Source organism: Phaseolus vulgaris, chromosome 10, assembly GCF_051622355.1.
Source record: "Phaseolus vulgaris cultivar YP4 chromosome 10, ASM5162235v1, whole genome shotgun sequence".
Taxonomy (NCBI): Eukaryota; Viridiplantae; Streptophyta; class Magnoliopsida; order Fabales; family Fabaceae; genus Phaseolus; species Phaseolus vulgaris.
The window spans coordinates 38,756,481-39,026,788 of record NC_143507.1 but is presented as its reverse complement, the minus strand read 5'-3'; the positions used below and the strand labels follow the sequence as shown (position 1 = coordinate 39,026,788).

At 33.2% G+C, this 270,308-nt stretch overlaps 19 protein-coding genes, 1 long non-coding RNA gene, 2 other non-coding genes and 1 pseudogene across 25 annotated transcripts; 8 read left to right on the top strand and 15 right to left on the bottom strand.

Annotated features, from left to right (window-relative positions):
* Window positions 1-37,987: 37,987 nt before the first annotated feature.
* LOC137819636 (uncharacterized) lies at window positions 37,988-44,814 on the top strand. The gene is made up of 8 exons (XM_090296162.1): window positions 37,988-38,125; window positions 38,202-38,369; window positions 38,448-38,552; window positions 38,628-38,697; window positions 38,772-38,867; window positions 40,084-40,135; window positions 44,401-44,502; window positions 44,759-44,814. The coding sequence occupies exons 1-8, from the start codon at window positions 38,046-38,048 to the stop codon at window positions 44,812-44,814; spliced, it is 729 nt and encodes a 242-aa protein (XP_090152288.1). The 5' UTR covers window positions 37,988-38,045.
* Window positions 44,815-69,671: 24,857 nt separating this feature from the next.
* LOC150024786 (uncharacterized) lies at window positions 69,672-70,175 on the bottom strand. Its single transcript, XM_090296309.1, has one exon. The coding sequence runs from the start codon at window positions 70,173-70,175 to the stop codon at window positions 69,672-69,674; it is 504 nt and encodes a 167-aa protein (XP_090152435.1).
* Window positions 70,176-115,426: 45,251 nt separating this feature from the next.
* On the bottom strand, window positions 115,427-121,960 carry LOC137818250 (glycosyl transferase family 1 protein). The gene is made up of 14 exons (XM_068621550.2): window positions 121,069-121,960; window positions 120,802-120,888; window positions 120,183-120,292; window positions 119,954-120,004; window positions 119,662-119,833; window positions 119,255-119,575; window positions 118,977-119,180; window positions 118,247-118,732; window positions 117,792-118,001; window positions 117,342-117,530; window positions 116,843-117,006; window positions 116,558-116,710; window positions 116,386-116,464; window positions 115,427-116,179 (listed from the first exon to the last, which is right to left on the bottom strand). Exons 1-14 carry the CDS (start codon window positions 121,501-121,503, stop codon window positions 115,736-115,738), a joined length of 3,105 nt encoding a protein of 1,034 aa, XP_068477651.1. The 5' UTR covers window positions 121,504-121,960; the 3' UTR covers window positions 115,427-115,735.
* Window positions 121,961-136,058: 14,098 nt separating this feature from the next.
* ABIL1 (ABI-1-like 1) lies at window positions 136,059-140,448 on the bottom strand. The gene is made up of 9 exons (XM_068622414.1): window positions 140,130-140,448; window positions 138,786-138,868; window positions 137,901-138,051; window positions 137,576-137,675; window positions 137,372-137,464; window positions 137,161-137,245; window positions 137,008-137,060; window positions 136,786-136,892; window positions 136,059-136,548 (listed from the first exon to the last, which is right to left on the bottom strand). Exons 1-9 carry the CDS (start codon window positions 140,226-140,228, stop codon window positions 136,390-136,392), a joined length of 930 nt encoding a protein of 309 aa, XP_068478515.1. The 5' UTR covers window positions 140,229-140,448; the 3' UTR covers window positions 136,059-136,389.
* Window positions 140,449-143,098: 2,650 nt separating this feature from the next.
* On the top strand, window positions 143,099-146,107 carry LOC137818219 (DUF2358 family protein (DUF2358)). The gene is made up of 2 exons (XM_068621509.2): window positions 143,099-143,820; window positions 145,407-146,107. The coding sequence occupies exons 1-2, from the start codon at window positions 143,459-143,461 to the stop codon at window positions 145,807-145,809; spliced, it is 765 nt and encodes a 254-aa protein (XP_068477610.1). The 5' UTR covers window positions 143,099-143,458; the 3' UTR covers window positions 145,810-146,107.
* Window positions 146,108-146,908: 801 nt separating this feature from the next.
* Window positions 146,909-148,384, top strand: LOC137818217 (sufE-like protein 1, chloroplastic/mitochondrial). Its single transcript, XM_068621508.2, has one exon. The coding sequence runs from the start codon at window positions 147,003-147,005 to the stop codon at window positions 148,047-148,049; it is 1,047 nt and encodes a 348-aa protein (XP_068477609.1). The 5' UTR covers window positions 146,909-147,002; the 3' UTR covers window positions 148,050-148,384.
* A 541-nt stretch (window positions 148,385-148,925) lies between these two features.
* On the bottom strand, window positions 148,926-149,806 carry LOC137818218 (uncharacterized). Its single transcript, XR_011082045.1, has 2 exons — window positions 149,689-149,806; window positions 148,926-149,302 (listed from the first exon to the last, which is right to left on the bottom strand). It is a non-coding gene; the product is annotated as an uncharacterized LOC137818218 (long non-coding RNA).
* On the bottom strand, window positions 149,149-149,300 carry LOC137819933 (small nucleolar RNA snoR145). Its single transcript, XR_011082493.1, has one exon. It is a non-coding gene; the product is annotated as a small nucleolar RNA snoR145 (small nucleolar RNA).
* A 1,246-nt stretch (window positions 149,807-151,052) lies between the features above and the next one.
* On the top strand, window positions 151,053-162,540 carry LOC137818527 (golgin candidate 3). 2 transcript variants are annotated; one of them, XM_068622002.2, is made up of 15 exons: window positions 151,053-151,493; window positions 153,147-153,245; window positions 154,604-154,732; window positions 155,862-156,017; window positions 156,359-156,479; window positions 156,577-156,641; window positions 157,424-157,588; window positions 157,726-157,830; window positions 157,951-158,097; window positions 158,843-159,139; window positions 159,329-159,394; window positions 160,366-160,568; window positions 160,782-160,836; window positions 161,395-161,577; window positions 161,815-162,540. In XM_068622002.2, the coding sequence occupies exons 1-15, from the start codon at window positions 151,269-151,271 to the stop codon at window positions 162,223-162,225; spliced, it is 2,427 nt and encodes an 808-aa protein (XP_068478103.1). In that variant the 5' UTR covers window positions 151,053-151,268; the 3' UTR covers window positions 162,226-162,540. The 2 variants fall into 2 exon arrangements, with proteins under 2 accessions (XP_068478103.1, XP_068478102.1); XM_068622001.2 differs by having other exon boundaries at window positions 157,726-157,839.
* A 2,047-nt stretch (window positions 162,541-164,587) lies between these two features.
* On the bottom strand, window positions 164,588-166,875 carry LOC137818163 (reticulon-like protein B5). The gene is made up of 5 exons (XM_068621422.1): window positions 166,467-166,875; window positions 165,605-165,785; window positions 165,354-165,495; window positions 165,135-165,204; window positions 164,588-165,038 (listed from the first exon to the last, which is right to left on the bottom strand). The coding sequence occupies exons 1-5, from the start codon at window positions 166,669-166,671 to the stop codon at window positions 164,869-164,871; spliced, it is 768 nt and encodes a 255-aa protein (XP_068477523.1). The 5' UTR covers window positions 166,672-166,875; the 3' UTR covers window positions 164,588-164,868.
* Window positions 166,876-176,342: 9,467 nt separating this feature from the next.
* LOC137818755 (S-adenosyl-L-methionine-dependent methyltransferases superfamily protein) lies at window positions 176,343-178,463 on the bottom strand. 2 transcript variants are annotated; one of them, XM_068622351.2, is made up of 2 exons: window positions 178,165-178,463; window positions 176,343-177,711 (listed from the first exon to the last, which is right to left on the bottom strand). In XM_068622351.2, exons 1-2 carry the CDS (start codon window positions 178,330-178,332, stop codon window positions 176,518-176,520), a joined length of 1,362 nt encoding a protein of 453 aa, XP_068478452.1. In that variant the 5' UTR covers window positions 178,333-178,463; the 3' UTR covers window positions 176,343-176,517. The 2 variants fall into 2 exon arrangements, with proteins under 2 accessions (XP_068478452.1, XP_068478451.1); XM_068622350.2 differs by lacking the exon at window positions 178,165-178,463 and having other exon boundaries at window positions 176,343-178,110.
* Window positions 178,464-179,001: 538 nt separating this feature from the next.
* On the bottom strand, window positions 179,002-180,336 carry LOC137818756 (RING-H2 finger protein ATL67). The gene has a single exon (XM_068622354.2). It carries the CDS (start codon window positions 180,183-180,185, stop codon window positions 179,442-179,444), a length of 744 nt encoding a protein of 247 aa, XP_068478455.1. The 5' UTR covers window positions 180,186-180,336; the 3' UTR covers window positions 179,002-179,441.
* Window positions 180,337-182,842: 2,506 nt separating this feature from the next.
* Window positions 182,843-183,686, bottom strand: LOC137818754 (Late embryogenesis abundant (LEA) hydroxyproline-rich glycoprotein family). The gene has a single exon (XM_068622349.2). It carries the CDS (start codon window positions 183,618-183,620, stop codon window positions 182,958-182,960), a length of 663 nt encoding a protein of 220 aa, XP_068478450.1. The 5' UTR covers window positions 183,621-183,686; the 3' UTR covers window positions 182,843-182,957.
* A 4,066-nt stretch (window positions 183,687-187,752) lies between these two features.
* On the top strand, window positions 187,753-189,924 carry LOC137819213 (Nuclear transport factor 2 (NTF2) family protein). The gene is made up of 5 exons (XM_068622993.2): window positions 187,753-188,169; window positions 188,976-189,130; window positions 189,337-189,403; window positions 189,487-189,538; window positions 189,616-189,924. Exons 1-5 carry the CDS (start codon window positions 187,848-187,850, stop codon window positions 189,737-189,739), a joined length of 720 nt encoding a protein of 239 aa, XP_068479094.1. The 5' UTR covers window positions 187,753-187,847; the 3' UTR covers window positions 189,740-189,924.
* Window positions 189,925-191,130: 1,206 nt separating this feature from the next.
* LOC137819177 (3-methyl-2-oxobutanoate hydroxymethyltransferase 1, mitochondrial) lies at window positions 191,131-194,511 on the bottom strand. The gene is made up of 5 exons (XM_068622949.2): window positions 193,634-194,511; window positions 193,357-193,563; window positions 193,127-193,273; window positions 191,616-191,669; window positions 191,131-191,532 (listed from the first exon to the last, which is right to left on the bottom strand). The coding sequence occupies exons 1-5, from the start codon at window positions 194,036-194,038 to the stop codon at window positions 191,302-191,304; spliced, it is 1,044 nt and encodes a 347-aa protein (XP_068479050.1). The 5' UTR covers window positions 194,039-194,511; the 3' UTR covers window positions 191,131-191,301.
* TRNAA-AGC (transfer RNA alanine (anticodon AGC)) lies at window positions 194,376-194,448 on the bottom strand. Its single transcript has one exon. It is a non-coding gene; the product is annotated as a tRNA-Ala (tRNA).
* Window positions 194,511-195,298, bottom strand: LOC137819178 (desiccation protectant protein Lea14 homolog). Its single transcript, XM_068622950.2, has 2 exons — window positions 195,049-195,298; window positions 194,511-194,923 (listed from the first exon to the last, which is right to left on the bottom strand). The coding sequence occupies exons 1-2, from the start codon at window positions 195,252-195,254 to the stop codon at window positions 194,671-194,673; spliced, it is 459 nt and encodes a 152-aa protein (XP_068479051.1). The 5' UTR covers window positions 195,255-195,298; the 3' UTR covers window positions 194,511-194,670.
* A 4,115-nt stretch (window positions 195,299-199,413) lies between these two features.
* On the bottom strand, window positions 199,414-200,807 carry LOC137818846 (putative WRKY transcription factor 24). 2 transcript variants are annotated; one of them, XM_068622475.2, is made up of 2 exons: window positions 200,358-200,807; window positions 199,414-199,835 (listed from the first exon to the last, which is right to left on the bottom strand). In XM_068622475.2, exons 1-2 carry the CDS (start codon window positions 200,750-200,752, stop codon window positions 199,622-199,624), a joined length of 609 nt encoding a protein of 202 aa, XP_068478576.1. In that variant the 5' UTR covers window positions 200,753-200,807; the 3' UTR covers window positions 199,414-199,621. The 2 variants fall into 2 exon arrangements, with proteins under 2 accessions (XP_068478576.1, XP_090152732.1); XM_090296606.1 differs by having other exon boundaries at window positions 199,414-199,832.
* A 6,105-nt stretch (window positions 200,808-206,912) lies between these two features.
* On the top strand, window positions 206,913-208,833 carry LOC137818910 (galactokinase-like; annotated as a pseudogene).
* Window positions 208,834-215,917: 7,084 nt separating this feature from the next.
* LOC137818016 (uncharacterized) lies at window positions 215,918-216,862 on the bottom strand. The gene is made up of 2 exons (XM_068621240.1): window positions 216,521-216,862; window positions 215,918-216,037 (listed from the first exon to the last, which is right to left on the bottom strand). The coding sequence occupies exons 1-2, from the start codon at window positions 216,860-216,862 to the stop codon at window positions 215,918-215,920; spliced, it is 462 nt and encodes a 153-aa protein (XP_068477341.1).
* Window positions 216,863-218,403: 1,541 nt separating this feature from the next.
* Window positions 218,404-221,112, top strand: LOC137818015 (uncharacterized). Its single transcript, XM_090296161.1, has 4 exons — window positions 218,404-218,412; window positions 219,126-219,773; window positions 220,178-221,014; window positions 221,092-221,112. The coding sequence occupies exons 1-4, from the start codon at window positions 218,404-218,406 to the stop codon at window positions 221,110-221,112; spliced, it is 1,515 nt and encodes a 504-aa protein (XP_090152287.1).
* Window positions 221,113-222,640: 1,528 nt separating this feature from the next.
* LOC137818014 (uncharacterized) lies at window positions 222,641-225,952 on the top strand. Its single transcript, XM_068621238.2, has 3 exons — window positions 222,641-222,859; window positions 223,107-223,922; window positions 225,182-225,952. Exons 1-3 carry the CDS (start codon window positions 222,641-222,643, stop codon window positions 225,950-225,952), a joined length of 1,806 nt encoding a protein of 601 aa, XP_068477339.2.
* A 5,907-nt stretch (window positions 225,953-231,859) lies between these two features.
* Window positions 231,860-240,794, bottom strand: LOC137818013 (uncharacterized). The gene is made up of 5 exons (XM_068621237.2): window positions 240,586-240,794; window positions 238,162-240,412; window positions 237,558-237,666; window positions 237,237-237,332; window positions 231,860-232,143 (listed from the first exon to the last, which is right to left on the bottom strand). Exons 1-5 carry the CDS (start codon window positions 240,792-240,794, stop codon window positions 231,860-231,862), a joined length of 2,949 nt encoding a protein of 982 aa, XP_068477338.2.
* Window positions 240,795-270,308: the final 29,514 nt, after the last annotated feature.

Sequence of the window (270,308 nt, the reverse complement as noted above, 5' to 3'; positions counted from 1 at the left end):
ATTGGAAACCATTAAGAACAAAAGGGCTTCATTAGTCGGTCATCTACATCATCCTAAAAAATCTCAGTGTTAGCACGAACGAATGCATGAGACTAAAATACAAACCAATTGGATGACACCCATCAAAAGATTTCTAGAAAATGGTGATTACGAAACACAACAGGAAAAGACAATAGGACAACAAGTTGGTCAGTTTATCCTCATTGGTTTAGACCTATACTGACGAGGATATACTCGACCATTGCTAAAATGTATTTCCCCCAACCAAGTTAACTATGTCATGCGAAAAATACACGAGGGGGTATGTGGAACTCACTCGAGAGCAAGAAGAATGACTGCTAAAGTGCTAAGGGTAGGTTACTACTCGCCGACTGTGCAAGGTGATTACACTGAAATTGTCTAAAAATGTTTAAAGTGCTAGGAATACGGCACCCTATAACACCAAAAACCTGAAAATCTATATTATATTCTCTCTCCATGGCCATTTGCAAAGTGGAGAATGGACATCATCGGATTTTTCAACCCAGGTAAAGGACAATGTAAGTTTCTATTGGTTGGAGTTGATTATTTTACTAAATGAATAGAGGTTGAGCCATTAGATCACAACTCGGAATGTTCAAAATTTTGTGTGGCGAAACATCATATGTCATTTTGGGATACCTCATGTCATCATCACTCATAACGGTCAACAATTCATTGACCTAGGACTTGTTGAGTTTTACGAGAAACTCAATATTAAACACATCACGAGTTTGGTGGAGCACCCCCAAACCAACGTGTAGACTGAAGTTACTAATAAAATAATTCTCAATGAATTAAAAAAGAGATTCGACCCAGCTAAAGGCAAGTGGACCGAGAATATTCTTAAAGTCCTTTGGGCACAGCCCCAAGTACACTGCAATCCACCACTTAAGAAACCCCATATAGTTTAACATACGGTACAAAAGCTATGATTCTAGTTAAAGTCAGAGAACTCTCTCTATGATAACAAATATTTGACCTGGACCACAATAAAGAAAGCTTATTGGCCGGACTTGACCTAATCACTAGATTCAGAGATAAAAGCATAATAAGGGAGACTTAGTCTGGAGAATGTGTAGCAACGCTTGGAAAAAATGAAGGAAAATTCTCAAGTAACTGGGAATGACCATTCCGTATTAAAGACACAACAGTTGGTGGAGCTTACTAAGAATTTTTATCATGCAAATCAGTACCGAGAACGTGGAATGCCACTTATCTCAATTTTTATTACAGTTGATATTGTAAATAAATAGTGTACTCTTTGCTCGTTTGGTTATTTTATCAATAATGAGGGTTTTCGATCGAGAAGGTTTTAACGATGCACTTTAAAATTGTATTTGTTCTTATTTCAAGTTCAGCATATATTACATATGATTGTTGCGAATGCAAAATCGATCAGTTAAGGTAGTTCGCTTAACAATTAACAACCCTTACCAACCGCCACATATTTAGATAAGGTAGTTCGCTTAACAACTAGCATCCCTTACCACATGTATAGTTATGCGGTTAAGGCAGTTCACTTAACAACTAGTAATTCTTACTGACTGAAATCTATTTGGATAAGGCATTTCGCTTAACAACTAGCATCCCTTACCAAATATATAACTACGCGGTTAAGGCAGTTCGCTTAACAACTAATAGTCCTTACAAAATGTACAACTACGCGGTCAAGGTTGTTCACTTAACATTTAACAATCCTTATCGACCGTGAGTTTACATACTCAGACATCGCCTTGAAAGGGGCCATCGTCTAAACTAGTATGCTTAACAACTAGTGGCCCTTAGTAATAACAAACATAAAAGCATAAGGTACACTCAAAAGACTCGTCCTGCAAATGATTATTGATTGAGGCAGTTACTAAATAATAACCCTAGCCTATCGACTACTCATTGTATCTCGTACTCACGAACAATCAATTTTGATTAAACAAATGATTTTGATAAAGAAAAGCGATTTTACAATTTGTCGAATTATTACATAGGTCCTGAACGACATTAATTAAGTTATCACGAAGGCTATTACGCCAAGCACACGTTAAGTTAAACACTCCTCCTAACCAAAGAGTCAAACTCAAACGTCATTTGGCTGGAGCCTCAAAATTATTAACCAAAGTGTCATTCATTCCATGTTTGAAAGCATAAATCAATGGCGCTCACCGAATATTATCAACACCCTAATTATTGTTATAATATAATGTTTTTAATATTCATTGATTAATTTTAATTTGATGATATTATTTTGCAGACAAATTTTGAAATCCCTAATGTGAAACCGCTTCGATCAAAGATTATATCCAATATCAAACTTAAATTCTGTCAGTTTAAGTCAACACTGACGACGAAATATATTTTTGGCAAGCTTAAAGGCGAAAATCCTTGTTTAAAGTACAAACATATGATGAAGAGACATGTCGTCATTTTGTTGAAAGCGGTGAATGTGAAGCTTGGAAGGTAAGTGAAGTTACTTAACTATTTTTATTTATATAACATTAATAACTTAATATATTTAATTCACTTTGTTTGTTTCATTTATGACAGGATCGTCGGAAGAAAGCTCAAGAGATAGTTTTAAAGAATGTTACCTCGCACGTACTGTCTCGTTCGAGATATCAAAAGCTTGAGCAATCACTGATGGTGGAAAAGGAGCAATCCAGACAGGGGACTGGGTCTGAGATTGATACAGGGGACACTTTTCCTCCGTCACCACCTTTGCGCCATGTAAAATGGAAGAGGGTCCGAATTAAAAATTCAGGTGCATTTAGTTCTGAGCAATCAAAGATAGTCTCAAAAAAATTGTAAGTTATTTTTATCCTCTTTTGTATTTATTTTAAAGCATTAATTATATTAAAAACTGATATGATTTTTGTCTCTTGCAAGATTCCTTGAGCTCCCAAGGTAATTTTGTCCCTAAATGTTGTCGCGATATCCTGGTTGAAGCAATTGGAAAAGGGGTTGAAATTAAACTATATTTTGGAGTTGCCCCACGACACTTATCCTCCTCCCCCCAAGAGACCAAAGCAGAAATGACGAGTAAGATACGTCAAGAATTAATGGAGGAGATGAGAAAGGAGGCTGATCGGATGCGGCTAGAGTTGCGACAGGAGTTACTATCGCAACAACTTTGTGTTGAGCCGCCAGTTCAGGCGCTTGTTAGTCTCACTCCTAAGAGCAAAAATGGGTGTTGTGCGACTCCTACAACATTAAGGGAGTATATCATTGGCCAAGCGAGCCAATGTGAGCTACTGGTAGAGAGCGACATGCTTCCTCAGGTGGTGGCCACTGGAAAAGTCTATGAAGAGGCCATCACCTTACATAATGTTCCTCTCTCCCCTGATGTGGCGAAGGTAACAGTTGAAAGAGTACGAGTACCTAATGCTCGTGTTCCACTACCTTCAGATGAGGTAACAACTATGGCCGATGCATTTCAGACATTCGTAGTCTGACCCAGACACCTCATTCGAATTATGCCAGAACCTCTGGTAATAATTTCATTTCATTATATTAATTTATATTTATATATTACATCTAATTTAAAACACATGTTCTTTATTTTGTAGAAACCTCGTTGGAAACCAAGTCCGGAAAGGAAGCATGAGGTTCCGATTGACGATCTTATAGCTTCATTAGCTGTAGTTGCTAGACAGATTGGTCGAGACCCTGTGGAAGTTCCATGGGATCATATGTTTTTTGAAATAAAGACTCAGTTCTCACTGTATATATACATGTCCTATTTTTTAGAATTTGTAGCTGGGGATCAGGAGCTCAATATAAATATAATTCATTTTTTTATGATGTTAGTATCATTACCTATATTTCAATTTACTTTATGATAAATTAGCATTCATTATGCTTTAAGTAATAACTTGTAGGTTTTTGAATGGTGCTCTATCACTGAGAGAAAGGAAAATGTGTATGGATTCTTAGATCCCGCATATACTAATCTCCCTAGAACAAAGGCAAATGAAACCCAATCATACATCACTAACACCCTGAAAAAAGAGGGAAAAGAAATTTATTTATGCCCTTATATTAATGAGTAAGTTTAATTATATGTCATCAATTATTACTATTTCATGTTTTAAACTTTTACTAACTCTATTCACAGATGATATAGGAGTCATTGGCAGTTACTAGTCTTATCAATTATTGATAAGGCTGTTGTGTGGTTCTATTTCCTACATAAGAAGTCATCCACAAGTCTTAAGAATATTATTGATAGGTAAATACATGATAAGTGTCTAATTTCAGTAATATTTCATATTAAAATATAGGCACTTATGAGGATTTATTGCTAATTTACATATAAAATAATCCCTAATTTATGAATTTATACCTTTTTACATTTTTTATGATCTTTATTTGAATAAGAGTATTTTATTCCCAAATTCGGTGTTAATTGCAGATTTCCAAGGAAGATTGGAAATTTGGATTAAAGATGAATGATTTGAGCTAAAAAGATAAAGATAGAAGGTCCCATAATGGAAAAGATGCAAAGAAAGATTGGGCCTTTTTTATGTTTTATCATTTAGCCCATTAGCGCGACACAATAAACAACCTAACCCTAGAAAACTAGGATAAATAGAGGGCTAGAGGCTCAACCTTAGTGTGCCAGATTGAGAGGAAAACACCATAGAGTGAATTGTAACCCAATTGGGAGAATGGAAGGTGCTAGAAATATGCGTGGCTAATTCTACCCTTTGGGATTGGGAGTAATCTGCTCAAACTCTTATGTATTGAGGTGATATTTTATATATTAATATTCAGTTCTTGATTGATTATTGGTATTGTTGTTTTACTTTTAATTTTCCGTGACAAATTGAGAATCTTAAATCTGTCCGGGAGGTATTTTTAGGGTTCGGACCTAAACAACAATACTTAACATATTTGAGTGCTAGGAATAGACTTGAAATGTTAATTACTATTAAACGTCTGAGCTTCGTTCTAAGTTGTTCTTATAATTATGCGAGGGATCGATAGTTAGGGGACATTCTTAAGGATTTTATATGCGAGGAATCGATATAGATGATTTTTATACGGGCATCAATTTCAATCAAAGAACTTAATATTGACATGCTAATCAAAATACATGAGAGTGAGAGAGATGAAACCTAATCCCTATTTTTCCAATTGAAACAACTAATTCTTTGTCTGTTTTCTTATTGATCATTGCCAACACAACCACTTTCAATACACTTTTAATTGTTTTGTTCTATATTTAGCGATTATTGTACTTGATAATTCACTGTTCCTTGTGGGATCGATATCCGTCCTCAGGGACAATTATTACTTCTGACAAAGCGGTGCACTTGCCGTAAAGAGTCATCAATACACTATAAACTTAACTTCGTATGTTACTAATTAACCATCTACTAATGTGGTTTTTTGTATTAACCAGTTCATGGCGTGGATATAACATCCTAAAAAGTCGATCTAATTCAAATTTTCAAAATCTGAACTAGATAAAACTAAAGGTTTGTAATTTTTTTTCTTTCTGTTTTCTTTGTTTATCAATATTAACTTTTACTTTTTATTGAATTATAGTGTAATAAACAACCAGGAAACTATGAGTGTGGCTATTACATTATGCAATGGATGATTACTATTGTAAGACTAGGCCTTAAAAGTGATTGGCATGAGGTAACATGATGGTAAATTATTTTTATAATTTTTTAACATATATGTATCTTAAAACTAATTTATGTCAACCATATTTTGAAATGTAGTTCTTCACGGATGAGCAACTAATGTCTTCGGAAGCCATATCATATGTGAGACATTCTTGGTCTACATATTTCCTAAATTTTTATAACTCTAGGTTAGCTGAATTAGATAGATAGATAAAGATATATTATTAGTGATTGTAATACATTTTTATCAATATATAAAAATTGATTCTCTGAATTTATGTATTTGTCTGGATGGATTATAATTGAACATGTTAATTTATATGGGAATTAGCATTATATAGATTAGACTAAAAAAAACAATCATATACAACAACGGCTGTTTACCATAGCCACATTTTTAAATCTAGCGCAAGATTTATAAATGCGGCTCTTTACCATAGCCGCATTCGTAAATGTGATTTATAAATACGGCTTCGTAAATGCATTACCCCTCCCTCTCAAAAATCATTTAGAAACATATATGAATGCGACTATTTACCATAGTCATATTTATAAATGGGATTTACAAATACGGCTAAATAGCCGCCTTTCTATCTCTTCGGTTTAAAACTACATATACATTAAATGCAGTTATATAGTCATCATTTTAAATATAAAATAGTCGTCGTTGTTTTTTCTTTTTTGCACCAGTGAAACCAATTTTAGAGACAAAAAATAATTTGTTGCTATATTGACAAAATTAGATACTATTTTAGAGACTAAAAATTTATTGGTATCTAAATTAGTTTCTATTATTGATAAATAGTTTATAAATTGGTATCTAATTAACTACCTAGGTTTTAGCTACCAATTATTTAGATTTTAAAGTTGGTATCTAATTAGATACAAATTTATAAACTATTTATCAATAATAGAAACTAATTTAGATACTAATAATTTTTCTAATCTCTAAAATAATATCTAATTTGTCAATATAATAACTAATTATTTTTTGTCTTTAAAATTGGTTTTTATTTAATAAATTTTTTTTAGTGTTAGTTTGTAGACATGATATGCTCTTTATTCACTTTGCGTAAATATTTCTCATATATTTAACTTTAGAGGAATTAATATTTATTATTTAATATGATAAATTTCCAATAATATTTCACTTTTCATTTTAAGTAATCAAAGGATTAGCATTTTATTTCTAAAAAAATTGAACTTAGTAAAATAATCTTGAGCCTGGAAGAAATTGATTTCTACTAACTAAACTATACTTTTATATATAAATTTGAATAATATTTTTAAATTAGTTTTTTTATGAATTATCTAAAAGTGGATTTTAAGGATTAATCTTGAGTGAATTATATTTGAAGTTGTGAGGTGTAAATGTTAAAGTTAATCAGAGACATTTTAATCACTCTAAGTATGATATCAACTTTGAAGTTAAAACCAATGAGAATTATTTATCTAAAATAAACAAAGAGTAAATAACGAGTATAGTTTTTTTCCATAATCTAATTAACATTTATTAACTATTACATGTATTTATTCATTGGCACTTTCCCTGCATCATATCAGTTGCTCTGTATGAAATTACTATTATACTCTTAATGAAATAGAAATTAAGTTAAAGTTAGTAACACCAAAGAGTAAATTTTCTTATAATTTTTGGCTTCCGAATTTGTGTTCCGATTCCGCATGCAAAATTCTGAAATGGCCCCTGCCACTTCCTTTTAACTTTTTCTTTAAATTCATGTTGCTCCTGCCAAACACTTCGCAGTGTCCCATTCGTCCAACTTATTTGAGGAGAGCAACCATTTCTTTCTATTATACTTCCACCCAAGAAGATCCCGAGTGATCAGATATGGTTTCACAATTTTATTTTATTTTTTCTAGTTATTTTTTTATTAAAGTCCTTAACTTTAATTCTTTAAATTGGTTTAATTTGGAATTTAATTCATTAAAAGCACCAGCTGTCAAAAAAAGTGAAGGATGATTGATTTCTGGATATTGTACCGCCCTGGTAGTCGGGAGTAATGACGTGGCGTCGAGCTATTATATAGGCGTGTTGGACGAGACACCTGGTTGGCAGAAGGAAAGGAGGTCGGAGGGTTTGCGTAGTCGCCAGTTATTAAGTTGGCGTGCTCCGATCTCCACCATACCTAAACCGGCGGTCACCGAGTTGAAGATGAAGTCGCCAGATGTGAATCCAGGCGACCAAGTGATTAGAGATCGCCGAAACAAGGACATCGCCGAAGATGAAGACAGATGGTCATTTCCCAGTTAGCCAGAGGATGAGCTTGGGAGATAACCCACTTACACGGTGAAGCAGGTATGGCAGATCATGAAGGCGGCCGGCGAGACCACAGGGAAGGTGTGTACGAAGGCACCCGAACTCGCCATCCAGGAGAGATCGCGCTCCAAGGCAACTATGCACTGAGTAGTATCATGCATAAGTAACTTAGCCAAAGAAGAGTCAGAAGTAGCGCCCAAGTCAAGGATGCTCCAGATGATGGCACGTGTACAGCTGGATGCAAGCCACGTGTCCAGATGTGTAACTGCCAGGAGAGAGAAAATGCCCAGGTATATAAGAGTTCCCAACGAACTTCTGAGGTACGCACGTTCAGATTGTCTTCTTTACGCTTGCGAGTCTTGAGTATACTGAGAGAGAACTGGTCACGGTTCCTTAGAACTCTTGAGTCTTACTCTTGAGTAATTGGTGGTTCAGTCGTTGACTTGGGCGTCGGAGCGCGATCGGCCGCAGCGGCGCCGTTTCGTCTTTTGCAGGTTCTCGAGGTGGATCGCGGCGGGGACGGAGGCAAACACGGCGCACACGTCGATCCAAGTTTGACGAGGCAAAGCTCCAGCGTTTTGGTCAACAGGCAAGATCATCAGGCGCCCACCGTGGGGCCGTGTAAAACCTGTTCCCATCCACAGCGTGAGTTCTTGGAGGTTTCTGCAGTTTCTGTGTGGTTGTGTGCTGGTGCAACCATTGTTCGCTGTTCGTCTAAGTTTTGTTCGGTAGTTTCGCGTTTTCCACCGTTCGTTTGGGTTCTTGTTCGGTGAGGTGAGGTTTTTCGCTGCTTGCGCGAGTTTTAATCGGTGAAGATCTGAGTTCTGTTGCTCATTTGGATTTTCGTGGGAGAAGCGTTGGTTTTTGGTGGAGTTGCGAGTTTCTGCGAAGGTTTGCTGCGTTCTTGAGGTTCTTCGAGGTTTCGCGAAGTTCTAACCGATTGATCGCTGAATCGATCGTCGCTGAAGAAGGTGTTGTTCATCGCTCTCTGTGATTCGTCAAGATTTCATGAGAAAAATGAGAAGCAACCGTTCAAGTCCAGTTGCGCCCGTTGCTGCTGAAGGCGCCATGACCATGGCGCAGATGGTGGAAATCATGCGCTCACTGCAGGCGAACGTTGAAGCCTCGCGCATAGAGCAGGCAAGAATGCACGAGGACCTGGTCGCCTCTCGGGCCAGGAATGATGAGCTTAGCAGAGTGACTGAAGAGCTGCGTCAAGCTCTTCAGGAGCAGCGAGGGCGTCCAGTCGCTGAGGAGGTCGCGCCGTCAACGCCGCCTCGCGTTTTCCCTATGCCTTTCGCTCAGGCGATTACCGACACGCCTATCCCTGCGAGTGTGGTACCTGTGAAGGCTGTTTTTACCGGCGTGGAGGATCCTGAGGCGCATCTCACCACGTTCCATACGCAGATGATGCTGTCAGGAGGATCAGACGCCGTATACTGCAAGATGTTTGTAAGCACGCTTCAGGGAACGGCGCTGGAATGGTTTGTGAGCCTGCCTACGGGTCACATAACCAACTTCCAACAGTTTTCAAAGATCTTCGTCGAGCAGTACATAGTGAACAAGGCACCGCCCAGGGTGTCTTATGATCTGTTCGACATAAGGCAGTATCAGGGAGAGTCCCTCAGGGACTACCTGAATCGTTTTGGGTTGCAAATGGTCCGCTCGCCAGCCAAAGATGAAGAGATGTTGGTCTACGCATTCAAGAAGGGCGTGCTGCCGGGACCATTCTGCGAGGCATTGATCAGGGCTCACCCTGCCACATTTGCTGAGGTCAGGCGACTTGCGGTGGCCCACATCGCCGATGAAAGTGAGGTCGCCGAGAAGAGGGGAAGCGTGGCACCCGCTAGGCCACGTGCCCAGACCAGGATCCAGCCACAGAGGGTGCTGGAGACAGCGGCGGCCAGGAGGGATCAGAGGACTCGCCATCCTTACGATCCAAGGAAGAACAAGGGCAGGGGCCAAGGGCGCCTTCAACCAGCCCGCCGGGAGTACAATCGCCCGCCAAAGCACAAATTTGTTATGGGGTTGGCAGACCTGATCGCCATTCCCAATATAGCAGCTAGGCTGAAGGCGCCCGAGAAGGTGGGCGACAAGGTGCTGGGACCAAAGCCAGACGCCTGGTGCGAGTTCCACCAGGGCTTTGGCCACACCGTGGATTCATGTTTGGCTTTAGGATACCAGCTCAACGATTTGGTCAAGAGCGGGTTCCTAAATGATTACTTGCTGGATAGAAGGACGGGGGGCGCGTCGAGCTCCCAACCAGCAGGTGGTGAGGCTCAGCAGCACGAGATGCCTACCCACGGAGAAATCCACACCATTGCAGGAGGTTTCTCGGGTGGTGGATGCACCGCATCACAGAGGAAGAGGTATGCAAGGTCTGTGATGACGGTGGAGATGTTCGAGGACCACTCGCCGGATGTGGACATTACGTTCACAAAGAAAGATCTTCGGGACGTTGTGCCTCATGACAACGACCCCATAGTCATCTCGTTGATCACAGCAGGAAGGAAGGTCCACAGAGTTCTGGTGGACCAAGGAAGCTCGGCAGACGTGATGTTCTGGCCGACTTTCACGCAGTTGGAGCTACCCCTTGACCAGCTGAGGCCCTATGGAGGTTGTCTGTATGGTTTCGCTGGTGACCAGGTAGAGGTCAGGGGGTACATAGAGTTGAGGACTACGTTTACAGATGAGGCGGGTTCGAGAACAGAGAAAATCAAGTACCTTGTCGTAAATGCTCCCTCAGCATACAACATTCTGCTGGGAAGACCCACGCTCAACAGAATAGGCGCTATACCGTCGACCCGACACATGAAGGTGAAGCTGCCGTCTATGGAAGGGGTGGTGATCACCATCAAGTCCGACCAGAAAGAAACGAAGAAGTGCTATGAGAATAGCCTGAAGAACAAGAGGTCGGTGAGTTACGTGACAACCACCCCGCCTCCTGGTGTGAAGCCCAGGCCGACGGTAATAGAAGAGACCGCCGGAAGTGACGTGGTGATGGTGTATGCTGAGCTAGGGGAGGGGAACGCCGGTCTGGAGGAAGAAGAGGCGCGGAATCGCCCTGAGGAAGCGAGGGAGCTGGGAATCGCCAGGGCGGTGATCGCCAGAGAAACCAGACCGAAACCCGTCGAGCAGTGGCTCGAAAGGGAGATCGGGGGAAAGATCTTCAAGCTGGGAAGATCCCTGGAAGTTGAGCTCCAGAACCAGATCGCCGAGGTGATAGAGCGGCATCTGGATGCGTTTGCATGGTCCGCTTCGGACATGCCTGGGATCGATCCCGACTTCTTGTGCCATCATTTGGCGATGGACAGTCAGGTCATACCGGTATGCCAGCGGAGGAGGAAGTTCAATGAGGAGAGGAGGCAGGCGATTAGAGACGAAACCCAGAAACTCCTCGCTGCAGGCCATATCAGGGAGGTGCAGTACCTTGAGTGGCTGGCCAATGTCGTGCTGATGAAGAAGAGCAATGGGAAATGGCGCATGTGCGTCGATTTCACTGATATGAACAAGGCCTGCCCAAAGGATTCGTATCCTTTGCCCAGCATAGACGCCCTGGTGGACAGCGCTGCAGGGTGTAAGTTGCTGAGTTTCCTGGACGCCTTCTCGGGGTATAACCAGATCAAGATGCATCCCATGGATGAAGAGAAGACTGCCTTCATGACCGAGAGATCGTGCTACTGTTACAAGGTGATGCCTTTTGGGCTGAAGAACGCGGGGGCCACGTACCAGAGGTTGATGGATCGAGTACTTGCACCAATGCTGGGAAGGAATGTGCAAGCGTACGTGGATGACATGGTCGTGACCTCGCCGGAGAAAAGCAAGCACGTTGCGGACTTGGAGGAGTTGTTCACTACGATCGCCAAGTTTAGGTTGAAGCTGAATCCCGAGAAGTGCATCTTTGGCGTGGAGGCTGGGAAGTTCCTGGGATTCCTCTTAACTGAAAGAGGAATAGAAGCCAATCCTGATAAGTGTGCCGCCATCTTGGCGATGAGGAGCCCGGCTACCGTGAAGGAAGTGCAGCAGGTTACAGGTCGGATGGCCGCCCTGTCTCGTTTCGTGTCAGCTAGCGGAGAGAAGGGCCATCCGTATTTTCAGTGCTTAAGGCGGAACAACAAGTTTGCCTGGACGAAGGAGTGCGAAGAGGCCTTCGTTAGGCTTAAGGAGTACTTGGCGAGCCCGCCGGTTTTGTGCAAACCGCTGGTGGGAACCCCTCTCAGGTTGTATTTTGCTGTGACTGAGAGGGTGGTGAGTGCGGTGCTTGCCCAGGACCAAGATCAGGCTCAAAAGCCTATTTATTTTGTTAGTAAGGTGCTGCAGGGCCCCGAAACGAGGTATCAGGCCCTGGAGAAGGCTGCACTGACAGTAGTCTTTTCGGCAAGGAGGTTACGCCACTATTTCCATAGCTTCACGGTACTGGTGATGACCGACCTGCCCATCCAGAAGGTTTTGAAGAAGCCTGACGTCGCTGGGAGGATGGTAAAATGGGCAGTGGAGCTGTCGGAATTTGATATTAAGTATGAGCCCCGAGGTCCGATCAAGGGGCAGATCTTCGCAGACTTCGTGGTCGAGCTCTCGTCTGAGGCGACACGAGTTGAGGGGGATGATTTCCGTTGGGTGCTTTCAGTGGACGGATCGTCGAACCAGCAGGGCAGCGGTGCTGGAGTCATCTTGGAGGGACCCAATGGCGTGCTGATCGAACAATCTTTGAGGTTTGCCTTCAAAGCCAGCAACAATCAAGCAGAGTATGAGGCGCTGATCGTCGGTATCTTGCTGGCTAAGGATATGGGAGCCAGGGTGCTGATGTCTAAGAGTGACTCGCTGTTAGTCACGGGACAAGTAACAGGCGAGTTCCAGGCTAAAGATCCACAAATGGCGGCTTACCTGGAGTATGTACAGGAATTGAACAGTTCCTTTGCCTCCTTTGAAGTGGTGCATGTGCCCAGGGAGCAGAATGCCCGAGCTGACTTGCTAGCTAAGCTCGCCAGTTCAGGCAAGGGGGTAGGCAGAGGACGGTGATTCAAGAAACTCTGAAGACGCCGAGAGCATTTGTGGCAGATCACTTGGTTCTTCAGATAAGCAAGTCGACGGAAAAAGCGGCGAGAAGTCACAGGTCTTTGACTCAAGAAACCTTGAGATCGCCGAGAATAAGGGCATGTCGGGGAGAAAAGGTGAACATGACGTAGGTCTGCACGACCCATGAGCCAGACACCTGGGTAACACAGTACAAGCGATGCCTAGCGGATGGCCTTCTCCCGCTGGATCCGATAGAGGCTAGGAAGATAAAGAAGAATTCTAGCAAGTTCACAATGATTGACGGCGAGTTGTATAGGTTCGGGTTCACTCATCCACTCCTGGAATGTGTGCACGGCGAGAAATGTACAAGAATTATGGCAGAGCTCCATGAAGGGATATGTGGAAGCCACGTCGGGGGCCGAGCTCTGGCCGCAAGGACTCTCCGTGCAGGTTACTACTGGCCAACAATGAGAAAAGATTGCAAGAGGTATGCGCAATGCTGCAAGCAATGCCAGCAGCACGCCGATTGGCACAAGGTGCCTCCCGAGGAGTTGAAGTCGATTTACAGCCCTTGACCGTTTCACACATGGGGAATCGACATCCTGGGACCATTCCCGCTGGCGATCAGGCAGATGAAGTACTTGGTGGTGGCGATTGAATATTTCACCAAGTGGATTGAAGCAGAACCAGTGGCCCAGATCACCGCACACAGGATTGAGGATTTTGTGTGGAAGAACATTGTGTGCCAGTTTGGTGTGCCCAAGCGCCTGGTGTCGGACAATGGGACTCAGTTTGCAAGTCACCTGTTGAAGAAGCTGTGCGAAGGGGTGGGAATTCAACAGGTATTTGCATCCGTTGAGCACCCTCAAACGAATGGCCAAGTAGAGTCAGCCAATCGGGTGTTGCTGAGAGGGTTGAAGAGAAGGCTAGAGAAAGCCAAGGGAAGCTGGGCTGAGGAGGTACCCCTTATAGTCTGGGCGTACCACACCACCGAGCAGTCAGGGACCCATGAGACCCCATTCAGCCTGGTCTATGGATGCGACGCCATGATTCCAGTGGAGATCCAGGAGAGCTCGCCGAGATTCCATAACTTCGTGGAGGAAGACTCGAATGATGAAAGAAGGCTGAACCTGGACTTACTGGATGAGGTCAGGGAAGAGGCAAGATTAAAAGCTGAGGCGGTGAAAAGAAGGATTGAACGAAGATATAACTCGAAGGTGATGCCAAGGCAGTTCAGAGAAGGCGACCTGGTGATGAGGAAGGCTCACCAATACGAGATGGAGAACAAGCTGTCGCCTAAGTGGACGGGGCCGTTCAGAATAACCGGGGCACTCGGGAACGACGCCTACCGCTTAGAAACTTTGGAAGGAGGGGCGATTCCTCGCACTTGGAACGCCACGCACCTCAAGTTATATTACAGTTAAGAACTTTGTAAATAAAAACAAACACGAAAAGCTTTACAAATGTTTCTAATAAAACAGTTCGGAGGGGGCACTCTTTTTCCCCTAAGGAGGGTTTTTAATGAGGCCACCCAATAAAGAAGAGTTTTCAAAGCTTAAAGTGTTTTAGATTGCATGCGTGTTGTTTTCCGAAAGCTTTGAAGAAAGACCTTGTCACTTATATGTGATTTAAGGCAAGTCGAAGTTATGTTGCATGCTTTCTAAAAAGTTTCTAAGTTCCCATCGTCTTTCGGCGACTGGCGGCATCAGTTAAAGTTTCAAGTCCTCATCGTTTTTAGGCGATCGGAGGCACCGGTTAAAAGACCTCGACGCCCACGCGCGTCCCGAGGCGAGATAAAGACCTCCTCGCCGTCGAGCGAGTGCAGGCGAGTTAGAATGAAAAGTCCTCAGTGTTTCTGGGGGGGAGAAGATGTAACCCCTGGGGCAATGTAGAGGCACCAGCAAAAAGTCCTCAGTGTTTCTGGGGGAGAGAAGATGTAACCCCTGGGGCAACGTAGAGGCACGAGATAAAGACCTTCTCGCCGATGAGCGAGTTCAGGCGAGTTAAAAACCTTCTCGCCAATGAGCGAGTTCAGGCGAGTTAAAGACCTTCTCGCCGATGAGCGAGTTCAGGCAAGATAAAATCCTTCTCGTCTCGAACGAGTTCAGGTATGGTGTAAAGGGTGGAAGAAGTTCGGAGGGTGGCTAAGGTAGGTTCGAAGAGAACGCCTAGCCACCCGGTCTTTTGTTCTGAAGCTCAGGGAGGGAGAGAAGGATCCGAAAGGCGCCTCTACCCCCAGATAAAGGAACAATGGCCTAGTTGTGAAGGCAAGGGGAAGCTGGTATCGCCAAGAGTCTTTGGCGACCAGGAGAAATTCAAGCGATGGCGAGAAAGCCAAGGCCCGTTTTGATAAGGCAGATCAGATGAGCTGTGTCTTAAGCCATTAGTTGGGTTGAAGTTCGTTATTTGAAGAGGGATTTCACGCTAAGGTTCATTACCTTGAGATTACAAGTTGTTAAGATGTTATTGTTCGAAAGTCAGTGGTTCGGAGCAGTTAAGTACACAATCGCGCTCACGAAGTTACTAAGTTAATATCGTTAAAGTGAATTACACGAGGAAGTTAAAGTTAACAAGAAGAGAGTATAAGGAAAAGCGGGAAATGTCATAACATAAGTGGCATTAGTTCAAGATACATGTACAAAAAAAAAAAGAAAAAAAAAGGAAAGTTTATTACAAGTATGTGTAAGGGGGAAAGCAAAGGAATAAGGGATGGAGGGAAGCAACTAGTCTTCAGAAGGAACAATCTTCCCGTCCACCACTTCGTTGTTGAGAGACACCATGGAGAGATCCAAGTCGGGGTACAGGCAGGCGAACTGCTCCAGGGCGGCGTTGAATCCAGCAGCAAGAATCTGGGCTGAGCTCAGCTCAAGTTCTTCAATCTGCTTCTTGAGCCCCTCGTTATGCTGCTTCAGCTCTTCAGCTTGCTTCTTGAGTTCTTCATTTGTTTCCCGAGCTTGAAGAAGGTCTTCAGTAACCTTCTTGGATTCCGCCTGCGCCTGGGCCAGCTGTGTGGTGATCTTCCCATTTTCCTCCTTGGCCTCGGCGAGTTTGGCCATGGTGTCGTCTCTCTCATTCTCAACCTTCCCCAAGAAGACCTCCCGATCGGCTGACCTCTTCTCAAGGTTTTTTACCTTAGCGGCATCTGCTTTGATCAGCGCCTCCAGGTCAGCCACTTTGACGCGATAAGGGACCAGCTTGCTCTCCAGCTCAATCTTCTCTTGAGCTAAGAGCCGCACCTTATGGCGTAGATCGGTGGCCTCCTTGCGTGCCACCCGGAGCTCAGTGCTCATGGCATCTTCCACTCGGGAGTGATCGATCTCGGCGAGCGTTAGATTGCAGGATAACCTTTCCGCCTCAATCCTTATGGTGCGATTCTCCTCTCGGAGTGTGAAGATGTCATCCTGGAGCTTCTTGGTGGAACTCTCCACAGCTTTGGATATGATGGAGGGGAAATCCTCCGCCATCATCTTCAGTTTTGCTGAGAAGGGCTCCCACACCCTTTTGACCTCAAGAGAGAGGCTTGCTTGTGGAGGCACCGGCACTGGGGGGGCTTGTTGTTGGTTCTCGCCACCACCTTCTTGAGTTGGTTGTTGAATGGGAGCTTCTTGGCGTGGTGGCGACGGCGGGGATTCAGTGATAATGATAGGCGAATTGTGAGCGCCTTCATCCCCGCCTGGTGCAGCATTTGCGGTTGAGGTGTTTGAAGGAGGACCCCCTCCAGCTGATACATAGGGCGTGGAGGCGCTCGGGGGGTTCTCCATAAAGTTGGGCTCGGTAGCCTCAACCACAGGAAGTGCAGCCGCCAAAGGAACTGCTTGGACTGGCGAGGTGGGAGCTGGAGGAGGAAGCAGTGTTGGAGGTGGAGCCGGCGTGGAGGGTGGTGTTGACGTCGGAAGTGGAGGTGGAGCAGGTGGTGAAGAAGGCGCCACCCTCTTCCTCTTGGTGATGAGGCCATCCTCAGTCGCCTCATCGTCTTCTTCTTCGTCCTCATGAACCACTTAAGGGGTTTTCCTCTTTGGTTTCCTGAGGACGAGCTTTTTGCGCTGTTGTTGGGCGGGCTGAGCCTCGGAAGGAGCTGGGCCTTTGGGGGGCGATCCCCCTGGGCGGCGGCGATCTCCACCACTGAGTTTGGCACGGTTTGGGAACCCGACGCCAACCCATGGGCTCGGGCGAGCGCCCTCAACTCAGCTAGTTTTCCCTTGCCCAACATGAGGTTAGCATAATGCAAAGGAACATGGGTCAGCTCAGAGAGAGAGAAAAACGCATAAGTCAGTATGCAAGAAAAGCAGATAAGAAGTGCAGAAAATAAAACCAAAGTCTTGTGTACAACAGACAAGACGCCCAGCAACAGTTATCAGAGGGATAGCACAAGGCAAAGACTTAAACGTTGAAAGCACTAACCTATGCGAGCCTCGAGTTGATCTTCGAAGAACTCGAAGGAGATGAGCGCAGTGGTAAGGAAAGTGATGTTGAGGTCTGCCACGCTCTTCCAAAAGAGGCACAGATCTTTGTCCAAGGCTCCCATGTTGTCGGGGCTCCTTGGCCTCCTGAAGCTCCCCTTGGACTCTTTATTCCCCTTGTTTATCCAATACAAGGGGAAGCCGTCAAGCAGCGAGGCGTCCTTGTCGTTTGGGCGCACTTGGACAAACTTGCCTTTCCAATCCTTGTAGGATTGCTGGAAGATGGAGAAGATCGACCTCCCAGCAATCCCGTTCAGACTCACCCAGAGGCGATCTCCTGGATGCTTAGCTTCAAACAAGAAAAGAAAAACGTCCACTTACGCTGGCAGTCCCAGATGTGCGCACATGATTTGGAACGCCCGCACGAATGCCCAGCTGTTGGGATGGAGCTGGGCGGCGGCGATGTCGAGCTCGGTAAGTAGCTCCCTTTCAAAACGAGTGAAGGGAAACCTAAGTTTCACCTTCTTGAACAGGGTGGTGTATACGAAGCAGAACAACCCGTCGTTGTTCCCTTTGTCGTCGGCGCACACTGGCACGTCGAGGGGGCAAGGTAGCACCATCATCTTGTCGTCATGCTCCTCGACAGGTGGGGGTCCTCCCCTTTCTTCAGTCGAAGAACTGTTCCAGCAGAATTTACTGAGGAAGTTTCCTTCAGCAAAGTTGGGGTGGCCCATGGGTATAGCTTTTTGAAGTCGGGGGAAGGAACGGAGGCACCTCCGGCAACCGGTGGCGTAGCCTGAGCCAGGTCAGGACGAGGGGCTGCAGGCCTCTCAGCCTGGGAAGAAGAAGCACCAGGTGCTCATAGGGGGTTGTGTGCTTGAGACGGAGGGTTACGTGACGAGGGAGGAGGATTTGGGGTGATCTTTGAGCGAGTCATCGCGGAAACTGCAAGGGAAAAAGAAAGGGAAAGGTGAGCAGGGTTCGCAGAGGCCCACTCGATCGTGAAAGAAGGATGAAGAAACGAACGAACGAAGGTTCGTTGTAATGAAGACGAAGCCCTAAGTTACAAGAAGGGAGAAGCAGAAGAAACAGCCCACAGCGTATGCACCAGACAGTTATTGGATGATGCAAATCGGTTAAAATGCAGGAAAACTCAGCAGAAGGAGTAAAGGGAGTACCTTTTTATGATCGGAAGAACGATGAAGGAAGTTGAGAATCCAGAAGGTTGAAGAGCGTCGTGGGTGTTCGCAGAAGAAGCTTGGAGCGTTTGAGAAAGCAAAGAAGTGATGGAACAGTAGAAGTGAAATGGGTTTAAGGGTTTTTCGAATGGGTTTTGGAAGCACAAACGACAACTGAAGGCAACCGTTGATGAAGCCACATGTCGAGCGATTAGAAGAATGTTTGGTGGAGCGTCAGGAAAGCAGAAAGTACAAACGTTTGGAATTCTGCACCAGCACCACGTAGATCAGTAATGACGTGACTCCTTCAGTCTTTTCGCTGGACGAGTCTTCGCTTAAGACTGGGGGGCTTGTGTACCGCCCTGGTAGTCGGGAGTAATGACATGGCGTCGAGCTATTATATAGGCGTGTTGGACGGGACACCTGGTTGGCAGAAGGAAAGGAGGTCGGGGGGTTTGCGTAGTCGCCAGTTATTAAGTTGGCGTGCTCCGATCTCCACCATCCCTAAACCGGCGGTCACCGAGTTGAAGATGAAGTCGCCATATGTGAATCCAGGCGACCAAGTGATTAGAGATCGCCGAAACAAGGACATCGCCGAAGATGAAGACAGATGGTCATTTCCCAGTTAGCCAGAGGATGAGCTTGGGAGATAACCCACTTACACGGTGAAGCAGGTATGGCAGATCATGAAGGCCGCCGGCGAGACCACAGGGAAGGTGTGTACGAAGGCACCCGAACTCGCCATCCAGGAGAGATCGCGCTCCAAGGCAACTATGCACTGAGTAGTATCATGCATAAATAACTTAGCCAAAGAAGAGTCAGAAGTAGCGCCCAAGTCAAGGATGCTCCAGATGATGGCACGTGTACAGCTGGATGCAAGCCACGTGTCCAGATGTGTAACTGCCAGGAGAGAGAAAATGCCCAGGTATATAAGACTTCCCAACGAACTTCTGAGGTACGCACGTTCAGATTGTCTTCTTTACGCTTGCGAGTCTTGAGTATACTGAGAGAGAACTGGTCACGGTTCCTTAGAACTCTTGAGTCTTACTCTTGAGTAATTGGTGGTTCAGTCGTTGACTTGGGCGTCGGAGCGCGATCGGCCGCAGCGGCGCCGTTTCGTCTTTTGCAGGTTCTCGAGGTGGATCGCGGCGAAGGACGGAGGCAAACACGGCGCACACGTCGATCCAAGTTTGACGAGGCAAAGCTCCAGCGTTTTGGTCAACAGGCAGGATCAGATATATATATTCAGAAGCATGATGGTGTCTTCTAGATAAAGATGTCTGTAATTAAAGAATACAATTTCGAATAACAATATTTGTAGACAAACATAACACTTTTAAATACCAATATCCGTACACTAGTACAAAATATGAAAACAACGACCCTTTATTTAGTGTGGCTTTGCGCTTAAACGCATTTGTAAAAGATGCGGTGGCATTTTTGAAATTAAATAGTTTTACAAATGCGGTTCTAGGGTAAGACCGCATTTGTAAATCAATTCAAATGATTTACAAATGCGGTCTTTACAATGCCCGCATTTGTAAATCAATTCAAATGATTTACAAACCCTAAAACCGCATTTGTAAAACAATTTTACCCTAAAATTGAAGCGCGCCACTAGTTTCACTTTCACTTTCCTCTTCTCCGCTCTTCGTTTCAACGTTCTCGGTTTCAGTTCTCTCTGCATTGTAAGTTTCAGTTCTCTCCGCTCTTCGTTTCACTCATTTGTTTTCGTTTTCGTTTTCGCATCATTCATTATTCACTTCCTTGGCATTGTCATTTTCGTTTCCTAACTTCGTCCAGGGTCAATATGAAATACAATGTTTCAGATATTCAGGTGTGGGGGAAGGAAGAACCAGGGCAGTTCTCCGTGACGTCTGCATATGAGATATTGTCCAATCAAGTTAGAGGTAATCAGTCCGAGGTGTATGAACTCTTGTGGAAGGCTAAGGCTTTTCCAAATGCAGTTGTGACAGCGTGGAGGGTGTTGTTGGACAAACTTCCTACGAGAGTGAACTTAAACAGGAGAGGGGTGCAGTTAAGCTCCATGGAGTGTCCCCTATGCCAGCAGGAGGAGAAGTCGGCTCAACATCTCTTCATGGAGTGTTGTCACGCTCAAAGAGTGTGGTCTATGTGTTTCTGGTGGTTAGATATCTCCTTTGTCCAGCATAATGACCTGAGGTCACACTTCCTTAGCTTCCACATGTTCCAAGTCAGTAACAACCAAAATCTGATTTGGAAAGGAGTATGGGTAGCTGTTGTCAGATGCATATGGGATCAAAGGAACCTGATCATCTTCAAGCAAGGGGTAGTAGACGCGAAGGAGATTTTCCAAAAGGTGCAACTTAAGACTTGGATGTGGATGAAACATAAGATGCAATCCTTTAATCACTCCTTCGTAGAATGGGTTCTCAACCCAAATATCTGCCTAAAAATCTGTAAGTAGGAAGGTGGTTGCATAAAATCGAGATGGAGTAGTGATAAGAAGAGTCTCTGGATGATGCTGTCTCGCTTGCATAAGATTATGTTCGTAAGGGAGGGGGTTGGTGCTCCAGTACCTAAGGGTGCAGTAGCTTGGAAGCAACATATGCTCAATTTGGAAAATTGGAGGCTTGGAGGTGCGGGTTAGTGTAGAGGTGGGAAGTTTTAGCAGCAAACTGAGGTTCTGTCGCAGCTGCTATCTGGTTGAGCGGGTGTATATCAATCTTCCAAGGGAAGTCGGCTGTACGAGGGTCTGGGTAGGAAGGGCATAGTGTGCACTCGGTTGTGGCAGGGGTGGCGGAGGACGCAGGAAAATACGTTCATACAGGTCAAGCGTAGTGACCTCTTCTAAGCGAGAGGCGACCAATGACATCTTCTAAGCTTAGTGACCTCTTGCATGGTTGTCATGATCGCCGGTTGATGAAGCGGCGTTCTCCATTCAACATGATCGCCGATCGAAGAAGAGGCGTTCTCCATAAGTGTGTAATCGGAGGTTGCTGAAGTTATACAAGGTCATCATAATCGGCGATCTCCATGTGTAGTCGGTGGTCGCCGTAAGTATTGGAGGTTGCTGAAGTTATACAAGGTCAATATGATCGTCGGTCGATGAAACGACGATCACCATGTGCTTAGTCGGTGGTCGCTGTAGGTATGTAAAGGTCAACATGATCGCTGGTTGTGTGTAGTCGGAGGGTGCAGAAGCTATACAAGGTCAACATGATCGCCGGTATGAAACGGCGATCTCCATGTGTGTAGTCGGTGGTCGCCGTAAGTATGCAAAGGTCAACATGATCGCTGGTTATGTGTTGTTGGAGGTTCCTGAAGTTATACAAGGTCAATATGATCGCCTGTCGATGAAACGGCGATCACCATGTGCTTAGTCGGTGGTCGCCGTAGGTATGTAAAGGTCAACATGATCGCTGGTTGTGTGTAGTCGGAGGGTGCAGAAGCTATACAAGGTCAACATGATCGCTGGTATGAAACGGCGATCTCCATGTGTGTAGTCGGTGGTCGCCGTAGGTAAGCAAAGGTCACCATGATCGCCGGTTGATGAAGCGGCGTTCTGTCAACAAGATCGTCGATCGATGAAACGGCGTTACCCATAGGTGTAGTCGGTGGTCGCCGATGTTGGTTATTTTTAGGAAATCCACTTCTGGATAATGTATATGGGTTGGGATACCCCTGAAGTATCTCCTTTAATTTTATTTATTCATTGCTGATAAAAAAAAAACTTCGTTTATGGCATATAGGTTACTGTTCCATTGGTGTTCGCTGGTTTTTTCTGCTCCGCCACCGCCACCGCCTTCGCCTTCGTCTTGTGCCTCTGCCACTCCGATCACCATCAACCTAAAGGTTGGTGTTGTATTTAATATTTATTTAATATTTTGAATTTATATTTAATATTTTGAATTTTTATTTAATATTTTGAATTTTTATTTTTCTGTATTATAATATATATTTAATTAATAACTAATACAACTTGGAATTTATAACTAATAACTAATAATTTATATATTTGTGTGTATTTTGAATTTTTGTATTATATAATTTCTATTTTCTTAAATTTATATTATATATTTAGTTAGTTGTTAATTACATTTTAATAAAAGTTTTATGTTATGTTAGTTATTGTTACTTTTAGAATAGAAATATCGTGTTTGGATTGAGTCTGGGGTGTTCGACCCTCGGCAAATGTGTGAGATTGAATATAATACTAATTATTAGAAAATCCTAACTATATTCCAGAATATATAATGGATCGAAGTTGGATTAATGATGTTCGTATAAGTGATAAGTACGAAAGGGGAGTAGAAGAATTTATACAATTTGCGCAGCGTAACGCGATTATTAGTGGTCATGATGGAGCAAAGATCAGGTGTCCGTGCGTTAACTGTTCGAATGGAAGGATACTGGATGTGAATATCATGAGGGAACACCTGCTATGTGATGGGTTTCTTCGATCTTATACAACTTGGACATGGCATAGTGAATTATTAAATTTACCACGTGTTTCCGTAACTGAAGAATATGTGGGTTCTACCATGGATGAAGCAGTACACGATGATGGAGATGATGATCGATTGGAGGACATGATTCGTGATGTGGGAGCTGAGTGTTTTGCAAAAGTGCATGGATATGAAAGTATGTCAAAAGATGCAGAGACTCCTTTGTATCCTGGATCAACTAGCTTCACACGATTGTCGGCGGTGTTAAGATTGATGAATTTGAAGGCAATAAACGAATGGACTGATAAAAGCTTCACGAAATTGCTCCAGCTGTTGAAGGATATGCTTCCAGAGAGAAATAGTCTACCTAATCGTAATTACGAGGCCAAAAAAATTCTTTGTCCAATGGGTATGAAGTACAAAAAGATACATGCATGTCCTAATGATTGTATATTATACCGGAAAGATTTTGAATTGTTGAAAAGTTGTCCGAGGTGTGGGTTATCACGTTATAAGTTGAAACAAAAAGATGATGATTCTATTGATGACATGGAAAAGCATGGACCCCCAATGAAGGTTATGTGGTATCTTCCCATCATTCCAAGGATGAAGCATTTGTTTGCAAACCCAGACGATGCTAAGAATCTTAGATGGCATGCAGATGAGAGGAAATGCGATGGCATGTACCGACATCCAGCTGATTCTATTCAATGGAAGAAATTTGATGATGACTTTCCAGAATTTGGTAAAGAATCAAGAAATATCCGACTTGGTTTAGCTACAGACGGAATGAATCCGTTTGGTAATATGAGTACAAATCACAGTTCATGGCCTGTATTATTAGTTATTTGCAACTTACCTCCTGGATTGTGCATGAAGCGAAAATACATGATGTTGTCTATGATGATATCCGGTCCAAAACAACCAGGGAATGATATTGATGTTTATCTAAGTCCCCTAATTGAAGATTTGAAGTTAATGTGGGACCAGGGTGTCGAAGTATTTGACGGATTTGCTAATGAAACTTTCAAGCTTCATGCCATGTTATTTTGCACCATCAATGACTTTCCGGCATATGGTAACTTATCAGGTTATAGTGTTAAGGGTCACAAAGCATGTCCAATGTGCGAAGAAGACACTGCTTCTCAACAATTGAAACATGGAAGGAAAACAGTATATCTTAGACATCGGAGGTTTCTTAGAAGTCATCATCCTTACCGGAGGTTGAAAAAAGCCTTTAATGGACACCAAGAGGGTAGTGGTCCACCAACTCCATTAACCGGTGTTGAGGTTTACGAAAAGGTAAATAACATAGACCACACCTTCGGTAAGTCAAAAAAAAAGTCATCTGTGACAAATATTTGGAAGAAGAAATCAATCTTCTTTGATCTTCCATACTGGTCGAGGTTAGAAGTCAGACGTTGTATAGATGTAATGCATATTGAGAAGAATGTGTGTGATAGCTTAATTGGTACACTTCTTAACATTAACGGGAAGACGAAGGATGGTCTAATGCTCGTTTAGATTTGATTGAGATGAACATACGCGACGAGTTGGCACCCATAGAAATGGGTAAGCGTACATATTTGCCCCCAGCCTGTTACACAATGTCAAAAGAGGAAAAAATTAGTTTTTGTCAATGTCTAAAAGGTGTGAAAGTGCCACAAGGACATTCCTCAAATGTGAAGAGCCTAGTGTCAATGCAAGATTTGAAGTTAATTGGGTTGAAGTCTCATGATTGTCACATCTTGATGCAACAGTTGTTGCCGGTAGCTATCCGTGGGATCTTACCAAAAAGTGTTAGACATACCATAACCCGTTTGTGCTCATTCTTCTCTTCCATCTGTTGTAAAGTCATTGATCCCTCAAAACTAGATGAACTTCAAAATGAAATTGTTGTTATCTTGTGTGAATTGGAGATGTTTTTTCCTCCGTCTTTTTTTGACATCATGGTTCATCTAGTTGTGCATCTGGTAAGAGAGGTTAGATTGTGTGGACCAGTGTACTTAAGATGGATGTATCCTATTGAGCGGTATATGAAAATTTTGAAAGGTTATGTGAAAAATCATTATCGTCCAGAGGCTTCAATGATTGAAAGGTACATAGCTGAAGAAAGTATTGAATTTTGTTTAGAGTACATGACAAAAGAAAATCCAATAGGTGTTCCAGCTAATTCATGGCACCACAGGCGTTCTACAAGTAAATATTTACGTGGTGTGAATATTGTAAGAAAATCTCGATCAGAAGTCTTGCAAGCACATTTGTACATATTGAATAACACAGATGAAGTTGTACCATACATAGAAGCTCATAAAGCCATTGTGAAGGCAAATAACCCAAGACAAGCAGAGAAATGGATCTTGATGAAACATAATAGAACTTTCATGCCTTGGTTTAAAGACGAGGTGTTCAAGGATTCAACGGCATCAGAGACCTTGACCTGGTTGGCTGCTGGATTGAAGTTTGATGTCATCTCATGTACAGCGTACGAAGTGAATAATTGTATATTTTACACGAAGTCCATGGATGAAAAGAGTACAATTCAAAATTCTGGTGTTACTCTTGAAGCCGAGTCAATGCAGTTTTCGACTTCGAAAGATACAAATCCAGTACTTGGATCAATGACATACTATGGGTTTATAGAAGAGATATGGGAGATTGACTACACTAAGTTTTCCGTTCCAGTTTTCAAGTGTAAATGGGTGTACAATAAAAGTGGGGTTAAAATTGATGATTCAGGATTCACACTAGTGGACTTTCGAAAGATAGGGTATCGAGATGAGCCATTTATAATGGTTCAACAAGCATCTCAAGTTTTCTACGTGAAAGATCCTACGTCAGAACATTGGTATGTCGTTTTACACGACAAAAAACAAGGGGAGACCATAGATGATATTGAAAATGGTGACCCCTGTTCATTCACACCAAAGATAATTAATAAAGATGACGATGTAGTTGATGATGTACATGCAACCCGTAAAGACCACAGTGAAGGAATTTACATATGAACTTTCAACCTCCATGCAACCTGTAAATAAGCATTTTTTATTTACATTTTTATGTATTATTTTTATAAGATTTTAATTCGATGCAGATTAACTAATGTTTCTTACCTAATTTTTTTAACAGAGACATGGATGACGATCAGACCCCAAACAAACCTCGATCCGGACGAGGCAGTAGAGGACCTACTAGATTGAAGCGTCTCGCATTGAGACGTGTTGCTGGTGACAAGACACGTGTTGACACTGACGTCAACACTGGAGTGGCTTTTGGTCCTAAGGCAGATGAGTTTATGAGCTATCTTGGAGTTGTTTCTCGTGAGAGGCTCTCCATTCTGATTAATTCATGGGATGAGGTGTCAGAGGCCGACCGGAACATGATCTGGGAGGATGTTTTGGTAAGCTTTACATTTTCATATAATGCTTTTTAATATTCATTGATTAATTTTAATTTGCTGATGTTATTTTGTAGGCAATCTTTGAAATTCCTGATGTGGAACCGCTTCGATCAAAGATTATATCCAATATCGGACTCAAATTTCGTACCTTTAAGTTAAGACTGACTTCGAGATACATTTTTGGAGACCTTAAAGACAAAAATCCATGTTTAAAGTACCAATATATTGATGAAGAGACATGGCGTCTTTTTAGAGAAAGCCGTGAAAATGAGGCTTGGATGGTAAGTGAAGTAACTTTTTTGTTTATATAACATTAATAAGTTTATCTTATTTACTTCAGTTTGTTTATTTCAATTATGACAGGATCGTCGGAAGAAAGCTCAAGAGATAGCTTTGAAGAATCTTACCCCGCACGTTATGTCTCGTTCGTGTTGGGTTTAATAGTGCCAAAGTTCAAGAGGGGGGGGTGAATTGACCTTTTAAAAACTTCTTCGCAGAAACAGTGTTTAACCCAGTTTTACAGAAAATAAATCGATTTATGTAAAAATGAACAGATTTATTTCAGCACTGTTTTTGTTTGAAAAGCTTTTAATTCAGCAAGATTAATCACAAGATTATGCAGTGAGAATTTCCAGCAGCACACACTCAAATATCAGATTTGAAAAACAGTGAAACACAGAAACTGCAAGCTTCAATTTCAAGCAAGTGATTAAGGTTCAATTAATGATATTGACAGTTTCTTGATCAGCCTATCACAATCAATCTGTTCCAATGGTTTTAGCAAATTATGTATGTTCTTATCAGATTACAACAGCTTTTTCAGAAATCAAGAACAGTATGCACAGTGCCCAGAAAGAACAGATTTATTTACAATTGAACAGATTTATTTCTTTGCTGTTTTATCAATTATGCAGAAACGAAATTGCAGAGTGAGGGAGAGAATGAACACAAACACTTATACTGGTTCACTCAACCTGAGCTACATCCAGTCTTCACCAACAACAGGTGGAATTCACTAACACACAGTACAATCAAGTACACTTCCCACTGTTCTTGAAACCTACAAGAACTTAGGTACTCTTGCTGAAAAAACCTATTTCAGCACTCATACACACACATCCACTCTTCAAGAACACCTATCAAGAAGAGGATTCAACCAAACTTTTACAAGTAATAAGAAATGAAACGACTACACCTGATTGAGGTAACAAAGATCTGCCTTAAACCAGTAGGCAAGATTGCTAGAACAGTAGCTGCACCTCACACCAAGCTTTTGGAACCAAACCAAGAACAAGCACTTTTTGATTTTTTGAAATCTTTGAAGAACAAATGCTAATCCTTGAAAACACTTAACTCTCTGCTGTCAAAACTTGTTTTTGCAAATGTATAAACTGTTTGAATCGTTGTTAAACTCAGAAACAAGTTTGCATTTTATAGAAAGCCAGCTTATAACAGAATTTTGAAAAACAGTTAAAGCTGTTATAAAATGAACAGATTGAAAATAAAATAAACTGATTTATTTTCAAAAGCAGTTAGAGAATCTGTTAAGTGAGGAGACTTAGTCAACCATTCTGGTGCTGAGATAAGATTGAAAAACGTTTAAGCTTGACATGGCACCAGAGGCAAAAAGAATCTATTCATTTACAGATGAACAGATTTATTTTTCAAAACAAAAACAGAGGAAGTTTAACTATTTGAAACTCAGTCGTTTTGAAAAGAAGAAGACTTAGTCAAAATACCTGATGCACAAAATCAAATTTTTACAAGACTTTAGCCAAGGCATCAGTGAAGAAAATGAATCTGTTTATTTAGAAAAGAACAGATTTATTTTTATGCAGTAAAACGTGTTTTTGTGTAAAACATGTGAAAAACAGTTTTAGAAAACTCATGCTTGTTCTTAACACATGGCCAGTGGTTATGAGGTGAGTTACCCAGCAAAAAGCTACTCTTAGACAACCTCTAAGCACTAACTAAGACATTCTTAAAGCAAAGCACAAATACATGGAAAGTACATAAATGTCTTCATCAAACACTACATACAAGTCTTCATCAAACACAATTTTGAAGGGGCAGCAACCATCTTCAACAATCTCCCCCTGTTTGATGGAGACAAATCCCCATAGCTAACCTCATAGCTTTGTTGCTTTAAGCACTTGCACTGCACCAGATTTTAAACCAGAATTGTACCTGCACTGCACCAGATTTTAAACCAGAAAAAACAGCAGTATTGCATAGCATATGAATAGGTTTAAAAGTGCAGAATTAACTCCCTGTTACAGCTAGCTTCACCTAGCATGGTGAGCTATTTTTCTCCCCCTTTGGATTCATCAAACAGCATATAAGCATAGGGAATAAAGGGATATAAAGCAGAAATCACAATCATAATAGTTCAGAAACATAAAACCAAATTGTTCAGCATTACAGAAACTTGAAAACTGATAATGAAAGCATTAAAAGCAGAAAAACTACTGATCCTTGTAGTAAAGCTCTGCAAGTTGTGCCTGAACTCCTTCAATCTGATTATCAAGGTGTTGGAACCTTGCATGAGTAGCCTCAAAGTGTGCCCTTTGTTCTGCAGACATGACATCAAGACAGTACAGCAGTTGCCTCTCAAACATAGACATTGGTTCTCCACGGTATTCTGGACTTTGATAGGCAACTATGGCATTTGCAGCAACTTCCTCATGTTCAGATTGGGCAGCAGGAGAGTCATCATCCATAGGAATAGCTTCATCCTCATCTTCATGTTCTGCTTGAGTGTCCTTCTCCTTGAGGACCACCCACTTGTTTTCAATTTTGTGAAAACCCATTTTGGTGAGAGTTGAAGTATCAATCTCACTTACAGCTTTGATAGGGTCATTTCTCTCATTTGTAACATCAATACCAAAGTAATCAATTAATTTGGAAACAAGAATAGCATAGGGAAATCTGTAATCAGCCAACCTTTTTGACTTGAGCATGTGTTCGTTGACAATGAACACCCAGTTTACCTTAATCTGGTTCATGATGCAATATAGGAGAATGAGATCCTCTTCATGTAGGACAGCATGGTTTGTTCCTCTTGGAATCAGTTGCCAAGCTATGATGTATGCAACTAGACGTGGAGTGAGGTTCAAATGCCCTGCATGGAATCTGTTTATGCTTTCTGTAGGATTCCTCATGCAACTTTTGTAATATTGCAGCTTGTTGAATTCTGAAATTCCACTAGTATTTCCTTTCCCTACTTTCAGTCCAGCATATTTTATTCCAGCCACAGAATTCCACACCTCACTTGTGATCTTCATCTTTGTCCCTTTCACATAAGAGACAACATTCTTCCCATCCAATGTGAGGTTAGTATAAAACACCTTAACCAAGTCAGGATAGACATTACCCGTTAATTCCAGCATCTTTTTCAGTTTCTGGTGCTTCAACACAGCTCTTGTTTCTACCAGTTTTTCAGATTTCAGCCAGTTGAAATCCAGCACCTTGGGTATGTTGATCTGCTTCCTGCTTGTTTCATGAATGTAGGCATTGATGCCTTCTTCATTTCCAGCGAACCATCCTTCTAACACACCTTGAGAAGTGGTTTGCTTTCCCTTGCCTTTCTGTTTTTGTCTTGAAGACGAAGCCATGGTAACCTGAATTCTTTTCTTGATTTCAAATGGTGAGAATAGAAAGAGAATGGCCAATGTGGGTAGCAAGTATTCACACAGATTTATAGCAGAATAAATGGATTGATATGGCAGTTATGAGTGGATATGCATGAAGATATTATGCTTCTGAATTTTGTGCAGAGTATCTTTGAAAATAAGCACCAAATCTTTAGGGTCACGATGCATACACTCAAATTCTTATTGAGCACCCAAACCATCAAATCGGTTACATAACCATGACCAAAACCGTCAAAGGTACAGAGGTTAATGCCCACTAAGTCAGTAAAGCAGTCAAAGATCAGAATTTCTCTTTCCTAGTCATCAATGCGTATCAGTGGAGAAAATAAACACATTTAATTGCGAATAAACAGATTTAATTTTTCACTGCTAGGTACAATTTACATTTAAAATACCCAATTCATTAAGCAGAAAATTAAACCTATCTTTGGCTAATGGTTTTGTGAACAAATCAGCAAGTTGTAAATCAGTACCAATGAACTTAATATCACATGTTCCATTAGATATGTGTTCCCTTAGAAAATGATGCCTTATTTCAATGTGTTTGGTTCTTGAATGCATGACAGGATTTTTGGTTAAGTTGATTGCACTTGTATTATCACACAGCAAAGGTATATGGTTAAGTGAGATACCAAAATCATTCAATTGTTGTCTTAGCCATATAGTTTGAGCACAGCAACTCCCTGCTGCAATGTATTCTGCTTCAGCAGTGGAAAGAGCTACACAAGCCTGCTTTTTGCATTGCCATGAGATCAAACTTGATCCAAGCAAATGACAGGTTCCACTTGTGCTCTTCCTATCAATTTTGCAACCTGCAAAATCTGAATCAGAATACCCAGTTAAGCTTAATGAAATGTTACCTGGATACCACAAGCCAACTTCTTTAGTTCCTTGCAAATACTTCAAAATCCTTTTGACAGCATTGTAATGTGATTCTTTAGGAGCAGACTGAAACCTTGCACACATGCACACTGCAAACATTATATCTGGCCTACTGGCAGTAAGATACAGTAGTGATCCTATGAGTCCTCTGTATTTGGTTTCATCAACAGAAATTCCAGCTTCATCATGATCCAAATGACAGCTTGTTGAGAAGGGTGTGCTGATTGGTTTACACTTGTCCATTTCAAATTTCTTCAGCAAATCCTTGCAATACTTAGCTTGACTTAGGAAAATACCATCCTTGAGTTGTTTGACCTGCAAGCCTAGAAAATAGTTCAACTCACCCATCATTGACATTTCAAACTCACTCTTCATGACCTTCACGAAAGCTTCACACAATTCTCCATTGTTTGATCCAAAAATGATGTCATCCACATATACTTGGACTAGAATTGAGTCATCTCCTTTCTTCTTAATGAACAAGGTCTTATCTGATGTGCCTCTGTCATAGCCTTGAGAGGTGAGAAAATCACTTAGCCTCTCATACCATTGCCTAGGAGCTTGCTTGAGTCCATAGAGAGCCTTTTGGAGTTTGAACACATATTCTGGATGTTGATGGTCTTCAAAACCTGGTGGTTGTGAGACAAATACCTCTTCATTTATATAACCATTTAGAAAGGCACTCTTCACGTCCATTTGAAATAACTTGAACCCTTTGATGCAAGAAAAGGCAAGCAGCAGTCTAACAGCTTCTAACCGAGCCACTGGTGCATATGTCTCATCATAGTCTATTCCTTCTTCTTGATTGTACCCTTTAGCTACAAGCCTAGCCTTGTTTCTGGTGATCACTCCATGCTCATCCATCTTGTTTCTAAATACCCATTTTGTTCCAATTACATTCATCTCTGGTATTCTAGGAACAAGAGTCCAGACCTCATTGAGAGCAAACTGATTCAGTTCCTCTTGCATAGCTAAAATCCAGTTGCTGTCCTTGAGAGCTTCCTTCAAATTCTTGGGTTCAACTTGAGATACAAAGGCCATTGCTTCACAGAAATTGTTCAAGGATTTTCTAGTTGACACTCCTTTCTCAATGTTCCCAATGACATTATCAAGGGTTAAGTCTCTTGGGGTTTTCCACTCTTTTGGCAAACCTGCAGCTGCAGTAGATTCTTGTATAACATGTGTATCAGCAGTATCAAAATGAATCGATTCATTTTGATTTAAAACAATTTAAATTCATTACTGTCAGGTTCATCAGCAGTTTTAGATAGGCTATGATCAGTTTCATCAAAAACAACATGCATTGATTCTTCTACTATGAGCAACCTTTTATTGAAGACTCTATATGCATGACCATTCAAAGCATAACCAATGTGCACACCTTCATCAGATTTAGCATCAAACTTACCAAGATTTTCTTTGCCATTATTCAATACAAAGCATTTACACCCAAATACTCTAAGGTGACTTACACTAGGTTTTCTGCCCTTATACAATTCATATGGGGTTTTCTTAAGAATTGGTCTTATTAAGGTCCTATTTAAGACATAACCAGCAGTATAAACAACATCAGCCCAAAAGTACTTAGGAAGCTTAGATTCATTTAACATAGTTCTAGCAAGTTCCTCTAGTGATCTATTTTTCCTTTCAACTACACCATTTTGTTGGGGTGTCCTAGGGGCTGAAAAGGTATGAGTTATCCCATGCTTCTCACAGAACCTCTCAAACTTAGCATTTTGAAACTCTCCCCCATGATCACTTCGAATTGATTTAATGCAGCAACCATTTTCATTTTGCAGAATTTTTGCTAATCTCTTAAAAGTAGAATAAGCATCATGTTTATGTGCAAGAAATAGAGTCCATGTAAATCTAGAGTAATCATCCACAACAACCAAAGCATACAAATTTCCAGCCAAGCTAGCAACTCTAGATGGACCAAATAAGTCCATATGCAACACATCCAATGGATTTTTTGTAGAGACAATATCCTTTAACTTGAAAGAGGATTTGATTTGTTTACCTTTCACACAAGCATCACAAAGCCTGTTATCCTGAAATTTAATGTTAGGTAAACCAGAAACTAAATCTTTAGATTTCAATTTATTCAAGTGATTTGTGTGTATGTGAGCTAACCTCCTGTGCCACAACCAAGACTCATCACTTCTGGACAGCAAGCACTCATTTGAAGAGTTAGTTTCCATGATATTCAACAAGTAAATGTTATTCACTCTCTTACCAGTAAACAATGCCTTACTAGATGAGTTACTTGATATTGTGCAGCCACTTGACTCAAAATTCACTTTGTATCCTTTGTCACAAAGCTGACTTATGCTGAGAAGACTATGCTTGAGTCCTTCTACATACAGCACGTTCTCAATGGTTGTTGAATTCTCTGTTCCAACAGTTCCTCTGCCCAAAATCCTCCCTCGGTTATTATCACCATAGGTTACATGTCCTTCTGCTTTGAGCTTTAAGCTGGTGAACTTTGTAAGATCTCCAGTCATATGCTTGGAACAGCCACTGTCCAAGTACCACTGGTTTTTCTTGCTTCCAATCTGCAAAACAGAAAAAAAAATATACAAATGGTACCCTTTTAGTATAGGGTCCAGCACAGATTAACACCTTCTCTTTGGTAGCCACTTAGCTAAGTTCTTAGGCACAAGATGTCTTCTAGCAATGCAAGACCTAGATGTATGACCAGATTTCATGCAGTAAAAACAGGTTACATGAGATGCTTTTTTTCCACTGTTAAAAGCTGAAAAAACTGATTTTGCTGGAACAAAAAAACTTGAAAGCTTTTTGACATTGGTTGTATTTCCAGGGGTATAACCAAGTCCATTCTTATTGAAAACAGCATTCTGTGATCCAAGGAGAGACTCAAGGTTTTCTCTTCCCTTGGTGAAATTGGAAAGGGTTTTCAGCAAATATTCCACTTGTTTTTCCAATCTTTTGCAGTTTTCACAGTTTTTAATAGAGGCATGCAAGCAAGTCAGTTCAAGGCTTACCAAATCTGTTTTGGCCTTATGCAATTCTTCCTCAAGTGTTTTTACTTTAGGTGCAAGCACATTATTTACCTTTTGCAGCTTATTGCATATTACAGCTAGCCTATTGGCTTCCTCATGTGTTTCCTTGAAGGCAGCAAGCAAATCATCATAGTTATCAGAATCAGCAGAAAAATTACTTACTGATTCAGAGCTTGACTCCTCATCCTTCATCATGAAGCACAAATTATTCTCCTCATCTTCTGTTGAAGAGCTGCTAGTTGAGGATACTTCATTTTCCTCCCATGAGATGTAGGCTCTTCTTCCTTTGTTCCTTTCAAATTTCTTGCTGGCAGATTTGTCCCTTGTTTGATTGTCTGGACAATCTGTTTTGATATGCCCTGTTTTGCCACATCCAAAGCAAGTATATTTAGAGGAATTTGAATCATTGGGTTTAGGATACCTTCTTTTCTGTTGGTTCCTGTTTTTGCTTTTCTTCCTCAGGAATTTGCTGAATCTTTTTGTAAGAAGGTTGATTGTATCATCATCTTCAGCATCTTCTTTTTCTTCCTTGATCTCATCCAATTCAGTTGCTTTCAGTGCAAGACCTTTGGGTTTTCTCTCTGTTGTTTCCTGCTCTTTAAGTCTTTTAAGCTCTAGCTCGTGCTCCATCAGTTTTCCAAACAATGCAGCAGTTTCCAATTTTGACAGGTCACGGCTTTCAGAGATAGCTGTCACCTTTGGTTGCCAGCTTCTGTCGAGGCACTTCAATATCTTTGTGTTGAGCACCTCTCTGTCAAATTCTTTTCCCAAGCCAGTGAGGTGATTCACAATGTGGGTGAATCTCTTCTGCACATCAGCAATGCTCTCCTCGGGTTGCATTCTGAACATCTCATATTCTTGGATAAGTGCATGTTTCCTTGACCTTTTCACATCTTCAGTACCTTCATGAGTCACTTCTAAGACTTCCCACATCTCCTTAGCTGACTTACATTGAGATATCCTGAAGAACTCATCCATGGTCAATGCAGAGGTTATGATGTTCTTGGCCACAAGATCATGTTGAGCCTTCCTTCTTTCGGTCTCATTCCATTCTGATCTTGGCTTTTCAACTTGTTCATCCTTGACAACCTGCATTGGCACATAAGGTCCATTGACCACAGCTTCCCAAATTAATGCATCAATGGATTCCATAAAAATTCTCATTCTAACTTTCCAAAATGCATAATTCATTCCATTAAACATAGGTGGTCTATTAACAGCAGAACCTTCAGCAAAAAGCACATTGAACTCAGACATTATTACAAACAAACTTGATTAAAATACAAGTCCTAGCTCTTGATACCAATTGTTGGGTTTAATAGTGCCAAAGTTCAAGAGGGGGGGTGAATTGACCTTTTAAAAACTTCTTCGCAGAAACAGTGTTTAACCCAGTTTTACAGAAAATAAATCGATTTATGTAAAAATGAACAGATTTATTTCAGCACTGTTTTTGTTTGAAAAGCTTTTAATTCAGCAAGATTAATCACAAGATTATGCAGTGAGAATTTCCAGCAGCACACACTCAAATATCAGATTTGAAAAACAGTGAAACACAGAAACTGCAAGCTTCAATTTCAAGCAAGTGATTAAGGTTCAATTAATGATATTGACAGTTTCTTGATCAGCCTATCACAATCAATCTGTTCCAATGGTTTTAGCAAATTATGTATGTTCTTATCAGATTACAACAGCTTTTTCAGAAATCAAGAACAGTATGCACAGTGCCCAGAAAGAACAGATTTATTTACAATTGAACAGATTTATTTCTTTGCTGTTTTATCAATTATGCAGAAACGAAATTGCAGAGTGAGGGAGAGAATGAACACAAACACTTATACTGGTTCACTCAACCTGAGCTACATCCAGTCTTCACCAACAACAGGTGGAATTCACTAACACACAGTACAATCAAGTACACTTCCCACTGTTCTTGAAACCTACAAGAACTTAGGTACTCTTGCTGAAAAAACCTATTTCAGCACTCATACACACACATCCACTCTTCAAGAACACCTATCAAGAAGAGGATTCAACCAAACTTTTACAAGTAATAAGAAATGAAACGACTACACCTGATTGAGGTAACAAAGATCTGCCTTAAACCAGTAGGCAAGATTGCTAGAACAGTAGCTGCACCTCACACCAAGCTTTTGGAACCAAACCAAGAACAAGCACTTTTTGATTTTTTGAAATCTTTGAAGAACAAATGCTAATCCTTGAAAACACTTAACTCTCTGCTGTCAAAACTTGTTTTTGCAAATGTATAAACTGTTTGAATCGTTGTTAAACTCAGAAACAAGTTTGCATTTTATAGAAAGCCAGCTTATAACAGAATTTTGAAAAACAGTTAAAGCTGTTATAAAATGAACAGATTGAAAATAAAATAAACTGATTTATTTTCAAAAGCAGTTAGAGAATCTGTTAAGTGAGGAGACTTAGTCAACCATTCTGGTGCTGAGATAAGATTGAAAAACGTTTAAGCTTGACATGGCACCAGAGGCAAAAAGAATCTATTCATTTACAGATGAACAGATTTATTTTTCAAAACAAAAACAGAGGAAGTTTAACTATTTGAAACTCAGTCGTTTTGAAAAGAAGAAGACTTAGTCAAAATACCTGATGCACAAAATCAAATTTTTACAAGACTTTAGCCAAGGCATCAGTGAAGAAAATGAATCTGTTTATTTAGAAAAGAACAGATTTATTTTTATGCAGTAAAACGTGTTTTTGTGTAAAACATGTGAAAAACAGTTTTAGAAAACTCATGCTTGTTCTTAACACATGGCCAGTGGTTATGAGGTGAGTTACCCAGCAAAAAGCTACTCTTAGACAACCTCTAAGCACTAACTAAGACATTCTTAAAGCAAAGCACAAATACATGGAAAGTACATAAATGTCTTCATCAAACACTACATACAAGTCTTCATCAAACACAATTTTGAAGGGGCAGCAACCATCTTCAACAGTTCGGGGTATCGAAAACTTGAGCAAACACTGATGGTGGAAAAGGAGAAATCTCAACAGGGGACGTTTCTGAGAATGTGGAAACAGGGGTCACTTCTCCTCCATCACCACCTTTTCACATGTAAAATGGAATAGGGCCTGAATTAAAAAGTCGGGTGCACCAAGTTCTGAGCAATTCGGGGTTATAATCGAAAAAATTGTAAGTTATTTTTGTTATTTTCATTTTTTTTAAAGCATTAATATATTAATGATTGAAAATATGATTTTTGTGTACTCTTGCAGGATTCCTTGGAATCCGACGATAAATTTGTTGCTGAAGGTCGTCACGATATCCTGGTTGAAGCAATTGGACGACCTAAACACTCTGGTCGTGTTCGTGCAGCTAGACAAGGGGTCGGAATTAAACTTTATTTTGGAGTTTCAGAACGACAGCCATCCTCCTCCTCCAAGAACGAAAGTCAACTGAAGACTAAGTTACGTGAAGAAATAATGGAGGAGATGAGAAAGGAGACTGATTTGATGTGGCTGGAGATGAAAAAGGAGAATGATCGAATGCGGCAAGAGTTTCTATCGCAACAAGTTTGTGCTGAGCCGATTGAACCCCTTGTTAGTCCCACTCCCAATAGCACAAAGGGGAGTTGTGCGGCTCCTCCAACATCAGGGGATGATATCAATATGCAGATAGAGGATTGTGAGCTACTGGTAGTGGGCGGCAAACTTCCTCGGGTGGTGGCACTTCGAAAAGTCTATAAAAACGCCACCACCTTACATAACGTTCCTCTCTCCCCTGATGTGGTGAAGGTAACAGTTGAAAAAGTACGATTTCCTGATGCTCGTGTTCCACTACCTTTAGATGAGGTAACCACTGTGGCCGATGCATTTCAGACATTCGTTGCCTGGCCCAGAGAGCTCATTCGATCTATGCCCAAACCTCATGTAATAATTTCGTTTCATTATATTATTTTTTATTTATATTTATATATTACATATAATTTAATACAAATGTTCTTTATCTTGTAGAAACCTTTTCAGCCACCAAGTCCGGAAAAGAAGCGTGAGGTTCCATTTGACGATCCTATATCTTCCCTACATCTCATTGCTAGTCAGATTGGCAATGATCCTTTTCCAGTTCCGTGGGATAATACATTTTTTCAAATAAACACTGAACTGCCACTGATGATTTACAACACAGATTTATCAGAATTTATATCTGGGAAACAGGAGCTCAATATAAGTATAATTCAATTTTTTATGATGTAAGTATCTTTACCTATTATTCAATTTACTTTATGTTAAATTATTATTGATTATGCTTTAACTAAAAACTTGTAGGTTTTTGCATAGAGTCTGTATCACTGAGGGGAAGGAAAATATGTATGGATTCTTAGATCCTGCATATACTAATCCCGTTGGACCAAACTCAACTGAGACTCAAGCATACATCACTAACACCCTGGAAAAAGAGGGAAAACAAATTTATTTATGCCCTTATATTAATGAGTAAGTTTAATTATATGTCATCAATTATTATTATTTCATGTTTTAAATATTTACTAACTCTTTTCATTGATCATATAGGCATCATTGGCAGTTACTTGTCTTATCAATGGTTGATAAGACTGTTGTGTGGTTCTGTTCCCTACACAAGAAGATGCCCACAAAATTTAAGGATATCATTGATACGTAAGTATAGTATAAACTTAACTTTGTATGTTATTAATTAACCATCTACTAACGAGGTTTTTTTGTATTAACCAGTTCATGGCGTGGATATAACATCCTAAAAGGTCGATCCAGTTCAAATAATTTGAACTACATAAGAGTAAAGGTTTGTAATTTTTTTCTTTCTCTATTATCATTGTTTATCAATATACTAACATATTACTTTTTATTGAATTATAGTGTAATAAACAACCAGGAAGCTATGAGTGTGGCTATTACATTATGCAATGGATGATTACCATTATAAGACTAGGTGTTAAAACTGGTTGGAAAGAGGTACTATATATGTTAAATCATTTTTATAATTCTTGAACATATATATATCTAAAAACTAATTTATGTCAACTTTGCAATGCAGTTATTCACAGAAGAAACACCAATGAATGAGGAAGGCATTTCTTATGTTAGAGATTCTTGGTCCACATATTTCATTAATTTTTATAACTCTAGCATAGGTAAACAATTGTGGTTTTATTATATGTAATTTGATCACTTGTAAATGTACATTTTGATGATTTCAATTGATTACTATATTTTTGTATTTGTCTGGCTGGGTTTGATCATTATGCAGGTTATTAAAATATATGGTTTCTGCACAAAACAAACTGCACTTTAAAAAAAAATACTATTTACAAATGCGGTCATTTACCAAGACCGCATTTGTAAATAGTGAATTCACATTTACAAATGCGGTCATTTACCAAGACCGTATTTGTAAATAGTGATTTATGAATGCAGTTTTTACCAAGACCGCATTCATAAATCCTAAACCCCAAACCCACATCCCTCATTCAGAATAATATACAAATGCGGTTACTTAAAATAACCGCATTTGTAAATGGATTTATGAATGCAGTCCTATGACCGCATTTGTAAATGTCAGATTTACGAATACGTGCTGATCAAATGCGGTTCTATGACCACATTTGTAAATTTAAAATAGCCGCAATTATTTTACATTTCTGCACTGGTAGACAAAGTTGACTCTTCCAGATATCAATATCTATAGACATGTGACTTTCGAATATTAATATTCATAAGAAATATAATAAAAACAAACTTGAGTTTAAAAGGTTACGTTGTGCATATAAAAATAAAAAATATAAAAATAAGAAATTGCCTTATTTATTTTCTTATAAGTATTTTATCTATCAACTTTTAACTTTTTTTAATCTATCAGAAATTTAGAATATAAATAGTATGACACGTACGTGTGACAATAATATTATAAATTTTAACTTTTTAATCTGTATACGCGTTTCCAATAAATAGATATAATCAAAATATTGTTAGTTAGAATGATGATAATATTCTTCCGTTCAAATTAATTTTAAAAGATGAAGATGAATTATGTACTATCATTTACTATTTAGATGAAATTTAGTAAAGGTTATAAGAATATTTTTTTTCTTGATGAAGAGCTTTTAAAAAAAAAATATTTTTTTCACTCTAATTTAAGTATTTAATGATGAATAAATTTAATATATTTTAGGTTTCAAAGTTAGTTCCGAGACAGACGCTACTGCTTTTCAGCCTAGTTGGAAGTGAGTCCTCACAAGCGGGTTTCATATTCTCATTTTAACCACATTTTCAATCTTTTATTCGCATTGTTTATGTTGGTTTTGAGTTGCAGTTAGCACCATAGATAACAAGTGGTGACAAAAAAGATTAGCAACTTTCGTTGTTGTACCATGCTGCTGAACCTGTACGGTTTGTTTCTTGGAAAAATGATTCTTTCACATCCAATGATCCACCTTACACTTTGAAAATTATTTTAATATTTTATATTTTACTTTTAAATTTTTTCTATTACAAACATTAATATTTTGTTTGTTAGGAGAGTAAGTGGAGTCAAAATATCATTATTATCTTATTTCTTCTTTATGAAGCTAAATTCTAATTCTGAGTGCATATTAAAGATGTTTCACGAGAGAGAGAAATTGATGCTACTGTTCACGTTTGGTTTATTATATACTAAGATTTATCTTTATTTTAATAAATAATTCATAATCTGCTGAAAGATATTTGGATAACTAAAGTAATATTACATAAGTTTTATTACAGTTAACTCGTATCAATCATATCATCTCTAAATTTTGATCTAAATATACTTCTTTAAATTCAAACAAGTTAACTCTTCACTATCTTTCTTCTCTTCTATTTCCCTTGCCACTTCCATCCTCATCCAAACAGAAACGGAGTGCTGAAGTAGTTAATTAAAGTCCATTGAAGTGATTGGTAACAGTGGAAGCTGCACCCTCCTCGTATATGGACGTTGCACCCTTGCTTCCATGAAGTGAGTTTTGATAAGGGGAGCACATGAATGATGAACCAGATCATGAACCATATCATGAACCATAAAATGTAAATAAGAAAAGTGAAACATTCCCAAGTGTCGGGTAGCAACAGCACCAGCAAGGAAAGCAACGAGAGTGAACCGAACACTCGCTTGAGGATTTGAAAGTGATTGACTCTTGATCCTGCCTGTTGACCAAAATGTTGGAGCTTTGCCTCGTCAAACTTGGATCGACGTGTGCGCCGTGTTTGCCTCCGTCCTTCACCACGATCCACCTCAAGAACCTGCAAAAGACGAAACGGCGCCGCTGCGGCCGATCGCGCTCCGACGCCCAAGTCAGCGACTGAACCACCAATTACTTAAGAGTAAAACTCAAGAACTCTAAGGAACCGTGACCAGTTCTCTCTCAGTGTACTCAAGACTCGCAAGCGTAAAAAAACAATCTGAACGTGCGTACCTCAGAAGTTCGTTGGAAACTCTTATATACCTGGGCACTTTCTCTCTCCTGGCAGTTACACATCTGGACACGTGGCTCGCATCCAGCTGTACACGTGCCATCATCTGGAGTATCCTAGACTTGGGCGATACTTCTGACTCTTCTTTGGCTAAGTTACTTATGCATGATACTACTCAGTGCATAGTTGCCTCGGAGCGCGATCTCTTCTGGATGGCGAGTTCGGGTGCCTTCGTACACACCTTCCCTGTGGTCTCGCCGGCCGCCTTCGTGATCTGTACTACCTATTTCACTGTATACGTTCAAGTAAACTGTCCCCCGACCTCATCCTCTGGCCAGCTGGGAAGTGTCCATCTGCCTTCATCTTCGGCGATGTCCTTGTTTCGGCGATCTCTAATCACTGGGTCGCCTGGGTTCATATCTGGCGACTTCATCTTCAGCTCGGTGACCGCCGGTATAGGTATGATGGAGATCGGAGCACGCCAACTTAATAATTGGCGACTACGCAAGCCCCCCGACCTCCTTCCCTTCTGCCAACTAGGTGTCCTATCCAACACGCCTATATCATAGCTCGACGCCACGTCATTACCCCCGACTACCAGGGCGGTACAACTCTGATAGCAAAATTGAGGTTAGCCGAGAAGGTGAAGAAGCAATAAAGAACAAAACTAAGAATGGAAAGCCAAATGGTGTTTGGATGAAGGTGAAATGGGGTGGGATTTTCTGGATATCTGAGTGGGAGGAAAGCGAGAAGTACAAAGAAGATGAAGGTAACAAGAGCATCAACAGGATTTTCTATTGACATGTTACATATTTGGATATTGGCTGTGTTAAAAATCAGGGCATTACCTCCCATTCCAAATGCAGGATCAGCCATGAAGAAGTTGAAAGGTGATTTTAACAAGAGCTAAAAGAACGAGAGATTAAAGATTGAGAAGGTTATGACCTTTTTTTATAGCATTTGTGTTACCATCAATATTGAAAACATACCCCTTATATAGTAATAATTTCATATTTTAATACTTTTATATTATTTTTTAATTTAAAATATTATTATATTATTATAGAGAGGTGTGAACTTGATGTGAAGAAAAAATCTTCATTTTTATGAACACTGTATCGTGATCCTCTCACCTTTTTATAAGCACCTTATCCAGTCACCTTTTCATCAGGTCATTTATATTCTCTTTGGATCAGAAAAAAGTAAAACACATGTAATTAATAACCATTTATAATAATATTTTAAATTAAAAATAAAAAATATAATTAAAATGTTAATTTATTAGATTGTAAAGTGAGTTTTTATTACCGTTTATTGTTTTTATTTTTATTTTAATATTTTTTTCTTAATCTTTTATTTTATTACTTTGATCTGTATGTTTTTATTTTTTATTTTAATTCCATAATTTATTTTTAATAAAAAATTTATGGAATTAAAATAACTCACTAGCATCTTTCTTTACCTAACGACGCATTACTACTGATTGAACCAATAAAGTTCCTACGTAATAAAGATTCAGCTGCTTGTTTCACATATTAGCCTCTTCAATGTTTCTTGGTAGTTGGACAATGATGATATTCCCAACATGGACCCCAGTAGTAAGCCATGATGGATCTAATACCGCTTTATTAGACTTATTGACACACTAGAAAATGATCCAATGGAAAGTTTTTTAACAAATAACATCAGGAAAGGAAAGTCCGAAGAAAGAGTGTATTTGGATTTTATTTTTTATTTTTTAAATGATGTAAAATATAAGTTAATAAATTTATTTTTATTTTTAAAAATAATATTTGAATAATAAAATATATAAAATTTGTGTGTATATTTAAATTAATTAAAATTTTGTAAATGACTATATCTTTTTATTACATTATAATTTTTTATTTATTTATTTTATTAATAATATAATAAAATATTTTATACAAATTATTATTTAATAAATTTATTTAATTATTATTAATTTATATTTATTACCATTATTTTAAAATTATTAATTTTTCTAACTAGTAATTCTGATAATCTTATGTGTAGTAAATGAAATCAAATTTCTATTATAAAATGAGAGAATGATATTTAACACTAATAAAATTTTATAATCATTTTGTATGTACTATTTTACTTTTTATTTTTTTATATAATTATACAAGTTTAGTTTTTATAATGATAACATTACTCATAAAGAAAAATATTTTGAAGTCGTGTTTTTTTTCTTTTTTTGATAAAGAATAAAAATAAATTAAAAGGATCTTTAGAAGTATCCAACCGTATACAAGAAAAAAAATCAACCACTTTTGAGGTTAGGACAAATAAAAAGTATCCTGAAATCTATCAAAAAAGTTCAACCTTTACGTAATGAACTGAAACCCCTCCAAAAAAATTTAAGCTTTGCGTCGTGTTATGTTCGGTTGACTCAAAAGTCTGTGTTCAATCAAAACGTAGTAAGAATTAAACATATAAAAGGTGAAAACAGTTATGTAAAAGAGAAATGCGTTTTGAAAATGTACTTTTTGTATGTTTTATAGAAAACTATTTTTATAGAGAGACGTGTATGTCTAACATTCTTTTTGTTTTTAAAAAAGGAAAATATGTGTTATTGTATAAGTAATAAAGTGAGAAAATAAGTAAATAGTCCATGACTAGGCATATGACACTGGCACAAAAATTATAAAAGATCGCTGGTTCCGCGCTTAAACGTATTCGTAAAAAATGCGGTGACATTTTTTAAATTAATTTGATTTATAAATGCGGTTATTCAAATAGCTGCATTTGTAAATCAAAAAACATGATTTACAAATGCAGTTTTTACGTTTAGCCGCATTTGTAAATTCTTTTTACCCTAAAAATTTTACGCGCTCAACAGTTTCATAGTTTCTTTCTTGTTTGCACTCATCTCTTCTTCGTTTTCTCTTGTTTGAGAACTCATTGTTGCACTGATCGAAGGTATTTTGTTTCCATTGTTCCTCAACTGCATTGAACTTCATTGCTTTTAATGGCTTTCGTTTTTCATATTGCTTTCGTTTTTAATGGGTTTCACTTTCCATTATTGCATTTGAAGGTATTGTTCCATTGGCTCGCCGCTCCGCCACTGCTTCCGCCGCCGCTGTCGCTGTTCCTCTCTCTCCCCTTCCACTCTTCACCAACAACGTTCACCCACAAGGTTGGTTTTTAAATTTTTTAATTTTTTTTTGCATTTTTTGCATTTTGTTTTATTTATTATAATTTATTGTGTATTTTAAATTTTATATTATTTAGTATTTATTATATTTCGAATTTGTATGTTTTTTATGTATTATAATTTGTATTTTTCAAAATTTATATTATTATAATTTATAATTTGAATTTGTATGTTTTTTTATGTATTATGTAATTTATATTATTTAGTAGTTAGTTGTTACTTTATATGTTATATTTAGCAATAATACGTTCTGGTATTGAGTCCAAGGGTGTTCGACCATCGGCAAACGCGTGAAATAGAACACTGATATAAAAATTCTAATTATTCCAGAATATATAATATGGATAGAAATTGGATGAATTCTGTTCGTATAAGTGAGGAGTACGAAAGAGGAGTAGAAGAATTTATACAATTTGCACAACGTATCGCGATTAATAGTGGTCATGATGGAGCAAAGATCAGGTGTCCGTGCGTTAATTGTTTGAATGGAATGATACTGGATGTTAATATAATGAAGGAGCACCTGCTATGTGATGGGTTTCTTCGATCTTATACAACTTGGACATGGCATGGTGAATTATTAAATTTACCACGTGTTTTCGTAACTGAAGAATATGTGGGGTCCACCATGGATGAAGTAGTACACAATGATGTAGATGATGATCGATTGGAAGACATGATTCGTGATGTAGGAGTTGAGTCTTTTGCAAAAGCGCATGGATATGAAAGTATGTCAAGCGATGCAGAGACTCCATTGTATCCTGGATCAACTAACTTCACATGGTTGTCGGCGGTGTTAAGATTGATGAATTTGAAGGCAATAAATGGATGGACTGATAAAAGCTTCACGGAATTGCTTCAGTTGTTGAAGGATATGCTTCCAGAGGGAAATACTCTACTTAATCGTAATTATTAGGCCAAAAAGATTCTTTGTCCAATGGGTATGGAGTATAAAAAGATACATGCATGTCCTAATGATTGTATATTATACCGGAAAAATTTTGAATTGTTGAAAAGTTGTACGAGGTGTGGGTTATCACGTTATAAGTTGAAACAAAAAGATGATGATACTATTGAAGATATAGAAAAGCATGGACCCCAAATGAAGGTTATGTGGTATCTTCCCATCATTCCAAGGATGAAGCGTTTGTTTGCAAACCCAAACGATGCTAAGAATCTTAGATGGCATGTAGATGAGAGGAAATGTGATGGCATGTACCGACACCCAGCTGATTCTATTCAGTGGAAGAAATTTGATGATGAGTTTCCAGAGTTTGGTAAAGAATCAAGAAATATCCGACTTGGTTTAGCTACAGAAGGAATGAATCCGTTTGGTAATATGAGTACGAATCACAGTTCATGGCCTGTTTTACTAGTTAGTTACAACTTACCTCCTGGATTGTGCATGAAGCGAAAATACATGATGTTGTCTATGATGATATCCGGTCCGAAACAGCCAGGGAATGATATTGATGTATATCTAAGTCCTCTAATTGAAGATTTGAAGTTAATGTGGGACCACGGTGTTGAAGTATTTGACGGATTTGCTAATGAAACTTTCAAGCTTCATGCCATGTTATTTTGCACCATCAATGACTTTCCGGCATATGGTAACTTATCAAGTTATAGTGTTAAGGGTCATAAAGCATGTCCAATGTGCGAAGAAGACACTGCTTCTCAACAATTGAAACATGGAAGGAAAACAGTATATCTTCGGCATCGGAGGTTTCTTAGAAGTCATCATCCTTACTGGAGGTTGAAAAAAGCTTTTAATGGACACCAAAAGGGTAGTGGTCCACCAACTCCATTAACCGGTGTTGAGGTTTACAAAAAGGTAAATAACATAGACCACACCTCCAGTAAGTCAAAAAAAAGTCATATGTGACAAATATTTGGAAGAAGAAATCAATCTTCTTTGATCTTCCGTACTGGTCAAGGTTAGAAGTCACACATTGTATAGATGTAATGCATGTTGAGAAGAATGTGTTTGATAGCTTAATTGGTACACTTCTTAACATTAACGGGAAGACAAAGGATGGTCTAAATGCTCGTTTAGATTTGATTGAGATGAACATACGCGGCGAGTTGGCACCCATAGAAATGGGTAAGCGTACATATTTGCCCCCAGCCTGTTACACAATGTCAAAAGATGAAAAAATTAGTTTTTGTCAATGTCTAAAGGGTGTGAAAGTGCCACAAGGACATTCCTCAAATGTGAAGAGCCTAGTTTCAATGCAAGATTTGAAATTAATTGGGTTGAAGTCTCATGATTGTCACATCTTGATGCAACAGTTGTTGCTGGTAGCTATCCGTAGGATCTTACCAAAAAATGTTAGACATACCATAACCCGTTTGTGCTCATTCTTCTCTTCCATCTGTTGTAAAGTCATTGATCCCTCAAAACTAGATGAACTTCAAAATGAAATTGTTGTTATCTTGTGTGAATTGGAGATGTTTTTTCCTCCATCTTTTTTTGACATCATGGTTCATCTAGTGGTGCATCTGGTAAGAGAGGTTAGATTGTGTGGACCAGTGTACTTAAGATGGATGTATCATGTTGAGCGGTATATGAAAATTTTGAAAGGTTATGTGAAAAATCATTATCGTCCAGAGGCTTCAATGATTGAAAGGTACATAGCTGAAGAAAGTATTGAATTTTGTTCAGAGTACATGACAAAAGCAAATCCAATAAGTGTTCCAGCTAATTCATGGCACCACAGACGTTCTACAAGTAAATGTTTACGTGGTGTGAATATTGTAAGAAAATCTCGATCAGAAGTCTTGCAAGCACATTTGTACATATTGAATAAAACAGATGAAGTTATACCTTACATAGAAGCTCATAAAGCCATTGTGAAGGCAAATAACCCAAGACAAGCAGAGAAATGGGTCTTGATGGAACATAATAGAACTTCCATGCCTTGGTTTAAAGACAAGGTGTTCAAGGATTCAACGACATCAGAGACCTTGACCTGGTTGGCTGCTGGATTGAAGTTTGATGTCATCTCATGTACAGCGTACGAAGTGAATAATTGTATATTTTACACGAAGTCCATGGATGAAAAGAGTACAATTCAAAATTCTGGTGTTACTCTTGAAGCCGAGTCAATGCAGTTTTCGACTTCGAAAGATACAAATCCAGTACTTGGATCAATGGCATACTATGGGTTTATAGAAGAGATATGGGAGGTTGACTACACTAAGTTTTTCGTTCCAGTTTTCAAGTGTAAATGGGTGTACAATAAAAGTGGGGTTAAAATTGATGATTCAGGATTCACACTAGTGGACTTTCGAAAGATAGGGTATCGAGATGAGCCATTTATAATGGTTCAACAAGCATCTCAAGTTTTCTACGTGAAAGATCCTATGTTAGAACATTGGTATGTCGTTTTACACGACAAAAAACAAGGGGAGACCATAGATGATATTGAAAATGGTGACCCCCATTCATTCACACCAATGATAATTAATAAAGATGAAGATGTAGTTGATGATGTACATGCAACCGGTAAAGACCACAGTGAAGGAATTTACATATGAACTTTCAACCCCCATGCAACCTGTAAATAAGCATTTTAGATTTAGATTTTTATGTATTATTTTTATAAGATTTTAATTCGATGCAGATTAACTAATGTTTGTTACCTAATTTTTTTAACAGAGACATGGATGACGATCAGACCCCACTCAGACTGGACGACGCAGCAGAGGACCTACTAGATTGAAGCATCTCGCATTGAGACGTGCTGCTGGTGAGAAGAAACGTGTTGACATTGACGTCAACACTGGAGTGGCTTTTGGTCCTAAAGCAGATGAGTTTATGAGCTATCTTGGAGTTATTTCTCGTGAGAGGCTCTCCATTCTGATTAATTCATGGGATGAGGTGTCAGAGGTCGACCGGAACATGATCTGGGAGGATGTTCTGGTAAGCTTTACATTTTGATATAATGCTTTTTAATATTCATTGATTAATTTTAATTTGTTGATGTTATTTTGCGGGCAAACCTTGAAATTCCTGATGTGGAACCGCTTCGATCAAAGATTATATCCAATATCGGACTCAAATTTCGTACCTTTAAGTCAAGACTGACTTCGAGATACGTTTTGGCGACCTTAAAGACAAAAATCCATGTTTAAAGTACAAACATACTGATGAAGAGACATGACGTCTTTTTAAAGAAAGCCGTCAAAATGAGGCTTGGATGGTAAGTGAAGTAACTTAACTTTTTTTGTTTATATATCATTAATAAGTTTATCTTATTTACTTTAGTTTGTTTATTTTAATTATGACAGGATCGTCGGAAGAAAGCTCAAGAGATAGCTTTGAAGAATCTTACCCTGCACGTTTTGTCTCGTTCGGGGTATTGAAAACTTGAGCAAGCACTGATGGTGGAAAAGGAGAAATCTAAACAGGGGACGTTGTCTAAGAATGTGGAAACAGGGGTCACTTCTCCTCCATCCCCACCTTTTCGCCATGTAAAATGGAAGAGGGCCCGAATTAAGAAGTCGGGTGCACCAAGTTCTGAGCAATCCGGGGTTATCATCGAAAAAATTGTAAGTTATTTTTGTTATTTTCATTTATTTTAAAGCATTAATTATATTAATGCTTGAAAATATGATTTTTGTGTACTCTTGCAGGATTCCTTGGAATCCGACGGTAAATTTGTTGCTAAAGGTCGTCACGATATCGTGGTTGAAGCAATTGGACGACCTGAGCACTGTGGTCGTGTTCGTGCAGCTGGACAAGGGGTCGGAATTAAACTATATTTTGGAGTTTCAGAACGACAGTCATCCTCCTCCTCCAAAGAGAACGAAACTCAAATGAAGACTAAGATACGTGAAGAATTAATGGAGGAGATGAGAAAGGAGACTGATTTGATGTGGCTAGAGATGAAAAAGGAGAATGATCGAATGCGACAAGAGTTTCTATCGCAACAACTTTGTGCTGAGCCGATTGAACCCCTTGTTAGTCCCACTCCCAAGAGCACAAAGGGAAGTTGTGCGGCTCCTCCAACATCAGGGGATGATATCAATGGGCAGACGAAGGATTGTGAGCTACTGGTAGTGGGCGGCAAACTTCCTCGGGTGGTCGCCCTTGGAAAAGTCTATCAAGACGCCACCACCTTACATAACGTTCCTCTCTCCCCTGATGTGGCGAAGGTAACAGTTGAAAAAGTACGATTTCCTGATGCTCGTGTTCCACTACCTTCAGATGAGGTAACCACTGTCGCCGATGCATTTCAGACATTCGTTGCCTGGCCCAGAGAGCTCATTCGATTTATGCCCGAACCTCATGTAATAATTTTATTTCATTATATTATTTTTTATTTATATTTATATATTACATATAATTTAATACAAATGTTCTTTATCTTGTAGAAACCTTTTCGGCCACCATGTCTGGAGAAGAAACGTGAGGTTCCAGTTGACGATCCTATAGCTTCATTAGGTCTCATTGCTACTCAGATTGGCAATGAACCTTTTCCAGTTTCGTGGGATGATACATTTTTTCAAATAAACACTGAACTGCCACTGAGGATGTACAACACAGATTTATCAGAATTTATATCTGGGAAACAGGAGCTCAATATAAGTATAATTCAATTTTTTATGATGTAAGTATCTTTACCTATTATTCAATTTACTTTATGTTAAATTATTATTGATTATGCTTTAACTAAAAACTTGTAGGTTTTTGCATAGAGTCTGTATCACTGAGGGGAAGGAAAATATGTATGGATTCTTAGATCCTACATATACTAATCCCGTTGGACCAAACTCATATAAGACTCAAGCATACATCACTAACACCCTGGAAAAAGAGGGAAAACAAATTTATTTATGCCCTTATATTAATGAGTAAGTTTAATTATATGTCATCAATTATTATTATTTCATGTTTTAAATATTTACTATCTCTTTTCATGGATGATATAGGCATCATTGGCAGTTACTTCTCTTATCAATGGTTGATAAGGCTGCTGTGTGGTTCTGTTACCTATACAAGAAGATTCCCACAAAATTTAAGGATATCATTGATACGTAAGTACATTATAAACTTAACTTTGTATATGTTACTAATTAACCATCTACTAACGAGGTTTTTTGTATTAACCAGCTCATGGTGTGGATTTAACATCCTAAAAGGTCGATCCAGTTCAAATAATTTGAACTGGATAAGAATAAAGGTTTGTAATTTTTTTCGTTCTCTGTTATCATTGTTTATCAATATACTAACATATTACTTTTTATTGAATTATAGTGTAATAAACAACCAGGAACTATGAGTGTGGCTATTACATTATGCAATGGATGATTACCATTATAAGACTAGGTGTTAAAACTGGTTGGAAAGAGGTAATAACATGATATGTTAAATCATTTTTATAATTCTTGAACATATATATATATATATATATATATCTAAAAACTAATTTATGTCAACTATATTTTGCAATGCAGTTATTCACGGACGAAGCACCAATGAATTCGGAAGGCATTTCATATGTCAGAGATTCTTGGTCCACATATTTCATAAATTTTTATAACTCTACCATAGTTAATCAATAGTGTAGGTTTTATTATGTTTGATTACTATTGTAAATGTACATTTTGATTCTCTCAATTCATCTCTATATTTCTGTATTTGTCTGGCTAGGTTTGATCATTATATGCAGGTTAATTTATATGGTTTAGGGACAATACGAATTGAACTTTAAAAAAGAAAACACTATTTACAAATGCGGTTATTTACCAAAGCAGCATTTGTAAATCAAAAAGCAAAATTTACAAATGCGGCTTTGGTAAATAACCGCATTTGTAAATAGTGATTTACGAATGCGGCTATTTACCAAAGCCGCATTCGTAAATCTAAAACCCCAGCTCATTCAGAAGAATATACAAATGCGACTATTTCAAATAACCGCATTTCTCGTATTTACAAATGCGGCTCTATAACCGCATTTGTATTTCTCTGATTTACGACTGCGTGCTGATCAAATGCGGCTTTATAACCGCATTTGTAAATATAAAATAGCCGCATTTGATTAGCATTTCTGCGTAGTGTGATAGATTACTTTTATGATTAAAAAATAAAGAATTGATTTTAGAATTTTGAGGACTTAATTGTAAGAATGAAGAGAAGAGCACATTACATAGTTTAAGAAAATTTATTAATTTTTAAGGTACCTTCCTACATGACTTTCTTTTTTATTAACAATAAATAAATTAAATTAAGAAGGATGTGTGAAGACGTATCCGTATAAAAAACCAGTCCTCCTTATGGCTTAGGACAAAATAACCATTAAATGGTTATACACCCAAAAAATATTACCCAACACTAGATCAGCATTTTGACAGCACCTACACCAATTTGTAGCACATCCCTGAGAGTATAGAGCAGGGAATGAACTATAGCCACAAAGGATAACATTCAAGGGATGCGTCAACATCACAGGAAAGCTTAACAGAATGTAACAGCAACCAAACCAAGAACCTATGATGCAGTACCTAACTTCCTAGACACCATGCTGCACCATCAATCCACCACCATCCAGCCCTTACCGTGGCACACTTCTCTCTAGCTTTATATCCAACTTTGCCATCACCTTGAAAGTTAGCATTGTGCAATCTTGTGAAACTCAATCCTTAAGCTCTCTACCTTGCCCTTGCAAGCATCAAGACTCCAGCTTCGAACATTCAGATCTGCTGTGGCATCCTCAATAGAAGCGTGACGGACATCAACAATCCACCATGCGATCTGCATAATCAATTACGAAGCATAGCATAGACCCCAAATTGCATAACCAAAACGTACCAGCCAAACATTAGACCCTCCAGCGTCAGTCCGCATAACACTTAGCATCACCAGTGGCCGGATCCATAAACCACAGCCTCTGCAGAATAAGTTATACCAAAAAGAGCCACTTGCACCCTATCACAGCAATCTGTAACCAACATGTATCAAACATTTCCCCTAAAAAACCCCAGTGAGGCAAAACCCTACATGACTTATTTACTAAACTCCATTTTTGTTATGCCATGTTACAATTCATATTCAAGGAATGTGACAGAAAAAGCAAATAGTTTATATGCAATTGTAACATGTACAGATAATTTATATTCAATTGTAACATATATGCTTCTATATTTATTTATCAGCATTTTCATAAAGGCAATAAAACATTAATAATAGTACAAAGATAGGAATTGTGAAATTATATTTAAGTTGATGGGATATGTACTTAATTTTAGTAAAAAAAATTGTATGGTTATATATTTTATTAAATAATATTTTTTATAATATAATAAAAATAAAAATTATATCTCTTATATAATGTTATAGATTATTATTAACTATTTCAAGTATAATTTTATTAGTTACAAAATCTGATAATAAAACTGGTCAATCTGCAAGAGTTCTTTCATGCTTAACATCTTTGCCATGCAAAAGAAGATCTCATTCCGCAACAATTGAGTTATTTCCAGCCATCTACAGCGACTCTAAAGAGCCCTCACAGTTCCAACATCTGCCTTTTCCCTGCTTCTGCTCTGGGCACAATCAACACACTCTTAGTTCTCACAAAACGAAAAAGTAAATTTTGTTACTTTTCTTCTCTAAGCTTGTAGTTGAGCTAGACTACAAATTTCTTAGACATCCACCTTCATTTCTTTAAAAATCATTTCATTCCTTTAGTTCTAAATGCTCCATATGACAGTTATCCTTACCCATTTCCAAACTCGATTCCGTTTAACATTGAAATGAAACAACACAAACTAGTGTAAATGTAGTTTAAGATCATTGTGATATGATAGCTATATTCCCACCCATTTTGAAACCATTGACCATACCTAAATAAGCAATCTTACATTCTACAAAAACGATGATGAACTGTCTCCTTCTGTCTTGTGCTTTGATACTAAAATTTTATGTAAATTATTATCCCTATGCCATACACATAAGAAAAGGATTAACAGGACGCACTTCCAACACTCTAACAAAGCAAGACCTAGTGATGAAGCAGTAAATTAAAATCCATTGAAGTGATTGGTAACAGTGGACGCACCACCCTCCTCATATTTCAAAGTTGCACCCTTGTTTCCATGAAGTAGGTTTTGATAGCGAGGAGCACATGAATGATGAACCATAAAATGTAAATAACGAAGTGGAAGCATTCCCAAGTGTCGGGTAGCAACAGCACCAGCAAGCAAAGCAATGAGAGTGAAGCGAAGAGACGCTTGAGGGTTTGAAAGTGATTAACTCTGATACCAAAGTTGAGGTTACCCGAGAAGATGAAGAAGCAATAAAGAAGAAAGCTAAGAATGGAAAGCCAAATGGTGTTTGGATGAAGGTGATATGGGGTGGGATTATCTGGATATCTGAGTTGGAGGAAAGCGAGAAGTACAAAGAAGATGAAGGGAACAAGGGCATCAACAGGATTGGTTTCTATTGCCATGTTACATATTTGGATATTGCCTGTGTTAAAAATTACTGCAGTACCTCACATTCCAAAAGCACCATCAGCCATGAAGAAGTTGAAACGCGATTTTGACGACAGCTAAAAGAAGAAGAGATTAAAGATTGAGACAAAGGTATGCATGAGGATCAATCAAGGACCCTTTCTATAATCCAGTTGTCAGTGGACATTTAACATCAGTGTCGCTGTGTGTCGTGGGTTACCTTTCAAGGTCGTCTAGTGGTATATTGATGTTTAGGGTTGAGGGTGTGTTAATTACAGTTTTTATTAAGTGCCGGTTAGTGGTTGCGGGGGATTGACTGGAAGAAGTGCAGAAATTTTTATTTTTTTTTTATTTTTATTTTTTTTTTATCAGCAATAAAAAATCAATAAATGAGAACCACTTCAGGGGTGGTCCAACCCTTTTACAAACACACATACAATTTAACTCCTAACTCGACACCCAAAACCGCCGGTCAAAAGACCAACCAAACCAAGCGCTAACTAGCTTTACCGAATCAGCCGTATACAGGCCAAAGGATCCAGAACCCAACAGGGATAGGAAAAATAAACTTCGCGGGACTTTGCAGCAATCCAAGACCACACCTTTACTTGTGCTGAGGCAAAAACTTCTAACGCATCTGCCACTCCTCCATTAAAGACGACCGAGTTCCTATGCTTCCAAATTTCACTCACAATTCCAACCCAAAATGCCCCCCAAACATCATTAACCGAAACAGATGCCTGACTCAACCTGAATTGAATAAAATTTTGCATTGGATCCGAATGGATTACGAACGCCACTCCAAGCCACTCAAAGCAAAGGCACCATACCCTCCAAGCAAAGTCACAAACGGCGAACAAGTGACTCGACGACTCATCGACCTTCCCACACAAGCAACATACAGGATTTTCAACCACCATCCCGCGCCTTACCAAATTAACCCTAGTTGCAATCCTATTTTCCAAAACTCTCCAGGCCAAGAATACCGCAGAAGGCAAGGCTTTACACCTCCACAACCTACAGTAGGTCGGAGAGGACTCCCCATCACTAACCCTCCTTACCTTGCTATAAGCTGAGTTAACAGTAAAACTTTGAGACCCCTCAGCCTTCCAGATCCAGCTATCCACCCCTCCCACATCCATCTTCACCCCTTGCAGCAACTGACTCAACTGCTCCTCCAACAACTTCTCCCAGTCAAAGAGGGATCTACGCCAGCACAAATGCCAAATCCAAACACCATTAAACCAGTTCCCGAACTCGGCCACCTTAGCAGCTTTAGCAGTGCTAAGCGAATATAATCTCGGGAACATTCCCTTCAAAGCACCACAATTCAACCAGTTGTCCTCCCAGAATGAAATATTTCCTCCATCACCAACTTTCCACTCAACCCCATCTTCAAAACTTCTGCCCCAGCCCACCGAGGCCCAAACCTCCTTCAAGTCTCTCCACCAAAGAGAACCCCTGCAGGGTTTACCTTCCGCTCTCAAATTCCTCCATCCACCATATTTAGAGTCAAGAATCTCTTTCCACAAACCTCCCTTGGCCGACCCCCACCTCCAAATCCACTTGCCTAGTAGGGCCAGGTTAAAAGTCTTTAAGTCAATGATTCCAAGACCCCCGTAGTCCCGAGGCTCGCAAACCTTATTCCAAGAGGCCCAAGCAATCTTCCTTCTGTCAGAACCCCACCCCCAAAGGAAATTTCTTTGGATCCGAACTAACTTGTCAGCCACCCCAGATGGCAGTTTGAATAGGGACATAAAGAATAACGGAACTGAGGAGAGGACTGACTTCATCAAACAGATCCTCCCAGCCATCGACAAACACCTGCCTTTCCACCTTGACAGCTTGCCCTGAACTCTCTCTAACACCCCGTTCCAGAAAACACTGCGCTTATGGCATCCTCCTACCGGTAACCCTAAATAGACAAAAGGAGTTACCATCACCTTACAGTTAAGAGTAGCTGCAAAACGCTGAAGCAAACATTGATCCAACCCCATCCCGCCAATACTGCTTTTTAAAAAATTCACCTTAAGCCCAGAAGCGAGCTCAAAGCAAAGCAAGATAGCCTTAATATTAAAAACACTTTTGGTATTCGCTTCGCAAAAGAATAATGTATCGTCAGCATATTGTAACATACTAACATTCACCTTATCTCTTCCAACCTCCAGACTATCAATCAAATTCTTCTCTTCAGCCATCCTAGACACCCCAGCCAACCCTTCTGCAATGTGTAGCAAATGTCAGGTAATGTGTATCAAATGTCATGATCAGCGTTACATTTATAAAAATATATAATATTATTTTGCTGATAAAAACATGTGAAAAACAAACAATTTAATTTAAATTATCAGGCTAAGAATAAGGATTACAAAATTATATAAGCCAAGTTGAAATGAAATATGTTTATTATAAATAATTAATTCTCTCCAAAATATTCAGCACAATAATATATATTTGAAGTTTATTGTCCACAGCATATTAGGTGAATAAATATTTTTCCTTTATCAACAATATCTAGGTGTCTAAAATCTTGTATTCAAAATTTAACTATCATAAACAAATGATACACGTCATTTGTTCTTCGATTGCAGTTTTATTTAGCGTGTTTGGTATTTGTGCTTTAAGTGCCTTGATGTGTCGTTTGTATTTCACATTGATCCCAAGTTCAACTTTGCTCAATTCAGGATGAGTCAGGCTTCTAATTCGGTTAAATATGTGTGAAGTACAATTTGAGCGGGAGTTGTGAGTGAAATCTAGAATCATAGAAATTTTATCGTTTTCAAAAGGAGTGTGACTGATGTGTCAGAAGTGTTTGCGTTGGTGCAAGTAAAGGTTTGGTCTTGGTTTTCTGCAAAATCTAGTTCTACTTCATTTCCCTATTCTGATTGGTGTTTGAAACCTATGGCGTACATGAAGATGGTCTCTTGATGGTTTCAGGATTGTGTTTTAGGTTATGTTCTATTGATTAGGTTGGCAGTCTTAATTTAGAAGATGAATTTATATGTAACTTTGTATAAGAGTTGAAAACCATCTGAAGTGGTGTCATTATTTTATTGTTTATTACTGATAATTTTTTTAAAAAAAAAAAAAACAAATGACACACAGATTTTTTCTTAATCAACAAAAAATAAATCAATAAATAAAAAACCTAAAGGGATGCTTACAAAAAAGACACGGAGTGATGGGAAATCAAACAAAAGAGGATACAACATAACACAAAACCTTCAACATTAATTGCAAGCCATTGCAGAGGAGCAGAAGGCACCTACCAAAAGAGTCTATATATGATTTAAGATTTAAATTCTATGCGACACAGATATTAACATAACATAAGAAAATGGTGTCTCACTCAGTACAGTTGTTGATGAATCCATGGTATTTTATGTATATATAGTAGCCATTAATATTCTCGTAAATATTGTTGGAAGGTATTAATATTTATGTACCGCGCATGCAAATCAAAATCAAATACTTAATAAAGCAGAAGAAAAAGAATTTTGATTTAACACATTGAAACCTATTCTCTTTGACTTTTTTTTAATAAGAAAATAATAAGTGTATAGAATAACACATGTAAAAAAAGAAGAAAGAAAGTTGAAGCTGGATGCTCAGTGAATATTGTTTCTCTTCCCAACCACTTTGATGACTTTTAATTAGTTTCATGACGTGATTGCGTAACTGCAATGGGAAAATACGTAGAAAAGTTATATATGGAGAATTGCTATGTAATGCAACAACGGCTCAATTCCCTATTGCCCAATTTACACATTTATTTCTCTCTGTTTTTATTTTCATATCAAGCATCCTTTTATTTTATTTCTTGACTTTTTTATTTTATATTTTTTTATCTAACACCATTTCAAAAATAAATAAAAATTAATCAATTATTATATTTTTTGATAATTTTAATTTTAAGTGTATTAAAAAATAAATATTTGTATTGTTTAAAATAATTATAAATATAATTATAAATAAAGAAATGAGTTTTTTACAAAATAAAAATAAAAAATTAATAAATTAAAAATATTTAGTTTAAAATTATTTTTTTTAAAAGGAAAAAAATTAAAAATTAAATCCTACAACAACATAAAAGTTGAATCTATAAAAATAAATTAGTATTTATTTTTATTATTATTGATGATGTAATCATGTTAATTTCAAGTAAAAAATACATGACATAATTATAAAAAAACCAAAGTCAATTAGTATTAATTAATAGTGAACACACAAATAATATTGAAGTGTCTACCCTAAATGCAAAATCCTAAAAAAAAACTAATGCAAATGCTACAATTAATGCTTAAAAATGAGAAGAAAAAAATGCAAAAATAAATAAGTATAGAAAATAAAAACAGCAACAATAAAATAAAAATAAAAATAAAAAATAATTAAAGAATGACAAAAAAAATAACTAAAAACATAAAATATAAAAAAAAAATCCAAACAAGATAAAGATAAGAGATATAAGGCGATACTAAATAAGCATATGTTGATCATGAAAAGGAAAATAAATGAAAGATGATCATTCATTTAATATTTTCTTCAATGTTACATTAAATAGTTTGTGCAAAATGAAACATAATTAATGACGAGAAGTGCACAATCCAGTAATGTTGAGACATGTGTTTTTTGTATGTCTTGGTGTTTGACAATATGAACGTTTTTTTGTTTGATCATGTTGTTCTCTTATGTCCATATCAGTCCTTATTCGACTTGACTTAGACCTCTCCTTTGAGGTTCTTTTCATGTCGAGACTTGGATATAGTATTTGACCAGTGTATGCAGGCCAATACTCTTCATTTCTGAGTTCCATCAAATAGTCTTTCGCAATGTTGTTGTTTTTATTTTCTATATTTTTTTTCATTTTTTTTCTTCTCATTTTTAAGCATTAAGTGTAGCAATTGCATTAATTTTCTTTTTATGATTTTGCATTTAGGGTAGACACTTCAATATTATATGTGTGTCACTATTAATTAATACTAATTGACTTTGGTTTTTTTATAATTATGTCATGTATTTTTTTCTTGATATTAACATGATTACATCATCAATAATAATAAAAATAAATATTAATTTATGTTTATAGATTCAACTTTTATGTTGTTGTAGAGTTTAATTTTTTTTATTTTCTTCATTCTTAAAAAAATTAAACTAAACATTTTTAATTTATTACTTTTTTTATTTTTATTTTATAAAAACTCATTTATTTATTCATTAATTATATTTCTAACTATTTTAAACATTAAAAATATTTATTTTTTAATGCATTTAAAATTAAAATTATCAATTTTTTTAATTTATTATTTATTTATTTATTTTTGAAATGGTGCTAGATAGGGAAATAAAAAATAAAAGGGTGCTAGATAGGGAGATAAAAACAAAAGGGTGCTAAATAGGGAAATAAGAATAAAAGGGTGTTAGATGGGGAAATAAAAGTGTAAATGGTGTTAGATAAGTGATTGAGCCATGCAACAACCTATGAAGCTCAGACACTTCTCTTAAATGGCGTGTCAGTGTCCGATATCGGACACCGACACTCGTTTGACACCTGTAGGACACGTATCTGTGAAGTGTCCAATTCAAAAAGTATTTGTTAGATTTATGAGAATTCTAGTAGGGTTCTAACACAATTTTAAAAAGGACAAATACTTTAATTTTCTAAAAATTCAAATTCAAACTTTATTGTATAAATTGTTATTACGATTAAAAAATATAAGAAACAAATCCTTGTGAACCAGTCATGAAAAAACATCTTTGTGCTCTAAAAAATAATCTAGAACATACTTGTGCACATAAATCTTTATTGTCAATTTATATAATTTATAATTATATAATATATATCCGTGTCCCGTATCCTACATTTTAGAAATTTTACGTATCTCCGTGTCCGTATCTGTATCGTATCAGTGTTCGTGTTAGTGTATGTGCTATATAGACAACAACACTGGATTGCAAAATTATTTTTTTATTCTAATATCCACATGTTCAGTTGGACAAATTTGTAAATATGGATTGAATTTTAGATAGGTTTTTACACTGGTTTTTAAATTGGAACTTTCTTGCATTACAACAAATAAACATAACACTATTACATTTTGTAAATAAATATTACAATAAATAAATTTAAATTAATGTATAATATATTTTTTTTAAATGTCACTAAAAGAACTCTTCTAAATAAAATAAAATAAAAAAGAATAAAACTGGTTTGTATTTTCAAGACTTACTTATTTCACTAAAAACATTAATAAATATAGATTAATTTAAAAACAAAAAAAAATAATTAATTAGTACATCTATTAAATACAGATTCAAATTTATGGATAATGTTTTGAAAAAATCGACATCTTTGATAGAAAAACGTGGGAGTATTCGTTGTTTAAGAAAATAATTTTGATCACTTTATAGAAGATGCAATAGAGTTGACTTCATGAGTGGGTGCGCAGGCAACATAATTGACATACAATTTCCAGCTTTAAAAAATATTAGAAGTCATCATCTTTGGATTTTTTAAAATGAATATATCCAATTTAAATCTAAATAAATTATTGAATTTTCATATCTATTTTAATTAGATAAATCAATTTGATTTTTTTCAAATTCATTTAAAAGGGATTAAATTTAGATTAAATTCACTTTGCCAATTAGATTATATTCATTTCAATTTGAATATGGGATTCAGACCGAATCGGGTTGACCTGGATCTGGGTCGACTCACGTTGACCTGGTACAAGCAAGGTCCAACACAACATGAACTCGAGTCAACTCGACTCGATATGAGCCCGAGCCTTTACTCAACATGGACCCGAATTGACTCAACTCAACATAGGCCTAGATTGCTACGATTCTACTTGGGCCCGAGTCAATATGGGTTTGGGCCCACTTGATCTTACATGGGCTTGAGCTGACTCAACATGGGTCCGAACCGACTCGACATGGGAACAGGTTGACTCGGCTCTTTATGGGCCCAGACAAACTCGACTTAGCTCAACATTGACTGGGTTGACTCGGCTCGACATTGGCGCAGACCAACTCGGCTCGAGATGAGCCCAGGCTGACTTAGCTCGAGATGGGTCTGGGACAACTCGGCTCGACTTCGGCCAGAACCGACTCGGCTCAACATCGTCCAGGACTGACTCGACTTGTAATAACTCAGCATGGGCCTTGGCCGACTCGTCTCGACATGGGCCTGAACCGACTCAACCCAACATCAGCCTGGGCCAACTCGACTCGACATCGACCCAGACCGACTTAGCTTGAAATGGCCTTGGGCCGACTCGGCTCGATAGAGACGCAGGTCGACTCGGTTTGACATGGATTTGGCTCAAGATGGGCCTTGGCTGACTTGGCTTGACATTGGCCCAGGCCGACTCGGCTCGACATGGGCCCGAGTCGACAAGGTGTTACATGGGCCCGTTGCCGACTCAACTTGCGCTCTAGCCCACTCAGCTCGACTTGGGCCAGGATTTACTTGGCTCAACTTTGGCCTAGGCGTGCTTTGCTTGACTTTCTCTTAGGCCGACTCGAATCGAGTTTTTCACGGACCGATCTGACTCAACTTTGGCCCGAACCAACTCGACTAGACTTTGGCCCGAGCGGACTCGACTCGACATGGACTGAAGCTGACTTTGCTCGACCTGGGCCCGGATTGATTTGGCTCAACCTAGGTAGAGGCCAAGTCAAAATCCAACCCAAAATTCATTTTGGATAATTAAAAAATGTATCTAATCTATATGTAATCCATATCCAATTAAATGGATTGGACTTAAAATCCAAAATTATGGATTTGAATTTGAGATAAATTCATTTAAATGGATTAAAAGTAATATGAATTTGGATAATTATGGATTAGATTTGGTAATTTGGATTTTCTAGCCACCCTTAACGAACACTATTAGAAATATATATATATATATATATATATATATATATTACTAATTTGTTTTAAAAAAATTCCTAATGAAATATTTATAAATTTTGCTATCAATAATAATTTACAGAAAATTATTTCCAAATTTACTTTATTTTTATTTATTTATTTAAATTTGTATATTAAAAGAATTTAGGAAGTTACAGGATTTTTAAAGTTTATCATATTTAGTTTGTTGGAAAAAAGTAAAAGATAAATTTTCTAATATTCTAGAGTGAATTGGTTGGGATCGAAGATTATGATTTTGTTGAAACAACTTATTGAAACCAAGATCATTTTAGTTATTCTCTGATAGATTTTCTTATTGAATTTTACAGGTTTATGTCTATGATCTCTTTTTTCAGGTTTAAATAACATTTTGTTTGATTTAGTAAAAACTTTTTTTAGTTACTAATTCTCATGTATCTAGTAGTGTTGGTATGCATTTGGGAAATTTGGATTTAGTTTTCTAAAGAGTGCGATTTGATTAGGATTTGCAGCGCGATTTAGATTGTGACTGGGCATCATATCATATTTTGGTTTGTTTTATTATTGTGTCTCTCCATTTGTTTTTTTGTTGTTGTTTTGAATGTGTTTTTGGTGTGTTCAGTTGAATGTGAATGAAGGCAGTGTTTCTGAATTCGTTGGATTTTTGCACAAACAAAATTTAAAGTATTTTGTTCAAGTGTTGGACGGACTGAATGAGTTGTTTGAAAAAATTCTTAGATTTGTGTGATATTTTGTTGGCGTGATCACACTGATCAAGTTTAATTTCCAATCTTTCGATGAGAATGTTTGATTCACTTTACCTTACTCATGTGTGAGTTTTTGATAGTACATGAGAGTTGTCAACTTCAATGCATGAAACTTAAAGCTTTAATATTAGGATCATCAAGTAACTGTAAAGGAAAATATTTTGTTAACACTAAAAAGTAAAATATATTTACTTGACAAACCATTATAATAATATAATAATATTTTAAATTTAAAAATAAATTAAATATAATTAAAATATTAATCTATTTGTTTCTCAAGTATATATTTATTAGTAGTGTGTATAATGTTTATTAGTGTGTATAATATCATGATATCATCACCCAATTTAGAGGTAATTGTAAATATTTTTTATAAAGTAAATATTTACAGTGTTTGAACTAGATTTTAATATTTGAACATTTAGTGGTTGTTACAGTGAAGTTCTAATTAATAGACATATGAAAGAAAACTTTAAGGCGAAGTTAAAGAATGGCAGTACACAACTCTTATTAAAAAAAAATTTTTACACCAACACCTCAATAAATATTAATATTTTAATTATTTATAATTTTTTTAATTTTAAAAATTATTTTAATATTTTACATTTTGCGTATATTTTAATAAAGAGATTTTTTTTATTTTTTTATTATAAATATTAATATTTTATTGTGGATGTAAGGTGGAGTTGGGTATCAAAATATCATCACCGGTTGACAATCATCACTTCATAGAACCATTTTTTCGAAGGAAAAATATTATTTAACAACCATTTTTTGCATTGTCCCAAATTATAACTTTCACATGATAGAGGTTGACATGTAAAAGGATACTTTTGTCACTTGAATAGATGTAATTTGAAGATGGGTTGTAAAATTATCGGTGTTCTTTCTCGAAATATATTTTCTTCACTTGAATTTTTTTATTTTATTTTATAGTTGGTGTCTTTGTGGCTATGGAATCTCCCCTTAATCTTTCCTCTTTTAGTCTTTTCATTATATATTCATGGACAATTTTTCTGTTATTTATTTTCCCTTAATTTTTAAAGCATTTAAAATTTATGTTAACGATATCTATAAAAATATTTCTTAGTAGAAAATAATTGTTAATCTGTTATTGATAATGTAGTGAGGCTAACTTCTTAGAAGACATTATTGGAATTAGGTGGATATGGGCACAATGCAGTATTTATCCCATGGTGATGCAAATAAGAAAACTTTGTTTTCTTACAAGTGTTTCATTTGTTCATAGGAAACTTTGACAACTATTTGTTCACGAAATCTTGAAGTTGACATAAATATTTCTTAGATGCTGATAGATTAATACCATACAATTCACACTTTAATAAATTATTATTTTTTTATTTTATTTTTTAATTAAAAATATTATTATATTAAACAGTTGTTAAATATAGGTTTTTCTGTTAATGGTGTCATAAATTTTTCACATATTTTTTTTAGGTGGAGATCTTTGATGAGACAGATAAGACTTGTGACAATGATCCTTTATATATGATCATGTAGATTAGTCTTTCACATACATGTCTTGGAGTTTAATTGCTAATAATTACTATTCCTTCTTATTTTATTTAGAGAAAACAAGTGATAATATCACTTTTCCTTATAAGAAAGAACAACACGTATTTGAAAGGTATATACATAGACACGTATACATTTACAATGCGCTTGGAGTATCATTTCTGTATATGGGATCCCTTTTACTATATAACTAATAATACATTACCAACAATTTTCATACAATCATATTATAATTTTTAATATTATTATTTTTAATATTTTTTTATATTATTTAATTTCAATCTTACCCTTTATTATATATATATATATATATATATATTTATTTTTAAATCCACCATATTAAAAATTATATATAACTCTAAGAATGGTCAAACTATATTTTCTTACTACATAACGTTACTTATAACTACTAGTAAATAGTCTTATTAATATTGAAAGTCTAATTAGACCATTGCTAAACTTGAAATGTCATTAACAATTTCAATTTTAGTCTTGAAGAACTTTGGACTTTTTTTTTTTGTCCGAGAGAAGATTGAAAACAAATTACTTGTCCATAATTATATTAATTAGTTGTCCATAATAAAAGTTTTTCTTAAAAGTAGTAGGCTAATTATTTAGAAAAAATATGCTTTGTAAAATACAAATACAACCTTAAGCAATTAGCACCAATATTATACAAATCATATTATTTTCTAAATTATACTTGTAATCTCTTTATATATGTATTTTACTCATACTTCACGCATCGCGTCCTCCATACAGGAGACTTTACTCATACTTCACGCACTACACCACTCCACACAAGAACAACACAAGACTCAAAATTTCTAAAATTACTTAACTATGCAAAAACTTGGTAGCAAGTCACCACTTAATGTGACTGTGACTAACTATACTAACAGTGAGATTAGATAACTTGACCTTCGTATCCTTCACAAAGGGTGACTTTATACATATCTCATGCACTGCACCATCCCAAATAAGAACAACACAAAGTTGTAAATTTCAAAAATTAATTAACTATGCAGAAGGTGGTAGCAGACACCACTTACTCTTACTAACTACATTGACACTGAGATTAGATAATTGTACCTTGGTGTCCTCTAATGAGGTGACTTTACACACACCTCATGCACCACCCCATACAAAAATAACACAAAACTCAAATTTTCTAAAATTATTTAACTATGTAGAAAGTTGGTAGAAGATCACAATTTATTCCTACACAGGTCACTGCTTAATGTGACCGTGACAAACTACATTTACAGTAAGATTAACGAACTTTACTTTCGTGTCCTCCACTGTGATTACTTTACACCCACATCATGCACTGCACCACCCACAAAACAATAAGACAAAGTTCAAAATGTAGTTACTTACAATAAGTGTTGACCTATGTAGGAATAAGTGGTGATCTGCTACCAACTTTTTAATTTTTGAGCTTATTGTTGTTCTTGTGAGGTGGTACATGATGTGTGTGTAAAGTGACCTCGGTGAAATATCAATGTCGGTGTAATTAGTGACAATGACAATAAGTGGTAACCTGTGTAGGAATAAGTGCTGACTTGCTACTAGCTTTTCTTACAAATAACAAATATTCAAAGTTGACCTTATTGTTGTTCTTATAACATAAAGTATTTTCCTCCCATACCTTAATATAATGAAAATTTATTTTTTTATTTAGAAAATTATGAGACTTAAAGAAATTAATCATTATTTTTTTCCTTTTCAAAATAAATATATTATAAAAAAATTGTATCTTAAAATAATAATTTAAATATTACAATATTGTTTAATTATATAACTCTTTTAAAATTACATAACAACAAACAAAAACCTCCAATTATTCATGATAAAAAAAAATAGCTCCAAGTATTCATTAACTTTTCAAGTAGTATTTCGATAAAAATTAGTTACTATCTTTTTAAAATATAGATATTATAATGTAAGATGAATTTTATATAAAAATATATCCGTCTTCTTATGAATTAAATATTTTTAAATATATGTTTTTTTCAACAATAAAACAACACTGAAAGGTACAAAATATCGAAAAAGAAAGTTTTAAATTTAAAACATAGTTGATTATCATCAGATACATCAATTTCGTAAATTAATTATGTTTAAATCATAATTGATTATACATAAATATAATTGATTATATTTAATAAATATAATAAATTTTTATTTTAAAATTATGATATAATAAATAATTAAAATAAATAATATTATAATAAAAAACTAAATTTTAATATTTTATAAAATAAAATATTTTAATATTTAATAATTAATTAAATTTTAAATTAATTTTAATATATGTTTAAATATTAATGTGTAAGATATAATAATTAAATATTTATAAATATATTTATTACTATATTAAAATCAATAATTAAAATAAAAATATTAAAATAATTATTCAATAAAATAATTGAATAATTCAAATAAACAATATTAAAATAATAAATAAAGTTTATTTATTTAAATTTTGATAATTTGTTTTAATATATTTTTATTATGAAATATCATTTTTTTATTTATAAACAATTTATAATAATTTTGTACTTTAATTTTAACTTTAATTTATATTTTTTAAAATTTATCTTTTACACTAAATTATTTTTAAAATTTAATTTTATAAATTATTCTCAAAATATATTAATATACAACCAAATTTATTCTATTATTACATTAATGAAATCTACTATAAATTTTTATATAACTTTTCTTACTCTTTCTTTCATCCAAACAATTTTTTCTCTATTTTTTAATTCAAATAATTTGACGATAATAAAATTAAATATATATATATGTATATATAATTTTATAAAAATGATATTAAAATAAAATAGGAAATACTTATTTTAATAGGAAATTATTTAGTTATTTTAGATAATAGAGATGATGTTGAATACTTATTTTATTAAATAAAAGTTATATTTTGTTGATTAAAGAATAAAAGTATATACTTGAAAAACATCAAAAGAAATTAAAAAAAATATATGGCGTGTATATGTGTATATAATGTTAATATTTTCTTACTTATAAACTTTATACAATTATATATAATTTTAAAATATTGGAGAAACTTTCATGATCATAAAAATCTTAGAAAAGTATGATTGTCTTTGATGAAGTAAATTGATTATTTTTTCTTCTTTCACATGAGTAAATGGAAAAATATTATAAAATTTTGTATAAAACAAATATTCTATCCCCATTTCCACTCTCGTGATGAATTACGTTACAAACACTCCTCAGATAACTTACCAATAATTTTAAATTTTTATTAATGAAATTAAAAGATAAATATGCCCTTTTGCCACATTACCAATCCCTGCTACGTCAGGGTTGTATGGGCCGCATTTGTTTTACCGGTTGTCCACAAAAGACTTTTCGTAGAGAATTATTAGGAAAGCAGTCATGTATGTGAGTTTATCTGACCATGAAACTTGGTAATAATTGTTATTATTATTATCTTGAAACTTAGGAATAATTAGACCATGAAACTTAGTAACAATTAATAATCTAAATATATATTTGCTCAAGGAAATTATGTTTTATATTTTTAGCTTTTACATGATAATTTCTCTTGACAAGAATGATGTGTTATCTATGAAACTCAGACACTCCTCTTAAATATGATGTTGTATCTGTGTCGAACACATGCATCAGATACTGATAGTTGTAGAACACGTATTGGTGAAGTGTTCAATTATAAAAATATTTGTTGGATTTTTGACAATTCTAGCACGGATCTTATACAATTTTGAAAAGAAAAATACATTAATTTTTTAAAAATTCAAACTTAATATATAAATTTTTATTATGATTATAAAAATAAAGAACAAATCCTTTTGAACCAGTCATAAAAAAACATCTTTCTACTCTAAAAAAATTGAAACATAATTAGTACATATAAATCTTAATTAATTGTCAATTTATATAATTTATAATCATGCCCCGTATTTTATAATTTTAGAGATTATACGTATTTTTGTTTCCGTGTGTGCGCTACAAAGAATATTAGTATAAGTGTTTATAATTTAGGAATTAATATACTTATTCACCACATGTTAAAATCATTGGAACAATAACATATTATTGGTTTAATTCCTGAACAAAATTTAGAGAGAGCTAAAGTAAAAGAATATACAAAGTACAAGGCAATTAAGTCAAATGATTACATCATTTATTATTTTAGGACAATAATGAAAAAGTACTTTTTAAAGTTAAAAAATGTAGCTTTAAATTTAGGTCATAGTTGGTCTTGACTTGCAACAGTGGAGTATGCCTTCGTAACCATTACTTAAATGCAACAGTTTTTTTTTTCCAACGTTTGTTTATTTTTACTATAAAAAATATTAAATTTTAACTATTTTTATATAGCAAAGATATAAATTTTTAACTAAATTTAAAGATAAAAATAATTAAATTAAATATTATTTTAAAGGTTAAAAACTTATCAATATTTAAAATAATTTTTATTATTAATAAAAATTTATAAAATAATTTCTAAATTGATATTTAGATTAGTTACCAGAATTTAGTTATTAATATTTTTTATTTTATATTAGTTCAATTAGTATTTTAGAGATTAATTTAAAATTTAAAATATCAGTACATATTGGTAGTTAATGTTTAAATACTAATTTAAAAATTATTTTATATTTTTTTATAAATAAAAAGATACTTTAAATATCAATAATTTTTTTAGTCTCTAAAATTATCTCTAATTTAATCCAATAGTAACTAATTATTTTAGTATTTAAAATCAGTTGCAATTTAATAATTTTCTTTGTAGGGTATATTCTTTGCCAATAAAAAATAATGTGTCACATTTTTCTTTTAATGTTTGGGTAATATTTTTTTAATAACTTTAAGCAACGTATTTTAGTTAATACTTCTTAATTTTAAAGTTATTAAAATTCTCGTTAGACGGTCTAGAAGTACAATTTGCTTAATTTGTTTAATCATCTATATTGTTGTTTTTAGTTCATTAGTCTCTCAATTGTGTTTTTATTATAGTAGACAGATGGATGAATGGGCTATATTTTGTTGAACCTTAACCAATATTCCTTTTTTAAGTTTATTTATTATTTCTTGTTGTAAGATCCATACCTAAAGAAATGAAAGTGTTTCTATATTTTTACTATTCACAATCTTCTTGTCATTGCATCCTTTATGTTTCAATATAGAAGTATCGTCCAAAACATAAAACATTTTACTAGAGATAAAAACTTAAAATATTCCCTCTAGCAACAAAAACTTAATTACGCCTTATATAATTGATACATATTAACTTTACATAAAACTATTGACAGTGTAAATTTGGATGACAAACTTTACAAGTGAGGGATAATTCTCCTCCTGTCTTGTGCTTTGATAGTAAACTTTGATGTAAATTAATATCCCTATGCCAGACACATAAAAAAGGAGTAACAGGACGCACTTCCAACACTCAAACAAAGCAAGACCTAGTGATGAAGCAGTTAATTAAAATCCATTGAAGTGATTGGTAACAGTGGACGCACCACCCTCCTCGAGTATCTACGTTGCACCCTTGTTTCCATGAAGTGGGTTTTGATAAAGGAGAGCACATGAGTGATGAACCATAAAATGTAAATAAGGAAACCGAAGCGTTCCCAAGTTTCGGGTAGCAACAGCACCAGCATGCAAAGCAATGAGAGTGAAGCGAAGACACGCTTGAGGGTTTGAAAGTGATTAACTCTGATACCAAAGTTGAGGTTACCAGAGAAGGTGAAGAAGCAATAAAGAAGAAAGCTAAGAATGGAAAGCCAAATGGTGTTTGGATGAAGGTGAAATGGGGTGGAATTTTCTGGATATCTGAGTTGGAGGAAAGCGAGAAGTACAAAGAAGATGAAGGCAACAAGGCCATCAACAGGGTTAGTTTCTATTGCCATGTTACATATTTGGATATTGCCTATGTTAAAAATCAGTTCATTACCTCTCATTCCAAAAGCACCATCAGCCATGAAGAAGTTGAAACCTGATTTTGACGACAGCTAAAAGAAGGAGAGATTAAAGAGTGAGACAAGGGTATGCATGAGGATTTTTATAAACAGCCTTGGGTCATTTAATATCACTGCGTCTGGTGGGTCTTTACTGCGTCTGGTGGGTCTTTGTGTTAAAGAAATCTTTTTCTATTCAAAGTTTAGCTATGCTGAGACATCCACGAAAGTTCCCTTACCTTATCATTTCTCACATAATGTGTTTCGATAGAAAATGGAATGTATTTTTCTAACATTTGTGATAGTGAATGTTTGAGAATTTAAGAATAAGTAATGAAGAAAGACTGTTTAGATTTTGCTGGTTAAAAGGGATTTAACGTGATAGAATGTTTTGAGAGAATTTTTTATTTTTTTTAAAAAGTGCGAAATATAATTACAAATTTATTTTTATTTCTAAAAATATTAAATAATAAAATATGAGAAATTTTTATGTATATTTAAGTTAATTAAAATTTTATAAATAATTTTATTTATTTATTTTATTAATAATATAATAAAATATTTGCCTTAGAACATGAGCCATGAAAAACGTTTAGGTGGTTTTGAAGGCGGTTGAAAGAAGCCAAAAAGTTGAGACAGAGAAGAGCTAGAGGAATAGAACCGGAACCTGAGGAAAGACAGAATATATTGAGGGGACTGTTCTCATTGTGAGCCAACAGGACCACCAACCCACGTGAAATAGGTCGGCAGTCTGCTAAAGTAAAGGAAATGTTGGGGTGGGTAGGCAGACTGAAATGAAGGTGCAGGCTTCTTCTCTCAAGTGCAGAGAAACAAGTGAGACAAGAGGAAAAGCCACTATCTGCAATTAAGTAATGTGCCTCATTACGTCATCATGGTGCACCCATTTTTTTTATAAAATCTGCTATGAATGTAATTTTGTATCTATTTTTTTAACTATCCCATGCACATATAATAAAACATAAAAAAAAATAACTAAAACTGTAAAAAAGTTTATATATTAAAAAAAAATTAACTATATTAATAATATAAATATTAAAATAACAATAATATTTAAAATAAAATTTTAAAATAATGATAATAAATAAAGAGATAGTGTATCTCAACTAGTTTTCCCATTTACGCGTTTACCCGTTTACAGAACCAAGAACGTCCTCTCTTATGATAATAAGAAGGCCACACATTTAAAAGCTTCTAACAGATGAACCAAGGCTTCCAAGTCGAAGAACAGATCCCAGTACGTTTAAACAATACTGTAACAGCTCTAGAAGAATCCTACCTCCAAACCTTCCTTGGAAATCTAAGGATAGGCAAAGCAAAAATAAAAAACATTCACAAGAGGCTAGCTTAGATCCCACAGCACTTCACACTTCACTTGGAAAAATAATTCATAATCTCAAAGATATTTGGATAACTAAAATAATATTACATAAATTTAGTTACAGTTAACTCGTATCAATCTCTAAATTCAAACAAGTTAACTCTTCATCTTTCTTCTTCTCTTTTATTTCTCTTGCTACTTCTATCCTCATCCAAACAGAAGCCGAGTGATGATGAAGTAGTTAATTAAAGTCCATTGAAGTGATTGGTAACAGTGGAGGCAGCACCCTCCTCATATATGGAAGTTGTAAAAAATAGACACTCACTCACACTTAAATTCTCTCTAAAAGAAACACTCTTCTTTGCAATTCTCTCTATTGTATTTCTTTCTGTGGTGTATCTTACAATTGAGAGAGCATCCTATTTATAGGCTTTAGGAAGCTCTTCTAGAAAAGTCTTCATTATGGCCTTAAAACCCCACTAACAACACAATTAAAATCCCACTCACAACTTTTGACCTTTTACATATCCAAACTCCCATTCTACTCTTTTCTAGTAACTTCTAACTTTAAAACCCACAAATTACATTAAAGTTTATTCAACAAAACTCCCCCATAAACTTAAATGTTTCTACCATCCATCATGCCAATCATCTTCTTGAATTTGTCGAAAAGGACTTTCGGTAGCGGTTTTGTGAAGATATCAGCAACTTGATCTTGACTTGCCACATGCACCAATTCCACAATTCCTTTCTTCACATGATCACGAATAAAGTGAAAACGAACGTCAATATGTTTGCTTCTTTCATGGTTCACTGGGTTCTTTGCCAACTCAATTGCTGATTTGTTGTCAACTTGAATCACAGTTGCATCTAGTTGCTTTAGCTCCATCTTACTCAACAAGTTTCTTAGCCATATCGCATGACATACACACCAAGATGCTGCCACATATTCAGCTTCACACGTCGATAGCGTCACGATCGGTTGCTTCTTTGAAAGCCAAGAAAATGCTGTGTTGCCCATAAAGAATACATATCCCGATGTACTTTTCCGATCATCTATGTCTCCGCACCAATCGCTGTCAGAGTAACCCACCAACTTGTAATCTTCTGCTTTTGAGTAGAACAATCCGAGTGATACAGTACCTTGGATGTACCGTAGGACTCGCTTCAACGCCTTCCAATGTGAGTAAACCGGTTCCTCCATGAATCGACTTATGATGCCGACACTTAATGAAAGATCCGGCCTTGTGCATGTGAGATAACGAAGGCTTCCTACCAAACTCCGGTATCTACTTGCATCGACACGTTCTCCTCCATCGAACTTTAAGAGTTTTGCACCTGGTTCCATTGGTATTGATACTGGGTTGCAATTTTCCATCTTGTACTTCTTTAAAATCTCCTTTGCATATTTCTCCTGTGATACAAAAATACCTGTCTCTTTTTGTCTAACTTCCAAGCCAAGGAAAAACTTCATCAATCCCAAATCTGTCATCTCAAATTCCCGTCTCATTGTGCCCTTAAACTCTTCTATCATATCATTATTGTTACCCATAAAAATGAGATCATCAACATAAAGAGCAACAAATATCATGTTACCTCCATTGTTCTTTGCGTAAAGAGCATGCTCGTAAGGACATTGCTTGAACCCGTTCTCCTTGAAGTATGTATCGATACGAGTATTCCATGCCCGCGGTGCTTGCTTCAACCCGTAAAGTGCCTTCTTCAATTTTAGCACCTTCTTCTCCTCTCCGATTTTCATGTACCCAGGTGGTTGTTCGATGTAAACTTCTTCTTCAAGCACACCATTCAAGAATGCCGACTTGACATCCATTTGAAATATCGGCCATTTAAATTTGAGCCGCTTGGGAAATGAGCAATCGAATTGTCTCCATTCTTACAACGGGAGCAAACACCTCATCGTAGTCAATTCCCTCCTTTTGTTTGTATCCCTTCGCAACGAGTCGCGCCTTGTACCTCTCTATCTCGCCTTGAGCATTCATCTTTTTCTTGAATATCCACTTCACACCAATGGCCTGACTTCCCTCTGGCAATTCTGTTAGCTCCCATGTGTTGTTGCGGTCAATCGCTTTAATCTCCTCATCCATGGCAGTTTGCCACTTCTTGTCTCGCACCGCCTCTTCAAAGCTGATATTTTCAGCATCTGCCAAAAGACATACTAGGTGTACCTCATTTGTCGAATCATACAAATCATGCAAACTTCGAATTTTAGGTTGTCGTGGTTCATCTTCATCATCGGTTGTTTCGGAATTTATACTTGTCGGTGATGATTCTCCAACTTCAATCATAACCTCTGAAGAATTGTTCCAATCCCACTCGCTTGCTTCATTTATTTGCACATCACGACTCACCGTCACCTTCTTGCTTATTGGATCAAGTAGCTTGTACCCTTTTGTCTTCTCATCATACCCAATAAAAACATACCTTTTGCTTTTGTCTTCGAGCTTCGTTCTTCGTTGATCTGGTACGTGTGCATAAGCCACACTACCAAACACTTTGAGATGAGAAACTGTTGGCTTTTGTCCGCTCCATGCCTCTTGTGGTGTTTGATCATCTAACTTCACATGTGGACATCGATTTTGCACATAGATGGCGCATTGCACAGCTTCCGCCCAAAATTCCTTTGGCATCTTTTTGCTCTTAAGCATTGATCGAACCATGTCGAGAATGGTCCGATTCTTCCTCTCGGCCACACCATTTTGTTGAGGAGTGTATGGTGCAGTTAGAAATCGCCTTATGCCTTGCTCCTCGCAATACTCCATGAAAGTCGTTGAAGTATACTCGCCACCTCTATCAGATCGTACAGCTTTGATCTGTTTATCAGTTGTCCTCTCCACCATCACCTTGAACTTTTTGAACACCTCAAATGCCTCGGATTTTTCTTTCAGAAAGTAAACCCAAGTTTTCCGTGAGAAATCATCAATGAAGGTAATGAAATACCTTTTACCGCTGAAGGACTCTGGAGTAATTGGTCCACATATGTCGGTATGAATCAATTCGAGAGGTTGCTTAGCCCAATATTGAGCCTTTTTTGGAAACGAGGTTCTCACATGCTTGCTGAGCACACATTCTTCACAAAATTTTCCCTCGTAGTCCATGTTGGGTAGCCCGTGCACCATATTCTTCTTCGCTAACTCTTTTAGTCCACCATGATGTAGGTGACCAAAACGGAGATGCCACAACGATGCCTTATCTTCTATGTTGACTTGCAAACATTTTTCTCGTATGCTTCTCAAATTCAGCTTGTACATCCGATTTCTTGCCATCTCAATTCGGGCAACCAAACACCCTTGCTTGTTCTTCAAGTGTAGGAATCGATCTTTCAAAAATATCGAGTAACCTTTCTCCGTGAGTTGCCCCATACTCAAAATGTTGGTCTTGAGGTCTGGTACGTAATAAACATCTTGGAGTGACCCAATTAAGCCATCCTTTTGTAAGTAGCAAACCGTACCTCGCCCTTTGACCTCCACCTTTGATGCATCTCCAAATGAAACATGACCATCTTCAATCTTTTGCATATCTTTGAATAGGTACTCGTGACCGCACATATGGTTGCTTGCTCCAGAGTCGAGGTACCACAGAGTGTCATTGTTAATGTTGACTTCATCTTGAGCCATCAAGAGAACACCTTCATTCGTTTCGACTTCCAAGGCTAGGTTGGTTGTTTCTTCTATCTTTATATCAGCACGACAATCTTTTGCAAAATGCCCCACTTTACCACAATTGTAACATTTGTCAGAGTTACAATCCTTCGCATAGTGACCATATTTGTGACATTTGTAGCACTCGATGTTGGAATAATTCGATCGGCCGCCTCTTCCTCTACCACGTCCTCTTCCACGCCAATTTGGTTGGCTCGACTGTTCCTTCTCCTTATAGTACCCTTCATGGTTGCTGCCTTTTCCACCACGACCGTTTCCACGACTTCCACGACCACGCCCTCTATATTGAGAATTTTGATGATAGAGTACCTTTTCGTCTTTGATTGACGCCTTGGTTTGAAGTGCTTGCTCGAGTGTTTCCTCCTTCTTCTTCTTCTTTCGTTGCTCGTGTGCCTCGAGAGAACCGGCGAGCTCGTCGACTGTGAGCGTCGCAAGGTCCTTTGACTCTTCTATCGCGCACACAATACTCTCAAAATTGTCTGTTAATGTTCTCAAAATCTTCTCCACAACTCGTGCATCGGTTAGAGTTTCACCGTTTCGGTTGAGTTGATTCACCACAGCCTGTACACGCGTGATGTAGTCAGATACACTTTCTGACTCCATCATCTTCATGTTCTCCAACTCGCCACGCAGAGTTTGTAGACGCACTTGCTTAACTCGGTCAGCTCCTTTGAACACCTTCTCCAATATGTCCCATGCTTCCTTTGAAGTGGACGCACCAGCAATCTTCTCAAAAATTGCCTCATCAACAGCTCTATACAACATGTACAAAGCTGCCTTATCTTTCGATCGCATCTCTTTCAATGCCTTGGTTTGAGCTGCCGTATAACCCGTGGTATTGGTCGGTTCTTCAAAACCTTCTTCGACCACCTCCCATGAATCCTGAGAACCGAGAAGAGCTTTCATTTGAATGCTCCAGTTGTCATATCTGGTCGCCTTCGTTAACCGTGGTAGCGGTATTTGACCCGTCACATTCGCCATTGGCTCTTGATACCAAATTGTAAAAAATAGACACTCACTCACACTTAAATTCTCTCTAAAAGAAACACTCTTCTTTGCAATTCTCTCTATTGTATTTCTTTCTGTGGTGTATCTTACAATTGAGAGAGCATCCTATTTATAGGCTTTAGGAAGCTCTTCTAGAAAAGTCTTCATTATGGCCTTAAAACCCCACTAACAACACAATTAAAATCCCACTCACAACTTTTGACCATTTACATATCCAAACTCCCATTCTACTCTTTTCTAGTAACTTCTAACTTTAAAACCCACAAATTACATTAAAGTTTATTCAACAGAAGTTGCGCCCTTGCTTCCATGAAGTGAGTTTTGATGGCGGGGAGCACATGAATGATGAACCAGATCATGAACCATAAAATGTAAAGAAGGAAAGCGAAGCATTCCCAAGTGTCGGGCAGCAGCAGCACCAACAAGGAAAGCAATGAGAGTGAAGCGAAGACACGCTTGAGGGTTTGAAAGTGATTAACTCTGATACCAAAGTTGAGGTTACTCGAGAAGGTGAAGGAGCAATAAAGAAGAAAGCTAAGAATGGAAAGCCAAATAGTCTTTGGATGGAGGTGAAATGGGGAGGGATTTTCTGGATATCTGAGTTGAAGGAAAGGGAGAAGTACAAAGAAGATGAAGGCAACAAGGGCATCAACAGGATTGGTTTCTATTGGCCTGTTACATATTTGGATATTGGCTGTGTTAAAAATCAGTCCATTACCTCTCATTCCAAATGCACGATCAGCCATGAAGAAGTTGAAAGGTGATTTTAACCACAGCTAAAAGAAAGAGATTAAAGATTGAGAGTGGTATATGCATAAGGGTTATGACCTTTTTTATAGGCTCGTGTTACCATCAAGAATGAAACCATACCAGCTGTGAACTCGATAAGCACTTCATCAGTTCCCAGTCCCCAGTCCTCGTTGCATCCGGTCAGCGGTCACCTACATTCTCTTTCGCAGAAATGGGTAGGGTCAGAAATAGTTTTTATTATTTATAATTATTTTAACTATATTATAGCTAAGTGTAGACCCGTTTGCTTCCAGTTATGTATGTGGGTGTCCAGTTATGTGGGTGTCCAGTTATGTATGTGGGTGAGGGAGGAAGACGTGAAAAGTTACTCTTCTATCTTTGCTTTTCTCTTTTCTCCTCAATGCCACGACAAATCACAGAGATACTCACTATTACACAGAGATACTCTCTTTTCTCTTTTCTCTTCTATTGTGCTTTTGTTCAAAAAATTTATTAAAGTTTAGAGAAGAAATTTGAATTACTGTAAATAGTTATTAGTTTTTAAAAATTAAATTGTTTTAAAAATATATTTTTTTATTTCTAAATAATGTTTTTATAGAATGGAAATAAAAATTTATAATGTTTAGTTTTTTTTTTAGATTTGACATAAATTATTAATGTTATCATTAAAAACATTAAAAAAAATTTGTAATCATTTTTTTTTATAACATTTAATTGTTTATAAGAAAAAAAATTATTTATTTAAACTGAATATTTTTACAATTGAAAATAGAAATTTGTAATGGGTAGGGTTTTTATAAATTAATATTATAAATCACAAAATCAAAATAAATGTTTTAGTAAGTTAAGAAAAGTTTAGATAAGAAATTTCAATTTATAGTAATAAATGTAGATAATTATTATGTTTTAAAATGAATATGTTTACATAATGGAATTAAAAATGAATATGTTTACATAATGAAATTAAAAATTTGTATGGTTTTTTTTATATATGACATAAATTGTTAATATTATAATTAAAAACTTTATAAAAAATGTTGTATTAATTAAAAAAACCAGTCAACCTTTTAAAAAGAAATCTGATTTTTTAATAATAAATGTAGAAAGTAATTATTTTTTAAAAACTGAATTGTTTATAAAAAATAGAAATTTTTATTTAAAAAATTTATTTTGACAAAATGGAATAAAAAAATTATAATGTTTAGGGTTTTCATTTTTTTTAGATTTAACATAATTTATTAATGTTAAAATTAAAAAAATTATAAAAAATATTGTAGTAATTGCATAATTTTAAATTAACATATATTTATCTCTATCCATTAAATGTAATAACTTTATATATTTTTTTCAACTAATTAATATTCATGACATATTTTCTTAAATTATATTAATGTTATTATTAATAGTAATCAAAATCATAATTAATAACAATTATATATTTATATATTTATATAACATAAAATTTATTAAATAATCATTAATAATATTAAAATTATCTACAAACAAAAATTTAACTAATACAAATTTTTTCAATTAATAAAATTAAAAATGAAGAAATCATATTTCATTTCTAAATTCTATTTTTTAATTTATTTCAATTTTATATTATTTTTTAAGTTATAATTGAAACTTATAATTATTTTAATTATCAAAATTGTGTACAAAATTAATAATATTTTTTGATTATTTTTTTACACATGACAAAAGTATACTTTATTATGATATGTAAAGTAATGTAATAGAAATTAAATAATATAATACTAATTATTTTAATTAACTTAAATCTCCTTTAAACTAATTAATATTTCATTTTTCTATTTATTTATATATAAAGGTAAATTTGTAATCTTACAATTTACACTATTTAAAATATATTAAAATACTCTCACAACTATTACATCATTCACACTTTTTTTTTATAAAGTTTTTGTGTTAGGCATCACTATGCAACTTGACATCTCAGCTAAGTTGACACCTCAAGTAACAACAATCATCTGTCATCACATGAAAAAAAAATATTATTAAAAAAAGAAAAAAAGAAAGAAAATACAAAAATTATGGGGGACTAGACCAAAACCCATATGTTAACACAAACGATACATAGGTAGATTATACCTATTCATAAAGAATTCTAAGAACAGACTAGCTGGGAGTCTATTATACCAATGAAAAGATTCTCTATGAATAAATCCTAAATTAGCCAACTTATCAGCACACGCATTCCCTTCACGAAAAATATGAGTTACCCTAAACCTGATTGTCCCACAAAAATTAAGACAAGTATTCCATCGATTCTGAAGCATCCACGGAACATTAGTCCTAGCAGTAAACGCAGCACAAACCAAGACAGAATCACATTCAAGCCAGACATTAGTAAGTCCCATTTTTTGAGCTTCCTCCATAGCATGTATAACTCTATAAAACTCAGCAACCAAACAAGTTTGAACTTCAAGAAACGCTGAAAAAGCACCAATAAATTCTCCCATACTGCCACGAAAAATACCTCCACAAGTAGCAAGACCAGGATACCCCCTAGCAGCCCCATCAGTATTAATTTTGACCCGGCCTCGTGAAGGAAATTCCCATCTAATAGGAAGAGGACGAAGAACTTTACCACTACGAGTCTTAATACTGAAAAACTTAATCACGTTGAAGTCCAACATATCATTCTTCATTGAAGCTTTAGACGAATTTCCCACTAGACAAGTTAAATCTTTAATTATCGAAATAGCCTTAGAAACCCCAATCTTATCCTGAAATCTAGCATAATTCCTCATACGCCATATCATCCATATAGAAAAGGTTATCACCGCAAGCTTAATCAATTTAACCAAAGGACTACCATCACTCTTAATAAAAGAAAGTAGATCATCCTTATTAGAGAAATGAGAAGTAAGAAAAATTTGTCGTACCCAACTCCAAATATGCAATGCGTTAGAACATTCAAAAAATAGATGTTGAATAGATTCCTCTTGCTTTTCACAAAACGAACACATAGAACATATATGCAAACCCTTATTCTGAATATGTTGATCTGTAGGAAGTCGCCCATGAAAATTTTTCCAAAGTACTAGAGTTTTGGAAGGCGGAATAGATAAAGACCAAATGAATTTACCCCAACCACCTGGAACTCCTGGTTCCAAGAAAAAAGTCCTAGCCGATTTAAGAGTGAAACGAGCAGACTCATTTAGAATCCAATTAGGAATATCCTGTTCCTCTCTAATCATGATATGATTAAAAAAAAAGAGGCATCTGCTGTAACGAGAAGGGAATATTCCAATCATAACCTGTCCAAAATTGAGAGACTGTATCCGGAATGCTAACACCATCAGATAACCCTGCAATATTTGCTAAAGAAGTAGTAGAACACCATTTATCATTCCAGAAATTAATAAAAGAACCTGTACCAACAGTCCAATAAGTATAGTCAAGTATGGTAGAATAAAATTGCTTAATTTCAGGCCAGAGAGAGGAAGATCTATAAACCGTTCGAAATTCATATTTTGATTTAAGAACCCTGGCTTTCAAGAGTAAAGACCAAGGTTTGTCGTTATAAGCAAAGTTCCAAGCAAGCTTAAGAAGATATGCATTATTTTCATGATGAAGATTAATGATATTCAAGCCTCCATCCTCAAGAGGTGAACAAATTTTCCCCCAATTAACGGTAGCAATACCTTTTTTCAGAATATCACCAGTCCAAATAAAATTCCAACACCACTGCTCAACTTGCTTAATAAGTGAAACAGACCACTTATACATATTAAAACTATAAGCTAGAGATCCAGTAATCACTGTATTGACCAGCTGAATTCGACCCATCATGCTAAGAGATTTACCTTTCCAAGATGCTAGCTTCAATTTAACTTTATCAGCCAAAGGTTGAAGAAACCGACACTTTGGAGCACCAACAAAGATATGCACTCCTAAATAATGGAAAGGCAAACAACCATGACTACAGGAAAGAATATTTTGAATTTTGGTGACAAATCTTGGAGAATTATCCATGGTGAAGAAACTACTTTTAGAGTTATTAATATATTGACCAGAAAAATCACCATATGTTTTAAGAAAAGAACTCAAATTTCTAAGAGACTTAATATCCCCCCTACAAAAAATAAATATGTCATCAGCATACAAAATATGAGAGGGAGTGAGATAACCGTGCGGACTGGCCATATTTAAAATCTTCTTATCATTCACAAGCTTAGAGAGACCTATACTAAGAACTTCCTCTGCAAGACAGAAAAGTAAAGGAGACAATGGATCACCTTGTCTTACCCCTCGACTGCAAGGAAAAAAACCCACCTAACTACCACTTATTCTTATAGAAAGCATAGCTGAACGGAGAATTGTACTAATCCAACCGACAAATGAGGGGTGAAAACCAAAGCATTTTAAAACTAATAATAAGAACTTCCAACTTAGAGTGTCAAAAGCTTTATGAATATCAACTTTGTAAGCCACATTACCTCCTCTAACCTTTTTAGAAAGCAGGTTAATAGCTTCAGAAGCAATACCAATGCAATCCTGAATCTGTCTACCCTGCACAAATCCATATTGATTAGGAGAAATGATTCTAGAAGCCACAAGTGCAAGCCTATCCGCCAGTATCTTGGAAATAATCTTAAACTTGAAATTAGCAACAACAATTGGCCTGTAATCTTTAATGGAATCAACACCCTGAACCTTTGGAATAAGAGATACCACATTACTGTTCATTCCAGGGAGAACCCAGTTTTGTTTAAAACACTGTTGAACAACATTGCAAACATCTGTCCCAATAATTTCCCAGCAAGAATGATAGAAAACACCACCAAAACCATCAGGACCAGGAGCACTATTACCGTTAAGATTAAAAACAACATTTTTAATTTCAGAAAAATCTGAATACTTAATCAACATCATATTCTCCTCAGAGGAAACCATCGCAGGAATATAAGTACCAATAAAATCTTCCATATTATCAGTATCCAGAACATTAGAAATAGACTCAGCATAAAGATTTTTATAAAAGTCCAAAATATGATCCTCAATGATTTTAGGATCCTCCGTAACCTCATTATCAATCCGTAGACGATGAATCCCACTGGAATTATATCTCCTTTTGACCACCGCATGGAAAAAAGCAGTATTTCGATCTCCATTCTTGAACCATAACATCCTAGCTCTTTCTTTCCAAAACAAATATTGACAGTGAAGAGCATGATCAAGCTCCTCCTTAGCAATCTTTTCTTGACAGAGAAGTCCATCACTATCAGACAAACTAGCAGTCTTTAAGCTTTTTTGAATACCAAGAAGGATGCCCTGCTTAAGAAGAAATCCATTATGAACATTACCAAAAGAAATTTTATTCCAGTCTCGGAGCTCAAGTTTCAACCTTTTTAACTTATGTTGCAAGATAAACATAGGACAACCAACAACCTGATTAGCCTAAGAATCATGAATAAGCTTTAGACACGAAGTGTCCTGAAGCCACATCGAAAAGAAACAAAAATTGCTAACCTTCCGCAAAGAATTACTAGCAAGACTAGCAAGAATAGGGGAATGATCAGAACAATTTTTAATAAGAACCTGATAAGAACAAGAGTCCCATTCATCCAGGCACACTCCATTACATAAAGCCCTATCCAGTCTTCTGTGAATTCTATGCAACCCTCTCCTTCCGTTACACCAAGTATAACAAGATCTAGTAAAAGGCATACAAGAAAGATCATTAGTATTAATCCAGTCCAGGAATTCATTACAAGAAACCTGATTAGGAGCCACCCCCCCCCCCCCTTTACAGTCATCCGCCGAGAGCACAACATTAAAATCTCCCAGAATACACCAAGGCCCTGTGAAGAAACTAAGATCCCTCCATAAAAATCGTCTAGACAAGTATGTGTTAGCACCATAAACACCTGCAAAGCTAAAACTTTTATCCTGCAGATGACAAGTTACAGAGATAAATTGATCATTAACCAAGAAATTTTGGACAAGATTAGGAACCGACAAACACCAAAGCTTAGCAACTTTATTAACAATAGGAGACGTAGCCACCAAATGCATATTAACAGATTTGAAAAGGACGTCGAAAGCATTAGTGTACGGCATCATGGGTTCAGCAAGAAAAACCAGGAGAGGTTTATGTAGGTTAAGTAAACTAAGAAACATCTCCACAGTTTTGTGGTTCCCCAATTCTCTGACATTCCAAAAAAATGAAGAGACCTTCATTGCGACGTTGTAGAGAGAACTGCCTTAGCAGTTTTCCTGGATTTACCAGTCCCCTTAGGTGGTCTCCCTGGTTTTCTTTTAGTGCGAACTGTTTCCTCCCCATTATCACTGTCATCCTCCTCCATGTCATTAGAGTCAGCCCAAAATTTTGAAACAACCTGATTTTCAATATGATCAGAATTAATTCCAAAAATGGTAGGCGGAATAGTTGACGCTCCAATATGAGAATCAACTCCCACATCTGTAGTTTCCAAACCATCAAGAGAAGAAAAGTGATTTTGAAGGACCAACGATATTGCTTTAACATCCCCAAGATATTTAGCCTTCCGAGGGGAGGTATGAGGCGACTGAGATGGTACAGTCACAATAGCAGAGACCTTCACATTAGGAACTGGTGCATTAGTATCCACATGTGATTTAACCCTCCGAGGAGAGGTAGTACGCAACGGAGATGGTACAATCACAAGAACAGATACCTCCACATGATGATCATCAATAAAAGTTGTTGAATTTGACTCTGAGTCCTTAGCTTGCATAACAGCAAGTGAATCCAACGTGGGAGTGGACAACCCCTGCTTGGGTGAGGACCTATCATGATCTGAAGCATCCTCAAGAGGAGGCATATCTGCAAAATCATCCTCCCCTCCACCTATTTCATCAACTTTCAACTTATCAATGAGGCCTTCCACAAGTTTTGTCTCCAGATCTTTTTTCCTATATTCTTTACGTTGTTTAGGAATCACGGTCCTCCCTTGGTCCCATTCATCAGAAGATGCCTTCTGAGAAGGTTTATGTTGAGGTCCAAGAACACGACCCTGGTCATGGATCGCCCGACACTGAGCAAGCTCGTGCCCAATCATCTTACAATGAGAGCAAAAAGGAGGGAGCCATTCATATTCCACACCAGCTACAAAAGCAAAGTCTGGACGTTCAACCAAAAGTTGATCAGAGAGAGGGGACAGAAGATCAATATCCACCAACACTCTAGCAAACATACCCCTATTCTTTCTCATAGTATGCTCATCCAAAGACAAAGGAGTACCAATGCCTCTAACGATGGAATATATTGTATTTGGTTTCCAATACTCCAAAGGAAAATGGTAGATTCTAACCCATATCTGAGCTTTGGTATTCTTCATGGTACCTGGGACAAAGTCTTTTGTCCAGGCAAACAATCTCAATAAACCAGGAGAAAACTTCAGCGAACCCATCCCGAGGGCCCATCGCATGTCTTCTATAGAAGCGAACTCAAACTCATAGAAACCTTTTCCAAGAGGAATTGCTTTCCATGGTCCAAGAGCTTTCCACACCGGCTGCAACTTTTTAGTTAAATCCAGGTGTGTAAGAGGTTCATCCCCCTTAGATAGAATAATCCGACCATGGAGATGGGTTTTGCAATCCTCAAGACCAGGCAAGTAATCTGCCTCATCAATCCGGACAGCAATCATGTCACCTTTAATACAAGGAGTAGGGTAGCTGGGACAAAGGAATGTCACATGTATTTCCCAAAGCCTGAGCAAAAGTCTTCCTTTGACCGGATATAGAATATATTTTTTTATCAGGACATACTTCCCGATCCATCAAACAAGCCCATGGTATGAGAAAACCCGCAGAACCCTCCGTCATTTTAGAAGGCTAATAAGTTGCCGCCAAGAACTCCGCGCCGCACCTCCAGCTATTCCGCTGATGAAGTGAGGCAATTTGGCTTTGAAAGCAAACCAAAAACCCAATTCTGACGAACCAGAGCCACGCCAATCTAGAACCCTCTCCCCCTTCGACAACAACGTGCGGCGGCCAGCACGTGAGCAAGGTGCTGGAAGGTTCTCCAGGAGCCACAGCGTGGCGGCCTCGTCGGTCAGGTCCGAGGTTAGCAACGAGGATTACACGGAGCTCGTGAGAGCCGCGTCGGCGAGAACGATGTCGGCGAATCGAATCCACGTCTCGAAAGTGTTGCCGAAGTCTAGCAGCGTCGGGATGGCGAGGATCGACGAGGATAAAGCGGTGAAGGCGGAAGGAGGTTTCATTGTCGATCTGTATCCGAGGAGTAGAAGCTACGCTGTGGCGAAGAGTAAACCTACGTTTGAAAACCCTAATTTTTCTCTTTCTTTACGCTTCCCTCAAAATAGTTTTATAATTAATTATCTACATCATTCACACTTTCCAATAAACTTTCTTCACATATCCATTCTAACATACCCCAATCCAAACACCCTCAACTTTCTTCACACTTTCACTCGCCCAGACCATCAACTTTTCACTCACCCACAACCTCTAATCCAAACAAAACCTAAATGATGCATGATGACTGATTGAATCAATAAATTTTCACATATTAGCCTCTTCAATGTTTTTTCCAGAACTCTTTTAACAAATACCATCAAGAAAGGAAAGTCCGAAGAAAGAGTGTATTTGAATTTTATTTTTTATTTTTTAAATGATCTAAAATATAAGTTAATATTTTTTTTATTTTTAAATACATTTAAATAATAAAATATGAAAAATTTGTGTGTATATTTAAATTAATTAAAATTTTGTAAATGACTATATATATTTCTTTTATTACATTATAAATTTTATTTATTTTATTAATAATATGATAAAATATTTGATACAAATTTATTATTTAATTATTATTAATTTATATTTATTACCATTATTTTTAAATTATTAATTTTCTAACTAGTAATTCTGATAATCTTATGTGTAGTAAATGAAATCAAAATTCTATTATAAAATGAGACAATGATATTTGTAAGGATCTAGAAAATAACCTTAGAGTAGAAGTGATATATTTTAAATGATACCTGAATATTTTATTATTAAAATGAAAATGACATATAAATAGAAAATTCAGTTATTTAAGTTTCATTTTAAAATAACTACCATTTCTCTAAAAGTTTCCCTTTTCCTTTCTCTTCCTTCTCTCTAAGATTCTGACCTCCTCATTCATCTGTTTGACGACGCCATTAGACTCCTGGCAGCGAAGACTACAAGACTGCCCGATCAAAATCTCTGATAGAGTAAGTTTATTTTCGTACCCTTTTCCTTTCCTCTCCTTCTCTCTATGATTCTGACATCCTCAGTTATCACTTTGACAATCGGAGTCTGCCATAACTCTACAAGATTGTCCGATCAAAATCCTAAATAGAGTAAGTTCAAAATCCTAAATGAATGGTTGATTTTGAATCTTTTATATTGATTTTAAGGTGAATAATTTGTTGAAACTATTTGTGATTGAGAATTGAAAGTGTTTGAATGATAATATAAATGAGTTGAACTATTCTTTTTCAATATTTTGGTTGAATTACTTAAGTGAGATGTTTGATGAGAAGTGGTTGTGTGATTTCAGATGATGATTGATTTAAAGAGCATATATTTGGAATTAATTATGTGTTTTAAGTAAAGTTTGAGATATATTTGGATTGTTTAGAAAGTTTATATATGAAGTGATTGAGTGGTGCATTGATATGTTAAATGATGTATGTAATGAGGTTAAATTGTGATCAAGACGTAGTATTTTCAGGAAAGGAAATACCATGTTGAGATTGTTATTAGGGTGTATCGATTTGTGAGTGTCCTGTGAATGAGACGATCCTGACTCTACTGATATAATGGAATCACATAGATGAAGTTATTCAGTTGGTGAGAGTCGAAGGAGGTCCATTTGGCTGATTCTGAGGTTTGAAAGAACTTATCAGAGCATATCAAATGGATTTACCCTGTCATATGAAAATGATGAGATGATGAGATATTGAGATAATTATGTGCATGGCTGTGTGGGTTTCACAGCAGTAGTATGACAGGTGCAGGTCTCTGGATGCTAATTTCAATACACGAGTCTTCCGGAAGTAGAGTTAAGTGTCTATGTGTTGTGAGTCAGTAGAAGTCTGACATATGAAAGATGAATTTTATGAATGTAATAGACACTTGATGGTTTGAGAAATCATATGAGAATTGATGAATTATGCTTATTAATTTGAAATTTAAATTATATCAAAACTTTTTATATAGATAGTTTATCCTGTTATTTGTTTGTGTTTGTTTCTTTATGTGTGATGATCGTTTTTTACATGGGAGCAGATGAGATTGCAGGTAATAGAGCTCCTTAGTGAACATGAACAGCTGAATAATGATATAGTTTTATTTGAATGTTTTGTTTTGTTGTTAAAACTTTTGATGTATATATTAAATCCCTATGAAGAGGGATATTTCTTTTGAGATACACATATTGTAGTATATGTTATTTGTAATTAGATATTGCTTGTTTTACTTTTATTACATTATATATGGGTAAAATGAAGGATGTTACAATATTTAACACTAATAAATTTTTATAATCATTTTGTATGTACTATTTTACTTTCTATTCTTTTATATAATTATACAAGTTTAGTTTTTATAATGATATCATTATCCATAAAAAGCAAAGAAGATAAAGGCAACAAGGCCATCAAGAGGGTTGGTTTCTATTGCTATGTTACATATTTGGATATTGCCAATGTTAAAAATCAGTGCATTACCTCCCATTCCAAATGTACGATCACTTATATTTTTTTTTGGATCAGAAAAGAAAAAGTTATCAGTGATTATTAGGGCAAGGAAATCATCTCACATAATTTGAAGAAAAGGAGTCTTGAACAAAGGGAGTCATGTAATTTGAAGAAAAGACCATATGTCACATAATTTAAAGACTGAGTCTGACGGAATATTTTTATTATTTATAATTATTTTAATTATATTATTATTATTTTATAAATTTATTATTAATATTTTTATTTTTTATTTTAATAATAATAATTATATATATTTTATAATTATTTTATTTTATTAAATATAAATATAAATATTAATGAAATAGTAATAGCATAAAAATATAATATATATATATATATATATATTTAATATAATAATTATAAACATATATATAAAAAAATAAATAATATATTTAATAAATTTTTAAAAATATAAATTAAAGTTAAAATAAATTTTAAATTAAAACAAAAAATATTATAAAACCTTAATAAATAAAAAAATTAACATTTTAAAATAAAATTATATTAAATAAATCATTAAAATTTAGTTAGTTTTTATTTTATTTATTAATTTAATATTTTTATTTTATTTATTTAACAAAATATTTATTTTATTTTAATTATTTTAATATTTTTATTTTATTATAAATTTAATTATTATATATTTTAAAAGAAAATATAATACTTATTACATTTTATTTAATAATAATAAATTAACTTAAATTAATTACTAAAATTGAACTTTCACGTGAAAAGGAAAGTTTGGGAGAAAGAAAATTTCAAGATTCTTTCATCCAAAAAAGTAAAACACATGTACTTGATAATCATTTATAATAATGTTTTAAATAAAAAATAAAAAATATAATTAAAATATTTATTTATTAGATTGTAAGGTGAGTTTTTATTACTGCTTATTGTGTCATCCTCTAATATAATTTTTTAGGCATATGAAGACCCTGAAAACGAGAGACAGTAGATTCTCACATTTGCTATAAAAGACTGTCATGATGGTTAGAACCCTACAAGTACTTTAAAACTTTTTCACTACTTTCAATGCAAATAAAAAATCAGTCAGTGTTTTTGTCATCCCATTGGGATAGTTGAATTCTTCTGTATCAACCTAGAAAGGAAAATCCGAAGAACCTAGAAAGGAAAGTCCGAAGAAAGTATGTATTTGGATTTTATTTTTTATTTTTAAATGATGTAAAATATAAGTTAATAAATTTATTTTTTATTTTTAAAAGTATTTAAATAATAAAATATGAAAAATTTGTGTGTATATTTAAATTAATTAAAATTTTGTAAATAACTATATTTTTTTATTACATTACAACTTTTTATTTATTTATTTATTTATTTTATAAATAATATAATAAAATATTTGATACAAATATTATTATTTAATAAATTTATTTAATTATTATTAATTTATACTTATTATCACTATTTTTAAATTATTAATTTTCTAACTAGTAATTCTGATAATCTTATGTGTAGTAAATGAAATCAAATTGCTAGTATAAAATGAGACCAAGATATTTAACACTACCAAATTTCTATAATAATTTTATATGTACTATTTTACTCTTTATTTTTTACATAATTATACAAGTTTAGTTTTTATAATGATAAGATTACCCATAAAAACAAATACTGTGAAGTCGTGATATGTTTGATTTGACTTGAGAGTCTGTGTTCAACCAAAACGTACTAAATTGGACAAAAAAGCAAAAGCAAAATTTGATTCCAACAAAGAAGACAGTGCAGTAGCTCCAGTGGTTGCACACCGAAAACCTCGCAGATAGTACATACAAAACGTAACAGTTTTTCAGGTTTCATATTTTCAATCTTTTATTAGCATTGTTTTTGTTGGTTGTTGCTCGCTGGTGTTGAGTTGCAGATAGCAAGTGGTGACCAATATAGGTGTTTGTTTCTCTATGAAGCTTAGTTCTAATTCATCCGTGCTTATTAAATGATGTTTTAAGTAATATTAAAGAAATAATAATTATCAAATTATATGTAATTATTGTATGTATTGTACAATATTGTATTCAATTATATGCAATTACATTAGTGCAGAAATATAAAATAAATGCGGCTATTTTACATCTATCAAATGCGGTATAGAACCGCATTTGATCAGCACACATTCGTAAATCAGAGAGATACAAATGCGGCCATAGAGCCGCATTTGTAAATTAGATTTACAAATGCGGTTATTTAAAATAACCGCATTTGTATCTTCTTCTGAATGAGGGTGTAGGGTTTAGGGGTTTAAGATTTACGAATGCGGCTCTGGTAATAACCGCATTCGTAAATCACATTTACAAATGCGGCTTTGGTAATAGCCGCATTTGTAAATCTTATTTTTTGATTTACAAATGCAGCTTTGGTAAATAACCGCATTTGTATATAGTGTTTTTTTTAAAGTGCAATCTGTATTGTCCCTAAACCATATAAATTAACCTGCATAATGATCAAACCCAGTCAGACAAATACAGAAATATAGATATAAATTGAGAGCATCAAAATGTACATTTACAAGTAATCAAATTACATATAATAAAATCACTACTATTGATTACCTATGCCAGAGTTATAAAAATTTATGAAATATGTGGACCAAGATTCTCTAATATATGAAATGCCTTCCGAATTCATTGGTGTTTCTTCTATGAATAACTGCATTGCAAAATATAGTTGACATAAATTAGTTTTTAGATATATATATATATATATATTCAAGAATTATAAAAATGATTTAACATATAGTACCTCTTTCCAACCAGTTTTAACACCTAGTCTTATAATGGTAATAATCCATTGCATAATGTAATAGCCACACTCATAGCTTCCTGGTTGTTTATTACACTATAATTCAATAAAAAGTAATATGTTAGTATATTGATAAACAATAATAATAGAGAAAGAAAAAAATTACAAACCTTTATTCTTATCCAGTTCAAATTATTTGAACTAGATCGACCTTTTAGGATGTTATATCCACGCCATGAACTGGTTAATACAAAAAACCTCGTTAGTAGATGGTTAATTAGTAACATATACAAAGTTAAGTTTATAATGTACTTACGTATCAATGATATCCTTAAATTTTGTGGGAATCTTCTTGTGTAGGGAACAGAACCACACAACAGTCTTATCAACCATTGATAAGACAAGTAACTGCCAATGATGCCTATATCATCCATGAAAAGAGTTAGTAAATATTTAAAACATGAAATAATAATAATTGATGACATATAATTTGTTGAAGATGGATGAAGCTCATCTCTACCTAGTCTTAGTGTGTTTGATGTAGATGTTAGCTAGGTTACTTTGTAGGTTGCTATATGGCTTAGATGATTTTGTTGTTTAGGCTTGTGTGTTGTCAAGGTTGCCTTTTGCTGCATGACCCATCCTAGATACCAAATCAAGGTAGTAAGGTCAAGCTCATGATGTGGTTACACAGTTTTGAAAAGCTTTTTAAAGTTTTTCTTAAATGGGTTGATTTAGTACAAAAATAAATCTGTTTTATTGAGAAGCAATCAGTTTATTTCTTCTTTGTTAAAGGCTTTTCGAAATTCTGTTAGGGCACCAAAGGTACAGCTCAGTCTCTTATTTCAGTTAAGCTGAGCTGACAGCCTTATCATCCTTTAAACCTGTTGTTTTTAGAATCAATCTGTTGTTTTGTTAACTGCTCTGTAACTGTTTTTTTTAAAAGTGGTTAGAAATTGTTCTCTATAAAATAAAATTCCCTTCTCACGTAAAGGTAAGCTGAACAATCACAGATTTAACAAAGATACAACATTCTGTGTGTGAGAAAGTGAATTGAAAAGGGTTTTGCAAAGGTTTTTCAAAAGTGAAATACATGTGAGCTTGTTCTTGAAGAACCTTGTGCTGGATGAAGGTGTTGGTACTGTCTTGGAGCAAATAGAACAACTAGTTTATGTTCTTGCAACATTGTTTCAGGTGTAATCTTTTCCTTATTCATTCTTGTATTGGTTTTGAGCGTGAGTCACTCTAGATAGGGTTTCTTGGAGTGCAAGGTATGTTGGAATAGTGTTTTTCAGCCTTGATAGTTGAGGTTCTTGAAGGGTTCAAGAACTGTTGTGTGTTTGTAATTGGTTGTATCAGTTTTTAGTGGATTACACCTTGGAGTGAGGTGAACTGGACGTAGCTCTTGATGAGTGAACCAGTATAAAAATTCTCGTGTGGTTCTTCTCTCATCTCTGCACTTAATTCTGTAATTTCACATAATCTGTCAAGAAAGAAATCTGTTATATTGAAACTAAATCTGTTAATTCTGGATCTGGTTAAGATCTGCTGTTCTAACTTGTTAATCAACCCTTCAATCATAAATCAAGCTGTTGTGTGAATCTGTAATAAGATAAGAAGGGTAAACTTGTTCCTTTAACTAAACTGTGACATTTGGTTCATTACTCTAGATGGCTTATGTTAAGTAAAAATTGATTAATTTTGTACCTTAAACTGAAACTTTATAAACAGTGTAGGTTAATCAATTTGGTTTTGATATTGTTGTTGATTGATCTAAACTGTGCTGATCTTGTTTTAATTGTGCCAGATTCATCTATAAAAACAATCTGTTCCTTTTAATATCAATCTGTTCTTTTCACCTCTGTTACATAGTAAATTAGATTGTTTGCGAAAATTTGATAAGCTCAATTCACCCCTCCCCTCTTGATCTTAGACACTGCTTAACTCTAACAATTGGTATCAAGAGCTAGGGCTTGTATTTTGCTCAAGCGTATGCATGATGTCTGAGTTTAAAATGCCTTTTGCTGAAGGTGCGTCTATTAATAGACCTCCTATGTTTGGTGGTGTTAATTATGCTTTCTGGAAAATCAGGATGAAAATCTTTATGGAGTCTATTGACATGGGGATCTGGGATGCAGTGGTCAGTGGACCTTTTATACCTATGCAGGTTGTCAAAGATGAAACAATAAAAAAGCCTTGGTCTGAATGGAGTGAAACCGAGAAGAAGAAGGCCCAATATGACTCCTTAGCCAAGAATATCATCACCTCTGCACTGAATATGGATGTGAAACGGGCAAGGAAGCACTCACTAATTCAGGAGTACGAACTGTTCAGAATGCAATCAGAAGAAAGTATTGCAGATGTGCAGAAACGATTTACTCATATTGTAAATCACCTCACTGGCCTTGGTAAAGTCTTTGACAAGGAAGAGCTCAACATAAAGGTGTTAAAATGCCTTGATAGGAGCTGGCAGCCTAAGGTAACAGTAATCTCAGAATCCAGAGATTTATCCAAGATGTCCACTGCTGCACTTTTTGGAAAGCTGATAGAGCATGAAATAGAGCTGAAAAGATTGAAAGAACAAGAAACTGTGGAGAAGAAAGCCAAAGGAATTGCCCTGAAAACTACCATGGAACATGATACAAGTAAGGAAGAAGTTGATCCTGAACATGATGAGACTTTGAGTCTGCTCACCAGAAAATTCAGTAGGTTTCTTAGAAAGAAAAACCGTGACAGAACTCAACAAAGAAAGAGGTACTCTAAACCCAATGATTCGAATTCTTCCAATTTCACTTGTTTTGGATGTGGTAAACCAGGTCATATAAAGGTTGATTGTCCAAACAATCAAAACAAAGAAAAATCAGCAAGCAAGAAGAGTGAAAGAAGCAAAGGCAAAAGAGCATACATCTCATGGGAAGAAAATGATGTGTCCTCATCTAGTAATTCCTCAACCGAAAGTGAGGAAGCAAATCTGTGCTTTATGGTGAATGATGAAGAATCTAATTCTGATTCAGTAAGTGATTTTTCTACTGATTCTGAAAATTATGATCAGCTGTTAATTGCATTTAAGGAAACACATGATGAAGCAAACAGATTAGCTGTAATTTGTAACAAATTGAATAGAGTAAATAGGGTACTTGAACCTAAGGTCAAAGCTCTTGAAGAAGAGCTGCACAAAGCTAAAACTGAATTGGTCAGCCTTGAATTAACTTGTTTGCATGCATCAATAAAAACCTGTGATAATTGTAAGAAGCTCACAGAATGCTGTTTTTAATAAAAATGGTCTAGGATATAATTCTGAAATGAAAAGCAATGTGAAAAAGTTATCCAGTTTTTTTGTTCCTTCCAAAACAGGTTTTTCTTCTTTTAGTTGTTCAAAAATGCATACTGCAACATGTTTTTACTGTATGAAGTCTGGTCATATATCTAGAACGTGTAAAGCTAGAAGGTACCTTGTTCCTAGAGGATTGGCTAAATGGCTTCCTAAGAAAAGGTATTAATCATGCTGGACCCTAGACTAAAAGGGGTACCATACATGCTAAATCTGTTTTTTTGCAGAAAAACATCAGGAAAAATCAGTGGTACCTGAACAGTGGTTGCTCAAAGCACATGACTGGTGATGTGACCCAGTTCATAAATCTGAAACTCAAAGCTGAAGGGCATGTCACATATGGGGACGAGGAAAAATTCTTGGAAGAGGAGATGTTGGTACTAAAGACTCAACCACTATTGAGAATGTACTGTATGTTGAAGGGCTAAAACATAGTCTTCTAAGCATTAGCCAGCTGTGTGACAAGGGATACAAGGTCAATTTCGAAGCCAACACCTGTACAATTTCAAATGAAAATTTCTGGTAAGATGCTGTTCACTGGAAAAAGGGTAAACAACATCTATCTCTTAGATATTATAAAGAGTTGTTCTGAAAATGAGTGATAATTGAATGTTTTGGAAAATTGATTACTGATGGACTAAATTTTGGGATGGTTTTTTATTTTTATTTTTTATTTTCGATATTGGAGTTATAGGGATTTTGGTTTTTGTGAATGATCAAAATTTGGTTTCCAATTTTTTAATTTGGTGTATGAATGTTCCAAATTAATTATGCAGTGATCGGAATGGTGTTTTGGAATTGTTTTTCAATAATAAAAGTTGTTTGGTGGATGATCGAAATTCGATTTCTAAAAAATATAATTTTGATTTTTAGGTTTTGACTTTGATATATAAATATTGATCCAAAATTAGTTATGAAGTAACCGAATTTCGGAATGGTATTTTAAATTTTTTTTATTTTGTTTGCATTGTTGAGAGTGAATGGAAAAGAAGAAAAGAAATATAAAATAAAATAAAACAATTTAAGAAGAAATAAAATAAAATACTTTTAAAAAAATTGTAAGTAAAAAATGTTTTGAAAATTTTAATTAAAAATGAAAAAAATAAATTTTAATTGAGAGGAGAAAGTTATTAAATTATATAAGGTTAAATTATTAAATTTTGTTCTGTAGTGAATTTAAATATTTATAAAATTAAAATAGAAGAAAATTTGAAATTTGAAAATTAAAAAATAAAAATATAAAGAATATAAAAAAAATGAAATAAAATATTTTATAGGTATTTTTATGTAAGTAAATATTGTGGGTAGAATAAATGTAAAATTGTAACATTGATTATTTTTGTTTTAATAAATTTGGATTGTGGAGAATAAATTATAATAAATTTATAAATATATTTTATAATATAATTCAAACCTTGGTGGTTAATTAGATATCAATTTAGAAACCATTTAATAATAATAGAAACTAATTTAGAAACAAAAAAATTTTAGTTTCTAAAATGGTCTCTAATTTAGTTACTATAACAACTAATTTTTTTTTTGTCTCTAAAATTGGTTTCTATTTCATGTTTTTCTTGTAGTGGTAGATGTTAATTTGGCAAGATGGTTGATGTAAGTACGGTCATCAAAGTCCCAAAAAAATTCGTGTGGCGTTGCACTGCGTGTTTTTAGTTTGGACAAATAGTTCAAGTTCTGTACTTGAATCTTCACGATGCACACTTGGATTGAGAAGTTGAATAGTTTTTCAACGATTAATCATTTGTTGAACGAAACATTTTATCGTGTACAAGTTTTTTATTGACAAGTCTATCATTCATCGAATGACCTGTTTCTGCTCCTTTTCATTATCGGAGAAAAATTTCAAAACATCATCTTAACCTTCGATCACCGCATAATTAATTATGGATGAACATTCATACACTAGAGTCAAAAATTGAAAACCGAATTTTGATCATTCACTGAAAAACCAAAATCTTCTTCATTCCAACATCCAAAAATAAGAAATAAAAAGTAAAAACAGTTTCATAATTTGTCCTATTAGTAACTAATTCTTAGAAATATTCTATTATCGCATAATTAATAAATTATATTTTCACAAATCATATTATCAACAATCTTTTTCCACTTTTGTTCATTATCATTGGAAAAAGAATACTCTCAAAATTTGGTTTTACAAAAATCAAATTCTAAAAATAATTTTTTTTTACAAATAAAAAATAAGGTGAAATTTTGGTTTCAATAACAAAATTCATATAAAGGTTTCTATTAGAAAAAATAATATTCAAAAGAGTTTATTGAGGGGAAAAAACTCTCCTCTCGTCTTTGGCTTAAAGAATAAGATTCTTTCATACCAAGAAAGTAAAATACATGTACTTAATAACCATTTATAATAATATAATAATATTTTAAATTTTATAATTAAAATATTGTAAAGTGAGGTTTTTTATTGTTTATTGCGATTCTTTAATAGTACTCAGTCTTCACCTGTAGGCATTTTGACACTCTTAAATTGGCCCGCCGTCAATCTCACGTTGACTATAAAACACAGTGTCAATAGGACGTTTTTAATAAATAGAGTAAAAAGGAAAGTCCCAAGAAAGACTGTGTTTGGATTTGATTTTTTATTTTAAAAAAAATTAAAATATAAATTAATAAAAAAATTATTCTTAAAAATATTTGAATAATAAAATATGAAAAATTTGTGTGTATATTTAAATTAATTAAAATTTTGTAAATAACTATTTTTTATTATATTATAACTTTTTTATTTCATTTTTATTTATTCTATTAATAATATAATAAAATATTTGATACAAATAAAATTATTAATATTATAATTTAATAAATTTGCTTAATTATTATTAATTTATATTTATTATCATTATTTTAAATTAATATTATTATTTTAAAATTAATATTATTATTTTAAAATTAATATTATTATTTTAAAATTAATATTATTATTTATAATTATATTATTCTTTTATAAATTAATTTTAAATATTATTATTATTTTATAACCTTGAATAATTTGTACCCTTCAGATTTTTCTACCTAAGTACAGAGAACCTCACATCTTTGCAAAACCAAGTTTAGAAACTTTGTTGGAACCATAGACCAAATTATAAAAATATTAATAATACGAAATCATAAAATAATAATATGGTAATAAAAATAAATTAAAATTGAATCTATAAAATAATGATAAAAATATAATCTAATATTTAATTAAAATTAATTTACAAATTTATAGTTAAAAAGATAATTTAATCATTTTATAAATATATTATTTAATAGTTTTTAAAAATTTATCATATTCATTAAATCATTTATAAATTTTCTATTTTCTTTCATTTTATATTTTTTTCCTCTTAAATTAAATATTTTCCTTTTTTATTTTTTTATTTTTTTCTCACTCAAATTCATTCTTCAATCTAAATATCGCCTGTACATAACAAATTAATATGTCATGTGATGAAATCAATAAAATAATAATATAACATTAATATACAACCTTATTATTTATTCTAGACCTTTGAACCAATGATTAATAAAACATTTTCAACTAAAATTTATAATAGGATTGAGAAGTTATTTAAAAAATTAATTCCAGCAGACTTTTATAAAAAATAATTTTCTAACTAGTAATTCTGATAATCTTATGTGTAGTAAATGAAATCAAATTTTTATTATAAAATGAGACAATGATGTTTAACACTGATAAATTTTTATAATCATTTTATAAGTACTATTTTACTTTTTATTTTTTTATATAATAAACAAGTTTAGTTTTTTTATAATGATAACATTACCCATAAAAACAAATATTATGAAGTCGTGTTATGTTTGGTTGACTCAGGAGTCTGTGTTCAACCAACCAAAAACAAACGTAGGATCAAAATAGCGAAAAACAAACAGTATTTGATTCCAATTTAAGAATTAAACGTATTAATGGGTGAAAATGACACAGCCACAATCAATGATCTCTTCTTAGATAAAAATAAATAAACAGTTTATTTAATAGAAATCTTGTGTTTGCTTATGGTGTGTGTGTAAAAACTCAATAATAATTATTTGTATTTAATATACACAAAGAAAAGTATTAAATTTTCTCTCACCAACCAAATAGTGACTCTTCTTTACTTGATCAATTTTCTCTCATGTTCCTACTGTCTCACTTATGGGAACAAAAATACATTTTTCTTAAATTTGAAGTTCAAAATGTTTTTTTATTTGGTTTATTTTTTAAAAAGGTAATATTTTCAAGAGGAATGCTTTCTGAAAATTTTTCTTTTTGTATGTTTTTCAGAAAACTATTTTTATAGAGAGACGAGTATGTCTAACATTTTTTTTTAAATATATGAAAATATGTGTTATAGTATAAGTAATAAAGTGAGAAATAAGTAAATAGTCTTCACCAATATTGTGGTTTCATGACTAGACATATGATAGATTACTCTTATGATTAAAAAATAAAGAATTGATTTTAGAATTTTGAGGACTTAATTGTAAGAATGAAGAGCACATTAGATAGTTTAAGAAAATTTATTAATTCTAAGGGTAATTCCTACATGACTTATTTACTAAACTCCATTTTTGGGATGCCATGTTACAATTCATAGGCCATATTCAAGGAATGTGACAGAAAAACCAAATAATTTATATGCAATTGTAACATATATACTTCTATATTTATTTATCAGCATTTTTATAAATACAATAAAACATAAATAATAGTACAAAGATAAGAATTGAGGAATTGTGAAATTATATTTTAGTTAATGGGATATGTAGGTCAACCTCAGTCAAGGAGGGTTATTATTGCTTTGGAGTAAAATAAGTAAATATTTGGATAAGTTTTAATAGTTTCATAATAAAAATTACTACACTTAAAAATAATCCAGTTCAATTATAAAAAACAATTAAATTATTTTATATAAGTTTGATTCAACTTAATATTAGTTAAATTCTGTGTATTTTTATTTTTGCAGCTCTAAAGTCTTGCCTTTAAGGTGCATGGAAAAAGTAAAGTAACAAGAGTGTTGTTAATTATTCATTTAGATTTACAGTGCCACCAACCATGGCTTTTAAAGATAAACTGCATAAAAACATAACCCAAAAAAGCTAGCTACGTAGAGAATCTAAAATTAGAATTATGCATTTAAATCAGCCTAAAAAACATTAGCCATTAATTCTTGGGCTTAAATGGTAGCTTTAGCCTGGTTCCAGCTTCACATTCCAATTCTAGCCTCCCACCTTCCTCCAAACTACTTCCTTCTTCCCATTATATTCTGCAGATAATTCCATCATACTCTCACAAGCTATAGAACCAGCAAATGACCACAAGTGTTATATAAGAAACTATGGCTAGAACAAAAAATTAGCTATAGAATCCACCACCCAAAAGCGTTAAAAACCATAGCATGGGGAAGTAGATTCCACTTGTGGAACTACAAGAGCTATACTAGTATTTGTGCCTCTCCTCAACTTACCAAGCCCTCCTCCCTTACCTACACTAGAAAAAGGTCTTAATACTATATACTTCCTTTGGCCTACAGAGCAAGGTACCCCTTAAAGCCAAGAACAAGTCCTTAATCTGAAATCTAACCAGGCACAGTCCAGTCCAGTACTAGCACACTTCCTTATTCCTTACAGCAACCTAACACCTCCAAAACTATAGCCATAAAACCATCCTGGATCTTTTGGTTAAACCAATAGAGATGGATGCAGCTACCTTCCTTAGACTTTCAAAACAACACCTTCAATCTTATTGTTTCCTGAGGCAGACCACTCTTTGCAGCAACACTGGACTACATGATCGTTGGCATAGACATGGCGTAAGCTCTTAAAACCCCCATCCACCGAACAAACCTCTGACTGTTACTGTGGTGAAGTGCATAATCCCAATTAAAGGGATTACATCAGTCTAAACCAGAGAACAGAACAAGTAATCCTTCACAGTTCTGCCACATAAGATCTTTTCCTGCACAAAGAGTTCTCCCCCATCTAAAGGCCCCCTCACACCTTCTTCAGCTCTTCACTTAACCGAAAAACTAACCTCCCCTCTCAGCTCATTACCGAAAGCTCAATATGCACGGGAGGGGATTCAAGACCCAATCCACAAAGGAAAAGCTATAAGAAGGTACATTGTATTTCAACCACAACCAAGATTTGAGTTGATCCTTGTGAAAGACCTCTTCAACATCAACTATTTCTTGCTTGAAAACCACATTGTTCCTTTTTTCCCATATACTCCACACTATTGCTGTCCAAAGACCTTTCCATACCAAGTTTTGCTTGTTACTTACCTAAACCAGATGAAAATTCTCAAAGTGACACTTCAGAACATTATGCTGGACAAAAAGGATGCCTATCCATCTGAAACATTGTGTGACCAGACCCTTTGTGCATGTTTACACCCAAGGAACAAATGTTGGTTTGATTCATCCTCAACCCCGCACATACCACATAGTGTTGTAGTCACCAGTACCCCTCTCCTTCTTAAACACATTCTAGAAGGTATTCTATCCAACAAGACTCTCCAAACTGTAGTCAACACATTGGGTAGAGCTTTGGCCTTCCATAGACATGTGAAAACTTCATCATGCTGCCCACTAGCATGATTAGCAAGCCTATCGTATGTTGACTTCACTGAAAACAAACTGGAATCCTCACTACCCCATTCCTAGATATCTTCCACCTCCTTAGTCATATTAACCCTAGAAATGTATGAACGCATATCAGCCTCCAAAAGTGATTCTCATTCAAACCTCTGACGCCTCCACCTAAGGTCCCATCGCCATATTGACCCTTCTCACTCCCCTACCTCTCCCACTTTTAGACCCTGGTCCACAGATATGGAGTACAACATAGGAAAAAGAGTTTTGAGATTACAATTGTCACACCAACCATCCCCCTAGAATCTAGCTTTATCTCCTGCTCCTATTTTCCATCTTATAGCCTCTTGAAACCACCCTACTCCTCCACCCTCATTGCAGACCTTTGACAAGTCTCTCCACCACCATGATTGGAATTTAACAAGTACCTTAGGGTTGTCCGCCTCTGTGCCATATTTTGAAACTAACATATCTTTCCATTTCCCTTCCTCTACAGTCATCAATCGCCACTTCCACTTAGCTAGAAGGGCAACATTAAATTTTCAAATATATTTAAACCCCTATCCTCCCTCTTGTTTAGGTTTACACAAATTCTCTCAACTCACCCACGGTATAGTTTTGTTGTCCTTCCCCCAACCTCATAGAAACCTCCTTTGTATACTGATCATACACTTGCAGACTGATTCCGGTACCTTGAAGAAAGATATATAAAACAAGGGGATCGCTATAAAGACAGACTTAATTAAGCATATTCTACCTGCCAAGGACATGAATCTCCCCCTCCACACACTTAGTCTGGCTCTTAATTTGTCTAGGATCGGCTCCCAGAATTGCTTATTCCTTGGGTTACCTCCCACTTCCAAGCCCAGGTACTTAAAAGGTACCCTCATCAGGTTACAATTCAAGGTCTTTGCATAGCACATAAGGGCACTACTCTCCACATTTATGCCGGCTAAGTTTGACTTATGGAAGTTGATCTTCAGACCTAAGGCAAGCTCAAAACCCCTGGGAATAATAGCCTTGATAGTGACCACATTGTGGAAGGAGTCTTCACACATTATCAAAGTGTCATCTGCGAATTGTAGCATACACACCTCTACCTCCTTCCTTCCAATCTTCACACTTGATAGCAGATTGGCTTTTAAAGCTTCTCTTACTAGCCTCGTTAGGCCTTCAGCTACAACAATAAAGAGAAAAGGTGCTAGTGGTTCACCCTGTCTCAAACCTCTCGATGGTCTAAATTCCTCCGTTGGACTGTCATTGACTAGCACAGATACCGATACAGATTCCAAACATCTTCTAACCCAATTAATCCATTTCCTATGGAAGCCCAACTTATACAACATATGATAAAGGAATTCCCACCTTACCAAGTCATATGCCTTTTCATAATCCACCTTCAAGCATAGCCCACATCTCCCGGACCTCCTGATATCCTCCACCACTTTTGCCATAAGAACACTATCTAACAACCTTCGGTCCTTTAGAAAAGTTGATTGGCTTACATCAATAATCCTTGGTAAAACAGTTTTGTTTCTGCTTGATAAAACCTTCGAGATAATTTTGTATATGGACCCCACCAGAGAAATAGGTCTATATTGATCAAGCTTTAATGGATCCCTCACTTTAGGGATTAAGGCAATAAAGGACGAGCAGTTTCTTCCTGCACCCCTACATTTTTCTTCCTGCACCCTCACAAGGTTCTACAAAATCAAAATTGTCCCTATATAAAATTGTACATTTATTTTTTTTTGTATTCTGGATTATGAAATCCTGTAAATTTTTGGATTGGTGCTTTCGATAAAATTTTGGATTGGCACGTCCAGTAATCTCTCAGATTGGTGCTTCTGGTGGTACATGAATGACAGTGTTAATCCAAAATAAAAAATGCAAAACATCCATAATTGAAAAAACCATTCTGGATCAGTCAATCCGTAATTCAAAATATGCATTCCTGATTCAGAAATCCATAATTGAAAAAAAATCATTCTGGATCCACCAATCCGTAATAAAATTAGGCTTCCGGATTCAACAATCTAGAAATCAACAATTTATGTAAACTTTGCTTCCGGAACACCCCCTTCATCCGGAATGCAACATGATTCACTTCCAGATTGATGAATCCGTAGCACACTCCCAAATCCTGAATTCAAATAATAGGTGAAGGTCAGTTTCAGAATTTACAAAATTGTGGGGGTGCAGGAAGATAAATGTAGGGGTGCAGGAAGAAACTGCCTAAAGGACATATTACACCCTTTCGGGATATTATCTGTAATCTGGAAGTGACTCACCGCATCTACAATCTCTCCTTTCACAACATCCCAATACTTCTTGATAAAGTTAAAGTTATAGCCATCCGGACCACGGCTCTTATTCCCTTCGCATTGGCAAATCGTTTCCTGAATTTCACCCTCAGATATATCTGCAATAAGATTTTGATTATCTTCCTCTGACACAGAATTAAACTCCACCTCACCAAGTCGGACCCCAAAATCTTTTGTTGCCACAAATTTGCCTTCAAAAACCTTTTTTGCTTCTTTCTTGACAACTTCTGGTTCTTCGGACCACTGCCCCCCAACCTCAACACCTTTTACTTCATTTTTAAGTATGCGCCATCTGAGCATAGAATGGAAGTACCTAGAGCAGGAGTCCCCATACTTAACCCAATTTGCCCTAGCCTTTTGACTCATGAGAGAGTCAATTTTTTATTCGTCACCGATAACCTCCCTCACAGTTCCATTCTTTTAGATCTCCCTCTGTCATCTAGACTGCCATTTGCATCTTGGCAATCAAGATCCTCTATCTCCTTTAGCATCCTCTCCTTGTTCGTGTTTAAGTGCCCAAACACTTCATAGTTTCATACTTTCAAGTCCGCTTTGAGCATTTTAAGCTTATCTTTGAGTTTAGAGACTTCATTCCCTTGTACAGCATACGTCAACCATCTATCTTTCACTAGGTCTTCAAGACCTCTCACCATAAGCCACACATCAATAGTTCTGAAAGGCTTAGGACCCCAATCCTTGACCAAGGATTTCACTATGATAGCACAGTGATCTGAAACTTCCCTCGTACATACTGTTTGCTCATAGACCACTTATATATCCATTTCTCGGAGACCAACACCCTACTAACCCTGCTTTTAGCGGAACCATTAGACTTAAACCACATATACATTTTTTCCCACCACCGGAAGTTCCATCAAGCAATTCCTATCAATAAAATCATTAAAACTACTAATCTCCTTAGATTGATCACCGTTTACTTTGGCACCTCTCCTTTCATTTACACTTCGAATCGCATTAAAATCTCCATCGATACACCACACCACATCCTGACGTGCTACGATTATATTAGATATTTCCTCCCACGAGCTAACCTTGGCACTAAGATTGCATTCAGCATAAACGTTAACCACACTGCATTTTATCTTGGAATACACATGCACACCAAAAATAGCTATATAACCCTTCCCCATCGCATGACTATCATAACAAAAAGCTTCCTTATCCCACATAGTTAACAGGCTTCCCGCACCGTTAACACCATCATTATGAATCCAACCAACATTATTATTCCCCCACAAAGAAAACATCTAGCATATGAGAAACACTTTGCTTTCGTTTCTTGCAAGTTCATAACCTCTACACCTTCGCGAGCAATAATCAGCCTCAAGTATCTTGCTTTTGTTCCCCCCAACCCTCTTATTTTCAGAGTCATAACAATCATAGGAAACCCTTTTTAATTCCCTCCTCATTCTTTTTAATTCCCTCCTCATTCTTCCTCGTCACCTCATTATCTCTCTCTTCCATACATTGAAATTCTTTGATTACCTCTTCTTCATTCCCAGTGCATATGATGCCTACTTGCTTATCAAGCTCCCACAGATTAACAGGCTCCACACAGCCACCCGCATTCCAAAATCTATGGTTGCAGTTAACAATATCCCCATCCAAGGTAGCTAATGATAGAGCATCAGACTTATGTAATATATTGTCTCCGACTATGTCAGCACCCACCCGTGTACTCAGCTTTCCATTTACAGGAGTGGAGGGTTCCCCCAATTCCCAAATGCCTTTGATTCTACGTTGCCTTGGGGGATTTTTGCTCATACTCCCCACAACTGCACCCTCATCACCTAGATTAACAGAACGAATCACAACAGGACCAACATCTCTATTTCCTTCCCGGATTCCCAATGGCCAGCATTAACTGGATATGATTGTAGCCTTCACCATGACTCGGTGTCTTCAACACTACCTCCTGCATAACTTCTTATCATCTACCCTCCGTTCCACTCATATCGCTTCCACTAACTTCATTACGACTTCCCTCTTGTAAAGGACACTCAAAACCCACCTTTAGCATCTCGCTAGCACCCGTGCCTTTATTGGTTTCGTTTCTCGAACAGCCTTCAGCCAAGTGGGCTTCAAAACTCAAACGACCGACAACCAAATGGGCCTCATTAACAACCTTTTGGGTTGAGCCCAGAGGGGGGTTGAGAAGCACATATTTAAAATCCTCAACGGCTGACACTAGGTCTACTGACGCTATATTAGCATTTATGCTATTCCAAGCAGGTTCAAAGCTATGGTTTGCATGGCAGACAACCTCAATAGTAGCACACATACCACATATTTCCTCATCTATGATAGGCACTCTACTCCTACTTGCTTCTCACAGAACCTTCCCTAAGTAGCAACCCATTTGTCTTATCTATCGAGCTCCTCGACCTTACCTCCACTTCCACCTCCGACTAGTGCTCCTTCCCCCGTCCTTCTGCCGACAATCCTTTTCACAGCTATGTGCAGATATAATAGTTTCTGCCACGTAAGAATCCGAGGAACTAATGCTATCAGAAGAAGCGTAGTGATTATAGGGACACTTGCATTGCCCCCCATTTACACTTGAAAATTCCTCTTCAATAAAAATATTGTACACTTCACCATTGATCTGCATTCCTTTGGCCAATCTCGCGTTAAGGGTCTTCGGGATTCGAACTTGCAATCTTGCATACTCAAGATTGTCCCATGACGTCGTAGATTTGTCAATTGGCACTAACGTTGTCACTTCTCCTACCACTTTGGCAAAGCAATCCTTATTCCATATATAGGAAGACCATGGCATCTCACCCAGACAATTTTGTGGCCAGCAACGTAAGATTCAGACCAAGGATCAATAATGTCAAACACACTTTCGAACCATTATTTGTTGAACTTGATCAGTTCCTTCATGCACTCCCTTTCTTTTGGCGTTAGAAGGGCCAAGTTGTCCCCCATATACCTCACTCTAATCATCCCCATACCCCCCTTTACAAATTCTTCACAAAGATGTGTGAAATCCAGTTCTGTGGAGAACTGGTCTATTACACTATTCTTCATCCAAGGCAAAGACAGACTTTTGGATGTAATGATCGGACCTTTCCAGTTGTCATGCTTAGAACCTTTGACTACTTCAGCATACAATTATTCCTTTTCTTCTCCATCCATACCCCCTTTCCTTTCATCTTCTTCTTCTCAAAAAAAGCCACATGAAGTTTTTTGGTCTCCATGGGTATTTCCCTACTCGTATTCCTTCCTGACATTCCCGATTCTTTGTTTTGCTTAATCTCTAGTCTCATGTATCTAGGGACATTAACATAGAGTTTAAGATTGCCAATATAAATCTAGTTTAACTCCTTCTTCAATCGCACCACATTGCTAACATCAAAGAATCTCACAAACCCAAACCTCCTATCCCACCTATTCAACCTCCGTGATATGAATACATCCTTCACCCTACCCCATCTTTGAAACACCTTAAACATATCTTGCTCAACATAAGATGATGGGAAGTTGGAAAAGAAGAATGATGTGTGATTATTTGGAGATCTTCGTGGTTTACTTTCATGGCAGCGGTACCCAGCTGTGGTTGGGGGCGCTCTTCTTTCCATAGCAAAAGTTATTATGTTTAACTTTCTTCTCTTATGAACACCGCTTCCAAAACCACCCTCTTCTTCGCCTTGTTGTTGTTGTAGACCACCAACTCATCTCATTTTCAAAACCCACCTTCATTTTCATCTTCCCATCTAACCCTTTTCATCTCTCACCGTGATTCCTCACAATGTCGTTTCCCTCTCTTCCTTCGTCAGCAACGTTTCGACTTCCTTTCGTCGGCAACGTTTCGACTTCCTTAACTCTCCTATTCCTTCCCTACCTTCCTCTCCTTGTTATCACTTTGCATGAGAATCCCAAAATCCTGCAAATAAAACTCAAGGGTACTTGGTGTGGCAGAACAATAGAAGTCGATGAGGCCCACAAGAGAAGAAGAAAGAGGGACCAGATCTTGGGTTGAAGGAAACTTCAACTACTGGGAACGAAATGAATACTTTTGTCAAGGCAGAAGTTGCTTTCAAATTTCAAGACTTTACCACCGATATTCACTTCGAAAACCACCTTTGGTTTTTCCGAATCCAATTTCGTGCGACACAAGCAGAGGTATAAGAAAATGATAAAAAATGATAAAAAGAAGAGATGTTTCTTATTCTCTTATGTGTATATTACATCACTTCATGTATAGGAAATATATAGGGAATTTCTCTCCCCCAAATTACAATCTAATTAGGTAGGATACTAATCATGAGATTCTATAATTATTAAATTAATTGCATGTAATTGGGTACAATATCATCAAATATTGCATACAATAATTATTATTTCCTTAATACTCCCCCTCAAGTTGGTAGGTGAAGATCAAGAACCCTCAACTTGTGTCGTAGCGTTAAAAGTCGTTCCTTGCCCAATGCCTTCGTAAAAATATCTGCGAGCTGATACTGTGTCGGCACATATGAAGGACTGATTATCCCAGCTTGTAATTTTTCTCGCACAATGTGGCAGTCTATCTCAATGTGTTTTGTGCGTTCATGAAATACTGGGTTTGCTGCTATATGTAATGCCGCTTGATTGTCACAAAAAAGTTATGGCACCTTTAAATCCTGCAACAGATATCGCAACCAAACTATCTCCAAACAAGTATTGGCCATTGCGCGGTATTCTGCTTCTGCTGATGATCTTGATACGTTTGTCTGTTTTTTTTACTTCCATGAGATAATAGAGGAACCAAGAAAAATGCAATATCCAGATACTGATCTCCGAGTTGTTTGACAACCTCCCTAGTCTAAGTCGCAATAAGCTGTCAATGTCAGATTGTTTTCGGATGGCAATAACAATCTTTGTCCTGGTGATCCTTTGATGTACTTTAGAACTCGAATTGCGGCATCTCAATGAGGTTTCCGTGGATCCTGTATATATTGACTTAGGGTCCAAATCGAAAATGCTATGTCAGGCCGAGTAACCGTGAGGTATATCAGTCGTCCCACGAGTCTCTTGTATTTGAATGGATCCTTTAATAACTCTCCATCGAGAGTTTTAGGTATTGTTCCATTGGAAATTTGTCTGGACGAGCACATGTGAGTCCCGTATCCTGCAAAATATCAAGCGCATATTTTCTTTGGGACATGTAAATACCAGTTTTGGAACGGGAAAATTCAATCCCTAGAAAATATTTTAGGTCTCCAAGATCTTTAATGCAAAACTGTTGTAATAAACAATCTTTAACACGTTGAATTTCTGTCAAATCATTTCCTGTCAAAAGAATATCATCCATATAAATCAAAAGGGCAGTAAATGATGAGTTATTTTGTCTTGTAAATAGAGAGTAATCTGTCTTTGACTGTTGAAATCCTACAGATTTAATCACATGAGAAAATGTTGAAAACCATGTTCGAGATGCTTGTTTGAGACCATAAAGGGATTTGTTGAGTCGACATACAATGTTCTCCCCCTGTCGATGATGCCCGGGTGGCAAGTCCATGTAAATAATTTCATGAAATGTGCCATGTAAGAAGGCATTTTGCACATCTAGCTGGTGAGTAAACCAATTTCTGGCTGCTGCAATGGTGAGGAGACACCTCAAAGTTGTTAATTTTGTTGTTGGTGAAAAAGTTTCATAATAGTCGACACCTTCAATCTGAGTGTACCCCTTTGCGACAAGGCGCGCCTTATATCTGTCGACGCTACCATCTGAGTTGTACTTTATTTTATAGACCCATTTGCATCCGATGGGTTTCTGCCCAGCAGGTAATGGTGTCAAGGTCCACGTTTGATTTAGCTGCAAGGCGGAAAGCTCTTCGTCCATTGCTTTTTGCCAATTTGGATCAAGGATAGCTTGAGCATAAGTGTGAGGTTCTTTGGTGGCTGTGATGTTAGCAAGATATGCACTATGTGTAGAAGAAAATAGTGAATTAGAAAGAAAATGATGCATAGGATACCTGGTTCCATTTGGTCGGTCTTGGGCAGTGGTCGAATGATTGGCTTGGGATCCCGTTACGTAGTCTTGAAGCCAGGAAGGTTGGGTTGATGTGCGACTGGATCGTCGAACAAGAAGGTCAGTTGGAGAAGGTTTGGTAATGGGTGCTAAACTTCTTGGCATGGGAGAATAAGGTTGGTCTACTGAAGGTTCAGGTGTATTATGACGAGTAGTAGGAGAAGAAGGTTGGTTTGATGGAGGTTCAGGTGCATTATGACGAGTTGGAGAAGAGAGTTGGTTTGATGGAGGTTCAGGTGTATTGTGACGAGTAGGAGAAGAAGGTTGGTTTGATGGAGGTTCAGGTGCATTGTGATGAGTAAGAGAATAAGGTTGATCGAGTGAATGTTGGACAGGAGTGGGTAAGTCAATGTCAATAGTGGGCAAAATACCTTGTAATGGAGGTGAGGATTGTGTCTGTGACGGTTGGCAGAATGGGAAAACACTTTCATGGAAGATGACATCCCGACTTGTAAAAAAAGTGTCTGCATCTATATCAAATAATTTGTATGTTTTTTTACTGTGAGGATAACCAATGAAGATGCATTGTCGGGCGCGCGGATCAAATTTTTGCTTAGGTGAAACAACAGTTGCGTAACAGAGGCAACCAAAAGTTTTTAGGTGAGAAAGTGAAGGTGGTTGATTATATAGTAGCTCAAAAGGTGATTTATTTTTTAGTAAAGTTGATGGCAAGCAATTAATGATATATGTGGCGATTAAAACGCATTATCCCCAAAATTCTAATGGTAAATTGGACTGAAATAAGAGGGCTCGTGCTGTGTTTAAAACATGTCTATGTTTGCGTTCTACTACTCCATTTTGTTGAGGAGTGTAAACGCAAGTGCGTTGACATTCAATACATTTTTTGAGAAAAAAATCATACATTGAAATAAATTTCAGTCTGTTGTCAACGCGGATGGTTTTAATAGATGCCTGAAATTGATTTTGTGCAAATGTAATGAATGACTCTAAGAGATGTTGGGTTTCAGAGATTTGTGATTCATAAGAAATAGCCAAGTACATCTAGTATAGTCATCGACTATAGTGAGAAAAAAACATTTTCCAAAATGAGTTGGGGTTTTATGAGGACCCCAAATGTCACAATGCAATAGATTAAATGGAGAATGAGATTTTATTGTGCTTAAAGGAAAGGTAGCCTTGTCTGTTTAGCTTTGGGACAAATACTACAATAATTATGAATGGGAATGAGATTTTTACTAATAGGGATAGGTAGTAAGGAAGATACAAGTTGTAGACACGCCGGAGAAGGATGTCCAATGCGCTTGTGCCATAAATCAGAATCGATCGATATTTGAGATGCATGGTCTTGGTTTGGAAGAGGGGTCATGTAGTATAAGCCTGCGTGTTGTTTACCGAGCCAATCATCCCTCCCGTAGCCAAAGTCCTGTAAAACGCAACCATGTGGAGTAAAAACGACACAACAATTTAGTGAACTGGTTATCTTACTAATGGACATGAGATTTAAATTAAAAGAAGGAACACAAAGAACATCTTTGAGAGTGATTTTGTCATTGAATTTAATTGTGCATGTAGATGAGATGGGCGCAGTTGAGCCTGTGGGCAGATTAACATTTGAAATAAATGATGATGAAGTGTCTGTGAAAAATTGTGAATCAGATGCAATGTGATGTCCGTTATCCAAAATCCATGGTTTCGTAAAAGCAGAATTAGAAGAGGAGTTATGGATAAGCAGACCTGCAAAGCTAACAAACGTGTCACTTTTACCGTTATTGTTGAGCGAGTAAATAGCCCTTGCCAATTGCTGAATTTGCTCGGCAGTACGATATTTCTATCGGACTCGTTACTGGTGCCTTCTTTACGAGACATGATTTTTGATTTAGGGAATAAAAATGGAGAGGCTGTCAGGGCACCAAGATCGGTGCTCTGATACCATATAAGAAAATGGTAAAAAGAAGAGATGTTTCTTATTCTCTTATGTGTATATTACATCACTTCATGTATAGGAAATATATAGGGAATTTCTCTCTCCCAAATTACAATCTAATTAGGTAGGATACTAATCATGAGATTCTATAATTAATTAATTCATTCATGTAATTGTAGATTCCCTTTGTTAATATTTATTAAGATGTAGGGTAGAGAATAGGCGAAAAAAACCATTTTTTCTAAATTTAATATATTTTAGGTTTTAAAGTTAGTTCCGAGCCAGACTCTACTGCTTTTCAGCTTAGTTGCAAGAGTCTATCACAAGACGGTGCAAAGACACTGCAGCAATCCCCGTTATTCCACAGCGTGGGTTTCGTATTTTCATTTTAACCACATTTTCAATCTTTTATTCGCATTGTTTTTGTTGATTTTGAGTTGCAGTTGGCACCATAGATAACAAGTGGTGACAAAAAAGATTAGCAACTTTCGTTGTTGTAGCATGCTGCTGAACCTGTACGGTTTGTTTCTTTATGAAGCTCAGTTCTAATTCATGAGTGCATATTAAAGATGTATCCAGAGAGAGAGAAATTGATGCTACTGTTCACGTTTGGTTTATTATATATAAAGATTTATCTTTATCTTAATTTAAATAATTCTAATCTCAGAGATATTTGGATAACTAAAGCAATATTACATAAATTTTATTACAGTTAACTGGTATGAATCATATCATCTCTAAATTAAAACAAGTTAACTCTTCACTATCTTTCTTCTCTTCTATTTCCCTTGCCACTTCCGTCATCATCCAAACAGAAGCCGAGTGATGAAGAAGTAGTTAATTAAAGTCCATTGAAGTGATTGGTAAGAGTGGAGGCAGCACCCTCCTCATATATGGACGTTGCACCCTTGCTTCCATGAAGTGAGTTTTGATAGCGGGGAGCACATGAATGATGAACCAGATCATGAACCATAAAATGTAAATAAGGAAACTGAAGCATTTCCAAGTGTCCGGTAGCAACAGCACCAGCAAGCAAAGCAGTGAGAGTGAAGCGAAGACACGCTTGAGGGTTTGAAAGTGATTGACTTTGATACCAAAGTTGAGCTTACTAGAGAAGGTGAAGAAACAATAAAGAAGAAAGCTAAGAATGGAAAGCCAAATGGTGTTTGGATGAAGGTGAAATGGGGTGGGATTATCTGGATATCTGAGTTGGAGGAAAGCGAGAAGTACAAAGAAGATGAAGGCAACAAGGCCATCAACAGGGTTGGTTTCTATTGCCATGTTACGTATTTGGATATTGCCAATGTTAAAAATCAGTGCATTACCTCCCATTCCAAATGTCCGATCAGCCATGAAGAAGTTATAAGAAAGAGAGATAAAGATAAGCACTTGATCTTTTGATCCACCGTTAACTTATATTTTCTTTGGATCAGAAAAAGTGATAGGTGATTAGATGATTAGAAGAAGGAATCATCTCACAGAATTTGAAGAAAGGTAGTCATGTAATTTTGAATCACAGAATTTGAAGAAAGGTAGTCATGTAATTTTGAAGAAAAAGAAACACAACAAGAAAAATAGGAGTCGATTTTGAAGAGTAGGTCCCATGTCACATAATTTAATTAAAGATAGTGAGTAGGTCCCATATCACCTAATTTAATTAAAGATAGTGAGTAGGTCCCATATCACATAATTTAATTAAAGATAGTGAGTCTGACAGAATATTTTTATTATTTATAATTATTTTAATTATATTATTATTATTTTATAAATTTATTATTAATATTTTTATTTATCTTATATATTATTTTTTTATTTTAATAATAATAGTTTTTTATATTATATAATTATTTTATTTTATTAAATATATATATATATATATATAAATATTAATGAAATAGTAATAGCATAAAAATAAAATATATATTTAATATAATAATTATAAACATATATATATAACAATATATAATATATTTAATAAATTTTAAAAAATATAAATTAAAGTTAAAATAAATTTTAAATTAAAACAAAAATTATTATAAAACCTTAATAAATAAATAAATTAACATTTTAAAATAAAAAGTATATTAAATAAATAAAAAATTAACATTTAAAAAAAGTATATTAAATAAATCATTAAAATTTAGTTAGTTTTTATTTATTTATTAATTTAATATTTTTATTTTATTTATTTAACATATATTAACAAAATATTTATTTTATTAAATTTTATTTTAATTATTTTAATATTTTTATTTTATTATAAATTTAATTATTATATATTCTTTTTTTTTTAATTATCCTTATTACATTTTATTTAATTATCCTTATTACATTTTATTTAATAATAATAAATTAACTTAAATTAATTACTAAAAATGAACTTTCACGTGAAAAGGAAAGTTTGGGAGAAAGAAATTTTCAAGATTCTTTCATCCAAAAAAGTAAAACACATGTAATTGATAATCATTTATAATAATGTTTTAAATTAAAAAAAAAATATATATATAATTAAAATATTTATTTATTAGATTGTAAGGTGAGTTTTTATTACTGCTTATTGTGTCATCCTCTAATATAATTTTTTAGACATATTGAAGACCCTTGAAAACTACAGACAACTACTTTTAATATAAATCAGTCACTGTTTTTGTTTTTGGTATAGTTGAATTCTTATGTGTCAATCCCGGAAGGAAAGTCCGAGGAAAGAGTGTATTTAGATTTTATTTTTTATTTTTAAATGAAGTAAAATATAAGTTAATAAATTCAATTTTATTTTTAAAAATATTTAAATAATAAAATATGAAAAATTTGTGTGGATATTTAAATTAAAATTTTGTAAATAACTATATTTTTTTATTACATGACAACTTTTTATTTATTTATTTATTTTATAAATAATATAATAAAAGATTTGATACAAATATTATTATTTAATAAATTTATTTAATTATTATTAATTTATATTTATTATAACTATTTTAAAATTATTAATTTTCTAACTAGTTATTGTGATAATCTGATGTGTAGTAAATGAAATCAAATTTCTATTATAAAATGAGACAATGATATTTAACACTAGTAAATTTTTATAATCATTTTGCATGTACTATTTTACTCTTTATTTTTGACATAATTATACAAGTTTAGTTTTTATAATGATATATAACATTACCCATAAAAACAAATACTATGAAGTCGTGATATGTTTGATTGACTTGAGAGTGTGTGTTAAACCAAAACGAAGTAAATTGGGCAAAAATAAAAAGCAAAATTTGATTCCAATTTAAGAATTACATATAAAAGGTGAAAAACAGCCACAATCATAGACTTTTTCTTAGATAAATAAAAAAAAAAAGGTAAACAGCTACGCAAATTCTTCCTACACCCAATACTTTTCAACCTGCACCAAACATATTTTTAAAATTACAAAAATATCCTTTATTTTTTATATGAAAATCTGGAATTGAAAATAATATATTTTAAAAAAATATATCCAAAAGAGTTTTTTTTTATTCTGGACATAAAAATTTGGAAAAAAAATCAAAAGTGCATTTTAGATAAAAAAAATCCAGAATACAAAAAATAATACATTAAGGGTATTTTTGTCTTTTCTTTGGAATGGGGTGCATGGTCTGGGACGCAATTGCCAAACAGTTATTTAATAGGAATCTTGGGTTTGCTTATGGTGTGTGTAAAAACTCAATTATAATTATTTTTATGTAATATATTGTGTGTGTAAAAACTCAATTATAATTATTTTTATTTAATATACAAAAATAAATTTTATTAAATTTTCTCTTACATTGTACCAACCAAATAACGACTCTTTTTTACTTAATTAATTTACTCTCATGTGACTACTATGTGTCTCACCTATGGGGAAAAATACATTTTTCTTAAGTTCAAAATGTTTTTTTATTTGGTTTATTTTTAAAAATAATAGTATTTTCTAGAGAAATGCTTTCTGAAAATGTACTTTTTTATGTTGTTCCGAAAAGTACTTTTGTAGAGAGAAGTGTAAGTCTAACATTCTTTTTGTTTTAAAAAAATGAAAATATGTGTTATAGTATAAGTAATAAAATGAGAAAATAAGTAAATAGTCTTCACCAATACTGTGGTTTCATGATTAGGCATGTGATAGATTACTCTTATGATTAAAAAATAAAGAATTGATTTTAGTACTTTGAGGACTTAATTGAAAGAATGAAGAGCACTTTAAGAAATTTCAATTAATTAGAAGGGTAAGTTCCTACATGACTTATTTACTAAACTCCATTTTTGTTATGTAATGTTATAATAATTCATAGTCCACATTCAAGGAATGTGACAGAAAAAGAAAATAATTTAAATGCAATTGTAACATGTACAGATAATTTATATGCAATTGTAACATGTACACTTCTATTTTTATTTATCAGCATTTTTATAAATACAATAAAACATAAATAATAGTACAAAGATAAGAATTGAGGAATTGTGAAATTATATTTTAGTTAGGATATGTAGGTCAACCTCAGTCAAGGAGGGTTATTATTTGTAAATACAATGCTTTGGAGTAAAATAAGTAAATATTTGGATAAGTTTTAATAGTTTCATAATAATAATAATATTTCAGTTTCAAATTACTACGCTTAAAAATAATTCGGTTCAATTTTAAAAAACAATTCAATTATTTTATATAAGTTTGATTCAACTTAACATTAATTAAGTTCTGTTTATTTTTATTTTTGCAGCTCTAGAATGTCTTGCCTTTAAGGTGCGTGGAAAAAGTAAAGTAATAAGACTGTAGTTAATTATTCATTTAGATTGACAGAGCCACCAACAGTACAATTTTGCCACACTTCTCTGAAAGAATTTATGATTCTGAAATAATAGAATTACAGAATATAAGTCAAAAAAGAAAAGATACTTTACACATTAGCTATTTATAAGTAGGAATGACCAGAAGGATGCATTCTCTTTCGATCATCATCACCCTTAACAGAAATGTGCATCCTTTCTGAACCAAAAGCACTATTATGTTAAGCAAAATCAAATAAAAATGAATTTTTATACGAGGAACACTGCTCAAAACAATGGTTCTAAAGTCATCATCATGCTGTTACTGCAAGCATTGATGAATTGGAGCTTTCCTCGTCTGGTGGGGGCTTGATATATTTCCCTATCACTTGTTGGCGATGACGTTTCCTCATTCTGTTCTGTTTTTCTATACTCTTTTGCTTCCTCTTTTCCTTCTCTTTGTGCCTTAAACTTCTCTCTCTCTCGTATACACCTTGCCAGAATACTTCACCTGTTGAAGGCCACAACCAATGCTTCCCAGGATCCTCAGAATCTGATAACTCTGCCAAGTCCTCATCCATGCTCTTGAGGGTGCTGTATGAGAACCATTTGATCCACATTTGACCCCTGCGGCTCTTGAACTTGTGTTCTTCCTGCATTACACCACTCTCAGGGTCCACATACACCATCCTCCTTGCACTGTGATATGCCCACACATTCACAAGAAGCTCCAGAAGCCGTGAATAACAATGCTTATCCTGCAATTTTATTTCATCCATGTTTTTAGACAAGTGGTGCAAAATTAAGTAGCAAGCAAGGATATAATGTACTTGAAAGTAAATATGCTCATTACAAATTTACGTAATAGTTAAGAACTTTTTCAAAAGAAATTCGTAATAGTTAAGAAAAACCCTTCTGTTGCAATTTAAAACATGTAAATTGATCCTTTGGAGAAGCAAATTACTTTCGACAAACTCAAAGTACAGTGTCCTGTTGAATGGTGTTCATCGTACATCTGTGCATCCATTGCATCCACAAACATTCTGCAGAAATGGTAGTTTACATCAGTTATTTAACTCTCAAACTAGTACAAGAGAATAATTTTCTTATATTGGCGAAATGAACCTAGTTTATACCTGGAGAACATTACAAACTCCAAAAAGGATCTGGTAGGCAGAGCCCAACTCTGCATGACAGACCATGTGTCACCGTCTACAGGCATAGGTGGCAAAGAATCCACATCATCTTTTAACCCATACATTCTTCTCATGGCTTTTGAGAAAGCAAACCTTTACTCAAACACAAATGTAGAGAAAATCAAGCAAAGTCTTTAAAAATGTAAAAGAAAATGAAAGCAAGGGTCAAAGACTCAGGCTTTCATGTACTCAAGATTAAAACATAATGGATTTAAGAGATCATACTTGCAATTTCCTGCATTAATGGCGTCACAAAATGACCAAAAGTCCTTTTGCGAAGGGTTTCGTGAATCCATATCCATGCGAACCCAAAAATATAGTGCATCCCCAAACCTTTTGGATTGGATGGCATCTAATAATGAATTTTCAGCAGTTCCGGACAATGATGTCTGTTAAAACCCCACACTAAATGTCAAAAAAAGCAAGAACAAGAGACAGATTTAAGACATCCAATTTATCATTTCCATTCAAGTCATCTTTCTATCTTTCAACCATACACATATTCCTCTGATTAGACAAGAACCTCTAGCTTTAAATACCTTATTGATTATAATACCGACAATTAATGCATCTAGAAATATAACAGGAAAAAAGGGTGAACATTAAATAAGCATCACAAGTCCACAACATTTAAACTAAAAATGATTGACAATGATAAAATTAATATTTTTTAAAACAAATATAATCACCAAAGAAATGAGACATGGAAAACAATCATATTTACCTTCTTTGCTGTTGCTCTCCAAGACTGAAATCCAATCCAAGCATTCCTGTGTAATCGGTCAATCCTGTTTGCAATTGCGAAGAAGGCTCCATGTTCACCAAGTAAATCTCGATAATAACCATTATTAAGCAGAGGAAGACGAGAAGGAGCATCAACATCATCTCTCCCTGGTCTTCGACCTTTACCGGACTGCAAACATCCGGCACATTCATTGTGTCAGATTGAAATAAGAAGCCAACCACTAATTGTTCTGAAGAGAAAGCACTACTATTACAGAATATTTGGGGCATTATTATTATAGTAATGTACACCAGGGGTATCTAAAGATCCCTAGGTCTCTCCAAATAAAGCCTTTTTTCCATACACAAGACCAGAAACTCGTGTATTACAATCACTGATAAACATAGATTAATACGAGTATACGATATAAAACAAAAACACCCAACTTACCAGGCCAACTCCTCGATAAAGTGTTTTTTTATGTAGAAAAGGCCAGGATCCTTCCCCAAAATAAGGTTCATAAATGCATAGTGGTTGTCCTGTACGCTCAAGCTCTCCATCATCTCTTTCGTGTAAATCATTCTTTGCTCGATCAGCCCTCTTAGAATTTTTATATACATCCTCCCATGTTCCATGAAACTGCTCTGTTCTATCCTTCAACTGCATTAAAGCTCAAAACGAGTTAAGCTTTACTCACCAGAAATGGAAGTCATCAAAGATCCAATACCCTAATTTCGTAAAGAATAATCCTAAATTCTCCTAATCATTCTTCCAAATAATCCTCCTTAAGAAAATTTGAACACTTAGTGTTTTATTGACAACTATAGAGTACTAGGAAAATTATTTGATGTTTTAGAAAGATATAGCATTTCTCTTCTATAAATTAGAACATTCCTTGATCTCACCTCTTCATCCTCCCTCCTTTTTTTGGTAATGGCCAGTTGAGTATACTTTTCTTCTTCCCATATGCTATATACAAATATATCATTAGCTGCACCTGTCGTAATGGATCTATTTTTCTGAGAACGATTCCACTGGCCCTCATATTTATCTAAAAACGTCTTACTTCTTAATGCCCTATTTTTATATGTCATATTTGGCACAGCTTTAAATAAATGCCATTGCCACTGTTCTTTAACATTGGGGGGAATATCTGAAACAGCCTTGGGTGGAGCAACCTCCGATGGAAGCCTGAGAATATTCTGAAGTAAAGATGCATATCCTTCAATTGCTTCTGAAACCATAAGATTCTTTGCAGTGTTTCTCCCTATACAGGCAATGTTACGAGCCAAGGGTGATATTTTCCCATTTGAGATCACTTCTAATAAAATTTGTCTTAGAGCTCTAATATTATCCCTTGGGAAAAGATAGCCATTCACCCTGTCATCAACCTAGTTAATGTCAACAAGATAGTCAGCAGTCTCCTTAGAAATACATCATATGAGAAACTTTAACTCTTCATATTGTAACTTAAAAATTAATAATTGACAACATTTTAGATGCAGGGAAGTTATTAAACGCCCAAAAAACTAGTCTGGATTATTGCAGGAGACGTCAAATTAAAGATTGATAAAAAACAACCAACAATCTAGAATCGTGATATGGCTAACGTAAAAGATTAGAATGCAAACTTACGTATTTTCTGATCATGGGAACATCTGGAGCAATAATTGGTTTCTCAAACGACATAGCTTTTATCAAAATCTCTGGAAAAGAATGTTCTTCAAGAAAGGATCCATATACCACTACATCTGCGGTGCCAAGAATGGAATCGGCATTCAAATCTCCAGCTATATGCTCTATAATACCTCTTGGATATTTCAAGCTATGCGCCATGGTCTAATGTAAGAGCATAAAAAGATGAGAAACTTCAAATTATTTAGCCAAAAAACAAAGAGAAGTAGGATATATACCTCAAGAGCCACACTGTAGTTATTTGTTAATTCCCCACTATGAACAATTATTCGTAGTTGTGCACTGGAATTATCTTTGTTTGAAGGGAAGTTCGTCACAAGTGGTTCTAAAGCCCGTAAAACAATGGCATGCCCCAACCACATGCCCTTGTACAGAAATTGACTGCCCACAATTGCAACAATTACATCTTCTGGGCCATACCCCATATTGACCCGCAAATTATCTTTCTGTAAGGCCATAAATGCTTCTGCCTCTAATGCTTCAGCAGGGGAACCAGGAATAACAAAAAAATTTCCAGCATCAAATGTGGAGTAAATCATCTGTGTAATTACAAAATAATCATGTGTCACAGATATGATTTCAATGTATCAAACATTAAATAAATAATTTGACCCATAGATATTACCGGCAAAGCATAGTTTGGAAAGACAACAACTGTTGAACGATTGAAAACTCTTCCCCAATCATTCAAAATTTCTATCTGCCCATTAGTGGTATATTGTCTTGATCGATAAGCAAGAGCATTTTCATGAACAATCCATATAAGAGGGATGGATTTGAAAGGTTCCTGCAAAAAACTGTACAAAATAAAATCACTCATGTTACTTGAATAAGGATATTCATGCCAAAAACCTCAAACACAAGTCGAGGGTGCAAAGGCAGTAAAGGATTCAGGAAAAAACAATCAAGTATCATACCAAGAAAAGGCACCCTTGGCTTCCAGAGAGCTCATAATTATACCATCATAGCTGGGGGGAAAACAGACATTAGCTTCGATGTAGAGAAGATATACAATGATCAAAAAGCTTAAAGAAACAGTCATTTTATCAGCTTAATTTCCTATTTGATTCGAATTTCTACACGTTTCAATTATTAAAACTGTACAAAATGCATAGTCAAGAAATAAAATTAGAAGAACAATCATACTTTAGCCAGTCTACAGTGTTGTTTCGCTTATCACAAGTTCTAAAGATAGTGATGGGAACTCCTAAATTACTCCACACATTATGCCCTGGTCCATCTTCAAGTGAAAAGACCTGCAAAACATAGAGAATATTTGAGCTAAAATAAACATAATAAAATTGATTAAAAATAAATATTGAAAATGATGTGGGCAAACATCTCATTAATAATTTTTAGCCTCAGTTTGACGTGTCACAACTCTCAGGAACTCAATCTACACTTTTAAACCAGTAATCCTACTTCAATTTTCAAATACTTGTTTGCCAAGATTATGTGTTCAAGTTGAATGAATATATTGAGAAGTATTTTCACTAATCCAATGAGGCATTTGAAATTTGAAGCCAATAGTACAGAAAGAGCACATACAAGAAACAAACATTTTTCTTATAATTCAACATCTATATATTTTTTTTTATCAGCAATTCAACATCTATATATTCCCCATCACTTCCAGACATAAAGCACCACAGTCACCACCATAGTGAGACAATGATGATTTAGCTGGCTCCCCATTCATTTTCTTTTCCCTAAACTCACCAATTTTCCAGTATAAAATACCGAAAACAAACTGCAAACGGAGTACCTGAATTTCATAGCCAATCTCTTGCAAAGCAGTAGCGACAGTTACCATAAGCAATTGGTGAGAATCAACCAACAGTTCTCCAAACACCTTCAAACGAAATCAAAATCACATCAAGAGAGAAATACTCTAACTTAAACAGTTTCAAATTTATGTAAAACCTACCCCCGTTTTATCATGAAAAAGGAATAAAACCATGCTGAAGTGAACCGCATGCACAACCTAAATACACAAATGGATAAAAAATTATTTGAAAATAGTTGAACTAACCATTGCCAGCTGAGGCTTCCTGTATCCAAAATGTTGCACTGTGTGGTTGAACAAACCCGCATCCATACCCCCACCACCGCGTCTCCTAAATTTCTCCAAAATCATTGGCAAAAAAACGGCATCCTCCCCAATGTCCGACACAACCTTCTGAATTTCTCCATAATGGAACAAATTATCAGACCGCATTTTCACCGCCTTCAACGACTCCTCGGAGTTTTCCACAACCGACCCTGGCAGGAACATTTGGAACACAACGACCAAGCAAAGAAACACCACCACCGTACAAATCCATTGCACGTAATCGAGCTTCTTAAAGAGCAGCCTCGAAAAGCTCGATCTGAACCTGTGAGAAAAAGGGTTCTTCTCTTTTTTAGTGAACTGAGTACCAAACAAGCTCCCCTTCTTCAATGGGATCCCAGATTCCAAGGAACCCATTAGAGTCCCATCAATTGGGTCGCAACAGAATGGGGAAAAGCTTCAAACTTGGGTGGAACCTCGCATGCAGACGAACACCCAGATTCCACCCCTTCAATGAGGGTTCAACCAGAGCTGAAAAAGACCCAAACTTTGTGCTTGAATTCAAGTAAAAGACCAGGAAAGGTACTGCGTGTGAAAAAACAGGGTTCTGATGTGGATTTGGGTGATTTGGTGCGGGAACTGTTCAGTGAATTTTACTGAAGACGAAAGAAAGAAGGAAGAAGAAGATTTGACGAGTGGAAAGGGTTGCACAAGGAAGAGACAATGCCCAGTGAGCTGAAGACTCGGGAACGAAACGAATCTAATCTGAAAAAAAAAATAGGAAAAACAAAGGACAATTAAATGGACCAATATTTTTGCTGTCTGAAAGGGTAAGTGCAAATGTGTGTTCTTTTATTTATTTATTTATTTATTTATTTATTTTTGGTAAAATGAAAGTGTTATATGTCTGTGTTATATAAGCTTCAACAAATCTTGTTATGCTACCAATTTGGAAATGGTTAATATCTTGTCACGCGCATCGAGTGAAAAGCGTGGGGTCACGCGTGCAGAGTAAAAGTTGTGGAGAAAAAAAAAAAATCAAATGTTGGTGAGGTATGAAGTATTCTGAAACCCTTTTATGTGATCGAATTATTGAGCTTTTTTCCTTACAGGTAGAGTCTGAATATGATAGCAGAAACCAAATCTGCATATAGATTTTATGAAATTTCTAGTCAAGTCAATATGATAATTTATTAAAGGTGAATGCTATCCTGAACTACTTCTGTGCACCGTTATTTTAGCTTTTAGTAATTTTTAGATCAATCAAAGGCATAATCTTTTATTATTGTACTTTCTTTTTAGTATGTTTGTTTTACTCCATGCTGTCTCATGATTTCTATGGTGATATTGTTCATGTTAATTATTTTTTTAATTCACTTTTTATCATCATCCTTTATCGGTCAATTCATCTAGTGCTTGTTTAGTTGGTGTTTCCACTATTCTGGTGGATTTAGAGGCTAAGAAAGAGTTTGCTCGATTCACATTTAGGTATATGAATTTATGCTGATTTGGTGAAAAGGAAATGAGAAGGTGGAGGGGGGAATGTCACCCATGAAATGAGAAGTGAGGAAAGTGGAGTAAGTTTTTTGCAATGACAAAATTGTCATTGCTTTATTTCATAGAAAATAAATCAGCCTAGAAAAGATTATTAAGGAGGGTGGTGGTGGAAGTGGCAAAATTGAAAGAAAAAAAATGTCATAAAAAAATAGTTTCCATTAGGATCTCTTTGCTTAAAGGGTTGTACATGTGAATGGATATTCATGATTTGGATTGGAGAGTGAATTTACATAAACAGTAATTTCTCTCATCCTTCTCATATGCAACGATTTGAGGGGAAAGCCATCTAGGACGGTGGTGTTTTTCCTTTTTGACTTTTTTTTGTTTTATCATTCATGCAATAATTATCATATTATGATATTTCATACTTTATTCTATGTATTTTATTTTCTTTATAAATAAATTTGTTGTACAATTCACTTTATATATAATATTTTTTTATTATAAAATATCATCTAAAATATCTACATGGTTATGTATTTACATACAATCTAAATCAATGAATATAAAAAACTTTCTAAATGTATAATTAAATATAACAATAAATTTGTATATGCTTATATAATATTTTTTTATGATTATTTTTATGTTTCGATAATATTAACTAACTTGTATTTTTTCAAAAATAATTATTTAATGGTATCGAAATAAATTATTCAATTGTACCGAAAATAATTTAAAATATTTCAATTAACTCGAATTTACACAAAATACATCATATTTCATTATTTAAATATTTTTAAATACAATGATCAATTTGTAAACTTATATTTTATATTTTTTAAAAGAAATTAAAAACACCTCACAACATCACATCACTCAAAAACTCAAATAAATTTTCCTCGCAAATTTACTATAACATATCTCAATTGAGACGCAATCACTTTTTCTTTCCACTTACTTTTCCTTTTTTTTTTCTTTTCCATCCCATACTTACTTATTTGAGTTTGAGTTGGATCCTCTGATGAAAAGTGGGAGATTCATTTCATATTCTTGTTTACATCATGAATGCATGGATAAATGGTGTGAGAACAAACCTTAGAAGCAAGGACCTTTCATGGGTGTTGTTGGGTATCATAGAAAATAAATCAGCCTAGAAAAGATTATTAAGGAGGGTGGTGGAAGTGGCAAAATTGAAAAAAAAAAAAACATTGTCATAAAAAATAGTCTCCATATTAGTGTTAATGGGACAGAAAATTTTGAGAGAAAGCTAAAATATCTAAGGTGGACAAGATACATAATATTCATATCAATCTCAGCGATTAAAATTGGTGATTCTTTGCCTTTATTTGTATATATGAAGATGTTAATTAAATCTTTGTATTTTAAAAGGGTTGAATAACATTTATAAGAACTATATACTACTTGTATGGGAAGATACTGTTTTTAGCTACACATTTTGTGACTATGTGTATTATTTTTCTTTTATAAAAGGTATCATTCGGAGTGATAAAACATGTTAGTTAGTTTCTTTTTGTCTTAGATAAGATTAGTTTATCTTTTTTAATATGTTTTTTAGTTTATTTTTTTAGAATATTTATGTTTTAGTTCATCTTTAAAAATAGTTGTTTAGCTTTTAGATAATAATAATAATATTTTACGTTCATTTTTAATATAGTAATTAAAATTTCAAATGTTATAAAAGTACATATTTTTCAAAATTCATTATGTTTTCGAAATCCATGTTTTTTATAAATGTAATGGAGATTTTTATAAATCCAAATTAAATTAAATTAATGGAGATTTTAAATTAAATAATATTTTTATAAATTGGTTTTTATAATTCTACTTAATGTTGAAAAATTATTAGTATAATGTAATTTAAATTTTATTTTTTGTGTGATAAAAGTTAATTATTAAACTTTTTTATGTTAAGCTTATTTTTTAATTATTTATTAATTTCAATATTTTATTGTAGTTTAACATTTTTATGTTTATTATTTATTTAAAATATATATTTAAATACGCAAGTTTGGTTTTTTTATAAATTTTTATTCTAATTTCACTTTCTTTTATATCTATTTGAACTAAATATAAGTTAAATAATTTTAATACGTTTAATTTTAAAAAAATTGTAATACACACACCTTAACTTTGATAAAAAAAATCTTAATAAAAAATTACTCCACTATTTTTATTATTTTTATTAAGATAAAACATTTCATTTACTATTTTTATTATAAAAATCATTTAATTTTAAAATACTAAAATAAATTGTATAAAAGGGATAATTTTCACTTATTTGATGTCAATTCGATAGGAGAATTTATTTTTCAGAATTCTAAAATGAATGTTTTCCATTTTCTCTTTCCAATGAAAAACAAAAAATTAATATTTTATTTCATGTCCTTTTTTCTTCTGTATATTTTTCGTAAAATACAAAATTATCTACTAAAGAAAATCATAGAAATGGTGCGTCAGTGAAAGCCTCCAGGAAAATTGGATTAGAGTTTGCAACTTTATATCTGCACCTCAGCCGTTCACCTCCATGATAAAGGGTGATTGGATTAGATTGGAAATTTATATTTCTTCATTTTTAAATTCAATAAAAAAAATGAAAATCTCATTTAAAAAAAATACAAAATATGGATCAAAATTAAAATCATATTTAAATAAATGAATTTTTAATAGTGTAAAAATGAAACAGTTTGTCTTAATTGATTTTTTTTTTGTCTACCCTTACTTAAACTCTACATTTATTTTTTAAATTTTAAGATTAGTTGTATGTTTCTAAAAACTTTATAATTGTCATTGATGTTTTCAAATAGAATTACATTTGTACTTTTAAAAAGAGAATTAACCAATTAAAAATAATAATGGTTAATAAGTTACACAATTATAACTTGATGTTGATTCGACTTAACAAATTTTTAATATTTAATTTTTCAAAAATTCAATTATAATTGGACTTTTTGTCTTCAAATATTTCAATTAACTGATCTAACGAGTTAATTGTAAAGTTTAATAATTAGCTAATAAAGATTTATAAAATACATCTTTCATGAACTCACTAAATTATAGATATTTTAACTAAAGTCCTAAGAATCAAATGCTAAACATTTATCAATGAAATGTATGTTATTTGAAGATAGTATATAATGAGATGTTAGATTTATCTTGAGACACAAAATTATTAAAATAACTAGTTTTGTTTATATCTAAAAGACTGAAAAAGTTGTTTTGTACATATTTTTAAAATAAAAGTCTAACTAAACACATATTGTCTTAACATATATAATAAACTTTTATTTTATGAAAAAAAAAAACTGAAAACATCATGTACATTTAACTATAACATTAATATTTTTAGATGACCACAACGTTAATTTCATTGTCATAAAGATTAAAACAACTCTATTTTAAGAGGTTCGAAATTATTTTGAATTAAAAATCCAAACTAAAGAAAACCCTAAATATAAAACATCACAAGTATATTATAGCCGTATTTATAAAACAAAAATGTAATCATTAATTTATAATTTGATATAAAGAATATGTAGGCATTATTCACATTTGAAAATCATATGTTCAACAATATACTTCATAAATTAATAAAAAAAAAATGTACAAATAACTGACTAATGACTATTAAAGGTAAAAAAAAATTGCCGAGTTATTGAAATTTTTTGATTTTTTTTTAATTTTCATGTTATATTATATAAATTGAATCTCAATTATACTTGTCCCTTAGGCTCCCTTTGTTTCTTGGAGCGAAAAAACACAAATTCACTGTTTACCAAGGAAAGTTAGAAAATCAATGCAAAATAATTTAAAAAATACGAAAATCAAAAATGTTTTCTCTCTCAAAACTTTCTTCGCATTGCGAAGAAAGTTATATATATATATATATATTTAATTAATTAATATTAATTTACTATTTTACCCATATATTTTAAATTAAAATTATTTTTATTTTTATTTATAACATAATTATAATTTAAATATAAAAAATATAATTTAAATTATAAAATAAAATAACATAATTAATCATATTATATATATAATAAATTATAAACATAAATAATAATAATAATAAATATACTTTTTAATAATTAAAAAATAAATTTATATAATAATTATATTAATTTAAAAAATTAAAATTAATAATGTTATTTATAATAAAAATAAGTTTTTATCAAATATTTATAATAATAAGTATTTAAATAATATTTTTAATAAAAAATAATTATAATTTATAAATAAATAAATAAAGTTAATTTTTTAACAATTTTAAAATATAAGGGCAAATATGTAAAGTTACATTTTTATTAATTAAAAATAATATAATTTCAATCACACCCATCACACCACTCACAAACTTTCATAAACTTTCCTCACACTTTCCACTCTATTTACCTTAATCCAAACACTCAAACTTTCTTTACACTTTCCCTTCAAATCCACTCCTTCATTTCCACTCACTCATCCAAACAAAGTCTTAGTAACACAATCATCTCTCATACAACAAATATTATTAAAAAAAATTGATAAATTATTTACTGTATTAATAATAGTTTTTATCCATCAGTTAATAATATCTCTCAATATCGTACATTCTGAAGTTGTATAGTAATTCCTTAAAAAAAAAATTGTGTTACATCCTCAAAATATTGTATTTGATTCATTATTTTTTTCTTGATTTTTTAGTTTATCTTTTGGGATAAAAGAATTCAATAAAGAATTAAAAGAATACAACTTCTATCTCGATAACAAAAAGAAATAAACTCAAAACCCTAGCAGAAAATTTGAAGAAAAAAAAAGCTTTAATAACTTATTTTACTACTTCACCATAATCATTTCGTGAAATTTTCAATTTTTTATGTATTTCGATAAAAACGATACATTAGATTATTCCCACTCAATTTAAAAAAAGAAGAAGATAATTTCATATACATTGAATATTAAATATGTTACATATTTCTTAAGACATTAAACACATTTATCTTTTAAAAAATATAGTATGAAAATATAACCACTCTTTTAAATTAGTGGTGGCTCATTTACATTCTCACAAAAATATTATAAGCAGACGCCTTTGAAACTCATTGTTACATAGGAAAGTATATAATAATTTTTGGAAACAAATATATTTAAAATTTTACCACAAACATGAACTCCTATTATTCAATTAATTTTAGAGTTAAATATTATAACATGAAATTAGATTTTATATTTGTACTAGGATGACCAAGTGAACCATGACCGGTCAGGAACTTGACCACTCAACCAATCAACCACAATGATAAGGTCACATGACGACATGTGACCGACCCTTGATAACGATCCATGGGTTAACCAAGTCAGTAAGCTTAATCTATAATTAAGAGTTGTTTAACACAATCCTAAGCATGAGTCAACCTCCTAATTCGACCCACCAACGAAGGTGCATTAAGGTAATATAAATAAAACACACATTCCAAGGAGAAAGGTATGTCAATATCTACAATATTCTGACACCCTGACTGACTTGAGCGTTGGAGTGTCTTCTGCAGGTACCATCCCCGCCTGCCTATGAAGGAAGGAAGAACAGGAGGCTTGGAGAGATAGTGGTCAACCGAAGGGACTGAAAGAACAATCGTTCTCTAGACTACAACACCGTTCGAGAACAATATTAATTCAAGTTTTAGATCTAGTGAGTATTGTGAAAAAAATATTAGAATAATTTTTTACCGATATTTGTTTACTAACAAACAAATTTTAAATATAAACTATATTATAATATTTTTAATAATAAGTTAATACAAAATATTTTAACATTTTAATTCATACTATAAATCTATTTATTACGTAAAAAAATATGTAAAATTATTTTTAATAATTTTCTTACTATATCTAAAATAAATAAAAAATTAACATAAAAGTAAAGAAGGAAAAACATAGTTAACTCTTAATTTTATTATTACTACACAAACTTTTTGTCCTTATCCAAAGCAAATATTTAGATCTTGAAATTTTAAATTGATATGTGCACACCAAAATCTAATATAGATATTTCCAAGTGGCCAAGTGCTAGGTACACTCATTTTGCCAATAATACATGAACATGGTAGGAAAATTATATGCAATTTTTAGAGACCACACGTAAGTAAAGCCATGATACAAATTAGAGTATAAAACAAAAGGGTGTGTTCTTTTTCTCTTGAAAATAACACAAATTAAATACATTGCAATCATTATTTCTATAAGTATATATCTTCCAAACTTGGTTGCCCTGTTAATCTTAATGTTTGTGAATGTAATCACTTGGTTTATTACCATAATGGTGCATTATCATTATCAATCATCATCACAATTACCCTTAATGATCCATATAATTAATGTTGCCCTTGTCTTTGGCCACTACAGAGAGTGACCCCTAACCAGAATTGATACTAGACCTATTTTATTTTAATTTATTTTTTAATTCCATAGTTAGTTTTGGTGAAAGGTTATATTTATACATCAAGATTTAATGTTTAAAATTTCTCAGTATCAAACAGTAAGAGTGTATCTGAGAAGAAAAACTATAAAGAAATAGAGTTTCAACTTTTTCAACTAATAAAATAATAGTAATATTGTTTAGAAATGATAAAATAACATCCTTTTACATAAACATGTCAATATTTTGTTACACTCTTAGATGACAAAATATGAAGAAGGGAAAACAAAATTAAATAATAAAAAATCAAAACAAAGTATATATATAGTTAAGTTAATATTTTTTTTAAGAAGTCAAACTCGTGATTAGCTAAAAAGAACGAAATAAACTATTTATTTTTTTCTTTGTAAACAGTTTTTTTCTCTTGTCTAACTACTCCTTTATCTATTTTTTTATACTTCAACAGAAGTTATAAAATAAAAAAGGCGAAAACAAAACGTGATATATTAATATAAATAAAAAATAGAATTCTTAGAAAATAAAAATATAAAAGTGAGTAGAAAAAAATGTAGTTTTTAATAGGGTACTGCCATGGCTGTCGGTGTCGCAGGTCCTGTGCCTGTACATATGAAACTGTCACGTGGGGTTGCTTTTATTGCTCTTCTTCTTCACTTACAAAACAAAGGTTGTTGAATTGTAAAGAAAAAAAGAGACAAAATAAGTTTCCTGAAAAAAAAATGATATTCTAATTAAAATATTATTATTAGTATTTTATTGTTAATATTTATTATTATTATTAGCAGAAACACGGCATAATCGTTTCTTTCTATTTCCATTTTTTTATTTTATTCAACTTTAATAATAGAAATTTAACCTACATACTTAAATAATTTTGGATGAGTTAAAATTATAAAAAAAAAAAATATATAGAATAATTAAAAATGAATATTATTTTATTTGATACGTAAGATTTGAGAATACTTATTCTTTCTTCATTAAAAAAAGAATGGAAAATTATATAAAAATTATATATTAATATTAATTTAAAAAAATAAAAAATAATTTTATTAATTCATATAAAATGATAAAATATTATATTATACTAATAAAATAAGACAAATTAAATAAAAGTAATTTTTTTAAAAAAAATGTAAAAATAATAATTATAATTTAATATATTTTTATATATAGGTATATATTATATTATACTTTTATATTGTTTTATTGTAAAAAATGTGTCAAAAAAGTTAACGTAAGGTTAACTATTTCTCCGTTATTAATCAGACTTATTTTGAGTGAATACGATTATAAATAGGTTATTATAAAATCATAACGATTTTTAATATAATTTATTACTTTTAATTGAGTTAAACTTTAAAAAAGATTTTTCAGGCAAAATTCCAATACCCCGCATCAAGTGAAGAGAATAAAAAAGCGAGATAAAAAGAACATCCCAAAAATGTAAAGAATAAATTCAAAACAAGAAAAAGACCTTCTGGATCTATTAAACAATGATAAAAGAAGAAAAGAAAAAGCATAATGTAAAAAGAAAAACTAAGCAATTAATAGCCAAAAACAATTTCTACACAAATTCTTCCTACTTGGCGTGGAAAGTTTATAATGTAAGTCTCACTGTTTTATTTTTACTTATTTCATTATACTTCCATATTCTAAATAACTTATGTTATTTTCTTCTTTTCTTTATTATTTAAGATGCACTCAACCAATCCTTACTTTTTTAACTCTTACCATATCAAGAAAATTGGATCATAATAAATGTTTAAATTAAACTATATAAAAAAAATTGTTTATATGTTATTCATAAGTTGTTTTTGTTAAAGATTTTAAGCTGACTCCAAAATAATTTTAAAAAAATATATAAAAAAGAATATTGACATACATATTATTGGAATGAGAGTGTGATGTATTGACTTTTTTGTTATATGAAATGTGATGTCTCAATAATCCAAATCATCTTAACGTTTTTTACCATTATTCAATCTTTATGATTTTTTATCTTTTTCTTTTGTCAAGACTTATAACTATAGAATTTTTTTTTTTCATTTGTTATGACGTAGCAAACCTGACTATAGTTGAAGTTGATTATTAATTTTATAAATATTTGAAATATTAAAATATCACCATGGGCAATTTCTAAGTTAATTTTCATAGACAAAGTGTAAGCTATTTTATCTATAACTTGAAGTTGAATTTTGATGAGTAAATGAATGATGTGTTGTAGGTTTGAGCCTTTGAGAAACCAAGGTAACAAAATATTTGCCCAAGTTAAGAATTTAGAAATTGCAAAATGGAAGAATGTAGTGAAAAAATAGTGTTGATAGATTGGTGCAAAATATTGAGGGACAATAGAGGACAACAAACCATAAATACAATTTGAATTTTATGAGAGGGACCACAATAAAGAGGACCTGTAATCTTTCAATTTGGCATCTTATTTGTGATCAAAATCATACCCAATGTGATTAATTTTCCTACTTTGATTATTATTTGAATTATGGTCCATGTACCTTTTTTATAGAATGAATATTAGTGAATTCATGCTCAATTCTTTATTCAATCATGTTATTTCACACGTTTATATTCATAAACAATTTTTACTCAATTATTTAATCAATGTCTTGGTTTGACTTATTACTTATGATTAGTTTTATAATCAATCCCTCATCTTAAGATATTATAAATTCCATTAGTTTAATTTGAAGACGATAAACCTGACAATACATAATATTGGAGGATTTAAGGCTTAGAAAAAGAAGCTTTCAACATGTTAGGTTTAGTTTTCTTTCTAAACAAATATATTATTTGAGTATGGTTTAAAGAGAAGTATACTGAATGAAATGTTGATTTTTATTTTAGTATCTTTTTTATTTTATTTTTTTCGTAGAAAAAAAATCATTATGTTTAATTTAGGGCGAGTTTGGTGATTTACTCGCTAGGATAGACCTTTAAATGTTTCATGTCTCTTGATACCATATTACAAAGTGAACTTTAAGTTTAACTCAATCCAATAAAAAACCGATTTATAGGATGAGGTTTGCACCCACTTATATACAATTAATTGTTATCATCTCTAGGAGATGTGAGATCTCCAACACACATATTATGGGTGGTCCAATAACGGCCCCAGAGTGGGTGGTCTGATAAGCCCAATAACACTCGTTAGGATAAGCTTTAAATAACTATGATATCATATTACGAAGTGAACTTTAAGCCTAACTTAATCTCATAAAACTAGAATGAGGTTTGCACTCACTTATATACAATGAAATATTCTCATCTTTAATCAATGTGAGATCTCCAACATTAAACATTATGAAAATTTAGTATAATTATGTAATAAAATTAAAATATTGCATTACTATTTTTTTATTTTAATGAAAAATTACAAGTTTTTTTTTATATATTTTATTATTAACATTTTATTTCAATAGGAATCCAATAAAGGTTCCATGAATATACATGGAACTTTTAACCACTTCATCAACAAAGTTGGTTTTTTATGAAAATTTAGTATACCCTTTAATTTATTTGTGATAGTTTTACACTTATCCATTTCCCCTTGCACTAATATAATATGAAATATATTTTAATTTTGAATTTATGTATCATATTTATAAGAATAAAAAAGAATTTTAAATTCATCAAACTTAATTTCATTAGTCATTAATTAGTTACTTTTATGAATTATTTTGATAATTGACTCACATATTTGGATTATCATCTTCCTGATTAGTGATATTATCATATTGCAAATACAATAAAGTGGAAATACTATAACTATTTTTTTTTATCAACTTTAACATGTATGAAAATTAGGTCTCTTACATTTTTTTTTATTTTGCAAATTAGACTATAACAAAATGATATTTATTGTATCTCGATACTGACTTGGATATTAATTCTAAAGTGATGTGTGGTATTATTTGGTTTTAAACTTGATTGATCAATTTTATGTAGTAAAAAATATATTAAAATAACCACTCCAAGTCTGATCAATCTAGATCTGTATTATTCAAATGAATCAGACCTTAACATTTATTAAACTTGTTTTATATATATATATATATATATATATATTATACTAATGACTTAAATAAATTAACTTAAAGATGTATTCCATTATTTATTTTGATTAAAATGTACTAATAAATAAGTCGAGTAACCCTTACGAAGATAGGAGTATTATGTTAGTTTAAATGTTAAGATATTGACATTGGATTTAATATTAGATATAATCATCTTAATCATACTTAAGTTTAGGGGAAGAAACTATCTGTTCCTCTTAAATTAAAATTAAAATTTAACTTTTTTGAAAGCAACAATCAGATTTATATTTAATTATGACTGAATTGTCACTATCATTTTCATTTAATTCCTTCTTGAAATCTTGATTATTTTATATTTTTCAGGATTTAATCCTCATATTTGAGAAAATGTGTATTGTGATATAATTTTTATTTTTTGCACATGTTTTATTTATTTTATTTTGTTCCAATTGAGTTTTATATCTAATATAATCATTTAAGGTACCATAATCTTTTTTAATTAATTAAATGTAAAAATAAAAAACATGGAAAATTGACTATAAGATAAAATTGCTAATTTTGTAAATGGAAGGACTAAAATAAAAATAAAAATATGGATAAAGATTGAAAAAGAACTAAAATTTTAATTTAGCAGTTAGTCACACCTAAAATATACAGAGATTAATTTGCAATTGAAAGAGCAGAATTGCAGATGAACTTGTCCACAGATAGTATTAGTATATCAGTTTTGAACTTTTACTTCACTCCACAATACTTCCACACTAATCAGCGCATCTTTTCACCAAATCACCCCAATTTACTATCTTTTATACTAAAATAAAGCTTTTAAATTCACGACATTATCATCAATAGCGTTTGTAGTCCAACGGTTAGGATAATTGCCTTCCAAGCAATAGACCCGGATTCGACTCCAGGCAAACGCAATTTTTTAGTTTTCTTCCCTTATTTCTGGCAAGTCACAATTTTAGTTCTTTATTTCTCTTAATTTTAACTTTTGGACGAAAAATTAAACACCTTTCAATTTTCTTATTTTTTAATGCATTATATAGTTAAATTTCTATATATACTTTTTAATACCTTTTCACTTTTAATTGATGTCGTCAGGTATGAGAATTTATCAGACCAGTAACAATTATTAAGTAGGGGTGGACATGGATTGGATTTTCCAAAATTCAATCTACATCAAATCCAAATAAATGGATTGGATTTAAAATCCATATCCACTTTAACAAAATCACATATATTGTTAAATCCATTTTGTCAATTACATTAAATCCATTTTAATATGGACATACACTAACTTGGCTCGAATTGGGCCTAAGCCGACTCAACCTGGACGCACACCAAAATCGACTCGGGCCTGGACGACTCGACATCAGCCCGGGCCGGGACGACTCGACATCGGCCCAGGCCGGGACGACTCGACATCGGCCCAGGCCGGGACGACTCGACATCGGCCCAGACCCGGAAAACTTGACATCGAACGGGCCCTCTCAGCTCGACATCGGCCCGAGCCCAGACGACAAGACATTAGGCCTAGGACCGAACAATTCAACATCAGCCTGGGCCCGTACGATTCAACATCGATACGGGTCCGTACGACTTAACATCGGCCCGGACCCGTACGACTCGAGATCAGCCCGGGCCCATATGACTCGACATCGGCTCGAACCCGTACTACTCGACATCGGCTCGAACCCGTACTACTCGACATCGGCCCGAGTCCGTACGACTTGACATGGCCTAGGCCCGTACGACTCGAGATCGGCCCGGGCCCGTACGACTCGAGATCGACCCGGGCCCGTACAAATGGAGATCGGCCCGGGCCCGTACGACTCGAGATCGACCTGGGCCCGTACAAATGGAGATCGGCCCGGGCCCGTACGACTCAACAGCGGCCCAGGCCCGTACAACTCGAAATTGGCCCGGGCCCGTACAACTCGACTTGAGATCGGCCTGAGCCCGCACGACTCGAGATCGGCCCGGGCCTATACGACTCGAGATTGGCCCGGGCCCGTACGACTCCAGATCGGCCCAGGCCCGTACGACTCGACATCGGCCTGTGCCCGCTCGGATTGACATAGGCTTTAGTCCGCGCGAATCGACATTGGTCCGTGCCCGCTTGGCTCAACATCGGCCCGGGCCTGCTCGGCTCAACATCAGTCTAGGTCCATGACAACTTGGATCGGGCCAAGTCAAAACCCAACCCAAAATGCAATTTGGATAATCCAAAAATGTATCCAATCCATATCCAATTAAATGGATTGAATTTAAAATTCAAAAATATGGATTTGGATTTAAGATAAATCCATTTAAATGGATTAAAACTAATATGGATTTGGATCCTTATGGATTGAATTTTGTAATTTGAATTTTTTGTCCACTCTTATTATTAAGTAAATTAGTCTCTATTCAATCAACTGAGGAAAGTATTAAGGAAATTAGTCTCTATTCAATCAACTGAGGAAAGTATAGCAAGATAAAAGAAATATTTTTTTACTTTTTTTGCAAGATTTTAATTTTTAAAAAGTTGAACTAATCATATTACAAAACACATTTAATCAAATGGAACTGTCTTTAGATTTGATTCAATTTAATTAGTATTTATGTAAGACTTAAAAAGCTATTTTTTTTCAAAGAACCAAATTGCACCTCTTAGTGAAAAATTAAGTTGAATAAATTTTATTAAATGATTTACATCAATTAATTTTCTAAAAAACTTTGGTTGAACCAACTTTATAAAATGACTCAGGTCAATTAATTTTCTCATAATATTTGCATTATTAAATTCGTTAGCCAAGACGTCAATAATTTGAGTTATTCTAAACTCAATCCCCTTAAATAACATTTCAAGTTTAAATCTTATGAATGAAAAAAAAAACGGTCGATAGGAAAAACTTTAGCAAAAGTGGTTAGTAGGTTACCTGATAAATATTAACCATTCACACAATATATATCAATGAAAGATTATAAAAAAAATAGATTGAGTATGATTTTAGAACGGTTGGATTAAAAAAATGTGCACACCCTTACTGATAGTCTGATTAGTATAGTTTGCAGACCCTATCTTGGAAATTTTGGTGATACATCAAAACTTGAAGAACAAAAATAATGAAGCTTTTTTTTTGTTTTTTTTGCATAGCAAGCTACAAATATACATTTTAGAGATGCCTGAACACTATGGATGACAATTGACAAGAGTAAGATACAGGCGAGCGAGTAGAAGAGCAAGATCCCGGGCGTTATCATTGCAAGGGAAGCGGCTACTGACAGGATCATTATTCAAAGTTTGAATCAGAGACTAATTAATTGAGAGTGTATTCATAAGAAAGAACTGGCCTTCAACTTTGGTGTTTTCTGCTTAGCAAAGAAAGCTGATAGCACACTTTTGCTTCGAGTAGGGACTTGGACAGCCTCGCGCCGCTTTGGGTTGTCAAATGACCTGAATGCTGTCAACTGTTTGGAACCCTCCAACGAATCCTGCACATAACTCACGAGTAACATTTTTATACAAAATTCACAGATCCGCCAAGAGGGAATATTAATAAATGCTAATCTAGAAAACTTAACAAACACTCATCGTAAAACTTAATTAAGAAACAGGTTTTAGAACACTTGCAACTATTTGGCAAAGCACAGGTAAATAAAGAACAAGTCCACAATCCAGTATGGCTTCACCGGGCACTTGCAATTTTGATGAATATGAAATGAAATTACCTTGCGTGTACCACCTAAAGTATGCAAAGGTGTACTAGATGGAGGAACTCCATTTGTAAAGTGAATTTGTGCTGGTGAGGATTTCATCCAGGTGTTCTCTTCATTATCTACAGGCACATAACAGTGAAGTATAAGTATCAATGACTTCTACATTAAGAAACCACCCATGTTTAATTGAACTGAATTATTACATAATAAAAGGGATACAATTATATCACAAACCTAAAAGATGGAAAACTCCAGAAGCCTTGGCAGAAAACTTTGGGTTCTCAATGCTGCAAAAGTAGATGTGATATGATATGATAATGCCATCTATACGGAGTGTAGAAAACACAAAAAAACAGCAGTTTGGTGGTATAAATTCCAAAAACTTACTTTGGGGAGGCATGAGAAGACCCTTTTAAGGTAGACTTTGTCTCTGATGCTAAATGCCATGAAAGAGTTTTCGCTGCAGGGGTACCTAGATATAGAAATATATATGTTAGGATTAATGACATAAACTTCACTTCCAGAAAAAAATTTACAAAACCTGTAAAAAATAACGACCAAAAATTCTAGAAGGGACAAAACTTTCACCACAACCCACCTGAAGTTTGTAAACGGGTTCTGGTTTGAAATAGATTCTGTCTTGCATCAATCTGTATGTGTGGACTGAAATGCACCTTTTTATTGATAGAGTCTAGCTTGCATGGTTAAACGAACATGTAGAATCATTAGTAAAAACTAAAGCTACTGATCTTTAATTCCAATAATTACACTTCCAGATGATCATAAAAGCAGTGAGGCCTACTTGGCAAAATGTAGTGCTTATGATGTCTGGGAATGAAAGCCAACAATTGCTGCTGCCGTAGACCTTCTTTATCAGCGTAGATTTGACATGTTAGAAGTTTCTGCTAGTAAGAAAATATGTTATTTCAATTCCATTTGACTCAATTTACTCTTTTAAATGCTTTCAAGTACTCATAAAGGAAACCATTAAACAACTTATGTGTTTTCTTTGAAATATATGTTTTTTTTTCTAACTAAATACTGAAATACTTTGTTTCCTTAACAAATGTTAAGGGCACTCGTTAATTTTTTCCTAAAGCACAGTATCTCAAAAAAATTGTAATTACCTGATTTATGGTAGCGACCTTCAAATCCATGGTTGAGACATCCAATGTTTGCTGCTCAAGAAGGTCAGTTAGCTTGTATGCAACCGTTCCTAGATGATCAACAGCATTCACAAGGGCTCTTACAGCATAATCTTTCAGGTTGTCAAGAACCCTAATGCATAAATATTAATAAACATAATAATATGAGCATTGGAAAGGAAATGATGACAGTGACATTCATTTGTATCAGAGAGAAAATATGGCCGGGGCTGCAATATTAAAAGAACTCTCCCCATTGAAACTCCTAGAAACAGTTAAATTCACAACTAAGAAAAATATTTTAAGGACATAAAATCTAGAATACTTTTCTTGGATGACTATAACATTCATTCTTGCCAATGTCATAGTTGAAACATGACCATGCGTTTTAGAATCCATATAATGCATGTTTCTGCAAGCATGCAAATGCACATCCACACACATACAATGGGAATACTTTTAAAATGGTCAGGTTTAGAGACCCAATAAAATGATTAAAAAAATTAGTGAATGTTCTTTATGTTCCACTTTCCAGACCATCCAAAGTTTGTAACTACAAATGAAAAGATACAAGTCCAAATCCATTCATTCTCTTTATCCAAGTTTCATTTCAATTATCTACATACAACAAAAAATACATGTAAGTTGTAACATTTGATGGGATACATACGTGCTAGACACAAATTAAAACACCCAACCAGAATACAAAGAAAAAAAGAGAGAATTAATAACATTTGTATTTCTGGAACTAATCAATTAGAAGAAAAGTCCACCATTACACATAGCAAAGCGGCTAAAGTGAAAGGTGGTAAGAATGCCTTCACGAACAATTGAAAAAAGAAACTCATTTACAAAAAGAATCCTTACATTTGTTTCTGTTCACTATGGAGATAAGATTTTTCACAGTATTCTGCAGCAGAATACAGTTGAGGCCTGAGGTTCTTAAGTTCCTGAAATGATCAAAATATAAGATTAAATCACTATTTATGCATGTTATAAATAATAATCACAACAACTAAAGAAAAACTAATGAAACATTGCACACGAACATCGACGGCTATGTTAATCTCGAAAAGAGTGTTAAGTATTATCTAGACCCTTAACTTAATTAACCGCATAAATTGGTACCATTAGGATCTACAACTAGCCACATCTAGACTTGATCCCATTGGCTTTTAGTTCAAGCCATCTCTTTTATTCAACATTTAAAGTAAAACGCGTAAGAATATCATAGCTTCTCCTGTAAAACTGTAATGGGAAGAAACTAAATCTCTTACATTTTTAATTTAATACTTTATTTTAAGGGAAGGAGAGGCTTAGTAGGAGGATACTCCTCTAATCCTTTTTAACTGATTTAAGATTGTTTTCTAAAAACCGAGAAATACATTAAATTTTATTATTTTAATAAAATAGTTGTGGAGTTTCCTATTTTACTCCTTACTCTATCCATCTTACAATAAATCCATTTGTAAATTAATTAAAAATTAAAAAACAGAAGGGTATAATCGATAAAAGAACAAAATTATCAAAAAATATGACAATTTAAAAAATCAGATGCAGTATATCGTTACTCTGTTTTTAATGTAATAATAATTACTTCTTTAATAGTGTTTTATCTATCTGGCCATCCTAATTAAAAATCATGGTAAAATAGTAAATTGAATGACAATAAATAAGAACAAAAATTATCTAAATCTAAATATCTGACAATTTAAAAAATCAGATGCAATGTAGCGTTATTCTGTTTTTAATGTATTAATAATTACTTCTTTAGTGTTTTATCTATCTGGCCATCCTAATTAAAAATAATCATCTAACTTCACCGTTGCCTCCACTGTCTTTACTTTTAACTAAAAGGCTAAAACAAATTTCAAGCCAATACAAAAGCTTCTCTCTGCAACAGCATCTTAAATTTTTCGTAATAGTTCCATTCCCTAATTTTCACACGACATAACAGAATCCTTATTCTTATGTCACTGTCAAGCATCACTGACTCAATACATGCTAATTTCCAACAAATTTTGATGACGACTCAATTAGCAATCGACACACACGGCGACCAGTTTTTCCCGCGTTAGCTAAACCAGAATCGAAAAAAGAAACCTAATCGAGAAGAAAACCAGAAGCCCAAAACAAAGTCAACCAAACAAACATAGATCTGAAATTAGAACAAGCACGGCGAAGAAAAAGAACAGATATGAGAGAGGAAACCTGCAAGGCGTTGACGAAGCTCTTGCTGCGCTCCATGGAGGCTTCGTCGTAGGTCATGGCGGAGTTGAGCGGAGCGGCGGCTGCGCGCTCAAACTCCATTGCTGTAACTGAACGGAACAAACGCACACTGAGAAGAAACGCGACGAATGAAGTCGCGGAAAGGAAAGAGAGAAACTAGGAATGCAGTGGAAACGCCATTGATGAACGGTGTTCAGATTAGTGCATAATGAATACGAAATAGGAACCAAAGAGAGAGAGAGAGAGAGGAAAAGGAGTTGTTGTGAGGTGTGGTGGCGTGTGATGTGTGAGTGGGAGCTTTTTGGAGTCAAGTGAAAGGGATATTTAATGCAGTGCCACGTGGCAGGGTTGTTAGTTGACGCCAACTTCCACTTCACTCCATTCATCTTCCAACGTGAAAAGACACCATTACCCTCGCATCTTCGGTTGACCTAAAGACCCGCTACGCTCATGGTCTTAAAGTAATTGACCGTCTAATGAATTGAATTTTCTTTTCTTAAACTTTTCCTTAATTCATTCATTTTAATTTAAAATATATTTAAAACTTAAATATTTAAAGGGTTGAAAATTACACATTAATTAAAAATAATTACATCTAATCTAATAACATATAAGTGACACATCATTTTCTAAATTGATTTTACATGAATTAGATTTTAAGTTTACTTTTTAATATATCATTTAAAATTTATTTTAACTATAATTATTAGGTTTATCATACTACTATAAATATGTGGACTTACATAAAATTGATAGGTATAAAAATATATCGAAAATCTCATATTAACTAGAAATAAAAATATTTACAAGTAAATATAAATTTTATTAAATTTATAAAATTAAATTAACGTTAAAATTTTAAAATTCAGTTGTTAATATAAGGATTAGATTAGTAATCATTAAGTATATTTGTATTTTTATTTTAATTTAAATCAATTTTATTATGTAGCTTATCTCTGTCCTGGTGTAGATGGTTGTTGCAACTGGCTAGTTGCATCCACCACCTAATAAAAGCACCTAACAGATAATCAAGGTTTTGGCTACATTTTGGTCTGAAAACGAAATTGATGTTTTATTTTAATAGGTACACATTTTCTTTATCGACATTTATTATACCCTATAAAATTAGGAGAAGAACTCATTAGAAAGAAAATTGTGATTTGTTATTATTTTATTAAATTATGGCTAATAAACAATAATGTGTTCATGATAGAAAATCTTTTACTATTAAAATTTTTCCTACCTTTTCCCTGATTGAACAATAGAGCTTTACACAACAATAAACATAATATTTTGTAAAATATCCAGAGAAGAAAGAGGTGTGTTGGTAGGAAAAGATAAGATAGAAAGTGTGTTGAGGAATAATAATGTAAAAGGAAAAGAGAATAATTTGAAAAGCTTTCTCACTTTTATCTCCTAAAAGGCAAAGAGAAGCCATCATAGTTCCCATGTGTGAAAACTTCTCTCCCGAATGCGACAATTCTCTACTATTCTATACATCAAAAACAAAAACGTTATTCAAGTTTATTGCTGCACATCTAAGTTATATGCTTCCATGGTTACTGAATTAATATTCACGTAATTTGTAACTATTTGATAAGATAAAATGTTTTTCTTTTATAGAAGATAGAAGAAATAAGAGAAGGATTTATTACCTACCAAATTTAGGTCATCTTTCTTTGTCATTTGGTACGAATGCATAGTCACCTAACTCATCCTCACCACGCAACCAAATGCAAGAGAATCCAATATAGTACTGCAACAAAACCATGTTTCAAACCTCTGTAAGAATGTTTGTTGAGATACTAAAAAAATAAAATAAAACACTCCCAAATGAAGAATGGTGAGTGTTACTACAAAGCTAGACCTTGCAAAACACTTTTTTTTTTTATTGTGGTCATTTCGTCTCTTCGATCTCTCGGTTGGGCTCTAATTCAAACATGATGAAGTGTGTCTGTGAAGACACTCTGACGATCAAGTCAATTTGAGAGTTAAATATAAGAGGAGTAGAGAGTGAATAGTTACCTCGAATATTGTGTCTCTTCCTCTATTTATACTACTATGGATGGGCTCTGATTATTGTGGGTCTACACTTGAATTTAGTTGGAGGTCCAATTGCACCTTAATCATGCTTTGCGCTTAATCTAGTTTATTTTCGTCTAATTACATGTTTGACTGTTAACTTTGTCGACTAGTTGGCTTCTCGGCCTTCCAGTAGATAGTTAGTATCTTAACAATAATATCACATTTTTATAATTTATTTCTCTATTTTACATCAGTGCTTGTTGCTGAAATCCAAACTGAGATATCTATGTTTTTTAAATAGAATAGAAAACCTATAAACTGAGATATTATTGTTCTGGAATTTACTCATTTTTTTAATCTTTTCTTTTATCTTCTTTTACTTTATTTTATATTTAACCTTTTTTGGAATCTATTGTGTTTTCTTTATTACTTGTTGACAAGTACACTTACCTGACAAACGTAAGATAGCTTATAAACATCTCTCAAAAAATAGGTACCAACCCAAAGAAAAGTTCAGAGTTAAATTGATATAAGTTATGCTTGCATATTAAACTGTTGGACTTTTTAATTTATTATAAAATAATTTCTTTATACATTCCTCAATATCATGACACTCCACAACATCATTAGTTGGGAATTTAAGGTCATGGTTTTCTGTCAAAATTCCTTGAAAGCCATGGCTATTCACCTTCACCAATATTGCTCAAATTATAATTAATGAAAAACTGCAAGTTATTGATGTAAAAAAACACAAGAATTTAATTAGAGCTGCTTAGAAAATTACAAAAATATAATACATACAAAATTAAAAGATGTATTTAATCCAAAATTAACTCATAGGTTCTCTTTTTTTAAGATATATATTTTTTAATCCAAAAATTCTTAGGAAAGAAAGGTGAAAAAAAAAGAAAAAAGATAAGGAATATGGCAGGATTAAAGTGCAGGAGGACCCAAGACCAAATGATCATAGATCTTTTCTCACTAATTATTGTGATATTTTGTTGTCATCACTTTCATTTCTTTTTCTCCATTTTGTTTTTCTCTTCATCTTTATCCTTTTTTATATTTCCCTCACTTCAAAATTTCTGTTATGGGCAAGAAAAAAAACAGAAAATCCAGCCAAATTTTTTCCCTTTTAATAGTTCAATAACACAAATTATCCATTTCATAAACCCCTTTCTTCTCTGAGAATTTTCCACGCACGGATTTTCCCTGAAAATGATATTTTCTCGTTAGATTTTCCCGAATTCAAAGTTCTGTGGGACAAAAAAAAATCCAAAATTTTCATGGCCCTTCTAGTTCACGCCCCTGAAATATCTGTTGCTCTTCAAATTGCCCCAAACCCTAACCCTAGGCTGAGCAAAGTCCACAGCTTCAAACCCCAGACAAAGGGCAAAACGATTGGGTCAGCTCGCGGAGTGAGAGTTTCTTGCAAAGTGAAAGATTATGAAGTTTTGGATTTGGGTTTGGATGAGAGCGTGAACTCGTACGGTCAATTTTCGGCTCCTGTGAAGCCAGGGTCGAAGCAGAGCAAAGAGAAGGAAGAAGAGAAGCAGAATTACCATGTTAATGTGGGATACGCTATTCGAACTTTGAGGGAGGATTTCCCTGATCTCTTCTACAGGGAACTTAGCTTTGACATCTACAGGTTTGGGTTTTGTTGCCTTTGCCTTTTGGTTTTCCATGATGCTTGTTGATTATATATATGAACATAGAAGACAAGACAGTGTATAAAACTAGTGATGGTTTTTGTGGAAGGTTCATGATTTTCCCCTAGGTACATGTTGGGGTTATTGTTCAATTATTAGAGTCATATACATACTAGTTGTATTTTACTTTCAAGAATTTTATATTATCCATCTAATCACATATTGACATAAAGTTTGTTGGTTTTTATAATATTTTTTTTTAAAAGTCACTCTTAGGATGATCTATGATTAGTTTATAGGATAATTGAGAGTATGAAAATTAATCTCCCACTTAAAAAAGTCATATTTAGGGTGACTTCTAACTGGTCAATAATAGAAAATCTTTACAAAACTTAAACTCTTTAGTTTATGTGGTTTAACTTTTATCAAGTGAAATGACATTGTCTTTATGAAATTGAAGTTGTCTGATACTTCTAAATGGTCATGTGACGTTCATCATTACCGTAAGATTGGATGGTTAAGATTTACCGCTCTCATTTATCACAATAAGTTAGTGCTCTTTCACCGTATGCCTTAGACTGCTCTATCTTAATCTTTAAGGTTAGATATCGTAGAGGCTTAGGGGATTGATGGCGTGTAATTCACATGAAAACTTATTTATGAGTAAACCACAAGGAGGCACTGAAGTGGGTGTAAAAGTCAAGAAGATTGGGCCAATGAAGCTGTTATGATTTTGGTAGTTTTGAACTTTTGATAACCACAATTTCCCTAACAATAAAAATGTAATGATACATGCCCTTTAATTATAGTTGTACTTCTGTTTTTGATTATCAAAATGAATGCTGCTAAAGTGTCTTATTTTTTGATACATTTAGTTTGGTCTTTGGTTAAGTATGTTGGAGTTGTGATTGGTTAATACGACTAACTACTCATGATGCCTTATGTCACTTTATTTTATTCCAAAGGTAGTTGCACTTGTTTAAACAACTCTCAATTGAAGTCCTTAGCATGATTAAAGTAATCAAGAAGAACAATAAGATACGCACAATCTTTAATTGAATCAATAAACTAGAGAGAAGCTTCCATTGTGACCCCTTTTTTCTAATTTATATTCTACAAGGGTTGGCTACTTCATACGATCCATCAGTAGAACTATGAGGGGGTTATTCTCATCCATGAATAATGCCTATTATACGTGTTCAATATTTTTGCATAGACATTTGAACACAAACAGAATCAGTGAGTTGTTGTAACTTGCTTGGTCTCCTTTCATTACCTAATAGGTCAAACAAGGGTAACATCACACATATTTTAGCATTCTATATTTGGAAGGTTGAAGTAGAGGCAAAAGGTTCTTCTTGAGGGTCTTTGTCTTTGTTTTGGACACTTTTTTTTTTCTAACAATCCTTGAACATGTTAAGCCCTAAACCTTTTTTAATCTCCTCCAGTATATGTGAAATCAAATGTGCTTTTTCAGTAATGTGAATATTAGAGGGTCTTATATGAGATAATTAAGTCTCATCACAAATTTATTATTTGTTCTGTTATGCTAAATATGCAGACTAAAATGTCCCCTTTTTTTTAGGGATGATATTGTGTTCAAGGATCCAATGAACACGTTCATTGGTATTGAGAATTACAAATCTATCTTCTGGGCACTACGATTCCATGGCAAGGTATTTTTCAAAGCTTTGTGGATTGACATAAGTAGTGTATGGCAGCCTGTTGAGAACGTCATCATGGTTCGCTGGACTGTTCATGGGATCCCACGAGTTCTATGGGAGAGCCGTGGTAGGTTTGATGGAACCTCTGAGTATAAACTTGACAAGCAGGGCAAGATTTTTGAACACAGGGTTGACAACATTGCTACGAATTCACCTCCTCGGTTCAAAGTGTTGAGTGTGGCAGAATTAATTCAGTCTATTGGCTGCCCCTCGACTGCAAGACCTACCTATTTTGAAACATCTTCACATCCCGAGAGAACGTAATGTTGCTCAGGTTCTTCAAGAAGTTTTGGTGTAAATTGTGCATATTATGGTAAACAACAAAACATGGAGTTAGATATTTATCTTGCTTGTTACATAAACCTGTGAGAAAAAGGTCCTTTGCCATTGACTTGGTCTTGTGGTGCTCGATATTGTTGATAGCAGTTATAGGGTCATTGTTGTCAATTGTAACAAGTTGAATTTAAAATCCCTGTATATAATGCAATTGGTACTTATGTCTAATGTCTTAATCTGTAGATCCATATAAGCAATTTATGTAGTGATGCTGTATTCATATTCATCATTGTTTCTCACATCCTTTTCCATTTAAGCTGAATTAAATTTAAAAAATTGAACTGAAACTATTTCTCTTAACTTGTACACAGCAAAAGCCCAAATGGTGATCAACCTGGCACAAATTCACTAGTTTGGAATATCATTTGGGAAATTGCTATTGGCACTTCCAATGCTATTTAAATTTCCAAATTCTGGCTTTCTACTTTACTTACAAAAGAACAATCAACAGAAACTGAGAGTGTGCACTCAAAATACATTTTAAAATAAAATAAAATTGAAAAAACAAATGTAGCACAATGTTACTTTATTTTAAATACCAAAAAATGGTTGTTGTTGTGTTATTTTTAAATGCCTGAAATATGTTTTTGTCGAAGGTACTTTTTACTAAATATCAGAAGGTAAATGCTAGTACTTCTTTTGTCCTTAAAATAAGACAAATATTATTTCTAACTTAATCACATCCCATATATCAATGAAAATAATTAATTTAGCTGGACTTGAACAAATTTTTTACCAAAATATTAAATTAACTTTTATTATTAATGACTTTTAAAACTTAGATTTTATTATCTGTTAATACAAAACAGAAATACTTATAATATTTACTATGATACATAAGAAAAATAAATAGGAAATTGGGTAGAAATTATTAAATGCCATATAAAAATACTAGTCTTAATACATTTTTTTTGTGAATTTTAATCATTTTTGTAAAATCTCTTAAGGCACTAAGTAGCAAGAATCGTCTAACTTTCACTTTGGTTGAGTTTGAAATAGTAATTTAGGGGTGCTAATAGCATGACTCTATTTTTAGGCCAGGAAAATCCTACACGAATGAATGAATGAATTGTCTCTGTCTTTCTCAATTACATTCTCAATAGCTGCTACAATCTTCAACAATGGCTACCAATTCGATTTCCTCACCCTCCTTTCGATTAGTCACTACCAGAATCCCTCTCTCCCTCTTCCGCAAAACCCCAACTCTCCTTCCTCCTCTAACAAAACCCCCCTTCTCTAAATCCATCACCTTTCAGAGACTTCCATCATCATCATCACCATCACCATCACCGTCCCCATCCTCCACATCCCTTCAACCCATCGAAGACCTCCCTCCGAAGCTCCAAGAAATCGTTCACCTTTTCCAATCCGTCCCCGAACCCAAGGCCAAATACGAACAGCTCCTCTTCTATGGCAAAAACCTCAAACCCCTCGAACCCCACTTCAAAACCAACGACAACAAGGTCCAAGGTTGCGTCTCCCAGGTCTGGGTCCGAGCCTACCTCGACCCCAACTGCCACGTCGTCTACGAAGCCGACTCCGACTCCATCCTCACCAAAGGCCTCGCCGCGTTACTCGTTCAGGGCCTCTCGGGTCGACCCGTTAGTGAAATCATTCGGGTCACGCCCGATTTCATCACGCTGTTAGGGTTGCAGCAGAGCCTAACCCCCTCGAGGAACAACGGGTTTTTGAACATGCTTAAATTGATGCAGAGAAAGGCGCTTATGCTGTACGTGGAGGCTGAAAAAGGTGGTGAGTTCACTGAATCGAAGTCACCTGAGTCGAATTCTGATAGCATTGTTGAGAATTCTTCAAGGGGTGAAGAAAGTTCTGAACTTGGTGAAACGGAGAGTGATGTTGGAATGGATTCTGAGGGTGATGTGGAGTTGGGAGGGAGGGGTCAGAGGATAAGGGAGAAGTTGAAGAAGGAGCTTGAGCCTGTTGAGTTGGAGGTTGAGGATGTGTCTTATCAGCATGCGGGACATGCTGGGGTTAGAGGGAGTGATGGAGAAACGCATTTCAATGTTAAAGTTGTGTCTAGGGAGTTTGATGGGAAGAGTCTGGTTAAGAGACATAGGCTTATTTATGGTCTTCTGCAAGAGGAGTTGGATACAGGACTGCATGCCTTGTCGATCCAGGCGAAGACGCCCTCTGAAGTTGACGGATGAGAGTTCATAAGGCTGCAAGAGAGGTCAAGGATTTCTCTACTATTGTGTTTGAGGATCATGTATGAGTTTTGTTAGTTGAACCAGAATGGTGCTCCGTATTTGTTAGAAGGGTAGTTTCTATTTGTTGGAAATGGAAACATACCCTGATGAATGAAATAGTATGAATTTAGATTTTTTGAAGCTGAGGCTTTCATTCCAATAATGTAACATCATTTTCCCATCATGTTAGGCCAGAACTATAATGCATGCTCTTACTTTCATGCTCTTAATGGATAGTATGTAGTGTTTTGTCTTTCAACATTTGGAAATTGGAAATGCATTTTTTATTTATTTTAGAATGAGTTGCTTAACTCTGGCTGATCAATATTGCTTCCATCTTGTGCTAAGAAAAACAAGATCGGATTGTTATACTCGATAGTGACAATTGTACTCGATATTTGTCATTTATTCCCAAAACGCAGGAATAATTTCTGGTATTTATAGAAATTGATTCAGTAAATTCTTCGTTGGACCATAGTTATAAAACATTGGTCTGACCTGGACAGGTTGTTGTTTAGACCATATATGACCGACCACTAAAACTTCGTTAATGGTCCAGATTTTTTTTTAATAAATATATATATGGCTTTTGATCTTAATTACAGAGTTGTGTTGTTCTATTTTTGTTCATGGAGTTGTGATGTTATCCATAACTTTATTTCGAATTTTAGTTCCTTTACCTTAATTATACTTTGAATTTTGATCCCGTTATCTCGAACTTTATTTGTAATTTCAATTATATTAGTACTTTATTATGATCAAAAAAATAAAATTGAGATTAGATTTATTATGACGAGTGGCTCGAGTAGGTCAAATGATGGGATCAATTTTCCCAGCATTCTTAGGATATTAAGGATCAATATTTTTGATCCATTTTGAAGATTTTTTATCTTCAGCTTTTATCAAGCTCTTTAACTTGTACATGGTGGAATCCTACTCTAAACAATTGAAGAAACAGGGGATTTCGGTAAAACTCTACATACATTTGCTGTGACATCAGCAAGGTAATTTGTAGATGTACAAAAAAAAAAATGGGGATGGATCATTATTTCACAAAATATAAGATATAGCCGAGGGTTCAAGACGCACCAAAATTGAAGAAAATTTGGGCATCCTACGATTCGGCGAATAACTATGCGAAGGGTATAGAATTTGATTGTTAGAGAGGCCTCAACGAGAAGAGTACTCGCCTCCCTGCTGGGACCTTCGCATTCCTAACAATAATAAAAGCAGTAATAATATAAGAAAATCATCATCAAAAGTCGATCCAATCGAAATGCAGGAACACTTTCGGAGTAAAGATGAGATCTGGATTCAATCTCCGAAGGCAAACTTGAATAAAAACGCACCGACTTAAAGCGTTTCCTCCATAGGAACCTTCGATTCCATTTTCAATGCAAAATATACGAATTCTTTGAAAAAAAAAACGCAGAGATGATGCTCAGTGAATACGAACTGTAAGAGTAAAGGAATCATGTTGCGGTGTTAGCCACAATCGATGAATATTTCCTTGTTTCTCTTCATTGCATCGTATTTATTAAGAGAAACAAATTCAAAATATGACAAAATCAAACAAAATCTAAAATCAAAGCGAAGATACTTGATGAATAGACGACGGCGCCTGCAACCCTAAAATTCAATACAATAACAGTCACAGCAACATTGTAGCTTATTTTATAGAGAGCGTTTTGGTCTGAAACCCAAACTGAGAGCGTTATACTTTTCATTTTTTTTTATTCCAAAAATATATAAATTATCTTTTCTCAATTCTAACCCTAGTAACTTTTATTATTGACTGGGGATTACAATAAGAAGGATCTGGATAAAAATACTATATTATTCGGACTCCTAGCTGCATTTTGAAGAAAAAAAATACTTAGGCTCAGTGGTTAATAATTTTAATCACCGTCTTCGTATATTTAAAATTTATCTATATATAATTTATAAAAATAATTAAAAAAATATTTATTAAAATAACCGTACATATTTAAATTATGTTATGAACTATAAGACGAAAAATACTAAAAGAAATCCACAAATACATCTAATGTTAGAATACATTAATAATTTATGTTTTTTTCGCGTTTGCGTGTATGATCTCTAGATTAATAAACTGGTACCACAAATATACGTCAGTGTAGTTTTACAATGTGACGTTCTCTATAAATCAACAATAAACTTTTTCTTTATATATATAAATTCATATTTATCGCAAATTCAATTTAAAGTTGTAAAACATTTATATGATTTTAGGATATACGTATAAGTATAAGTATATAATTTGCAATTGAAGGGTGTTAAAAATAGAAGAGGTTTATAAAATAAGATACGTAAAAAATGACAACAATAAGAAAAATATTCACTAAATAGGGTACGGACTTTTATAATTCTTGATTTCAAATACATTTTAATGAATTGAAAACAATTTATTCAAAAGAATTTGATAAAAAAAGTTTCTTTGTAATATTTTTTTAACAATTTAAATCACATACTGGTTGATCTTCTAGACAAATTCTTTTATTATTTTAATTTTTGTATACCAGCAATGAAGTAATAAATTCTTTTTTTATGACATATGACAAAATAATTCTTTTGTTCCTCATGAAATCTATTATATCCATTCTTCATTATAAAAAAATAGATCAGATCAAACTATCAATTTAAATTTTAATGAATTCTTATTTAATAAATCAAAATAAATTTAATCAATTTTTATAATTAAATATCGCTTAAAAGTTTTCAAAATTTTATTTTTGAGAACTTTTTAAATTGAAAATTATAATTATTTTAAATTGTTAGAAATATTAATTTCTTTAATAGATCGAATATGTATCCAAAAAAAAAATCCTTAGATTAAATTTGTATTGATTGAATCAAACTTTATTTAAAATTTTAATAGATAAAAAAATTAATAATTTTTTATCCAATTTACTATATTTCCAAAATATTACAATAAATAAGTCTGCTACGAAAAAAAAAGTTATGAAAATTAGGAGTTGTTCTCCCCCCTTCTGAGATCTACCAGCAATTGCACATTGCGGTGCCTACTTTCACAGATTCAGTCTCTCTCAATTCCCCCAAATCCATAAATAAATAATAAATAAAATTCAGTTGCATCTATATATGTTCATTTTCATTCGTAACTGCAATTTTCGGGGGAAACGTTTGGGATTTTGAATCATGTGGGGCACCATTGCCAATTTCAAGGAAAACCTCAACAAGATCGCGCTCGATGTTCATGACGACGACGACGACGAAATTCTCCGTGAGTACGGAACCGGCATCCCTGCCAATGGCGAGAACTCCGCCGTCTCCGGTCGCCGGAGTTCGCTCGGTTCCGCCAGTTCCAAATCGGGGACCAGGTCGCCGCTCGCCAACGGCATCGATCTTGCTTCTCTCTCTGAGGTCATTCTTTTTCTCTGTTTCTTAAAGTTGCGTTGATGACTCCCTCTGTTTTGCTTGTTGAGTGAAGAAAGAGTTTAACTATTACATGTAGCTAGGAAAGATTGTGAATCTTTGAGCTGCTTGAGAACTTAATAAGCATGTATCTGGTTCTGCAATGAAGTAGGTTTGGGTTCTCGTTTTAGACAAAAATTAGACGCACTTTCTTACATGTTTGAGCTGTTCTTTATTCGGAAGTGAAGTTTCACCTAGATAATTTGTATAAACTTTTATAAGGCAAACTTTTGTTACGAAGATTATCAATGCGAAATTGCAATTGATCTGAGAACGACATAGTTAACCTCTAAAGAACTGCATACCAGTGGTACTCTAAAGAACTGCATACCAGTTTTGTCCATATCATGTTATTTTATAGAAAAAATTAAAGAAATAAAATTATGTAAGTTTGATATGAGTAATTATTATGTAGTTCAAGATTACCACTGTCGTAGTTGATCTCCACTTAGCAAATAGTAGCCAAGTTTAATTAATTCTTTCTCCGAAATTTAAAAATTCAAGTGCATGTCACATCAATAGTGGTCGGAATCATGTACTCATGGTGGTTCAGGACTATACATATCATTGGCCATATTTGTTCCTGATCAGGGAAATTAGTCTTTGGGTACTTGGATATTAATTTCTTCAGTAATAAACCATTTTATGAATGTTGACAAATTTCATGACTAAAGGCACATTCAAGAACTGCGAATATAATTTTCATCCTCTAAGAAATAATCTAACATGATGGACACTGTGTTTTCAAGGACTGATTTTGACTATTCAGTCAACAAATGTTTTAAAAATAGGCTTGCTTAATGTCCAAGCTACTATAAACATGTTTGTATTTTCGTTGAAATTGCAGTAGCGTGCATTTAATTTTCCACATAAGTAACAACGGGTATCCTTTTGGAAATGTATTTTGTAGACAGCTGAATGGTAATACAAAACTGCACTATTAAACTAACTTGAGTTTAGATAATGCATGTTTATCAAGTTTCGTGTACCTCAAAGATATAAAGATTTCCTTATTTTACTATATTTTTAATCGGAAAAAAAATACCATTTTTGTTTTTCCAACTTATAGGAAGTTACTGAGATTTTTATATCTCTCCATAACATCGTCAACTTGCCATTATTTCACACAGGCATTAATAGGTCAGGAATGGGTTTGACGCTCCCACTCTTGCTAAGACTAGGGTGGGGGACAGGGCAGGTGTTTATATCCTTGAACCTGAACCCAACATTGTTTCTGTAAGGTGGAGAAACTTGAAGTCAATCAAATCGGGTTTTTCATCAAAGTTGTGTTGGATATTAGAAAAGTGGGGAAAACCCGAATCCAATCAAAACAGGATTTTGTCATCAAAGTCGGCTTGTGGTTAGACTGACATCTACTGATTAAGATTTAATTGTTATGCTTACTTTCACAAAATTTAGTAGCTTAATTGGTGAAAATTTGTTATCTATGCTTGAAATTGTAGTGTCTAAATATGTAAATGTGTATAACTTCTTTTGCTCCCTTGAATCCCCTTACTTTAGAAGTGGATGGTCAAATAAGATGTCATTTTTATAACCCAAAAGGAAAAGATGTAATTTCAATATTTGCTGTACTATTTGTAGATAGAACAGTACAAAGCTGAAATCAAGAAACTTCAAGCATCTGAGGCAGAAATTAAAGCATTATCAGTTAATTATGCAGCTCTGTTAAAAGAAAAAGAGGTACGATCATTACTTTGTGGAATATATGTAATTAATGTACATTTAATCTGTAGATTTTTTGTTTTCATTAGTTCACTTGAACTGTGCACTCAGACTCTGTTGAGCCATTTTTTACTACATAAACTTTTCTGTTAATTGATTGGTTTATTCTGTTTAACTGGGGTATCTTCTATACGTTTTGGAGACAACTTAGGGTGTTTTAAAGTTATTGGATATAAAATGATTAATGTGCTGTCACCCAAAAGATTGAACTTTTGGGCTATGAGGCCTAGGTACATAATATGGTATGGGTATGATATGGATACAGGGAATTTTTAAAAATTAAACACATGATATGGTCAAGATACATTAGCAATTTTTGTTGTATTTATATATATTTGACATGAATATACTATTTTTTAAGCAACATTCATATTACCAACTTCTCATTAATATATAAATATATCAATAGTCAATAAATGATTACATTTTGCAAAAAAGATACTTCTGGTCCTGTCCTGACAAGTAAGCATAGCTACATATATTTCTCTCACCCATATTTCTTTTACTATGAAAATGTCAGGAAAAATATACAATTTCCCTACCCAAGTTAGAGTGACATTGAAAACATCAATTGTCCTATCCAAAAGGAGTTTTGGCTCTATAGAATAATTACGTTGTTGTTAGGAAGATAGATAACAAGCCCTTACTTTCCATTAGAGAAATGCTCCTTTAGAGCAATAGATACTATTGGATGCCTTCTAACAATAAAGTTTTGCCTCATATCTATGGATACTTTTTTGAATAGGATGTAGATATGTGACATATCAAACACATATTGGTATTGGTATTGGATATGTTTCAGACATTGACATTTTTGTATTTTTAGAGTATCTGGGCTTCATAGATTTTTAGATAGTTGGTTTATGACATAGTATTAGATCCTCTATAACCATGTGATCTGGAGTTCAATCCTTGTTGCCCTATTATTGTATGCAAAAGTTAATTTTTTTTCCTGGGCGGGCTTGTGCATTTTCATGCCTCAAGATCAAAGGTGAGAAGGTGTGCTATATATGAAATCATTCATGTCTATTCATCGAATTGCTTAAGCTTTTGGAATAGTTGATTCATAACCCGAATATATATATATTCTCTATTTTCTGCCTTTTATAGTAAAGATTTGATCCTTTCCCCCTTTCCCCAAAAGAAGAGGACTTTCTAATTTTCTTGAATACATAATAGAATTTTAATGCATTACATGGCATCTCGCATAAAAGTTTAATCAATATAATCACCTATCAATTTACCTTAACCATTAATTCATTGTTTGCACCTGTTGCTTTTGATAAAATTAACCATCCCCATGATTTCCCTTTCAGGATCACATTGTTAAATTAAATAAAGATAATGGCTCACTAAAGCAGAATTTGGAGGCTACAAAAGCAGCTCTGCGTGTCTCCAGAATTGAAGGTTCTGGAGTATCTACAAATGGAACTTATACAGTCAAGGTATGTCAACTTGTTCTGGAGGTCCTTCATTAAATTTGGTTTTTGGTATTTGTTCTTGTGAAATTTAATTAGCAATGAGGATGTTTGACTGGCAGTGCCATTTGCATTCTCATATTGCAGTTGTGATTAAGTTTTGGTTTTTGGGCCTTGAATCTAAATAAGCCTATGAAAATACTGCAATCCTATTCTGAACATACTTCTCGGTTTAATGACTATTTGTAATAGAATTATGAGTGGGCAGCCGGGTATATGCCATAACCATATGAAAAATGCTCATGTCCCCATAAAAGGTTGATTTTGTTTGTTTCATAGTTTTCCACTCACCAACCTTAATTTTATATTTGAGATAATTGGCTGCTTTGAGATAAGGTCTTTTGCTTATTATTTAATGGAGACCAAGCTTACCTAAAAACCTTGCATTTATTTTTTCTTTGGTTGTTTACTGCATATTTTGTTAGGGAAAGGTGGGAAAATGACTCCGTTTTATTTTATTTTTTTTATCTTTTGTGCCTCAGTTTAAAGTTTGAGTTTTCATCAAGAGATTATTTACCCTTATAAAAATGAGATAGGATTTGCTTAGGGTAATTTTTTTCTTTTTTCTTTAAATATAGAAAACAAGGTATTAGAATGCTCTTTTGTAGTTATGGGTTTTCACTGTATTTTTTAATCTGTTTTATATGAATCGGTGCATTTTTTGATAGCCACTCAAAGAGTATTTTTATGTGTTAAACTTACTTTTGGAGAAGGATGCATCTTTTAGTATGAATGAAAATGCTTTTGGAACAGGACTAATGAAAATAAAAATATGCTATTATTTGTCAACATATAGGATTAGATCAATGCAAGTAATGAGTAATTTGGAAAAAATACCTTGTCATTCATTTGGAAGAATACGAATTTTCCTTAATTTTATACTTTTCTTGTTTTAGGTTATGTAATGTGGGTTGGTGGGACTCGTCAACCTATCTAGTGTTCCAGATGGTGTCATTAAGCTTGTGATATGTGATTTGTTCCTTCCTAAGTATGGGAATACCATGCATTATGTTGCAATGTAGCTAATAGCATTTGGTTACATGTCTTTGGTCTTGATAGACAACTAAAGGATTCATGTTGACTACTTTTTGTGCAGGGAAGTAGTGATCAATCACCCAATCGACAGAACAAGTTCAACGTGCAACGTAAAAGTCGCAATGCTATAAGCAATGGAACTGTGTCTACTTTAAAATCTGATGCTATTCAAAGTGAGATGGATTTCGAACATTCAAATTTACAAGGAAATTCTAAGGTAATGATATGTTTAATTTCGGGTTATTCTTATATAGTACACCTTCATAAGGAGATTGACTATTAGTTGTTGTTTGTTATAATATTCCTTGTCTATATTGGATTTTGGTATGTTAGTTATTGTTTGATCATATATGTCTGTTTTGATTTTCAAGGTGTCCTTGGCATGAAGTGCACTTATTTTTTTTCCTCCAATGGACATAGCCTATAATTTGTTTTTTCTGTCTTTATAATGAAAACACCCATATTTTCCTGGTAGTTTTGATGTATAATATTTGATAGCTTTGTATTTTATTTTTAGTGATGAGTGAATTTGACAACAGATGTATGAATGCCTTCTAGGAGTTTGCGGTTGATGGAAATACCACAGTAGCTGTACAACATTCCCCAGATATTCAGAGGTTGAAGTTACAACTAGAGCAAGAACGTGATCAATTGGCAAAGATTCAGCTAAAATTCCAAGGTATTCTTGTTATGCTTTTGGTATGTCTTACTGTATCTTGGCATATAAATATAAGTGGGGTAAATTCCTAACATTCTTATTCTTTCTTTAATGTCAGAGGAACAGAGATTAAGCCAGTCTTTTGAAGAGGAGCTTAAAATGTTAAAGCTGGAAAGAGACAAAGTGAGTTATATTAGGTAGATATATAAATTTTCATGATCTTGGCTGCAACGTATTTCCCTGGTCACATTTAAGAGAGAACCATCTATGTCAGAAGTTTGTTGGGATAACAACCTGATTGTGTTCAATATTATATAATTAGTTTTGAACTTGACAACAGCTATGGGGGATGAAGCAAATGATGTATGCATGAAATGAATGTTACATTTCATTATTGTATATTTTGGACACCTTTTCTGATTGATACTTTTATCATTGTTTTGTTGCCATCAATTTTGTCCTTTCACTGACGAGACATGCTGTGAAGTTAGAGAACTAAAAATTAAAAGCACCTCAATAATGTTTTTCAGCCTTTTAGAAATACTTTTGCAAATTGGGCCTTTATTCTTATACTGTTAAAAGATCCAATGAACTCCCTGCTAGTCTATACATGTTTTAAAAGAAATCCCAGTATTTAAATAGCTTTCAATGGACACAAATTTAAATTTAGTATCAAACTACCAATAGAAGGATCAAATGCATAAATAAATCTTCTTTCTACCACAAAAGATAGAGAAAAAATGGCCTTGCTGTTATTAATTCAGATATCAATCCAAATTGAAATTTTCTGTCGTTCTCTTTGAATAGAAAATAAATTGGCAACCAAAACAAGATAGCTTTTAGCATTTATTAAAATCTTCTTTTTATTATTTCTTTTGTTGAATCATTGATAAACTTTTGCATCGTTATGGGCTGGGTTATAAAGCTCTTGGTTATCTAACTCGTAATATGTTATTGCTTTGAAGAAATCAATGGAGCTTAACAAAATACACAATGAGTTGAATGAAAAAGTATCAGAAATAAAGGATCTACAATTTGAGTTTACCAAACGGGAAAATGGAGCAGGGGAGGCTGTGGATAGCTTAAAAATACTTATCAAAACTTTAGAGCAGGAAAACACCACTCTTAAGGTTTGTATATTTATGCTTTACCGTATTTGCCTCATTATAGGTTACTATTGTTTTTTTGCTCAAAAATTGATAATGGTGATTTTGTATTATTTGGCTTCTGAAACACACTAATATGATCCTATTCCCCTTGTTATTAGATGGAAAAAAGTGAAATTGAGGCTGCTCTTGAAAATAGCAGGAAGTCTTTCACAGATAAAATGATGCGTGATGCTTCACATACTCAGGAAAAAGATTCAAGCAGTGTCAGTGATGTGAGCCAAAACTTCTTAGCAATATGCACTTTACATGTTATGCCTCCAGATCCTTACTAATAATCGTTTTCTTTTCCTTTTGGGGATTGGGCAATTGGTTTTTGGTAATAGATGCCAGATCACTCCAAAAGTTTTCCAGAAAAGGAAGAAATGGAAAGATCATTACACAAGTTAAGCAAAGATTTGAATGAAGCACAGCGAGACAGGGACAGAGCAGTACAAGAATTGAACCGTCTCAAACAACATTTACTGGAAAAGGTTTTGTTCTTTTTTACTTTATTCTCTTTCTTCATCTTTATTTTCAATAGTGGAACCAATGACTAATAAGCATGGCATTCAAGAGACAAATAATGACTCCACTGTGTTGAGAGAGACTTGGCATTCTCCATCACTGCCCTCTACTTTTCCTGCATCTATGTTCTGCTCAACTCCTATCTTATAGCCATACATGTCAACTTTGCCTCGTGACTCCCCTTGGTTGCCTTACTGGAAATGTTGCACAAATCACTCAATCTTCTTTTCTTATGCAATCTATGAAGTTAATCATTCAATTCTCCCAATTGCTCCTCTTCACTCTTTTTTATGGGGAACTTAAGAAGAGTATGGTGGTTCTTCAGCATACAGCTAGATTGAGACACATTTGTTGTATCCATATTGCATTGGGCCCATGTTAATTGGTGATGTCTGATTGATCTTTCAACATTTTTCTTTTCAGTAATAATATGCAGTATGAAGCATATTTTAAGTGGTCCTAAAGACAACTAAACCATGCAAACATATGCATTTGCAATGATACTTTGTTTGACTACATTTTCCTATTAGAATGAGCTTTGGTCAAGATTAGTTGCTTTCATTGTGTACTTTAGTTTGATTTGTTGACCTACTATTTGTGTTTTAATTTTGGCTGACTTTTTGAGTTTTATCTATTTCGCTATCTACTAAACTTGCATTTTTCCTGGATAGATTTACTATATCCATTTGTTTTCCTTACTGATTTATCTAGGCATCTGAGGAATCGGATAAAATGGACGAGGACAGCAAAATCATCGAAGAGCTACGTGATAGCAATACTTATTTAAGAGCTCAAGTATCACATCTTGAGAGAACTCTGAAGCAAGCACTTGCAAGTCAAGAGGAACTGAAAATGGCAAACAATAGTGAAATTCTCAAGTCTAGAGAAGCCATTAATGACCTGAACAAGAAGCTTACAAACTGTATGAGCACTATAGATGCTAAAAATATTGAACTTTTAAATCTACAGACAGCTCTAGGACAGTACTATGCTGAAATTGAAGCCAAGGTACAAAACACATCACTGTATCTTCTTTTATTATTCATAAATTGCAGACATTAGTTGGGTTGTTAACACTAGCTCACTTTTATTTTCTTGGTACAGTTCCTTCTTACATCTTTATGTCAATATTTTTTGAAATATGAGTGCGTCTTCTGTTATGAATTACTTTTCATGCACTATATTTTTATTCCTTAGGAGCATTTAGAAAGGGAGTTGGCTCATGCAAGAGAAGAAACAGCCAAGCTTTCTCAACTTTTGAAAGTAAGATTCTTTCTGTCTCTAAATACCTGAATGTGCTCTTGTAACTACTTTGAGAAACAAACTGTAAAGAACTATTGAGGGAATATAAAATCGGATTATATAATTTAGATGCAAATAAGAGACTACATAGTTTGAACTGTAACTAACCTAACTACATTGCCAACTCAGCGTAGCTGAGTCTGGTATATGTTTCAGTTTATACCCTATTACGTCGTTACCTGTGAGCAATACACATATATTTTAAATTTTTAATAAACAATATTTAGTAAATACTTCAATTAGTAGCATTAGAAAACATATAATCAAAATATTTAGAAGAGATCTATTACTTAATATTAATTCATTGGAAAATAAATCAATATAGACAATAAATCTTATCAAGTTTAACCCGAAGTGTAAAATCTGATTAAATTCATAATTGTATGACTTAAGTTTGTGTCATTTATTCTTAAGAATTCTTAGATACACTTTTTAAATTTTTGTATACACAAGTTATTTTAATATATCATTTGATTTTCTGAAAGATATAGAAAGTAACGAAGTTATTTTTGGGAAAAAATGTTTCCATTTTTTAGTATTTTTTTAGTTTTCAAATTCTTTGTATGATTAATAATTATTCCAAATTAATAATCTAAGTTGTTAGATTAATACAAATTACAATGTTATTGTCATCATGTGTAGCAAAATGTCATGAGTACAATGTAGGAACTAGGTACAATTAATCCCTTAGGGGTGTTGCGGAAGTCATTATTACGAAAAACAATGTTAATCTAATAACTTAGAAAAAATTTGGAATGCAAAAAAGTATAAAGAAAAAATTTCATTACTCAAAATATTTATGCATTTGATCTTATCTCCCAGTGTTCCTACAAAATTTACTCAAGTATATTTTGTCTTGTAAGATAATAAATTAACTTGTTGGCTTTCCTGATTTAGAAAGCTGTAGATTTAATGGTTACTGTTGTTACCAGGAAGCCGATCACGGAGCAGAAGTTTCAAGGAATGAAAGAGAAGAAATTTTAGCCAAGCTTTCTCAATCTGAGAAGGTGCAAACTGAATGGAGAAGTAGAGTAAGCAAGCTTGAGGATGATAATGCAAAATTGAGGAAAGTTCTTGAGCAGAGTCTGACACAGTTGAATAGAATGTCAGTAGATTCAGATTATCTTGTTGACAGGTTGGTTAGCCTGTTTGTGTTCTTAGCATGTTTTTCTTCCAACATTTGCTTGACCATGTGTTCTCTCTTTATGTGTACTCTCTTTATTTCTTTATAAGGTTAATATTATAATCTTCTAAGTAAGGATTTTTTTTCTGAATTTAGACTTGGGATAATTTTTTTTATTATGTGAGATAGTAAATTTTCATTCTAATCTAAATTAAATTGGTGCAGGCGCATTGTGATAAAATTACTTGTTACTTATTTTCAGAGAAATCACAGCAGAGAGGTATGAAAATGTTATAATTTTTGTTGCTTTAAATGCATTGTGCAGGACTGGGTCTAAAATGAAACCCAATAATATCCTTTATCAATGTCAAAATTGTTACAATTCACGTGGCATGTGTATGGATGCCAGTGGGGGCGGCTGAGACATAAATTCATGTACTTAGATTTAGTACAGCAATTTTCTCCTATATGGCTAGCATTTTAAAAGTCCCATGATTTGGTTCAACTGAAATCATAGACATAATAACCTTTTTCTTATGTTATAGATAGAGCAGTTGAAAAAAGCTTTTTCCCTTGGAATAAACTAAACCAAACACGCACAGTAAATCCACGAGTTGGTCTGTGAGAAAAATTATTAGACACATGAATGAATGCAACATTGGTTCGTGTTTTAACCCGAGTGTGAAAGGGAAAGGGTATGCAATTATATTCTTCACATGCATTTGTTTTACTTGCAGCTTATGTTTGCTCTTCGTAATGTGTACTGCTGTTGTTGGCTGAGTTAATTTATCTGATTTGTGGGATGTCTTGTGCTTACTGTTTGATACATTGGGAACAGGTTTTGGATCTTATGGTTCGTATGCTAGGATTCTCTGATGAGGATAAGCAAAGGATTGGTGGTGCTCAACAAGGTGCCGGTAAAGGTGTCGTTCGAGGAGTTCTAGGGCTGCCTGGCCGCCTAGTTGGAGGCATCCTGGGAAATTCGACTGAATCAGCAGCTAATGCGGGATCTGATAGCCAGGTGATTTCTTCTTATCTCGTATATCTTCTCCAATGGTATATTTGGCTGTTTTTCAATAGAACAGATAACCACTGATGAGGAAATAGATTTACGTGATTCTATGCAATATGGAGTAATATCTAGTAGCGTACTTTATAAAATTAACCAATGAATTTTTTCCGACTGAACCATGTATAATCAACCTTGTGCTTTAGAAAATTGTGTTGAATTTTAGTCCTATTATGTTTTCTCGTGCAGTCTTTTGCAGATCTGTGGGTTGATTTTCTTCTCAAGGAAACGGAAGAAAGAGAAAAGAGAGAATCATCAGGAAATCCAGGTAAAGCCACGGAAGATTCTTCCAATAAAAGTCCAAATACTATGTCTGCCACTCCACCATTTTCCAATAAAAGTCCAAATACTATGTCTGCCACTCCACCATTTTCCAATAAAAGTCCAAATACTATATCTGCTACTCCACCCTTTTCGAATCTGAAGTTTGATGCCGGAAGAACATCGGCTTTTCCAATTAGTCCAAATAATCAAAACGTCAGTCCTCCTCCTCGTGTTTATTTTCAGCGCTCTGAACATTTTGATTCTGAGTTCTCTACAGTTCCTCTTACATCATCCGATGCTAAAACTACTAGCTCTAATCCGCTTCCAAGATACTGAGTATACATTGGAGTACGCAATTAAACAAAGGTACATATCATTGTTTGTTAAATTATAGGAATGCGATATTGTTCAATTAATTCTTTTACATTTAAAATGAGTGTCTCCTTTTCAATTAAGAGGGTACGGGGGAACTTCTAAGTTCTAAGTATTTTTACTTTTCATTGCCTTCGTTTGATTTGAATTATATAATTTGGGAATTTTGGAAGATGTAGATGTCATGTAATATCGTTCCCATTTCTTTAATGTATATAATACACAATTCTATACTTGAACCAGTTCGCACCTATAATAATGTATTCTCTATTTTGTGATTCATCCTGATGTTATTACATTACTTTATGTTAGGAAAATAGTGAGCTTAAAGTTTACATGAAAATTATTGTTACCGTATCAATTACTGTGGTTGGAAAAGGCACTTAAATAGCGGGATATGCTGTATTGAGAATGGTTTCAAATGGCCACTTAAATTTTCCATTCTTCTGCTATACTCACTTCTCTAGTCTGTAGATATTAGTTTCAATTTTGATTATCATCAAAGCATTCCAAAGAATTAAAAGTTGATGAGATTTTAGTTATTATACTGACTTTTATCGTACACAAAATCATATATTCCAATGATTTTTCGTACATTTAATGCAGCATTTCATAGTAATTTTCCATTTATACATGGTTTATCTACTATGAAAATTATAGGTTTCTGAAGATAATTTATTGCCTTAATTACTTGAAAGAAAGACCTCTTAAAATATAATTATAAAGAAGTGTATGAAGTTATCTGTAATAATAATTAAAAACAAATACAATAAAATAAGAGCAATTAAATATTTGGCTGCTCTGTATTATAAAATTAAAAGGTTTACAATTTTTTTTTAAATTTAAAGGATGTAAAGGTTTTTGCAAGCTTTTTCCTTTATCTAAATATACCACTCTGTTAACGTTTTTACATTTAAGTTTTAATTGTTAGAAATGTTGAATTTTCTCACTTGTCACATATATAGAAGTATTTTTCAAAGAGAAAAGAAAAACTAAAAAAAGAAACTGTGAGTAAGTTGTTCGCTTAAAGGTTGTTATGGGTGGAAGGGGACAATAATAGAAGTACTTGTGTTCTCGCTATAAAAATAAAGAAACGCAAGAAACGCACCGTTCACTTAAAATAAACTACTTTATTTCATATTCAAACCAAAATCAGAAATTTAAATCCTGAATTACTGATTAAAAGACACAAACTACTTATAACTTATTTATTCTGCATGATATAATATAGCCAATTCATTTTCTATACCAATTTATAAAATACAATACAATATAATCGTATTGCTTGAAATCATTGCTAAATTATATATAACTTTAAAATTATGTTAATATGTTTGCTAATTTATTTTATTAAAATGATACAAAATTTGAAAATAATTCATAATATTTTTATATTCATAATTTTATTAAATAAAATTGTAAAATTCACATAAATAATACTATCTCTGTTCTAGGACAAAATACACTGTTCTAAAATGAGTGCAGTTTTATTTTTAAAAAATAATTTTAAATTAATTAATGTTTACAGCACTAAAAGGTTATTTACAATATTTTAAATTTCTAGCAAATAAATTACATCAATATTTATATTTTAATAAATGCACATATATTAACATGTCCTTTTCTTTTAATTCATAATTGCAAATTTGTCATTTATATAGAAAAAAATATTATTATTTATGTATTTCAAATCAACAGTATCAAGTACTAAATTGTTATTTTATTTGAAGTTCCAATTATATATATATATATATTTCTTTTCAGTACAAATTAACTCGTAAATTAGACATTTGAAAATTTACACCCATTTTTATTAAATCTTGACTTCCTAAAAATAAATATTATTGTGTTATTTCTACAAATTAGGATTCTAAACACCTGTACACTGTCAACTAAATAAACATGATCGTTGATTTTCTATAAGTTAGTCAATATAAAAATAAAATGAATGGCGATTTGCTAATTCATAATAATATAACAATTTTTACATTATCATATATATAACAACAAATACTCATTCCTCGTAGTAATGTAGACTTCAGACTATTTGACTGTATACTTTTCAGACTGCAATAATGTATCAAAGAAATATCATAGACAAACGGAAGAAGTTTTTATTCAAATTAAAATAACATGAATCTCACTATCCAACTTCTCCACAAAGTTTACTCTTAAGAAAAAACAATAAAATTAACATTTTATAAATAAGCTATTTGTAGAAATAGAGATATTCTCTAAGCTTTTATGTAAGCTAGTCCTAGTTCTAACTAATAAAAAAAGTGTAAAATATTGAATCATGAAACAGAAACCCCAAACACGAGAAATCTTTATCAAAGAAAAATGTTGACAACTAACATAAATAATTTTTTATCACAATAATGATTACTGATTGAACGACTACATGGTCCAACAAACGTTGTAATCAGCAAAATCGACATGCTTGTAGCAAAACTGAAAAAAGCTACATGATCTGAATACCACACCCGCCAAAAGTAAGTCCAAAAACAAGGCTTGGTATATGGTTTCAAAGAAACGGGGCTCTTAAATTAAAAAAGACTCAAGAGGAGCCCTCTTTTCGTCTTTTAGAGTACCAAATATACTTAAACACTAAGCTAACTTCTTGTATTTCAATGGACCCTTCGGGATCTTACTCAACACCTTCTCGTCAAACACAGCATACTGCTTTTTGAACTCGATCAATGCCTTCTCTGCCAGAGGGTCTATCTTGTCCTCATACTTATCATACAAGACTGGAACCGTATGCAACAAAACAAAAACTGCAGCAGACAAAGATCAAGAAGAAAATCAGTGAAATTCCATAAGTCATTTTCATACTTAAAACAAAATATAAAGCAAGAATAAGATATTCTTACCAATGTAGAACAAGGTCATGAAATTGACCCAGCTCCCCACAATAGATAGAATCCATGTGCCAACAATAACCTATTATAACATAAACAACAGAATGCCAGTTATTCAAACTAAAACTAACACTAAATTAAGAATCATAGTACATGATTTTTTTTGTATTGAACCCATGTTAAAATCCCATAATTCATAATAATTACACGTTAGAAAAGAATAGTTCATACAACAAGGAATGTCTTCAAATCTCTTCCAGAACCGATAGCATGCAAGGCAGCAAATCCGCGGTTAATTTCAATTGTCAATGCAGATGCAAATTGAAGAAAAGGCTCTTCAGGAAGATGAACAACTGGGATGCGAGGTGGAGCCCTGCAACAACATTATTTGATATTACATTAAAAAGAAATTAGAAATAAATGATAAGCACTGCACAGGATGACTTGGTTCAATAATAGATTAACAACTTCCGAATTCTTACTTGTGAATAAAGGTATGGGCATTGGACCACAAAAACAAAACCGCAAGCAACAGAATCAAAATGTGACCAACTAGAGTAAGCAGATGATATTCAAGCAACTCAAAAAAGATCCAAACAGCTGTGGCTACAGAGAGTACACTAGCAGATATCTTTTTGTTCCTCCACAACAGCACATCAGCAGCTGCAATTGAATGTTAAAACAATTGGTTACGGATTATAAAAAATGAATCTCATCAAATAATTTAGTTTTTTATTGTAATAATTTAGCCATTATTTTATGGTTTTAAAAAAACACAAAGTGACTAATTTTTTTCTAATTCAATAAAATTTAAATTATTTTTAATATTTTGAAAAAACTGGATGACACACGAAAAAGTAAACAATAGATCACCAAAAAATCAAGTCTTCCACAAGTTGCTCATCTCAAAGATATCTTCGATCTATACGAGTTTTTGACGGCAGTCAAACAACAGTACTAAACAGGTAAATGATCACAACGTAAAACCCAATTGCAGGACTATACAACATGTTGTTCTGTACAAATATACAAAAACATTCATTAAATTCAATATTAGTGAACATCGAACACAAAGATATTCAAAATTCAACATCACACTTAAGAGAACTCGAATTCCACCTCCAAATAATAATGTAGCATTCAAACACCTTAATTCCACTTCCTAATAAATAAATATTGATTAGATATTTATTTCCAACACTTTCAAATTAACAAAATGTAGCATAATTCAAAATCTACTCAACATAGATCAACAAATCACTTCACATCACAGATCTAACGAAACCACAACTAAACAGTGCCAATTAAGAGAAATAAAAAAATGCTAGAGAGAGAGATTCATACGCTTTCCGCCGCCTAGGACAGAGTGAACGGGTTTCTCCCTCCCGAAGAGGCGGAAAACCTTGTCCTTGATCGAGGAAGATTCCTTTTTCTCGGAATCGGAATCAGAAGAAGAGGAAGAGTCGTGGCCGTGGAGCTTGTCAGCGATCTTGTCTAGCAACGATTCCCCAGTCGCCGGCGCCGGCGTGTGCTCCGATTCCTCCACCATTGTGTTAGAAAAACCCTAAATCTTCGAAAGCGGAACCGCTCTTACAGGGATTGAAAGCTTTTTTCTTTAGGCTCGTGCTTTGGACAAGTAACGTGCGAGGCGCTTGGTGTCCTTTTTATAGTGTTGTGCATAACGAGGTTCGGTGCCAAACCACAGGTTCGGTACACATTTGAATCTGGCACGACTAATAGATAGAGGGAAACCGTTGGAATTGACGGCGTTTTCTGTTCAAAGTCACTATTGTTATTTGTTTTCCCTAATCCTCAATTAAATTAAAATTAAGATACAATCAGAGTTTACTAAGAATCTAAAATACATTGATTAAAAAAAAAATTAAAAAAAATTATTACTATGTTGCAGTAGCATTGGGTTAGAAAGTAAATTTAAATTTAATATTAAAGTAATTTTTAATTAAAATTAATTTTTTTTCTGAAAACTCATATGGTTAATGTTGATATTATTGGCAATACCGATTGTTTAAGTAAAAAATAAATAATTTTAATAAAAAAATTTAAGTAAACTTTATGTTTTGTACTTAGTCTGACTTTATAAAAACAGTTATTTTCTGTATCTTACTTTACCTGTTAATTAAGGTAACATATACATTTCACAAAATAATTAATAATATTCATTCTAAAATAGAATAATTTTTTTCTCGTAAATGTTTTTAACTAAAATACACTATTTTATAAATGCAATAAAGCAGATAATGAAAATTACTGATTAATGTGATTTAAAAAATATATTAATAGAATATTTAACCTTTTTTAGTATCCAAAATATAAAGAAAAAAATCCAGAAACTTACAGTGTGTTTATAGCTAATGATTTATTTTGCATATTGGAAAATATGAAAATTTGTTTTTTTATGAATTTTTTAACAGTGTGAACCTTTATTTATATTTATAAAAAATATATACTTCTTTCACTTTTAAATTTAATTTTTTTGTCCCTTTAATTATATCTACTATAAATTTTTTATTTATTTTTGCAAAAATTAATTAAAAGAAATAACAGAAAAAAAGGTAGAAACTGATGGAATGTAATTGTAAAAATTTGAAAAAATATAAAATTGATATATTCATTTTGATTTACTTTAATAATATATATAATAAAATTACAATGAAAATTATTCATTTTGATTTACTTTAATAATATATATAATAAAATTACAATAAAAAATAAAAATTATAAAATAGGGAACATTCTTATAAATTTATTATTAATATAATAATAATAAATAATTTAAAAATAATAAAATCAGAATTAATAACTAACATTTAAGATTAATCAAATATAAATTAATAATCAATAATTTTAACACTTTTTATTTATTTTTCTTTTGATTTTACACTCTCATTTAATCCAATCAATACATTAGCTTACAGTGAAAGGAATTGTGGTCCATAGTTTTAATTACTCATCTTTTGTTCATGTATTTAACATTAAACAAATTTGGTCCATAATCTAAATTGCTTAGTTTTAATCTGCCAAGTTAAAAAATTAATAATTTAAGGAAATTAGAAGAGAGTTTAAAATGGCAGAATATATTATTTTTTTGTGAAAATATATTTGAAATTGGAAGAGCTTTAAAATGGTTGAAATTAAGGAAAATGATTATCAGAATGGGAATTGAAAGAAAAGAAGTGAGAGTGGTTGTGGGAAAAAGGTGACGTGTATGACGGTGATACTTTATAAAAGTAGTGACCGACAATATCAAAAGTTCTAGGAGACGTGTCCGCTTCTGATTGGGTCACTATGACTGCCCTTGGGTCGTGGACGGTTCCTCCTCCTTTACGCAAATCACATACTAACAAGCAAATACGTACACTTTTTTATCATTTATTTATTTATATATATATATATATTATTTTCATACATTCTTTATTATTTTGAAAAAAAAATGCAAATCATGATTTTAATAAATGTTAATTGGGGATAATAAGGAATGCATTAAATATTTAATTGCTAATCGTTTCTTTGCAGAAAACTCATAAAGATAATTTAATTTAAACTTTTGCTTCCAATTGATTTAAGAAGAAGTTTTATACTCAATCCTCCGCACAAAAAGTGTTAAATTCAAATTTTATGAATGAAAAAATAATATTAAAATCAAAATTTCAACAATTAATTAAGTTTCATCCACTTCATATAATATTGTCACTATCTAAACATAATATATATATATATATATATATATATATATATATATATATATAAATATCATTATCATGGTCGCAAAAATTAACTTTCTAAAAAAAAAAACATATATTTGGAAATTTTCCAAAATACTTTTAACTATGCAATAATATACCATTGAAACTGATATAGACGACAACAAGAATTTCTAAAATTTTAGCAATGCTGCTTCTACAAGAACAATGCTTAGCAAAAAAAAAGTGTAAGTGCGTTTATGCTTATAAGAACTATCCATCGAAGTAAAACTTATAAAAAATTGACATGAGCATTAACATGATTGAAGTTTTTATTTAACAGATAAGTAGTAAATTAATATCATGAAATATTATTAATCCCAAGTAATAATTTATAGTGTTAGGTAGACTAAATACAAATAAAATGAACTAAGGAAACCAAAATCAACATTCAACTATTTTAAATGAAGTTATTTGTATGAATAATACATAATTTTGTCTTACTATATGATAAAGTTATGCTTAAAATTTATATTTATATAAATGAGATTAAGTGTGCATTAATGTTTGTTACGAAACGTGAATGATGAGTCCATATATTCTCAAACAGGGGCATATGTTTACGTAAAGCTACTACAAAACAGCAAAAGGTTGATTCAGCATCTACCATTCAAATAAGCTTAACACTAACATTCAACAACAACCAGATTTAAGATTTTGATGAAAAAAAATTGAACTCAAGTTGGAGGAATCAACAATAGTTTAAAACAGATTTTGCTAAAGTGCAAAAACATATCCTTGTTCTCTAAATCAAGGGTTGCACTTTGCTTAGCTTATTTGTTAAGAGAAGAAATCCAAAACTTGTGAGATGATGAGAATGCTTGTTACAACGTTATTTATAATAATTTTTAGAAGTGAAACCAAGAGATAAGTACAACCTCCATTGTATTTTATCATATGTTTAATTTTATTTATTTATATTTGATTATTTTACTCATAGTTATGGCATGATTTGCGATTTTCTTCTAACAATTAATTTATAGATCATTAACTATTATTTGAATATATTTTTTAGAGTAATAATTTGAATAAAGTTTTTGTAATAATTTAGATTCATTAAGTAGTAGTTAACATTTAACAATAAATAGTTTTACTTAATTATATGAATATTTATGTTATATGATTTCTTTTCACCCAAAACTTAGTACTCCACATTTTGTCTAAGCTAAAATCCTATTCTTAATGAAAAATAGTTGAAAAAGTTGGGTGATCATTTATGAATTTATGGTTTTTTATATTTTTTATGAGCTTTATTTTAATAAGATTATTTTATTGCAAAATTTGGTGTTAATTCCATATTTGTATGGAAACTGAAGACTTGGAGTAAAGAAAAATAATTTGAGTTAAAAAGAGAAAGTTGAAATGTATAAAAATGGAAAAAGATGCAGAGAAAGATTGTGCGTTTTTTTATGTTTTATCACTTAGCCCATAGGATTAAGCCTTTAGCTAGGTCACTTCCTCGCGCTAACGAGCTAAGTGATAAAACATGAAAAAATGTTCAATATTTCTTTGCATCTTTTTTTTATTTTGGGACCTTCCAACTTTCTTTTTTTAGCTTAAATTATTCTCCTTTACTCCAAATCTTCAATCTCCATACATATATGCAATTATCACCAAATTTTGGAATAAAATGTTCTTATTCAAATAAAACTCATACAAAATGTAAAAGGTATAAATTTATAAATTAGAAATTATTTTATATGTAAATTAATAATAAATCATCATAAGTGTCCATATTTTAATATGAAATATTACTTAAATTAGCCACTTATGAGTGTGTTTTATTATAATAGGTGAAATTGATTTTTATCTTTAAACAAATTTTAGTCCTCATGTAATAAGAAAATTATTATGTGTTGTTACCATTATTTTTCTTACATAAAAAAACAAAATTTTAACGTGAATTGAGATATTAAAATATATATTTTATATTGATTCATTACTAACGTCAATATTTAAAATAGAAATTCATTTGTAACTTAAAAGATCAACAAAATTTCATTTCAATCATTTCTTTACTATGAGTATTCACAAAATTTAAAATTTAGAATAAAAACAAAAATTAATTTTACGTGGAAATATAAATAAATAAAAAATATTTAATCCTTATATAATTAAGTATTCTACAAATAAATGGCACAAATGTAGTGGAAGTGAAATCTCTTCTAGAGATACTCTGTTAGTGTGGAAGTAATTTGATTTGTGTGGCTACCACTTTGGAGAGGGAAGGAAACATTTAGCTTATGAAGAAAATTGATGTATGAAAAGGGGAAGCATGTGAGTGTGGAAGATAAAGGGAAGACATTGAGTTTGGCTTCGTGAACATGGTGTAACATCTACTTGTACTAGATAACTTTATTTTATTTTTAATTTTAAATAAAAGTTATAAAATTTATATTTTAATTTTTATGATTAAATTTATATCTATCTATCTATCTATATATATATATATAAAATATATAATTTTTTTATTTTATCTAGATAAAATCTGAGCATTAAAAAATAAAGTAAATAATTGTTAATAAATATTGTCACTAAATAAAATGAACTTAATAATAATTAAATAAAATAAAATAAATTAATTACGAAAATATAATATTTAATCATTAAAAAGCAAATAATTAAAAAATTAATTACGAAAATGTTATATTTATTATTGAAAAGATTATTTAAAACAACCTTCGCATGTGAAGATAAAATAATTAAATAAATAAATAAGACTTGTAAATAAGTGAAGTCACAAATAAATAAATTAAATAGGACCAATGTATAATTGAACATAAAAAAAAATAAAAATAGGATCAATAAATAGAGATAAAAATAAATAATAAATAAGACTAATTGTTGAAATAAAAGAAATAAATAAGATCAAAGAGTTACTGAAAATAAAGAAAATAAATAGTATCAATGCTTAAATAAATAAATAAATAAGATGAATACGTAACTAAAGATGAAATAGAACAGAATTGTGAAATAAATAAATAAATATGACAACTTAAAATAAATAAATAAATAAAACTAAAGTAAAACTAAAAAGAAAAAAATGACCAATGAAATAAAATAAATAGAATCAGTGCCAATTAGAGATAAATAAATAGAATCAACAGATATTAACCACATTATTTATTAAAATTTATTTGATTTATTTTTCGATCTTCATACTTCATCTAGATAAAATACTTATATATATATATATGTTAAATATAAATTTAATCATAACAGTTAAAATGTAAAACGTAAGATTTATAACTTTTATTTGAAATTAAGGATAAAATCATTAATATAGTTATCTATTATTTATTAGTAAGATATTAAAATAAACCCTAACCCTAGTTGAATAAAATTAGATGACCAAAAATTTAAATAATAAGAAAGGAATAAAAATAAGAAAAAAAAACTTACCTCAGATTTTATTTATAGAGAAATTGAAGTCACCACATGCTTACCTATTCCATTTAATTTTTCAGAGCAATATTGTTGGTTTTTTTTTGTTTTTCACAGAAATTAAGGCAAAGGTATTTGTTTTTTTTTTTCTTCTATGCTTCAAATTTAAATTTTCGGACAATTAGACAGCCCAATTTGTTTTAAATTACTAAATGGCACACCACTATACTGTTGGCCAAAAGGTCCTTAATTATTTGTCCAAGAACCTATTTGCAAATATTAAAAAAAGTAGTTAAGGACTTATTTGTAATTATTGAAAAATATTTAGGAATCATTTTATAATTTTAAGAAATTTGAGGAGCTTATATACAATTATGAAAAATAGTTAACAGAAAACACTCAATATTGTTATTAAAGAAGAAAATCAAACCTAACACTTAATAATATTTACACAAAAAAGGTGTTACAAAATTGACTTTTTTCTATAAAATTGGACAATTTATCCCTTCCCAATATATTCAATGAAGTAAACCGAACATATTAAGAAGGTAATGTGTGTCTCCACCATTTATAATAATAGTTTTATATTTGTTACATTAAATCTTCTCCATCATCTTCTACACCTCTTATATCTTTGACAAATCTCTTTAATAGGGATGACAATGGAATTAGAGAACATATTTTACTATTTCATTCTTATTTTCAAAGTAAAATTTTATCTCCGTCTCAATTCTTATCTTTAATGGGTATGATTTTTTTTTTTATCTCATATTCATTTCTACCAGAAAATACATATACTTGTACATATGTCCGTAACAATCCCTTACTGTTTCAAATATTAATTAAATATTATTTTGTAAAAATAAAAATCACAACATAAGAAAGATGACATTATCAAGTATTTAATGTCAAAATGATACACATTTTCTTTTTTCCAATGTTAAATATTAAGAAAAAAATTATAATTGTATAAATAAATGAGAGTATCAAATAACAATTGGATAAAGGTTAATAATGATAGAAAAGAGTAAAAGTGATCAAATGTATGACTTAGAAATAAATTATGAAATTAAGGACAAGAAAAAATCATTATAAGTTTTTTAGATTACTTAATAAATTAAAAGTGTTTTAGTAATTTAAAACGAGGACGAGTATGAGAACGGGATATGTATTGAGAGGTATGTGGACTCATTCTCATCCTCATACCTAATTTAAAAAATTGAATATTATTGATCAAGCATGTTTAGTTGCATCCAATTATCAAAATAAAAATAATTTTCCCCTAATGTAATACGAGGCTAACGTAGGTTGAATCCCCAAAGAGATATGTGTAGCAATTGGAATTAGTTGTGTGAAATCTCATGTTCACAAATTAGAAGGGGGAAATTGGAATTGAAAAAAGAAATATAAAATGCAATGCAATGAAGTCTAGACAAAAGTTTATAAACATACAAAATGTAACTACAATAAATCGTCTAACATGCGATCATGAATCAAACCGTCCAATGCAGTTTATGAAAAATGAATTATGCAGAAAATCTATAAACAATCATACTAGACAAGCTAACATGCAATCACAAGATAGACTGTCTAACATGATCTATGCAATATGACCTTCAATTAACTATTAAACAATCAAAGAGCAATCAGTTAATAGACCGTCTAACGGGAATGTAAAGATGAACAATAACATAAATTGTAGAAAAAATGTAAATGATAGGAAACATAAATTGCATGAGATGTAAATTGCAGGAAAATTAAATTGGTGGAAATATAAATTGCTAGAAATTAGAGTGCTGGAAAATTAAAGTGTTGGAAAATTAAAGTGCTAGAAATTAAAGTGTTGGAAAATTAAAGTGCATAAAACTTAAAACTAAGTAAGAACTAAAACTTGATTTTGGGTTGAAGAAAATTGAAAACGTAAACCATGGTTAATGTTTTGCTCTTCAATTTGCAAAAACCCAGATCACGAATCCTTGTTAACGCAGAACATACGAACTTTAGAGCAACCAATAATTTGCTTATTCTTTAGAAAAATACTTCCATTGAAAATATAACTTTATAAAGTTGAAGAAATAAACATTAAACAAACAATTGCCATACATGATTCATTTTCCCAATTAATACCAAAACTCAAAATCAATTTCAAACGTGAAACACTAAGACGAAAAAGATAGAATGAAATAGAAATAAAGAACTCTCATTGAAATTGGAAAAGTCAAAATAGAGAAATAGAAGAATCGAAAAATAGAAAACTAGTTCTAACTCTAACTCTTTTTCGTGTCTTTTTTTTAATATCCTACTTTTTAATCTATCTATCTAACTCTCTCTCTCTCTCTCCATTTTATTATGTAATTAATAAATTATATTTATAAAGTTTTTACATTGAAATAAGTTTCAACTTTGATAGTTAGTGACCCCAATTTCTAACTAACTACTATAACTTTCTCTTTTCAAGTATAATTTTCTCTTTTCAAGTACTATTGATCGTTTAAAGCCAATTATTGTTGTTGTTGACCATCTACTACATGTTTCCAACAAAGGATTGATCATCTATAACCCGTATCTGCAATTTTTAATCATTTTAGCTTCCAATTTCCAAGTCCCCCTTCTTCAGTTATTTATTCCATGATTCTTATGTCAATTCTAACTCCAAATCAACTCTTCAAAAATGTCAAAGCACTTTAGTAGACAATTTAGGCAAAATAAAAGTTGTAAAATGAAATTTGTGTGATGTTTTTGTAGGAACTTTATTTTTTTTTGGAAAAAATACAAATACAATCCTAAAACAAAAATTATAACAAAATAAACCTCAAGAAAATGCAATTAGTCTAAAAAAAATATTAAAAAATGGAGAGTTATCAATTACCTACACTTATATTTGTACCCAACCAATACAAGGATTTCTCATCAAGATCGGGATGGGTGTTCGAACAATATATGTAGAAACGAATTCATTTACCATCCCTACTCTTTAAGCATTTAATAATACTATTGTCAGTTATAATGTAGTCATTTACATTATGTATGAGTTATCCCTATCTTAATATATGAATAATGACAATACATTTTTCTCCCTTTCGCCAAACTCATTCATCTTGTAAATTTAGAAATACTAATTGTGATTGACAAAAGTCTTTCTAAATAGAAAAAAAGACATCTTCATATTTAAAACCTTTTATAAAATTATGCTTATCTGTATATCATACTTTTAATTAGAGAAGACAAATGAAACTCGTTCATGTGGGTATTGTTTGAACCCCTCCCAATTTTGATGAGTATGTACTTAATTTTTTAACATGTTTTCTTCACAATATATCACTAGGTACACTTAGATAATTTATGTGTCTTTTCATGTATATTTATATTTATTAAAATATACTATAAATTTATATTGTTATTTTTTATTCGAATTTTAATATTAAACATAAATATATATAAATGATAAAAATAAAAAATACAAATACATAGTCTTGTATTCCCGCTAGTATAGGACAAAAGGTTTCATCATAAACAAATTAATAATATTATTTAGACCTATAATTGAAATTAGGCCATTAAATGAGGCACTATTGTGATTTCCCATTTTCTTTCCATCTTAAAGGAAAAAGTTAGGTCTAATTAAATAAGACATTACAGTGATGTTATTATGATAAAATTTTAAATTATAAAACACAATATAATAATATAACCAAATGTAAATTCTAACTAAAAGAAATTTGACATTTTAAAAGTAGATATGAATCATGGTAAATAGGAAAATATTGTTTCACATCCTTCATCCTACACATCACTAAATATTAATATTTTAATCATTTTTAATTTTTTTAATTTTAAAAATTATTTTAACATTTTACATTTTATCTAAATTTTTATTAAAGACATTTTTTTATTTTTTTATTATAAATATTAATATTTTATTGTGAGTGTAAACTGAAACAAGTGTCAAAATATCATCATCCTTTTAAATATAATAAACTAAAATATGGATTTTTATTTGAGCATTATGACATTTTTAATATAATAAATCAATCATGTAAAGTTAGAGCAAATTTTCTACCAACAGGCATGGAAGTGTATTCAACTATGAAGCTTCTTATTGACATGTATGATTTAAACAGTCATTTCTAGAAATTTATGAACACAAAACACAAGACAACTGTGCAATATTCAGAAGTAATGAGCCTCAAATATGAACCTAAAAAGTGGAGGGAACTGCATAGATAAGAAGATAACACTATAATGGAAGATCACCTGAATGGCCTAGGAGGCTTCTCTAAAACAGCAGAGAAGAACATTTCCTGGTCATCTTTATCAAGCTTTGGAACAACCACCCATTTGAGTTTCTTATATCTCAGCATTTCGAAGGCCTTCAAGTAATCATACAAATCCTCCTTCAAGCAGAAAAAGCTGTCAATCCAAAGCAAACCCCCTGGCCTCAGAACTCTATCCCAGTCATACAATATGAACTCAAGGAGAACAAAATCAATCCATCCATCTAGAAACCTAGTTGTGTGAATCAAATCCAGGGTATTGTCAAAAAATGGAAGCCTTTGATTAATAGTCAAGTAGAGAGGAACTAGTCCTCTAAGAGCTATCATTTCATTGAAGGGTGCCCCAAAATTGATTGTGGCTGAAATTATTGTCACATTGAATTCCCTCATCCTAGCAGCAAAAGTCCCAGTTCCAACACTGAAGTCCAATCCTATTCTGACCTCTCCTGGCTTAAGTCCAAGAACCTCAGAAATAAGGAAATCAGCTGTCTGGTTTGAATCAGCCTCCAGGCTCACCCATCTGGGCATCTCATGGTTGGTGAGGTTGAAGCAGTCTGCACACTTGAAGAATCCCTTAGGAGTGGTGTTGCCAGAGAGACAAGCAAAGTTCTTGCACCGGTATTGACTCCATCTGACATTTCTATCATCAGGGAGTTTCCACAAGGATTCAGTGATGGGAAATGGTTGGTTGTATAGCTTAGGGGCCCTTGAAAAACACCTTCTCCTTGGTAAAGGATCACAGCCATGAACCATAAGCCTTTGAGCTAGTTTCCAGTCATCATTGCAGATCTCACCAACATCATAATCCATGTATTCTTCTAGCTCTTCCTTCATGGCAAAGCACGCATGTCCTATGCTGGCGAAGCTTGCATTAGCACCCATAAAATTTTGTTTTCCTAATCTGTTAGGCTTGATCCTGACATACTTGCGAATCTCTTCTCGCAGAAAGTAATCAGCAGGTTCATCTGATCGTTTCTTTTTTCTTACCAGAGGATGAGTGGTGAAACTACCATTTTGCTGATTCTTCCCTTCATTGTGTTGATGAGACGTCGCTGCTGACTCAAGAAGTCCTAATATGTCAGCAAGAAATGCAGCTTGCTGCAGTGCAGATGGGGATGATGATGGATCCTGTTTTGTTTCCCTCAGTTTTTCCATTTGCTCTTGAATTTTCTGAATCACAATTTCAACCATCATCACTTCATTTTCATTCCCATATGGGACCTCAGGATTCAGATTTGAGTATAAAGATTCAGTACCAAGAAATGACTTGAAGGAGAGGAACTTGGACATGGCAGCAAAAGAGAGGAGAAGAGCAAGAGCACCCGGTACAAAGATAAAATAGTAAACACTTCTCCACTTTTTTAACTTAGTATTAACATTCTGTTTTGTCATTCCCTTATCTTCAGGACTGAGAATATTGAAAGATTTCATGTGTTCTTACAGAACAGAAAAGTACAAGATGCAAAGCTCTAAAACTAAAACCGCACACACCTTGAAGTTGATATATGCAGTTTTAGATTAACAAATAACTGAACATTTGCAGCTCAAACACAAGATACTCATACAGCCTTAGCATCAAAACTGAAGTTGAAATAAGGACAGAAAAACAGATCATGAAATTACCTTAAAGTTGATTACTTTGAAGCTGAAAGTATTGAAAGTGATATTCTCATAATTTATAGAAACAACATGGTAAACCAGAATGAACAACTGGATACAAAGGATACTGAGATAGATTTTTCCATATTCTACGTACACTAATAAATAGAGTCTGGCACTTCTCTGGTGCATTATCCAAGCAACTAGTGATTGCTTAACAAGTACTTAATTTCAATAAGCCAAAAGTGATTGTCAGCCACAAACCTATCTTGCGTTTCAGGTAATCACAACTAGCTGAAAATATTAACAATGTGTGGTGATTATTCAACTCTAGCACAGATCTAGAGGAATGGCAATAGCAAGAAACTAAAAAATACAGCTGAGTATAGGAAGCACTAGTTAATAATGCCACAGCTTTAAGAACAAGCTGGCGTCACATGAACCACCACGTTAGATCATGTAATGTTAGTAAATGTGTAGTGCAGCTTAAGTAAGGCTAAAATACAATTCACTACCTAAAGCTGGTTTGCATAAAACTAGATAAACATCTCACGATTGGAATCCGTAATCCATTTGACTTTCTCCATGCCGAATACGACAACATAAATATTGGCCCAAAACAAAGAAAAGAAATAGGCAGAAAACCTTGTCTGTCCCGGGAATGAATGATCACCAAATGCAAGCTGTCTACTCATGACGACAACCCCATGGGTCCATCACTTTAACCGGAAGACATAAAATGCACCACAACAAGTTCACAACCAATTTCTTAGCTAGAAAAAGATAATTAATTAATAAATAAATAAAACCCCACAAAAGTGAAAAAAACCAGTGTAATATTCTCACCAAGAGATTCTACAGTAGGTCAAACCAACGAAACTAGAACAAAAAATAGTACCTATTATCCAATGTCAAATCATTACCAAATCGTGGTACTAACAAAACGCGATCTCGGATAATTTTCCCTAAAAAAGTAACATTTGGTACAAAGTTGGTCCTTTACCAATAATCCTACACACATTCCCACCCCACCTCCTCATCTTTCATCTCAATTTAAAAAAAAAAAATACCCATCATCTCCCTTCTACAGGGAAGATTTACATTTTACATAAAATTTTGATACAATCTTTCTAAACGATCTCAGTGACCCTGTCTAATCAAAATTGTAGTTTTATCTCGTTAAGGCTTAAAAAAACTTTTTTTTATTACATCCAAGATAAAACTGCAATTTTGAAAAGAAAACATTACTCTGATATTTGTCGAATGACTTTCCCACTGAACCCGAAGCCCCGTGAGAGAATTCACCTCCTCCCCCTGGCATCGGCGGCGTACTGCGAGAGCGGCACCACCTCCTGCAGCGGCGTGGACAGCGGCGTGGGCATGGGGGAGTTCCGGCACACGGGGCAGGAGCCGTTGAGCTTGAGCCAGGGGTCGAGGCAGCAGAGGTGAAAGTAGTGTCGACACTCGGGCATCATCCTCAGCATCTCCGTATCCTTGTAGTCGCAGAGACAGATGGAGCACGTGGTGTCGTAGCCGCCGTCTTTGGTGAAGGGGAACTTGGGGTAGGAGTTTATGACGGCCTGTTCGAGGCCGGAGACAGCGTCGTTCTGTCGGGCGCCGTCGTCGTCGTCCTCGGCGACGAAGATAACGCGCGGGAGAACGATGCCATCAGGGGCGTGGAGGTTGTGGCGGTGGCGGCGGCGGTGGTGGTTGTTGTTGCGGTGGCGGAGGGTGCGGCAGCAGAGGTAGGAGGAGAGGATGAGGGTGGAGATGAGGAAGAGGACTCCGAGGGCGATGGCGATGGAGTAGCCGAAGCCGAGGTTGGTGAAGTAAGGGGTGGGGGGTGGAGGGGAGAAGGAGTTGAAGGAGGACATTGAAGAGAAGAAGGTGAAAAAGAAGAAGAAAAAGAAAAAGAAGAAGAAGAAGAAGAAGGATGAGTTGGGAAATTCTCCATTTGTGAAAGGAGAGGGGAGGGAATAGTGTAAGTGTGTTATGTGTTTGTTGTGAGGGCCAAAGGAGGTGGGTGGGGGTATTAGCTGCTGCATTTAATACCCTCTATTATGCTTTCAGGAGCCACTCTACTTCCACACCCCATTTAATTCCTTCGCTGGATTCACCACAAACACCACACTCTCCTGCTTTTATCTCTCTCAACCATGTCTCTTTCATTCTACTGCATTATCTTCAACTTTCTACTTATTTTAATTTCATTATCACTTTTTAATATCAGCTAATTCCACTTAAATAGCTATGCAACTTTGTTACTTGCAGTTATTAGGAGACACTTTGGTTTCGATTGGCCTTTTGTTCATGGGGGAGGTGAAAATTTTGAAGTTTGGCGTGGCTCTGATGAAAAAGATGTGTGGAGAAGCGAAAGGGAGTGTTCCACAAATCATACAACACTTCCGAGGTAACCGGAGCTGTAGTGTACACGCAATCTATTCTACGGCTTTTTTGTTGCAATTAACGTTATTCGTTGGACTTCTCAACATAAATTTTAAACTCACTCGCTCAATTCAAAAGGTTGGTTGGGTTGGATCAAGGTGTATCCTCAACTTTGTTACTAAGTCTATTATGTACTTCACAAAAGAAGGGAGCTGAGTTGCGTAACCGATTATTAGCACATGATTCAAATTAACACTCCTATTAAGGTATTAAAACCTTATAACATAAGAAAGGAAAGAAATAGTCATACCAAATGAGCTAAATTCTCCCTACAACTCTACCTTCTTTCACACCTTCATTTTTTTTTTCTCAATTTCAATAATAAACTTTTGAGTATGGTGGAGAGTATGTATATTTTTTTTTCATTTTCAAGTGATGCTGATTGTTTGTGGTGGTTGGTGGTAAATGTTGATGATTGAGATAAGTTTTGTAGGGATTGTGTTTCGGTTAGTTTTTTATTTTATTTTTTGGAAGCTACAAAATCAACAAAGTGAAAAATTGGATTACAAAGCTAATTTTTTTTATCTTAAGTAAACGTCAAATGCAATAAATCTTTTATTGAACTAAACGTTGGGCAACATTCTTCTCACATGCTCAAATGATAAATGACGAAACTACTCTCTTAAACATTGTGAATAAAGAATAATAAAATTGTAAAGTAGGTATGGAACTGAAGTGCAAAACTGAATTGTAAAAGTAAAAAATAATTATCTTTAGAAAATATCAAATATAACAAATCTTTTCGTCAATCTTCCCACATATATTCAAATGATTAAGTATATTCAAATGATTAAGTGATAAAACTATTCTTATGTATATTCAAATGATTAAGTGATAAAACTATTCTCTTCTTGAATAAAATGTAACTAAAGTTATTTAAAAGAAAATTATGCTTTATTTATTTAGAGTTATTTAATTTTTTAAAAAAAACTTTTCAGAATTGATACTAGGTGAACAGAACAGGGTATTACAGGAAGGTACAGGAGAATTTGACCCAAATGATTAAAAAATTTAGGAGGTTTAAGATTAAGTTCAGATATTTGAAATTTCTTTTGTACCGTTTGTATTTATTACACAGGAGTTGGTAACCTCTTATCCTTTATCTTCAAGCATTACTTAATTTCCACACTGGTGCAGGACTGAAGGCATTGTTCCATCCATAGTACCTTATTCATGTGATCACTTTATCATTTGTAACGTTGTCAATCAATACCTTCAAATTAAGGACAACTTATATTTCAACCTTGTTACCGAAAGCCTTATAGTATACCTTTTCTTGTCACAGTTGGCTATATTGGGAAGAGAACATGTATTTATCAGATTCGAGGCTTAAAGTAATGTTTTGATGTTAGGTAATTCAAAACAAATTTTAAATGATAAGAAATTCTTATTGCTAAAACTGTATATCAAATAATATCCATAATTTCTGTCAAATTCTTATTGTTTTTTTCTTCTTTTCTTTATCTGATAAGGAGGAGAATGATTTAGTGACTGGTAGCTTTAGAGTATTGTCCCTGATTAGTGAGTTCTAGTGCAATCAAATAGATATTTTCATGTTCTTGAGAGAGATCCTTTAAATACTAATTGCTTAAACAGAGTCAAGCAATCACGTAGAGACACCATTATTGAAAGCTCAGAAACATTTTTTTGAAATATATACAGCTCAACTGATTCATAAATTTCGCATTTCATTCCATTTGCTAGAGTTGGAACAAGAGACTTGCTCAAAATAACATTTAATCTTTCCACACACAAATTATGTTCAGTGTGATATGAAGTTTTCACTCTTCAAACAATAAATTAGAAGCTCTAAACTGAAGGCAAATTATCACAAATGATCCAAAATTATATAATCTTCATCAATTTCCCCTAAAATGATTATCAACTTATCACATTCCATACACTCTTAAGGTTTTTTAATAACTATTCTTGGAGATTGCTAGTGCTGCATAATCTGTGATTATATGCTAAAGCAATTCTAGAACAACCTATGTTAAAACACTCACTAGAGATATTCTTAAATATTTTTTATTGATATGTACACATTATGTAAGTATGGTTTTTCTTAGATTTTATTCTATGTATTTTTGTCTAATTCTTCTAGAGATGATTGTTTCGTAATAATGTCTAACATTATAACTTTTTATAAAAGAAAAACTCCCTTGCCATCCATTACTTTAATATTGCAGTCCTTATGCTTGCCCAGAAGTTCCAAAACCTCTATACTATTTTCAATGAGGAAAAACAAACATCCCCATAATCTCAAAACCGAACAACATAGGAAATTCTCATTATTTTTACTATAATAGTCATACAAGTATATTCAAGGAAACTAAACAAAACTAAACTAAAGTACATCTACAAATGGACCCCTAAAGTTTAACCTTCCCCAAACAACTCTGCTCCTTAATAGCCTGTGTCGAGATATTAAAAGTGGTGGAGCAGTTCATTTTCACAACAACATGTCTCTTAAACAAGTTCAAGATCTTCACCTGCCCCGGAACTCTAGAGAAGCTACTCATAGTCATCAACCCTGAACCAAGATCCGTTCTGAAATCCGGGCTAGAAACCAGACGATCCGTGATCACATCAATGGTTACATTCATCCTTATTGTTCTTCTGGCCTTGGCCCTCCCAGGCGGTAGTCTTGCCTCCCCCACCATGATACCACGATAGTACAAACTCGTGGTGGTGTTGCTATACTTAAAGGATGCAACGTTGGGGTTTTTCACTGACACATCTGCGACTAAGGACATGTTGGCCCCGGATTGAGGGGTCATGTCGGTGTTGGAAAGTTCCAGCGTTGTGATTTTGATACCGTTCATGGTCATCACAGGGTCCTTGACACGAAATACTGTGAAGATCAAAACTATGACCACTATTGCTAGGAGAAGTAGAGAGATTAATGGGCATGCACATCGTTTGATGAGTTTTTTGTGAGCTTGTTTTTGGGGTTGAAGAGAGGTGTCATCTTCTTCACTGCTTGGACGCTCTATTGCTGGGGCCAAGGGCCTTGCTTGCTCCCTATCTACCATGGCTGCTCAAAATGGAAAATGGAGTTTAGGTTAGTGTTGGAAAACAAAAGGTGTGTGATGTGTTACTTGTGGTGTGGTGTTATGGTTTATTTATAATGTTGAAGACTTAATGTGTGACTATGTATGTGGGTGGGGCCCATGTTCCTTAAAGTTTGTTGACTTTTTAATAGGAAGGCAAATATTAGTTGACAATGATAAGAGATGTGTACAGTATTTAGAAATAAATATATAAAATAAAGAATTAATTTATAATTAAATAATATAAAAGAAATATTAAAATAATAGTAATGAGAGTTGTATTATATAAATTTTTTGGATTATTTATGTATAATTAACTTAAGGTTAATGATATTTTAACACTTTGCTTTACTTTATACCTATAATAAAATATTAATATTTATAATAAAAATAATTAAAATTAAAAAATTCTTTTAATTAAAATATAGAAAAAATGTAAAAATAATTTTTAAAATTAAAAAAATTAAAATATTAATATTTAATGGAGTGAAAGTAAAAGAATAACTATTTTCCTTGACGAAAATAGCAATGAGTACACGAATTCGTTTCTGGTTGTTCAGAAATTCCTGCGCTTTGACTAAGATTCCCCAACCTCCCCAGAGTACCCATTAGGGTTAGATGATTAATTTTACCTGTTTTTAATAACTTTTAAATGATAATAAAAAAGTGTATTTAAAAGAGTGTTATTAGTACTTTTATTATTATAAAGTTACCAGTGTAAAGCTTAAGAAATAAGACTTTTAATTTTTTGCAATTTTCATAAATTTTGGTTAAAAATAAAGAACATATATCGAAAACGAAGATATAACAAAAACATTTTTTTCTCGTGTGACCAATTCTTCATATCAGTTGGAGAAAAATCTGAGCCCTAGCAGTGTTTGTTTTAGTTTATTATTTACTTAAAAGAAGGTATTTACGTTTTTTTATTAATATCTAGTGTAGTTTTATTTTATAATACTTTTATTTAATTTGACAAATAATTAAAGTCTACTTTCTAATATATTATATTACAAAATATCAACCGTATTTTCTTCTTATAGATATCTCTATATTTCCGACACAACACGCACATATTAATTTAATTATGTTTAATCACTACCTAAATAAATTTTAACCATTTGTGATTTTCAATATTCTTTATCAGAATGAAAATTAAATTATTAAAAAAAATCCTATATTGAAATTATGTGTCATCATTTAATCAAATTGAAGCATTTTCGAACATTATAGCCAAATAGAAGTATTTTTTTTTGTATCAAAATAATTATAATTTAAGATTTATTTTATAAAAATTAAAAATGATAAATTAGTTGTTAAAAGCAGTTTTGTTAGAATGATATTAATTTTTCAATAAGAACATTATTTTTGTTCACTGTAAAACCCCCAATATTTTTAATAATTATTTAGCTGTAAATTGTAGACTAAAAAATATTTTATTAAAAGTATAAGAATATCAACTCATTTTTTAAACAATAAATTATTATAAATAGTTATGGGAAGTAGGTTTTTGGGGTCATTCCCATTTGTGATGGTATAAGTTGGGTGAAGTGTGTAATTTGCACCAAAAAACAATTCTAATTACTTACCTTGTGTTTTGGGAAAGTGAAGACTTTTTCATTGACCACTTTTAATTTGGTTTTGCCATCTTCCTCTTAAATAACATATATATAAATTTTTCCTTAGAAGAAAATTCCAGAACAAGGCAAATTTAAGTAATGATTAAAACCAATAAATAATATTTTTCATCGAAGTTACAATAAAAAAATTAAAATATCATAATAGTTATATTTTTAATATTTAACTATTATTTTAGAAATATTTATTACTTTGACAAACTTGTAAGTTGTTAGGAGGATATGATGCTCTCCATCCAAATCAATGATCTAACGAGTTTTTCACAATATAGCATCAAGTTACGGTCAAAGTCATGTTCAACCTTACATTTTCCTATGATTAAATTTATTTTATAAATATATATTAATTAATTAATTAAAAATATAAAAACATTAAACACAAACTAAATATTGATAATTAATAATTGAAGAATGAAGAAACTAGTTATTATGAGTACTTATTGCATACCATGCCAACATCTTTAAAAAAAAAGAATGATAAGTACTTATCATGACAGAAAAAGTAAAAGTTAAAATCAAACTTATTTCCCAATTTTAAATATCAAATTGTAGTTTTCATTTTAAAAAAAATATATTTTTCTTAATTTTAATTTTTTTGAATTAATTAAAATATTAAAACTTTACCTTTTGATTAATATGAAATCATAAAATAATAATAAAAAATAAATATACATGAATTTTTGTAACATGTTTAAAATGATAATTCCAGCCTTAGTAGTTAAGACTAACTTGAATTAATATTTGAAAAATATAAAAAATACTTAATTTAGTTTAATTTAATTTTTTAATCTAATAAAAAAATTGTTTGAAAATATTTAATTTAATTAAGTCATCAATTTAAAAAGAAACATAACATGAAAAAACATTTATCATCACCAATTAATGAAAAGATAAAGTTTTGATAATATTAAAACTGTAAATTAATATTTAATTTTATTCTATCTTTGAAACTAAGATTAAAAGACATTAATTATAGTGTTTGTGTTGATTTCTCTTTATATAATATTGGTTTTTTCTTCTAAATTAAGATTACTTTGTGGATTGACTTGATTTTAAATCTTTATTATATTTTAAATTTGAAACCAAGTCATTAAAAAAATGACTTATGTGTATTTATTTTTTACATTCAATTTTCTCTTTACTATTTTTTGTTTAAAATTTGTAACTTTTTTAGATAACAAAGTTAGTAACAGATAATTAATAAAATACTATTGTGGAGGAATATTCATCGATCTTCATGTCTACGTACGTAATGATGCTGGACTTATTATTTAACTGAACAAATAAAACAAGAAAATCATGAAATAAAAATTAATTTGTAGAAATCAAAATAGTGAGTTGTAATAGTAATTAAATTAGAAATCATTTTAAAAATTAAAAAAAAATTAGTTTCTAAATTAGTTTCTATTATTGTTGAATAGTTTCTAAATTTGTATCTAACTAGCAACCAAAATTTTAACTACTAATTATTTATTTTCTAAATTTGGTAGAAAAACTTGATTGCTAATTAGATATCAATTTAAAAACTATTTAACAATAATAGAAACTAATTTAGAAACTAATTTTTTTTTAATTTCTAAAATGTCTCTAATTTAGTTATTATTGCAACTAATTATTTTAATATCTAAAAATTGATTTCTATTTCATAATTTTCTAATAGTGAAAAAAGTTATGTTGTTGAAGAAAAAATGATATAAGAATAATATTGAGCACGCCAAAAATTGTCCATTGCATTCATACTAAGGTGCAATGTTTTTAAAATTAGAATTGTCGTCCTAAAAATAAATTTAGAATTATCATCTAATCAGTTAAAACTCTTATTTAAGGTTTTAAAATTTAATTATACTTAAACTGATATTAATATGATAACTAAATAATACTAGATACATAAAATTATAATTTTATGAGAGAAAAAATTATATTTAAGAAAAAAAAATCATCCCCTGTTTCAAAGAGTAATAACACAATTAATAATCAAAATACCATAAAGTTATACAGTATACTCTGCATATAAATTATTTTTAAACTAAATTCAATATTTTAAAATTTAACAACAGTTAAAATCAATCTTATATATTTATTTTAAATTCAAATTATACAAAACAAATATTCATTTCTCATTACACAAATTAAAATATTATCAATCAAGGAAAAAAATATTTATCCTATCAATTTTATTATTTTATTCAATTTTATCTCCCTATTAATAAATTATTCAATCAAACTTAATATTTTTTAAAAACGTGACCACTTTTTACCTAGTTATTTTCATATAAACATATTTTATAAAACTAAAGATATTATTTTTTAGATATAAAAAGAGACAGATGTTACATTTATAAAATTAAACACCTTGAACACTTTATTAATTAAGGGATTAAATAAAAAAATAAAAAGGTATTTAAGGGTTAAGTATGTAAAGTAGTAACATTTGGTGATCTCAGAATCACAAAAAGAAGAGAATAATTTGCTTTGTCGTGTTTTTTTTTTTGTGTGGCTCTCATTAATTTGAAGCGTAGATATTTAAAAGAAATCGCAGGTAGAAACTAGCAACTGCCACTTCGATTCTCTTGCCATGGCATTAACTGCCTTTACTTCAATCAACAGAATTCATGGTAGCACTTTGATGTTTCCTCCCAAACAACATGATCACAACCTTAGAATTCACAGGTTTCGATGCAGTGGAACTAACCCAAATGAAGATTCACAGCAACCACAGAACAATGCCCTTCTCAAACTTGCATGGTATAGTTCCGAGCTTCTTGGCATTGCAGCTTCCGTTTTCCGTTCACCAACTACTGCGGAACCTCCTCCTCAGCGGCTTCTTCAGACCATTCATCGAGCTGCAGTTGTGGACACCATCAAAGAAGACTTCCAAAGATCCTATTTTGTCACAGGTTTTGTCATACTCATTTGCTTAATTTCTCTGGGTCAATTCCAATTTCTTTTCTTTCATTCATCAGAGATGAATTTGATGCAGAAACGATGTGTCATTAGTGAAATTTAAGTTATTACTACCCTCATAATGGACCATCTATTCCTTTTCAACGTATGCTTTCTTCACTAACAACTCTGCATCGCATTTGATTTTGAATTCTCAATATGTTTCATTCGCAAATCTTCTACCTGAAGTCTTAAGTCTGTCTGAAAAGCACAGTTTTTTTTGAGATTATAAATGATTATTGGACATTTAAACTGATTAATCTCCCTATGGTAGTGGTTGATCGGTTGGATAAGCTGTATGGTATTGTTACAGTCCCTCATTCTCTTTTATGTAAATTGTTTGTTAGAAATTGTGGAATCAATTCTTAGTATATAACTGGTTCAAACCTCAATTGTATGATATCAGAGTATGTTGAAGGTCGTGTATTAACTAAAATAAGACCAACTTTAACTTTTCTAGTGTTCCCTGAAGCAACTGTCTAGGCAAAGACAATATCATTATATTTAGAACTTCTCCACAAGCAATTGTTGGAGAGCAAAATGAAATAAGGTTTAATTTTTCTAAATTCTTATTGTTTTTAGGTTGTGTATAGGCTAATTTTGGCTTAGAGAATGTTCTCTCAACCATGGTAGCCTCCAAATCATTGCTTTTCATACAATGAGCACTTGAGTAGCATAAAACCAAACTAATTTTACTAGTTAGTAATTTGACTGTATATCAGACAGTTCACATGGTGAATCTGTTCTTCTCAACCATCAGGAGATCTGACACTAAATGCTTATGAAGAGGATTGCGAATTTGCGGATCCAGCAGGGTCATTTAAAGGGCTTCAGCGTTTCAAAAGGAACTGCACTAATTTTGGGTCCCTTCTGGAGATGTCAAACATGAAGCTTATGAAGTGGGAAGATTTTGAAGTGAGGATAAATTTTGATTCATTTTCCTACATTTTTAGTTTTAGAAGTCTTATTCCTAGTCAAGAAAAGCATATTGTGTTCATTGCATTTTCTTTCTACTGCACATGGATTTAGAAACTCAATTAAAAATTTCCATGTTTCTTATTACCTGTTTGCCATTTTTTCAAAATGCTGACACTGCTTTTGTACATATTTTTCCATGACAGGATAAAGGAATTGGCCACTGGCGGTTCAGCTGTATCTTGTCCTTTCCTTGGAGGCCCATTCTTTCTGGTACATATCGAGCTTTATCTGCATACACTATCATAATTCACACTAAATGCAATGAAATTTGACCATGTTGGTATGTACTGCAGCAACTGGATACACAGAATACTATTTTGATGCACAATCTGGAAAAGTATGCAGGTGATAAAAACTGTCATTTGTGAAGGTTTCAGTCCTATCATTTGATCAATCATCTAAATATCTATGAAAAATTTCAGGCATGTGGAGCACTGGAATGTTCCCAAAAAGGCATTGTTCAAGCAAATTCTAAGGCCTAGCCGTGGATTTGGCTTAAAAGATTATTTGAATAAGTGGTTGAAAATGGTGCAGATGAAGCTTTAAATTACAATAGTTCAGTATATTACTTGAAAATATTGGATTCTTTATGTAACCTGATGAAGGTCTATAGCTGCAGATACTTAGAAAGAGGATCATTTTGGATACTCCTTGTATAATTTTAACCAAAAAGGATAAACAAAATAGCACAGATGCAACTTACAACATTTTTCTTTTATATTTTTGTTCAATACCTATGTATTTTTACTTATGCTTACTGCAATTACAGAATTTAGCCTATAAAAATTAGAAAAACAACTCTGTTAGCTCTATAATAATAACCAATAAGGAAAAAAAACTTAATTTAGAACACTAAACCCTATTCAAAATTCAAATTGATCTTTCTACGTAACATGCTTGTATCAAATCTGGATCTGGTAATTCTTTTTAATCCTGTATAAAAATAAAAGTACAAATAATTTAACATGCTTCTTGTATGATAAGAACAGCAACCATAATGTTCAACGTAATACAATTTTTTTTCACACACATCTTTGCCATAAATACCTTGTGCATGGTATAGTTGAGATCAATTTCCAATGGTATAAGCATGGGAACCATAATTTATTTTCTGACAACTTGTAGAGGAAAAATATACTTACTAAGAGAGAAATCAACTCCAAGCAATAAATGCAAGAGATAAGATTTGAACATCTAACTCAAAAAAATTAACTCCATTGATCACTAAACCAAGATAACTTCTTCCAGTATTGATGCCATTTTTTTTATATACATGTATAATTTGTAAATTGATATATAATTTTAGTTCCCAACTCTGTTTTCTTTTAATTCCTGCAAAGATTTGTTAGTTTCAGTTTCTTCTAACCATTTGTTTTTGGTCCTTAAATTCTAAATTTTTGTTTATAAGAGCAAGTTAAATTATTTTTTTATAGTGTAGAAAGTGAATTTTATATGTAGATTTAAACGGAGGAGAAACAACAAATGAAATAAGGGAAAAAAATCAATCGTAGAATTTATAATAATATTGTAAAATGTTTCTTTAGAATTAATTTAATTTTGATTTGAAATAAGTCGGCTGCGTTAATAAGAAGTCAATTATCGATCCTATAATTTATTTTAAAAAAAAAAACTTAAATTGACTTATAAAATGATTTTGCTCAAAAATTAATTATCATTCCTAAAATCTATTATAAAAATTTTATCTGACTTGACATATAAAATATAAAGAAATATAGTTTCACATCTTCAAAAACAAAAATAAAGAATCTTGGTTCAAATCATTAGCTGTATCTTTCATATGAAGGAGTTACACAATAAAGAAACCCCAGACTTTTCTCCCCAGTATAAACTAAATCAATATGGATATAAAGTACATCCATATGTAAAAAAAAATAAACCCACTAAAGTAACAGGGAATCAGAACAACAAAAATCATCTAGTTTCAGAGTTTGCTCCATTACACTACTTCAAAACTGACGTTTATTGTAGAAATTCCATATGATATTGGAGAACAAAAAATAAACATCAAGACAGTTTTGCATTGGCCTTTGATCAACAAAAAGATAAAATAAAATAAAAAGTTACTGAAGTGATTTTAAGTATATCATTTAAGCCGTATCCATCTTCTGAACTGCTTCAAATGCAGCAGATGCTGCCTTTTCCAAACCTAACCTCTGCAACTCATTTGAAAAAACATCTGCATCTGTCTTGCTTATTTTGTACGGGCTATGGCGAGCATCAGGAAACGAACCATTTGTAACATCTTCCTTATACTCCAGTAAGGCTTTATTGATGACGTCTCCTACACGTGCATACTGCTTACAGAATTTTGGAGTAACCTAAAAAAATTCATCACCTCAAAATTAGCAATGAATCTCATAATGTTTGAAAGAAAAACAAGGTTAAGAGATGCTAGAAATACCTTTGCATGGTGGGGGTGTTGTAGCATACCAAGCAGATCATGGTAAACCAGCACCTGAGTGAACAATGAAACAAAATTATAAATCCTCTGCTTTCCCTTTTACCCCGAAAGGTTTCTTTTGTTTCTTCCCAATAAAAACAAATGTAAAATTGAAACTCAAATAAGGCTCTGTTCAATTATCTGAAAATGACTAAGGGATAATCAAACAAGAATCCTGCTCTAGCCAAGAATTTAGAATACTCCTTGAACTAAAACATTTAATATTAGTGTCTTGTTTCTCTAAGGTGGTGTTGTCTTCTTTATTATAGTGAGATTTTCCCCTTTAGTCACAATTAGATTTTCCCTCTTATTTCCTTAATTCTATTGTTCTGTTTTTATTATGTTGATTTTCTTGGCACAATTTTATAATCTGGATATTGACCCAAATTATGGTCTGAATTGATCGATCCATAGAATCAACTGATAACCTATCGACACACAACCCCTCAAGCTCTGGTGCTTGCATAAAGTCTAATAAGCCAAGCAAATGATCTGGTGAAAGTCTATTAGCACAGTCCTGGATGAACATAAAACCATATCATCCTCAATGTTTAGATAAGTGAGCTCAGTTAAAACCATACCATCCTCAGACTCGATTTTTAGACAAATGAACTTAATTAATACTATATCCACTCAGTCGATTATTCGATAGGTAAGCTCAGTTAATTATTAATGGTTGAACTCACTTTAACACACTATCATCCTAATCAATTTAAGAATTGAACTTGATTAAGAATGACAATCCTTAAAAATTATTGCAAAGTGAAATTTAGGAAGCTACAAAAACGTATCAACATAACATCGCCTATCAAAATTCTATCATATTTATTGACTATTATTTTGTTTAAAATAGATATTAAAAAAATTATTTATAACTTTACTAGTAAAACTTTTTTAAGTAAATAAATAAATAAAATTTCTTGTAATAAAATAATTAAAAGATTTTTATTTTATAATTCGTTAGTTCTACGTCATATAAAAAAATATATTTAAATAAACTAAATATTAGATGAAGAGGACAAACACATAGATGACAGAATAAATAGTGTTGTTTTGTTTGAGAAAGATAATAAAATAGAAAAAAAAATCTACCCATAACAAAATTTATTTATTTTACTGAAATAATAATCACTCGAACTAATAACAGAAATAAAATGAGTGAAATTAGAAATATGACAAAGTGTACTTTCATATTTTTTCTAAAGTACATGAAAAAGTGTACTTGCAGATTTGATGAATAATAATTTAGTAATTCACAACACTAGTTTCTAATTAAAGGAAGATACTGAAGACCAATTTAAGCATATTCTCGAACTCAATAAAGTCCAACACAGCAGCATAATGAAACAGTAAACACCTTCAAATAAAGCAAGATCAAATCTTGCTAGCCCTCATCTTTTACTAAAAGAAAAAACAAACAAACTCATCTCAATCACAGAACCCTAGCAAAAAGGGAAATCAATCCAACTGACCTGTCCACTGCAAAAGGGTCCAGCACCAATTCCAATTGTGGGAATTTGAAGGGCTGCCGTTGCTGCGGCGGCAACCGGCGGAGGCACACATTCTAGAACAACAGAAAAACACCCTGCTTCTTGCAAAGCCAATGCAGTCTCTACAACCTACACACACACACCCCTTCCTTTCAGTTTCAGAACAACAATAAAACGAATCAATTTCCAAATAGATGGACGAAGAGAGAGACCTTGACAGCACTGGCAACATTTCTTCCTTGAGGTCTAAACCCTCCTAAAACACTAATGGCCTGAGGAGTAAGACCCACATGGCCCATGACAGCAATTCCAGCCTCAACAATAGCCTTCGCTGCAACAATTCTGGAAGGAGACCCTCCTTCAAGTTTTATGGCATCCATTCCACCTTCCTTCAAAATCCGAACCGCTGTATCCACCGCCTGCAACACTCAAACACATTCAACCATGACTGAAACAATTAAACAAACATCACAGGCGCATCAACACCACCTGATTGGGATTGGACTCGTAGGTCCCGAAAGGCAAGTCCCCGACGAGGAGCGGCGTCTTGGCCCCGCGGGCCACGGCGCGGCAGTGGACAAGCATCTCGTCGAGCGTGATGGGGAGCGTGGTGTCGTGGCCGTGGACCACCATGGCGGCGGAGTCGCCTACGAGACAGATGTCGACGGCGGCGGTGTCGAGGTGAACGGCGGCGGGGTAATCGTAAGCGGTGACCATGGTGATGGGCTGGGACGATCGGTGCTTCTCGCTCAAGTGCCTGAGCGTGACTCGCTTGTTCGGGTTCTGCGCCGTGGGACCCGAATAGACGGTGTTCTCGGGAACGTTGCTGAAGCAACGGAGAAGACTCGCCATAGAGCCACGAGAAGCGTTTCTCGCTCGCAACAAAGACGCCATTGTGCAGTACAGAGTGAGGGGAATTGAAGGGAAGGAAAAACACAAATTGGATTCACCAACTACTTTCAAATCTTGTGATCATCACTACTGTGTGTTGACGGAAAAACATTAAAAAGTGTCTGTGTTTCTGTTGTTACAAATATTTATTACTTTTCTATGGTATTTTTAATCAACACATACTAATGTACCATATTTAGAAATTTTATATAACTTATTTAATCATTTTTTTAAATAATCAAAGATAATCATATTCACAGTAAGAAAATTATAAATGATCAGAAAAATAGCAAGGAAGAAGAAATATAGGCATTGGAAAACAAAAAGCATATAAAAAAGATGGAGATGCGGGGTATCGATCCCCGTACCTCTCGCATGCTAAGCGAGCGCTCTACCATCTGAGCTACATCCCCTTACGTTTTCTTATTACAATAGTTAATATTGATTTAAATATTATTATAGATTCAGAATCATATATATGAAGAGTAGTATTATTATAAGGCCATGTATATACATAGTTTGAGAAGATGCAGAAAGGTGGAAAGTTAAGTTACATATAAAAGGAAAACACATGATGATGTTGGTGTGCATTGTGCAGTGCATTTATTTAGTTTGTGGGAAGCTTTGTGGTGTGCCTAGGCAAACATGGTAGAGAGGGTTGGAAGCTTGATCTCTCCGTTGTGAGAGAGAGGGATGGTGAAGTTGCCAATGACAGGAAGGTCAATAACGAGCCGAAGATCCAGTTGGTAGTCTATGTCCCAGTCAGCACCAATGTCCTTAGCAAGGGACATTAATATGCTGTATGGAACCTTAACTGGGACATCCACCATGGTCGTGTCCTTTCCCTTCAAAGATCCTGGGTCCGGAATTGTCCCTGATGCTATCTCCCTTCACCACACAACACAAAAACATAAAAAAAACACTCATTTCTATGTTCATTCTTAATAATCTTATACTTATCAAATACTCACACCAGTTTTTTATTACATTCATGTAACAATCAGAAAGGGTACCTGGACGCGCTTTTGAAAGAGTAGTTGATCTCACAGATGGGAATCGGAGTTGAATAAGGGTTACGAACAGCGACCTTCACCAAGTACTCCATACTATCTTTGCTCACGCGCTTGAAGTCCACGTCGCTCACACTCGCCTCAGGCTTCGCCATTTCGCTTATCTTCTCCGACACGAAGTTCGTCGCTTTACCCAACAACTGCGACATTTTTTAGTTTCAACGATACGCTTAACACTGGCGCTGTGAAGAACGTAACAGATGCATAACCAATTTATATAGCAAGAGATAAATGGAACGCTTGTCCTAATATGCCAGTACGAGGATCCTGCTACTGACACGTGTGTGTCCCTTACCCGACACTTCATGAATCGTGATACGTGTCGCACGTGCCCCGCTTCGGGCAATGATCCTCATCACTCATCCTGTGTCGAAAGAACCAGAAGAATAGTATTCAATGGTATTTTTTTAATTATGGATAATAAACCAATATTTAGATTATGTTCAGGATACTTATGGTAAAATAATAAATTATATATAATCACTATTCATATTAAATAATATTTTTAAGTATTGACATTATACTGTAATTTTATAATTCATAATGTAAAAATCGGTATAAAATTATTTTTAATTATCAATAAGTAAATTGAAAATAAATCTAAAATAGAGTAAATTATAAAATAGAATAATTTAAAGATAAATTATGTGAGAGATTAAAACGGGTAATTTACTGGGTCACGATTTCTTGTATTTGTGCTGTAAAGTATGCCAAAGCTTCACTTTTAAAATATTAAGAGGTGAACGCTTCACTTTTAAAATATTTATTCTGAATTATAATATAGAATACATTATTTTAACGTTTAATTATATTAATAATGTAAAACTTTATATTCTACACCAAAATCATAAATTCTCCTAGTGTAGCGTTTTGAGTCCTTAAATTAAGTGTTAAACATAATTGTAAAAAACTATTAAATTTTAAAAATAATTATGTTAAAAATATTGATAAAATAATGTATTAATTAATTAACCAGATAATTTGAATTAATAATATCAAAATTACCGTCGTATTCAAAATTAAACTCTAAGAAGTTTAACTAATTGAAAGCATATGTGTCACGCACTTCAATTTTTTTAAGGGATAAGTAGATACAACTTCCTAGCTAATTTTGTTAATTTTGTGTGTGTGTCTGTGCTTTTTTTTTTTCAAATAAATTCCATGGACCGGCATATAGGAGTTTTAATTGTTGAAATTTATATAAATATTAAATTAGTTTTTTAAATATTTGTACTATAATATTAACGAAAGTTAAATTGACTTTAACATGATGTTAATTTTTTTTAAAAGTAAATAAAAACTGTAAAATATTGTTTTAATAAAGTTTAAATAAAAAATATTAGTGTCAACTAAATCTATATTAAATTAAATAAATTTTACATAAAAATATAATATTAAATAAATTTTAAAATAAGATACATTAGTCAACTTACGTTAAATTAAATAAATTTTAAATAAAAAATATAAGTATTACTACACTAAATTAAATAAATTTTAAAATTAAAAAATATTAAAATTTATTAAATTTACGTTAAAATAAATAAAATTAAAAGAATTTACAACATTTGACCCGACCTTCTTAACCTGACAACCCAAGGACAGGGCGACGTGAGAAAACTCGTTAGCCCGCTTCTTTATTTTTAGTATCTTAAAAGAGGAATCTCATACTTTTTGGAATTAAAATTGGGGGTGGTCAATGTTTTATGTAGAACTTTATCTACATTAATTTTTTTATACATCATTTGATTCATTGAAGTAATTGTTGATATTAAAGTTTGATTAGAAATATTAAAGTTTGTTCTTCCTTACATTTTTATTATCCAAAAAGTTATATCAATAACTATAATCAAATAAATATATCCAAAACAAAAAAATTTAAAAAAAGAAAAATTAAAATAAAATTGAAAAGTGGTGGATCAACCCACTGGTCATCCTATAGTGAGACAGATTATCAATTTCAGCCCGTATAATCTTGAAGGACTAACCCACCAAATTCCATTTTTAACAAGCCAAAATGGGTTGGACTAACCAATTTTTCCATTCCTATAAATTTCTGGTAGGGTTAGCTAATGATTCGTTTTGCTATATCCTTTTTTATACTAGAGAATAGGTAGTTTTGGTGGATACATTAGCTTATTGTATTAGCTATTTCGAGTGAATTATGAAATGTAGTCTAAAATATTTTTTAATAAGGTTTGAAGTATCCTTAAATACTTCAATTATATTCATTTAATTCTTTCCTTATCAAGTAAAAAATGCTAAAAATAATATTAGAATTGAATGAGAATGCACTTATTAAATTGTTTAAATACATATCCATTCTTTTATTTTAATTATTATTATATTTTGATTTGTTATATATATGTATCGGTACAACATATACTTTTCGATTAGGGAAATACATTTTACTATATCCATCACAATCTCATCGTAATGCTTAACTCAGCTTTGATATCTATATATGTATTTGAATCAACAAAGAATAAATTAATAGGAAGTACAATGGATGTTTAAACCCATTTACGTATTGTATATCCATTTACAAAAATAGATACATATCAATGTACCAACTAAAAAAAATATATCCTATGTACCAACTATAAAATATAACCTTCAAGATACCCTGCATTCTCGGATGCAGCCCATAAAATACAAGATTGCATACATATCACACACACATCATTTGAAGCTATCTGAGGTTTAAGTTTTGAATTCTAGAGTTTGGTAATGCATAAAGTCTGAAAACAAAGGTTGGTGGATGTTTATCCAGATCTATAGTTTCCTTTTGTAGTTGCAACATTTAGCTTATCATGTTCTTGCCTACTCCAAAACGCCTTCATAGAATGCACCCAAATTACTACCACCACTTTGTGTTACCTTTAGCCATGTGTGCAATACTGATATGGTAGCAATGCTGAAACCCTTGCATATATTTCTTTTCCATGGTATGGTACATGTCTGCACCTATCATTCTTAGCACAAAAAATACTCACACAGAGCCTATTATCCTATCTATTCCTATCTCATTCAGCATTTTCTATTACTTATCCGTATCCTAATTCAACTAAGATCTTTTAGACAAGTAATAGGATTAAGACACCAATAAATTCAGTCTTGAATATTTGTTTGTTATCTAGTCTCATGTTTTTAACTACACAATAATACAAATCTCATTTGCATCTGTAGTTTCTCCTTTGTATATGATATTATTTATCTAGTTCTAGATTTCCCACACAGTTGTCATCCACACAAATCGCCAAACTGAATTTTGTTCTAGATTGTGGTGTACACTTCCCTTCCCCAAACCATTTGTAACACTGATTCCAAACTCTCCATGCAAATTTACAAGAAAAAACAGATGTGACTCGTTGTTTTCTCTTTGTGCTCACACATTACAAATAATATGTTGGTGACCATTATTTCCTTTCTCACTAGGTTATTCTTGGTGACTATTTTATTGATAACCAGTCTCCAAGCAAAGTGTTGAGCAGAGAGAAGTGTCCCAACCTCAAATATTTTACTAAATACTTCCAAAAGCAGATTTGACTGAGTATGTTTCTAGTCTCTCATCTGTTCATGCCCACTAGTCTTCCTTATTAGTCTTTAAGTTATGTCCCTATATAACCTCTTCCAGACTTGTTAGGTATGGTAGTTCCCATTCGAATTAGCCTCTTCTCCAGTCCAACTCCCATTCCCATATTCCATTTCCCATTGTTCCATCTTCCATTCGAATTAGCCTCTTCTCCAGTCCAACTACCATTTCCATATCCCATTGTTCCATCTTCCTACCTCTTTAATTGTTGCATATTTCTATTTGGAGTTATTATATATTGTTGGATATCTTTGAAGTAATGGTTCTACTCAAATTCCCCTGCTTTCTATCATACATTTTGCTGAAACCAATCCTCCATTGACGTTTCGTTGGAAGCTTTTCTAATGTCTCTCCACCACCCTCATTCCTTTGTGGAATGACCCCTAATACTAACATCTCTCCAAGTATCATACTTGAACTAAATTATCTCCTTTCATACTCCTCCCTCTCTGTTCCAAACTTCCATCTCCATTTTTCTAGTAGGATTACATTAAATATTTTAATTTATCCTTTACCCTAGCCCTCCCAATTCTTTAGGTTTGCAGACTACCTCCCATTTTACTCATGATATCCTTCTTCCTTCCTATCCCCAAACCCATATGAACTTTCTTTGTATTTTTTATCTCTCCCTTTCAACATTTACATGCATCTTAAGAAAAGATAAGTAAAATAAAAGAAGGTCTGTAATGACATATTTAAGTAGACGAAAGCCCTGCTAAGGACAGATAAGAATTGGCAATATCTATCCATATATCATTCTTTGCAGTAAATTTTACATCTCAATTACACCAATTGATTAATTAGAAAGCAAATTAAGATCCTAAATACAGGTAATGAAACTTGTGTTCTTGATGTAGTTTTTTTTATAGATGAAGTTACATTACATATACTTGTGTAAATCCATACACATGCATGCATGTGTGGCTACAGCAGAGAAGCAGGAGAAGCGTTGTTGTTGGAACCTAACCTAGAGAGAAACTGCATCTGCTTGAGCAGAGGTGCCAGGGTTTCCATGAGCTTTTCGCATGGATGATTGTGAATTCCCTCGTAAGTGGTCACCACGATGCTTGTGTCTTTGGATAACCTTTGCACCTGTTTCTTCACATTGCACGTATGATGCGTGCAACGATAGTAGCTTCTTTATGGTCCAATGCAAAATGAAAATATGTTTATATGCACCATCAATCAGTTATATACAAACAAGTTAATCGTTGTAAAAGTAGTAACAATTCGCTAAATAATGTTCATTTTGGGGTGTGAATATGCCAAGGTCTTCATGATCTATAATAAACTAAATCTAACCATCTTAGATAATTGAATAATTTTTTTGTGAAATGGAAGGATCTATATGATTGCTTATAAGTTATTAGTAATATAAAATCCTTCTATCTAATTAAATCATATATATATATATATATATATATTTTTTTTTTCACTAGTTTTTGTTGTACAATTTTTTAAATAAGGAAAAAAATTACCCATTAATACCATGCTAATTATTTTTTCTTCGGTATATAATAAAAGACTAATATCAGTTCACCAAGAAATTAATACCATTCTCTTCGATTAATGTTTATTTTCCTCCTTTGAGTGTAGATTAGATAAGCATAACCGTGCATGCATGCAACGTGAAAGAAAGGTAACTTGGTTTATAACGCACCTGGGATGCATGTTGTTCTTCACGGCTTTCTGCCCATATTTCCTCCAACGATAACCATCATCCAGAATATCATCTGCACTTCGAGTCTGAAACGCAAACCTGGGTCGTGTTGTCTTCTTCATTCTGCCTCCTTTCCTTTTATCTTTATCATTCTTTTCATCCACGTGAGCACCATTTTCTGCCATCAAAGCACAGGACAAGGATGACGAAGACGAGGATGAAGAAGAAGAAGAAGAAGCGTATTCCATGGTGGCCTTGGCATCCCCAAGGAAATTGTTGTGGCCAGAGAAAAGGTTAACCCAGTCTATGTCATCATGCAAGCCTTGAGGTTCCAAAGGGTTTTGCATCATTGACGTGGGAGTGAAAAGGAAGGGTGGAGGGTCTTGGCTTTCCATTGAATGTTACTAGGGAAGGTGAACAAAAACTGAGATTGTTTTGAGGTTGAAAGTTATAAAGCAGAAAGATGGTGGAAGGTAGAAGAGGTTGGACAGCCACTCACAGTCACGTGTATGAAGAAACTGAGAGCATGCATCGGTGATAACGAAAGATATGCATGTTGGTCACGTCTTCTAAATTTGTGTCATAGCATGCATTTACATGAATTAGAGCAGTTGAACAAAAGTAGTTGAAATATAGTTGAGTTTAGCGTTGTGTGCAACATAGGGCACTCACCTGAATTAACTGAGAATAAGGGTTTTGTTTCTATCTCGATGTTTTAACCATATGCCATCTGCTTGGGAGATGTTAATTTTTCTCCAATTCCCAAAATGTTGAAATCATGTGCTGTTTACCAACCAAAGGATTTGACCACTTTGCATTGACACTTTTGATGCTATCATTTTAAAATACATGATGTTGTGAAGATGTCATACTAGCAAAAAACATACATTTTAAAATGCTCGATGTACACTTATTGAGCAAACAAAAGATAAAAAAAAATGATGAATGTTGTAGAAAGAAAAGAATAAAAAATATATAAAAATAAGAACTAAAAGATATTAAAATTGAAAAAACTCGATGATGTGATGTGATTCTAAATTAAGAAAACTTTCAATTTATGTATTATAAGTTCATTGACTTCAAGCTTACATTTATCATTCATTATAAAAAAATATTACATTTATTTATGGAATTTTTTTGTAAAAAATGAGAATTTTTTTGTTGATAATAAGAAATTGTCTACCGTTAATATTAATAATATTGATAATACCGTTAATATTAAAATAATATTAATATTATTATTATTAAAAATAATATAATTAATATTAATTACAATTTTAATAGTATTAATAAAAATATTAATATTAATTACATTATTAATGATATTTATAAAAGTATAAATACTAGTAACAATAATAATATTAATACTTATTACTAGTATTATTAATAATAAATCAGTAATAATATTATTAGTAGTACTATTAATAAAATATTATCCATATATAGATTCGTAGAAATTAATGTCTTCGAATGGTAATATTAAAACTATTAATAATGATAACAATACTATTAGTGATAGTATTAACATTAATATTCATAATATTAACAAAAAATAATAATAATATTAATATTTATTATTATTATTAATAATTAATATTATCTATAAATATAAATTTGTATGTAAATTTACCTAATAATAAAAAATTGTAAGTATAAACTTTTCTACTATGTAGGTAATACCTATATATATATGCATAACACACTAATAATAACAATAATATTTATAATAATAATTATAAAATTAGTAATTATATGAATAACATTAATTATAATATAAGTAATATTAATAATAATAATACTAATATTTATTATTATTCACGCACATATAGTAGATATGTAGGTATTATTTACGAAATTAGGTATATGTAATACCTATATAATAATAATAATGATGATATTATTATTATTATTTCTATCACTATTAATAATATTATTAATAATAATTAATAAGTAATAATTTGTATGTAGTATTGAATTGATTAGAAAATACAAATTTGTAAATAATAATTTATATGTAATGTTGAATTTATTTATAGATAAAAATATGTAGATAATGATTCATGAATAATTTTTAATTTTTTTTCTCCGATTACAATTTCTTTAGATCGACAAAATGAATGATAAGTTTGGATTAACTTTTTTTATAAATACTTTTAGATAATTATTAATATTTTGTGTAGAAGCAAACATTTTCCTGTGATGGAAAGAAGTTAATGAGTGTATAATACCATATTTAAAGCATAAAGAATTATAAAAGTATAAAGAAGTCAGCCCATGCTTTCAGGACCAAAGATAAGGGGAAATTTCTTGTTAAGAAGAAAAAGAAAGTGTTGATTTGGACTCCAAAACAATACAAGTTGGTGAACTAATAAGATATTCAAATACAAACCACAACAAAATCGAAAATATTCAAAACGTAACAATCACCACCTATAACCTGTTTACAACAGTACAGCTACAAGAACTTCGATCATTGTTTTTTATGCTTCTGTGATTCATGACACATAGTCCAAATCCCCTCAAAGTAACATAATTTTCATAAGAAAAATTTTGTAACATTCTTTGGGTTTCACTTCACTCATGGACACGCAAAGTTTTGGAAATATAAAAAAAATAGACATTCACTAATTTTTTCTTTAAATTGTTTTTAATGAGTTTTGACTTAATTTTTATATTTATTTATAATTTTTTAATAATATTATTTTTCATACGATAATGGTTGAATCCTCAAGTCTAATTGATATGTTAAGTTTTATAATAATGTATAAGATGATAGTTTATATCTTCTCTAGTATAAATCATTTACTTATTTTTATTAGTCAACAACATAATGAACCCTGTTTATTTTAATCTCCAAATAACAATCACCAAATTATTTATTCCCAAATCATTATTTTCAAAGTATTGTATGTTGGCTTTTAAGAACTGGGTCATGTTTTTAAACTTTAAACTTCAAAAGTGAGACATAATGACATATGGGCTTTATCTATGATTTGATTTGGCTTCACAGCAGAAGATTTTTTTTCAAAACCAGAAATGATAACATCCAAGTTGATGGAATCATTCACCTATGAAGTGGGAGTTGGATATAATTGTTCTCTTTAGATGGATTTTTCAATTTGACATATTTATTTGTATCTCCCTTTTATTGAAGCATTGCCTGTATCAACACCAATCACTATGCTTAGTAGAACTTAACATTGCTTTCAATTGATGAAATTGAAGTTCAGGGTCCAAGAAGTAATTTAAATTTTTAGAAACTGCAGTGAAATGGAAAACAATATTGCTGGAGATAATTATTAATTTCACCTCTCAATGTTGGGGAATTTATTGTATAGAGAGAGATTGAACATATTGCCATTATTATGGGGTTAAGGGCTCCTTCCTTTGCCTATTTAAGCTGAATTACTTTTGTTTCTGCTCACAAAATATATAGTTGGCCTCAAAACTACTCTATTTGTAATTTTGTTGCCAACTATTCCTTGTTGCTTTTTTTATCTATTCTTTTCCTGGCCTATCAAAGATACATGATCAGCCTGTTTGTTTTTTTTTATAGATAGTGCCAAATATATCAGCAAAGATTAAATGAATTAATTTTTTTTTATAGATTGTAACCCTTTTACATAATATTAATCTATTTTTCTAAAAAGTTATCTAACTTGTAAAGATCAACACATATGTTTGGTTCCCAAAACAATGCAGAAAAACTGCAATTCTCCTGCACTGTAGATAACAAAAAACAACACATTATGTAGCAAAAGAACAAAAATTCAGCATTTTATAGGATCCCTCTTAGCAGCTGATATTCTTTTTCCAACACCTCAAGCTTATCCTGTCCATGACCTTAACATGAGTATCATTGGAACTGCATGCAGTATGTGCTTGCACCTATGCTCACAGTGATGCTTCTGCTACGCCCCTCTGCTGCAGTCATAGTTGTTCAAAATTCCTTCTATTTCCTTCCTCCAAGCTTCCTTCCTGTAGCTGCCTCAAACATCTTCCAGAAGCCATTACACGTTAGAAAAGTGATAGTGGGCAATGATGGCTGCATACTCAAATGAGTTTTCTGCAGCTGCTTTCTCTGCTTTAACGCTGCCAAACTTCAGTCTTGGCTTTATAATTTTTCCTTACTACTCTTATAGGCAGAGTCTAGTCCCTGCTACACAATTTGTTAAAAAACTGAGCCAAACAATCCTAATACTTACTGTCACAAAATGTAGCCTAGCCTAAAAATTCCTCTCCCACTACCACACCACTCCATGCCATTCTCCTCTCCTACCACCGCTTCCTTTTTCCACAGCTTACATGTTCACCACAACATCACCCCAGTCATCATCTATAAGAACTTTAAGTTCCTAAGGAGTGTAGACAATTTAAAGGATAAAGCAAAGCACCCGATCACAATAGGAAAAATTGAAGTTCTTTACTCTCCTCTTCATCCATGACCATCATACTTGTAGTTGTACCAAGCTAAATTGTGTGAAATTCATTATCTAGTGGATGGAGGATTTTGAGACATTCCGAGCAGCAACAAGTTCAGATCAGTCATACACATCAACTTTAACTCTAAGCCTCTCTCCTGTGCTAGATGAATTCTATGACAATTTGAAATCCGTCGGAGTTTCTGCAGTTTCTGGTGTAGGAATGGAAGCCTTCTTTAAGGTTGTTGAAGTCAATGCAGAGGAATACATGGAAACCTACAAGTATTGTCTTATTTTCATTATTAGGTTACTATTGATTTAGCATATACAACAGGGTGTGATGAGGATGAAGACGAGGAGGTTAATAAGTTCGGCTTTTGATGGGATTAATCACCCGTCGGACTGTATAAGAGTTTGTATTGCGCGTTTTTCACTTTCATTTGGTGTACATGTATACAACCTTAAAAGTTTGATTACCAATTCTTTAACCGGTTTATTTCATATAGTTTAATTTGCTCTGTTTATTTCGTTAATGTTTTTGCAATGCTTGCAAAGATAGTTGTTGGAGATCCCACATCGATTAGAGATAAGGACATTTCATTGTATATAAGTGGGTGCAATCCTCACCTTATCGAGCCGGTTTTATGGGGTTGAGTTAGGTTTAAAGTCCACCTTGTAATATGGTATCAGAGCCATTTCGAGCCTATCCTAACGAGTATTTGTTGGGCTTATCAGGCCACCCGCTATCGGGCCACTATCGGACCACCCATAATATGTTATCCCACGCACGAGCTTCTATCTATCACTCTCGGCGTGAGGGGGGTGTGTTATTTTTGTATTTATAAATGACTTGAACATTTGCTTCGCCAGAAATCTGTAGTGATTTTGTCTTGTGTGAGTGTGACAAGGGAAGGGGTTCTTATAGTCATTTCCACATCCAACAAAACCTGAGTAATATTTTCTTTTTCACAATTTAACTGGTTCATAATTACTATGTTACAGCTTCTTGCTGATTGACACACTCATTGATCAATGTTTGTAATTGACACTTAAAATATAATGTCTCAGGTGAATAATTGAACATGTGCATATGGTCTTGCTGTGTTTGTTTACTCCATTAATCACAACTAAACTATGTAAAATATTTTCTATTATCTTCTATTTGATTTCACTTTACAATTTTATAAAGTATGAATTTTGAAACTCAAGAGCTACAGTAAAATGCTAGATGTTTAAAATAAATTGCTTTAGGGTAGGAAGAGATACATATAGTTATTAAATTCCATAATTTAGGGATGATCAGGACACCATGCTTGTAGCCACAATTTGAAAACGATGGTCATTTCACTTTAGAAGTATGTTGCATAATTGACCAAAATGCATTAAGCTGCTTCCAACTGCATACGGGGTATTATTCAATTTGTGTTTCTCTTCCAACATTCTGACGTTTTACCTCAACTAAAACATTTTTCTTTGGTTTTACTTGACAGGCAATCTCTGTAATGGCCAAGACTGGGTTTGCAGAGCTTATTGATTTCAACCCAATTCGTGCAACAGATGTGCAACTTCCTACTGGTGGGAGTTTTGTGATAGCTCATTCTCTGGCAGAGTCTCAGAAGGCTGTTACTGCTGCGACAAATTATAACAATAGGGTTCTTGAATGCCGTTTGGCTTCTGTGAGTATATTCCAATCTTGTACCCTCTCCTTAATTACTGTTTCTTGAGCAAAATATCTTTACCACACTATTTTATATAACCTCTCAGGGTATATTTATTGGATGCAAATGCCTAAGAAGTTTGGTAAAGTCCTTTATGACTTCATGTAAACTACCAAAACCTCTTGTTGTCACCATTAAACTCATAGTCGCTTTGATTAGTCAACTAGATTTAACTTGTTTAATTTCTTTCATATGCTGAAGTCTGAACATTATTTTACCCATTTTTATTATTGAATTGAACAAGGAAAAACCTGTTCATTACATGTTGGACTTAATCATTAATGTGTATGTGCACGCATCAAAGTCTAGTTGCTTCATGTTGGACTTATTCATTACATGTCTATGTGCACTCAAAAACCTGTTTCTTATATTTATTAACTAAAAATTACTGTTGTGAAAATTTTCAGATTGTCCTAATGGATCCAAAAGAGGCAATGTCAAAAGTGAGCACATTGTCTGATGTTGAAGGTTTATGTGTATCATTTGCTGCTGTTCATAACTCATCTGATCCTGTACATGCTGTAAACGTAATTGAACCTGGTATGATGTCATCCTTAGAATTGGCCTTGGATGACACTATTTTTTTATTTCAGGAACATTTTATTTCACTTAACGGATTTCTTTGAATTTTAATTTTTTTTTTCTGCGTTCATACAAATCTCAATCCTGTTATAACTGTTATAAAAACTTTTCATTTGGTGCAGGAATATTTGAAAGAAGAACCATATACCGCTGAAGAAATTGAAGAAGTTACTGAGGAAAAGCTGACCACATTTTTGAGCAACAATGCAGTTTATTTAGAAGTCTTAAAAGTTGCAAAGCAATACAAGTTACATCCGGTGTTTTTAAGCTTCATTATCTAATTTACTCGCACTTGTTTAGAAGGTTTTTTTTTTTATGACATACTGCAATTACGAAATATCAAATAATTTTGTGCTTTTGTATTTCATCAGCCAATAAGAATTTCCATCGAATCAAAATTATTAACAGCCAATGTATTATCCCTTTTATACACTGTTGTTTATTTGACACATTTTGTTTCTAGAGAGCTGCTCATGTGTATTCAGAAGCCAAGAGGGTACATGCTTTTAAGGATGTCGTATCTTCAAATCTAAGGTGAGTGTTTTGGACTCTACACTATACAGTTGGTCTTTAATGTGAGTTGGATGAGTACCACTCTAAATTTCTTCCAACTAGTTTGTCTTTATTTTCATATAAAAATGCCTCGGGGACTAATCTCATCAGTTTGCAACTTTGCATGTATTGTTATTCTTTTGTAAGTGAGCTATAGATTACTTTTATGTAACTACTGCATTTTTTCAGCGACGAGGACAAGCTGAAGAGGCTTGGTGACCTTATGAACGAGAGTCACCATAGCTGCAGCGTTTTATGAGTGCAGGTACTAAAATAGAGTATTGTGTCTTAGTTGAATAATGTATGCATTATCAATTGTTTGGTTTCTCTGGATGTATGTATGCAATATTTTCCAATATATTTTCCAACCTTAAAAGCTATGTAGCACAAACACGGACAAAAATACAGAAATACGTATAATCTCTAAAATTAGAACACAGGAACACTGATATATATATATATATATATATATTATAATTATGAATTATATAAATTGTTAATAAAGATTTATGTGGATAAGTATCTTTCAGATTTGTTTTTTGAGCAAAAAGATGTTTTTCATGACAGGTTTAAAAAGATTTGTTTTTTATTTTTATAATCATAATAAAAATTTATACAATTAATGTATTTTTCTTTTTTAAAATTGTGTTAGAACCATACTATAATTGTTAGAAATTTAAAAAATATTTTTTGAATTGTACAATTTAAGAATAGGCATCCTACAAGTGTCATACGAGTGTCATGTTCGATACGAGTATCCGACATCGACACACTATTTAAGAGGAGTGTCTGAGCTTAACAAATATGTTATTGTAAGATGTAGTTTCCTTTTTCGGCAAATAAAGTTGATATTTTCTTTTATCCATGGAATCAGCTGTGAAGAACTTGTAAATATTTGCCGTAACAATGGTGCTCTTGGGGCTAGGCTTACTGGAGCTGGATGGGGTGGTTATGCAGTTTGCTTTGGTGAAGGAGAACACAGTTCCACAATTTATCCTTACTTTACAGGTTTATTTAAATATTACACTTAACAATCCTAATTAATCATTGGAGACCTGGTATTTACAGGCAGTGAATGCTGAATTTTATATCCATTACAGGAATGTTTCTACCAGTCTAGGATAGACAAGGGTGTTATTAAGAAGACCAATATATGTATTTGCTTCCAAGCCATCAAGTGGTGCTGCTATATTAAAGTTTTAGTATATTTTTCACTCACTTCCCTTATGATGGCTGAGCGGAAACCTTTTCCCCTTAAAAATATAAACACATGCAATTTCAGATGGATGGAGTAAAATATTAAATGGTACCCTATTTTCGTCGTTAATTTATTTTAGTTGACACAAAACAGTAATGACATTGCCGAATGACTTTGAAGTTATCTTCTGTAATTGATAAATAAATGTGTAAACATCCAAGTAGTTGCCACGATTAGGTAAATGGTCAAAATCCTTACTGTTCTTCAAATAAATTACTTGATGTTCATACCGGAAATGGACTGTGTAAGAGTTTGTATAGCACGCTTTTCACCTTCATTCATTTGTTGTACATGTATACAACCTTAAAAGTTTGATTACCAATTATTTAACCGGTTTATTTCATATAGTTTCATTTGCTCTAGGTTTATTTCGTTAATGTTTTTGCAATGCTTGCAGAGATAGTTGTGTTTGATTTTGATGCAACTTGTTTTTTATTTATAAAAGGCTTGAACATTTGCTTCGCCAGAAATCCGTAGTGATTTTGTCTTGTGTGACAAAGGAAGGGGTTCTTGTAGTCATTTCCACATCCAACCAACCTAAGTAATATTTTCTCTTTTCACAATTTAACTGGTAGTTTTTGTTTGAAATATAACTCTATACAATGGAAATTTGGGCCACATGAGTATATATGTACTTGTGTTATTCTGTATTTTTATTCTTTCTAAATAAGTATAAATTATAACAATCAATTTTTTTGTTTAGAAAAGATGATTTTAAAGAATTGTCTTATCACCCGGTAAAAACTATAATTGATAGTTAGAGCTTAACTTATTTTATCTAAGAGTATAACAATCTAAATGTTATAGTTTTATTCAATTGTGATTTAACTCGATATTTGTTAGAAAACTATTCATGTCACTTGCAATAACCTTTTCTTGAGGAGTTATCCCTTTAGGAATCAAACTTTTTTATTGTGATTCAGTACAACCTGCAACAATTCTCTGAACTATTGTTTCATTGGAAATTAAACTCATGATTTTAGATCTAATAACAATAATTGGATCAGACGTTTATCAGTAGATATATAAAAAATTATAACTAATAATTATAACACATCTTTTTACTTAAAGAGTATAATAGTTAAAGTGTCATGATTCATTATGAGACAATTAATACTATCTCCTACAAATAAATATTATATATAGTTTTTTAATTTAATGTTATATAGTTTTTTAGTTTTATTCTGAACATGTTGCAAGAGTAAGGAAACTAAAGAGAACATCTACAAAGTCTCCACTCCACTTGCTTTCACCACAATTAAATGATTTTTTGGTTGTCCACCCTATATCTCAAAGGGGTTGTTACCTCTTTGTTTGAAGTCATGACCGAAACATAAAACTAAAGAATATTAACAAATTAAGTAAAAATAAAATATGTATGATTTTAATAAGATTTTTGATACCTCATCTGTTGCTCGGGTTCTGACACTTCCCTACATGATATGTTTAAGAATTATACTTGTGCGTATATTTTTAAGGGATAAGCAAAGATGATGAGAGAGTTGTGTATGCTCTTGGAATTAAGGAAGCTGGCAAGAAAAAGGTATAGTTTGTTTTTTTCAAAATTCCAAACCAAATCCAACTCACGAGATGCTTTACAATTTGAAAGTTCACAAATTTGTAAAAGCAAACTCAGTTCAGTTTTCCAGATTCAATTTCTTTTGGATTAAATTAGATTTTTAAAAGTTGTTCTGAATTAGAAAGAGATAAATTGTGTCTAACTCATTCAACCCACTCTCCCATGAACTCACTCAACATAGATGAAAGAAGTTGTTTTTATTCCTTTTTCTGGAAGAATAAGAGAAGAAATAATTGATCCAGTAGTAATAAAAGAGTCCAAACCAGAGTTTTCTATACAATTTTAGAACTAATGCTACAAAAATTAAGAGTAACACTACAACTAAATCTCTCAAGAAACAAAGGAAAAAATTGAGTAACAACGGCAAAACCAACTTGTAAAGGCTTTGTTCAGGGTGCAAGAATAAAACCCCACATGTTTAATTATCATAAAAAAAATACATTGCTTTTAGAGAGAGGTTGAAAGAGAGAAAAATGGAAAGATGATAAGCAAAGATTGATTGAGAAATGGAAAATGATATTTGACAATTCTTAGAGTTATATACAATTTTTTATGGGATGAATTTAGAAATAAATATATATAATGAAGAAAAAGTTTGAAATAAAATAACATAAAAAATATTAAAATAATAATATTTGGAGTTATAATGTGATTGTATAACAATTTTGGATGTATAACGTATCATTCCCCTTAAGAATGTAGAGAATAAGTTTGTGATAGATTACAAATAATTGATATTGCTAATTAGATACTAATTTAAAAATAATTTAATAATAATAAAAATTAATTTAAAAATTAAAATTATTTTAGTTTTTAATTTAATCATTATATTAACTAATTATATTTTATTTTTAAAAATTAATTTATATTTTATGATTTTCTTGTAGTGTAAATATATGATATACTGAAATATGTTGATACCTTTGATATTTAAAAACTATTATATAATTGCGTATATTATTATTATTATTAAATTTTACTAATATCTATTATTATAATCTAAATTGAAAAAGTTGTTAAATGATTATTTTTAAAAAAAGTACTTTTCTAAAAATATATATATTTTTCATTATAGAAACGTGATGAATAGCACATTTCCCTGTTTTAAACTTCTAACATGAGCCCCCAGAGAGTAATGAAGCGCTAATTAGGTCGTGCAAAGCATTATTATTGGTTGTTACAGACTCGAGCGTGATAACACCACAACTGGAAAATCTAAGTTCCGTTTTTTTTTTTTTTTTTTTTTTTTTTTCTTTTTCTTTCTTTACTCTATTCTTTCTTCTTTCTTTATTCTATTCTTTAATTTTTTCTTTCTTTACTCCATTCTCTCTTCTTCTTCTTCTTTCTTTATTTATTTCTTTCTTTCTTCCTTTTCTTTTTCCTTTTCATTTTCTTTCTTTATTCTATTAGCTTCTCTATCTCTCTTAATTCTCTCTACTTCTTTTTAAATTTATAATTCCGTTGTCCGAATATTTCAAAATCAGATCATACAGTGGAATAGCATATATATATTTGGAAACATTTCTATATTTGGAAAGATGGTGGGGATCACTTACTCTCCTCTTTCTCATATCTTCTCAGTATTCTCTTTCCGTGTTGCGATTTGGAACAGAGGCAAGTAAACGCAAATCAGAACTTAAGGTCATCCAATTTCAATAACAGAGGTGTGTTTTGTAGCTTATATAAATATCAATATATCCACTCATTTTTTATTTTAGTTTTTCAGAAATTTGAGTCATACAAAGATGAATATTATGAAGTTATGAAACAATAATTTGATGTTTTACACAGCAGCGGCAACTTCTAAACGAGGAAAGAGAAGCGTTTAAAGGAGAAAAGAAATGGAAAAAGGAGTGGTTGCATGGTGATGAATCACAGTTTTCTTCTTCTTAGTCTGTCGCACACTCAAGTTTAGATCCTTAACACTTCCCTTAATAACCAGTTTCTTCACCTCTTTTAATCATTATTTTTATTTTATGTTTTAAAAGTTAAAATAAAATTTTATTTAAACTTTTCATTGACCCAAAACAAACCTACTTTCTGTTGTAGTATTTTACCGATTTAAAATATTTCTAATTGGTTTATCGATGATTCTAAGATTCATTTTATTGTAAGCTGATCATCTTATTTGAATGAACCAACACACAAACCACTTGACCCATATTTTAGTTGAATTGCTCAATCCGATTTTTACTAATATTTAAGTTATATGTTTTAGAATTATCAAATATTAACAAACCAAACATTATTCCTAGTAATGATATGTTAATTATTCTAATTTAGATATTGACTTTGACAAATTTTAAACCATAACTTCATAAAACCATGATGATTAACATGGAGTGAATTGAACTAACTAAATAAAATTAATTGCATTGAAAAGAAAATAGATCGTAATATAACATCATAAAGAGTCCATGACATAAGTTTTTATTACAATTCAATCAGTATAGCTATGTTTGGTAGAATATGAAGTGAAAATACAAAGAGACAATGTCATCTTAAATAGTAAAAGTTATATTGATTTATGCAAAATTGATCTGAAAAATAAGTCTTATTATAATTTTTTAAATATTGGAGTCATATATTTTATAGTAGTTTGTTAGAAAATATTTTCTTTGTATCTTATTCAAAATATCTTTTAAATAAGTATTTTACAAAATGGTAAACATTATAAGATAATTCACAACATATAAAAATCAGAACATGTACTGTAACCTCCTAATCCTAATCATTAAGTATCTAGTAACAAACTTAATTTGTTGAAAATAAAACAACATATAAGTTTTTCTACCAAATTCTCCCTATACTAATATATTTTTATGTTAATCTAAAATCTTGAATAAATTAATGGTGGAGATACCAAACAATTTTTTAAACAAAAATATTAATGCCATTTCAAAGTCCCCATGAATATGTCACTAATTTGATCTTTACTCATGTAGTCAACTAGATCAATAGGTCTTTTAAGAAATAAAATTTCACATCAATATGTTTACCTTCTTCAATGTAGGAATGGATTTTTTGACAATTTGATTATTAGTTGTTGTCACAAAAAATTTAGCAGCCTTTATTAGTTTGAAGTGTAGTTCTTCAAGAACTTTCCTTAACTATAAGACCTAACAAGCACAAATTGTAGTTGCAACAAATCCAATATTAATACTGGACAAAGTAACAATGGGTTGCTTTTTAGATGACATAAAATAACGTTTGTTCCAGCATAACAACAACAAAAGTGTGTTCTTTCTATCATCTAAATCATCTGCATAATCATTATTCATAAACCCAATCAAATTAAATTTTTTGTTCTTCTTGTAATACGCCTCCAAGTACAAGTTCCTTGTAAATAGTGAAAATTCTTTTGGTAGTCAACAAATGTAATCTAGTCATATTTTTCATGTACCTGATAATCAAATCATAGAGTACATGATGTTTGACCTAGTTGCACTAAGATACATTAGATTGTTAACAATTTGCTTGAAAAATGTGCTATCAATAACAAGATTGCAATTCTTCATTTGAAACATGCTCAAGTATTATATAAATTTATAAATTTATTTTGATTATTAATACTAATTTTGTTATTATAAATTTTATTATTATTTTATAATTTCATTAATTTTATTGTTATATATATGATTTTATTATTTTTTTATAAATTATTTTGTTTATAATGATATTATAAATTTATTATTATTATTACTAGTTTTTTTTAATTCTTGTAATATAAATTGATATATATTATTATATTTTATTTTTATTATTATTATTTAAAACATTATATTTTATACTATAATTAATTATTTTATATAATCGATAACATAATCAATTATCTTGTGCTATAAGATATAAGATATTGATTATCTTTTACATCATTTTTTTTTTCACATTTCAGTAAAGTAATTTTAGCAATTATATTTTTTAATAGAGCATTACGAATCAAATATAAATTAAAATTTATCACGTCATGCATAATCAAAACTAAAACTACAAATTAAACCACGTCAAAGTTGAACAGTAATTTTTTTTTATCAGCAAAGAATTAAATTAAATTAAGGGGATACAAAAGGGGTATCCCAACCCTTTACAAAACTCAAACCCTATTTTTTAGGACCTCCACAAGGCATCCCAAAAACAGGGGATAAAAAGATATATCATAAAAACAGTCCCATTCTACTACTATTGTAATGCTGGACTGTTTCAAAACACTAAACAACAATTTCACATCACCATAACACCATTAGGTCCTCCCACCAGGTTGAATGGTACATGGAGAGTGACTTTCCGCAACCTCCACATCCAATGGCTAGTGCTGCCTCTCTCAACCTCCTATGACAGTGAACATAAATTACCCCCTGCCTAGGTCTTCAGTTTTATACGTAAACCTCCAACAGCTTCAATTAAGCTTTCTGGAAACTTAGCGATGTGCCTACCACGACGATTTCCGGCTATCTGATTTTCTGTTCTTCAAGTACGGCGATGATACATAACTTCGGCGACCACCGACTACGCACACATGGAGATCGCCGCTTCATCGAAACTTAGGCGACCACCGACTACGCGCGCATGGAGAACGCCTCTTTATCGTCCGGCGATCATGTTGGCCTTCTTAAAAAACGGCGATGATGCATACCTTCGGCGACCACCGACTACGCACGTATGGAGAGCGCCGCTTTATCGACCGACGATCATATTGGCCTTCCATGTGTTCTCATCCACATCGCCCTTCACTTCCAATATCTGAACTTCTGTTCTTCTAAGATGGCGATGCACAACTTCGGCTACCACCAACTACGCACGCACGCAGATCGCCGCCACATCGACTGACGATCATGTTGGCCTTCTTCAAACACGATGATGATGCATACCTTCGGCGACCACCGACTACGCACGAATGGAGAGCGCCGCTTTATCGACTGGCGATCATATTGGCCTTCCACGTGTCCTCATCCACATCGCCCCTCACTTCCAATGAACTTATGTTCTTCAAAGACGGCGATGATGCACCACTTCAGCGAACACCGACTACGCACGCATGGAGAATGCCTCTTTATCGTCCGGCGATCATGTTGGCCTTCTTCAAAAACGGCGATGATGCATACCTTCGGCGACCACCGACTACGCACGCATGGAGAACGCCGCTTTATCGATCGATGATCATATTGGCCTTCCACGTGTCCTCATCCACATCGTCCCTCACTTCCAATATCTGAACTTCTGTTCTTCTAAGACGGCGATGATGCACAACTTCGGCGACCACCGACTACTCACGCACGGAGATCGCTGCTTCATCGACCGACGATCATGTTGGCCTTCCACGTGTCCTCATTCCACAATCAAAAGTATAACCCAATTAGACGGTTGTATGCATTTTGGAGAGATTGCACGGCCAAATCCAATATTTCACACAGCACAAAATACACCATCAACTCCCTGCATCTGTTGTTCACTCATCTGTAATGTGGCCCCTGATCAACAAAAATTCCAGCATCATATGTAGATATCCAGTCATCCACGATTCTGCACCATAGGATCCTGCTTCGTTCTTGAATTATGGTGGGGCAGAAAACCTGCCACAAACCAGCCCCACAACAGTGTATGAATACTAGCATACACCATCCCTCCCCTATTTAACAAACACTCAATAGACATTGAAGTGGGTTAAGGATCCAATCAAAGAAATAGTATGAGAACGAGCTTTCCTTATGCTTTAGCCATAGCCAAACTATAAGTTGAGTTGCTTGTAGAGTTTCTTCGGGATCGGGAACTCCTTGTCTGAAGATAACATTATTTCTATGCTCCCATATGCTTCGTGTGATGGCCACCCACACTCCCCTCCAGACCTGATTCTGTTTTTCAGACATATTAGTTAAGTGAAAGTTCAAAAAGTGATTACAAATGTCCCTATTTTGTGTTCCCACTACACCTATCCATTGGTAGCACATCATCCATACACAGTAAGCAAAAGCACAATCCAAAAACAAATGTTGGGTGGATTCAACGTGCAAGTTACAGAATACACACAGAGGTGAATTCACCAATATTCCCCGTACCACAAGATTCTGATAAGTCGGAATTCTGTCCAGCAAGATTCTCCAGGCCGTGGTTAACACTTTTGGGACAGCTTTGGTCCTCCATAACAGACTAAAAGCAGCATTACTCGGTTCAGAAACCTGATTGGTTAAGAGACCATATGCTGATTTTACCGAGAATAACCCCTTGGAATCCCCACTCCAAGTTATAAAATCTTTAGCATCCTTAACCAAAACTTCCCTGGCTAGAATTGTTAATAATTCTTCCTCCACATCCGACTCCCAGCAAAATCTCTCCCTTCTCCAGTTCAAATGCCAGGTCCACCCATGATCATCCCAATAACCAGTTTCACCCACCGTCATCCCTTGATTCAGCGAAATAGAGTATAACCTAGGAAATAAATCCTTGAGTTTATTGTCATTAATCCAAGGATCCTCCCAGAAACGAACTAAGTCCCCAGATCTGACATTCCATTTAACAGCTTGTTGAAACCAGCCTACACCATTACCCTCCCTACATATTTTTTCTAAGTCATCCACCACCAAGAGTGATTACAAGGCCGGACTTGGTAATTATCTGATGTGACCATATATTTGAACTCCAAAATATCTTTCCACTTCCCCTTCTCATCACTCATTAGCCTCCATTTCCATTTCGCCATCAATGCATAGTTGAATTTCCTGATATCCTTGATACCCAGACCACCTTCCTCAAAAGGTTTACAAATTTTCCCCTAACTTACCCAAGGTATAGATTTATTATCTCTACCCCAGGCCCACAGAAAACTCCTTTGGATGCTCGTGATTGTATTACAGATCGAGATCGAAGCTTTAAAGAAAGATAAGTAGAAAAGGGGAATAGATGTGAACACAAATTTGATCAGGCAAATCCTACCCGCCATAGCTAAGCACCTCCCTTTCCAAGTGCTAAGCCTAGCTCTGACCTTATTGACAACCGGTTCCCAGAACTGTACCTTCCTTGGGTTCCCTCCTACTTCCTACTTCCCTCCTACTTTTAACACGCTGAATTTGTGTCAAATCATTTTTTGTCAAAAGAATATCATCCACATAAATCAAAAGGCCAGTAAATGATGACTTATTCTGTCTTGTGAATAGAGAGTAATTTATCTTAGACGGTTGAAATCCTACAGATTTAATCACAATCAAGCTAAATTGAATTTAACAATGGTTACAAGCATTCAAGCTTCAAGCTAAACATTCTCATGATTATTCCATATTGATTGCTCATGATTATTGTATATTAATTCCTCAAGCATACAACAAACATTTTAGCATTATGTTTAGGGTTTAAACTTTACAAGACCTGGCTCTCATGCATATTATTGTTAGGGTTTAGACTTCACAAAACCTTACTCTCATCATATTATCACTCAACTTCTTTTGATTTAATGCTAAAATCAATCTATAAGTTTACTCAAAACTCTAATTCCTTACTAGAATGAGCTTAAGTTTTTCTATCAAGAGTCAATTCCTTGAGCATTTATTAAGAAAACTTGTTATCACAACAAGGGTTTAAAAACAACTAATAAGCCAAGCTTGATTAGGTATTTTGCTTTGATTCTAAAGTACAAAATATATTTTTCTATAGCCAATGAACTTAATATCAAGTTGTGGATTCTAGTACCCATAGGTGTATATATATGTGTGTGTGGGGAAATACTGAGTAAGATATCACTTTTGCCTTTTAGCTTAAGCCTAAGGCTTGGGGGTTGTGCCCTGATAGGTGAGTTTCTATCATTTTAGTCTCCTAGCTTATGTTCAAGATGAGGATATCAACCTATCTCAATGACTATCAAAGTACTCACATCACAATAGGAAACTTTGATAATATCGCCTAGGTAATTATACATTTTTCAATAACAAATCCTAGTAATTATTCTATTATGGGGAAGGTATCCACTAAGAAATATAGACTATATATGAACCTGGATCATTAACAAAACTTCATTCACATCATCACTTTAGGAAGAAAAATTAGGACCAATGTCCCATAATTATAGTTAAATGAATATAAATAAGGATATCTGCATAACATACATATATAATGCTCCAATTTAAGATCTTCATACTTTATTACTAAAATAAGAGATTTCCATAACTATTATGTTTTAAGATTTGTATCATAAAACTTAAGGTAAGCTTGGAAGGTTTCTAATAAGCTCAAACACTTTTAAGATAATTTCGGAAGCTTATTTACAAACTTTTTTTAAATAGCTTGGAAGGTATTCTAATAACATTAAGTGTTAGCATTATGCCACATCACTCATTTTATTAAACATCTTTAGTTCTCATGGAAATCTTATCATCATACCTTGAAATGAAATTATTTCTTCAATTTCTTTCCATAATAAGGTTACATGTTAAATAATCAAGAAATTTTGTTTTCTTTTATTCTATACAATATGTTACTTTCTATAATCTTAATTTTGTAGGTCATAATTTTTATTTTATTTTATTATTATTATTTGTTAGTTTTTTTTTCTTGTTTTCATGTTATCATCATATTATCATAATCATGAAAATATGTATTCCCAAAATTAAGAGTTCAAACAAATTTGGATGTGACGAAAATAAAATTCTATTCTAAGTATAATTTCTTTTGCAGGAGAGTATATTAAATTTGACTAAGAGAGATATACAAGAGCTATGTCTTGGCTCACGACCCATCTCCAACTCCTCCTTCAATCTCTTGGATTCTCTGATTGTGGATAATTGCCAATTTTTATCAGATGTTATTCTACCGCTCAATTTACTTCCTTTCTTAACTAACTTGGAGACATTGGAAGTTCGAAACTGTAATTCTGTCAAAGCCATTTTTGATGTCAAACGTACAACACAAGGCAGAGATATGACATCTACGGGGGAGACCCTCCCTTTTTCTCTGAAGAAATTGACTTTATCCCAGTTGCCAAATTTGGAGAATGTTTGGAATGAAGATACTCATGGAATTCTAAGCATGTTCTGTCTACAAAAAGTACATGTTGAGAATTGTAAAGGCCTTACAAGTGTGTTTCCGACATCAGTAGCCAAAGATATTGTGGAACTTAAAAATCTAGTGGTGGAAAATTGTAAGGGATTGATGACTATTGTTGCTGAGGATAATATAGATCCAAGTCTAGAGCTTACGTTCCCCTGTCCCCGTGTGAGGTCATTGAAATTACAGGGTTTGTCAAAATTGAAGTATTTTTACTACTCATCACTCAAGTCTGACATCTATACGCATTTGGAATCACATACCGTGGAGCTACTAGAGGTATTATTGTTACAACACTTTCTCTTTGTTTCATAATGGATCATAAATGAATTGTTTCCCTTAGGTTTCTGGTATTTCTTATTGTTTTCATTTCTTCTTTTGGTTTATCTGCACTACAAAAGCATAAATAAGCTTTAAAAAGAGCGAGTGGGATTCAAAATTTGAGATGATTAATATTAATGGGATGGAAGAATTACACAAAAATGACTCCCAAAATGATTTGATTGCTGCTATACTTGTTTATGGTGGTTCCATATGAATAGGAGGAGCATCCAGTTAAAATATAAATGTCATCAAAATTTCACACTTATAAAGAGCATCCACTATGTTATGTATGGTTTATATAAATAAATAAAAGAATACATTTCATGACGCAACAATAACATCTTATCTGAAAATTTAAGAGTTTTGTAACAAACTTCTGCTTGTGTTTTTCTTGGTTATTACAGTGTCTGTCACTGGGGGAAAATGGAGTGAAGATGATTTTGCTCGGAGAATTTCAAAGAAACCTCTTAGACAACTTAAAAACTCTTACTCTCTGCTTTAGTTCGGATGTATTTGAATATGAATTTTTAGAACAGGTTCCCAATACAGAGAAGCTTGTGGTGTGTGATGGTTTCTTCGAAAAGATGTTTTGTTGTGAAAGTCCTAATAATGTGGATTACAATGGACTTCTCTTAAAGCTGAAAGTATTACACTTGAAGTCCCTTGCAAATCTAGTTTCCATTGGGTTAGAAAACACTTGGGCCTTTGTCAAAAATCTAGAATCCTTCAAAGTCACTAGTTGTTCCAGTTTAGAAAACTTAGTATCATGTAGAGTGTCTTTTTCAAATCTGATATGTTTGAAAGTAAAAAGTTGTGATAGGTTGTCATATTTGTTCACATCCATAACAGCTAAAAGTTTAGCTCAACTCCAAAGAATGGACATAATAGATTGTGAATCAATTGAAGAGATAGTGTCTGAGAAGGAGGGAGAGAAATCAGAGGAGGATGAGATAATATTTCCGCAGCTCAGTTGTTTGAATCTTGATAGCTTATCTAAGCTCAGAAGGTTCTACAAAGGGAATTTAAGTTTCCCATTATTGGAGGAATTATCAGTAACATATTGCTACGAGATGGAAACTTTATGTGCAGGTAATGTAGAGACAGGCAAGTTGTCTCAAGTAGCAATTAATGATGATGAGGTTATTCCATTGGAAATTGATCTCAACTTTACTCTCATAAAAGAATTTCTGAAAAAGGTATGTGTTTAGATTTTTTTTTATTAAACATTTATAACAAATATCTCATTATTTCATATGATAAAAATTGTGTATAGGTTAATATTGATATTTTATGAGTTTGACATTTTGCCTCTTTATCAAAATGTGTTTTACATGTTAAATTTTTTTACAGAGAAGTTTTTCCATAAATTCAAGTAACTCCCAAATATTTTTATTTTCTTAAATAAGGTCAAAAATTACTAAATAAGGCTTTAATTACTATGATGTTATTAGATTTTATTTATAGAAATTATACTTATTCTCTAAGCCGTACAAATAACAGTTACACTTCTAGTTTTAAAATAAAAACTTACTCTCTTATTGATTTTAAAAAATTAACATTAAAATTCCTATTAGTTTTTAAACAGATATTATCGTATCTTATGTTTTTAATAAATGATACTTTATATTTCTTATGTTTATAATAAAGTGAGATTTGTCAGACTTATTTTATTTAAAAGTAATATATTAACTAAATTTTTTAACAAAAAATATAAATTATAGCCTTATAATATAAAAGATAAAAAATTAAATAAACACAGTTTTAAACAAATATATATATATATATATATTTAAAGTAAAGTAAAAATAGAGATAAAATATGATATCTGTAAAGAAAAAAAAATTAAAATGATTACAAAAAAATAAATCTATCATAATATCAACATTATTGGATTTAAGTATAATCTTCAAATAATAAAATAAAAAATATAAATAATATAAAAGTATTTTTATTTTATATTTAGAAAGTTAAAATGGAGATATTTTAGATTTTAATATTCTGTTACAATTTTGCTTATATATAAATTATATGAATAAAGTAAATGAGAAGCTCTTTCATATAATACATGTTTTGTATTTCGAAAATACTAAAATTCAACCATAATTACTTGTTATTATTTTCAATATCTTATAAAGGAATATTAAAAATGATCATTTTTATCTAATGTAAAAATAAAAAATAACAAAGCAGTATCTTATATAAAAGTAAAAAAGAAAACTTAATTAATGTTTTAAGAGAAAAATAGATATAAATATTAAGAAATTAAAAACTAACATAAAAAATGTGACTTCTAATAACATTCAAAAAGTTCTATAAGTTATTTCTTGCACTGAATATTTGTAATAGATTCACACAAAATTAGTAAAAAATTAGAAAATAGTTAAAATAAGATGTCAAACATAACTTAATGTGAGAGGAAAATAAAATAAAAGTAAAATGAAGTGAAGATGTAATTAACATCCGTATGTTTTAATATAGTCTGATTCATCAAGTTTTTTATTAGTATGAAAGTTTAATTTTAAATTCACAAGTTTCATACATCATACTTTTATTCATTCGTTTACATGTGCTGATTTTGCTAGGCGAAAGATACTCTTGTATTGAGAGATAACGCAGACCTCCAAGAGATATGGCGTTTCTCAGTGCAGATCCCAGACTTATGCTGCAGTTACTTGAAAACATTGATTGTGGAGGGGTGCCACTTTTCATCATATGCACTCCCCTTCACTTTGCTTCCTTCATTACCTCTATTAGAAACCTTGGAAGTTCGAAATTGTGATTCTGTCAAAACCATATTTGATATCCAATGTCCACAAAACAGAATGACTGTTTCTCTGAAAACATTAGTTTTATGGAAGCTGCCAAATCTGGAAAGTGTTTGGAATGAAGATCCTGCTGAAATTGTTACGGAGGCTAATCTAGCTGATCCAAAAGAAACAACTCCTAAGCTTACGTTCCCCACTCTGACGTCATTGACACTATGGGATTTGCCCAAGTTCAAGCATAATACTATACATTCCATTCATGATGCAACAGCAAAGGTTTGAGCTTTTCAAACTCATTAATTACTTACATTCTTGTAACTGCATTCTATCATATGCTTTTTCATTATTTTCTTCACGTATTCTCATTTGTCAAATTTTTCATCTAAAATTTCATTTTAAACTCAAAATTGTTGTAAGCACATACGGTACGGCCTTATTTGTTTAACTTTCCACTAATTATCAGGCTTATTTTAGCATGAAACTTTCCACTGCTTTTACTTGGTTATTCGGTTTCTCTTTGTAGCTAATTACACCCAACTTAGAGCATCTCACAGTGGGTGAGAATGAATTGAAGATGATTGTGGTTGGAGAATTTCAGAGAAACCTTTTAGACGAGTTAAAAGTTGTTACTCTCTACTTTCATATTGAGTGTGATGAATTTTCGGACTATGGATTTCTAAAACAGTTGCCAAATGTAAAGAAGCTTGTGGTGTGTGGCAATTCCGTCAATGTCATTTTCTGTCTTCAAAGACCAGATAATAGTGAACATCTATTACAACTGAAAGAATTACGATTGGAGTCCCTTGGACAGCTGGTTTCCATTGGATTAGAGAATTCATGGACTGAGCCCTTTGTCAAAAATCTAGAAATCTTTGAAGTCATTAGTTGTTCCAGATTGAAAAACTTGGTATCATACAGAGTGTGTTTCTCAAATCTGATATGTTTAAAAGTAGAAAGTTGTGATGGGTTGTCATGTTTGTTCACATCCTCAACAGCACAAAATTTGCCTGAACTCCAAAGAATGGAGATAGAAAAGTGTGAATCAATTGAAGAGATAGTGTCTAAGGAAGAGGGGGAGGAATCAGATGAGGATAAGATAATATTTCCGCAGCTCAATTGTTTGAAACTTAATAGCTTGTCTAAGCTCATAAGGTTCTACAAAGGGAATTTAAGTTTCCCATTATTGGAGGAATTATCAGTAACAGATTGCCATGAGATGGAAACTTTATGTGCAGGTAATGTAGAGGCAATCAAATTGTCTCAAGTAACAATTGATGAAGAGGATATTCCATTGAAAACTCATGTCAACTCTACTCTGAGAAAGGAATTTGTGGAAAAGGTATGTGTTTAATTTTTTTTTATGGAACATTATTTCGATTCTCGAGGTTATAAATACACTATCTCATAACCCCCATTGCTTATGCATAGGACACATATATGTATAGCATATCTTTAAACATGCAACATGCCTTAGGACAACATGCTGGAAAATTATAATAATTTATTTAACAATTCTTCAAAATAAATAATCATAAATCAATCCTACTACCAGTCTAGGCCACACAAAAAAAATCAAAATAATTGTCATAATTGTATTATTCTTCATACTTTTTTTAACTATTAAGAGTAGCCTACTGCAAGTCTAGGTGACACAAATAAATATGGATGAAATTTTAATTTTTTACAATCTTTTTCTATAACTTCTAATTAAAATCTACACACTATATCTATAATTTAAAGTCGAAATTATAATATTTATTTACAATTTTAATTAATAACTGTAATAAAACTTTTGGGGACAAAATTTAAATGTACTGTGCACTCAGATATTTCAAAACAAAAAATATATAAAAATAACAATGAGTTTGTGATTATTAAGGATATATATACATTAATGGTATTCAAAATTAACGAAAATCTGTCTGAAATATTATAGCTGATTGACATCCCTCATCAATCTTAATTTTTTGTTACAAAATTTATCAAGTAATGAATTACTTGTCATTAAAAAAGGTGTAATATATATGCAGATGAAAGAAGAAAAAAACATTTTTAAAATAATTATGAATTTTCATATTCATAAAAATAACTTTATTTATTTTACATGTCTCAAACATGCCCTAACGGTTCAAACCAATATTTGATGTTATGATAATTATAAATCTCAATTGCAAGTCATGAAGTCAAGTAATGTAAATTACAAATCGTGACTCGGTAGAAAAATTCTTTTAAACTAGTGGAAACCACTTTTTTTCTTATGACAAAAAATAAAAATTATTTTATAATAATTATTGAAACAAATAATAAGAAATTATATAATTTTATTATTGATAGTTTTTTGTATTGTGTAAGTAATTTTTTCACTATAGATAGTTACTGAAGTTTAAAAACACTAACAAGCCTAAAGAGTAAAATGTTAAAAATGAGAGAATCCTTATTAATATTATATATATATATATATAGTTAATTAAAAAAAATTCATAATAAAAAATAAATTATTAATAAATTAGTGAATATTTTGTATTTGTAAAGTGCTAATTTAAAAGATATCATTGAGTCTTGTAAATAATTATTTTTATTTATTCTTTGCCCGTGCAGATTTCAAAGCTTGAACAACTTGATCTCAAATGTAGACGAGGACTACAAGAGATATGGAATGACTCAATGTATGTTTCTGACTTTTGTTTCAGTAAGTTGACGATATTGACTGTGGATGAATGTCAGTTTTTATCAGATGCAGTGCTACCCTTCCATTTACTTCCTTTTTTACCCAAATTAGAAACATTGAAAGTTCAAAATTGTGATTTTGTGAAAACCATCTTTGATGTAAAATGTGCAACAAAAGACACATTAGTTCCTCTGAAGAAATTGGTTTTATCGAAGCTTCCGAATCTGGAGAATGTTTGGAATGAAGATCCTCATGGAATTTTATGCATGCAAAATTTGCAAAAAGTACATGTTAAGGAATGTAAAAGCCTTTCAAGCGTGTTTTCAGCATCTGTAGCCAAAGATCTTATGAAACTTGAAGATCTAGTAGTGGAAGACTGCGAGGGTTTGATGACAATTGTTGCAGAGGAATGTGACGAGGATGAAGAAATAATATTTGAGCATCTACATGTTTTGCATCTTAAAAGATTAAAAGAGTTGATGTGTTTTTACACTGGAAATTTGACTTTAAATTTTCCATCCTTGAAAAAAGTCTACATCATCAAGTGCAGCTCCATGAAAACTTTTAGTGCAGTCAACAAAATACATCATTCGACAAAGTGGTATTCAGCAGAATATGCGAAATCTCGATTGGAAAGTGATCTTAATTTTGCTGTGCGCAGAACTTCTGAAGAAGAGGTACACATATTTTTTACGTCTTAATCTTGATAGAGAATGATAAGATTAGGAGTATACGGCCCCTGCTAATCTATAACCTTTTTCTTAATTTCTCTTTATATAGTAATATGAATTATCATTTTCATTAAAATTACTAGACATTTTCTTTCGAGAGAATTTGTAAGTAGGCTATTATCTTTTTTCCTTAGAAAAATATAATTCAGTTAATCTAGGAAGGTTGTTCAATAACAAAATCATAAACAAGAGAGGTGAGAAGAAAAAGTGATAACTCAAATTTCCTTGCTTGAAAATGACAAATACTATAAGGTATTTTATAGGTGTTTAATGGAGATATCTAGACTCTTTTCTAGGAGTTTCACTAATTAAAAATCCACTATAAAATTTTATACACTATTCTCTAATTAAAAACTTTCTAGATTTTACTTAGAGAAACTCAATAGTTATTCTAGATATTTATTTATTTTAAATTATAAAAATATTTATCTCCCTTTATTTGAAATTTTCTTCTTCAAACCAATCTTTGGTTTTAACCTTTTAAACTCTTCAAACTTTAGTAACTTCATGAAGATATATGCAACTTGATCTTGAGTCTTGATATACTTAAGTCCACTTCCTTTCTAGTAATGGATGCTCTTATGAATATATATTGTGTCTATATTCTTGTTTCAATCATAAAAGAAGAGTTGCATTGTCATTCAATCCTCGTGGCTATGAAGTTAGCTACTTATATTGATTGAAATATTATAGGAAATATCCAAGTAGCTTGCAACTAAGAACATTATAGATTTAGACTAATTTTCACTCCTTCAAAGGACTATCTAGGACTAATTTTTCTCTTCTATTTATATTGTTGAACTATCTAGTCCCAATTTAGTGTCTTCACTCAGTGTCCAACTCTTCTACTCAACAAATTGGGATTCTTCATCTGAAGGATTTCTCTAAGCTTGAGCTTCTTTGTAGCTTAGCTCAGCGGATGACCTTTCTTAAACTTTCCCTTGTTCTTAGCACTTCCTTGGCTCGTTAAGCAGATTCTGAGCTCCAAATGTACCCTCATCTGGAATGATCCTGCTTAACATCATTATTTCACACTCATTGCTTTGAAGTGCATTGTTCTCTACCTCAATTTCGCTAAACACCAGTTCCCTGCGCTCAAGCTAAATTCCTTACATTGTCAATTTATTGAGCTACCTCTTGCTTCTCTTTTTGCAAAAAAATTAATTAAGAATGGGTCATGAAATCCAATTGACTCTTCTGAAATTAATCATTCTGCAAATTTTAAGTTGGTGCAAGTTTTTAATAAGTTGGTGCAAGCTTTTAATGTCAATACTTGATTTAATTCATGCACTTGAGCGTCTAAATCAAGTAATCTAACAAGTAAATTTGACACTTATCATGTGCAAAGACTCCATTTCTCATAATTTGCTTTAGTAAGACGAGGAAATTGGAAGGTAGTATACCCATTGTTTGAAATCTCACAACTTTTTTTTCTCTCAACTTTTTACATCAAATTAGGCTCTTAAACCACTTTTTTAAAGGTAGGTGAGAAGAAAAAATGAGAACTCAGATTTCCTTTCCTTGAAAATTCCAAATACAATGATGTATTTATATGTGTTAAATGGAGAGATCTAGACTCTCTTATAGGAGTTTCTCTAATTAAAAGATCACAATAGAATTTTATACACCCTTCTCTAATTAAGAACTTTCTAAATTTTACTCAAAGAAACTCAAGAGTTGTTTTCTTTAGATTTCGATATCAAGTTTGTTGAGATGAAATCACTAGTGTCAATCACCACATTCAAGGTATTGTTCGCAATGGAACGGAGCTTGGTCACGATTTTTTTCCTTAAAAGCCATCTTAGAAGATTAAGAGAGGAATGTGTGTTTAAATTATCACTAGTCTCCTAAGCGATGTGAGACTATTGGGCTACCGAAACAAGTCCCTCAGTCGAGGTCTAAGGGGAATGAGGGTTTGTCTTTGAAACCACTTTTCAATTCCCCCTAGTCGATGGCTAAGGGAACGAGAGTTCATTTTTGGAACCACTTTTCCATTCCCTTTAGAGATCGAGGATTCTTCTTTGGAACCTTTTTTCGATCCCCAAAGACGACGTCAATTTTTTGACCTCAAGTCTGTTGAGATGACATCAATAGGGTTAATCACCACATCCATGATACTATCACTAGATCAAATAACACTTTCTACAACAACGTATTAGTTATTTGACACATATTACAACGATTGAATAACCTAACTTGTGTAATATGGCAAGCTTAGAGTAAAAGAAAAAACAATTACAATTTTTTTAACTCTGAGCTTGACATATTACACTGGTTGGATGACCCAACCGGTGTAATATATTATTCAGAGAGTAAAAAAAATTAAAAAAATTTAATTAACTCTGAGCATGATATACTACACCAGTTGGATGGTGCAACCGGTGTAATATGTGAGTTAAAAAAATATGTGAGTTAAAAAAATAGATAATTAAGGAGAGAAGAAACCACATACTCCATCTGAGTAAAAGTCATTTCTCTCCCAAGACACACTCTTGGACCCGACTGAAAAATTAGAAACTTATAAGGATTCACACACTTCAGAATCCCATTATCAACATTCTCTTCATCAAACCAACGTTGTGGTTTAAACTCATAACAATCCTTCCCCACACCCTCCATTCTCCCCATCCCGTATGGAAAATAAGTCACTATATCATCCCCTTTCCCAATGTGGGTCCCATCAGGCAACACAAACACGCCTTCAATAATTTCATCTCTTTCAGACACCCATAATCCAAACCCTCACTTCGCTCTGTTGCACAATAAACTTCATTCAAAGGCAACGTTTATTCCTTCCATGCTTCGATAACAACCAGAACAGCTATATCATCATCGCAGATGTGGTGTCTCTCTCAACCATTAGCGGCTTGTCAATTCCAGGTAACACGATGAAGTCCTTAAGGGAGCGAGTGTTGAACTCGTGGCTCGTTATTTTGCGTTGCGCTTTCCAGAGCTAGTCGTCAACGTTGAAAATCGCGCACCCGAGAAGGTCACCAAGGATTTCGGTGAAGGGTTTGCCTTTGGGAAAGTTGTCGAAGTTGGCCTTCAGAATGTACTTTATGTTATAGGGGTTTTTCGTCACCACTGTGCGACACGCACTGAGGCAGTGAACGACTATGGCGTCGGTTGGGGATTGGGTTGTGTGTTCAGGGTACCAATCGAGCAGACAGTGGCGGTTGTTGGAGATCCCACATCGACTAGAGATGAGATCCTTTCATAGTATATAAGTGGGTGCAAACCTCATCCCATTGAGCCAGTTTTATGGGGTTGAGTTAGGCTTAAAGTCCACTTCGTAACATGGTATCAGAGCCATTTCGAGCCTCTCCTAGTGAGTATTTGTTGGGCTTATCAGGCCACCCGCTATCGAGCCGCTATCGGACCACCCATTATATATAGTCCCACGCACGAGCTTCTATCTATCACTCTCGGCTTGAGGGGGGGGGGGGGGGTGTTGGAGATCCCACATCGACTAGAGATGAGAGCCTTTCATAGTATATAAGTGGGTGCAAACCTCATCCCATTGAGCCGGTTTTATGGGGTTGAGTTAGGCTTAAAGTCCACTTCGTAACAGCGGTTCTGGTAAAAAGAAACGAGGCATTCAATGATTGGGTGTGAAGGAGATGCATGGTTATGGTGATAACAACCTTATAACATATTACATTGGTTATTTGTCTCAACCGGGGTAATATGTTGACTGAGTAGCACATATTACATCGGTTGGGATGTACAAACAGTGTAATATGTGCCTTCTGAAATACATGTTTTTGATCTATTTTACTCAAATTTACAACCGGTGTAATATGTGATTGACATTTTGTATCACTGAGATCTACATCAGTGATAGAAGCAGTGTAAAATGTCTCCTATAACTGGTGTAATATGTGTTTCCTGCATTAGTGTGTCCGTTTTGGAGCATGGAGCTCCGTTATGATTTTGTCGTTAAAAGGAGTCTCAGAAAGTTAAGAAAGAAATCACTATAAGAAAATTATTAAATAAAAACTAATTTTAGAGACCAAAAATAATTAGTCACTATAGTAACTAAATTAGATACTATTTTATGTTAGAATAGGTGTCCTAAAACATAGGGATGTATTATTTTTACAAGATTTTCGCATATATTGGAGTCAGATTGAAAACTCAATAAAATCGAATAATTAAATTATTTGTTCAACTGGCTATAAAAAACATAACAAGTATATATTCAAGAAAATAAACCAATTATTATGGGAATTCAACCAATTGATTTAAACATAGAACAATGTAAAGCAATTGATAAACAAATATCAGAGTGAGAGAGAGAGAGATTGCAAAGGAGATTTATATTAGTTCATTCTTACACCAAGAACTACATCCAGTCCTCAACAAACCATTGAGAATTCACTAAACCAAACACACAAGGCTTATAAAAACAGCCAAGAGTGTTGATCTTAAACCCTACTAGAATACATAACACTCGAAACCACACAGAGAATTCAGAAACCCTATTTGAATCTGTTTACAACAAAATACAGTGAAAAGAATAATAATTGAATACACCGGGATTATTACAAATGAAGCACAGCAGAAATGTAAACCCAGAAACCTTCTTTACAAAACAAGAATGATCCAAGAAGCAAACTCAATCTCCAAGAATGATTTTAAAACTTTCTGTTTTTCTCTCTATGAAAATTATTGTTTGAAATTATCATATTACGTCCTTATATAAGGTAATAATGATTGTAAAAATAGTTTAATCATTTAATAAAAATAGATATATCAATTAAAAATAGATTGGTCAATATATCAGAATTCTGTTAAAAACACTTAATTGATTTTTGAAATAACTGACTGTTTTCTTTTAATAGATGAAATTAACAGATTTTAAACCAATTATTTTATCAAAATAACTTAGTGATTTCAATCAACAAAAAAGACAAAATAGATAAAATAAATCATTTTTAAAACCTTAAAAACCTTAAGTGTTTTTAAATAGTTGATATGATAAATCAATTTATTAAAAATACTTACTATAGTCAGCAAACTTGAATAGAATTAATTTCAATTTATTAGTACATAAATCAACTGATTAAAAAATACACAAATTTAGAAAAAAAAACATTTCAAGGAGATTATTATTCAAGTAATTTGGATCATAAATGTAATGCAAAGTTATACATCAAAATCTACCTAACCAAATGCACACCAAACTTCAAGTCTCCAAGACAATTTGGATTCACCAAAGCTTCTTGGTCAACAATCTTCCCTTATTTAATGAAGATAAATCCTTGGTTTTGTGTTGTAGATTTTGACACAAGAAGATCCTGCAAAAACATAAAGGAAAGACCAAGCAATCCATAATATACAAGTACAACAAGATAACCAACCCAACTATGCATAAATATAATTTCTGCAATCAGTAAATCATAAAACAACAAAATTATGCAGAAGAAAGAGTAAAATATTACAACAAACATCCAAATATTCTCCCTTATGTCTTCAGCAAATAGACAATTTAAAAGAAGACGGAGAGAAAAACAAAATTTTAAGATAGATTCCAATAATCAAGAATTCTCAATTCATTTCTTAAGACATTAAATCTACCCTAAGAATAGGTTTGGTAAAAATATTCAGCTAGTGATGTTTGATCTCATTGTGCTTTGTTCTGGAATGTTGAATATGATTCTTTGTAAGTTTGATAGCAGTGATATTGTCACACATCAAAGGATAAAATATTACAACAAACATCCAAATATTCTCCCTTATGTCTTCAGCAAATAGACAATTTAAAAGAAGACGGAGAGAAAAACAAAATTTTAAGATAGATTCCAATAATCAAGAATTCTTAATTCATTTCTTAAGACATTAAATCTACCCTAAGAATAGGTTTGGTAAAAATATTCAACTAGTGATGTTTGATCTCATTGTGCTTTGTTCTGGAATGTTGAATCTGATTCTTTGTAAGTTTGATAGCAGTGATATTGGAACTTTGCTTAGCTTTAAACTATAATCTTTAAGTTCTTGTTTGAGCCACAATATTTGTGCACAACAACTTTTAGCAGCAATATATTCAGCCTTTGCAGTTGAGAGAGCCACATAAGCATGTTTCTTATTGTGCCAGGAGATGAGACTGGATCCAAGTAGGTGACATGTACCACTTGTGCTTTTCCTGTCTAACTTACACCCTGCAAAATTTGAATTAGAATATAAGGTGTATAAGATAGTTATAAGGATATCATAGACCAACATTGTTTGTTTCTTTGAAATATTTAAGGATTCTTTTAGCAACAGTGAAGTGATATTCCTTGGGATTTGACTAAAATCTTACACTCACGCATACAACAAACTTGATGTTTGGTCTTCTTGTAGTGGGGTAGAGAAGGGATCCAATCAACCCTCTAAACTTGGTTTAATCTACAGAGCCAGGTCAGTATCCAAGTAACAACTTGTTGATAGAGGTGTTGTAGCTTCTTTACAGTTTTCCATTTCAAACTTTTTTAGAATGTCTCTGCAGTATTTGGTTTGACTCAAGAAGATTTAATTCTTCATTTGTTTAACCTGAAGTCCAAGGAAGTATGATAATTCTCCCATCATGCTCGTCTCAAACTTCCCCCACATAAATGATACAAATTCTTCACAAAAGTTGTCATTAGTGGCTCCAAAAATTATGTCATCAACATAAACGTGAACTAAGATAATCTCATATATAAACTTTTTAATGAAAAGAGTCTTACCAATTTTTCTTCTCTCATATCCATGAGATAAGAGAAAATTGTTAAGGCTCATACCACTGCCGAGGAGTTTTCTTCATTCCAAACAAATTCTTTTTAAGTTTGAAGAGATGATGAGGATGCTTGGATCTTCAAAATCAGGAGGTTGAGATACAAAGACTTATTCATAGATAAAATCATTCATAAAAATCGTTTTTTACATCCATTTGAAAAAGTTTAAAATCACTCATACAAGCAAAAGCAAGCAACAATCTTACAACTTCTAATCTTGATGCAGAGGCAAACCTTTCATCATAATCAATACCTTCTTCTTGATTATATCTTTTTGCAACAAGTCTAGCTTTACTTCTAGTATTTATACCAGATTCATCAAGTTTGTTTCTGAAAACTCATTTAGTTCTAATAACATTCATATCATTAGATTTAGGCACAAGAATCCAAACATCATTTCTAACAAACTAATTTAATTCATCATCCATAGTTGTTACCCAGTTTTCATCATTTAAAGCTTCAATTACAGATTTTGGTTCAATTTGTGATACAAATGTCATATGTTCAGACATATTATTTAGAGAATGTCTAGTAGATACTCCCTTATCTATTTGACCAATTATGTTGTTCAGTGATATATCCCTTGGAGTTCTCCATTCTTTTGGTAAGTCATCTTGTCCTGTGATTTCTACTGGTTAAATTGCAGAATCATCTGGTTGATTTTCTGAGCATATCCTTAATTTCTAAAATCCAATATCTTGATCATCTTTTTTTGTGACCTTTCTTTAAGAATCTTGCTTTACATTATTAGTCTCCTCAAATACATGTATAGATTCTTCAACAATCATTAACCTTTTATCATACACCCTATATACATGATTATTTAGACTAAATCCTAAATTCTAAACCAAAAAAATGTCATCATTTGCTTTAGCATCATATTTGCTAAGCTTTTCCTTTTCATTGTTCAAAGTAAAACACTTGCAGCCAAAAACTTTTAAGTGACTAATGTTGGATTTCTGCAATTGTACAACTCATAAGGGGTTGTCTTTAAAATTGGTTTTATGAGTTCTTTTTCATAACATAACAAGTTGTGCTTACTACATCAATCCATAAATATTTTGGTAGAAAAGACTCACTTAAAATGGTTCTTGCAAGTTTTTTAAGAGGTCTATTTTTCCTTTCAACAATCCCATTTTGTTAGAAAATTCTAGGAGCAGAAAAATTGTGATGAATATCCCATTTTTCACAAAAAGAAATGAATTTTTCATTTTGTAATTGTCCACCATGATCACTTCAAATTGAACAAATATTGTTGCAGTTTTTGTTTTGTAAAAACTTGACAAGTTTTTTAAAAGCATAATAGGTATCACTCTTGGATTCGAGAAATAAGGTCCATGTGAAGCATCTCAATAGGTCTTGATGTTGAAAGAACATTTTTTAATTTGAAAGAATTTTTAACTTGTTTTCCCTTTTGGCATGTTTCACATATATGATGTTTTTCAATCTTGTTTCTTGGGAGACCATCAACAAGATTTTTCTACATCAATTTGTTCAAATGATAGGCAGACATATCACATAGAGATTATAATGTTCTTAGCAATGCAATCATACTGAGTTTTCTTTCCCTCAGTTTCAGCCCATTAAGACCAAGGTTTTTCACCAATACTTTATCAGTTTCATGCTTTGGTATAAAAGACCCTTTTATAGCATCCCAAATCCCTCTATCAATTGATTCATCAAATATTTTCATTATGACTTTCCAGAACTGATAGTTCACTCCACAGAACTGTGGTGGTCTATTTATGGAAACTCTTTCACCAAAAGGTAGTTTTCAGCCATTTAAAAAAGATTTTAGGATCGAAACTTGAATAACATACAATAACTTAGCTCCCGATACCGATTGTTAGAATAAGTGGCCTAAAACAAGAGGGGTGAATTGTTTTCATAACATTTTCGCAAATACCAGAGTCAAATTGAAAACTCAATAAAATTAAATAATTGATTTATCTGTTCAACTTATTATAAAAAGCACAACAAGTATATATTCAATAAAATAAACCAGTTGTTATGAGAATTCAACCATTTGGTTTAAATGTAAAACACTATAGAGTAATTGATAAACAAATATCATAGTGAGAGAGAGATTGCACATAAGGTTTATACTAGTTCACTCTTACACCAAGAGTTATATGCAGTCCTCAACAAACATTACAAGAAAATGATGAAATAGAAACCAATTTTTAGAGACCAAAATAATTAGTTGCAATAGTAACTAAATTAGAGACCATTTTGGAAACTAAAACAAAAATTGGTTTCTAAATTAATTTCTATTATTTTCTATTATTGTTAAATAGTTTATAAATTGGTCTCTAATTAGCAACCAAGGTTTTAGAGACTAAATTTAGAAACTAAATAATTGGTAGATAAAACATTGGTTGCTAATTAGATACCAATTTAGAAACTATTTAACAATAATAGAAAATAATATAAACTAATTTAGAAACCAATTTTTGTTTTAGTTTCTAAAATGGTCTCTAATTTAGTTACTATTGCAACTAATTATTTTGGTTTCTAAAAATTGGTTTCTATTTAATGATTTTCTTGTAGTGAAACTACTGAGAATTCATTAATTCAAACACAAAAGGTTTACAAAAAACAGTCAAGAGTGTTAATCTTGAACCCTACTAGAACACAGAACACTCTTAACCACACACATAATTTAAAAACCCTATCTTAATATGTTACAACAAAATACAGTGAAAAGAATAGAGCTTGAATACACCTAGATTATTACAAATGAAGCACAACATAAATGTAAACTCAGAAACCTTCTTTACAAAACAAGAATGATCTAAGAAGTAAACCCAATCTCCAATAATGATTTTAAAACTTTCTGTTTTTCTCTCTATGAAAATTGTTGTTTGAAATTATCATATTACATCCTTATATAAGATAATGATTGTAAAAATAGTTTGATCATTTAATGAAAATAGATATATCAATTAAAAAACAAATTGGTCAATATAACATAATTATGTTAAAAACACTTAATTGATTTTTGAAATAACTGACTATTTTCTTTTAATAGATGAAATTAACATATTTTAAACCAATTTTTTTTATCAAAATAACTTATTGATTTCAATTAACAAAAAAGACAAAATAGAAAACAAATCATTTTTAAAATCTCAAAAACCTTAAGTGTTTTCAAACAGTTGATATGATAAACCAATTTATTAAAAATACTTACTATAGTCAGCAGAGTGATTTCAATTTATTAATACATAAATCAACTGATTAAAAAATACACAAATTTAGAAAACAAAACATTTCAAAGACATTACTATTCAAGTAACTTGGATCATAATGTAATGCAAAGTTATGCATCAAAATCTACCTAACCAAACATACACACACACAACTTCAAGTCTTCAAGACATATTGGATTTATCAAAGCTTCTTTGTCAACATTTTAGAGACTAACAAAATTATTGGTATCTAAAGTAGTTTAAATTATTAATAAAATTTATAAACGAGTTTCTAATTAATATTTAATTAACTACAAAGGTTTTAGTTACCAATTACTTTATATTCTAAAATTGGTTGCTAAAAATTTGGTAGCTAATTATATACCAATTTAGAAACTGTTTTAGATACCAATAATTTTTTAGTCTATAAAATAATATCTAATTTAGTCAATATAATAATTAATATTTTTTATTTTTAAAATTAATTTTATTTTATGATTTTCTAATAGTTAATATGTATTTAAATTGTTCTTGATTTCAACTTTTAAATAATGTGAGACTATTTAGTGTAGAAAACACTTTATTTTAAATTATAATAATAATATTTAAAGTATTACTTTTAGCATTTTTTATCAGCAACTAAAATTTCTAGTCATATAGTTATATACTATGAACATCAATTATTTTCAACTAGAAATTCTCATTTCATTTCATGTTTTACAATATTTTTTAGACATTAATTTTAGCTTAATGTGTTTTTTTTGAGTTGCATCGTGCTTAAAATTATAACTTGTATATATTCTTTTGTTTTAAATAGGCTGCAGATGCTTCCAATGTCATCATTTTCAATTGTTCAGACACTAATGAAGTTAGTGAACATGGTACATCAACTATTAACTAATGCTACTGAAATTCTTAGTTTTTTTTTTTTTGTGAGTTATCCTATCATTTGCTCTATGCGCATGCAGGAGATGATTAATTAGAAGCAGTTTTTCACAATATAACATAATGGTTACGTCTGATTGTAAGCAATTCTATATTAGTGTCATTTTGTGTTTTATTATATATTTAAGAGGATACCTCTTTGTCATGTTTTAGTTATGAGACTTATATGAATAAAACAAGATTTGCTATAATGCTACTTTTACTTCTTCAATAATTAAATTCATTTTTTTTCTTATTTACTTGTATTTTTTTTTTATCAGCAATGAATAAATTAAATTAGAGGGTTACTTCAGGGGTAACCCAACCCATATACACAATCACAAAGTTCCATTCCTTGTGATATAGAGCAAAATCAATTACCCAAAAGTTCTGAAACTTTAGATGTCAAAAACCTACAACTAATTGATTCCAAACTGGTGTACACAGGTGTAAATTCTGCACCAGTTTTTCCTAATACTATTACCATCATCAGCATTAAAACAAAATAATAGTAGCTCAAAGTCTGCACTAAGAGAAAAAAACACAAATTGTATTTGGCTACTTAGAATTCTGTGCAACAGAATAACCTTTGACAGCACCATTCCCCCATACCAGACCACACCAAGAATAAAGACAGCAACAATGCGTTAGTCCTTTGTGGCTACAGGATCTCCACAAGTTGTTCCTTGTATTAGTACACACCTTCCAGCACAACAATAAACCATAAGTTCCCCATCTTGTACCATTCTGTCCACGCAAACCATGGTATCCTGTTCCAACCAGAAACCAGAAAACCTTTCCTAGCTTTCAGCTAGGATATAAGTAATACAAATTGATAAAAAACAGTTATAACAATCTTAGGATTAATTCTATATTACACTTCACCCATCCCTCCTACATAATCCCTCATACCCTTCCACCATTAACCTATCTTCCTTTCATCTCTATGCAATTAGCGACTCCTTCCCTATACTCCTTCCATCTACTAGCAACTTTTAATGCACAAGATAGGGTTTAAAAGCCAATCAGAGAAAGAATAATTAAAGGACTTCATTCTATACCTCAACCATAACCAAGTTTTAAGTTGAGCCATATGGAATATTTCCTCCGTATCAACACTATCTTGTTTAAAGATAGTTCTGTTCCTTTGATCCCAAATGCTCCATACTATAGCTGTCCATACACCTTTCCACACAAAATTTTGTTTATAATTCATCTGCATCAAATAGAAGCTCTCAAAATGGTCTTTGAGGATTTTTTGTTGTACAGACATAATTCCAATCCATCTAAAACACCAGTTCCATACCTGTATTGCAAATTCACACTCTAGGAACAGGTGTTGAGCCGATTGAGGCCACTTCTGACACAGAGCACAAAGAGATGTATTTACCCCTACACCTCTCCTGGAAAGGTTTATCCTTGTTGGTAACCTATCGAATAAGACCCTCCATGCTGTAATTTGAACATTTGGAAATGCTCTAGACATCCAGAGATGTTCGAAAATTATACTCTTATTACATGAATCACTTTTTGTAACACATTCATATGCAGATTTAACAGAGAAGTCTTCGCCTTTCCATGTCATACAATCCTTCATCTCTCTATCTAGTTTAAATCCAGCCAAAGTTCTTGATAATTCTTCCTGTAATGCAACTTCCCATTCAAATCCAGGACGTCTCCATCTTAGATTCCAGATCCATACCGAGTCCACCCAACTACCAACTTCTTTCACTTTTAACCCCTGATCAACTGATAAAGTATATAGTCTAGGATAAATTGACTTTAAACTATTATTATTGACCCAAGAGTCCTCCCAAAATCTTATTTTATCCCCAACACCAATCTTCCACTTGATTTCTTTATGGAACCACCCCATCGAACTCTCCTCTCCACACACCTTAATGAGGTCTCTCCACCACCATGATTGGTATTTAATAGGGATAGGTGACTGATCTGTTCCACTTCCATACTTTGACTCAATTATCTCCTTCCATTTCCCTCTTTCTTCTCCTTGAATTCTCCATTTCCACTTGGCCAACAACGCATAATTAAAACAACGAATATCTTTAATTCCAAGCCCTCTAGTCGGTTTAAATTCCGTTGTGGGGCTCCCATTTACCAACACTGACACCGAAGTAGATTCCAAGCACCCTCTTATCCAGTTCACCCATTTGTCATGAAAATCTAGTGCACTTAGCATATCATATAGGAAGTCCCACCTGACTGAGTCATAGGCCTTTTCATAATCCACTTTCAAGCATACACCTCTCTTTCCCCTTCTCTTAAGGTCTTCTAGTACTTCATTTGCTAATAGTACACTATCTAACATTCCTCTTTCCTTCAAGAAAGCAGACTGACTTTCATCAATCACCGATGGAAGAACCTTCTTTATTCTACACGCTAGCAGCTTCGCAATAATCTTGTATAATACCCCAACTAAGGCTATAGGTCTATACTGTTCAATCTTTAATGGATCCTTAACTTTAGGTACAAGAGTAATGAAAGATGCATTACAACCTTTAGGTATCCTCCCAGTAACTTGGAAGAGTCTAACAGCCTTAAAGATATCATCTTCCATCACTTCCCAATTATGTTGTATAAATTTAAAATTGAATCCATCTGGCCCCGGGCTTTTTGAGCCATCACATTGCCACACTGCTTCTTTTACTTCCTCTTTTGTAAAATCCGAGATTAAGCTTACTTTGTCATCTGAGGATATTGAGCGAAATTTCACTCCCCCCAGTCTGACCCCAAAATCCTTTGTAGCCGATAATCTATCCTCGAATAATTTTTTTGCTTCCATTTGCACCACTTGCGGCTCCTCCGTCCATATACCCCCCACTTCTACACCTTTAATTCCATTTCTAAGTCTCCTCCATCTAATAATCGAATGGTAATACTTTGAGTTAGAATCGCTATTCTTCATCCAATTTACTCTAGCCTTTTGGCAATACAGAGATTCTAACTTATTGTCAATCACCCTCAGTTGTCTAATAAGATTCAATCTTTCTAACCTAGCCATATCTTCCAGCATATTGTCATCATCTTTATTGTCAAGATCCTCTATGTCCTTCAAAATTTTATTCTTTGATGTTTCCAGATGCCCAAATACTTCCTTATTCCAGATTTTAAGATCAGCCTTTAGGAGTTTCAGCTTCTCTTTAAATCTTCTTATATCATCACTTTGCACATTATAGGAGTTCCATTTTTCTTTCACCAGATTCTTAAAATCACCATCCAGTAGCCACGCATCAATAGACCGAAATGGTTTAGGACCCCAATCCTTAACCACAGATTTCACCACAATAGCACAGTGATATGATATTTCCCTTGGTTGGGTATACTGTTTACTCAATGGCCATTCTTGGAGCCATTCTTCAGATACAAGTACCCTATTTAATATGCTTTTAGCTGAACCATTCGCTCTATACCATGTGTACTTCCTTCCAACTGATGGTAATTCCAACAAGAGATTATTTTCAATGAAAAGATTGAAGTTTTTAATTTCATTCTCTTGGGAGTTCTTAACATTAATCCCTTTCCTTTCATTCACATTCCTGACCGCATTGAAATCTCCCAGAATACACCAAGCAGTGTTCTGTTTTGAAATCTTAATGTTACTTATATCCTCCCAGAGAGATTTATTTTCGCTCAAAATGCAAGGAGAGTATACATTGATCACCGAGACATTCTTTTTAGACTTCAAATGATGACAAAAATGGCTATATACCCTTTACCTATTTGATGATTAATATAAGTAAATGCTTCCTTATGCCACATAGTTAACATACTCCCAGCACCAGCATCCCCTTCATTAAAAATCCAGCCAATATTATTATCACCCCACAAATCAAAACATTTCGCTTCTGTTATGGATGTAGATTTTGTTTCTTGCATACATACTAATACTGCACCTTCACTAGCAATTAATTTTCTCATGTATCTAAGCTTCGTGCCCTCTCCTAATCCTCTAATATTTAAGCTTATAATAATAATCAAACATATTTACGTCCCTTCCCACCCTTTTTCTTACCCTTAAGGTCCTTCTTCTCCATATGTACCATCTCGTTAATTGCTTCTATCTCATTTGCTTCACAGGATATACCTATTTGTTTGCCTAACTCCCATAGTTTAACTGGTCTATCAATATCAATAGAGTTCCAAAATCTTTTATTACAATTATTAATACCATCCTCAGAGAAAGAATTGCTAACAGAGTTAAGCACTAACCTGGATTCACAGATGGTTTCGTTCTGTATATCCCCTTTTTTTGTAAGATACTTCCATCGGGGCTTTCTGCTTGTTTCCCCAATCTCGCATAGTCCTCGTTGCCTCCATCCATATGGCGGGGTTAAGTAATTACCTCCACATTCCATTTCATCCTCTCCCGAGAATCTAGCCAGCAGTATCGTTTTCGAAACTCCTTTCCCACCTTCCATTCCAACTTCACCATGGTTGATGACACTTGTCTGCGGTCCTTCAATTGCTTCAACTGCATTCTGATTTACCGCTCCACACGATTTGTTGCTAGACGTTGATGATACCGATCCCCGATTTTTCGTTACCGGAGTAGTATCTCCCTCGCCTACATCCTTCGAGACATGCTTCTTAGATGTTTCTTCATTTCCCGATTCGCACTCCCCCAATCCAGTATTTCCGTTTGTCCTAACAAGGTTATTCCCTTTGATGGAGCAAGATTGGGCTGTGTTGAGAACTGAGTGGGCCGAGCCCAACATGGGCTGAATACTTTTTACAGCCTCTACAGCTACCAATAGATTGTTTATTACATCTTGGACAGATTTAGGCTTAGATTGTATAGGGCTAGACATTAGGTCTAGTGCTATCTCACTTTCCCCCTGCCCACACGATGCCTTTCCCATGATTGTACCTTCAACGGTAACCTGCATCTTCCCATCTCCTGTGTCAGACCCCCCAAACGGTGATCCAGAGTGTTCTTGCTCGTTCCGTTCTTGTCCTCCGGTCATCTCCTCCTCCGCAATTATACCATGAAATTCTTCATTGAAATTGTTTTCCGAAAATAAGGTTTCCTCCACAAATGATTCCGACGAAGTAATACTATTAGATGAGTAACATTGGTTGTACCTACAATCACATTTCCCTTCCCTACCGTATGGCGCCTCTTCTTCAATATTAATATTATAGATCTGCCCATTGATCTTAAAAGCTTTACTCAATCTTACATTACAGCTCCTGAGAAGTCTAACTTGCAGTCTGGCATACTCCAGATTTTCCCAATTCATAGTGTCTTCATCAATAGACACCAAAGAGGCCACCTCTCCTACCACTTTTGCAAAGCAATCTCTATTCCATAGAGATAAAGGGAGACCAGTGCATCTTACCCATACTATTTTGTGTCCAGATAGATATTCATCAGACCATGGATTAATGACTTCAAAAATACTCTCCATCCAGTCTTTGTTCACCTTTATCAAATTCTCCATACATTCACCATCCACAGGCGTTAGCATCACCATATTATCCCCCATATACCTTGTTTTAATCTTACTTATCCCACCCTTCACAAGTTCCTCACACAGTTGAGAGAAGTCTAAATCTGCTATCATATGCCCAACCACACTGTTTCCCATCCATGGCAGAATTTGCTTTTGAGTTTCGATGATAGGCCCCTTCCATATCTCCTGCGAAGATGAACCTCTAACAGCCTCTACATATAGTTTCTTCCCTTTCTTTTCCTTCCATACTTCCTTATATTTTACTTCCTCCTTATTCCTCCCCTGCTTATAACTCATTCCTTTCGTATCATAGTTTCTGTGTTTTGGTGCCTCCCTATGTGAATCATATTCCTCCTTCCTGTACCTTGGTAGATTGACATGTAATTTCATATGCCCTATATAAATCTGGTCCAGTTCTTTCTCAAGGCGGAAAACATCTGTAACCTCAAAAAATCTCACAAATCCAAACCTTCTTCCCCATCTATTTAATCTGCGGGATATAAATACTTCTTTAACTTTAGCCCATCTCTGAAAAAATTTTAACATTTCGTATTCTCCCCAACCATTCGGGAAATTAGAGAAGAAGAAAGTTGTATGATTGCGGGACTCTTGTTGAGGTTGTCGTGCTCAATGATAAAAATCTTTAGCCATCTTAGAATGCGAGGAAGACGAAGGGTGAAAGCCAAAGAGGAAATTGAAGAGAGAGAACGGAGAAGATGATAGTTAGTGCAACAGTCTGTGGTTTTTGTTTTTGCAGAATTTCACTTCATTTTGATTGAGTGCGGCACAACTCAATAGAGCAATTTGTGTTTGTTCTCCTTGGTTGTATGTGTTGGTTCATTCATAAAAAAAAAACGTTAGAAGTGAGAATGACGCTTGTTGAATATATTACAGGTGCTTAAAGTGTCCTTTAACAATTGTCTTACCTGTTTTGTGTTGTTTTAGGAATTTTTTATATCTTATTTACTTGTATGAAAGTAAAGTAATTATTTTTATAATTTATGTAGGTTGAGCCTGCGTTGTTGACTCCAATACTGCAGTATAATTATGAGGAGATTGAAGGCATAAATAGTGGATGAAGATGAATGTGTCCCTATTTTACTACGTATGATTGTGTTTTTAAAAAAAAAATGGGTGTTGTTCTACCAAGTTGATTGATGAAATACATTATTATTTATATTATGAAATGTGTGAGATTGAAAGTGATGAACCGTCATAAATATTGAGTAAAGGTGGAGTGATGAACCGTGACACTTAATATTGATTGTATTACCTGCGTTGATTAAAAAAAAAAATTATATGTGTGCTTATCTTCATTTGTTGTTAATTTTATCTATATAGTTTTAACATAAAGTATTGTGATAGAAGCAAAAATTTGTCCATCTCTTAAAAGTAACATCTATTATCCGTTTTAATTACCTAAGACAACACAACATTATAATTCTATTGTATAATTATTTTTAAGAACATTTTGCAATTTTGGGTTTTTTTTTTTTTTGAGAAATTTATTATCCATATAGTATAGTGTTAACACTCATCTCAATTCTTTTTTAGAAAGTTAAAATAACCAGTTACATTCTCGAGTTTTTTTATTAAGTACTACATTTATTTAAGTTTTACTTTTTAGCCGAATAACTATAGATGTATTGAGGACAAAAAGTCAGTTTATTATCCATCACTATAGTTATGATGAGAAATATACCAGAAAGTGAGATTTTGCCAGAAACACCTTTTTATATATATTAAAAATGTTATAACATAATGTAAATTCTAGAGTTTTAAGTAGATAGAAATTTTATTTGTAATTTTTTTTAAGTGAATTAAGATTAATATTAGGCATCTAAAAACATACCTAATAATTAGGGCTTAATTGCAGTCCATATTTGTCCTAGGTCGGTCATTAGACCAAATTAGATCACATGGAGAACACTTGATCATGTTTGCCATGTGACTCTAAATTGGCACCTAATTTAAACACTAAATAGTTTGAATTTTCTTCTCATTTCTTATAAGTAATGGTTGACCCTTTCTCCTTATATAATGAGGTGTTTGGCTCAAATTTTCTAAGATCAATTTATGTGTTATGTTGTCAAATTGTCAAATTAAATGTTTAAATATTTAAATATTTCAAATATATATATTTAATTAATAAAATAACGAAATAGATTGAATATTATTATTATTTAATAATTTTGGTTTAGTTGAATTGGATTGAATTTAAAATTGAAAATACATAATTCTTCACTGTAACATAAAAGATGATTGGATTGAATAGGGTTTGATGCAATTACAAAGAAAATTTATCATTGGTATTGTTATCCAAACTCAATGAATATGTTTATTATATATATAGACCTAAGTACTTGAAAATTTAGTTATATTATTATTTTTTACAACATTTTATATCAACAAAGAGCACTGTGTAGAATAATTTAATTTAAGGCATTTTTTTATTAATCGACATATTTATTCCTGTATATATCAATTTATGATTAGTTAATGTAATGATATGATTTATTATAACTTTTGCTTTTCAATTAGTGTGAAAAAAAAATTTTATATGACTGGGTATATTTAAAATAATAAAAATAGGTTGAAAGAGTTAAAAAGGCAAATTTTGTCCTTTAAGGAAAGTTTTGTCTGAATGCTAAATAAAAGATTTTGTTATAATTATGTCTGTGATCAAAATTATATATGCCGTTTTTGTTAATTGAAAATCGAAGAAGCTTTATGTTGCGAATATCTTCGAGATTGGGAGATTTTGTTTTGGATTACACCATTTATAATGATGGTTCCAAATCGTTTTTAAAAATAAAGTTGTTTTTGCTGTTTATTTTTTAAATAATAATAATTTTTACATGTGTGTTAATATATTCTTATAATGATAATTTTAGAATCGTTAGATTTAAAAAATAATGACAGTTTCATCACTTTCTTCACATGATTTTTTTAACTGTCATTAAAGTATTTTTAGAATAGTTTTTTTGTCTAAACCTCTTAGGATAAACATTTTTGGTCTTTTTCTTCACTTCTTCAAGTGATATGATCGAACTAATTACTCTACATACTCTTCATCACTTACAAGGAATATATAGCTCCATTGGAACCATCTTGATCCATTGCCTCCATTAAGCTTCCACAAGTTCACTCCAAAAATTTAAGAAAACATAAATCCAGTTGAAGACACCTATCATGTATTCAAAAAAAAAAAAGTTGTCCTAATTTTTAGAACTTAATACTATTATCATTTGGCTAGAAAAGACTCTCTTGTGTTAAAAAATACCTAAGGATAAATAGAAGATATTTATTTGATTTCTTGAAAAAGAAAAGTTTAAAATGTATAATTAAACTCACCAATAATTATTCTCTCTAGTACTCAAAACTTTAATCATTGTTCATTTATAAAAGTAGTAAGTGAAAAGGAGGAAAAAGTATGTTTATAGGAAAAAATTGAAAAATAGCGCATAATTAGGATGGTATGATTGAAAGTAAAAAGTTGCAATAGAGTGCTAAAAGTTTGGGTGAACTCAAAGGAATGAAGATAAAATTTGAGCAGTTGCAGGTTTTGTATCCTTTTTCATGTGTTTTTCAAGAAAAAACCAACTAAATTTTGAAGCTAGTCTTCGTGGCCCATACTTCATGGCCTAAGGCATGCTCTGATTTTCTGTCACCAATTATACAATATCGTTGGCATCATGGTAGTGTTTCAGTTTTCCAGGTTTCTGAATGTTGATCAAATTTAAATAATAGTCATAATTGTATTCTTCATATTATTTTATATATTAAGACTATACTGAAAGTCTAGGTGACAAAAGAAAATGGATGTAATCTTAATCATTACAGTTTTTTTTTTTCTATAATTTCTAAATAAAATTTACACACTATAAAGTATAGTCCAAATTATAATCTTTATTTACAATTTTAATTAATAATTATAATGAATATTGGGAAAAATAATTAAAAGTACTAAATATTTCAAAATAAACGAAATATATAAATAACAAAGAGTTTGTGATCAACGAAATATATATATATATATATATATATATATATATATATATATATATATGAAATGTCATAAGCACAAATTAATTGGTATTCAAAAATCTGTGTGAAATATTTTACTGATTAGCTTTCCTCATCAAACTTAACTTCTTGCTACAAAACCTATCAAGCAATGAATTATTTATCACTAAAACAATTGTAATTTTGATTGAATACACTCAACTAAAAACTCCATTTTTATATAAAAATAAAAAGTTTGAAGACGAAAGGAAAATAACATTATTTAAAATAATTATAAATTCTCATATATAAAATTATAAATATGATTTGTATGGGTTGGGAAGTTCTCGTTGTTGCAGTATGGATATTTCCTCATGTGCGACTCCTATATGAATTCGATTTTCGGTCTCTCCTAGGTCTCGATCTTTGGTCTCTCCCAATTCTTGGTCTTCAACCTTGGTCAGAGTAAGGATACCTATAAAAGGTATTTTGACACTTAAGTTAATGTTCAGTTATTGGTGGTTGAAGTAATAATACTTCTTGATTTCTTAAGATGTACTTGACTGTAGAGGATTCGATCATACCATGAGCGGTACCCGGTGGTGTATACAGTCAGTACACTTAACTTGTTTTTGCAAATCTCATTACATGAAAATCATTAAATAAAAACTACTCCATGCGCTAGTCGGTGGTCGTCGAAGGCAAAGGTAAACATGATCGTCGGTTGATGAAACGGCGATCTCCATGCGTGCGTAGCTGGTGGTCGTCAAAACTTGTAATGGTGATCTCCATGCGCTAGTCGGTGGTCGCCGAAGGCAAAGGTAAACATGATCGCCGGTCGATGAAGCGGCGATCTTCTTGCGTGCGTTGCTCGTGGTCGTCGAAACTTGAAATGGCGATCTCCATGTGCGCGTTGCTGGTGGTCGTCGACTTGAAATGGTGATCTCCATGCGCTAGTCGGTGGTCGTCGAAGGCAAAGGTAAACATGATCGTCGGTCGAGGAAACGGCGATCGCCTTGCGTGCGTAGCTGGTGGTCGTCGAAACTTGAAATGGCGATCTCCATGAGCTAGTCGGTGGTCGCTGAAGGCAAAGGTAAACATGATCGCCGGTCGGTGAAGCGGCGATCTCCTTGAAAGTGGTCGGTGAAGTTGTGTATCATTGCTGTATTCGAAGAATGGAAGATCAGGTACTGAAAATTACCGAGGTTGACACATCGCCGGGTTTGTGCTGGTTCGATAAAGATGTTTGTTAATCTTATAAGAGCAATGAGATGGGGTTTTCCCGAGTGGATCCCCCCCAAGAGCAGGGTTTACCTTGATTGGGTATGGTTTTCTCACTTTAAGGTTGTTCCGTTCCAACCATAAAGGAGAGATATGTATATGGGTTGGGATACCCCTGAAGTATCCCCTTTAATTTTATTTATTCATTGCTGATAAAAAAAAAATTAAATAAAAACTAAGTTTAGAGACAAAAAATAATTAGATACTATATTGACTAATTTAGATACTATTTTATAAACTAAAAAACTATTGGTATCAAAAGAAATTTTTATTATTAATAAAAATCTATATAAAAATGAAATTATGCAATTAAGAAAATGCCAAAAAATTATGTAGATAAAGAAAAAAAAACTAAACCAAATTCAAATTGAATTCCCTGACAACAATGTAAAATTTGCTAGTTGTCGTTTTATTTGTTAAATTGAAATAATATTCAGCGTAAACCGCACAGTACTACATTGTCTAACATCAATGAGATGATAGTATACTTGTGATCGAATGACCCTCCCAACAAATCCAATAAGAAATCTAGTTAAATCAATTTAGAATCTATCTGCAAGCAATAAAAAATTAGTAATAACAAGAAAGTAAAAGGGGTTTATGATTGTTTAGCAGAAAATAAAATAGACAATAAAAACTAGTAAAGCAGGTAGGTTGACTCTCAAGATTTTCTAGCAATGAATTCTTCTTCATTTGATAAATATATCATTCATTCAATCATCTAAATAATTGAATTGACCAAACATGTGTCAAGCAAGGACAATCAAATTTCATTGATGAAACATGCACTACTAGAAAATTGTTGAATAGTGACCGAAATCTATGATCGAAATTTTTTGTCACTAATAGTGACCGAAAAAATGTGGTCACCACTGGTAGTGACCGAAATTTGGTCACAGAATATCAATCACAATTTCACTGACAAAACCAGTCACAAATTCGGTCACAGAAAATCAATCACAATTTCAATCACAAATTTGGTCACAGAAATCGGTCACTAAATCAGTCACAAATTTAGTCACTATTATTACCCCAAAAATATCCGAAATTTAATTTTTATTTGCACTCACCACCCCCAAAATGCACAGTCTTACTCTCACTCTTGCATTTCAGATTTCACCCTAATCTCTGCCTCCTCCAACTACCAGCCTCCTCTCATCCTCCTCCTCTCATCTCATCCTTAATTTTGTGGTGGTGTTCGTTGTTGGCTGGCAATGGTAGTGGGGACGGTGGTAGCAGCAAGCAACGACTATAACAGCAACAACGACTATAACAGCAACAACACAAATTGGTAAAACCCTAACCTTTGTTGGTTGGTTGTAATTTGTGTTGGAAGTTAGTGCACTAAAATGAGTGTTTGATTAAATGCCCCAAATGAATTGCAGTGTGTATTGTTGAAGTTGAAGCAGTGTGTAGAATTGTGCATTGTTGAAGCAGTGTGTAGATATTAGTTACTATTGTTTAAGTGTCTGCAATGGTTATTTGTTATTCAAAATTGGTATTGAGTGCATTGCATTTTTAATTGCTCTGAATTAATGAAAACAATGAGGCATTGAGATGCAAATAGTATTGTAAAATTAATTAATTAATGAAAAAAATTCAATCAGTCAATTTTTTTTTTAGAGAAGTTGGAAAATTGCTCAAAATTAGGCAACAAATCCCAAAGGGGATTGGGTAAGACTTTTTATTTATTTAGTATTTTTTAGGTGTTCTTGAGTATTTTTGCCTTTTAGTTCATATACCTACACTTGTGAGAAAATTCTAAAAAAAATTGTTATTTTCTCTCTCGGATCAATTAGAGATTTATCAAACCATTACATCTTCAAAAATTACTTATTTTAAAAATACGTTTTATTAATGTAATATAATTGTTTTGTTTTGGTTAACATGACTTTGATGTTCATAAGCATGATATACATATGCATAGGAAGAAGCATCTGAATCAGTCTCTGATACAGGAGTGTCTCCACTTGATGAATTACAATTTTGGTATAAAGTTGTTGGAATTAACAAAGGTAAGGTGTATGGACTTGGATATGAGTCAACCAAAGCAATTAGAAAATCCCATCATTATTCTACTTAAATTTTATATTCTTAATGTTATTGTATTATTTGCATTAAATCTTAGTCATGTAACATCATTGTCAATTTTTTTTTAATGTTTGTATTGCTTAATCTTATATATATATATATATATATATATATATTTAGAAAAATCATAATTAAATTAAGAAAAAGACCAGATATTTAGCACAATAAGATATTGAAGAACAAAACTTTAGTTGCACAGAACCTCGTAATTTATTCTGAAATTACAAGAAAACCAACTAACGAGTTTAGTCTTCCAATGTCGAGGCAAAATGAAATAATTACAAAGAAGAAAATAACGAAAATCGTAATGCTCTATTTTTTCAAACGCATTGCGTCAAGTTCTAAAGCTTTATGATTTCTCCTTAAAGCTAATATCTTTTTATAAGTTTTTCTGCTCCAAGGATATTGAGAAAATATTCTAGTTCACATTTTGTTACCAGTTTCTCAATTTTCAACTTTCCAAAATTCTTGGAGTTTGTTTCGAGTTTTCTCACAATCTTTTTCTTAGTATTTTGCAGAAGATTTACTTTTAATTTTGTTTTTGAGATATTATAGATTTTATTCTTTTATGGGAAATTCTCCTCCCCTACATCTCTATATTAATTGTGAAAAGTTGGTGGTTTTAACCTTTCTAAAAAATTTAAGTAACCATGAAGCACAACCTAACATCTTTAAATTACTTACGCAATACCTCATTTCCAACGGCAATACTTCCATTCTTATCTAGCCACAACTTTTGAGAGAGCAATTCCATCATTTGAGCGTGTATGAGATGGTTGAGAAAAAGATTCGTTGTATTCAACGTTCCCCAATACGAACATATTTTTTTTTAGTTTTGTACTCCATTTTTTCACTTGACTGGTTTTTTTTTTCGAGTTTGGTTGATTTCAAAAAAATGACTAAAAATTTAGAAAAATAAAATCTTGTTTCCACTAAAACTAATAATAAAAGTAAACATATTTTTTAAATATGTTTTTATTTTATTTTATTCAATTTTTCATTATTTGAAGAGAAATAATTTAATCATTGTTAACCTATATTTTTATGACACAAATGAACTCAAATACATTATTATCTTATTTAGATTTTCTTAGCATTTAAAAACAAACAACATCAAAGATATGTGTTTTAGATAAAAAAGAATCAACTTAAATGTGACATTTTACTAACTTTGTTATTTTATAGTTTATAGGAAATTTTATTTGAGACATCTTGAGTTTTTAGTTTTTTTATTTATACATGTTTTTATAAAAAAAGAAATTAATTTAGATTAAACATTTTATTAATTTTAGTTTGTACTTCTATTAAATTATATTGTTGAAAATAAAAATAATTACAAAGATGCAGAAAAATGTATGAAAGTAAAGAAAGAATTTACCTTCTCATGTCTAGTTTTCTGTTTTTATTGAAAGAATTAACTTGAACTAAAAATATAAAATTAACATAAATAATAATTAAAATCCAAATAAATATAATTAAATTAATCTTAATTAAAACAGTAAATTTATTTATTATTACGGTACAAAACTTTATTACTAAATATGTGAACAAATTTTTTTTCATCATAGATATCATAAATATTTTGCATGATATAAAATTATATTAAAGTAATTTTATACCTTTTTAATTTTATTAAAAAATATAAAATTTTGTATTGGTTAAAGTCAAGATATATCATTAAACTGTTAATTTTATTATTCTAAAAAAATCTTCAAGAGTATGATTAATAATATTTTATGTTCATGAGTTGAGGAATTTTTATCTGCATAAGACTATTTAATGTTGACGTATTTTTGGAGAAAACAAATCATATTGTTTTAAAACATATAATTAGAGTAAGAACGTCTCAATCGACATTTATAATCAAAACTTTATTATCTATTATATTTACTATATACTATTTTAAAGATTAAAAAATTATTTATATATATATAAATAATTAAATAATAATTAAATTTAAAGATAAAAAATAATTAATTATATATTAATTAAATTATATACTATTTAAAAATTAAAAAATTATTTGTGAACTTCTATCACTAATAAAAATTTATAAAATATTTATAAATTATATTTAAATTAGTTACTTGAATTTTAGATAATAATGTTTTAAACTTTAAATTAGTCTCTAAAAGATTAATTAATAAGTAGTAATTAAAATTTTAATAACTAATAAATAGATATTAACTTAAAAACTATTTTATAAATTTTTATTAATACTAATAATTATTTTTTATAGTGATAATTTTTTAATTTATAGTATGGTTTTTAATTTATTTAATCAAATAATAATTAATTATTTTGATCTCTATAATTAATTTTTATTTAATGATTATAATTTTTGTTTATTATGATAAAAAAATTATGGGTAATATATTTGTTTGTGTTTCCGATTTTATAATTTTCTATTCTTTTATCAAAGAGATCCAAGACAGATAAAAGATAAGGAATTAATTGGTTACATTGATAAACTTGCTGTGGAGGAATTTGGAGGTATATAGGCTTAAGGCACCTTCGTACCTTCGTGCATTTAATCGTGTTATGCTATGGAAGAAAAATGACCAACCAATACTATGGGTTTCAAAAATGAAATGACATGATCTTATTTTCTCTGAAAAAAAATGTTGAGCAGAACATTAGATATAAAATAAATACGAACAAATAATTTTAAAGATGAAAAGCTGTAAATATAAACATGAAATAAAATTGAGTAGAATGTTAGATCTAAGGTGTTTCTTCTTCCACTCTGACAAATTTATCTCTCCACCTCATTAGTTTTGAAAAAGACATTTTTTTTAAATGATTTACGGATTTTATTTTAAAATATTTTCATAACATACTTTTCAGAATTTATAAAATATATTTTCAGAAAATGTTTTCTAAACAGAACTTTCATAATAAACTTTCCAAAATATATTATATATATTCTGAAATATATTTTCTAAATAATTTTTTCAAAATATATTTCACAAAATTTTTCTATAATGAGAGTAAATCAAATAGGATATTTTATTTATTTCACCTAATTGATGAATTAAAAAATGTCGAAAGAAACACCTAAATATAATGACAAACTAACTAAATAAAATAAACAATTCAGATTTTAAAAGACTATTTTCTTCTGGCAAGAATATAAGAAGAATAAGATGCTTGAATTTTGGGATTTAAACAAACAATACGAGTTTAATTCAAATGAATGGGATTATTGAGGTTTAACTTTATTAAATTTCTTAACATTCAATTATTGTATTTCTCGTCCAATCAATGTCTACTTATCGGTAACTCACAAAGTTATTCTAACATTAAATCTTAAATGAGAGAACTTATGTTAATTCCTTAAATTAACATGTTAAGTTATTTCCCTTTAAAAGAAAAAAGTTCATAAGGATGTTCAATCATTTTCACTTTGTATCGAGTCATAACAAGTCTTGAATGCTCTTCGTACCACAATTCAATAAATTTTCTAATTATAATTAAATTAATAAAGAAAATCATGAAACAAGACGATGGACCAAAAATAAGTACACTAAAAAATACTAACGAATAACTATCAAATTGTAACATTATACAAACATCACTGCCACTTTTCGTATGGAAGTTCTGTTCGTTGACATTGTTTTCTTTGGCTTCCATGGATACTCATTCAGTTTGGCTGATATTTATATTCCTTTAACATCTTTAACTCTTCCGCTACCTACTCATATGATTGAGTTCTTTGGATTTACCAACACTATAGCTACTCCACTTAAGGTTTTGGTTAAGTTAAACCTATCTGCAAACTATTTAAATTTGGTTCTTAACTTATTACCCAGTTTTCAAAGATTTTTTTAGCCTTTCTTAAGATAACCCAAGCACACAATAAATAAAAATTCTATGTATCATCTATAGACACACAAATGGAAACGCTAATTTAAAATTAATATAAAAATTCAATTTATAAGCGTCAGTTCGAGCAATACCACAAAGTTTCAACTTTAATTTTCTTTTTAAATATGATACATTAGTGTGTCGGCTAAATCCACAATATTTAATGAATATTTAAAATTTATATCGTTACAGTAAGTTGACTCTTTGTTAATTAATATTAAATTTAAATTTTTAAGTTGTGTCGTACTTATTTTTTTATGTTTTTATGAGTTTGGAACTAAAAAGAACTATTCCGTCTGTTCGGTCGGTTGGTTCACTCGTGTTTCTCTTCCTCTTTTTCTTTGGATATTCACATCTTGCTCTTTCACTTGCTTCGAACTTGGAGGATATTTGCGACACTTCGACACTAAAGTTAGCTTTCAGTGCTCGCTATTTAGTATTTATGACTAGATGATTACGTACTTGATCTTTGGGATTTGTGCTAATTTATATGATTAGTGTGGATCATTGTCGTTAATCAGCTTAATAAAAGGAAATTAATAAACGTTGGGTCATTAATCAGTCTCGCCGTTAGTGATGTTGGTCGATCTAGACCGAGTGCCGAGTCAAAGTCTCGGTCATGTTGACTGGGTACGGTACACTTGCCCCAACACTAGCGCAGAAATGTAAAATAAATGCAGCTATTTTACATTTACAAATGCGGTTATAGAACCACATTTGATCAGCACGCATTCGTAAATCGAAGAGATACAAATGCGGCCATAGAACCGCATTTATAAATTAGATTTAGAAATGCGGTTATTTGAAATAACCGCATTTGTATATTATTCTGAATGAGGGATGAGGGTTTAGGGGTTTATGATTTACGAATGAGGTCTTGGTAATAACCGCATTCGTAAATCACATTTACAAATGCGGTTTTAGTAGATGACCGCATTTGTAAATAGTGTTTTTTTTTAAAGTGCAATTTGTATTGTTCATAAACCATATAAATTAATAACCTGCATAATGATCAAACCCAGCCAGACAAATACAGAAATATAGATATAAATTGAGATCATCAAAATGTATATTTACAAGTAATCAAATTACATATAATAAAACCACTATTGATTACCGATGCTAGAGTTATAAAAATTTATGAAATATGTGGACCTAGAATCTCTAACATATGAAATGTCTTCCTCATTCATTAGTGTTTCTTCTGTGAATAACTGCATTGCAAAATATAGTTGACATAAATTAGTTTTTAGATATATATATATATATATATATATATATATATATATATATATGTTCAAGAATTATAAAAATGATTTAACATATAGTACCTCTTTCCAACCAGTTTTAACACCTAGTCTTATAATGGTAATCATCCATTGCATAATGTAATAGCCACACTCATAGCTTCCTGGTTGTTTATTACACTATAATTCAATAAAAAGTAATATGTTAGTATATTGATAAACAATGATAATAGAGAAAGAAAAAAATTACAAACCTTTATTCTTATCCAATTCAAATTATTTGAACTGGATCGACCTTTTAGGATGTTATATCCACGCCATGAATTGGTTAATACAAAAAACCTCGTTAGTAGATGGTTAATTAGTAACATATACAAAGTTCAGTTTATAATGTACTTACGTATCAATGATATCCTTAAATTTTTTGGGAATGTACTTGTGTAGGGAACAGAACCACACAGCAGTCTTATCAAACATTGATAAGACAAGTAACTGCCAATGATGCCTATATCATCAATGAAAATAGTTAGTAAATATTTAAAACATGAAATAATAATAATTGATGACATATAATTAAACTTACTCATTAATATAAGGGCATAAATAAATCTTTTTTCCCTCTTTTTCTAGGGTGTTAGTGATGTATGCTTGAGTCTCAGATGAGTTTAGTCGAACGGGATTAGTATATGCAGGATCTAAGAATCCATACATATTTTTCTTCCCCTCAGTTATACAGACTCTATGCAAAAACCTACAAGTTTTTAGTTAAAGCATAATCAATAATCAATAATAATTTAACATAAAGTAAATTGAATAATAGGTAAAGATACTTACATCATAAAAAATTGAATTATACTTATATTGAGCTCCTGTTTCCCATATATAAATTCTGATAAATCTGTGTTGTAAATCATCAGTGGCAGTTCAGTGTTTATTTGAAAAAATGTATCATCCCACGGAACTGGAAAAGGTTCATTGCCAATCCGACTAGCAATGAGACCTAATGAAGCTATAGGATCGTCAACTGGAACCTCACGTTTCTTCTCCGGACTTGGTGGACGAAAAGGTTTCTACAAGATAAAGAACATTTGTATTAAATTATATGTAATATATAAATATAAATAAAAAATAATATAATGAAATGAAATTATTACATGAGGTTCAGCCATAGATCGAATGAGCTCTCTGGGCCAGGCAACGAATGTCTGAAATGCATCGGCCACAGTGGTTACCTCATCCGAAGGTAGTGGAACACGTGCATCAAGAATTGGTACTTTTTCAACTGTTACCTTCGCCACATCAGGGGAGAGAGGAACGTTATGTAAGATGGTGGCGTTTTGATAGACTTTTCCAAGTGCCACCACCCAAGGAAGTTTGTCGCCCACTACCAGTAGCTCACAATCCTCCGTTTGCCCATTGATATCATCCCCTGATGTTGGAGGAACCGCACAACTCCCCTTTGTGCTCTTGGGAGTGGGACTAACAAGGGGTTCAGCACAAAGTTGTTGCGATAGAAACTCTTGTCGCATTCGATCATTCTCCTTTTTCATCTCTAGCCACATAAAATCAGTCTCCTTTTTCATCTCCTCCATTAATTCTTCACGTATCTTAGTCTTCATTTGAGTTTCGTTCTCTTTGGAGGAGGAGGATGAATATCGTTCAGAAACTCCAAAATATAGTTTAATTCCGACCCCTTGTCCAGCTGCACGAACACGACCAGAGTGCTCAAGTCGTCCAATTGCTTCAACCAGTATATCCTGACGACCTTCAGCAACAAATGTACCGTCGGATTCCAAGGAATCCTGCAAGAGTACACAAAAATCATATTTTCAAGCATTAATATATTTAATGCTTTAAAATAAATGAAAATAACAAAAATAACTTACAATTTTTTGGATGATAACCTCGGATTGCTCAAAACTTGGTGCACCCGACTTTTTATTTCGGGCCCTCTTCCATTTTACATGGCGAAAAGGTGGTGATGGAGGAGAAGTGACCCCTGTTTCCACATTCTCAAACAACGTCCCCTGTTTAGATTGCTCCTTTTCCACCATCAGTGCTTGCTCAAGTTTTCGATACCCCGAACGAGACATAACGTGCGGGGTAACATTCTTCAAAGCTATCTCTTGAGCTTTCTTCCAACGATCCTGTCATAATTGAAATAAACAAACTGAAGTAAATAAGATAAACTTATTAATGTTATTTAAACAAAAAAGTTAAGTTACTTCACTTACCATCCAAGCCTCATTTTGATGGCTTTCTTTAAAAGACACCATGTCTCTTCATCAATATGTTTGTATTTTAAACATGGATTTTCACCTTTAAGGTTGCCAAAAATGTATCTCGAAGTCAGTCTTGACTTAAAGGTACGAAATTTGAGTCCGATATTGGATATAATCTTTGATCGAAGCGGTTCCACATCAGGAATTTCAAAGTTTGCCTGCAAAATAACATCAGGAAATTAAAATTAATCAATGAATATTAAAAAGCATTATATCAAAATGTAAAGCTTACCAGAACATCCTCCCAGATCATGTTCCGCTCGACCCCTGACACCTCATCTCATGAATTAATCAGAATGGAGAGCCTCTCATGAGAAAAAACTCCAAGATAGCTCATAAACTCATCTGCTTTAGGACCAAAAGCCACTCTAGTGTTGACATCAATGTCAACACGTGTCTTCTCACCAGCAACATGTCTCAATGCGAGACGCTTCAATCTAGTAGGTCCTTTGCTGCCTCGTCCGGATCGAGGTCTGAGTAGGGTCTGATCGTCATCCATGTCTTTGTTAAAAAAATTAGGTAACAAACATTAGTTAATCTGCATCGAATTAAAATCTTATAAAAATAATACATAAAAATCTAAATCTAAAATGCTTATTTACATGTTGCATGGGGGTTGAAAGTTCATATGTAAATTCCTTCACTGTGGTCTTTACGGGTTGCATGTACATCATCAACTACATCGTCATCTTTATTAATTATCATTGGTGTGAATGAACAGGGGTCACCATTTTCAATATCATCTATGGTCTCCCCTTGTTTTTTGCCGTGTAAAACGACATACCAATGTTGTGACGTAGGATCTTTCACGTAGAAAACTTGAGATGCTTGTTGAACCATTATAAATGGCTCATCTCGATACCCTATCTTTCGAAAGTCCACTAGTGTGAATCCTGAATCATCAATTTTAACCCCACTTTTATTGTCAAACCATTTACACTTGAAAACTGGAACGAAAAACTTAGTGTAGTCAATCTCCCATATCTCTTCTATAAACCCATAGTATGCCATTGATCCAAGTACTGGATTTGTATCTTTCGAAGTTGAAAACTGCATTGACTCGGCTTCAAGAGTAACTCTAGAATTTTGAACTGTACTCTTTTCATCCATGGACTTCGTGTAAAATATACAATTATTCACTTTGTACGCTGTACATGAGATGACATCAAACTTCAATCCAGCAGCCAACCAAGTCAAGGTCTCTGATTCCGTTGAATCCTTGAACACCTCGTCTTTAAACCAAGGCATGAAAGTTCTACTATGTTCCATCAAGACCCATTTCTCTGCTTGTCTTGGGCTATTTGCTTTCACAATGGCTTTATGAGCTTATATGTAAGGTACAACTTCATCTGTGTTATTCAATATGTACAAATGTGCTTGCAAGACTTCTGATCGAGATTTGCTTACAATATTCACACCACGTAAACATTTAGTTGTAGAACGCCTGTGGTGCCATGAATTAGCTGGAACACCTATTGGATTTTCTTTTGTCATGTACTCTGAACAAAATTCAATACTTTCTTCAACTATGTACCTTTCAATCATTGCAGCCTCTGGACGATAATTATTTTTCACATAACCTTTCAAAATTTTCATATACCGCTCAACAGGATACATCCATCTTAAGTACACTGGTCCACACAATCTAACCTCTCTTACCAGATGCATCACTAGAAGAACCATGATGTCAAAAAAAGACAGAGGAAAAAACATCTCCAATTCACACAAGATAACAACAATTTCATTTTGAAGTTCATCTAGTTTTGAGGGATCAATGACTTTACAACAGATGGAAGAGAAGAATGAGCACAAACGGGTTATGGTATGTCTAACATTTTTTGGTAAGATCCCACGGATAGCTACCGGCAACAACTGTTGCATCAAGATATGACAATCATGAGACTTCAACCCAATTAACTTCAAATCTTGCATTGACACTAGGCTCTTCACATTTGAGGAATGTCCTTGTGGCACTTTCACACCCTTTAGACATTGACAAAAACTAATTTTTTCATCTTTTGACATTGTGTAACAGGCTGGGGGCAAATATGTACGCTTACCCCATTTCTATGGGTGCCAACTCGCCGCGTATGTTCATCTCAATCAAATCTAAACGAGCATTTAGACCATCCTTCGTCTTCCCGTTAATGTTAAGAAGTGTACCAATTAAGCTATCACACACATTCTTCTCAACATGCATTACATCTATACAATGTCTGACTTCTAACCTCGACCAGTACGGAAGATCAAAGAAGATTGATTTCTTCTTCCAAATATTTGTCACAGATGACTTTTTTTTTACTTACCGAAGGTGTGGTCTATGTTATTTACCTTTTTGTAAACCTCAACACCAGTTAATGGAGTTGGTGGACCACTACCCTCTTGGTGTCCATTAAAGGCTTTTTTCAACCTCCGGTAAGGATGATGACTTCTAAGAAACCTCCGATGCCGAAGATATACTGTTTTCCTTCCATGTTTCAATTCTTGAGAAGCAGTGTCTTCTTCGCATACTGGACACGCTTTATGACCCTTAACACTATAACCTGATAAGTTACCATATGCCGGAAAGTCATTGATGGTGCAAAATAACATGGCATGAAGCTTGAAAGTTTCATTAGCAAATCCGTCAAATACTTCAACACTCTGGTCCCACATTAACTTCAAATCTTCAATTAGGGGACTTAGATAAACATCATCATAGACAACATCATGTATTTTCGCTTCATGCACAACCCAGGAGGTAAGTTGTAAATAACTAGTAATACAGGCCATGAACTGTGATTTGTACTCATATTACCAAATGGATTCATTCCGTCTGTAGCTAAACCAAGTCGGATATTTCTTGATTCTTTACCAAACTCTAGAAACTCATCATCAAATTTCTTCCACTGAATAGAATCAGCTGGATGTCAGTACATGCCATCACATTTCCTCTCATCTACATGTCATCTAAGATTCTTAGCATCTTTTGGGTTTGCAAACAAACGCTTCATCCTTGGAATGATGGGAAGATACCACATAACCTTCATTGGGGGTCCATGGTTTTCTATATCTTCAATAGTATCATCATCTTTTTGTTTCAACTTATAACGTGATAACCCACGCCTCAAACAACTTTTCAACAATTCAAATTCTTTGCGGTATAATATACAATCATTAGGACATGCATGTATCTTTTTATACTCCATACCCATTGGACAAAAAATCTTTTTGGCCTCATAATTACGAATAGGTAGAGTATTTCCCTCTGGAAGCATATCCTTCAACAACTGAAGCAATTTTGTGAAGCTTTTATCAGTCCATCCATTTATTGCCTTCAAATTCATCAATCTTATTACCGCCGACAATCGTGTGAAGTTAGTTGATCCAGGATACAATGGAGTCTCTGCATCGCTTGACATACTTCCATATCCATGCACTTTTGCAAAAGACTCAGCTCCTACATCACGAATCATGTCTTCCAATTGATCATCTTCTACATCATCGTGTACTGCTTCATCCATGGTGGATCCCACATATTCTTCAGTTACGGAAACACGTGGTAAATTTAATAATTCACCATGTCATGTCCAGGTTGTATACGATTGAAGAAACCCATCACATAACAGGTAAATTAACATCCAATATCCTTCCATTCAAACAATTAACGCACGGACACCTGATCTTTGCTCCATCATGACCACTATTAATCGCGTTACGTTGTGCAAATTGTATAAATTCTTCTACTTCTCTTTCGTACTCATCACTTATACGAACATAATTTATCCAATTTCGATCCATATTTTGCAATAGTCATTCAGAATCAGGGTTCTATCTAACATTTTTGACGAGGGTCGAACACCCCAAACTCAATACCAGCACGTATTATTGCCGAAGGTTGAACACCTTTGGACTCAAAACAAGAAAGATAATTCTATTCAAAACCTAACAACTAAACTAACATAATATAAATACAAATTATAATAAATACTGAATAATATAAATTCAAAAATACAAATTATAAATACAACTAAACTAACATAATATTACATATTATAATAAATACTGAATAATATAAATTCAAAAATACAAATTATAAATACAACTAAACTAACATAAAAATTCAAAAATCCATAAAAACTAACATATAAATACAACTAAACTGAATAATTTAAATTAAAAAATACATAAAAAAAATAAAAATTCAGAACATTAAAAAAAATCAAAAAAATATAAAAAACCACACCAACCTTGTGTGAGAAGCCTTCGTTGGTGGCGGCGGCAGCGGTGGCGCTCAATGAAGCTACGAAGGAGAGAAAAACAAACAAGAATGAATCGGTGCAATGTCAATGTAACAGTGAACGAAAACGAAAACGAAAACAAAAGCCAAAACGAATCGGTGCAGCAACTGTGAAAATGAGAAACGAAAGAGCTTTACCAAATGTGTATGAGAAGAAGGCGAACGGGAATGAATGCAAACGCGAATTGGAACGAGCACAAGAACAGTGAAAACGAAAACGAAAGGCGGTGAAGAGAAACTGTTTAAACTGTGGCGCGTTCCAAATTTTTAGGGTTAAAAAACATTTACAAATGCGGTTTTCAGGGAAAACCGCATTTGTAAATCACGCATGTTGATTTACAAATGCGGTAATTTGGTAAGACCACATTTGTAAATCAAAGCGCATTGATTTACAAATGCGGCATTTCCGATGACCGCATTTGTAAATCAAAATAATTTCAAAAATGCCACCGCATTTTTTACGAATGCGTTTAAGCGCTGAGCCGCATTAAATAAAGAGCACTATTTTCTTATTTTTGTACTAGTGCAAGCTCGAGGATGGTAAATTCGAAGAGTTTGTATCAGGGTCGGTTGTGACGGTTGGGCTTCCACAGGTCTGATGTGACGTTGGCGATGCCGAACGCGTGATACAACATGCATTGATGAGGGGTTTTCTGGGCGCCAACTGATGAGGACCGTTGAATTTGGAAAGATCTAACGGTCGAGGGGGAAGTGATGCTTCGTCTCATGTGCCCCCAAGAGTTATAAATAGTGGTCTCCTGAAGTTTTGAATCACTGCTTTGTGCTTGCTCCGACATCCAAAATCCAATCGCTCTAACTCATTGCATTCCTTACACTAAAAAAGGTTAGTCATGTCTTCTTCACCGTCCTCATCTAATTCTTCATCCTCTTTGCCTTCTGCTTTGCCTTCTTCTTTGTCTTCTTCTGACTCCCCCACAACTGAGACTATGTCAGTCGAGGCAATTCCGGGAGGGTTGATGACGCGGATAGTGCTTCCAATTGGTCGGATCCTCACAGAGATTCATCCCATAGTTCAGGATTTGACTGGGTTTACCCCAAGGTGACCGAGTTCATCTCGGTCTTTCGAGATTCGTCTTCTATTGATGCTTTCATGGACAAACACCATTTGTTAAAGTCGGATGCTTCTAATGACCTTCTGGCTATAGATTATTGTTGTCTGACTGACATTATCGTATGGGTCAGTCGTCTTCTGACGAATCCTTCTTTTTTCGTTTATTCTTGTCTTTTCTCGGACCTTCAAGTTGCCCTACCATTTGATAATTTCACGATGGGTATCCTTTGATCCCTTAACGTCGTCGCTTCGTCTCAACTCCACCCAAACACATGGTCCTCCCTCCAAGCTTTCCGTCTTTTGTGCGACCACTAGCGCAAAAATGCTAATGAAGTGCGGCAATTTTACATTTACAAATGCGGCTATAGAGTTACATTTGATCAACACGCATTCATAAATCAGAGAGATACAAATGCGGCTATACAGCCGCATTTGTAAATCACATTTATGAATGAGGTTATTTCAAATAGCCGCATTTGTATATTCTTCTGAATAAGGTGAGGGTTTAGGGGTTTAAGGTTTACAAATGCAGCTTTGGTAATAGCCGCATTCGTAAATCAAGTTTTTTGATTTACAAATGCGGCTTTGGTAAATAACCACACTTGTAAATAGTGGTTTTTTTTTCAGTGCAATCTGTATTGTCCCTAAACCTTATAAATTAACCTGCATATTGATCAAAATGTACCCAGCCAGACAAATACAGAAATATAGAGATAAATTGAGAGAATCAAAATGTACATTACAAGTAATCAAATTACATAATAAAACCTACACTATTGATCAACTATCCTAGAGTTATAAAAATTTATGAAATATGTGGACCAAGAATCTCTTACATATGACTAGGCTTCCGAATTCATTGGTGTTTCTTCCGTGAATAACTGCATTGCAAAATATAGTTGACATAAATTAGTTTATATATATATATATATATATATATTCAAGAATTATAAAAATGATTTAACATATCATGTTATTACCTCTTTCCAACCAGTTTTAACACCTAGTCTTATAATGGTAATCATCCATTGCATAATGTAATAGCCACACTCATAGCTTCCTGGTTGTTTATTACACTATAATTCAATAAAAAGTAATATGTTAGTATATTGATAAACAATGATAATAGAGAAAGAAAAAAATTACAAACCTTTATTCTTATCCAGTTCAAATTATTTGAACTGGATCGACCTTTTAGGATGTTATATCCACGCCATGAACTGATTAATACAAAAAACCTCGTTAGTAGATGGTTAATTAGTAACATACAAAGTTAAGTTTATATTCTACTTACGTATCAATGATATCCTTAAATTTTGTGGGTATCTTCTTGTGTAGGAAACAGAACCACACAACAATCTTATCAACCATTGATAAGAAAGTAACTGCCAATGATGCCTATATCATCCATGAAAAGAGTTAGTAAATATTTAAAACATGAAATAGAAATAATTGACGACATATAATTAAACTTGCTCATTAAGGGCATAAATAAATTTGTTTTCCCTCTTTTTCCAGGGTGTTAGTGATGTATGCTTGAGTCTCATATTACCTTGGTCCAACGGGATTAGTATATGCAGGATCTAAGAATCCATACACATTTTCCTTCCCCTCAGTGAGACAGGCTCCATGAAAAAACCTACAAGTTATTAGCTAAAGCATAACCAATAATAATTTAACATAAAGTAAATTGAATAATAGGTAAAGATACTTACATCATAAAAAATTGAATTATATTTATATTGAGCTCCTGATTCCCAAATACAAATTCTAATAAATCTGTGTTGTAGTGGTAGTTCAGTGTTTATTTGAAAAAATGTATCATCCTACGGTATTGCAAAAGGTTCATTACCAATCTGACTAGTAATGAGACTTAAGAAAGCTATAGGATTGTCAACTGGAACCTCACGCTTCTTCTTCGGACTTGGTTTCCGAAAAGGTTTCTATAAGATTAAGAACATTTGTATTAAGTTATATGTAATATATAAATATAAATAAAATTTAATATAATGAAATGAAATTATTACATGAGGTTCGAGCATAAATCGAATGAGGTCTCTGGGCCAAGCAATGAATGTCTGAAATGCATCGGCCACAGTGGTTACCTCATCTGAAGGTAGTGGAACACGAGCATCAGGAAATCGTACTTTAACAACTGTTACCTTCGCCACATCAGGGGAGAGAGGAACGTTATGTAAGATGGTGGCCTCTTGATAGACTTTTCCAAAGGCCACCACCCGAGGAAGTTTTCTGCCCACTACCAGTAGCTCAATCTTTCGTTTGCCCGATGATATCATCCCCTGATGTTGGAGGAGCCGCACAACTCTCCTTTGTGCTCTTGGGATTGGGACTAACAAGGGGTTAAATCGGCTCAACACAAAGTTGTTGCGATAGAAACTCTTGTCGCATTCGATCATTCTCCTTTCTCATCTCTAGCCGCATCAAATCAGTCTCCTTTCTCATCTCCTCCATTAATTCTTCACGTATCTTAGTCTTCATTTGAGTTTCGTTCTCTTTGGAGGAGGAGGATGACTATTGTTTTGAAACTCCAAAATATAGTTTAATTCCAACCCCTTGTCCAGCTGCACGAACACGACCACAGTGCTCGGGTTGTCCAATTGCTTCAACCAGGATATCGTGACGACCTTCAGCAACAAATTTACCGTCGGATTCCAAGGAATCCTGCAAGAGTACACAAAAATCATATCAATTTTTAATATAACCCCGGATTGCTCAGAACTTGGTGCACCTGACTTTTTAATTCGGGCCCTCTTCCATTTTACATGGCGAAAAGGTGGTGATGGAGGAGAAGTGACTCCTGTTTCCACATTCTCAAACAACGTCCCCTGTTTAGATTGCTCCTTTTCCACCATCAGTTCTTGCTCAAGTTTTCGATACCCCGAACGAGACATAACGTGCGGGGTAACATTCTTCAAAGCTATCTCTTGAGCTTTCTTCCAACGATCCTGTCATAATTGAAATAAACAAACTGAAGTAAATAAGATAAACTTATTAATGTTATATAAACAAAAAAGTTAAGTTACTTCACTTACCATCCAAACCTCATTTTGACGGCTTTCTTTAAAAAGACACCATGTCTCTTCATCAATATGTTTGTATTTTAAACATGGATTTTCTTCTTTAAGGTCGCCAAAAACGTATCTCGAAGTCAGTCTCGACTTAAAGGTACGAAATTTAAGTCCGATATTGGATATAATCTTTGATCGAAGCGGTTCCAAATCAGGAATTTCATAGTTTTCCTGGAAAATAACATCAGGAAATTAAAATTAATCAATGAATATTAAAAAGCATTATATCAAAATGTAAAGCTTACCAGAACATCCTCCCAGATCATGTTTCGGTCGACCCCTGACACCTTATCTCATGAATTAATCAAAATGGAGAGCCTCTCACGAGAAACAACTCCAAGATAGCTCATAAATTCATCTACTTTAGGACCAAAAGCCACTTCAGACGTCAATGTCAACACGTGTCTTCTCACCAGCAACACGTCTCAATGCGAGACACTTCAATCTAGTAGGTCCTCTGCTGCCTCGTCCGGATCGAGGTCTGAGTGGGGTCTCATCGTCATCCATGTCTCTGTTAAAAAAATTAGGTAACAAACATTAGTTAATCTGCATCGAATTAAAATCATATAAAAATAATACACAAAATTCTAAATGCTTATTTACGGGTTGCATGTGGGTTGAAAGTTCATATGTAAATTCCTTGACTGTGGTCTTTACGGGTTGCATGTACATCATCAAGTACATCATCATCTTTATTAATTATCATTGGTGTGAATGAACGGGGGTCACCATTTTCAATATCATCTATGGCCTCCCCTTGTTTTTTGCCGTGTAAAACGACATACCAATATTCTGACGTAGAATCTTTCACGTAGAAAAATTGAGATGCTTGTTGAACCATTATAAATGGCTCATCTCGATACCCTATCTTTCGAAAGTCCACTAGTGTGAATCCTGATTCATCAATTTTAACCCCCACTTTTATTGTCAACCCATTTACACTTGAAAACTGGAACGAAAAACATAGTGTAGTCAACCTCCCATATCTCTTCTATAAACCCATAGTATGCCATTGATCCAAGTACTGCATTTGTATCTTTCGAATTCGAAAACTGCATTGTCTCGGCTTCAAGAGTAACACCAGAATTTTGAACTGTACTCTTTTCATCCATGGACTTCGTGTAAAATATACAATTATTCACTTCGTACGCTATACATGAGATGGCATCAAACTTCAATCCAGTAGCCAACCAGGTCAAGGTCTCTGATGTCGTTTAATCCTTAAACACCTCATCTTTTAAGTAAGGCATGAAAGTTCTATTATGTTCCATCAAGACCCATTCCTCTGCTTGTCTTGGGTTATTTGCCTTCACAATGGCTTTATTAGCTTCTATGTAAGGTATAACTTCATATGTGTTATTCAATATGTACAAATGTGCTTGCAAGACTTCTGATCGAGATTTGCTTACAATATTCATACCATGTAAACATTTACTTGTAGAACGCCTATGGTGCCATGAATTAGCTGGAAGACCTTTTGGATTTGCTTTTGTCATGTACTTTGAACAAAGTTCAATACTTTCTTCAGCTATGTACCTTTCAATCATTGAAGCCTCTGGACGATAATGATTTTTCACATAACCTTTCAAAATTTTCATATACCGCTCAACAGGATACATCCATCTTAAGTACACTTATCCAGACAATCTAACCTCTCTTACCAGATGCACCACTAGATGAACCATGATGTCAAAAAAAGACGGAGGAAAAACATCTCCAATTCACACAAGATAATAACAATTTCATTTTGAAGTTCATCTAGTTTTGAGGGATCAATGACTTTACAACAAATGAAAGAGAAGAATGAGCACAAACGGGTTATGGTATGTCTAACATTTTTTGGTAAGATCCCACGGATAGCTACCGACAACAATTGTTGCATCAAGATGTGACAATCATGAGACTTCAACCCAATTAACTTCAAATCTTGCATTGACACTAGGCTCTTCACATTTGAGGAATGTCCTTGTGGCACTTTCACACCCTTTAGACATTGACAAAAACTAATTTTTTCATCTTTTGACATTGTGTAACAGGCTGGGGGCAAATATGTACGCTTACCCATTTCTATGGGTGCCAACTCGCCACGTATGTACATCTCAATCAAATCTAACCGAGCATTTAGACCATCCTTCGTCTTCCCGTTAATGTTAAGAAGTGTACCAATTAAGCTATCACACACATTCTTCTCAACATGCATTACATCTATACAATGTCTGACTTCTAACCTCGACCAGTACGGAAGATCAAAGAAGATTGATTTCTTCTTCCAAATGTTTGTCACAGATGACTTTTTTTTTACTTACCGAAGGTGTGGTCTATGTTATTTACCTTTTCGTAAACCTCAACACCAGTTAATGAAGTTGGTGGACCACTAGCCTCTTGGTGTCCATTAAAGGCTTTTTTCAACCTCCGGTAAGGATGATGACTTCTAAGAAAGTCATTGATGGTGCAAAATAACATGGCATGAAGCTTGAAAGTTTCATTAGCAAATCCGTCAAATACTTCAACAACACCCTGGTCCCACATTAACTTCAAATCTTCAATTAGAGGACTTAGATATACATCAATATTATTCCCTGCTGTTTCGGACCGGATATCATCATAGACAACATCATGTATTTTCGCTTCATGCACAATCGAGGAGGTAAGTTGTAAATAACTAGTAAAACAGGCCATGAACTGTGATTTGTACTCATATTACCAAACGGATTCGTTCCGTGTGTAGCTAAACCAAGTCGAATATTTGTTGATTCTTTACCAAACTCTGGAAACTCATCATCAAATTTCTTCCACTGAATAGAATCAGCTGGATGTCGGTACATGCCATCACATTTCCTCTCATCTACATGTTGATGGAAGATGGACAAGCACCATAAAAGAAAGCCAAACTACAAGTCCAATTGGGCCAACTACAAGGGTCATGGCTAGAAAACAAAAGGAAGATTGGAACATTGCAAGTGATAGAAGAGAAGCTTGTCTCTACATGTTCCAATTTGACACAAAATCAAGTGTAGAATAGTCTTTTAATTTTTGTAGTCAAGTAGCATAAGAATTTGCTTGTAAAAATTGTTTGGCTTGTAATTAGGATGTTTTTATCTTTTAAAAACCAACCTAGGTTAGATTAGGGTTTTTAGAAACACCTAAAGCTAACCTAGGACGGTCATTTTAAGACCAAATAGGCAACCTAAGAGTCACTTGGTTTAGGACCGGTCACACATGGAACATGTGACTCTTTAGGATGCCATTTCCATTTCATTTGGTTTGTAATTCATGTCACATTTGGCTCTTCAAATGACCGGCCTCCAAGCCTATATAAGGAGGTGCTTGGGTCATGTTTTGTAAGACTATTTTGAGTAATGAAATGCTGCCAAAGTGCCATTCAAATTGCTCCTTTGCCAATTCTCTCTAGAATAGGCTTTTAGTCTTCCAACTCTCACCTTCAAATGGAGATGGCCGAACCACACCAACTCTCACTACTTCTCATGCACCTCTAAGGCTCACACAACTCCTAGGAGTGCCTTATTCCACTTGCAACCATTGAAGCTTCCGCAAACCACATCAAAAACTTGAAGATGAAGGCACTTTTTCCATCACATGCCATCTATGATTCTTAGAATCGTTTGGGTTTGCAAACAAACGCTTCATCCTTGGAATGATGGGAAGATACCTCATAACCTTCATTTGGGGTCCATGCTTTTCTATATCTTCAATAGTATCATCATCTTTTTGTTTCAACTTATAACGTGATAACCCACACCTCGGACAACTTCTCAACAATTCGAAATCTTTCCGGTATAATACACAATCATTAGGACATGCATGTATCTTTTTATACTCCATACCCATTGGACAAAGAATCTTTTTGGCCTCATAATTACAATTAGGTAGAGTATTTCCTTCTGGAAGCATATCCTTCAACAACTAAAGCAATTCCGTGAAGTTTTTATCAGTCCATCCATTTCTTGCCTTCAAATTCATTAATCTTAACACCACCGACAACCATGTGAAGTTAGTGATAAGTGCCTAATTTCAGTAATGTTTTATATTAAAATATAGGCACTTATGAGAATTTATTGCTAATTTACATATAAAATAATCCCTAATTTATGAATTTATACCATTTTACATTTTTATGAGCTTTATTTGAATAAGAGCATTTTATTTCCAAATTTGGTGTTAATTGCATATTTCTAGGGAAGATTGAAGATTTGGAATAAAGGAGAATAATTTGAGCTAAAAAGATAAAGCCGGAAGGTCCCAGAATGGAAAAAGATGCAAAGAAAGATTGAGCCTTTTTATGTTTTATCATTTAGTCCATTAGCGCGACATAGGAAGCAACCTAACCCTAGAAAACTAGGATATATAGAGGGTTAGAGGCTCAAACCTAGTGTGCCAGATTGAGAGGAAAACACCATAGAGTGAATTGTAACCCAATTGGGAGAATGAAAGGTGATAGAAGTATGCGTCGCTAATTCTACCATTTGGGATTGGGAGTAATCTGTTCAAACTCTTATGTATTGAGGTGATATTTTATATATTAATATTCAATTATTCTTGATTGATTATTGGTATTGTTGTTTTACTTTTAATTTTCTGTGACAAATTGAGAATCTTAAATCTGACCGGGGGTATTTTTAGGGTTCGGACCTAAACAACAATACTTAACATATTTGAGTGCTAGGAATAAACTTGAAATGTTAATTGCTATTAAACTTTTGAGCTTCGTTCTAAGTTGTTCTTATAATTATGCGAGGGATCGATAG

What these genes read in the sequence shown, in the direction of transcription:
- LOC137819636 (XM_090296162.1), top strand. Translation starts at nt 38,046, where the DNA reads ATGATTTACAACACAGATTTATCAGAATTTATATCTGGGAAACAGGAG. An exon ending in TTATGCCCTTATATTAATGA is followed by an intron (nt 38,370 to 38,447) that starts GTAAGTTTAATT and finishes TTGATCATATAG; the next exon opens with GCATCATTGGCAGTTACTTG. An exon ending in TGAACTACATAAGAGTAAAG is followed by an intron (nt 38,698 to 38,771) that starts GTTTGTAATTTT and finishes ATTGAATTATAG; the next exon opens with TGTAATAAACAACCAGGAAG.
- LOC150024786 (XM_090296309.1), bottom strand. Translation starts at nt 70,175, where the DNA reads ATGGCTGATGGTGCTTTTGGAATGAGAGGTAATGAACTGATTTTTAAC.
- LOC137818250 (XM_068621550.2), bottom strand. Translation starts at nt 121,503, where the DNA reads ATGGGTTCCTTGGAATCTGGGATCCCATTGAAGAAGGGGAGCTTGTTT. An exon ending in ATTAATGCAGGAAATTGCAA is followed by an intron (nt 116,711 to 116,842) that starts GTATGATCTCTT and finishes GTTTGAGTAAAG; the next exon opens with GTTTGCTTTCTCAAAAGCCA. An exon ending in GTACTTTGAGTTTGTCGAAA is followed by an intron (nt 116,180 to 116,385) that starts GTAATTTGCTTC and finishes ATAAAATTGCAG; the next exon opens with GATAAGCATTGTTATTCACG.
- ABIL1 (XM_068622414.1), bottom strand. Translation starts at nt 140,228, where the DNA reads ATGGAGTTTGAGCGCGCAGCCGCCGCTCCGCTCAACTCCGCCATGACC. An exon ending in GCTTCGTCAACGCCTTGCAG is followed by an intron (nt 138,869 to 140,129) that starts GTTTCCTCTCTC and finishes TGATCATTTCAG; the next exon opens with GAACTTAAGAACCTCAGGCC. An exon ending in TAAGCACTACATTTTGCCAA is followed by an intron (nt 137,465 to 137,575) that starts GTAGGCCTCACT and finishes CATGCAAGCTAG; the next exon opens with ACTCTATCAATAAAAAGGTG.
- LOC137818219 (XM_068621509.2), top strand. Translation starts at nt 143,459, where the DNA reads ATGGCCCTTCTAGTTCACGCCCCTGAAATATCTGTTGCTCTTCAAATT. An exon ending in CTTAGCTTTGACATCTACAG is followed by an intron (nt 143,821 to 145,406) that starts GTTTGGGTTTTG and finishes CCTTTTTTTTAG; the next exon opens with GGATGATATTGTGTTCAAGG.
- LOC137818217 (XM_068621508.2), top strand. Translation starts at nt 147,003, where the DNA reads ATGGCTACCAATTCGATTTCCTCACCCTCCTTTCGATTAGTCACTACC.
- LOC137818527 (XM_068622001.2), top strand. Translation starts at nt 151,269, where the DNA reads ATGTGGGGCACCATTGCCAATTTCAAGGAAAACCTCAACAAGATCGCG. An exon ending in CTCTGTTAAAAGAAAAAGAG is followed by an intron (nt 153,246 to 154,603) that starts GTACGATCATTA and finishes TTTCCCTTTCAG; the next exon opens with GATCACATTGTTAAATTAAA. An exon ending in AGAGAAATCACAGCAGAGAG is followed by an intron (nt 160,837 to 161,394) that starts GTATGAAAATGT and finishes CATTGGGAACAG; the next exon opens with GTTTTGGATCTTATGGTTCG.
- LOC137818163 (XM_068621422.1), bottom strand. Translation starts at nt 166,671, where the DNA reads ATGGTGGAGGAATCGGAGCACACGCCGGCGCCGGCGACTGGGGAATCG. An exon ending in TGTCCTAGGCGGCGGAAAGC is followed by an intron (nt 165,786 to 166,466) that starts GTATGAATCTCT and finishes ATTCAATTGCAG; the next exon opens with CTGCTGATGTGCTGTTGTGG. An exon ending in CATGACCTTGTTCTACATTG is followed by an intron (nt 165,039 to 165,134) that starts GTAAGAATATCT and finishes TGTCTGCTGCAG; the next exon opens with TTTTTGTTTTGTTGCATACG.
- LOC137818755 (XM_068622350.2), bottom strand. Translation starts at nt 177,972, where the DNA reads ATGAAATCTTTCAATATTCTCAGTCCTGAAGATAAGGGAATGACAAAA.
- LOC137818756 (XM_068622354.2), bottom strand. Translation starts at nt 180,185, where the DNA reads ATGCAGCAGCTAATACCCCCACCCACCTCCTTTGGCCCTCACAACAAA.
- LOC137818754 (XM_068622349.2), bottom strand. Translation starts at nt 183,620, where the DNA reads ATGGTAGATAGGGAGCAAGCAAGGCCCTTGGCCCCAGCAATAGAGCGT.
- LOC137819213 (XM_068622993.2), top strand. Translation starts at nt 187,848, where the DNA reads ATGGCATTAACTGCCTTTACTTCAATCAACAGAATTCATGGTAGCACT. An exon ending in TGAAGTGGGAAGATTTTGAA is followed by an intron (nt 189,131 to 189,336) that starts GTGAGGATAAAT and finishes TTTCCATGACAG; the next exon opens with GATAAAGGAATTGGCCACTG. An exon ending in CAATCTGGAAAAGTATGCAG is followed by an intron (nt 189,539 to 189,615) that starts GTGATAAAAACT and finishes GAAAAATTTCAG; the next exon opens with GCATGTGGAGCACTGGAATG.
- LOC137819177 (XM_068622949.2), bottom strand. Translation starts at nt 194,038, where the DNA reads ATGGCGTCTTTGTTGCGAGCGAGAAACGCTTCTCGTGGCTCTATGGCG. An exon ending in ATGTTGCCAGTGCTGTCAAG is followed by an intron (nt 193,274 to 193,356) that starts GTCTCTCTCTTC and finishes GTGTGTGTGTAG; the next exon opens with GTTGTAGAGACTGCATTGGC. An exon ending in GACCCTTTTGCAGTGGACAG is followed by an intron (nt 191,670 to 193,126) that starts GTCAGTTGGATT and finishes TTGTTCACTCAG; the next exon opens with GTGCTGGTTTACCATGATCT.
- LOC137819178 (XM_068622950.2), bottom strand. Translation starts at nt 195,254, where the DNA reads ATGTCGCAGTTGTTGGGTAAAGCGACGAACTTCGTGTCGGAGAAGATA. An exon ending in TCTTTCAAAAGCGCGTCCAG is followed by an intron (nt 194,924 to 195,048) that starts GTACCCTTTCTG and finishes TGTGTGGTGAAG; the next exon opens with GGAGATAGCATCAGGGACAA.
- LOC137818846 (XM_068622475.2), bottom strand. Translation starts at nt 200,752, where the DNA reads ATGGAAAGCCAAGACCCTCCACCCTTCCTTTTCACTCCCACGTCAATG. An exon ending in AAGAACAACATGCATCCCAG is followed by an intron (nt 199,836 to 200,357) that starts GTGCGTTATAAA and finishes TGGACCATAAAG; the next exon opens with AAGCTACTATCGTTGCACGC.
- LOC137818016 (XM_068621240.1), bottom strand. Translation starts at nt 216,862, where the DNA reads ATGACGGTGGGTGAAACTGGTTATTGGGATGATCATGGGTGGACCTGG. An exon ending in CGACTTATCAGAATCTTGTG is followed by an intron (nt 216,038 to 216,520) that starts GTACGGGGAATA and finishes GGTTTGTGGCAG; the next exon opens with GTTTTCTGCCCCACCATAAT.
- LOC137818015 (XM_090296161.1), top strand. An exon ending in ATACCGTGGAGCTACTAGAG is followed by an intron (nt 219,774 to 220,177) that starts GTATTATTGTTA and finishes TGAAAATTTAAG; the next exon opens with AGTTTTGTAACAAACTTCTG. An exon ending in TAAAAGAATTTCTGAAAAAG is followed by an intron (nt 221,015 to 221,091) that starts GTATGTGTTTAG and finishes AATTGTGTATAG; the next exon opens with GTTAATATTGATATTTTATG.
- LOC137818014 (XM_068621238.2), top strand. Translation starts at nt 222,641, where the DNA reads ATGACTGTTTCTCTGAAAACATTAGTTTTATGGAAGCTGCCAAATCTG. An exon ending in TTCATGATGCAACAGCAAAG is followed by an intron (nt 222,860 to 223,106) that starts GTTTGAGCTTTT and finishes TTCTCTTTGTAG; the next exon opens with CTAATTACACCCAACTTAGA. An exon ending in GAAAGGAATTTGTGGAAAAG is followed by an intron (nt 223,923 to 225,181) that starts GTATGTGTTTAA and finishes TTGCCCGTGCAG; the next exon opens with ATTTCAAAGCTTGAACAACT.
- LOC137818013 (XM_068621237.2), bottom strand. Translation starts at nt 240,794, where the DNA reads ATGAGAAAATTAATTGCTAGTGAAGGTGCAGTATTAGTATGTATGCAA. An exon ending in AATCATCAAATAGGTAAAGG is followed by an intron (nt 240,413 to 240,585) that starts GTATATAGCCAT and finishes CAATGCGGTCAG; the next exon opens with GAATGTGAATGAAAGGAAAG. An exon ending in GTTTATTGTTGTGCTGGAAG is followed by an intron (nt 237,333 to 237,557) that starts GTGTGTACTAAT and finishes TGATGGTAATAG; the next exon opens with TATTAGGAAAAACTGGTGCA.